Source organism: Mugil cephalus, chromosome 5 (genome assembly GCF_022458985.1).
Source record: "Mugil cephalus isolate CIBA_MC_2020 chromosome 5, CIBA_Mcephalus_1.1, whole genome shotgun sequence".
Classification (NCBI taxonomy): domain Eukaryota; kingdom Metazoa; phylum Chordata; class Actinopteri; order Mugiliformes; family Mugilidae; genus Mugil; species Mugil cephalus.
The window spans coordinates 10,201,572-10,489,929 of NC_061774.1; the positions used below are offsets into that span (position 1 = coordinate 10,201,572).

The window sequence follows — 288,358 nt, forward strand, 5'->3', positions numbered from 1 at the left end:
CCGCAGCCTGCGAAGAATTTGTCCTCCACGTCTCCATATGTTGTGGTTTAATTGCCTAATAAAGATAAAGATTTCTCGGGTCACAGTGGTTTCAAAAATGTAGAGCTCCGAGTGCCAAGTGGTGCCAAGCTAAACTGAATGCACTGAGGCCATGTCTGTCTCAGCCAGTCTTCAGAGATGAATTATTTCTCTGTAAAAACATTGGGAGACTAACTATCTTTGTGCACAGTCGCAATCACGGACATCAGTAAAAGTTAAGGGTTCTATCTATCAAATCGAGCAGTTCAAGAAAGGTTTCTGTGTAACAATTCAAAGCACAATGAGAATCCTTCAGCTTTAATTAACCTGGTGACAAAACATCCGTCACACAGACCATTATTCAAATAAGCATTGTGCGCTCACTCTTTATTTTATTTTTTTAAATATTTTATCCGTACCAAGAAATAAATGATATCACTTTCCAGTCATTTAAAAGTGGTATATATATTTTTCTGTCTTCTATTTCAGGTCCTGGGATATTATAGAGCCGGACATCTTTATATAGCGTGTTTAGGCGGCTCCCTATAGTTCCCTTTAGTAGTGATATTTCACCCAGGTGTTATCGAGTCCTTGTCTGTAAATGTTTTACATTTATACTATGATTCCCCTACTTGGCTTTGCCACTTTGACCTAGCTATACAGAGTTTTTTTTCATCCTCGGTTGGTTCTCCAGGACCGTACCTTGACCTGGTGAATTTGGCTCTGCACCTCATTACATCATTATTGTATTGGAGTCAAGTTTTTTGGAGAATGATCCAAACGTGTGTAAAAAGGTCTGTTTCCAGGCAAAGTTTAGTATGGACAAAATAAATTTAGAGCACATATAGTAGAGGAAGTGACAGCTGAGCTGACATTTGCATGATTGAGTTCATACTTTATTCTGCTGGCTTGAGGGACTGTTATATGTCATAAAGTAGTAATATGCCAACAAATTTTAGAAAGATGTGAATATCAGTAAAATACACCAAGTGTCTGATTTGATAAAAGCACAAATACATTGATATTTTCAGACAATGTTATTACTTCTGTTTCTGTACGTGTATTACATCATTTCTCTACGGTGCAAACTTGTTACCACAAATATAAATGCACTTTGGACCTGAAGCAGTAGGCTGCAATTCTATGTTGTCATTTTGTGCAAAATTGCGTATGTGAATGTGTGATTTATTGTTTGACCTTTCACACAGTTCCAACGTAACCACATCCAAAGTTCACTGTGACTGCGACTGAATTGAACGAGGTCAGTGGGAGGCTGTTACAAGACTCTTAAAACATCCTGAGAAAAGCCTCAAAAATGAATTCTACGTATGACAAATTAATTTTGAATTATGTGATGAGTTAAGACACAGTAGCAAATGTGATTATATAAAAATAAATAAATTAATAAATTGGAAACAAAACATTCGGTAGCCATTCTGGAGGGTTTACTCCACCTCGGAGATAAATCATTATATGGTCATGACAACAATTCACAGCGTGACCGTTAGGTCCAGAAACACATGGAGTATTGCTGTGTGTGTATGTGTGTAACCTGCTTCCAGTTATCTGACCTATACTTCCAGATTAGGACTGGATTTCAACTTCCTGGTTCCTCACCTGATCCAACGTTATCTCCATCCATTCATCAGGTGTTAAAGTTCCACCAATTGGATCGCTGTGTTAAAGCCTCGCAATTAAACTTTCCAGCTATTTATGCTTCCTCTTCTAATTTCAGTGTTGAGTGTGTTTTTATTTTTTATTTTTTATTTATGTATTTTTTTGCCTTCTGCTGCTCACTGTGGTATTGCTTGCCTGGACATTTGTGCTCTGAGTCTCCCGATAAAACTCTGTTTGGTTTTTGCTGTTTGTGTTTGTTCTTCTAATCTGACTCTCGTGTCCTACATGTGAGTCCTGTTTCTTGGGACTGTCACGAGACAAAACGTGGCCCAAAGAGCTTCATGATTCACTGTGTAACTACGGGAAGCGAAATCATTATTAGAGCAGATGGTGATGCTGATTTTACTTTTCACTTTAGGAAATAAATTTTCAAACTGGAAGTAAATGGAAGGTTGCAGGATGAAAACTACGCTTGAATGCACAACCTTATGACGCTAGAGAGAATAAAACCAAATAAACAAATGATTACATTAACACTAAGAGGAGGATAGAGCTTCATCATATTCTGTTTCTGTTATATTCCATATTATATTCTGCTCATGAAAACCTGAAGTTGGAGGACGAACAAATAATTTTGCAAGTTCCGTCCAGAGAGTCCCTCTGTCCTGCAGTGAAGAGCCTGTAAATGATTACTCACAGTCAAAATATTGACAAGGCTGTTGTGAAAGATTCTTAGATTTTTTTTTTTTTTTTTTTTTTTAGTGATCGTTTTCTGTCAAATTTTCACTGGTTTGTCCAGTTGTATCCTGATATGACACTGAAGGTTAATAAGTGGCTTGAGAAAGCTTCTGCAGAGCTTCCAGTGAACTCAATCGACCCCTCACTTTGGATGGATGGATAGACAAGGACATGACTGACTCCCAGTGATCTTTAGGAATTAGAATTAGAAAACCTTTATTTGTCCCGCAGTGGGGAAATCGCAGTTTGCAGCAGCATACATAGGGGCAGAAAATAACAAGAGTAAATAGTGGACTGTATAAAAAATAAATAATAAGATCAAATAAAATAGAATAAAAAAAATATAACTACTGGCGTATATACAGAAAGTATTGAATTGCATGGATAATGACTGTTGGATACTGCACCGAGTTATACATAGTACATATTGAATGGTAAAAGTATTGAAACCTTGAGGTGTAATAGTATAGCACATATTGCAAATGTTCGTTGTGGAGTCAAACTGCAGCGGGTATGGAAAGACCTTCTGTATCTTCACACAGCGAGGAATGAGAATAAAGAAAAAGCCTGAAGTGTGCAGTTGTGGAGTGAATGAGTTGGTGTTCATGTTTCTTGCCTTTCCCAAAGAAATGTAGGTTTGATATATGGGTTCATTCTTGAAATATTTGAAAATACTTTTGTATAAATGAAAAGATAACTGTGGACCATACCATTTAAAAACGTCTGGATCCTATTCCAGCTGTGGGTGAGTATGTCCTTTTGAAAAAATAATATGATAAAAAATATAATAACACATATGCTCTAACGTGTGAGTCTGTTATACCCAAAATGAGGATTATATTTATACTTTTGAGTTTGAGGTGAGTTTGCGTTGAAAGTCACCAGACTCAAGGACAGAGCACGTTCATTCTTGTCCGCTAGATGTCGCTAAAGGCCCGCAGCAATACCCGTGGCGGCTACACACAGGCAGTGGATGTGTTGGGAGATTTATACACTGTATAAGCAAAGTGAATAAATGACCGAATCCAGATGTTGCTATTCTTTTCTTCTGCTGTCTTTCAGAGAATATCGTCGTCCGTATAACAGAAGAGACTGGCAGCTCTGACAGATTTTGATCATTTGAAGTTTGACAAGCAGCAAATCAGGACACTCATTAAATCATAATCATTTTTGTTTTTTACTCTGACATGGAGGAAAGTTACATAACATTTATTTTCCCATCATTCCGCAAGATGTTGTGCAAAAATTAATCTTTATTTTTTAATTTTAATTTTTTATTTTTTTTTTTGTCATGTGGATAATATAGTGTAAAATTAAAACGAGAGGGACCGGCACATATTTCTTTGGCAGAATTTGAAATGTTTTAAGGTTATCGTCTCTATTTATGAAAAATTCTCAGTCAAAAATAACAAAAGTGAAGCATGTTCCAGTTTAACAACTGTTTGTGAAGTGAGAAAAGAACAATGTCTGTGCATACTGGCCTGAAAAGCAGAAACGGCACATCAAGGATGAGGCTCAAGTCATCTTTTATTTGAGCCGCGCACATGTGCAGCTTTTGCATTTAATGCATGAATAGGGGTGTGACAACAGTGCACAGTGATCAGCGCTCATAAATATTCATGAGGCCTTTCATGTGAAGACGGTTTGTTTTGTTCTGTGTACTGCTCTCCAAAATTAACCAGCACTTCCCCTGGGACAGAAGAGTTTCTTTGTCCGTTTTGCAAACAGGTTCTCCTGACAGGGGAAGACGGGGGACAAGCTTTTAGTGCAGATGCTGCTGCAGTCATACAGTGGGTGGAGAGAAAAAAGAAAACATTTGTTGATTTCAGCATGATATGGGAGGTAAATAAAGATGTGCCCGGTCCCAGGGAGGAAATAACGTGCTTCACTTGAACGTGAGTGCAGATGAGTTGACACTGTAGGCGGAAAAACCTCTTTTCACATAAAAGATTTATTTGCAGTCTTGCAAACCACATCTCAGTTGTTAAGTATTCTCGTGAGGTATGGTGGAATAAAGCACCAGATTTGTATTCATTTTACCCCTGGATGGTACATTTTGAATGGTGTACTGCGTCATCCACTCACCCTTCAACCCATCCTCTCTGTTTCTGTTTAAATCCCAGTCAGGCGTGTGTTGACATCGATCGATCTCTGGGTGAACCCTCTGTGCCGTGCACCGTCTTTAAACCCCTTTCTTTCCTCTCGTCAATCAAGGGCAAAACAGAGATTCAAAGAAGATGTCAATATCCACAAATGCTCCCGGGAGACTGTCCTCTCAGTAAAAAACCAAAGACGAATCATGACAGCACATGCGGCTCACATCAGGGCATCGTTTTCTGGAAAGGGAAACTGAATTTTTAGGTTGTTTTCAGAATGGCTGTAAGTGTTTCATGTCGATCAAGGACAACAATGAGGTGTAACAAAGGAGGAGGGCAGCTCTGACTTCATGCTTCCGTGCGCATGGGGGTTGATTTCGTATTGAAATGGACACTCAGAAATAACAGACAACATGGCAAAGAGCCCTGGCTCCGGGCAAACATGTTGGAAGTGGAAGATTACTGGATTTTTGACCATGTGTTTCATGTTAGGATGAATGAGTTTCCATGTTACATCTGTTGCTGTTGGCCACGGGGTCTGCAGCTGGATCACAAAATGAGTTGATAGCCAGTATGCAGGACACTCAGACTTCGTAGATTTACAGAACAGTTTCAAAATTAATAAGGGCAATACTTATTCAAACGATTGACATCTTTCATATTAGAGATTCCGACTTTACAGGTGTGTTAAATAAAATTACCCAATAAGATATTGTATATGTGCACTCAAAATAGAATTGTGAGACATTTTTCTTCACATTTGGTAATTGTTCTGATCATTAGCAGGATAGTAGCATCCATCTAAACAAAGCTAACGATCATTTCTTACAGAGTCTTAAAGCCTCTGATCAGCTTGTGATGGTGACCTAAATGTCACTTTATTGACGGTCCGTCAGATGCGTAGGTAAACAGTTTCGCCTCTGTAAAGACAGTAGGAGAAAATGGAAACAGCGAACGGAGAGGCCGGCAGCATCCCAGCATTCACACGAATGTAGGTCAGTCAGCTCTTCGTATTTTCAACATAATCATACTGACCTCTTGCATTGTGGGACGTTTTGGTTCGTTCAAAAACAGCCATCATTCAATTTTTTTGGACCTTATTGTGTCTGCTGCTCAGATAGGAAAATCCTATCTGCTGCAACACAAAGAGTGGATAGAGAAGATTACTTTGTAAGACTCATACTGACTGCTGACACCTTTACTATCTCCAGCTGAACGTAATAATTCACTTTTGCACAGATAAAAAGACTGCAGAGTTTGATTGTGTTCTCTGTACACTGGAGTCACATTAAGAGTGATCAGTTACTCTTTCAAAGTCCGTATGGGTATTGTAGTAAAATGAAGATGGGCTCCTTCTGCGTGGGGACTCGTCAGAGTGTGATGTCTGGAAGGAATTGCAGTGGCAGCAGGCGTTGGTTTCCCATCTGAATCAACTGGCAGGACTGTGGAAGATCCCTCAGGATGCTGACGTGCTTTATGAGCATGAGCTGATGCATGGAATAGGCCGACCTGTTGAGGCAAATCCTCACCTGATTAATGCTTGGCTGAGGGACTCAAATTATAGACGGCTTGAGGCCATGTCTTGGAATAGGTAATGCAAATTCATAATTTAACAACAGGAACTGTTAAGGCCCCAGAAATGTTCTTAAATCTCCGAATATGCAATATGTATATTCAAAACCTCAGCTGTTGGATACCATATACAGCGCCGCCTCAAAGCATTTGCACCCCTCAGAAGTTATGTTATTACACCATTTGAAGGCCAAATCAGAGTCCATCTGCCCAGGACTTAGGTGTTGTTTCGTTTAAGAGAAATTTGATACATTTCTGATCTCAACTCGTGCTTGTGGAAGTCTACAAAGGCGAGGCCAAGGAAGCTTTCAGCAGAGCTCAGGAAAAGAGTTGTTGCTGATCATCAGGCTGGAAAATGTTACAAAAACATCTCTAAATAGCTTGGAATCCACAAATCCCCCGGTCAGACAGACTGTGAACAAACAGAAGCGATGATTGTTACCGCTCAGCAGGGTGACGGGCGCATAATAGCCCGAGAGGTCCTCACCTTTAATCTCATAGAAATGTTGTGGAAGGACTTGAAGTAAGCAGTTCATTCAAGGAGACGAGCACAGTTTGGACAGAGGAAGGGGCTAAAATACCTCCCAGCCACTGTACACGACTTATCAGAGTTAATCAGAGATGTTTAGCTGCTGTTGTTGCTGCGCGAGGGGATCACATCAGATACTCATATACTGAAGGTTCACTTATTTTTGCAACTTACAGATTTGCACACGTAATTACATAAAAGCACATAATATTCATGTTTTATGTGTTTGTTTGGGTTCTTCTTGCCTACTTTTTTTAGGGCTTATGTGAAAACACAATGATGTTTGAAATATTTTTATGCAGAAATGTAGAAAAAGGCCATAAATCCATTTTCAATGTATGTCAAGTATACTTGATGATACAGTTGTTTCGGAGCGGGGTTTGGTTGCACCTGTTTTTACTTTCTCCTACAAAGACCAAATGAAAAACAATGATACAATTTCAGTTGAGCTGAGAGATAATGTCCCTTATGTCTAAGTTTGTCCCCTACACACAGGCTGGGATAATCACCTTTTCAAAGCTTTGACAGTATAATACAGAAATCATACTTTTAATGTTTAATTCATTCAAGTAAATATTATATACAATGTGTAAATAGGGTGCGTATATAGAGATTAATTCGGACGTAAAGGGCAAAATTCATCACGGTAACAAGAGCTGGGAAATTAATATTCTGATGGTTAGGCTCCACTTGTCGAGGTGGCGTGACAGAGGTAGTAAAGAGGAGTGGGGTCAGGACCTAGAGTCTAGACGCTGATAGCGCTGGAGCTATAGGCTGACAGAGGCTTCAGGTGATGCACTAGACAACCGGGATGAGTTGGGGAGGGGGAGGGCCGCATGACAGACAGTCTGAAAGGCGCCGTGACAGATCTGCGATGAATCTAAAGAACTGGTGACACTGATATTGAGAATGAAGTCATTTTGACAGTGCGACTAAGGGACGAGGAGAGAATGGAGCATCAGAAATACTCAAAACTGAGCACGGAGGAGGAGGAGGAGGAGGAGGAAGAGAACGTGTGAACAGCTGTTCCTCATTACATTTTCTATGAAGCTTAATTTATTCATTTTTGAATACTATTTCTGCCCTCAAAGTTCAAGTTTGAAAACACACGTGCATTCGTAAAACACACAGGCATTCCAGTGCAGTAGGTGGCAGTATGCCCCTTGGTGCTGCAACGACCAGCAAACTGTGTGGAGAGAAATTCAGCTGCTGCTGTAACACGTCTGCTGACTAAATGCTGTGGTTATTTATCGCTTCAGTTCAACCAGTTTCCACTTGTGGTGGTGCGTTCTTGTTTGTGGTTGTTTCTAGTCTGTCTCTGCAGACGTGTTCTCACTGCTAATAGTACCTGGATTCTCAAAATAGACAACGGCGCCAATTTTATAATTACTCATCTTTATACAAGGTTCACATTTGCTTCTAGAGGGGAGTTACACGCTAACATGAAATTCCTGTCGTTGAAGGTTTTACTTCAACTCAGCTCCAGTGTAAAGATTAGTTTTCCTTCACTTTATGACTCATCTGCAAAGTTTCTGCTGTTTTCTTCACTTTGTCCGTCCTTGACTGCTTCCCCTTCTCTCTGCATACACTGAGCACAAAAAAAAAGACAGAAGAAAAAAAAAAAAGAAGTTATTTTTGTCCTAAAGCGCCTGAAGGCAAAACTCGCCTGGAGGCACAATAAATGAGCAAATTAGAAAAGAGTGTGTTATCTAACCACGTCGGGTCAGATTTAGACCACCACCTCGCACAGCGTCCAACGCCTCTTTATGACACATATGCTGAATTTATCACTTTGCCGAGTTCTCTGCAGCTTATTTTTTTCTCAGCGGGGCGTTTCGTTCACCATGAACTGAAAGCTTCAGGGAGGAAAAGTCCCAAGAGAAAACAAACGTGAACTTTCCAGCTTTCGGTAGAACAAATGAGATCCAGCGCGGAAAGGGTCACAGTGTGCATGTACGGACTGCACTCTGACAAGCCACATCCGCTCCCTCTCCAGAGTTACCTGCAACCCTTCGCTGTATCAGGCCCCTTTTCCTCTACACGGGACTGGGTTCACGCTGCACCTCAACTTCTGCTTTCATTGCACAAGATCATAAATGACAACTACGCCCAAGCACGCTCAAAACACTGCAATTCTGGACTGGCAATGACCAGCTTCACTACTTGGAAATCCTTGTTGCAGGCCAGGGCCACCGGGGCAAAAGTAATTACACAATCTGTTTAGGTGTCATCAGCACATAATTTCTGTGGTCGCTCAGACATGAAGGAGACCTTGGGGCGTGTGCGCCCGCGTGTTGGCGCTCCTCATCGGGCCCTGCGAGCTGCTGTCAGGTGTGGAAATGTCATAAGTAATAAGAGGGGCTGTTCTTACTGTCATCGATTTCAGATGCCCTTGCAAACAATCAGCGTCACCAGCAATCTGATATACTAGAGAGAAGGATGGCGGAGAGAATGCAGTGATGAGAATTTACTGAAGCTTTACGAGAGGATTAAGACTCTAAATAAAGTTAGAAAGTTAGCAAGTCAGAATAAAAGATGAAGCTCGCTGGAAGGCAGATGGACAGTGCTGAACTGGACTTGGAACAACAACGAATGACTAATGACTGAATGACTGGGTCCTCTGTGGATCATCCCACAGATACTTGATCAGTGTGGGATCTAGTGAATTTGGAGGCCAGGTCAACACCTTTTGATGTTTTGTGAGTTGTTTTATGAGTATTTTTATGTGTGTGTGTCAGTGTGCATCCTGCTGGGGATGACTGCTGCCATCAAGGAGTGTCATTGCTGTGAGGTGGGGGTGCCTGGTCTGGTGTAGGTAGGTGGTAGTAACATCCACATGAATGCAAGGTCCAAAGGTTTTCCAGCAGAGCATTGAATTGTCACAAGATGGTCAATGTTGTTTACTTTTGGTCATAATGTTGTGGCTGATCGGTGCCTCCGGTGCCTCCGGTGGAGACAAAGGTCAACGAGCATGAAGATTACAAGACGCAGTCATTGACTGTGTGTAAAGACATACAAGACCACGTGAGGCGTCAGCGACCGGCCTGCTGAAGCGTAGTATTGAACCACTTCAAGGCTTTTGGGGGATACACCTGTTATTACACGTGTTTAATTTGTCTTTTAATTAAAGATTATGAATTTCACACATATTTCAAACTTAGCTATACCCATTTAAAAGTATCGCACAAATTTTCAAAAGTGTAAAGCACAACTCAGAAAACTAATACTCGCAAGTGTAGTGGTGAAGGGTTTGATTGATTTGCCCACCTCTGGACCAGCCGCGGACCACAAGCAATCTCTTGTTTTATGTGAAAATCAATTTCCAGAGTGAGTGTATGAAATCGTGCAGGATTTATTAGACTGCATTTTTTAATCACATTTCCTCCCATCAGACTTATGAATTACTGAGTTTTATGACAATATATGGCTATTCGCAAACTTTTGTCCCAACAAGGAGTAGGTGGTGCAGACGAGCTCTGTGGCGTTGACTTCAGTGTTCCCGTTGATTCAGAGCTCTTTCTCTCACTCTCTGGCACATAGTCATACATTTTAAGTGCCATAATTTTAATGGAAACAGAGAGCGGTAGGTGTTTCTAAGTACCAGTGCAGGATTGGATTGCTGGAGCGAAATTTAATTTGGGGCCCGGCTCCCTCTTAATCTCAGCACAGTAAGCAGGATAGCATAAACCACAAACATCTTGGTATTCATGGCCCAGCCACTGTACTGCAATGCCTCATTTAGTTGGGTCTGAAGGGGTGCTTTCGGGTCAGAGTAGATTTACATGCTTGTGAGTATTTAATGAAAAAGGAATTAAATCCTTGATGTAGGAAAATAGGCTATAAAAATGTACATTGGTTCAGCAGTTCTGAACTCAGTGATATTTCTATGTAACCTTTTTATGATTCATTTTGGATTAAAAGGCAAAGCTAGGCCATGGAGGTCTGACATTTAAAAGCTTTGCAGGTTTCCAGGACCCGGAAAGAAGCTGCGTCTCCTGCATCTCCTCTCTGACAGCATGCGGCTGAGTTTTCCTCATGTTTAAAGTGACACCTGCAGACTTAGCCCGGGGGTTAACGGTGCAGTGAATCAGACTGTGAAGCAGCGTAAAGGCCCAGCTCCAACCCCGCATGAGAGCATAAATCAGAAAACCCAGGGTAATTATTTTTTCTGCCTCCATCAGCCCCCGGATCAGTGCCCTTGAGGCGGTCACCTGCCGCTGCCCCTTCACTTACGAAATCCCCAACATTTAGCATCCTTCTAGCCCTGACAATTCCAACATCTAATCCCTCTGAGGGCCTCCCCAAGGTTAGCGGAGACAACAGTTCTCTATAAATTACACTGTATGCGAATACATGGGGGGGAAATAAAATTGGAACTACACCTGAAAGAGACAGAAATAAAGAAGAAAAAAAATAAAATAAAAAAATGTAAATGAGGGCGAGAGGAAAGCTGGAAGGAAAATCATGTCAAAACAAATCAGAGAAAAGCCTCTACAAGGATCACACTCCTGTCTGCTCTCAGGTCAATAAGTAGGCTTAAGTAGGATTTGAGCTTGAGTGCTGGCTGATCTTAGAGCATCTTAGAAAGTTTGGGAGAACAGCTGCAACGCCGTGCTCTGTGTGTCTACGTGTTTGTGTATGTCCGTGTACCTTTGTGTGAATTTCTTAAAGCGTGTACAGTATGACACTTTTTCTCAGAAGGATACACAACTTACACATTCTTTCCAGGCCTTTGACAACACCCAAAGAAACAGGATGAATAGATAAGTCAAAAGGAAACTGTTTAGACTGTCAGGTTTGATCTCTTAGAATAGTGCAGCAGCTCTATAAGCAACAACACAGAAAAGCATACTGTCTATCTGAGGGGAGGTTGTTTCAGTAGCATTCACGCCTGCTGCCAAAGAGATAAACCTACTCTCTGGACCTTCCTCCATTCTATCTCTATATCAAACTTGAGGCACTTAAAATCATTTCTCCAAGGTCTGTGAGCCAGTTTGACCTCCTATAAGAACACGACCAGACAGCACCATAAAATCACTTCATCTAAAGACTTTAATGATAAAGACGCTTTCCTTTCAGCATCATGTTTTATAGTTCTATAAACCTGTGTTAAACCCTACCGTGGGTCTATGATTATACAGGAGAGTGATAATAATTTCGTTCAGACGTCCAAGGAAGTCTGCCATTAGATGTCAGTTTAAAAGAGCGGTACTTTATGGAAAGAAATGCTCATGCTAGTTGAAGGATGTGTAGCAGAGGTGACAGCAACTGGCAAAACAAGAAGGAAGTTTAGATTACCAGTTAGCCTTTTGATTGGCATTGTAACCGTACGGTTGTTCTTTCTTGTATTAGTAGTAGTAGACAATAAAATGCTTAATTTCTCATTTTGTACCTGTTTTGTAACCAGTGTTTGTCATTCAGTTTGTAAAATACACAAATTTGCCCATGTGTGAACACATTATATATACAGATATCTAAGCTGTAGCTTTTATACTTGAAAATATACATCATGCAGCTTGAGTATTTATATTGTATCAGTCTGTACAATTTTGTGAACATTTTAATAATGATATGTCAAAATACTCAGCTTACAGTGCACGCTATAATCGTATTTCTTAGTGTGGAAGACAAAGGGTTAAAGTGAAACATTAATTAATTAAGATGCAGTTGTGACCCAGCTCCAGTCTCCATGGATCTTGAAATGCTACAGCTCCACTGTGAATATTTTCTGCCAGTTAAATTAAGGTTTAAAGTTATCGCTAAGTTATGGCGTCTCTGTTTTGAGTGGCAGGTGGGTTGGGGTTACTCGTCCGCCTCAGCTCCACTCATGCTCCACCTCCCAATGTTCCCCGTTAACGATGTTCCTGGAAGTAGCTGTAGTAAGACACTGCCAGGATGGTAGGCGTTGCTAAAGGATGATGGTGGATGGCAACACATGGACTTATAGTAGAGTACTGTCAGTCCAACATCAACAGATTACAGCCCTTTCGGTCGCTGCTTGATTTTCAATGCAAAATTAGAAAACTGGGTTTTACGGGAGGCGTGACACAACACAATCACAGCCCAAGTTAGGTATACACTCCGTTGTAATGTATATATTTTGTAATAACTACATTGCGTGGAGTGTGTTTCTCAGTGACATTAATATGTATAGGCGAACTCCAGACAATTGCAACAGTAGTGGGTGATTTAGAACAAAATGTTGTTGTCCTCTTTATGCAAGACTATTAACGTTAATATAATATATAACGTAAAAAAAAAAAGCAATTCCGCTTTCTATGAAACACCACCTGTTTTAGGGCACAGGCCACTGCAGAGGAGACTAACAATCGCACCCATTGCTCTGCATGCCACTTTTCAACGTTGTATTTATTTCAGATTTGCCTGGTTTCCCAAGAGCTGCCTCTGACTCCCCCCCACTTCCCTCGTGCCACTTCATTTAAAAGGGCCGGTGATTGCCTCTGGCCTCCTGTGCCTCTTTTGCACAAAATTGTGAACGACCTCAGAAATCATTTGTAATGTGTAATTGTGTTTCTCAAGACCAGGTATCAAGTCGACTGAGTCCCTTGGGCCGTCATGTGAGCACATTTCCGCTCCGTGACACAGAGCAATGACAACTCACTTAGCTTGATATGAAAGTATGCGGCTAAAGTGAAAGAAAACAAATGTGGACGGTACCACCTTTTCAATTCAGCATGATGTCTTTTCGCTTTAGAAGCTGGCTGTGAGTCAGTGATTGTGAAAGAAACATGATTATTTTCATTCATCTCAGCGTTTCCTTACTCTTTACTTATATGTTGCAGACTGATGTTGACATTTCTAACTTATCATCTCTGTACCCACTTTTCGCGGCAGACTTTTTCGGTGTCCTGCCACAATACATCCCAAAATGCTTTAATCATCAGTGTTCGTGATGCCATGCGCGTCTTCAGATTCCACGGTCCAACAACAGCAGTTAAAAACAGGCTCTTCTCAGCTGATGCATGGATGCTCAATACGTCTATGCACGCACGCACGCACACAAACGAACACGTCCTAACACGTCGTAGCGATTAAATGGTTTGTGGAGGAAACACTTAAGAAATTAGCTCATAAATTACCAAAATAACGCTGGTAAATACTCAGAACAAACGTAAAGTATTTGCACTTGAAACTGCTTTACCGCATGACAAAGAATTCTTTTCAAATGACAGCAAATTATTCGTTATGAATTACACAAGAGGATCACTGATATTCCCAATCTTCAGTCATGCGCTCAGACGTCTACGCGGCGTTTCAATAAATCATTATTTGAGGCTTTTGGAGCAAAGTAAACAGTTATGCTCCAAGCTAATGTTGCGTGGTGTCTGTGTTTTCCAGACTCATTTATCAGTGGCATCATTTTTCATTTTGCCAACAGTTGGGTCAAAATTTGGGGCAACTTACAGTCAATAAAACACACACACACACACACACACACACACACACACACACACACACACACACACACACACACACAGTTGTTGTGCTTCCACTTCTGTAGCTGTGAGTCGGAAGGTCAAACTACAAGCTGGTTCAAACACTGGGTCCTTCTCATAATAGAAGTTGTGAACCATTAAGTTCTTGTAATTCATAAAACTGGACATTCAACCCTGGAATATAAAAACATAAATAGAGACCATAAAGATGTTTTCTGGACTAGGCCATCCAAATTGGTTGCCCACAGTGTAGGGAGTGTGAATAAATAAACATAAAATCACCAGGCAGGAAATTAGACTATAAATCGACATAAATCTAAAGGATAAAAGACACTTCACAGTAGTTGCTCAAAGTTTCCTATGTGTTCTCAGACAACAGGCTATAACTTGGCCCTTTAATTATTTTGTAAGCACCCAAATGTTTTTTTTTCTTCTACATTTTACTGCGGTTTTACAGGCACATCTTTTTGTTCCAAAAATCGTAATAGACTCACCTGGCTTCTACATTTTATTTAAACCAGATGATAAGTAGCTTTTATCCAGAAATAACAGCTTGGGGAGATATGAACGTTGCTGTATTTGAATAAAATGTAGTGTAAGGGTCTTTTCCTGACTTCCACCTTGGACTGAGGTGCCTCGGAGAACAAGGAGCTAGAAGTGGCCTCAGCTGAGTGCCTCGTACGAGCTAGACATACAAGACGGGACCAAGACCTTGAAGCCTCAAGGTAGTGAATCCTTTTACAATCTTAAATGTCTGCAGTTGCATTTTAAATGTGACACATGCAGGCCTTTGCACCCAGGAAGGACCAGGAGAGAGGAGCTGTGTGTGCCGCATCTAAATGAAGCGTTGGCTTAGCTCGTAACATCCAATCATATGCTGGGCGGATATTATAAACTGTCACTCACGAAAACTACGCACACGTCAAAGCCGTTTATCGCTGCTGCAGAGCTGACACAGCCTCTGCTTCTCAATTTGGACAACTTGATTAAAGGAGTAAATAATCAAGCTGTGTTGCACATCTCTGCTGCCTGCTTTCAGTGTCGGTTAATGTTAGATTCGGGCGCCAGGACAGGAACACAATTTTATGTGTTTCTTGTACAACCACAGCTGCTCTGCAGGGGACAATTAACTAGAGTTTGGCATGTCATTATGTCAGGGTCTACGTTTCTGCTGCTGTGCTGCTTGCACCTTCATTCTTTCCTGGTAGCTTTGCACGCTTTGCCTCAGTGTAGGATGCATTTGCTCTGCAATACCAGGGAGCTAACTATGGATGCGGGGGTGGCTGTGTCTTGGTGATCAGCATAATCTGTTGGCATTTATGGCTTTGGCAGGATTGTGATTTTGTTCCACCGTCTGTTCTCTCTTCAGTCAAACTTATGGTTGATCTTCAATCTAAATCCATACCTGAACTCCTGCCTATTGTTCATGTGTTTAGTTTATTGGTAATTAAAGATGGCAGACCGCCATGCATTGAAACCTGGATTCCCTGAGAGCTCCCTTAAACTGCACTGACCACCAAATCTTTGTTCCATTTTACTTTTGCTATTTTCTTGACACAAGTGTCTGTGATCTAGGATAATAAAGGCATAGACTAACACCTTGTTATGTTAGATGATTGGATTTGTTTTTAACTAGGTGCACACAAAATACACACAATAACAAACCTGACCTAAATTAGAAAGTGGCCCAGGGAGTAAGTGCGCCGACCTCATGCAAATTTCTCTGCACTGCTACAGCACATGGCATGATCATAAATGCAATGGGGCTATTTTCTGACACTGCCCAGAGATTACATTGCATTACATTAATGTGAATTACTGTCTTGCAAGAATAGCAACACTTCGAGTTACATTTTTGATATTATAACACTCCTCTGCGAAGCTCAAATGCTGTGCTGTTGGTGATGCGTCTTTTTTGATTGTCTGATGACTGTAATGTTTACTGTGGTGCTACAGGAAGAAAGGAAAATAAGTTAAAGGTCACACCTCCATTCAAAGACACTTTATGGGGAAAAATAAAAGATTTTAAACTAAACTGAAACGGATCAGTCAGCTGCGGCTCTGGTTGAGAGTGACACATCCACTTTTAAACTTTCAGTTTATGCGTCCACAAGTCTTAGTGTCCTTGAGCAAGAAGCTGAAGCCCTTTTTTCTTTTCTTTCTGATGGGCATCGCTGCCCTGCCACCATCTGCGTGTGAATAAGAGTTAAATTGCAAAAGCATTTTGTTGATGAATGCATGAAAAATTAACAGTGATTACAGTCTTCATCACCACATGTGTAATGGGAGGGTAATTTTAGTCCATAGTAGAAAAAAGTATCCTCCTTCCTTTTTTTTTTTTTATACATATCTCTGATATTCACATTTCCCTTCATAAAAGTTGCATCCTTTGGGACTCATCTTTAACCTGACCTCTCTGGAAATAGCGTTTGCATCCTGTGGGAACTGACTGATGTGCGTGCCATTCAGACAGCTGCATGGAAACTCTGTTTTGCTCAGCTGTGTGGAAAAATATACCATTTGCATTATGTATTGTGTAAATCAGGCTATTGAAGGCTGCTTTGCTGGGGCAATGGACCTTGTATTATATTACTGTCAATCTTCCTTAAGGAATGCGTATGAGAAAATGACACAAAAAATTGTACACATGAATAAAGGGAAGGCCATGAACATTAGCACAGATGGGCATACTGACAAGCTTACTCACTCACTCATCATCCACTGACTCACACACCAACCAAACCGCTACAATAAAATCACTAAAACTGGTGTTTGGATTTAAATTGCAGACCATATTCATCATAAATATAAACATATAGTAATCGTTTATAATAAATTAAGAATGTTAATGTTCTTGTCTTTGTACAGGTGATTTCCCAAAATTTCGCTGAGTCAATCAAATAAATAAATCTCATCCTGAAAGAGGCGGATCCTATCAAATATGCGCTGTGTTCAAAGTTCAAAATGAAGTGGCTCTTTTTCAGTGCTGCCTCCTGCATTTTCCTTTTAGTTTTTTTCTACAATTATTCTTTGCCTTACACCTCCTCTGCCAGCTGCTGTGGAAAATCAGGCAAAATTGTCTTCTGAATTCTCGATCAACCCTCTGCGGTATCAGCTGAAATGAAGGAGGATATGCTGCATATGTAGAGCAGAGGAAAGAGGGACAAGGTGTGACAAGACACGCAAACAGTGCAGCAAACTTTTAAGGTAACGGCCGAGAGTTGACCGAACAAAACCAAATGACCCGCTAAGCAAAGGAAACCACGTGGAGCGTTATCTCCACATGCAGGGACAGAATCAGAGGTCAAGTGACATTAGTACATTTGTGCCACCTGTAGCTTTACTGTTCAAAATGTAATCACTTGAAGACTATTACTAGCTAAGTCCACATGGCCACTAGTATTCCATATAGAAGTAAAGATGGCTGTGAACCCCAGTTGACGAGTATCTAAAGAAACATGGAAACATGGTGGTAGGAAAACAATGAGCTGTGTGTGGACAAGAAGTCGGAAGAGTTGAGGGAAAATGTTGTAAATGTGAATGTTTCCCATCATCCCCTTCTATTGCTGCTGTGTGTGCTCTTAAACAGGCAGATTTGACTTCTTGTTATTTAGCATCCATGTAGACAGCACAGTCGGAATCTCATCGAAGTTATTTCAGTTAGCTGTACTGTCTGTGCAAACATAGTCAAGATATGTCTCTACTTCAGAAGCAGAGAGAAACGCCTTCAACACCCATGGTGTCTGGTTGTGCATTTTCCTGTCTAACCACGGCTTACACCCTTGTGATCACTGTAAGTATGGATTTATCTCCTAACCTCTGTTCATTAAATAACAGAAGACCTTGGTTGATTCATTGTCAGTTCAAATATTTCCTCTTCTTTGCTTACAGAAAACATGTAGTGGGAAAGATTAATCTAACAGTTCTGCCAGTTTGTGAGCTACATTAAATACATAGTGGTACCCTCGCATGGCGACATTTAAATTTTGGCTCTTGCGAAATGTCAACATCCACGGGGCCAGCTCTCTGCACCGTGGATGTATCTGAGAAAGCAGACGATTTAGAACCGGTTCATGTGACCCGGTGAAGCTTGCTCCACACGTAGTCTGCGTTACACTATGATATCAGATCATCGTAATGTGATTTTGCGTGAATCTGGAGGGATGAGTGTACAAGAGTCCACAGCCTATTGTGCACTAATGAGAAACATCTGTTCAACTCCATCAGAAATGCAGCAGGCAGGAAACATCTCCAACGCCAGGTTCATTAAGATCTCAATGAGAGGTTTCACTATTTATAGAACATCAAAGATAGATGGGTGAAACTGATGTAAAGCTGTGTGAAGAGCCATAGCCTGAGGACACTAAAACTGTCTCCTCTCTCAGGGATGCTGCTGTTCACATCTTGAGATAGAGTGCATAAGAAAATAGAGAGTACATTATAGTATCCTAAAAAGGAAGATGGTTCATCAACGATAGGTGCACTAGAGGGACAGCAATGAGACGACTCCTAAAAGGGGAATGGTTTAACGGGTGGAGGCCACTGACATGTTTCCCTCCTCATCTTTTCTGACTGTTGTTCACTAGTTTTGCATTTGACTAGGGTCTGTGTCACTGCTGGTAGCATGAGGTGATACTTGGACCCTACAGAGGTTGCACAGGCAGTCCAACTCCTTCTGTTGCCAGAACTTTTGTTGTGTCTCCTAGCACAGTCTCAACAGCATGGAGTAGATTCCAGGAGACAGGTGGTTACTGCAGGAGAGCTGGACAAGGTTGTAGAAGGTTCTCAACTCATCAGCATGGCTGGAATCTGCCAGACTTCATAAGGATGACCTGAGAGCCCAACATCCCCTAGTGGGCCCTATGCTTGCTGCCCCGTACCATGGAGCTTGTTTGACACTTGCCTTAGAACACCAGGTTTGGCAGGTCCACCAGTGGCGCTTTGTGTTTTTTGCAATTGAAATTGTTATACTGCCTATAACATTGTTCAGCATGGTGATGGTTAGTGATGGTCTAGGGAGCCACATCCATGGAGGTACGCAGACAGGCCACACAACGGCATCCTGACTGTCATTAGTATTAGGGGTTGAACAACCTCAAATTTTTTGGTGAAAGTTGAGTCGACGTCGACTTGTTGATGACGTCACACATAAAAACACAGTAGAAAGTAGAAAGTGGACCGTTCCTCAGTAATGACTCATTAAGCTCCTCACCTGTCTTATCAGAGGCATCTGTATTGTTATTGTCACATCAACTCCTATCAGGTATAGGGATCCTTGCAACTATTGTCAGAACCTTCGCTAGTGCAGTGGATCCTGTGTTCCTCTTGTGGCATGACAATGTCCTGCCTGACAGTGTCCAAGCAGTTCCTGCAGGATGAAAGAATTCATACAATCAATGTGCCCTCAAACTCACCTGACCTAAATCCAATAAAACACCTTTGGAACATTATGGTCCAAATGCTGCATGGTTTCACATCAGACTGTTCAGGAGCTCACCATCGGTCGTCTCATTAGGAGCATGCCCCAACGTGACCCAAGCAAATAGGGGCAATGCAAACTAGCGAGTACCAGTGCTTTACTGGCAGTAGATGGTCAGCAGTACCAGAAGCACTCAGGAGTACCAGCATAGAAGCCATCAAAGCTGCTGTATTGATCGTTGTTCTCTTCAAGCTACCAGACTCCACTGACAAGAACAGTAACTTTACAACACCTCTTCAAAAAACACCCCAAAAAACAAAACGAACTTTGTCTTCAACTATGTATGCCCGGCATGTGGTGCTGGGACGGGGAGTCAGTGGTGTGTTTATCAGAGCTGGTAACAGCTGCATGCATCTGGAAACAATGATGATGAGAGTGAAAAACCAAAAGAGGAAAACTGTGGGCAACAAAGATCGCAAAGTTAGATCTCATCTGCCTGTTTATTAATATGAGTAATGACTGAAATTACACATCTCCATTGTTAAAGCACAAATATTGATCAGAGAAACTTTAAAATATCTCCTATTTTTTATCTCCCATATAAGTTGTCCAGTGGGAGGCCATAACATCATCCTGCTTTTGATTGTCTGCCTGCAGCTCAGATCAAATGCTAAATGTGAGTAAAAGACAAGCTTTTCATGAGGAAATATCATCTCTTGAAACCATGACAATCAATTGTTAGGAACAGCGTTACCATATGTCTGTGGAGTTTTATTATTCCTCTGCCCTTGCAGCACACCTCTGTTAGTGAACACATCTCACCTGGATGGACATGGCATTTGTTTATATTTGGAGCTGCACCCAATTAAGTCAACATGTCAGTTTGAAAGCATTTGCAGCTAATGGGCTTCCATCAGCAAAAAAGATGGTTCAATAAATATCAAAGATGGGGGAAGACATGAGAGGAGATGGCTTGTAGCACCCTATAATGTAATAATTTCCTGAAAATGTAATAACACCTGAAAATGTAATAAAATTTGCACTTAACTCGATTGAAAATGTAATAAAACCCAATAATGTACATTTTCGGGAATTTATTACATTTTCAGGAGGTTTTTTCCCCCAAGACTGGTAATGTAATTTTTGACAGATAATGTAATATATACATTCATCTCAGTCCAGAGTTTTACAGTTTGTGTTTTGAGAATCAAAGACTGTTATATACACTGGATTTGAAACAACAGAATGACTATTGGGTTAAATTGCAGGCCTTGCGTGCCGTACAGCCATATGCATATGTGAAAAATACTCAGGGACATGCACTACATCCTGGTCCTACTGAGTGGGTGATTAGACCAGAATTCCAGCTCAGATAAGCCTCTGGGCAGCACTGGAGACCCCAGGTAACTCTTTCCTAAACTAAACTCTTCACTCCATAGATTTCCAACAAACACTACCTCATGAAAACAACCACAAGCCAACAGAACAACTTTCCGTAACACCACATTTGAAGAGAGTATCCATAAGCATTCATAACACCTGCATACACATTATATGACACCTGACATAAACATAGGCCCACATATCCACTCATAAATGGTTATTATATCACTTTCGAGGTCAAACTGACATCTTACTCTATGTCAAGTGACATAGTGGCATCAAAATGACAATACTTCATGACAACTGACATGGTTATTTTTGGGGTTTATACAGGGTTTCTTGTTGTATGTTGTTTCTATAATAGTAAAAAAGTTTAGTGGTGAAAGTAACCACTAGGTCTTATGTCCATTTAAATCCTGTTTTATTGACGTGATGTCATTTCTACAATGCTGTCTGCTGGTAATGTCAATAACATGCTTATATCACATTTTCCATCATGCAGACACTAGTATCTTTAGAAAAATTATGCTTTTGATATGCTAATCAATCTTGGATGCCAGCATCCTGGCCACTAGAGGGCCTGCTAGGGAGAACATGACAGGTAGTGGTTTTACAGATGTATTTACACTAACATAAGCTAAGTGGCTCTTGTTTGTATCATTATATATGACAGATAGGGATCTTTGTCTCAGCAAGAACATGGAAATTTATCCTTTCAGTAAAGGACCAGCATTACTTTCTGTGACCACTCCCAAACTGCCAGTTTAGATCGATCAAATGTAATGACCAATGGAGGAATGAGCTCTAACAACATTACTTTTGTTGTCAGTGTGATCTATTTACAGCTTTCACACCTGCTGTATTTAGTGTTATAGTGCTACTGTAATGTAGCCATTTTTGACTACTACTATAATAACTATGAGTGGGATGTTAAGGTGATCGTTAACTGTTGGGAGCAAAGTTGAAATGGAAGTTCATATCCAGCTATTATTACCGGTAGAAGTAGTGGTCTTGTTGCCTTTTTTGTGAAGATTTTCACTGCTGTCTTTTTGTGTTAGCCCCATGACTGACTGGCGACCTGTCCATGGTGTACCCCTTTAGCCCAATGACGCTTGGACAGACTCCAGCCCTCCATGACCCTATGGAGCAGGGGTGCCCAATACATCATGTACACCGGGTTCGACTAGTAGATTGCAAAGGTAGTGCAGGTAGATTGTGTTAAATTTTTATTGCAACATGCCCACACTTCAGTGGCATACATCCACAGTCATGCACTACATAAGCAACTCAAGAGTATCACTGTCCTTAAAGGGACAGTGCTACTTTTCTAATGGTGCAGTGCACTTCTCTTCTTAGAATATTAAAAACAAAGATGGATAGAGCTTTAAACACTGTAGCAACAATTAATATGACTTAAGGTAGGGTATATATAGTAGAATTATCAGACAATGAAAAAACAATAGTTTCAAAGTAAGTAAGCTGATCCTAGGGCTGAAATGAAAGGACTGCCATATTTTATGTTTATGATGACTAGTATACAGTATTTTTAGTATTTTATAACATGTTTCTTATTCAAATTTTTGAAAATCAGCACTGTGGTGGGAGCTTCATGAAGATGGGAAGCTTGTCAGCAACAAACCCTATAAGAGTAAATTGCTTTATTTTACCCCTTTTTAAAAAATCTAATTGTATATTTTAAATTCATTTGCAGTATTTTGTGGAAATCTGCTCAGGACGTTTTATTTATTTAATTATTGATTTTGTAGACACTGTAGATGGGTAGATCCCAGGATAGAATAGAGTGAAGTCCTCCCAGCCCTCACTGATGATGTCACATTCTTTTGGCGACTCACTGATGATGTCACAGTCCTATGGTACCTCAGCATTCTGGAGGATAAACAAAAGCTCACAGGTTCATTACATTCAGTTAGTATTGATTACAATGAGAAGACAGTTGGTGATAACTAGAGCTTGTTCTGAAAAGATATTTTCAAAACGCAATCCTAGTTTGAGTGATATGGCAACGAAGGCAACCACCACCTTGGTCTGTCAGTATGACAGCTGACCACTTTGTCACTGGTCACAGAGTAAGATGTCAATTTGACCTTGAAAGTGATATAATAACCATTCATGACTGGATATGTAGGCCTATGTTTATGTCAGGTGTCATGTAATGTGTATGCAGGTGTTATGAATGCTAATGTATACTCTCTTCAAATAAAGTGTTAGGGAAGCGTTACCTGGGGTCTGCAGTGCTGCTCAGAAGCTTATCTGGGCTGGAATTCTGGTCTAGTCCATCACCCACTCGGTAGGACCAGGATGTACATCGAGTTAAGTGCAAATTTTATTACCTTTTCAGGAAATTATTTCATTAAAGTTAACACTAGCTTAATAATACAGAGCAGTGATGACTGCTTTTGTTGTCTGGATGAGATGGACAGCTCAGGGAGTCATCATGGTTCACTTCATAAAATGATCAAGCTACTCTACTTTACTACATTTGATTATGGTCTCTCTCCACTGAACCGGTTACACTGGATAGATAATCAGTTACAGACAGTCAGACAGTTTACATGCTTACAGGCTCAACAGGCCAGAGGAGTGGCCTTGTTTTACTGCATGTTTATGAAAGCTTAATTCTCAGAACTAAATCTCTGAGTTCCCATTCACCCTTCATGGTTCAAATGTATTTGTTCTGACAAGTTCTGACACATTCAATTAATCCTTTATTTGTGCTACTTAAACAAAGGTTATCACAGTTTCTCTCACCATCCATCTGCAATGATGTATACCTAGATACTGACTTCACCAATCCCAGCCATCAATTTTCAAATGCACTGTAAACGGCAGCTCCCAACTCAGTAAGAAAGTCCTAAGTGTATTTTCTTGATTCATTAACCTGTGAAAGACGCTGTGGGGGATGATGAAGAACTCCTCTGAGACACTCTCCCCTTCAGCTAAACCAAAACCTCTTCTGGAGTGTTTCAACCAAATAGAAACACTCAATCTTGAGGACAGCTCGGCCAAGCACTCTGACTGCAAGTGAGTCACCAATCAGTGTTTCAGATAAGCTCGAACGTAAGAGCTGTTGAAATTATGGGTAACTGTTACTTGAATCCTTTCCCCCTTCTCAGACGTATCATATAAATTAAATCTATATTTAGCAGGTCTCATGTTTTGATATTCAGATTAAAAACGCAGAAAATAGAGAGAAGCTGAGGAGAAAGTGAATATGTAGAATGTATGTGTGTTAGTTAGCTCTTGTGCTTTGCAGTCTTACAGAACACTGAGAGATTTATATCACAATTTTTAAACAATGGAGCCTTGATTACGGACTGCTTTAGAGCCATTCATTCAGCCAGCACCTGATTTGGCCACTTCTTATTCATGATTTTATTGTTGTTTATTGTAACGTTGTGAGTTCACTTTTACCTTCATGAGCTGTTTGAATACATTAAATATTTAGTCTTTCCTGGTGACACATTGAACCTTTGTGACCTGAACAGGTGCCAATTATTTTATTTAAGCACGTTCCTAATATTGTGCTCCCCGTTTGCTGCCGAAACAGCTGCAGCACGGGTTACGCCAGACCCCTGAAGGTGTGCTGCTGTGGTATCTGGCACCAAGATCCTTTAAGTCCAGTAAGTTGCAAAGTGACTTCAACAGATCCAGTACATCCCACAGATGCTGGTTTGGATTGAGATCTGGGGAGTTAAGAGGCCAAGTCGACACCTTAAACTCGTTGCTGTGCAGGGCAGAGCACGTTATCCTGAAAGAGGCCATGAAAGGGCGTACGTGGTCAACAACGCTTAGGTAGATGGTACGTGTCAAAGTAACACCCACAGATGTGTATGGCAGGAAACTAAGGTTTCCTAGCAGAACATTGCCCAAAGTATCACAATGCCTACACCGGCTTGCTCTCTTACCATACTGCAATGTCAGTGATGGACACCCTGACTGGTCTGTGCAGCCCCATACACAACAAAATACAATGCACTGTGTATTCTGGCACCATTCTATCAGAACCAGCATTAATTTGAGCAACAGAAGCTCATCTGTTGGATCAGACCACACAGACCAGCCTTTACCCACATGGATCAATGAGCAATATCCCTGTGGCCGGTCCCAGACTGCTCCTTTCTCTGACCCATGACCCCTGCAGACCAGTACCACCCCACAAGAGCTGCAGCTTTGGAGATGCTCTGAGCGAGTCATCTAACCATCACAATTTGGCCCTCGTCAAACTCAAATCCCTACACTTGACAATTTTTCCTGCATCTAACACACAAACTTCGAGGACAAAATCTTCACTTACTGGCTCTTCTATCCCGCCCACTACCAGGTGCAGTGATGAAAAGATAATCAGTGTTTTTCTCACCTGTCAGTGGTCAAAAAGACTGAAACATACTGATACTTTACAGTACAATAACACTGTTGTATAGAGAATCAGCTGAGGGGTCAAGAGGAGAGAGTGAGCTGCCATTGTGCCTATATTTTCCTTAGGTTTTCTAGCTAGAGTGTTGTGCAATATCTCAGTGATGGTGACAATGTGTCTATGAAACTAACACCTTGTCATCTTCATAGGGAAAGATGGAGAGGTAGAGATCCCTGCTGGGATTTCTCTGAAGCACCCGGGCATATCACTGTCTTTCAGCAGGACCATCAAACCTCCGGGGTCCCGTAAGACGCCCCTGGGTCTGCTGATTGATTCCACCCCCAGAGATTAATCCAGATATTGACTACGTGCAGTGTGAGTTCGAGAGTGTGTCTGTGTGTACGAGTCTGAAAGAGAGAGGCGCTGTGTCTGATAGAGACGGAATCAGCGGGCTCGGTGATCTACAGCCTGTTAAGATCCTCATTTCCCAGAGTTCATAGCTCTCTTCCATCACCCCGCAGGCAGGGAGCCAAGCTTTCTGTCTCCCCTCCACTGTGGTCTAATTCATCCTCACTTAGGAAAGCCTCAGCAGGTCAAAAGGCAGCACATTTTTATCATTTTCATTTGCATTGCTGCGTTTTTTTCCTTACCTTTAATTTATCGTGTGATGCTTCTGTGCTGTTGTCTCATGTAGAAAAAAAAAAGGACTCAGTCTCTGAGGAATTTCCTCTATGCAAAGGTTAAGTAGCTGCAAATGAAGCCAAGGGAAGAAAACAACCTTATTACAAGGCATGTGCAACCACCCACAAACAAGTAGGCACGAATACACGGGAAAAACACACACTCTGGATTGGACACACATTTGCCCTCCCACACAAACTGTCAAAGTCTCACATTTGAAAGCAGATCAGCCTCTAATTCAGCCAGATTAAAATGAAGTATCTCCCTTTCTCCAAAGCAGATGGTCATGAAATTCTATTTCTTCTGGATGTCACTGCACTCAGGGCAGGTAGTGTAGGTGCAGCTGGAACAGGTGTGTGATGGGGAAACAGTGCCAGGGGCTTGATCCAGATTTATAGTTAATTATATCCTGTACATTTGTAGTTCTGACACAGCTGAGCCTTAATGACACATAACTAACACGCAAAGATGACAGCTGATGAGCACACTGGATAGATTTGGTCAAGGGGAATTAAGTGAAAAGCATATTTAATTCATCAAAAAAGCAATGGAAATGAAAGAATATGCTAATAGGAACCCAACAAGTGTGATTTCACAATGGCCTGCTTATTATTGTTTGCATAATGTATTAGGTTACTTATCAGTTCAGAGGGAATGCAATGAAGCGCGTGCGCCTTTCCTGATTCATATACATCCATACTGTTTATGGAGCCGTCACGTTTACTGCCTTGACTGAGCAGGAAGTGCATAATTTTATGCCAACTGCACAAGAAGCTGCAGCTGAAACCAAAACAACAGCAGCAACATTCATTTCACTGTCATAGTCAAGTGAGAGGATTTGGTTAGTTCACATTTGTTTCCTCTGTGTCTTAAGTCGTGAATGTGGTATGTATGTGTGCGGCTGACTGTGGAGAACATACACATACCTTTTAGTAAACACATACATGCAGAAATATCACTAACTACTACATACATTCATAGCCACATACATAGTGAGACTTTGGCTCCAACAAGTCCCCACTATGTATTCAAAGGGTTAGAACTGACTGCAATCCACTCTGCACCTTTGGTGGATTACTGTGGGGGAGTTAATGTGGGCACAAAGTAAAACTGGATAGTGTGACAGCTCCTGCTGTAGAGCTCCAGCTAAACTACCGTCATTACTGGTAGAGCAGATTGGAGCATATTATTAATCGCTTTCCTAAAAACAAATCAGTATACATTATATATTCTCTAGAGAGAGAATTAACCTCACCTAGCCGTATTTCCAACACAAAAGTAAACAGTTAAGCGACAGTTTTAATGTGACAATGACAACAAAAACAACAGAAATAATAATAGTAATATTCTGACTTGATCTGAGCTAAAACTCAAACCACAAATAGTAAAAAGCTCCCCACCACATACACTTTTTAGTTTTTGTAATTAGAGAGTTGTTGTGCGCCACATTAGAGGCTTTGGTGACAAATGACTTAACAAGCTACACAGGGAGTCCTAATTATTCTGCAATTAGAAATGTAATTACGGTTTGCTCGAACGCTTCGCTTGCTAGCTGGCTAGCATTGTGAGGGAGCAGAGGCAGTTGAATATCACATTTTACTGCCAGCTTATCAGCCACGCGTAAGGATAGACAATGCTCAGATTATATTTCCACAACTTAAACTTGTGGACTGACACGGGGTGGAGTTAAGTCACTGAGGCTTGTAAACCATCATTTGGAAGCTAAACTGGAATTAGAAAAGCATGAAAACTAACATTAGATTAGGTCCATGTAAGGGTTTGTTAGATGCACCGCATATCTCCTGACCTGTTGAGTATGAGGTGGAAGGTTAGAATGTAGAGTGTTAATAGGTTCGAACTGGATTCCCCTCAGCATTTCTGCACTGAGCTGTAAATTATTCAACTTCTAACCAAACGTACTGAGAGCACAGTGCAATCAGCATAGCTCTTCTTAACGTTCCAGCTATCTTGCCACCCGGACTGGAGATTTCACTCTTTCAAAGGTTCACAGGGCCAAAACATATGCAATACAGTATTATTTATCTGTTTCTATACTCACAGTTCACCAGTTTGTACGGTGACCTGTACAAACTTTTGAGTGAATTACATTTCCATGGTTTTTCTCGTGAGATTGTGAGAACGATGCTGCGATACTGAATAAGTGAGCATATTGTTCATTTTCCCTTTTAAGGGTCTATGTGAGTGTTGCGCTTGCAGGCAGCATTGGGACCCATGCACTACAGCACATGAAGTAATGAGAAACTCGTGCCAAATATGACAGATGACGGCTAAGAGGGTATAGTCGTACTAACCCTGCCTGGAGCCCTGGATGACCTGCCAACCTGCCAACCTTGCTATGCCTTCAACTGGTGCAGGGCACAGTCCCTTTGAATGCCTTCGGTTACATTTTGGTTGGTATACAAAGTACACAGCAAAGTTTGGAAGCAATGTGAGTGGTGAAAAAGTGCTGTCTGTGTACGACAAGCCTCTTCACGCTTATATATATTTAGCAAATAGGTCAGCGTTTTGAGAAGTATACGTGTTGTCCTTGGTTGAGAATTTAATGAGGAGATCAATACCATGTGCATCCCTTCTTCAGAAATCAACACGTGGGCCAACATGTTAATTACCCAACTGAATTTTTCTGCAAGTGAATGTGACACAACAGAGGAAGAATCATGACTCGAACACGTTTGGGATCAGACTTTTAATTGGACTTAAAATCACATAAATAACGTCGGTTCATATATATTTTGTATATTATACAACTTTATATAATATATATTCCCCCTTATGTTTTACATTCCTCTCTGGCTAAAATGATCTCTGTTATATCTATGGAAACAGAAAGCACTGCATGAAGGCAACACTGCTCTTTTTGTGCTGTTTTTCAAGGTCCAAATGCCAAAAGGAGAGGAGCGCATTTCTCTTGAGTTGTAAAAAATATTTCCCAAGTTACACAACCAAAGAAAAAAAAAAAAGCAAAAAGGAGAATCTATTGCATTGTCTCTAGGGTATTACACTGCACTATAAGGAGTGGGAAGCTATTGAAAATCATTCACTGTATATATTTTTGTTGTACTGAATTGTGACACAAAAAAAAGAGCACTGCAAACTATTTGATATGCATGGCAAGGACATTTTGTGTGTCATTTTTGTTCAATGTAGAAACAAAAAAAAAAAAGGACGTTTGACTCCATATAAGAAATGTCACCATGAAGATATGGAAAGAGTTACGAACCTGTAGCAAGGTCACTTAGTCATGCAGTGACCCAGCCAAGCACACTGGCACAGATGAGTTGAGCCTGTCGGTCCAGATCACAAATCAACACATGGCCGTTCTGAGCCCGTGACCAACATTATTCAACAAGATGGGTGGATATCTGGAAGTCAGGTAAGATTCTCGCTGACATGGAAAAAAAAAAAAAAAAACTCACACTGGAGCTCTCACTGTACAGTATCCAATCCAAACTTAAAGGTGCGCGGATATTGTCAGCCACGGCATGTCAGATTTGCTTTGACTCATTTAAAAATAACTCTTAAGCTTTCCTTGCACATGATTTAAATCAGTGTGTATTTTCGGGCTGTCTGCTTTTTCAAGTCAAGGAAATAATGCGACCTGTCACAACAGAAATGTTCCATGACTGTCAACATTAACAACAGACCAGGTGATACGTCAAGGGAGTGAAAATGGCCATGAGGTTAAGTAAGACTTTCCATGACGAATGAATGTTAAAATCTTTTTTTTTTTTTTTTAAACACACAGCCTCCAGTGTCAGTTTGTCACAATCTTTCTCTACATCTCGTGCCACACAACCTCTTAAAACATCTGCATAAACTATAATACATATTTGATTGTCTGAAACAGCGCAGCTACCTGAATATCAAACCAGAGAGAAACTGTCACCCACACCAGGATCCTCCAATCTAAACAAAATGCAAAACAACGGCTCCAGCTGCAGCTCTGATTCCAACAGTGATGGAGGACAAAAAGCGTTCGGGGTCAAGTCTGCAGTAAGCGAGCGTTCGGCTGGGTCCACATCCGATGCAAAACTAGATTTGGTGAACTCGAAATGTAACATGAATCACCCAGCGAACCGCGGGATCCTACAATGTATCATGCATTTATCACGACAAGGTTCAACCTAAACGGAGCATGACGTGTGCTGGTGTGCAGGTGCGTGTGTGTTTTAACAAATCACAGAGGAAAAACACAATCATGCCATGACATTGCGACAGACGATCAATTTAAGTGTAAGTCAACGACGGGGTGAACTTTTTTTTTTTTTTTAAATAGCATCATATCATCGTGATAAAAATCCCATGAAGATCATCATAATCATATCCCTTTCTAAACAACTCTGTTCCAATGAAAATCATGAGGGAGTGGGAAAGTTGCTGGTTGTGTTCAAAGCACAAAAAAAAGAGCTTTTTAACTTTATATAGAGAGTTTTTGTAAAGTGCTTTGCGTGACCAAATAAACTGTTAAAAAAAACAGAAAAGAATATCAGTAAGGATTATTCATTACTGACCATAAAAGGTTTTGTAAATATGAGCAAATAAACACAACCAGCAGCCGCACTGACTGTCACTTTTCCTCCCCTTCACAACCGTGCCCCATTTCCTTATTTTTAAATACTCACAGAGGGGAAAGAGTGTTCATTTAAAAGTGCATCATGAACGTGTTGCGATTAATAATAAAAGTAAAGTATCTTTTCTTGTCATAAATAACACCTTCCTTTCCTCAAGTATTCAATAAACCTCTTATTATACAAGTTGAGTAGTCACGTGACGCAAATCTACCCCCTGTGATCTTGTCAATACAGTGTCTGGGAGCAAAGTTAGCACTTCCTCTATCTTGGAAGCGGTGACCCACTAACACAAACAGGGTGGATGGGTCAAATACAGGTGGAAGATCAAGGAAAAGGCCAAGTGCAGCTACTAAGGGTACAACACATGAACAGTGACAACGCAATATTTAGAACGGGACACAATAAAGTGGACTCAAAGAAGACGCAAATGCATTTTAAGAATTAAATCGATACCTTGCCTTCAAGGTATGTGAAAATATCAAAACCACTCTCATGTCTGTACTGGTACAAGGAGGTTTGAATGTTACTTTAGGTCAGTGTAGTCTCTGAATGAGTAATGTATGAATACTACCATGTTGAAGTAATGCAGTGCACATCATTATAATCCAAATATAAGAAGCTACTGGCTGCATAAAAGCATTACTTTCAGCTAACCTTGTCGCACAGTACCCACTTGAGGTTGCAAATGCTTCTATTTGAACAATGCAGTTGGCTGTGTGACATGAAAAACAAGAAGGTGAAAGCTTCTGCCATTAGACTGCATGTACATGACCGTTTCCCAGAGGCTTTATGTACTAGTTTAGTCATGGTACATAATCAAAAATGCAAATATATCAGTAGAAGGAGGCTAGAAAGCTGGAACGTCTGGTCTGTGTACTGCTAAGCTAACGTAGCTGCTGGTGCTGGCTTCACATAGAGCGCACAGACATGAGAGTAGGAGTTATTTTCTCATTTAATTCCTAACAGCAAAACCAATACATCAAGTCAGTCTTCTTTTTTTAATTAATAATTTTGAACGAATTAAAACCACAGATGTTTATCTCGTTAAAAACTCTGTAGTCCCTTGAGTCCAACTATGAAAATCAACCACAGGTGAAACTTTAATAATTCCACTGTTCATGTGTTGCAGTAGACAACTTTATGAATGGCTGACATGAAGATTCTCACTGTGGTCTTTTTCGTAGGGTCAAATCAAAGCGAGACAAATGAAAAAGGAAGACCGTAAATGGTCCTAAAAACCAGGAGTCCAGTCTTGCCCAATGACAGACTCAAGCTCTCTTTTTGTCACCGACTCCAGAGCATCAGATGGATTTATGTATATTGATGTTAGCAGTCGAGAGGCCTTGTTCCCATTCACTGATGGATTTGCAAAAACATTTGATGGCTACAAACTGACATTTTTTTTTTTCCAGACTGGTGTGCATATTTCCGACACTTTCTGAATCCATAAGAGAGTAACTAGCTTACTCTTCAGGATTAGAACAGGACTCTGTCACACAGAATTCATCATACTTCATCGCCCAGTCCATCCTTTAGTCGCTGGCCTAGTCAGTGGCAGGACTTCATCCCAGTCAAGTATGGCGATTCTTGTCGGCACAGGCCCATCTGCTGCTGCTGCTGCTCTTGGAGATCTGAGGCCACGCCATCAACAAAATCGGGAACGGGCAGCCCTGAGAGGATCATGACCGACTTGTTCCAGATCATGAAAGTGGGTACGACGGGCAGGAGGAAGGAGACTTCGAAGGTGTGAATGTGCTGGGAATTCATGGCGTCATAAAAGGACAGAGAGTTGTTGTCGTAGTCCAACAGGACACCCAGCCGCCTCAGCTGTAGGCTCGCCTCCACCAGCATCTCCTTCCCGTCGTGGCGCACCATGAAGTTGTTGTTGCAGCGTGAGAACACCCACGAGGATGAGTTCTTGCCGCTCCACTCGTTTTTCGGGGCTGATTTGTAAGCCACGCCGATGGCATACCTGCGGGGAAGGAATGATTTTGGAATCCATTAGCGATCTAACAGTACTGTCCCCCTTAACAATTTTACTTGCGCAGACAAGCTATCTCAAGCTGAGGACACGCGAGACAGGCACAGGCCCTTTGGGTCTTTCCCTCATGAAGAGGTCTACTTCACAGCCAATTAGTGAAAAGAATATAATTAGGAAAAGAGTATACACTGTGTGTGGTGAGTGTGTCTGTTGGATGTGTGGTTGTGGGGGGGTTTACATAACAGCCTAGATTTAAACTCCCTAAAGAACCATATTTCAGTTTACCAAGCCTCTGTGCAAGCCTCTGTGCATTATATAATGCACTTTTATGCAGTGTATGTGTTTCTTACCATGTGGATGCTCCGAGTAGCACCTCCCAGTAGTGGCACCCGCTGTCAATGAAGACGTTACCAGCAGCTCCATAGGAGCCTGTGCCGCTGAAACGCTCCGGGGTGTGGCTCTTCTTCAGCGAGCTCTCGTCCTTCTCCATGGTAAGACAGTCGTTGGACAGGCGCAGCTTTTTGTGGGCTGTCTTCGGGTCCAACTTGAAAGGTTGACCTGGAAACAGACACAATTATTTACCTTAGAGGGGAGTTATGTTTTGAATGATGATAACACTATTACCATCAACATACATAAATACATGGGCATACAAGGCATGATAGCATAATACAAGGCATAAATGCATATTTGAGATATTTGGTTTTTATGTAATTAATATCTTAACATTATGAGCAATTCAGTACAGAAAATAGCCATTTGTTGATTACAGTGAACCCTCGCTATAACGCGTTCACCTTTCACGGCTTTGCTGTTTCCTGGATGTTTTTAGTGCAGTTTTTTTATGCTTTTTTTTAACAGTGCATTTTACAGTGCATTGTGTTTAAATGAAGTCTCTAGGTGATAGTATGCTTGAGCAGTAGACCTTTAAAAAACTGTGTTTTTTGCATGTTTTTTTACGAAAAATTTGTATTTCGGAAAGAAAAGTAATAGAATACTGATCCCAATTGAACCGCACATTTTGATATATAACTCGTCACTTAAGGGACGAAAAAAGGGAGGAAGATGAAAAATAAAAATAATTACAAAATAGTAAGAAAAAACACGCGGGATAACAAAAGAAAAAAAATAAAGCTGACTACTTCACGGACCCCCGCGATAAACGAGGGTTCACTGTATTCTGTTTTTTTTCTAAACCTGGGCCTATATTTGCGGCCCTTTTAGCTAGGTTTTGGTCGCCACCATCTGCACAGAAAACAGCTGGCTCTTCTACTTGGTAGCTGCTAACTGCTTGGTAACCACTTGTCTTCACAGTCACTCACGAGTGTCAAATGGGAACAAGAAAGCCAGGAGATACCGCAAGATCAAAGAGCGAAAGGCCCGAGAACAAGAATAAAAATTAGAGTTAGATTTTAATTCAATGCAGCAGCAAAAGAGGAAAATAAATAGAAAGTAGGGTGAGAAGTGCTTGCAGAGGACTCACAGGGGGAGACAGAAGAGGAGAATGTTTGAAATACAAGGGTGAGAGTCTAAACTTCAAAGCCTCCCGCAGCCTTTGGTGAAAACATTTCATAACAGTGGAGGAAGCCACCCAGCATTTTCCTCTGTGCCTCCAATCACACAGACTTGGAAATTAGCTGCAGGAAATAGCCTTCACTTCCCCTGCAGTAGGTAGTGGTCGGGGCTATTCAGCGGAAACGCTACTATCCGGCTGCAACAATTCAGTTTGCAACGACACCAGTAATTTGGGTGTAATGGGTGGAAAATTGAGAGGGCAAAACCAGGAGAGTGGCAGGGAGAGAGGAGCTAAGGACTGGGGAGGAGAGGAGAAGTTGAGGGGATAATATGAGACTGAAGATTTGGTGGAGGATCCCCTCTCTACCTCTTAATGTCCGTGTGTGTGCGCAAAGGCCTCAGCCACATCCCTTCCAGACCTGACATTTAACTCTGACACCTCTCATCTCATCTCTCAGCCTCCCTGAGCCTCCCATGGCTTAATGAGCGACACAATGAGGACCCTGACTCCTCCTCCCCTCTTTCTACATGCCCTTCCCTTCATCTCTTCTCCCCAATTCTTTCATTCTCATCCCCTCTATCCTCTCTCCACTCTCGCACACTCCCGTCCAATAATCTGCGTGGTGAGTGTGCGTTACCGCGTGTGGATATGAGACGACGAGGCCAGTGTGCTGCTGGCAGCCAATTACATTAATGCGCTCTCTTCTTTGAACTGCTTATCGCTGCCAGCACAGCCATTTCCAAACACTGGGGCTCTGTCATGCCTTTCCAGGGGATGACTCCTGAGAGCCAGGGCTGGGCCCGAGGTTAGGGAAGGAGAGACGCACATGATGGTCGAGGACAAGCAGAAAAACACACAGAGCAACAACTACGCCCTACAGAAAAGCAGGCGCACTGCACACTAAATTGTCAAGTGGAAATGTTTTGAACCAGCACCAGCAGGATTGTTATATGGAGAAAGTCAAGCATAATAAGTTTAAACTGTGGCTGGATAAATATGTAAATACTGTACAAAAACCTGGCAGGAGAGTGCAAATAAAACTGGCACGAGAGAACTGTTGCATTTTTTACGCTGTTGCCAAAGTGTTTGTATTCTCTAGAAACAAAACCAAATTTTCACCCTCAATAAAACATCTTCTACAACTGGTCAACACTGTCCTAAGTTATACATCCACTCCCAGAACGAGTCACAAGCTGAGTAAACCAACACAAGTGCTGCTCTTAAACCTGAATAGTATTTTCATTCTATACCTTTACTTAAGGCTGAATGTGTGTCTTTACATTTATGTTTTACTTTTCTTAACTGAAGGAACTGAGCAGTCCCTCCACTGCTGAGGCGCCTTCATGCCGCAGAGTTGCCATGAAATGAACAGACCTAAAGTCGCAGTGAGTCTATTGGTTTATATTTGCTGGCAGCACTCGGAGAACATGGCGAATTTAATTTCTTCTGGAGCGCAACACCGACGGGCTAAAGCTGCAAAGAGGACATGTGTGGAGTTATACATCGTTATACAATTCAGAGTAAGAAAGTGGATGTTTACATCTATTAAAGTTCAGAAGCTTTTTTTTTTATGTGTTTTAACACAAATATTGCTGTCACATTTCTTAACACAATGAATAAAGACAAGATAATGGAACAGTATATGACACAGTGGAGTGGATTTCTAAGCAGTGACTGTGGCAAGTCCGTCTCCACAGCTACAGTAGTAATTAGAGATACTCTTTAACTGTCTGGAGAGATGATAACGGCTCTCTGTTAACTGCCTTCGAGCGGCGCATTGTTATGGACTGTCTTTAGTGGAAACTTGTAAAACTTGTAAAACACCACAAAAAAAAAAGACAGCATCAAGGAAAAAAGAGGAGAGAAATTAAAAGGAGCTACTGATCAGGGAACATTAATACAAAGGAATTTCATTCCAGCTTTATTCTGTTGGGTCCTTGTGAAAATGCTTGCAGTGGGAGAGCATCTGGGTAATTGACTTTATTTCAGTTCAGTCAATTTCCCTCACGCTTCTTATTTTTTCTGGCTCACATTTTTGCTGAGGGATACATTGAGCTGCCACCATAACGAGGGAGATGGGGGGAAAAAAAGATCCATTTTAATGCATAACTAAACAATTACCGAAGCAGAAGCAGCAGCATCAAGGACTCGGTGTGCTCTCCTGACACACCAGCAGTCGTAACGTAACCTTAAATCTTTTCACAGGTTTTGACATACCCGTTGAACTTGCAAATCATCACGGTATTAAAATGCATGGCAGTGGGCCACTTGGCTTTTAATTCCCTGATTCATATGTAATCCGACAGTGCTGACTACTTTCATCTGGCTGAAATACAGATGTATGCTGGTGAGATTAAAAATGCATCAAATGTGTTAACATGGCTGGGGACACCCAATAGCTGGCACAAGTTTGAAGGAGCTAGCATGAGATTTAAGAAGATTTCAGAACTTTAGTTGTCATTGCACACAAGTTTCAATGAAATATATATATATATATGTGGTGCAGACTGAAGATGCCCCTGAGACAGTCCAGCGCATAGAAGCAGGGTGTAAGATGCTAGCAGGGTCAGTGTACATGAAGAGGCACAACCAAGTGGCTGGAGTAGTGTACAGGAACATCTGTACCCAGTATGGAATAGAAGTACCCAATGGGCCACACCAAAGAAGGTGGTTGAGAACAACAGGACCAAGGCTCCGTGGGACTTTAGCTTCCAGACTGACAAACAAGTCCCGACTAACCAACCGGACATAGTGGTGGTGGACAAAGAGCAGAAGAGAGATACATCTGGCGATACCAGCTGACACCAACATCAGAAAGAAGGAACAAGAAAAGGTTAAGGCGAGTGTGGTCCCTGAGATGGTAGGAGCACTCGAGGCAGTGACCCCCCCAACAGTGGCTCCAACAGATCCTAGGAACAACACCTGAAGCCTCAGTCCAGAAAAGTGCCGTCCTAGGAATAGCTAAGATACTGTGCAGGACCCTCAAACTCCAAGGCCTCTGGTAGAGGGCCCGGGCTTGAAGATGACCCAGATGCCACCCCGTGAGGGTGAGAGGGACTTTTGTTTTCGATATTAAAAAAAGCTCTGTGTCATCCACAATATAAATATACTGCAGTAATTCAGATGGCATTTGATCTTGTCCAGATGTGGAAGTGGGGAGCCCACAATCCACTGGGCCGTCTTGATCACCCACTGCAGCTGTTTTTTTCTCTGCCATGATCATACATCAGTAGGTTAGCACGCGCTCTATGGTGCAGTGTTAAGTTAAGTTAAGTTTTTTAGGAGAGGTGGAGAGATTTAGTTCTTCCTGAGTGTTCTCAGAAAAAAGAGACAATTCTGGCCCTTTAATAATGTGGTCCAACCCAAGTCTTCTGAGATGTGCAGGCTGAGGAACTTGAAGTCTGTAGCCCACTCCACCACCTCTGCTGGTCTTAGACCAGTGTGCGGCATTCTCCACAACCTCTTAAGTAGCCATTTTTAGAGAGGAAGTTTCTGAGAGGCTTCATTGAAGTAAAGGCATGTGAAAGATTTTTTTTAAAAAAATTTTCCCAACAAGAGTCAGGGTTCTTGATGTGTAAAACGTAATCAGTCATTTAAACACAGTTACTGTCTCAGGGTTACAGTTCTTCTTTTCACTTGTATCAGTGCACATTTCAAATGTACTGCATTGCAGAGAAAGACAAACAGATATATTAAAAGGGACTTGAAGGCATTATTGATCTATATCAAGCTTTCCTTAGCGAGGTGCTGAGCTTTCTGGCCTTCAGCGCTCACATTCAGACTGACACAGTGAAAAAAAAAACTAATAATACACCTCTTCCACCTGCTGGCATTTTCACCAGCTGAGTGAGAGGATAGTGCTTTGAGCAAGCAAACATAAAACCAATGTATCAGCTGTCATGTCTGAAAAAGATAAATGAGAGTGCATGGCGGTATATTACCAAAAGTGTCTTTCAGTGTCAAATATCACCTCTTATTGGCTTGTTTAACTTTTCTTTATTGTGACTTTGTGCTTTGACCGCCATTTGATTTTAGACTGAAACTGTTTTCTTATACCCCCACATAGTATTTCATTGTACTTTGCAGGTATGTTGTACCAAACTTGCCAGTTCTTCTGTGGATTTAAGCTTTCCAAAAGGTTTCTGTCTCTTCGTGCAATCCCACACTGATGCTAGGATAATAACATGATGTCAACTTTTGTACCTTGTGTTGCTGAAATACTTTTATGCTAACGTGAAACGAGTTTCAGTCAGGTTTTAGAGTTCATCATAGTACAGAAACAGCTCTGGTTAAAGTTACCAATGATCATTGGCTTCAGACAATGGACTTGACTCTATACTTGTCCTCCTAGATCTTAGTGCTGCATTTGACACTATTGATCACAATATTTTACTACAGAGACTAGAAAGTGTGATCACGAAAAAAGGAACCGTATTAGACAGTTTTGAATCCTATCTCTCAAACAGATTGCAGTTTGTCCATGTAAACAATGATTCCTCTACTTATACAAAAAAAAAGTTATGGAGGTTCTCAGGGTTCTGTGTTAGGACCAATACTATTCACATTATACATGCTTCAGCAATATTATTAGGAAACATGGCATAAACTTCCATTGCTATGTATGTGACACCCAGTTATATTTATCCATGAAACCAGATGAAACTAATCAGCTGGTTAAACTCCTAGCATGCCTTAAAGACATAAAGGCTTGGATGACCTGTAATTTTCTACTTTTAAACTCAGACAAAACAGAAGTCATTTTATTTGGTCCTAACCATGGCAGAAATTCATTATCTAATCCCCTGGTTTCTTTGGATGGCATTACCTAGCCCTTCAGTACTACTGTGAAAACCATTGGTGATATGTCCTTTAATTCTCACATAAAGCAAGTGACCAGGACTGCTTTCTTTCACCTGTGTAATGTCAACATCCTTTCTCAGAGTGATGCTGAAAAACTAGTTCATGCATTTGTGTCTTCCAGGCTGGTTTATTGTAATTCATTACTGTGTGGTTGTCCAAATACCTTAAAGAGAGTCCAATTGATCAAAACACCGCAGCAAGAGCACTGACAACAATCAGCAGGAGAGACCGTATTAGTCCAGTTTTTAAGCTTCTCTTCACTGGCTCCCTTTAAAATCTAGAATTGAATTTAAAACCCTCCTCCTTACATACAAGGCCCTCAAAGGCCTAGCTTCATCATATCTGAAATAGCTCATTGTACCATATAATCCCAACAGATCGCTTCAATCTCAAAGTGCAGGACTACTTGTGGACCCTAGAATTTCTAAAAGTAGAATGGGAGGTAGAGCCTTCAGCTATCAGGCTCCTCTCCTGTGGAACCAGAGGGAAACTTTTAAGTTGAGGCTTAAGATTTTCTTTTTGACAAAGCTTATAGTTAGGGCTGGACTGAACTATCCCTTAATTATGCTGCTATAGGCCTAGGCTGCTGGGGGGCGATGCCCCGATGACGTGTCCTCTACTTTCTTCTCTCTGGCATCAAGCTCCTTTTTGGGTTCGGTCCTATAATCTCTTTTCCCCCATCTGATGTGCGGAGCTCCAAACTACATCTGTTGCCTTGGTCTCATCAACCTGCCCAGTCTTCATGGCCTGCAGTTATCCACTCCTACCTGAATGAACAATGCTCAAACCTGTCTATCTCTTATATTCCCAAACTGTCATGTAACATCATCAGCTATATCTTGTAACTGTATCTTTATCAGATTCTGCTGCTGGTCTCTTCTCTCTCTTTTCTGTCTCTACCCTTCTGGCCTTAGGCAGCTCCATATGAGCTGCTCAAGGTTTCTTCATGTTAAAAGGGAGTTTGTCCTTGCCACCGTTGCCTTCGGGTTTGCTCTGGAGGTTTTGTAAAGCTGCTTTGTAAATCTCAAGACAATTTGTATTGTTATTGACTCTATATAAATAAAACTGAATAGAATTAACTGCATGTTGCTGTTTGTTGCTTCATGGCAGAAAACAAACTGGAAATAATGTATAAGAATTCAGGACTCCTTAAAACATTTTATAACTTCTCTGCTTCTGCAGATTTCTTCCTTTCTAAAAAATCCTCTTTTGATTTACTTTGACAGATAGGGCATATTGACCTTGCAAGATGGATCATTGGTGGAATCAAACCCATGACACAGTGTAAACCATTTACCACTAGTTTACGTCAATGTCCCCTGCACCTTCCCCTCACCTATTCATCTTTTTCTGCTCCAATCTCTCCTCATCTCATCTCCACCTCCAACTGTTTACTTCAGGGGCAGCGTGGTAGCTTGAGGCCTGTCATCACGGATGCATGCTGGGTAAATATTATTGCAAGTCCTTTAACAGGAAGAGGGACGCGTACCCCTGGGGCACCTTGACATGTGATATTTTCAGCCCGGATTTCAGCTGCTTATCTAACACAGTGACTAGGATCTGAGGAATACACACAAACTGGACATGTGCACACGCACACAAACTCTCCGGGGTGTTTGTCGACTCCCTGCTTCGTACACACGATATGGATGCCCAGAATAGTTTACCAACAGAATGACAAAGACTGCAAAGTCAACAGTCCAGTGTTTGACTGTCAGCGAAGTGGTTGCCTAAAGGAAGGCAATTCAGATTAGTTTTTGTTTGGACACAAACAATATGCCTACTCAAAATAGAGCCTATATTTTACGGGACAACAAAAAAAGCTGCTGCATGAAGCGATATTTGAGCCTGGATTTATGATGATACTGGTACTCCTTGTTCACACTGCACAGCCACTTTGTATTACAAAAGGAGAAAAGTGGCTGTTGATGTTTGGCAACTTTACACCAGGTGACAGGTGCAAATGTCAATTCTGGTCAAACCTCAGTCAAACAGCTTATCACCTCTCAGGTTGTGAGGAACATATGAAAAACTGCAAAAATGTAATCAGAGTTGACTCCTTGCAAGCGTACTGTCATACGTCACTGTGTATGTGAACATGAAATGTTAAAAAATATCAACAGCCTGCACAGAAAAGGTTTGTTCTCTACCTGGGTATGAATTCTGAATTTGTAGATAAGCCAGTCACACCCTGTTACTGAGTAACCAGTAGCAGAGACAATCAAAATCAGACACATTAGTGTCTCTAGCCAAACCTAGAGTACAGAATAATACTAAACAAGAGACAACGCAGGTAGAGAAGACTCTGCAATTTACTGTAAGGTCAATCTACACCCCCTCATTCTAAATTTGATTCTGCTTCTCCGTCCTAAATTACCAAACGGCTCCCTCTTTGACTGCAACTTTGTTTCTTGTTGATATGAATTCATTACCGAGACAGACATCCAATTAGAAAGCATAAACAGGGCGCAGTCTAATTAAAGCTGTCTAGATTAATGTGGGTTCTTGTTGTGTCAGCCACCACTCTAATAAGCTGTGGACAAACTCAAGCTTTAATTTCTTTTCAGAGCCTGAAGTACTGTGCTTTAAATAAATGCAATGATTATTATCAGCAAAAGTTGCATGTTTTGGGGGTATGCTTTGATTTGAATAAAAAAATGTAAGCATTATTACTATTATTATAATTATTATTATAAATGTAGCTTTATTCTGTGTATTGAAAGTGAATACTAGAAAGGGATCAACATCTGAAGCTAGTGGGGAAAATCTGCAACAAAAATACTTTTATTCTGTATTTTAATCTCACCCATTGAAGAATTGGAAACTGTAGCTTGACTGGCACAGTGTAATATAACCCATCTTGGTGCAATGCTGAGATCTGGACCATACTAATGGGTAAAAAGCTTTGGACTGAGGGCGCTCATGTCTGCAGACACTCATCCCTGCAAAGAGCTATTTGGTGTCTTTTATTCGTTCAACACTCTCCCCTTCTCACTCTCAATCTGTCACTTTTCATCCACTTCCATACTCCCTCACTATATAGTAGGGTAGAAACCTGGTCACTGTGGTAAATGCGTAAGTGTGGTCATAGCAATAAAAGGTCACACACAAGCTCACATGCGTGTACACGCGCTCTCTTCATAGCTGCCTCCTTCCTCGTCATGCTTAATTCATGTTTTTTCGGGAAGCTGTGAGTTACTTCACATGCTGGTCGTGAGCATCTAATAGCGCAGGGATACTTCCATATGCCCCGGCATTATCGGGGCACTGTTCAGCCACTCAAGGTTCAATGAGTGGTTTCACTGGAGTGACCTAAAAAGCCTGTGAAAGCACTGAGACATGATTTTAAATGCTGTCTCAATCAGGCTGAGTGAATTGCACAAGAAGTGATGTGAAGCCATTTGGGGAGTGCTCCACCATTTTTGCATTGCACTTACGATGGGCTGCTTAAAACGAAAAGGATCAAAATCTCTGCAGAACCGGAGAAATTCCTTGTCAGAATCTGGAGCCCACTAGGCACAATAAGTGTTATTCTAGTAGCTGATGATGCCGCCTTGAGCCACTATAACCTGAAGCAGAGATTAAGCAAGCCTCCAGATTTGTGTTCACAACTTTTAGCTTTCACCTCCCGATGATGCCCACTCAAGTGACATTACTTGAGGCAAGCTTTCACAAGCTTAATATGGCCTTTTTCCTCGCATGCACCAGAGCTGGCCAGAACCTGCCAATAGACGTGTCTCATTTACAGGCACCAGCTAGATCTTCATTTTAACCTTCTGGAGACCAGATAATTTTTGACTACTTTTGGTTTTACCTTCATATTTCATCTTAAAAACTCTTCACCTTGTTCCCTTGTTTGGTTTCATTCTTTTCAGCACAAACTCACACACAAGTCATTTTACAACTATTTTTTCATTTTGACAAACTGCATTGACACATTGGACCTAAAACCACACTAAAACATTAAAACTAAAGTTCTGAACCATTAAATTTCAAAACTTTATGTACAAATTTTACAAATAGCAATGCTATCTTTAACTATTTCCATTAAAAAGAAGGAAATGACTGAATGTAGCGTCACTCCCACAACTTTTCCCTTTTCCTTAGCAACCCCTGACACATTTCCTGATTGGTTGATGCATGCAAGCTAGCAATCTCCGCTTACTAGCATTTTCTTTTCACAGATGTGCGCCTACATGTGTGGTTTAAATTAATTTTAAGTCTAGTTTTATTTGGTCTATTAACACAATTTGGCATATAGGCTAGAGTTAGCATTTTCTACAATAATTGAAACGGCGATTCAGTGACGCTATGTCTTGCTGCTGCATCATCTCAAACTGGTCATGTGATACGGCTGCACCGGCGGCGCGTCCGTTGACTCCAGAGGGTTAAAGTCTTTAGTATCAATATGTCTGTTTGTCTGAGATGAAGATGTTGCAAACCGTGTGAAGAATCGACAGATGGCACGAAGGCTGAAAAAAAGAGGCACCAGACGAAGAGATCATATGCCATAGCTAGGGGTAATGGAGGACAGCGAGCCAAGAGAGAGGGGCTAAAGAGGGACATGAAGGAGGAACAAGGAGAGTTTGAGGCCATGACAAGAAATTACATGAGGGAACAATGCCCTTTGAAGTCCAACATTTCATTTCAACTTCAGCAATTTACATGAACCCTTCAGTATTGATGGCAATAGTTAATGCAATAGAACACTCCAGGCTCTTGAATTAACTTGAATTAACCGTGACCTCTGAGGACAAACTAAAGCAGTTTAATCAGTTGCTATTCTAACATCTGTGATTACAGAGAAATGTGCTCAGATTTACTTAGTTAAGTGCAAAGGGCACTGGAAGTGTTCAGAGGTTGCTGTAAAGTAATTTTTTTGCACCCCTGTCCTGTCTTTTACGGTGCCATAGTAACACAGTTGGCTGCCTTCCCATTTATCTTCCACATATATAGCTCAGCATTTCGGGTGTACTTAGGAGCTACTCTTTTGAAAAGACGGGGTTGTGATGCGCGGCTTTCCAGTATCTTGCAGCGCTACATGTCACTATGTTCTTTGCTTTGCAACCATCTGCCTGAAATATAAAGAGCTTAGGCTAAAAGCTCAGAGAGCATCTCATTTAAAAAAAAAAAAAAAATGAGACAGCTAAACTTTCCGATCTCTCCTCAGACAGAGGAGGAGAGAGAGACTTCAAGCGCAACTTGGAGAACTTGTAGGTTTCAGCTCAAAATCTTGCTGCTGGAGCCCGAAACCGCTAGGCAGAGTCGAAGAAAATCCTAATAAGCCTGTCAAACTACGATATTTGTGATCAGTTTCATTGTAACCCACTTTAATCCCAAACCAGTGCGCGACTTCAGCAGAACAGATGAGCGAGGCACTTTAATCTGAATGCCACTTGCTCTGACAAAAAGAGGGCGGAGAGAGTGGGAGAGAAGTGATAAACGCGACGACCGAGGGACAAAGACGCGCGAAGGCACTGAAGCAAACGCACAGGGTGCAGGTGCCACAGCGAAAACAACAGAAACTGCAATCGTGGATAAAAATATTTAATGTGGTTTTGTTATTTTGATGGCTTGTCTAAACCAGTACACCACAGAGAAATGCCGGTTGCCAATCACAGGCTCAAAATCTCAACCAGTGTTGGCTGTGGGTGGACAAGCTTTCCCCCCGATAGCACAGGCTGCCAGAAAAGAGGAGGAATGACAGAGTGGCAGTGGAGGGGGAGAAAGAGTTGGAATTATTTTTCAGTACTGTATTGAACTAGTACTAGACACTATATTAATATACTTCACTAACATCCTACACTGAACATTGTTGTTTTGTGTGATCAAATACTATACTGTTTTGATCCTAATTTAATTTTCTGTTCCTCTTTTAATCTTTTTCTAACTCTTATAATTGGCTTCGACTCGTATGCGCACATTTATCATACACGCACTTGCCAGTTCATTGGGTACACCAGAGGACATAAATATAAGAGATAGATATAAGAGTTGTGGCATTCAGTATTTGTTTCAAAGCACTGAGAGAGCTGTTGGCTCGACTGTGCTTTCATTTTGGAGGCTGCGGTTTCTATTAGTTTGACAGCAACATTTCAGTCCGTGGGCAAAGCTACAGTAAATAATAAAAATGCTTCATAATAACAGTCATGAAAAGCATTAAGTGCAGGACTGCTCTGCAACCTTCGATTTATAAAGTGAGGGCACATGAAGCATTTAACATTCTTTTATTGGTATTATCAGATTAGATCTACAGGTACTGCATGAGGATGGAGTTCATGTGTTGTGTTGTGTTGTGTTGTGTTGTGTTGTGTTGTGTTATGTTATGTTATGGTTATACTTTGTTCCCACTAACTAATTGCATGATTTCATGTGTTTGTTTACCACTACTTTTTGCAGTGCAAATTAATAAAGAAAATACTGCAATAACAATATATTTTCCATTTTTTTTTATAAGTCATGAGCCAAAATGAGAAATATAAGAAGGTGAGAAATAATATGTCGATTATAGTAGATGAAGATCCCAGTGTGTCCAAAAACGAGTAGGTAGAAGCAAAACTTAAATATCCTGACTATACTTGTGTGCTTTGTTACAACCCATCACCTAACCCACAGATCCAACCCACAGACTGACATACACCTACTCTTTTTGGTTTGTTTTTTAAAATTAAGTTCTCCTCTTAAATTTCCCTGTCATCGAACATTACTGGAATATCACCAGGAAGTGGTTTGTTTATTGAATTAACTTAACACTTCTGAATTAAATTTGCTACTGACGGGTTGAGCCAACTCGACATGACTGAGTTGAATTTTTCTCAGCACAAACGAGCCATCCTGCTCTGAAATCTTCAATGACACTTAAGAATTATTCATAAGAGGAAGCAAAGTCATGACCCTTGGGTTTCAACATTTCTCATGACGACAGCGGCGTGAGACGATGCTGAACTATTACTGCAAACACGCGAGTACGGAAAACGTGCCGGATCTGTGCAAAGAAAGCCAGTTGTCTAAAATTAGAAGTGTTATGTAACAGTGAAATACCATGTTTCATTTCTTAAAATGTATTTACACGTCTCTCAGATACAGAGCACCATTACCATTTACATGGAGCTGTGTTTCTGAGCATCTCTACTAACCTCTCTGAGTGATATAAATCCTTCACAACGTCAACTAGCTCATCATTAATTTTAGAAAGTTAGATTTTTTTTTTTTTTTCTCCTATCTCCCACACAGTTATTGTAATCCATTTTGCAGTCATCTGGTACTGTATGTGTTCACACCAGGGCTGCCTCGTATCTTACATTACTAAGTTATTATTAACGTTTCGTTTTGTGCGCGCTTGATCTTTAGTCTTGAAGCCGGAGCCCATTTTTGCAGATGGTGCTACACTAAGACTTTTAAAAGAAAACTGAGGCTAATCAAGTAACATGTTTAGGCACAATTCTGGTCAAACACCTAATACATACTTTTAAGATACTTTCACGCTGGTTGGGAGAGACAGCGTATTTGTGAGTGTGTGAGAGAGAGAGAGAGAGAGGGATCATCCCTTGACTATGACAGTTTCCCACACACATATTTCACCCAGCTGAGTGTATCCAGATTACAGTTAATCCTAAATACCACAGCCAGACTCCTGACAGAAGCTAAGAGCAGCTGGCATATCAACTCAATTTTAGCTTCACTGCACTACGGCTGCAATTTAAGACCGACTTTAAAATTTTTATTGTGCACCCTTGGGGCACATCTTAAATTAGCTGAGGTTTTAACTCATAATTTGCCATAGCACAAAGCATACTGTGGGAGATGTTACTTATACACAAAAACACATATTATTGGTAAAAGCCCCATTACAATACTTGCTTTTTACTTGAAATGGGAGTTATTTGTTTTGCTGTGCATCATGTTTTCTTTGAGTTGCCTCCCACCTAACACAACGCAACCAGTATCAGCAGTTTTATGCAGTGTATTTGTTTTTTTGTGCTTATACTTCTTTTCACGTTTTTATTAGATATTTGTCGGAAGGGAAGCATATCAAAGGAAAAATTCAGGGCTACGACAAGATAGTACGACAGAAAATCTTGCTTCAGGGAGGAAACTGAAGAGAATAACAAAGAGAGACAACCGCAGGTAGAGAGGATGACAATTAAATAAAGTGGGGGAAAAAAACGCTTGTGCCGAGAAAACCTGCAACTGTGCATGTGTCAGAGGAAAAAAAAGAAAAGCGCGACCACGAAGAGAGGACGCCAAACATTCAGCGGTTTTCTAAAAGACATGCAACAGAGGTGTCGGCGTTTGGAGTGGTGCAGGTTTAATTCCTGCAACATCTACAGAAGCACAAGTGAGCCCAAAAGTGAGGCTGTTGCGTAACTTGGTGTAAGCTGGCAGGTGTGTAGGAGCGGAAGATAAATAAAGACAAGCTCTCGAATTCTGCTTGAAGTAACTGCGTGAGCTGAGATAACTTGCTCCGCCACCAAACAGGAAGGCATGGGACACTGAAAGAAGAACATAAACGCACAGAGGCACATATCTGTTAATAAAGAAATTAAGCTTGACGTGAGGCCTAATGTGTAGTCTGAAAGCAAGGGTTAGAACACAGATAATTTACTCTGGAGCGATGAGAAAAAGTCCAAAACTGTTGAGATGTATCTGATGAATACAGCTCAAAATGGACATCATGCTTCTATCTATAGTGTCCAAACCTGCAGTGCTTAGTGCACTCTAAGAGGTAACACTGATGCTCCCTTAAATTGTACAGTGTACATTACTCATATCCCAGCAGCATACTGATCTTATTATAGTGAGTCAGAGCAGAGGCACGCAGTAAATTTAAAGGACTGTTGTGGGAGTAAATATAAATAAGCAAGACAGTTTGAACATAAATGTAATTTTGTTTGTTTTGTTCTCATTCTAGAAGATGCAACAGTAGGAATTTTCCTGAGTGCAGACCATGTTGCAAGCACCTCACATATTTTAAAAAAAATCTAAACTGCTTCCAAGTCAGCTGCTAATTTATGAAATTTGAAGACAAACCTGTAGGAAAAAAAACTTTGTGCAGCGACAGCACGTGAAACAAACAGAGAAAACTGGTCGATTGCGTTAGACACCAAAAACAAAATTAACAAGGCTTGTAAATATCAAGAGAAAAATCAACCACGAGTGCCTCCACTTACTGTTGGTTTTGAGGCGGGCTGGCTCGCTGTTGCGGCTTCCCGCCTGGTTGATAGCCTTGACAAAGAAGATATAACGGGTGCCGCTCTGCAGGCCGTGCACGGTGTAGTGGTTCTGCTTGATGTTGGGTACGATCATCCAGCTGTCTGCCGAGTTGTACAAACCTAGCAGAGCCACACAAACACACACAAACACGCACATGGGCAGAATGAGTAACAAGGTCCTGCTGACGCTTTCAGGGGAAGCAGAGCTACAGTGCCGCCTGCTGAGAAGCTTTTTTTTTTTTTTTTTAGTGGCGTTCGTAAGATCAAAACCTCAGGGCAGCCATCGCGCTATGAGAAGCTCGGAGACCACACGGCTCTCTATGCCGTGCAACAGTTACGTGTTAGCAGAGACCCGTACCAATACCTTTCCGACAGGTTTATCATGATGCATTTCCCCCCGAGGCAAGTTTGTGTGTTCACTAAGCTGAAACTACAAGCCATTAAGAACAAGGTGCATGCAACACGGCAAGAGAATCTGGGAAGAAAGAGCCTCGGGGTAAAAGAGTGTGATAGCCTTTAATGTTCAAATGTATGGAAACGTAGCTAATACCAACATGACGCCGCCCGGTGGGCGCTTTGATTCAGAAGCTTGGAGTAGAGGGTTAGTAATGCCGGTTTAGCTCTGAAGTCACCTGCGTCTAAACACGGCCTGTTCAGTTTGAAGGAGAAAAAGGAGATGTCACTTTCGGGCTGAAGGTTGAAGACACTGGTGTGCTCCTTTGGCCTCTATTCTCGCGTGTAATAATGGAAATGAATTCACACGTTACCATTGCTGCTATTTTGACCTCACCATACCAAGTCCATACTACCGCACGTCTTCTGACTTTAGAGCTGAAACACGCAGTTTTCAGCACAAGGTGAGAGATTTGCAATAAAGATGACATAGTAGTAGTTGCAGGAGACTGTAGGGAGTTTATATTCGAAACAGATGTTTCAACACTGGCTACGGTGCTGGCTATGGTGCTCCTACACAACACGATTTATGTGTGAAAAAGCAAACACGGTTAGAAATTTTCCACCACGAGTGCTGTGAGGTCTTGGACATCACTGGCATCGTCATGCAAGTCAGGTGATGAAATATCAGCATTTCTTTTTGTCTGTGTTTTCATGGCTAGAGAATCTGTATTTAGGCGAAGGCTAATACTAACTAAATAACTCGGATGGATAGACCTTGAGCTTCACTCACGGCATTAGTGAAGACGTGCCAACTGGAGACCGGGTAGAAAGGACGCGGCTGTCACAAAGAGCCAGCCATGACGAAAACATTTTAAGCGCGCTGTAACAAACCCACGCCAACACAAACAATGCGTCTTGTTTAGTAGCACTACAGCCGAGTTTAACCTTTGCAGAGTTGAAAGTGGAAGAACAATCATTTCCATTGTCTCAGCTTTCCTCCCTGCAGAATTACAGGGAAATAAAAACCCTGAGAGGGAGAGCGCTCTCAGGGCCGTGCTTACCTTGTCCCTTCTGGTGAGGATGTGTTGTGAATTATTGAGCGAGATGGCAGCGGCATGCATAAGTAATAGCTGAGAGTCTGCTTGTAAATATAAATACCTCACGGGACGCAAATAAGGCCCTTAAAAGAGAGGCAGCTTTAAGAATGAATGAGGGGAGGGGGCTCTTAAAGTCAGAGCGAAAGGCTACATTTTTACACAAACTTCACTCAAAGAAAGCACATGCAGGACTTCGTTTATACGTCGCACACTGATCTCCTTTTTTATGCGCACATCGCCGTGTATTTTAGCCTGGCATTACAAAATATCCGTGCACTATCAACAGTGAAATCCCATTGCTCTTTCCCGTGTCATTTTAGCTGCACCCCGCGGAAATTAGGGAGGCTCCGCTTGCACTGTTATGCGGACTCTCAAAAAGAGATACAGAGCAAAGATGAAGGAGAAGGACTTCCTGCTGCTTTCCATTTTTGAACCTTTTGATCTCCGTAGCACCTCTCCTTTTTTGCTAAATCAAATTAGGTCAGTACACAGAAATGTGCTACTGCTACTTTCGCCACTGAAAAAGAGGCTTTCTGACACTGGCTGCGCTGCCTCGCAGAGCACCGCGACTTCAAAGTAAGTGAATGTGCCGAAAAAAAAAAGGAAAACTGATCGGCTTGTGTCTTGCCTACACGCAACGGGCGCGTGGATGTGTACAATATGTTTCTGCGTGCGATTTGCTCAGACTTAGGAGCGGCCAGATGAGAAGGGAACGTCAACACGAAGTGTCCTGGGAGTGTCTGAGGGTTTGTCTTTGATGATGAAATATAGAGTTAATGGTGTGTGTGTGTGTGTGTGTGTGTGTGTGTGCATGGGTACGCGCTGCACGCGAGCATACGTAGGTAGAGCGTGTTTGCAGCAGATGTGTGATTCATACGCACGCATTTCCCGGCGCCTGAATACTCCTCATCATTTCATCCGACATCACCGCAAACATTGATCTTGTTGATGCTGCCACAGATTCCATGCCACGACGCACACAGTGATATTTAACCACTCTGACGCCCACCGCGATTCCGCTTTTCTTCCACAATAATCACACTGATATTCCACCACATGTCTGTGTTTATACGCACGAAAGACAGGTGGCAGGCAGCGCGCAGATACTGTGAGCGTGGTTAACATGCAGGCCTAACAGACAAACAAGTCCACATGGGCAGAGGGAAAAAGAAGAGAGTTCCGAGAGTGAAGACAGGTCGAAATGATTTGAGCAACGCAGAAAAAAAACTACAAATATGGAAGCGGCACGGTTATTTTTCAAACTGAATGCAGCATTTCAAATAATACAATTAAAAATGGAGATGGGGCCAAGTTATGGTTAGCATGGTTTGGCCCAAACGAGAGGAAAAAGCCATCCCGGATGTGTCCAAGTATAACAAGTAGCACTTCTAAAAAAAAACAAGACACTGGGGGTAATTATCTAGACTATTTCCCGCCTGGGTGAACGCCTGGAGCCTTGTTATCTCTAACGTCATCACTAGCACCCAATGTGAATGTGCACGTGAATTTATAAGCATTCTGTTGAAAAGAACGTCTTCGATCAATATGAGTATGCGATATTTATATCATATCACGGGGGAGAAAAAAAGCGACAGATCATTTACGGCACATCATTACCCCTCAGTGTTTGTTACTGAGGAAACGATGCCGATGATGTAACATTTAATAAACAGTGGTATATAAAAAATAGCGTATCCATCAACTTTTACAACCCTAAAAGCGTGTGAATCAATACCGCAGACTGAAAGAGAAATCCCGCAGATATAACAAGCATCATAAAACGACAGTTACGGAGTAGAGCGCTGGGCGCACCATTCAAAGCACAAGATGTCTTTACTTGCAGTCATTCTTTGGCGTTTTTGACACTGCTTACATTTCACTGCGGTGCTCGGCCTCACTCGCCGATTCTATTTTCTGCTGCTTTGCTTGGATGATCCAGCAGAGGCAGGGTTCACGAGGCCTGCCCCCCCTCGCAACCCCACCTCTCCCCCTCACGGGAGGGCCGAGGCCGAGGAAGTGGCCAGGCGAGAAAAGAGGAGCGAGAGACAGGATGGAACTCAAGTGGGAGCGTTTAGCCACTTGGAAAGTTTGAGGAAAATACTATGGTGCAAACTCAAGTGGCATGGCGGGCTAAATGGGTTTCTCTCTTTCTCGGTTTCTCCTATGAATCTCTGAGGACTCTGTGGCAGCACACAGCTGAATATCTGAGTCACTCAGTCTATCATAGCTGTAATGTATCCTGATGTTTCAAATGGCCAGGGCACTTGAGTTGCATGGTTAGATGGAGAAATGTCAGGCTCCACGGAGGAGAGAAGAGGAGATGATGAAAGGCTCAACAGGGGATGAAAATGGCAGGGAGGCACAGGTGTGTGTGTTTGTGTGTGTGTTTGTGTGCGCGTGCATGCGTGGGAATGTGTGCGATTATGTACATTAATCTCATCCTACTCATATCAGCAAGAGGTAATTTTTGCCTCCCCTGTGTACCATTATCCACTTGATTTTCACCTTGTCTGACTCCTCCTCCACAGTGTTTTTTCTTTCCCTGCATTTGTAAAGCGATAGCCAATCCCCTCTATAGCTGATTAGTTAATGGAAGCCAGACTGGCGGCTGATATATGCACACAATCTTTTTCGTGGTGCATGCCTCGGAACAATTCAAAACATTTGGTTTGTTCATATTCATCAACGGGAAAACTATTTCCCCGTCCGATAACATTACATTTATCTTTACATTTATCATTAGATACGTTTCAAGACGGACAAAAGTCTACGTAGGTAGAGCTACTTTTTCTCATGGTGGTATGTTTGACTTTAAATGAGAGACTTAGGACGAGAAGACCAAATTGGTTGGACCCAGTAATAAAAATGAACCCCGTGAGTGATAGCGTGTGGGCTGCACATGGGTGAAATAATGCGCCATTAACAAGGAAAATATTAATTAACCTTCTGAAAATGCCGACATACAGTATTTTAAGAATCATTTTACATCAGGCCCAAATTAGCACGCGTTCATAATTTTAGTATGAAGGCATTACAGATGTCAGCGTGTATTTTGGATTAAAACAAAAGGGTGGTACATTTAGTAGCGTGTTGTTGCCGTATCATCGCTCTTCGACGGCGTATAGCCCACCGAGGACTAAATGGAAGCGTGTGATCGGGTACACTAATAATATATGTAGCAAGAAAAGCGCTGAATGAAACACTTTAGCGTTAAGCGCTAAGCCAGAATAAGCCCGACAGAATTTGACAGACTTTGATCTGCCAGCAAGAAAAAACGTGCCTCTAAAATATGCCGTATTTAAATCATTTTTACATACAAAAATGAAACAGGGGTATACGAGCATCAGGGACTTTACATAACCATTTTTCTTTGCGCTTTTTGTTTTTTGAGTTACACACCACGTTAAAAAAATATACATGTATATATATATATATTTAAATAATCTGTGGATCCATCTCAAGCCTCATCACATGTTATAGTATGCACTGCACTGCATGTTCTATTTTTATAATGAGCAGACTTGATAACTCAGCTCTTTCCTTTTAAAAATACGAGCACAGAGGACAACAAAGACCTAAAGCTGGATGGAAAATCTAGGTTATGCCGCACATAGAATATTAAAACATATTAAAATAAGACTGAGGAATACTGAAATCGTTCATAACTGCGGAGAGGTCTGAGCGTGGTACATTTCTGTCTGCTTTGTTCGAGCTTGTGCATCGGCGCGTAGGTGTGGGTGCAGATGAGGAATTCTTATTAAGGTGAGTCTTACTAAAAACTACTCTCACATGATTATGCACATTATTTACTACTACCAACCACAGAGATGCAACGTTTTTTTCATCTAATCATGGTTTAAACACAACTGAGTCACGTATTACTGGTATTACGCTGTTATTTTAACTTATTATTTCAACTAATTCCATAGTAAATCACATCAAATCCAAACAAATCCAGTTAAACCTTTAAGTATTCAATCCTGGTTGGCCATATCCTGAATTAAACATTGTAGAATCACTCCTAGCTATCGCTGAAATGCATTCCAAAATGTGTGAACATGAACTTCCCTCTAGCCTCTGATGACAACAGTAAGCCTACAGGACAGATGCTGTCTTCTCATTCATAATACACATGCACTATAAGTGTGCGCGCATACTCACTGATGAAATTTGTCTGGCCGGTGTATATGGTGTACTGCAGCTCGTAGGAGGTGACGCTGAACTCGTCCTCCGATGTCCAGTGAACGGTGATGGTGTCGTGGGAGGCCGTGCACAGCTCGTCTCGTATGGATGGCGGGTTGGGAGCTTCATTTGGAAGAAGCAACAAAATGTAGCCCATGAAATAAGATTACCCCCCAACATGGTAATATGTGAGAAATAATTCAATGTTATCTAATATATAGTGCCATGTTATGATGATTTAAACACTCTATTTTGCCCTGAAGAAAAACATGAAATAACAAAAAAAGATTATTTTTTTTTTTCCCATTACTGTAACTACTACTACGGCAGCGGCAGACAGGTTCAGTGTTTACCTGTGAGGTAATCCAGTCCCTCCAGAATCTTCTTCTCTCGGGAGAAGTCAAGAGCAAAGTTGTCAAACGCCTCGTTCAAGTTGACGTCAGGGATGAGTACCTGGGAGGAGGCCGTCGCCATGGCAACCCTTCAGAGCGGTCAGGGCGAAGGAAATGTCAGCGGAAGGGTAGAGATGTGAGGCAGAGGGAAGGAGGTGGGAAATAAGTCAGGCCAGGTGTCGAGTGGAAAAACCGCGGAGGAGCAGGGAAAGACAAAAGGAGACGGAGAGGCGGGAAAGTGTGAAGAGGGAGTGGAGGAAGCGAGGGATGAGAGGGGAGAGGTGGTAGATGTAATCAGTGACATGAGAAAAAAGGTCGGGGGGGGGGAATATAGATGGATAGATAGAATACGTCAGATGCAGTGTCTCTGCCTCGTTGCTGTCAAAACAGACACAAAGTCAACAGTCTGCGGGAGAGACGGTGAAAAAGCTGCCAGCCTGCGGCGGGAGGAAGGGATGATACGGAAGGTGGAAAGAAAAACTGCACTGCAGAGCTGGCCCTTAAATGATAGATGATTTTCAAAAGTGGCCTGACATTGATCGCAGGACGTGGAGACATTTGATTTTATGCTGATTTTAGCGGAATCCCTTTGACCAGATTTAAAAGAAAAAATATGCAAAAAAATTGAATAGGAGAGAAGTGAGTGTATGGCAGGGGTTTAGACACAAAAAGTGAAACAAGTATAAATGATGAATCTGTCTGAAGGCTATCCTTGTTTGCAATATTAATGGATAAAAAGAGGCAGAACCAGATTCATGTTCATGGGGCTGGTTCACACTGCTGTAAATCAAACAGCATCTGAGGAGATGAATTATGTCTCCTTTGCTTCAAAAATAGTGTCAAAGTGTGTTTTGTTTCAGAGAATTCTCATTCGAGGCGAAGGACTTTAAAAGCTAGACTACGTTCTCTACTTTGCGCTGCGTCACTCACCTTTCTGCTACATTTCTGGCGGTCTGGAGGAAGCGGGCGTGGTCGTTCTCCTTCAAGCTCTGCTCGGCCTGCGTGATGAGGGCACTGGATCGCTCCAGACACTGGCGACAGTTTGCAATCTGCTGGGCCAACTTACGCAGCTTCATCACCTGGAACGAACACAACACGCGTCGTCATTTTGCGACACACAAACGACAGGTATTCATTTTGCACAACCTGAGCCTTGAATTGAATTGAATTGATGCATCTCTCTTCTGATAAACAGACCGTTCTTCATTCAATGCCATCTTAAAAATTACCCGTGAAAAGGTTCCACAAAAACAGCTACAACATCCTACAACCATGGGAGAATTTCAAGTCTTTCATCCCCGCTTCCAAAACTCAGACAAAAGTTGTTCTCTCTGTGGTGTTATTGATCTTTTCTGTTCATCTTCTGTGACTGAAAATAGCTTTCTGTTTGCTCAGGGCCAACTCGTGTTCCTTCCACTGCACAAATGCACGAACAAAAGTGCCTCAAAACTCCTCCCAGCCCCTCTCAACTGCAATCCAGTGATTTTCAGATGAGATATTCATCATAGTGGCAGTCACTAATCCACATGCATGCCCACGTCTCAGGAAAATACAGCTATGCATTGCTGCCAGATTGTTTTCATAGCACCCTCCGAGAGGATTCCCGCTAGGTACACTTTTAGACTATCAGCGGCTGAGACTTTGTTACCGAGTGAGCAACAACACACACGCACGCACGCACGCACGCACGCACGCACGCACGCACGCACACACAGTCGCACATCTTGGATGGATGCAGAATATGCTGGGCCGCCATCAAATATTATTCCCAGCAAAAACAGAGACATTCCAGTTCATCCTCAGCCTCGCCAGAAACCTAACCCTCGCTGCCGTTAAATTTCCGATCCAAGTGACTATTTCATCAACCTTGTTGCCACTCAATAATAAATGCGTGGATGGCATACTGAGGCGCCTTCTCAGACACAGCGATCTCGAGAAATGCACGCAACAGGAAAGCGGAGAGAGACAGGAAGACACAAAGAATGCAGACCGAGTCCTGGTCACGGGGTCAGAGTTGAGATGAGCTCATCGCCTCATTATTCTCAAACGGACCTTACGGCCTGTTGCATAATGGAAGGGCAGGGGTGACGAGCCTGATGGATTGTTATCCAATATAACTGTCAGAGGATGGGTGGGTGAGGGGGTGTGGGGGGGCAGCGATTTACTTTTGTCATAAATATGTATGTGTCCATGTTTGTCTGTTAAAGAGCAAAAGGCAGAAATGGACGAGAAACAACCGCTTTCACTGTGGCCTCGCTAACCTTGTGAACAAAACAGCTGCGTTTACATGGACACTAGGTTCACTAATAATCTGAATTATATCCCAAACAGGGCACAGATGCCCCATGTCTGAGCAGAAAGGTCTTTAAGAATCTTAAATCGGATTGAGAGCGGAGGTTCACCCTGTAAACCCTGAGCATCTGCCTGCACATAGAAAAAAAGCCTGCAGTGTCTGAATTACCGTAATTCATTGATGGACCAAATTCAAAGTATGTCTTTCTGGAAAAAAAAAAGCTGCCATTACGATAATGATGACGCATGGCTGCTGTCGGCTGCAGGTCGGGGACATGTCATGAAGGTCTTCCAGACAAAAGCACAACTTCCCAGTGTTCAGCCACACTTTGAATATTGTCAATAGCGCAAACCATTGTGAGTTACAGTAATTCAAATGCTGCGTGCTTCAATGGATCGCTGGTGATCCATTCAGTCTTTAAAGGGCTTTAACAATCAGTTGAATAGAACAGAAATAGTGCCTAATAACCACGTATCTGAATGAATCCATTCCTGGGTCAAGAATGGGTAATGCTTGAAGTGACAATAAAAAAAACAACCAGGTTTCTGACAGAAGGATCGATGCTGGAATCGACATGAGGTCTGTCTTTTTATGTTAAACAAACTGCGTATTGTCAATAAAGTTGAGAAAACCTGACTGAAAACATTGTGATCGATGCAAATGTAGCCAGTGGAAGCTCATCTACTTGTTTTCCATGTTTCAGACATACGAGCATTGCCAAGCAGGAAATGCAATGGCTTCCAAATGATCACACAATCATTTGCTTAAATTTCATCATAAACAAGCACGATGTTCAAGAAGAAAGAGGCCAGTCAGTCAGTCAGTCAGTCACTCAGCCAGCGAGGTCAGGATTCAGACACAGTCTGTAATGTCTTCCCTTCTGACTGTAATTCATCACCAGGCGTGCTGTAATGCCGTTTCCGACTGAGCATGAGGAAGCCATTCTGCGGCAATTTGAAATTAAAGTAATCTATTTATCTTCATTGAGGTTCATATCCTGATTCGGGAAATTAACTTTAATAAAACTCTACACACAGTAAATAACGTCGTAATCCATGAGAGTGCCAGCAAAAGGTGAGCTGTAGAATAAAATACCACCTTTAGTCTGGAGTGCATTTATTGGCAATAATGATTAAATGATTCCTCAGTGAACTTTAAAGGGCAAACATTCAATTTATGTCGCTTCATTGTCTGAAAACGACATCCGTACCCGTTTATATTTTCTCGAATCATCAAATAAAATGGAGGAGGAACCACATTTAAAAGTGGATGTGCGTTTTAACGATCCCTCATTTATATTTTCAGCAACACGTTTCCGTCCGCTCCTTGAATTATTTAGAAAAATATAAAAAAAACACACACACACACACACACACTGGGTGGCTGTTGGATAAGAGCTCGCCCATGAAAAGCTCTCAAAGAATCAAAACAGTATCCGGTGTCCGCTTTCTTTCTACTGGCGGTAAAGCCGCTGCGCTTAGAAGCCTCACTAAGCTGGAGACTTAATGGAGTTTTTATTTGACGTCTCGGTCGCTCTTCCGCTAAGTCCACCGTAATCTGTTGTCGCTATAAATGACATTTGAGCAGGTTGTCGGCTGCACAGAGAGGAGAGGCGAGACGGGTTTAATGGATGGGCTATTATTTGGCGACATATGCCACAAACAACAATTTTAGAGATGATTACTCCTCTCGCACAGAATAATCGACAATGCGGCACATTGTGTGTGTGTGTGTGTGTGTGTGTGTGTGTGTTGAATATGTCACCTTGTGTGAAGACTGCCTCATCTAAAGGTGAAATGGAACAGTCTTTAATTATAGCTAAAATACTCTAGTAGCCAGCCTGTTAGCGTTTGATTTTGTCCCGCACCCCTCTGTGGGGTCATGAAATAAGGCTGAAACCTGTTCTCATCTGCAGCATTGCCTTAGTACACAGGTTTTCAACAGGGGGTCCACAACCCCTAGGGGGTCCGCAGAGGGATTGCAAGAGGGTCGCAAAATTATTGGTTGATTAGACATTTTCTATATTTTCTAAAATTTTACCCACTATTTGACCCCACAAATTTAAATTTCACATTAACATGAATTCAACATATATCAGTAAAGGGATAAATGGAGGCAGAACACATATGTTTAGGTTTATGACAGTTGTATGGCCACAACAGTTGTATGTTGCACATGTTTGAAATAAAAAAATAATAATATTTGAACCTGTGTAGTATTTGAATAGTTTAATATAGAATGCAAAATGATAATAATGTGTATTTATAACTAGCACTAGCTAGAGCAAGTTTAATATAGAACACATATGTATAGTAGGTAGGGGGTCCCTACTTAATCTCTCCATCAGTTTGGGATCTTTGACCTGAAAAACATTGAAGACCTCAGGGCCTTAGTGGATGATGCATTGTAGACCTTTGAAATCAATTAATTAATGTCCATGGACACAGACTTTCCTTTATGACACAGGGCATTATTTTAAAACTGACGGTGCAACGGAAACTGAACATGAACACCGGCCTTCCCTGTCTCAGCACGGAACTCAAATTGCCCAGCTGGTGCAATTTGTTTAGGCTGGTGGGAAACTTGCAGTCACACCCTGATACGGACCGAACTCCTGGAAGTGGACCAACACCTTATTTTTGGTCAAGTGCCAAATGGATCATGTTGCAGTTTGTTTGTTGTCCAAATGCAAATGGACACAGTAGGTAGTCTCTTGTGATCTGCGATGATATTAGGTTTTAGCGTAAAAAGTAAAAAAAAAAAAAAAAAAAAAAACTAATAATACCGGCTGCTTATGCATCAACTGATATCTGTGAATTATTTGGAAACCATGTCAGCATTCGAGTGCAGGGATTCTACCATGCAAAATCCATCAAAAGCTGTTTAAAATGCAATTGGTTGTATTGGTATCCTCTGTGTACAAAGGCAGAGAAATTCCACTGAAGTGGTCCCAGGTCATTTATATACACGACGCCAAAATTTGTCCTGTCTTTTCCGGTTTGTCATTATTCATGAAATATAATCATTTTGCAGTCTTTCTTTGTGAGGGCTGTGCCGCAAGAGAACATAAATACATACAGACTGACTTATCCCTGTCATGTGGGCGTCCAAAACTGTCCAATCAATGTATTTCCTCCTATCTGGATCAAATGAAGCAAACTAAACCAGCACGGATTTCACCGGATGTGTCTTTACCAGATATGATATGTGTGGTGGTATATCTGGCGCAGCCTCTGAGAAACAAAAGCTGCAAATTGCACGAGGTACATGCACAGACAAGCTGTTTTAGACATTCAGACTAATTCCTGACGTTGTTTAACGCGGTTTTCTGGTGAGTTTCCGCTGCCATAAGCTTTTAAAAACACATAATAGACTGTCAAAGACAAAGCTGTGTTTAGTATAAACAGTTTAAAACCCAAAAATGGACTCAAATTAATAATCCACCCGGCTCTAAATAAGATAATGAAAATGAAAGACAGGCAGAGAAGACACTTGGAAGACAGACAGTCAAAATACAAACGCATAGGCACACACAAACACACGTCAGGATGTGGGAATTTTGTTTGGGCAGGGGAAGATTAGGCATTAGTGCTGCGCCTCCTTTGCGAGACGCACAGCTCGTTAAGAGGAGGTAAGAGCGAGAGAATGGGAGCACCTTTCAAAGCTACGCTCGCCATGATCAAGCCTCTGTAATCCTGTTATTCTGCTGCAGAGTCACCTCGGAACATTTTCCGAGGCTGTGCTCAACAGGAAAGCACATCAGTGATTTGTTCAAATGCACGAAATGAGGTGCTTTTACCTGGAAGCACGGCTGTGTGAAATATCAATATTGTCTCCAACCCCTTTTCTCTTTCCTGCTACATCCATTTTAACACATCCATATTTATTTGAATAACTCAAGGTGCGCTTGATTCATCTTCATTCATCTATTTTATATGCGCTTCCTTTTTATGTGCTGCATTTCACTGCCCTATCTTCTGCTAGACAGCCTTTTACGGAGCCAGACTCTCTGGAGAACATGCCTTGCTCTTTGTCTGCAATCTCGGATCGCGGACACACTCTGACACACTCCGACACACTTACTCCGCTCTTTATCGACACACACACGCACCTGCTTCAGTGCTCAGCGCTAGGAAATCTTTCATCTCTCGGCAAAGCTCCTTTGATGCCTCACAGGGTTCAACACGGGAACTTAAAACTTTGCCACTGGCGGGGTCTTTGTCTCGAAGTCCGGCGGGTGCTCTCGGGGTCACAGCCGCCCTTGTACACAAAGACATGGCAGTCCGAACACTGTGTCCCGGACTCTTTTTGAAACCGTTTGGTTCCAAGCTTGTTTCCTGCCATCTTTGATTTTTTTCCACGCACCTTCAGAAACTTTGACACGTTGGCTGCCTGTATGCAGAAGAGGCCATTGCTGCTCCCTCTTCCCTCATTTATTATTAGTTCCACTTCTCCTAAAGCTTGAAAAACTACTGCATGTGTGAGTGAACTATCCAACAATGACATAAGTAGCCTCACTTATACCCCCATAGTCATTCTCCTCATCATTTCTCTGTTAAGCTGCAAAACTAGAGACCAGACGAAAAGAAGTATACTGACATGAAATGGTTTGCTCTACTGGAGCTTTTTAGCCACTTTAGCTTGTTGCTTTGGTTTTACGGTAACATACACATAAACACACCGCCTGGTCCAGCAAACAATTCCTGGTAAATCTCTGAAAATCTATCTGCACCATCAGATAGAGAAAGCTGCCAGCCACCTGGTAACAAGCTGATCATTTTTTCAGGACTTCATTTGACTAACAGGATGAAAAAGTTCATCTCAGCTGGAAGTGTAAGCAGGCAACCAGCTGCTTTGACATGTGAGCTGTATATTTTATGGTAATGAAATACAAAACCAATCAATGCAAATTTAAGACGCTGAAGCCAACCCTCTTTATGATTTCGGCCAAATTGAAATATTCCAGAGGGCACTTCAAGGAAAAAAGTTGAAAGGCACCCTGGGAATATTTTACCTTGGACTCTTTGATCTTCACAGCGATGACCTGTTTTCTCTGGCGGATGATCTCCACCAGCTCATCACACTCCTCCACCAGCTTAGCTTCATGCATGGCTGTGTTCACCTGCGAAGGGAGATAAATAGGAGAAAACAAATAAAAACCAGTGTGGATGCAGCAGGCTCAGGGGGGCAGATATTAGCGAGAACAAAAATAACTGTGTGACATTTAGTGCGGCCACTAAACAAAATGTCTTTCTCACTCTAGTAGTAGGGAGCATTAGACGGCTGTTGGACTTGGATGATTCATATAATCACATACAGAGCACATCATTTCTTCTTTTGTTTTTCTTTTTTTTCATTTCATTATGCAATCTGCACAGCAGGAAATGACGCCCCTAGCAAGATGTGCACCTGGATAAGAAGTAACTAATAATAAACTAAACAGAGATAAGTAATTTGTCACTTGTTAATTGAGTCACTGGAACACACTGATCTAGGAGGGAACACTTCCACATACTGTATATTGACTCATTATTATTTATTTTCTTTTATCAGAAATGTTGTGTTCTGTGCTGGAGGGAAAATCTTTTTTTTCTCAGCTCACAGAAAAAAAGAACAGTCCTGTTGGATTTGAACAGAGGCTTGTTCTGCTGTGCAACATTAGGGAAGACCATTATGTGCTGCATGACATTCATTGATTCAGACTTAGAGACAAAACTTGTTTATTCCATAGCAAGAAAGAGGCTGAGGATCATTTGAACACCAAGATCTCAGGCCCAAGTCGAAACCCATTCATTTGCTGTCAGAGCATGCGTGCACCAGTCCAACTTAATACAGTCTCTAATTATTTAAGGACCAAAGTTGCCAAGGCAACTCATCAGCGGCTCTAAATTTCAGCCAAAACACCAAATGAACAGTCAACTTCCAACCCGTGCGGGTGGGCGGGTGCTGCCGAGACACTGAGGGTGTCTGCCAACTGTGAAACACACCGATAATTACACTTCTGAAACACTTACGACCGGGGTACAAACACAAAAACAAAAACAAAACAAAAAAAAAAAATGAAAGAAAGAAAATAGAGTGCTGCTCCAACTTCACTGCCGAGGCAATGAAAAGAGCAAAATACATACACTGAAATACTGGCAGTTGTTAGCATTTTCCTCATGCAGGGACTTTGCATTGCAGTGATTGTAGTTTCGCATTTTATGCTGTACTTTAGTTTTTATTATAAAAACTTGTGGCTGTGCACTGATGTAAGGATGTAAACAGCTCCGATCTGATAATGGTTTCGACGTAGCTGTGCTCACAGCTCCGCTTCCTCACCGCGATGAGATGATTTTGTCTGCGGCTGCATATTCAGGCCATCAGAGAAATAACCGATTTACTTACTTAAAATAAAACAGCCCCACCAGCGCAGGAAGCCTTCACTCAGACAACCAACTGCAGAGTTACCCAGAAAAATAAATGCACACTACAGGCGGGAAATTCTTTACAAACACTTCAAACAGCAACCTACCATCAAGAATGTTCTTAGAGGCCACAAACACTCACAAACAACACTGCTGCTTTAGCTGCTTCACTGGGCGCTTATATTGTCGCAGAAAGGGACGGGCAAGGCCTTTCTGCAGTGCACTGACTGTGAAAGTACTTCAGAGGCTGCGACTCACTGGAAGGAGAGACCCCTCTGTGTTCAGCTTTAAAGTGATCCAAACATGGAATTTAAATCAAATATCACAGCAGATTTGATACAACAAAGTCAGCAACAGTCGGCCCTTTAAGTACAAGGTCTGTGTAAAGATTCAGCCCGACTCACTCGTGCTTATTTTGGAGTAGAAAGGCCTTCTTTAGCATTCACATCTGAAGCAGCGTGAAAGAGTTGACTATAAATAAACGTGAATCATCGGTTTAATGTGTATTTTCTTGACTGTCCACAGTGAGTTTTGTTTAAGCCATTGCAAACGTACAGTACAGCTTCTCTTCTCTAACCATTGTTTTATCATCAGTGGGATCTTAAAGGAATTCATTTAGAGTTTGTTTCTGTGTCTGCAGTAAAAATATCGCCCGTACAAATAAAAAAGATGAAGTGGATTTTCGTACGGGCTATATCTTGGCAACAGTTTTGTCAAATCAAGTGATGTTCCCCAACCACACACTTTACAGAGCTGCTCCTCTGTGTCGTGCTGCAGACTACGCGACCGCTTCCTCCAACCACCAAGTTCCACTCATCACTCCGCAAAGCTCATTACAACACAGCAATCCACTTAAGCCTAATTATTCGCACTCACTCACTCGATCACAAACACACACATTTGTACTACTGCCTTTGTGAGGACACTCGTTGACGTAATGCATTTTCTAACCCGGGCCTCTGCAGCTTAATGATTAAACCTACTCTTAATCTAATTCTATACCTACTCCAACCATTTGCAGGTGTGCCAGAAACTAACTCTCCACAAGTATCTCCACTCGGACTGTCTAAAACTCAAATTGGCCCTCGCGAAGACAGGCACTCGCACTCATGCACACACACACTCACACAAACACAACACACAATTACTAGTGCAGAGAGCCATCTTATGAGTGCAGCTTAGTAATTAAGCAGGATAAATGCAGCAGACCAGGTTCACCCTGAGCTACAGTCGAGCTACTTAGGAGCTCGGAGTTACGGAAACAGTTACGTCCCCTTCCTCTTTTATCTCAAAATATCAACCTACTCTTGACATTATTATCCACCCTCTGATAAAAAACAAACAAACCTACTGCACATCTCCCTGAAATTTCAGTGCCAACTTTTAAAGTGCAGGTCTGTTATTGGAAAATGTTAAGAATAACCACAAAAAAAATACATTAAAACACTTTCAGAGATGAAGGCTTTCAAGATGTTCCTGCCGTGAAAATGGTTGACAACAACACTGAAAACGTGGGATTCAAGACTCAAGATGCCCCAAATGTACAATAAAGGTGATAAATAAAATAGATTTTACAATTCACATTGATCCTGATTTGAAAGGTCCGATATCAGTTCATAAAATCCGTGGATCACTTTGTTCAATATATGCCACTTTCCCGCATGTACTTGTCAAAAATCCTGCTGCAACCTAGTCAGACTGGTCTCACGTGACGAATTATATTATTCCACATATGCGGGAGCTACAACTCCAAGAGGACCGTCAAGCCCTAGAGCAGATGTGTGATAGCATGTGGGATTTAAAAGCATGACGACAAAGACGAGCTGGACAAAAGCAAAGACATATGCGAGATAACCTAAAACTATTGTTGAAATACCACACCAGAGACAATTAGCTTTAAATTATGATAAAAATAATATCTTTAGCCTATTTCTCTCAATTAGCCAACAAGATCAATGTCTTCTTATTAAAGCACGTGTGTTTCTGTCTTGTATTATGCAGGTTACATTCAAGTGCACACTACTCCCTGATTTGCACTTATTAGAAATATATCACAAGCAGATCTTGGTATCAGCAGAGATAATTATATTCTATTATGAGAAGAAATGCAGACATAATCAGCAACCGAGCAGCACTACAGCATGTTAAAATGATTAGTAGAGATCCCTATAACGCGCACAAACTTTTAAAACAGAGCAGACAGTTCCATCAGCTTCGCATCTTATTTCCTCGACGCCAATAAACTCGCGTGAAAAATCTATTTGCAAGCCTGATCCATGATGTATCTTTTGCAGATACATCATGTCAGGACATCCAGAGATCACTGTGTCCGAGAGCTGCAGAATTATTCCATGGTAATGAGGGATGGGGAATAAGATGGAAGCAAAACTGAAACATGTAGTCGCACATAATCACCAAATTACCATAAATACGCCTATCTGGACCATCTTGCAATCTGACAGCAGAACATAGCTGTATTATTACAAACCTGCATCGACCATGTCCTCCATCGCTGCTGCTCTTACAGCAGGGTTAAACTGAGCACATACTGTGCGGTCCCCTACGTCGTTAGCTGTTCACCTAATGCATTATGTCAAGATTGGATTTATTCACCCACATTTTTATACCGGGGAAATGAACAGTGCATTACTTACAATGAAATAAAATGAACTGCCGTGGCAAGCGGATGCATTTTCTTCCAGCTTCAAATGACTGGCAGTCACCTCTAACCACCCACTCTTTGCTGATTCGGCAAATAATGATGTTACTTATCAGCGTGGCCAAGCAGCGCACCAATCATTCACCTCCTGTCAATCACGCAGTTGTGCTCTAAACTCGAAATAATCTGTAAATTGTGAAGTGAAACTGCATTGTCATTTCTCACGACAACGACTTTCAGAAAAATCTGTTCAACTCCAGAGAAATGAGCTTTGTTTAAGTTGTTTTTTTTTTTTTGCAACTTTTAATGATGTTGCGATGCTCATTCAGCCCTGAAAATGCTACGTGCATTTGTCACAAAAAACTCTCGCAGCTGCATCCCCATAATCACATCACAAACTTTGGCAATTTACCCGCCCACCCTGACATAACAAATCCCAACTTATTTTCTTGAACTGCAAATCTTAACAAACCCCTGCTGTGTTAATAAGCATTGTTCACACCCACGCGAAATTATTTTACATTCTTCATCGGAGCCGAGGTTTCGCCAACTGCAAATGAAAAAGACTTGTGTGTCTGACAGACCAAGAAAACGAGTCTCAGTTTGGAATGTTTGCTGAAAGATAAACGCATTGTACTGAAAGTGGCAAATGGCTCCATATAGCCTTACATTAGTCTAAGAATGAAACAATCATAAAGACTGGCAACGTTATTTTTAGAAATAATTAGGGCCAACTCTGGACCTGTCAGACATGACGACACCAGAAAAGACACTGTTTTAGCTGATTTTGCAAAATCAGGGTCTTTCTTGTCAGATGACAATATTGGATGGCATTTTGCTATTTAACATCTGTACAAATCAGAACTAATACCTTACAGAATTCAGTTCTAATGAATCATTTCAACAATACTAAAATTAGAAAGTAACAAAAGCGGCAGTAAAGCAGAACATACTAACTATGCTGGCTGAAATATAACAAAATTTTAAGTTCTAATTTAAAACATTTTGTGCTGTAGGTTATTCAGAGCCTGTAAAGTCACCACAGGAGACCAGTAGAACACCAGCCTATGCAGTAATAATTAGTGTTATGACTCATGAGGAATTACTGCTCTATTTCTTGGTTCACTTTAACAAGAGGGAGTCTTTCCAGTCTGACGAGTCTGTCAGTATCTCTGTGTACCTTTCCCCAACAGTCTGACGTGTGTTGAAGCTTCAAAGAGACTTTTTCTCAAAAAACAGGTGTCGGGGAAAGAAAGGGAGACTGTCACATATTGAGGTCACCCGTCTGAACATAAAATATATAAATCATTATGAATAAATGACATCTTTTATAAAACAAGGCTAAGACAATCACTCAGACGCTGTCTGATATAAAGGGATATACATTTATATTAGCTATTCCTGATTAATGGTTTAACACTGAACTCAACCCGGCTGCCTAGCTTTTAATCACACACATCAGTCTGAAAAATGCGGACATCTGAGGTAAGCACTGAAAACAAACACAGACAGAACAATGTGTGGCTCTGGTATTGAACTACTTCAGCAAAAATGGCTTTCAGATTGGACTGGTCCAGGCTCAGAACAGCTGTTAACCTCTTGCTAACACTGAAAACCTTACATCTTGAATCAATTCTGAGCTCATTTCGCTTCCTCTCACCGCCTACCTCGCTTTACTTCTCTCCTCTTTTTCCAACTCTGTCTCAGTCTGACTGGCCCCGATTCTGCCTCCCCTTTGCTTCTTTCCCTCGCACATGATGTCCTCAAAAAGATGCAAGGACTCCGCCTGACAGTCTTATCTTTGATCTGCAGATTCTGAGATATTTCCCAGAGATTTATGACACCCGAGTGGCACCTGGCTCTAAAACAAGGGCTTTATGTACTTAACAGAGTAAAAGAAAACACAACTTTGAGACATATATCACAGATGTTATTTCAAAGAGAGGTGATGATTGGAAATTCTTCGACGGCAGGAGACTATATTTATAAGATGATAAGAGCTATATACTAACCAGATTAGCATTCTTTATTTCAGGGTATTTCAGGCTTCTAACCTTTAATATAAGAGTTAAAGCTAACTTTTAATATAAGTGTTAAAAATAACCTTTCTGTACAGATAATCATGACAGCACCGTCATGTTTAATCTGTCCAATATTGCAGACAAGTATCTGAAAACCCAAAGACCCATATGTGAAAGTTCAAGACCTGTTCTCATCGCTGATCTATGGTCAATTTGGGCCATTTCTGCTCCTCCATTCTCTGAATCCCTTTTGCTTTCCCACGGTGTCAATATCTCATTATTCTCAATTCCAAACTCACCACTCTTGTCCAATAAGATGTTCGCTGGCGTTCTCTGATCCAATCAGTCCCTGTTCTTTGGATTCATTGCAATTCTGTCGCTGCCTCTCAGACTGCCTGTCGCTCAGCCCTCCTCCATCCCATCTCCTCCTCTTCCCAGTGGTCCGGGAAGGTCTCAGCTGACGTCTCCATCAGCCCCTCTGCTCAACCACCGCTAGCGTCTAGACTGCAGGCGTCCTGACCCTGCTGTATCTACAGTCTTCAAGTGGGACTGCGTCGTGCCTTGCCGGAGTCTAGCTGCCAAAATATTTCCCCTCATGAATCCTTATTACTTTCCTGAAATGCTAGACTAAGACGGAGAACATCATGCTCTTTGTCCGTTTCTCCATCACATAACATCCTGCCTATTGGATCAAATGTGTATGTAATGAATGGTAATATAATAAATGGACTGTAAAGAAGGATGGATGAACACCGACATCAACACAGCACAATTATAAAGCATGACGTGGGCAACTGTTAAAAGCGCAGACATACTATAGTGTCTAGATAGAAGCAAAAAAATAATTTAATCTAATTATGTGCCATTAGTGCACTTGTGCTGATGTCCTCATGTTCACCTGAAAGTGTGACCGCAAATGGCTTTAGAAATAAGACGAACAACAGCAGCAGACTGCTCGATCACGATGGAGAAAGATGTGATTCAAAGAGTTAGGCCGAATTACAGCCTTCTCCACACAGCTGATTCACATTCTGCGCACAGTATGATCAGCTTCGGCACACACACCTGGGCAGGTCTCGGCTAATGACCTACGGCTCATTGTTTAATCAGTAAATACAAATGTCTGACTATTTAAACCCACTCGGCTTGTGTCTGATGCGATTTCATCAGCCCTAATACAAACACGACTTTAACAGTGATCCTCGACATTGGAAACTCTGGATGCTTCTTTAACTGCTTCCTCAAACAACGCTTACTCTGCATTAGGCACGGTGTCTTCTCTACCATGAGTAACTAACGAGGGAGTTCTCTGTTTATGGAGATGTCAGTGAATGCACCTCGTAATAACACAATCTCTGTTACAAGAGGGATAGGTGAACCATAACCTGAGGGAGGAGAGCGAGATAAAGTGGGGCAGGGAAACATAAAAGCTGATCAACTGTCAAGACGTGAGAGGAATTCAGAAGAGGAGGATGTTAAATGCAAGAACTTTGCTACTCTGAAAAAGTTTCAGATATCAAAGGCAGAGAGGCCTTTAAGGAGATATTACGTAAGTATGAAAGAGTAGGCTCTTTGGGAATGAAATGCTCAAAACTGACAGTGGTAATAAAAGTACATCCCTGGAGATGTTCAGACAAGAAGACATTTCTGTAATTAAAATGGTGACTTTACAATACTAAGAAGGATATGGGGATTTTTAATATTTTATTAAACATATGAGCTACTACTCATATTCAAGCAACAAACACAACTGAACATGCCCAACAATCATATCATTTAAAAACTCAAGAAATTCAAGAATACTGAACTTCACTTCTGGATGTCATTAAGCGCAAAAATCCTACAACAAATATTGATAAGGACAGAGGCCTCCCAAGAAAGAAGCATCCTACACATCATCTAGTCAGTGTGTCTTTTCTGAGACTGAAGAAAAAGATAACTCCCCAAAGAGAGCCCTTGGAGAACGGGGATGCATCGCTGCTGACACATTGGCAACTGATTCACACGGTGTTTGATCATATCTTCGGCTCCAATACAGTATGATGCAAACAAGGCGGAGAAGAATCCAGGTCACGCTCAGAGCTCTTCAGAGACTTTTTATTTCGCACAAACTTCCCTCGCTTCACTAAAACATCTCTTTTTTCATTCCCTTTTTTGTGTTGTATTGCATTATTGCTGAGCGTTTTCTTCCGCACAGTGCCCGTATCTGTTTCAGTCGAAAAGATCACGAACAGTCACGCTAACACTTATGTTCTCTTCACCCCTTTTCTCTGGTTGCCCTCTAAACCCACCCCCGCTGTGTCTCTTTCCTTTATCCTTTCACTTTGCTGATCTTTCTCCTATCCTGTCGTAAGGTTTCGCTGTGCGTTAAGGGGAACTCACCAGAAAAGATTGCAGTCACTCATCCTTCCTGTAAATAATTAAACTAACCATTGGACACTGAGCTCGGAAAGGAAAATAACTCTGAAAAACATATAGTTTTTTAAAAAAATAATTTGCTTAAGACTCAGCAGACGATTTTATCCCCCTGCTATTGCCTCTCATTATTTTTTGATGAATAACTGATGAGGTTCTGCTGTTGTTGCTGTTGTTACTGTTGTTGGCAATGGAGGAACATTGGTATGCAGACCTTTTTCCCCCTCTCCACGCACTGGTGACGAACAGTTGGTCGGTACTCAATGAATCACGCACCGATCATTTAATTCTGATTGGGTGCGCGGCTGAACGAGCCGCTACTCATGGACCTCGGAGTGACTGTGAAAACGGAGTCATGCCCGGCTAATAAGAAATGAACTGCGCGCAGAGTGATGGCAGCACTAAAACGCATTTGTCCTCTGTAGCCATTAATGTCAAATCTCACGGAGAAATGATGGCATTTATTAAACGTGTGTGCCCTAAAACAGGAAGTACGCACTTTCGTGTGCCTGTGTTTGTGAATGCTTAACCATCAGGACAAACACTCGATGGCTGACTTCACACAGCACCTCCATTAAATCACAGTGTGAGCCCAAATGGAAGAGGTCAACAGTGACAAGACCGACTGAGGTATAATTTTCTCCAGACAAGTACAGGTTCACACTAGGACACTGGAGTGCAAACACTCCACTAAGGTTGTCGCTAAATCGAACCAGGCGAGCTGTGAAACATTACTAGCTTGTGACAGTTCAAATAAAGCTTCCACTTTGAAGATAAATGCTATTGGATGGACAATCTTACGTGATATAACTGGGGAGCATAAGTTTATTGTATGGGTGATGCCAGTGGGAATTAAACTGTTAAGTGGTGCAACTGTAATTCATCCTTAAAATCATATTCACTGGAATGACTTCAGTAGGAAAACCAAGTTTAAGGTAGAGCATCACTGTAGCAAAACCTATTTTAGACAACCTTGAAGAAGTCATTACTTCAAAAATAATGAATACTCCACAAGACCTCTTGGTTCAAGCTCTGTCCACAGTAAAGTGATTACTTTATCTTTGAGGTTGCCTAAGATCCACCTTGTTGTGTTAAAGTGGATGATCTCTGCGAGCCACCCATCGTGTGTTCTTGAATCATTACATTTCGCGTCAGATTGTTTTGAGTGCTGCCATCTACAAACAACAGGTGACAGGTCAAGGCCTTTGCTGATATTCTAGTGTTTCCATTTTCAAGACACTACTAGTCACTGGACAGATGACATCACAGAAAAATGATGACTCATTTAGCTCTTTTTTAATTTACTGATTCTGCTTCTATCATAGTTTCTTCACATCTTTGGCCTCAAAAGTTTTTTGAACCTTTTACGAACACACATTAAAAGAGTGAAATCCAGTTTCAACGTTGACACCAATCAATCAATATTTGATCACTAGCTGCTGAAGTATGGTCCTGCAGGAGGGAGCTAAATTATTTCAGCTAAAATCTAATGTAGCTTTAGTGACAATGGGCCTGACAAGAGAGATAAACTCTGACTGGGGTTTTAGTCTATCCCCACATTTATAACCCTAACCCTAAGTAAACCTTTGTAAATCAATTGAAAATATTAAATAACTTGATAATAATCCTCATAATTTATGGTGCAGGTGCAACCTTTATAGTACTGTAATATAAGAAAATGTATGAGGCTAACAGTCCAGAAAAATCTGTTGTGTCTTTCATTTAAAGTCAGCTGGGAAGTTACTGTTCTTGCTGTGTGATGATTTAGGCTAAATGAAGTCTAGATGAATTAAACAAAAAGACGTCAACATGCTGTAAATCACATACCTCAACCTGCTGACAGATCTGGATGAGCTTGGCCATTTGGTTCTCCAGTTCGCTGTTCCTCTTCACCAGGTTGGTCAGGTTGTTCTCCAGAGTTTGCTGTGTGGACGGATCAGGAAGAGGAGGAAGGGTAGAGAAGGAAGAGCAGGAACAAAGCGACAAAATTAGCATAAATAGCTGCTGGGAGCATAATTAACAGTATTGTATATTAAATCTTGAACACTGATCTTAAGACACTGATTATAATTTCTTATCACACAACTGAGTTTTACTATGATGAATTTAGCATAACATCTTCAACAATGTCTGTGACATAAGTGCCCTGTCCTCAACCTAACAGCTATTTAGTGCTGGTTGAAAAGTTTATGTATTTTAAATTTATAGTGAAATCTAGAGAGACTGCATGTGTTAAAGACCTGCACTGTCAGGTTATGCCCCAGCCTTGGGCTATTCTAGGACTGAATTAATAACCTAATTCTGTTAAGAGAAGATGACGCCAACAGTTTTAGTCATTACTTTATATCTTGTCTTAAGTGTGGTCAGCTATTATACAGGAACTGCATACAATATGTTCGATGCTATACTAATAAATGGTTACTATTATGATGTATGCCAGATCATTAGGTACACCAGTGAAAACAAAAGCATTATAATATAGTTACAAAAACTTGCAATATTTAGTTCAATATCATAATGAAGTAGAGGTGGAGGAAGATGTGATTCGACTGTATGACCAGTTTAGAGGATGTGGTGCTGTTCAGCTGTACTGAATTAAAGCCTTGCCGACATGAAAACACAGCAGAATCAGCAGCTCTCTTTGTTATTTCAAACCAGTCCTCAATACCATGTGTGTGAAGGAGCCTTACCGGAGGTCCTTCCTTCCTGCTGCTTTAAAGCCTGGTCACCACAAATGTTTAACTATTTTCCTATTTAAATTCTTATTTTTTGTATTTATTTTATATCCTTAACCACATGCTGTTGTAACAAGGCAAATTTCCCCACTGTGGGATAAATTAAAGGATTATCGTATTGTATCGTATCGTATATCATAGCGTATCGTATCGTACCAAATCATATCGTTTAACTGATGTTCTACATATAATCATGATATGAGGGTTGCTTTAGAACACGAAATTCAATCAAAATAAATAATAATCAGAATAGGTTGCAATAAAAAAATAATGCAGAATCCCTGCTGAAGGGAGAGCGTCTGATTTACCACAGCAGTGGTGACAGTTCACTAAAAACTGACCCATATCCTCCTCCTGAAGCAAAACCATCTTCAAAAATATTTCGTGCGGCAGAAGAATATTTGTTTAGTCCATCACAGAAATTTTTTCTGCAAATGTTTCTTTCTCCCATTCATCACAATTTAGAGATGGCAATCTTAAGCTAAATTAAAGCAAATATTATCTTGAATCAAGGTTCATTGTTTTACCTGTCAAGAACAACTCCCAACTATGCAAGTAGCAGGTCATTTAAAAGATACAGATAAAAAAAATGCGTCACTGTAAGGTGCAATATTATTTGCAGAAAATTTGGAGACGAATTTCCTTTTACAAGGTTAGAAAAGTTAAATAATATAAAAAGTATAAACAATGTACAAACAGTATCAATGGCTTGAAATCCTCGTTTAAAACAAAACATGGCTAGCGCTGTTAAGACAATACATTTTAAAATCTGTTCCCTTAATGTGATTCCCCGCTTTTTAACAACTACAAATGCTTACACAGCAGTTTTATTTGCTACAAAACTGCCCTTTGATATCACGGCTTAATTGCCTAGCCTTAGCATACTTTATAATCATGAAAGCAACCATACGATCAATGGGAAATTAAATCAATCAACCTCCACTTGCAAATTTAATGATCAAACGCTCAATTACAATCCCTTAACTTTGACTGCTTGTCAGATGCACAAACAAACACACACACAGACACATGAATAAACGCACTCAAACACACGTACAGTACAATGCGGGATATGAAAATGGAAAACAAGCAAATGAACAGGCCAGAAATAGATCTGCCATTCAACGGAAGCAAATCAATGACGGTGGCGACGGGCATCAAAACAACATTCGCAGCTGCAAAGAGAAGAGCAGAACAAAGCAGCAGACAAGCGGCGGGTGTTTGAAGCACTTCTACTCATGCAAGAGAAGGGGAGGTGGTCTTGACGGGCAGCTGGCTGCAAGTCTGACTGTACCTCTGTCTGTGCGTCCTGTCTATCGGGGCATCCTCTGTGATTTCCTGTATCTCCTTTATGTGCCGCTCAGCCTGATTTAGTTGGTCTACCTGCTGTCAGTTTGACTTTGCACCCACTTTGTTATTTATCTGCCTTCCTTATCTCCCTTCCTGCATCCCTTCCTAATTCAACCAAGTGTCAGCCTGTGTCCCTCTGTGTCTCAGCAGCGGGAGTAGGGGAGGACAGGGAGAGGAGGATTGGGTGGGGGTGGGGGAGGGTAAGGTGGGGGTGGGGTTGTTAAAAGGCAGCCAGGGAACTCACCGCAGCGCTTGTCTTTGAAGCCTCCATTACCGCATCTGACACTCTGCCCGGGCTCACCTGATAAGCCTACGAACACACACATACACCTACGTAAGTGCACACATAAACACACACGCGCAGACAAGCCTGATCACACAGCGTCTGCCACCGAGGCGCACAGCGAATCAAGAGGAGAACTCCGTCCTGATAAAGTCGCCACAAACACTCATCATATGGTTTAGACGTGGCCTCCAGTGCGGATGAGACGGCGTGGCTTGACAGTGGCTTTTGATATTTGCTACCCAGGAAGCAGAGCAGGAGTTGCATCACTGGAACAGGCGCTCAGTTGTTGTTTTGTTTGTGCGTATATGCGTGTGTGTACGATTTTGAAGTGGAACACCAGTGAGTGGGGACAGATGGGTCATTAATTAGCAAGCTGGAGACGAAGATGATTAATACATCACAACACAGCTGCCCCCCCTCTGAGATTGCAGTAAAACAACTCCTCTGTCCTCAACATGCATGTGTGTGTTTGATGACACATATGGATATAGTATGTGTCTGTTAGCAGATGATGCTAGTCAATACTACGTAATTCGAACACAGGCACTAAACCACTGTCTGTGTGCAAGTATATCAATGACCACACAGTGTCTGTTCAGCTTGACTTGTGTTGGCTCTCCTGTGGCCTCAGCCAAGTAGGAAGGACCGACGGCAAAGAGAGAGAGAGAGGCAGAATACCCCAAAAAAAAAACGAATTAAAACACACAACAGACATCAAAGATAGCTAGAACCACTCAAAGATGGCGAGCTGGAGCAGAGCAAAAATTAGGATGGGGAAGGAGAGGGGGCTGATTTACATTAATCTGGTACCTTCAGTCAAAATCAGAGGGATTTAATATCTTCCCTGTTTTTCATTAATCAATCTATAACTGGAGGTAAATACTTAATAGCTACAAGTCTCTATGGTTTAACCAGTTTAACGCCTCAGCAGGCTGTCAGCCCATCATAGCGATACACTGAATTTAAGCTGCACAAAGCGTGCGGCTGTGCACGCTGAAATAGGCAATGTTATTAGCATGACATAATATCATCGGGCTTTATGGTCGGGCTTTGAGCATGACACGTCATGAGAGGGCAGAGAGAGAGTGGAACAGAGATGGACGGGGTTAATGGGATGGAAATAGGCCTGAGTAAGGTGCTGAGAGGGGCCAGTCTGACCGGTCCTCTAATTCCGTCTTCATTCAATCTGCTTCTCTTTTTCCGCTTAATATCTGTCTCTGTCACTCCCAAGCATTCTCCCTTTTCTGTAGGACGTCTCATCTTCCTCTAACCTTACTTTCTGTCTCCTAACTCACTCGGTGTCTTGCTAGTTCTCGTTACAACTGCAGCTGCTGACAGCCTATCAACCCGGGTTAGATCAACACCCCCTCATATGACATCATCGAGTTGAGGGGCTCCTGGGTCCCATTCCTTTACTGACGATCCATTTCTCTTAGGACGGATTCCTATTTATATTACAGTAGCCAGACAGACTAGAGCGTGGAAGAAAAATATGACACCTTCTCTTTCTTAGATGGGACTTGCGTATGATGAAAGGTTTACCGAACACACATGTGACGCCGGTCGGAGACGGCTGTTGCTTTAATCTCAAGTTACCACTTTTCACAGTCTGTAAGTAACCGTAGTGATTTTCACATTAATGCTCGACAATGGAATTACACAGAATTACATCAGCAACAAATAAATAAACCACTTGTGTCTACAAGGTGAAAATCCTAACATTCTGCAAGCACGTCTTATGTTGTGCTTCAGTCATGAGTGCGGCAAAAACAATGACAAATTGTCAGTTTCTGAAATTGTGTTACGCTAATCCGGTTACATGGTAATGTTTTATGCCTCAGCAAGAAGCATGGGTTGAGCCACTTTGGTAAAGGAATCTCAAGTCAAGTTTAGGTTTAATCATATGAAAAAAAGAAAAGAAACAAGAGACAATAAGAAAAAAAAAAGGACAAATGTTGAAATGATATTTCAGACATCAGACAGGATTCGAAAGAAGTTTGCCTTTAGGGGAAGAATTTAAACAAGGTTTAATGCTGAACTGCATAAAACATTGTCTGATAACATGAAAATGTCCAGTAGCTAAATCTCTGGGTCAACAATGTAGCAACAAAAAATGCAACCGCTACCACAACAAAGATGTGGCAGAATGCCCAGAGGCCAAGTATCCGACTTCAAACTCTTTTCTTTTAATTAATTCCAGATAGTCCCTCATGTACACGAGAAACAACCGAGACGCAAAGAGAGACAGAAGAGAGAGAGATTAAACTTGAGAAAGAATTGAACAAGCTCACTTTACAGCTGTTGTTAACAAGAGGCTTTTCAGAGTTTGGACGTGTCAGTAATACAAGCCTTCTGGGAAACAAGATTTTTTTCTTCTAAGGATAATATTTCATGGGGCAAAACTCTAGAGACCAACGAATTGTACAGGGGTATAACAAACGGGCAGTCACGCTTGTCTCATAACCTGCTGGATGGGGCCCAATTAATGAGTCCAATAGGGATGCTTAAAAGTAGCTAAAATGGACCAAAAGCAGCAGTTTGGCTTGTCTTGTGGCAGACAGAGCTGTGCACAGATTTGCACGTTTCCCCACTAACAACTTCACGCAAACATATAGTGAAGATAAATATGAAGCATAACACCATGTTTTAAAGTGAATGTGTGGTATTGGCTTTCAAACTTTTGCTGCATAACTGGATAAGATGCCACAGATGTTTGAACTCTAAATGAACTCACGTGACCGTCAAGCTGCGAGAGGCTGCACAAGCATTTGAGGGATCTCAAAACAGCTGGGGGCGCAGCAATAAATGTGAGCAGATCGCTAGAAGACGTTTACATTCGTTCGCCAGACCTGTGCAGTAATTTAGAAAGGAAGAGAGGAGCAAGGAAAATAGGGAAGGGCATGACCAGTGGCACGCTCAACTTCTTTGCAAATCCCTAAAATCTTTTTCCCTTACGAATAATTATAAGAGAAAGCCATCCTAAGTGGACACAAATCCAGCAGTAATTAAAGTTTTTAGCCACATGCGGGGATGATCGTCAAGAATTTTCTCAGTAGGTTTGAAAGAGGATAATGAATCATCATGACTAGTGAGGAGCAGCGAGGAGGCTCGACTCAGGCTGGCATTTGGTTTTGTTTAGATCCTTTGATATCTCACTGGCCTTTACGCACTCCCTAATTATTACTTCGGGTCAGTCACAGAATGAGCACAGACAAGTAAAAACAAGCAGAGAGAGAATAACAATGACAGCAGAGAAGCAGATGCTACATGAAGCAAATGCACGTCCCTGACCATTTCTCAACCTCCCGTCCCTTCCTTGGACAGTTTCATATCAGATTACAGGCTGATTATACTGTGATATTAATGCTATGGATTAGGCGTGCCTAGACTGAGATGAAGTGGGGTTAGCAGAAAACAGTGATACCGCTGAATGGGCTTAAAGGATCTTTCTATTTCATTTCAATCAGCCTCCACTGGATTCTTGGTGGCAAAGGCAATTCTGTTTCATGGATTAATAGCGAGGAAGAGAAAATAACACATATATGAGTGGCTTGGCTCTTGTTCAATATGATCAATATCAGAGATAAATGAGAGCACGGAGAAGGAGCAGAGAAATAAATAACCAATAACAATGTCTGAAAAAAATGCACCACAACCTTTGGTACAATATTACATGAGCGTGTGGGACTCCGCAGCTAGAGGGCTGGCTTTATATTTTATTCATATTTTCTCACATATCTGCCCTTAAACCGCTTTTTCCAACAATACCACATAATTAGGTATCAATCAGTCGATAGCAGAAGATATGTACATTTGTGCAATACAAGGCACCATGACAGCTGGCAAACTTTAACAGCTTACAAAAGTACCACTCTTAAAGTTCCTCCACTTGCTGTTTTGATGTCACTGTAATTCCTGCGTGATACAGCCTAGCTTGGCAGCCACTGTGTATAAGGGACTTTCAAAAGGCTTCAAACTCATAGGAAAGCACATCTAGACGATGCCTTCTAGCCTGAATGCACAAGAGTAACTTCTTTTGAAATGCAGTTTAATGCCGCATTGACATGCTCTCGAGAGCACTGCGGTTTTTGTCGCTTTATGCAAAGTAAAATTACACTTTTTGTGAATGGAGTCTGGTGGCTTTGAAGAAAGAAATATACTGCAACATATGCAAAAGTGTTTTTAATTGTGGTGTCACTTCTGTTACTAATGTGCCACTGTATCCATGCAGTAGCGTTTATGTTTTTTCCGCACTAAAACGAAATAATGCATTGGATCTGTGTTATTGCCAAAAAAAAAAACAAAAAAACTGTAGATTGAATTTACAGAGAAGATGGCCAAGTAAAACTGAAATACGGCCGTAGCCGTTTCAACTCTCATTTGAGCTCAGTGTGTTTGTGTGCAGTCCTCGTCTGTACACCGTTTCCATTTATATGCGAACTACTTCCATTCTACAGACACCAGGCCCACAGCACACTATCAATCAGCCTGTATGAGTGGATCTCTAAAAATGTTTCATCAGCTGAGTGGCATGCCGTGCAGCTCATAGCAAATTCTTGTTATCCACATCCAGCCTTATCCACAACAGATGATATTATTAGGTCGGCGCTGCTAACTGTGCTAGATAAGGAATAACTGGAGCTGTAGCCAACCCCTCTGACTCCTGACTAAAGACCTTATCATCATCGGCTCTGCTGCTGTGTGCAGATAGAAAGAGTAGCAGGGTCTTGGTGGGATTTAAAATCTCCACAACAATACAACAATATTAAAGGATTTTTTTTAGTTTACATCTACTGAAAGAAAGAGTTACCATTAATGGTAACTATAAGCACAACAGCTAGGTGAAAGTCAAAGATTATTTCAGCTAATCTATGACAGACATCTGATGTCTGGTTCTGAATTAAATAAAGATATTTTGGGGACAACGATAGCTGGCTTTAGCTGAGAAGATAGCACTTCCATCTGTAGCCACATTCGAAAGACACTCCTGATAATATCTGAACTCATAATAAATCAGCTGTGGTCTCGCGGTGATAGATGTGAACGAAAACAAGAAGGAAAGAAATAATACTAACAGCAACAAAAAGAAACAGTAAACAGTAGCGCATCTGGTTCCATTCAGGTGCTGCCTTTCCATCAGTCAGCAGCAGGTGACTGAGTGAACACACTTCCACTTGGCTCATCAAGGGGAGACGGCACAAGGGCCGAGAAGGGAGAGACCGCCTGTCCCCAGTGGGTCATTCTGCACAACTGTCCCACTAAGAACCGTAGAAACAGCACAATTAGAACAAAAAGACCTCACCTCATACATGTGGATGTTTCTTAGACATGTGCTGCCCACCTAGACCAGACCAGACGTCCCCACCTCATAGCAATGGCACAGGTGCACACGGTACAAACCGGTTTAACTAAAAAACCTGAAACACATCACCTGGCCTCCAAATTCCCTCGATACCAAACTGATCAAGTATCTGTGGGATGATCCACAGAGGCCTCTCCCCTCAACACCCCCGCTAACAACATCCTGTTGCCACAGACCACAGGACACCCCCGAAGGCCAATGTCCATTCTCTGACGAGTTAGAAGCAGGTGGTCATAATGTTATGCCTGATCGGTGTAGTTTGTGCTCTAAATAAGGGGGATTTGTCTGAGCTACAATTTTCGTTGCCGTTTGGTTATTTTGTTGGAAACGAGGAAAATAAATGGCGCTATTGTTGTTCCTATTGTTACTCCTCTCATGCCCCACTAATACACACCTTAAATTGTAGGCGTTGACTGACAGCAGAATGACCCAGAGAACACAGGAGCTGCGTTTGGAAGAAATAATCCAGCCGCAATCTCTTGAGCCAGCGAGTGCGAGCTCCAATCAAGTGTCCTTCAGGAAAGCAGCGACAATACTTGCCGCCTCCAACGATAATGCCTGCAACCGACCTTCATCTCTGCTCTTTCTTTCTTGACGTACGAGAAAAGAGACACAGAAATAAAAGGAAGGGGTGTCTGAAAGCTACGTCGAGGCAAGCAGCATGGAGCCACATTTCATTGGCTGTAATACAATTATCCAGCTGCTGGCTCATTGGTATATTCATACGACACGGTTATTCATTTTGTCTTATTCTCTAAAATGTAATAACAGGGAGAGCAGTGTGTTGGGTCTGAGTCATCCTGACTGATGGAAACCCAGAGGCCGTTGCTTGGCTCCATGTTTTTAAAACTGTCTGACTCATTGCTGCAATGAAGAATAGTAGATTTCTTTCGGCGAAGAACAGCTGAGTTACCAACAATAGTCCCCCGAAGAGCTGTTGTGAACATTCATGGTTTCATTTAGTAGTTCTTAGTTAGGGTGTTATCTAAGCTTTTCCCTTTGTTAAGTCTTCTCAGACACACGTTATCTAAAACCACTAATTTACATTTTTCATGTAATCCCGGAAAAATGTGTTGAATTTGTGGAAAAGGAAAAAAAAGTTTGCGTCAACACAGATTGTTCTGATTTGTTCAAAGGCTGAGAAGTGTTCTGACAAAATCACAACTGCTTAGCCAGGTACGCAAAGCACTGACGGGGGGGGGGGGTCACAGGGACACGCTGCGTACTCGCAAATCAACAGCATAATGAGAACCACAGCTGGCACGCGGAACCAAGCGGCTGCTGCGGAAAATGTTTGCTCGGAAAAACAGAGGCAGCCTGGTTGGCCGGGCCGCGTGAGGTGCGACGCTTTTGTATATCTTGCATTTGTAAATAATGTGGACGCGTGCACAAGCATAAAACCTCCCGATGTTGTTTTTTCCCCCCTCGCAGGTGTCACTGATTTCAGAGGCAATTTCCTCATCGGCTTTGCAATTCTAGCTTGGCTGCACCACGAAACTCATACCAACATAATTTTCGCTTTAATAAATGCAACCCAACCCCGATTCTCATTAGGTATTGTAATCCCGTTTGATCTCGGGCACTGTGTGAAACGTTACCACAGAAGTGAAGTATAACCACAGTACGCTGATCCAAATGAATCAACATGCTGTTGTCATTAAATCTCCCCTTAAGCCTGAAAGGATCCACCAGAAGTGAGGAAAAGAGAGTTACATTTACACAGAGTCGACAAAGGTCAGCTGGGGATTTATTTTCTTTTAGAGCCAGTGGGGACTTTTTTTTAGCCGATACGAGCATATTGTTCATTTTTTCACAGTTAACAGGCAGTACCTGCTAGCCTGGAATTTGCTCTATTGGAAGGTTGGTCTGGAACCACGAGTAAAGTAACAGCTAACAGCAGTATGGTCATCTGATTGGTTGTAAAACTATCCAACCGGATACAGAGCATTTTATTTTTCTCTGCGTCAAGTGAAAAAAAAAACACAAAACATACTGCTAAACGGGCTGTGTTGACAGCTGAAACCTGGCTTACGGGGTTTGCTGGAGGCTTGTTGGGTAGAAGCGAGAGCTTGCCATTTAAATCTTGCGCAGCGATGAGTGAATCAGCCCCGAACGTCGACGCCGCAGATTCCCCATAGCTTCTCATTCTATTTCCTGGCCTCTGTATTAGATTCTTCTCCTCTGCCACTTCTCATCTCTCCTTCCTGCTCTCCTACAATGTCAGCTGTCGCCCTCTCCCCATCTCTCCGCTCAACCCGACCTTCATCTCCTTTTCCTCCGCTTCTTTTTTCTGCCTTGTGCGAGTGCAAAAAACTAAACAATGGTGACGATAAAAGTTGTGTCTTTGAGACTTAGTGCTATCTCTACTTCTCAGATTAAATTTACCATTTTTTTTTTTTTTTATTTCGTGACAGCTGCCTAAGATGCAGAGCAGACATGACAGAACGGTTTCGTCTACCGCTGCAAATAGCACCTCGATTTGAAATGACATACGTTATCTGATCTTTAACAAATGAAAATCTACAAATTAATCTGGGACCTCTGTGTTATCTCCGAGCTTCATGCAGCGGCACACGTCATCTTTTTAAACCTCCAGCTGCACAACAGGAGCAACAATCTGGTGTGACTGTCACGTTGAGAGCTAAAAGGTTTATATTTGTCAGCTTCTAGTAAACCACCAGAGAGGTTCATCTGAGCTCACGGACTGCAGACTGGGTCGGTTCTGCGAGAGTGTGATAAGGTTATGAGCAACCCAGTTAGCTGATTTCGTTCTGGGCGAGAGGGTTTGGAGGCAGTGAACGGCTAAATGTGTGCAAACATACAACAGAGACGCCACAAGCAAAGCGTGCGCGGGGAAGCACGGGTCAAGGTGTGTGCCGAAATTTAACTTGCCCTTCTCGCCCCGCTGTAGGGCGTCTTAGTGTGAAATGATGTGAATTTGATTTGATTCGTGATTCGAGGGGAAACGGAGGCAGAGGCGGCTCAGACTGTGATTGAAACCAAATTTACTGCAGCGGTCTGAAACTTTGCTTCTAAAAATGAAAAACTAATTCCTAATACTTCTGCTTATCTTGACAGATCTCGGCGCGGCTTCAACTTAATCTGCCACAAATACACTTCTCTATTTTATCTCCTCTCAGATTACAAATGTTGCTTTTGCCCAAATCTTATTTCTTCAGTAGTTAGCGGCGTAAATTGATATCCATGTAACTTATTGATTGGTTTTCCCGAGCCTTGAACTTCAGGGATTAAATATTTGAAATTCGGCCGTGGAACATAACGAGCAAGTGGAGAGAAAAAAAAAAAAACACAGTACAGTAGCTCCACGTCTGCGGCTGTTTCAGCAGTATTGAATGTGATGGTGTATAATGCCAACCAGGGACCCGTTTGATACGAACACTGAGATTTCCACCTCGGGTGTTTTATCTCGGCCGCTGCAGTGTGGCCTCCTACGGGGCCCTGCAGGTATTCAGATGCGGAACAGAAAAAGGCCCCACTCCCGTCTAAACGGTTTTCAGTTGGCGACATGAACACAACGAATCAAATAAAATGAACACACTGGCACACAAGATGCACATAAACAAGAAACCTCCCCCTCCCCCCCCTCGCTGTTCTTTCACACACAGCGTTGCGGCAACCACTGACAAGACAGAGTGTCTCTATTAGTATCAAAGCACCTCTGTCCACGCTGACAGATGAGTTGGCTTCCTTCAAGGTGGCCGAAGTGATTTACTGTAGGTCTACTATACTTTGCCATATCTAATTGGACCGGCCATGTCCTGGAAGCGGGCCAGTAAATCATGTCACTATCATGTATTTATAGATGAGGTCATGTAACTCCAGTGCTGATGGCAGCTACACAACACCTATATATGACACTTGTTACCATGCCGGCTGTTGGCAGGACGCCAAAGAAATAGACACTGCAGCAAGAGGAGCATGAAGAGGACAATGGGAGATGGAGTGAGAGACAATAGCAGGGAGACAGAATCAGATTATAACATACAGATTTTGACATCTTTAAACATATTGCTTCGACTCAAACATGTTGCAGCAGGACTCAGAAGTGGGGATTCCAAGCTCCAACAGACTACAGGAAATAAAAAATCTTAAGGGATGACAGCCCAAGTGCAAAAACACATAACCCTAGCTGTGGTTCAGCTCCACTGCTATGCATTCCTGATTTGGCCAGACACCAGAGTATTAGAGCGGGGAAGCACTCTGGACAGCTTCTTGCCGCAAATAGGAGAGACACATTCCCCGCGTTCCTGCAATTCTGCATGGTTGGCTTTCTGCCGCTGATATCTGGAACAGACATTCCTCTCTGTATGACTCCCTGGGAAGCTGAACTTCCTGTGTGTAACCTTAGCTAAACAGAAACTTTCAGGAATGGTCTCGCGGATCAGTGACGCCAAGGCTGCGCGGGCGAAGCTCAGTGTGTGTGCGGCGAATTGGGATTCGACGGTCCCACGGTGTAGATTTTGAACCTTTACATGCAAACTGAATTCTGATGGAAATCTGAATTTGATCATGATTACAAAACCAGTGAAATGGAGCAGTTAGCAGCGGAATGAAAGACACGTTATTCCTTGTACCTTCTCACTGACTTCGCGCCAAAGGGCTTTGAAGGTCTCAGCTCTGAAAAACTGCACTGGCCTAATAGCTTTCATGAGCACTGACAACTGTAGTATTCCAAAGGGAAATCCCTAAATAAGGTGTCAAAAGTTTGTCTGGAAAGCACTTCATCAAACACAGAGAGGGCTTCTGTTTCTGTGTGTGCATACGCAGTCTATGTGAATGACATTTCTTCATATGGGCAGGTGAATCAGTTAAAGAAGTATGAGCTATTTACACTGAATGGTTATGAGCAATGGTCTGTGTGAGCAATTTCATGCATGCATGCCCAATAATATAAGAACGTCACTTTTACGTCATAGAATCCATGTGAATCTATGGATGCAGTCACTGTGAGTGCACTGTATGCACGACCTCAGACACAGAGAGTGTGCTGCTCTCTGAGGAGCTCCACTGGACAGGGTGCTAGCTGCTGCTGTCACCACCATAGTAGCAAGAGAGGATAGGTGATGTGTCCCTTTTTTTAGAAGCCATAAAAGAAGCCCTGCACACTATTAAGCATGCATCAGCGCCCTCCTTTCTCATGGGCTCTAAGAGCGGGACACCGGAACAAAAAAGACGTTTACCCGCGTCCTCAATCTCTCGGCCACGTGAAACGAATGAGCCCAGAGACAACTTAGATGTAATAAGTTTGCGAAGTCAGTTCTGTTGGTCTCTCCTCGGCTGCTTCCAGCTCCTGTTCATCCTCAAAATCTCATTAAAAGCCTCCGCAGCCTATGTTGTGACTGCTAAACGCCCCCTCATGGAAGACGATGCTTCACCTGGCGTCTCCAGTTAACGCTGTGGGGAAATACACCCCTGAGTTGTTGAATACTGGGCAGTAAAACCTCGTATTTTGTGGTAGAATATTTATAGACACACTGACTTTTATTTTCTGTTTGGCCTGCTTGAAAATCCAACTCGGACTCTGGCTGTAGGGTGTCCATTAAATCCAAACATAATGTATTAGAAAACTACTTATAAGTTCCAGTGAAACACTCACTGAATGAATAAGCAGGCACGTGTGTTTCCATAGCAACATGGACGCAGGCAAAGCTTACATTTACAATTTATTGCAGCATGTTAACGAGCAAACATCCGTCATGTATCTTGTCCAACCTATGAACCTACAATGGTATCGGCATCAGCTGCCTGCAGACACTATAAACAGATTAAATGAATTAAAAATTTTAAATATAAATATCTCATTTCCAACGCTTAACCTGGTCTCAGTTTATCATCCTCTGAATACCACTGGATGAAAAACGTAGCACGCAAGCTGCAACAAGTCGACTACACTACCCTTCTGGCCTTATTGACAGTTTAATCACATAAGCCATTATCTCATATCCCATTCGCTATTCAAGTCACTACTCCTGTCTCAGCCAATATTACACATGGCTTATCGTTTGCTGGTGAAAATGCTGATATTGATTCGGGGACTGTGACAAGGCTTAATATCTTGCTGCGTCGTTGTTTAACACATTGTTAAATTATATTTAGCTTGTCACCTGTGTGCCCCGTCGCTGGCTCGGAAGAAGTTGCGGCTCACGGCCGACGCCCTCAGAGGTGAACTAATGGAGTCTGAATTGATCAGAAATTTGGAAAGTAAAGCATCCACATTTTCTTATAATAACACATAATGAAAAAATGACCCTTGTTTCCAAATGAACTAGGAAATCTTCATCAATGTTTCAGTGTGGCTGGATTTATCGACTTGTTTGAGGGATGCAGGATTATTTTAAATACTGTAACGGTGCATCTGTTAATGTACTAATCCATTGCTATGTGCGGGACTTTCCTCTTAAGATGAGCAAAGCAGCTGGATTCTCTTAACTCACAGAGCTCATCGCCTGCAGGAGTACCAAGGATGGGAATCAGCAGGAGCTGGTGATATATTTTTATTCATTATTCTTCACTTGAAGGAAAAACGCATGCCAATCATCTTAACAGTTTAATCCAAATGAACACACAAAAAGACACAAAACTCTGATTGGACTGGATAGGTAACTCCTTTGAGGCTACCATTCAGCTAAATTTAAAGAAGTAAGACCTCAAAGTCCCTCTGATAGTAAGAGCAGGGGTGATTTAACAGACTTCTAACCACTTCAGTCGCTCTCTTCTCTGATGAAAAGCTACAGTAATAAAGTACGAAAACGGCTAAATGAGTCTCCATTAGGGCTGCGACATCACTGATGACGAAGCGCTGACCGATTTCACACACATTCCTCAGGCTGGCTGCTGCTGATGTCGGAGATGAGTTCAGAAACATGCGCCCAATGTGTCATTCATTTGAAGCACACTTAAAACTAACTTGCACCCCGTTCAGTTAACAGTTAATCAATACTCTTCGTGTTTTCGTCATGTTTTCACTTTTCGGCCCGTCTATAAATCAAATCTTGAACTAATGGGAGACTTCAGTAGAATAAGTTGGTGCGGTTTCAAAGGAATTCAACAAAAAACACGCCATTTTTTTTTCCCAGCACTTCGACACGTTATTTCACTCTCTCCTGGGTTTCGTGATTTTGTTCTCAGCCAATTGATTCCTGACGGACTGGCCTTCACAGAGCAGTCATTTTTCTTTGCCAGTGTCATGGGATTGCTTGCTTCTTCTGCCAAGTGTAGCCTTGTGGTGGGAGGACAGAAATGCTGCTTCGGTTATTCAGAGAAAAACGATAACAATATGAAACACTTAAAGAGATGATGCTGAACCAAGAGGCGCTGTGAAGACGATACAAGGAAATACTGGTCGTATTGTGGCCTACACCCCATCTGAGTCATTCGCTGCTCTGAACACGCGCTGTCATTGAAGTACTCGGCTCTCTGATGAAAGAGAAATGATATGTTTTACATTTCAAGCGGTTGCAACACTGAAGTCAGCTGTCTCGGAGCCGACCCTGAAGTGGACATAACCAAGACGTTGTATTAGTCAAAAAGATTTAAAAGATCAGAGGGACTGATGAGACTTATTACCTGTAGTCTAATTTATTAAGTTAAACTGCCAGTGTCTAACCTAACATAACGTGACATAAGAAATATAGGGCTATAATTTGGTTTGCATCAATAAATGAATGCAGCAAAGGAGCAAATTTGGGTATTTTGGGGTCATTTAAGCTCAGAAAAACTCCCATTTAATTTCCATTGATCGGTTTAACAACTTCAAAAAAGAACAGAAAAAAAATAACTTGCTGATTCGTTGTTATTGGAAAAAGAGCCCACTACAACTGGGTGAAATTTCCTCTTCTACACAGATAATTGAGATGATTCATTGTACTTTTCCTATACGCCGATGACTGCTCCTTGGGTGCACCTCACGAAAACTAACCAGTGGGCTATTTTCAGTCTGGGAATGATTTAGAGGTCCCTCTTGTCCCAAGGCGAGTGGAGACGTGCTGTTTATCTCACACTAGTGTCATTAGTTCAAGCTAAGCATCTTCCCAGCGGCGACACACTGTTCCTGCCAGGCAGCCTCACAACAGCACACAGGAACCATCACACACGCAGCGCTCACTGGAAGAACGCACGTGCGCCGGCACCAAAACAAAAAAGAAAACAGATGGCATGTCAGTGCACCTTTGCGTGCGCACTTGCGTATACACAAACGCCACACTCTGGCGTGAGAGTGCGCGGGGTGAAGGAATTCCAGAGTTTAACGATGACATTCCAGATTCTGTATAAATATTCCTGTTATGCTTTGTTCTCTGGTCTTTTGTCCCTGGGACACAAGCCAAAAAAGCTTCTGGAAGATTCAGGCACCTGCGATGCAACCATTTGAATTGCAAAAAAGTTTTTGAGTGATTAAAATCAGTCAGAAGCCTTCGCAGCTTTAAGAGTGGCGCAGAGACACTGAACTGTAATTTCTAAATCAAGCCTCACAATAATGTTCATGGTCTGCATGTGTCATCAGTTTCCTCTCACATAAATGTGAAATCTGTGCGATGGATTGTTGCAGATTAATACCAGGAGGGGCTCACTCATCAGATACTGCAGGCGAAGCATGTGGCACTGTGCGAAAGCCAGGGAAAAATAACATCAGCATCAGATGACTATCCACCGCTGATTAAAGTGCAAATCCTCTTATGTTGAGGTGTGCTGCTGCCAGCCATCCGACTAAAGTACATAAATACTAATGTGTTTAGGAGCTGACATGCATCACAACCAACAATGTTAAAGGCACATACGGCTGCCGTAACAAAATAAAGAGGAGACATAGCACCCGTACAGATGAACGCATATACTTTTTCATGTTTATACGTCAGAAGTGACTCCGATCCAGACGTCCTATTTATCAGCTGCTTAGTTAAAATGATTTTCCTTGAGTGTCATAAGTGTCAGAGGCTCAACTGAGCCTCGCCATGTTGTCAGCGTCTTACAGCTTTACCCCAAAATACGAGCAGGCCCTCAAGTGCTTGGATTCTGGTTTTAAGCTTTATAAATAAAATGAGGTGGCAAAAACGAAGGAGCAGCAGTGTACGGCTATAAATACACGCTGTATTTGGGGCTTGAAATGGCCTTTTTCCGTATTTAACGAGATTAAAGAAGTCAGGAATTTTATCCATGGTGGGCGTGAGAAACAAAAACACTATTTTCATCATGAAAATGCCGAGATAAGAACATTCTGAAGACCAAGCAGGCATATTTCTCTTTAAAGAGTGTGGGATAAACAGAAAAAAAAATAAAGTTAGTGAACAAAACGGTCAAGTTTGCACAGATAAACTGCACCGAACCATGTACCTTAATTTTACCTAAACTGCACGTAGCACCTAGAGCGTACTACACTACGGTAACTCAAATGTACCATTCACTTGAATGTCTGTATCACGCTACAGCTGTGACTAATGCTCCTTTTCATAGAAGAAAGGTGAGCAGAGGAATGCATTTGTATTGACTGCATTGAACAGATGAATTTGCCTTCAGACGTAAACATAAATCTAAGAGATGAGCCACGTCTGTTACGCGCCTCTCAAAAGCATCGCATGCTCTCCGTCCATAAGTTGTGCATATGCATGATGCAGTGGCTGCAAGCGATTAGATAAGCTTTTTTTTTTTTTTAACCCACTAAATCTCATGATGGGCTGGCGTGACACACTTTCACAACATGTGCATGATGCATTGTGCAGTATAGGCGCCTGCTCACACACACACAGAAAGACACACACTGATGAATACTTCCCGATACGCGTGTAGGCAGAGAAGTGGCGCATCGAGGGACTGAAAGCTTTCTGCTACACGCGTGGCCATTCTGTCATGTTCCGTCAACATGGCTAAGTGTGCTCCTACTCACAGCAGTGACTTTTCAGGCCGAGCCACGACTTCTGATGGCATCCTATACTCCAATAACTCCTCACTTCTCCAGCCTTATAGCATCTGACCTGGCACACACCTCTATGCGCTTGCAGGCACACACACACCCAGAAATACGGCACGGGAGGAAAAATATTTGCAGGCAATCATATAGCCCAGAATACACAAACACACTGGAGGGCTCGGAGTCTCCCTCTTACCGGCTGCATGCAGCTGCAATGTGTGCAGATGTGTGGGCGAATGAGGGCGGACAGGAGTGGTGTTACCTAAAACAACACAGACTGGCCAGGGGCCAAATGAGGGAGAGAGGGAGGAAAGAGAAAAACACAAGTGACGGAAAGCAGGTGGGATGGATGATGTCGTCTGCCTGTATGCAAAACAGGAATACAGTGACACTGTGCGGGGACAGTGATGGAGACAGTGGGAGTGAGTGTGTGGGGGAATAAACTGTATGAGAGCGCATACATTTAAGTCGAGCACTTGGCATTGACGGCTTTTAATTTCCTTTTTGGCAATCAGATTAGCCCGGCTGTATTTTATTTTCCCGTGTCTGTCTCCGTGATAAGACAGTCATATTGTGGTTGCAAGTGTGGATGTGATTAAATGCATGTGAATCTGTACCGCAAGCATCTCCCCATGCACACACGCATAAGCTCGCCTCTGGATTTAGCAAAGATAAATGTCATCAGCGGGAGAAGACATGATGCATCCATTTGACAGGGAAAAAAACTGAAGACATAATACATAGACACAGAAGTTAGAATTAAGGAGCTTAGATGGAGGGAGGGCAGGAAAATATGAAGGGTGAGGAGGGTGAATGAAGAAAACAGTGGGGATAAAGGAACAGAAGCACGGCCAGGGGGACAGAAGGAAATGAAGAGAGCAATGAAGGGTTGGTGTTAATATGCTATGACTTGCCTCTTCCTAAACAGGAATTAATCCAATAATCGCTTGGAAATGCTCTGCATATTTCTTCATTCTTCTCATGTACATAACAGCCTATCATCTGGCACAAGGGTGCATGAGACCTGGAGACTTATGAAGACCCCGGAGACACGCACTAGTGACAACTACTAATTCTCCCTGCCGTAGGGTTAATACACGTGCAGTTTAAGATCCATCCTTTACGTGTATCTGCCGCTTATTGCGTGCGCCACTCAGACTGTCACCAACGTCAGCTCTGCTATAGGCCTTGTCATCACGTCCGCTCATTTGCACTTGATGCTAAAGCGCACACACTTCAGACCCTCGCGGGGCTAATTTGAACAGCCCAGACCAGGAGGAAGTCTTATCCTCGTTATGTGATCCGTTTGTCGGCCTTTCTCCGCTTCCTTCCGTCTTTTTCCCGTTCATTATTTATCTGTCATTTTCTGTCTCTTCTTCTTCCTGCCTCTCTCTTACGTACATTGGGGTCATGCCCAGCAATATATATGGAAATTTTAAACAGCCACATCACTGGGCCACATGTTAACTACTGCAGAATATCTGGTGGAAGGACTGACTGGATGTCACAGGCTGGCCATGTGTTTCACTTGGCTTTTTGAAAAGTGGCGCTGCATGTAGTTGATTCATGACATAAACGTGCCGAGAAACCAGACTGTTGTTATGTATTTTTTGTCAGAATGCACATACACACACAGGTGGCACAGGAAGAGGTTGCTGTGCACAGTCTATAAACCAATAAGACATAACACTGTCCTAATATTGTATAGGTCTCCCTTGTGCCTCCCATATAGACTCATCAGAGAATGGACATGGGTCTTCTGAGGGTGTCCTGTGGTGTCTGGTAACACAGTGTTGTTAGTGGGGGCCTTTGGGTCCTATGGGTTGGGGGGAGGGGTCATTGCTATGGAGTGGGGGTGCCTGGTCTGGTCTAGGTTGGTAGTACATGTGGATATCCACAATGCCAGGTCCAAATGGTCTCCAGCAGAACAGTGAATTGTCACAAGATGGTCAATGTTATTTACTTCTCCTGTCTATGGTTTTAATGTTGTGGCTGATCGCAGTATGTCTTGTATGTGTTATACTGAACATCCAATGTGTAGTTAAACAGTTAATACTGTACTAAGTTAATAAATCAGTTGACACCCTGAATCAAGTGCTATTTTAACGTACTTAGCGATGTTCATGAGTGCTTGGTTTGCTTAACTTAGTAAAAAAAACATAAAAATAAAATCTGCCTCCAAGAACCCATAAAAAATCCAAATTTAAAAACACCTTTACATGTTGGGTCATGTGCTGAACTATTCATTAGTAGGAAGAAGTAGCTGGTGGTTGCCTAGCAATGCAGCCAACGACAAGTCTTAATGCTAAGCTAATTTGCTGATGCCTCCAGCTACATATTTTCTACATATCTCCTTATCTAACTCAGTAAGAATAAACGTATTTGCTTGGAGCTTTGGCTTGGGTTATCCACTAATTGCCTCTGCATGCTGACATGCCCTTGGCCAAGACACCGCACCCAAAGTTGCTCTGCCGCCATCGATGTGCAAGTGAACAAGAAACACTGTAAAGCATACTGGGTATCGCTAAGTGATAAAATCGTTGAATAAGTGCAGATGATAAACATGAATGGGAAAGACATTCTCCCATCTCAGAGGGTTATAAGAAGCTGAGAGTACAACTCTTACCCTGTGATCAATCGTGACCTTGCTCTTAAATCGCAGATGCAAGATTAAAATCCTGTGCACATTTCAGCTGCTTGATTTTGTGTAAACAACCTTCATAGAGGATGTTAGACTTCTACAAAATGTGCCTAAATTACATTATAATCAGCCTCCAATAGCAGCTTCCACGGCAGCAGGTGATGAGATATTCACCACTTCAGCAGACTGTATCTTAGCTGGAGTTGTTTCAATGAATCTGATTGTGTGGAAACAAAAATTGAAAGAGTCGTACCTTTAGGCCGCAAAAGAAAAAGTAAAACACTATCACCATTATGGGACACCAATTTCTGTGCTTCTGAGCAGAGAGATCTCCTTTACAGCTGTCTGGGGAATTAACTCACTTCCCTGCAGTTTCAGCCGTGCCACATTCTGGCTTTAACAGTGCTAGCACTTCTTGGCATTTTTGCTATTGAATCATCTGCCCCTCTTGCCTGAGGGGAACTTACCTTTCTATTTAATGTGAGCGGAATCATTTAGTGACAGTGTAGCTCCCGGGGTACACAGCAGACAGGGCGAATAATGTGAAGGGTAATCCAGAAGTCAAAAATCAAACAGAGTGAGGCGGGGGTCAAACACGCAACTGAGTGCAATTAGTCACTGGTCTTGTGCCTCTAAAATAGTTCTGACTCATCAGTGAATGGACATGGGCCTTCTGAGGGTGTCCTGTGGTGTCTGACAACGGGATGTTATTAGTGGGGGTTTTTGGGTGATGGGTCTCTGTGGATCAGGCTTGTTCCAGTGCATCCTGGTGTCATCTATGTGGGTGCTACATGTCTAAGTAACATCCACATGAACGTCAGGTCTAAAAGTTTCCCAGCATAACACTGTATTGTCACTAGATGATAAATGTCATTGGTTTTAAAGTTGTGGCTGATCCGTGTATATTAGTTTTTGAATATAAAAAAAGAAGCAGCATGTGTTGACCCACTTCCCATGATTAGCTGTGCCCCAAAAAGCAAAGAGGGGGAAGGACTTCCCCCTCTTTGCTTGTTATGAGTGAGAAGGAGATTTTAGGTTAGCTGCTATTACTACTGAGGAGATAAGCGGGAGCTCGGAACGGGGTCGGTCTCCTCCTAGATCTGGGGTTGATTGGGGATTTCAAAGTCATGAAAGTTCAAAGCCTGGGCTGCTGGGGAACGTGCAAACGAACCACACGGACCCATGACGCGGAGGTGAGAGGAAGGGAGGGCGGCAAAGTACTTACAGTAAACTCTCCCACCGCCTGAAGAGCACGAGGTGGCTAACACTACCGAAAATAAACCCTACGCTCGTGTGGGTTGAGTCGGTGAGAGGTGCCGAGCAGGAATTTTGCTGACGAGCTGGTGGAAAGCTGAACGTGACAGCCAAAGTTTTAGTAGCAGAAATCATTAATAATACAGAAAGTCGGATTGCGTTTGAGCTTTTGAGAACATCAGTGGTGTTGTTGTGTTCACCTCCTGAGACGCAATGAGATGGATTTTTGTTGCGCGCGGAACGCTAACGATGTCTCTTGAAACGTTGTTAACATATTCTTACACCCACACTTCTGTGCTGTACAGTAACGCAGAGACCACAAGTGAGACCATTAAACTACAACCCTGTTTTGCTTCTTGAAACAGAACATCCACCTACAAAACAACGCGCAGGGTTTAACTTTCAATATTGTCGAGAGTTTTCTTTCTTTTAGTAACGTCCATGGACACGTCTTCTATAGCTTTCAGAGCGAGAGACGAAGTAAGAGACCACAAAGTAAACTGCAGCACCTGAAACTGCGTGTCAAGAGCATTAAAGTTCCACTTCATTACCCACATCATCTTCTCTCCCCCTCTCTTTTTTTAAGACTGATATCTCTAGAGGTGTAGACATGCAAAAGGCAGACCCACATATGTGTACATCTGCTTAACACACACTCACGATAAAAAGTTTTTAGGCCAGCTAATGCCGGCTGACTGCTTCAGGCCTTCAGTGGTGGAATTAGCTCTAGCTAGTGCCTTCCTCTGTTGTTTTTCACCCTGATTCAGCAGTCCTGGTCTTTACGCAGAGCCTCTGAAAGCTCAGTGGCCACAGGGAATGCCAGCTCATCGACTATTATAATGACGCCCCTCCCCATTGGCCTCCATCGCTCTCTCTCTTCACACCATGCCAATTGTCTCTCTTTCTCTCTCTCTCTCTTCTGTCTTTCTGTCCTTCTTGCCGAACAAAAGCTGGCGTCTATGATGCAATTTTGACGGTACTGAAAGTTCACAGTCGACACAAATGTGCGCTCCCAAGGCTTCGCAATGGATGGATTAAAGATTTCAGAGTTTAGCAAACTGCAGACAAATAAATCATGATGGATGTAGCAGGCTGTGTATGACAAATGTCTTTGATAAGATGGGAAAAACTTGAAAAAAGTTTCAGCAGTGAGTTAATCATCGAATTTTTCAAATTGGTTGAAAGTTGTGACTTACCGTCACTTGGTCCACTCAAACAAAACCAAAATAGGGGGGGGACAGAAATATTGTCGACCTTATCACAAGCTGTGTAAACGTAAAGGACATGAAGACTAACCTTGAGCTTGTCGAAGCGCTCCGTGAGTGAGGACACCTGGTGCTCTCTGTGACGCCCCACTAGTTTGCAGAGGGCACAAATGAGCTGGTCATCCACCAAGCAGTACATGTTGACCTTCTCGTTCTCGTGCTCCAGACAGGTCAGGCCCCGGATGTGGGTGTCTGGCACTGGCTCCACCAGTCGGTGGCTGGTGAAGGGCTTCTTGTTGGGGTGCGTTGCACGCAGGCACCGGTCACAGTACGATACCTCACACGTGACACATGTCTTTACAGCCTCTCGCGGAGGATCCTGCTCACAGAACTGGCAACTGATGCGTGGATCCATTTTTGCGACAACAGCTGGGCTGTGGTTGGCGTTGGTGTGGTTGACGTGATTGGTGTGGTTGGCGTGCGGGTGGGAGTGGCTGGAAGTGGCCGGGCTGCCACGAGCACTTCCTCCACTGGTGCCACCGCCGCCACCAATCGTTCCAGCTATTGTGCCGCTAATGGTTGCGGTGTAGGGCCGTTGCGGCTGCAGGCGCCGGCTCTCGGTGGGGGAATTGGGGCCGCTAAGGGAGGCCTTTTGAAAGCGGTCAATGATGTTCTGCAGCGTCACATTGCGCTTAAGGCCCTCCAGGCCGCGGTGATTCAGCGTGATGACGTAACGGCACGTGGGACACTGAAACGCCGAGATTGATTCGAGGGGTTTGCTGGTGGAGCAGTGAGACACCAGGATACGGTGAGCACAGTTAAAGCACAGGCTGTGGGCGCAGGGCAAGAGCAGGGGATCTTCAAACAACTCCAGGCAGATCGGGCAAGTCAGCTCAGACTCCAGTGTTTCCATCTTCAAATGAACCAATCTAGAGGTGACATCAAATCCCACAGAAGCTGGCCAATTACCTGCGTGAAGAAAGAAAAGCATTAACGATTAAATACACTGGCCTGCAATTAGGAGGTAGGCAGCTTCTGTTCTACTTGTGCAGCGTTGTTGTATTGAAGAGATCAGCAAGAAAGGTACACAACTCATCAGTTTGCTTCTGATTTTAACTGAATCAGCGGTGAGATCTTGGCTTCAGGTAAAACGGACTGGCCCGTGCAGATTTCGCTGAAACATCACTAAAGCACACACATTTTCTTGTGCTATTATAGAAGAGGGTCTCAGCTTGCACAACGGTGGTCTCACGCCCTTCATTAGAGTCTTTAACACATGATTGTTCTGCATAAAATGTCAGAAGTGAAAACAAGGCATGAACCAGACAAGAAAACTTCAGATCCTACCCTTTGTTAACAAAGTCCTCCTCATCTCTGCACCTGTACGCATATCAAGCTGTCTCCTCTGGTTGGCTTTAAAATCACTGACATGAGAAATCACTAATAACCCCCTGCACCCTCCGCTCTGCTGATTCAGTGGCATAGATGCACAGTCTGGAGTGTCTCTCTCCTCTCTCCTTTAAAAGAAACAAAGCAGGAGCCGTGAAAGTGCACTATTAAACCAGACGACCTGACAGTGACAATTTCATTAAGCAAGGTTGTTGCTGAAAGACTGCCCTTGTCTCTCTCTGTGCCGGTCAGGCAAGATTTACTGATGACTGGTTAAAACCAATTAACACAAAAAGTTATGATGAAAGGCAATTAGGTATCAACCAAACTAACTTTAGAAAGAATTAAGGCTTCTCACTTAGCCAATGAAGTGTGTGTCCAAAGTTGGTGCTTGTCAGTAAGTGTCAAGTAATACAATGCGCAGGATCTTGTTTTTCCATTTGGATTCCAGCCTTAACGCCGATCCGACCACCTGACAAGAAACTAATTTACAGGAAAATATTCAGGTTCAGGGCAAAAAAAAAAAAAAAAAAAAAAATCCTCAAGAGATTCAAAGCAATTTAATCTAACAACTAATTTCTCAGTTAACAGTTTAGTTAATGAAATGCAATGAACAATTTCTTCAATTTGTTCATGTTTCCTGACCAGCGGCCCCAAAAATGTGGTTGCACATGAGGTGTTAAAACAATTAGCCGATTTTCAAAATTGTTGCCAATTCATTTTCTATTAGTCAACTTGTTTGTTTTGCTGACTTGATGGTGGCTCTAATGTGGCCCTACTAAAAGCATGCATTGTGCATTGTACGACTAAAATGGGTGTTACGACCCTAATCGGCTGAGCCTGACTCCAGATGGATAATAAAATTCACAGCTTATCGCCAAAACATCATGCTGACAGGCGGCATTGTCCTTCTTATCAGTTATGGAGTTTAGGAGTGACCTGAATACCTGTGGCCTTCACAACCCGAATCCAATAACTTTACTGTGCTGTGACACTTTCTGAACTTTGAGAATTACAAATCACCCATATTCTGCTGAAGACAGGCACATACAAAGACACAAACAGAGCTCAACGCCTTAAACTTGCTTGCACTTACAAAAATCCCCTCCCCTCATCTCCCCGAGAAACAATACACCGAGCTGTGTTCAAAGCAAATGTGATCTATAGGAGTTACAGGCCTTGTGAAAGGCCCTGAGCTGAAGAAACTGGTTATATGAATGAAGCATCTGTCTAACAAAAGCTGAAAAACAAATAGATGCCTGTAGCCAATTATGCGCATGTTACGCTGATAAAAAACAAAGAACGCTGCACCAAATGGAGTGTTTCAGGTAGTAGTCAGAGGGAGCTGTCCATACACGTGCTTGTGTATATATTATTCACCTCTAATATTCACCTTGGCTGCTATTTATCCGATGCTTTACGTGCATGTTATCGCACCGTCTGGCTGTGTTTGCAATAGAGAGAGTTCAGCAGCGAGCCACCACTGAGAGTCAGCATAAGGTTCTGCTTCATAACGCCAACAATGGGTCTGATTTATCTTCTCCACTCTGTAAGACAGCTGATCACCAGCGGCAGACAACATGGATATACAAAAAAAAAAAGAGAAAAGGGAAACGGGGGTAAGGCCATGAAGGGAGGCAAGGACAACTTTCAGCACCTGTTGATGACAGGCAAGGTCGCTGGTGTCTCAGTTTTCAGATAAGTAAGAGACGTAATTACTTTGCAGTTTTTCTTGAATATCAAAACCACACATAGCTTGCTGCCTGCTTTCAACTAATGCAACGTCCTAAAAAAAAGACAGTAAGAATGTGGTATCCACAGGGATCGAGATCATTTTCACACGGGATGAAGTTCACTGTGGTTGACTATCGCTGTAGGGCGAGCAGCAGTTCAGCTGCATGACTTCTGTTCCATAACAACAACAGGAAACAAGGGACACATTCATTATCCAAGTTCATTCAGGTCGTCTTTAAACAATGTTAGTGAGGTAAAACTGATATACCAACAAACAGTATCACCAATAACGAAAATTCAAGTAAATCAATGATTTCATTGAAAACAAATAATTTTTCTCTGTTTATCAGCGTTCGATAAATGAAAATAAGTGTGAGTCGCAGAAATCTCACAAGTCTGTCAGTCTTGACCAGTGTCCGCAAGCGTCTTTGCCCCGAGTATCATTCAGCTGATTCAAAATAGTGAAATGGTGGCAGAGAGCGACTTTGGAAGCTATGATTAGCTGTTGAGGTTGATGTGATGGAAGGTTCTTCTGGAGGGTTCTTCTGCTTCCGCATCTTTTTCTGAACATTCAAATGCAACAAGTTTTGAAAATGACATGATCAGGAACTGAGCTGAGGAGAGGACAGGTTAGTACCTGTCATCATACTAGCTTCTCAGCCTCTCACTTTACAACAGTTCTTTACAGTTCCCCCCATTTGTAATGACAAATATATAGTGAACTAAAATTAAACGTCTCTGAAAATTTGACATTTTCATTATATTAACTACCTAAAAAGACAGAATCTATCTTTGGAAAAAAATAAATAAATTGTATTTTAGTTTAGTTATTTTCGTTTTTTAGTTTGGACCAAGTTCCATAACATGAAGGGGGTGGAGCAGTCTATGACTGGTATGAAAAGTTATTTCCTGTCACGCAGACACAGGACGTATGTGCAAGCGAACCATCGGTGTTTGCAGACTATTTAAGTGAAACTTTCATTGTCAAGAGTCGATGTTGTTTTGGTGTGTCCCGGCCATTATATTTCATATTCTTTTACAGTCCATTTCTTAAGAACTATGCAGTGGAACTGTAAAACTGTCAAGAGGCATGCATCATGACGAGGAAACGGAACTCGATTATTAGGCCCATCAGACTGAAATATATAAACTACATAATTGTCCAATTCAAGTTCGGAGTGAACCAGCAGTCTCGCTTTATTTCCTACGACATAGCTCAAATGCGCTGCTTATGCTGATGTTACCGTGACTGTGCTTAACGGAGCATGGTGTTGTAATTAACACCAGGCTTTAGCACACCATCAACAGGCCCATTAAGCCTAAGCTATGTCACTCTGGGGAAAACAGCGGCAGCTACGATGGGAGCCGCGTGGGGACCAAATCTCTAGCTCCACGGCGACGGGATTCACTCTGGCACGGACGGAGACACATTCACAAAAAGCGTGCGCTCACGCAGCCGGGGCCTTCGCATTTATAAGCACAAACGCTTTCTTCCTCGCTGTGTCTCTTCCCTCGTCTGCCATCCTTGTTAAGGTGAAGAGTCCCATCTGGAGGGAGAACAGCTTGAGCTGGTGCTTGAAGAAAACCACACACATTGTTGGCACACACAGACACACACACACACACACCGAGTCCCGTACAAACCCAAACAGAGACGCACACAGACATCAACCTTTAAGGCACACGCTCTGGCGTATTGTTGTACTGATTGCCGTTGTACGATCTTTTGGTCTCACTCGGAGCATTTAGCGAAGCAGGAGACATACGTGATGATTTATACGTCTGTCTGAAGAGGATAAATAGATCATTTTCCTTACCACGCGTGTAGACTAAATTCTGTTTATCTTTATATCCTCACCCAGCTGTTGTGTTTTGCGTACATCCGCGTCGTTGCGTACAATGCAAATGTATGTTCATGCTTCGGTTAGATCCAATAAACGTGAGTCCCAACAACAGTTTGCGAGAAATGACCTTGGGGAATGCCCCCGAAGAGAAAACACTGATGTCACGCTTTCTGTCATTTCCCAATCTCGCAGAGACCAAAACAATAAAAAGAGGCTGTTTATTTAAAAGCACAGGCCCAGTCCCCCGGGTGCGTGAATTCGCTTTGTTGACGCACGCATCAGTCTGGAGACATTTGTGGAACAAAGATGATTATCCTTGTATAAACAATCTAGTGGTAAAAACTAAATTGCTCCCCTCTGAATTGGAGCTGCACAGCTGCAGAGCCTAAACAGGAGCTTAATGGACACTTGATGGGGCTGGGATGAAGCGGGAACAGTCGAAACAAATCACTACGCCCTCCTGCACCTCCAGGCCCAAGTGGGCTCCCAAGGTTATATTTATTTTTCTGTCTTTAATTCTTGTATAATGTTGGTGATCCTCATTAGCAATTAATTTGTTTTCAGGCATTTTTTTTTCTTTGATTTTTCATTTTGAACATTATCGTTTACTACCTCCAGGGCCATTTTTTGACATCTAATCTAATCTAATCTAATCTAATCTAATCTAATCTAATCTAATCCAATCCAATCTAATCTAATCTAATCTAATCTAATCACATCATTTAAGTCTTTGGTTGTCAAAAGGAATAAAGCCTTGAAATAAAACCTCGGGGAGTTGAAAATAGATATAATGTGCTCATACTTGCTGGACACAAACACAGAGTAGAATCATTTCACTCTCCCAGAGACAGATGTTAGATGTCTCCTGTCAGACGGGTTTGTCCCCTCCGAAAGGCAGAAGGAAAGATTACTTCCAGTGCTACTTCCAAATGCTCCGGTGTGAGGCAGACTGCACAGGTATTAAAAGGAGCTGCTGATGCATCCGCCTCCATATGTGCATCCCTTGCGCATCCCGAACACATGGTAATGATAGATGCACCCAAACACACATCCAGCCCACATACTGAGATGCGCTTTGATCCCTTGGTCACTACTCCAGCACCAGCTGCCTTCATTAGTGGCAGCTGGCTCACTCTCAACACTGTCACAATTTGAAGTGAATCTCCAATTTTTGTTGTGGGATTGACAGTGTACACCCTGCCATCCCTCAACCCGCAGACCCCCATAACACAGCCTCTCCATCTGCACTCCCACTTTATTCTCTTTCCTGCAAGTGTACCTCGAATCTATCCATCTCACTGGAAGCTGTCAGTCACAGGATTATCAAAGTAAAGGAAGAGGGGCAGGAATCCATATAGCCGAGATTTACAGGCTGCAGAAAACTGGGCGACGGCACACCGACAACACCAGGGGTTTGGTGGTCGGTTTGGCAGGGGCTTTGGAAAACACACCCTGAGATATTGCCATGTTTACCCCTTGAGATATTACCACTGGCAAGAAAACATCGCAGGGTATTTATATCCCTCGTCATAAGGGAAATTAATCTTTTGTAACAAAGTGAGTAGGTTAAAAACAATTCATGCACAGAAGATCAGTGTAGGCCTGTACAGACCAGCATATTCCCCCAATGCATGAAATGTGCTACACACGCTTTGAGCAGGCAATGTTTAAGAACAATGGTAAAGTTGGAAATACAGTTTATTCACAGATTAAATCTTCCCAAATACATAACTCAATAACTCGGCTGTTATTGGTGGGTCGAGCCCACCCAAGGATGCGGCGTGTTTGTTAACATTCTCTCTGTGATCAAAGCAACAATGTGGAAGACTTCACGGTCCCATATGGTCTAGCGGTAAGGATTCCGTGTTTTCACCCAGGTGGCCCGGGTTCAACTCCCGGTATGGGAACACTTGTTTGGTTGGTTGGAGCTTGAAGCTAATCATGTCTCTGTTTTAATCATGGAGCTGTATTGGGCAAACATTCATGATGCTCCCTGGGTGGCTTAAATATACACACCCCGCTATGCAAAATAATGGACAGGTTGAACAGATCAAGAAATGTAAAACTTATAACTAATGAAGTGCTCAAATTGCTGCTTTAATGTAAATATATACTCTACTATTCAGCCACAGCGGAGAGGTAAATAACGTTGATAATCTTGTGATAATTCAATGTTCTGGTGGGAAACGTTTGGACCTGCCATTCGTGTGGATGTTACTTGGACGTGTACCACCCACCTAGACCAGACCAGACCAGACACCCCCACCTCATAGCACTGGCACTCCTTGCCTGACACAGACACACACACAAAAACAGTTTACAACTCAAAAAACAGCACAATGTGTTGACCTGGCCTCCAGATTCACTTGATCCCAAACTGATCAACTATCTAGGGGATGATCCACAGAGGCCCCTCCGCTCAACTCATAGCATCCAAAGGCCCCAACTAACAACATCCTGTTACCAGACACCACAGGACACCCTCAGAAGACCCACGTCCATTGTCTGGTGAGTCACAGCTGTTTTCTAGGGGCGACCTGCAGATTATTAGGAGGGTGATCATCATGTTCTATTTATTTTCTTTCTTGCTGCAAGTTAGAGAAGATTCCATCCTCATGTCTGTGCACCAGACAGAAAGCAACAGAGATTTTGTACAAAACCAGTGAAAAAAAAATCTGCTTGCTTTAACATTCAGAGATTGAGAGGACAGAGACAGGCTTTTATACTAAGCTAATGAAGCTTTATAGTTACAATAGAGACGCTTGTGAGGATGTATTTCACAAAATTAACTACTGCATTTAAGAATCTGTTAGTACAGTCCATTTATTAATTAATGTGTCCGGGAGGAAGCTGAACATGAGCTTGTATTGCCATTTGTATTAAACAGTCACTTCAGTACTTTAACTGGAGTGGGCCTGGAAACAACGGTTTTCCACGGGCTTGATATTCCACGGGGGTCTAAGTGAAGGCACACGGCGCTCATCTGACAAGCTCAGCCTGTAGTAACTGAGACCTCAATTTGACCGGGACCTGCTGTTACGCGGTGTGAATTTCACAAATCTCTCCAACCATGCAAAAAGGTTAAAGATGCTAATAACAAATGAAAGGGTTTCTCCGCCTGCTTGTTCAACAGGAGTACATTACTAATTAAAAAACTGCCTGGAAGAAAACCGAAAAAAACGAGGCTTTAAATTTTCATGGCGCAGGGCGACTTTTGAAAACGTGGCATGACTAGATGGTGGTTCGAGCCTCTCTCTGGCACCGGCGGTGCATTTCTCCCTAAAACAGAGAGCTTCCATTCATTACTCAATGCGGTAACCGAATATCACACCTGGAGCCGGCGCGCGTCTCTCTGGAGAATGGCTGGCCTGTTTGCGCGATGTTAAGTCACAACCCCTCACACACTTCAGTGAGGTGCAGGTAATCAAGGGGCGCACGCATTAAAGTGACTAATAAAAACACCCTAACATGGCACGGCTGTATGAATGCTTTCATTAGTGGCAGTGTTAGCAAACATAGCTCTCAAGCCCTTCCCAGGGCGTTTAGCCTAATCGCCTCAGCAGAGCATTTAAACCAAAAAGAAACAGGACATTGTTTGAGTGGAATCGGTGGAATTCAGTTGCATGAGTGGACTGAAATGCCGTTGTCGTCGTTTGTTTTTTTGGAGGGGGCAATTAATTTCTGGTTTAAAAATACCCAGAAGCTTAACACACATGTGAGGACCAGGCACTGCTGAGTTTAGCCAGACACTTTAGGAGGCTAATCACAGCTACGGTTTTGAAAAAAAAAAAAAAAGGGGAAATTGGGCAGCTACAAATATAAGAGCCCTCCATTTGACCGGAACACACCAAAACTGTGCATATCATTATATAAGTGGGATCAAGCAGCACATTACGACTGCCCTCAATGCAGCTGCTTCATAAAAATGAATATTTAGCACACGAGAAACCTGCCAGGGTTCCTTTGGTCAGTGCCTTCATTCTTAATGTTTTCCTTCATATTTTCCCCTCTTCTTCCTCTACTCTCACTCCTTTTCCCAGCTCCACTTGCTCAGTCTTTCCTCTCCCTCTCTCCCTCTCTCTCCCTCTCTCTCTGCAGCAGACCTCAGAGCAGGCTGCTTTCATCAAACATGCGACTCCTATTCATAGAATGTAAACAGTAAAGCAGCCAAGCCGGTGTTTCCATTTCACATTCAGTGTAGTTGAGCAGACGGGCTTAACGTTAACCCCCTCACTGCTATACTGGAGATAGCTTCACTTCCAAAAACCTCTTTCTTATTTTGGAGCTTTTATTTCAAGTCAGCTTTGTCTCTTTTTTTTCTTTCCTTTTTTTTTAAAGAATGATGTTTTCATGAAAAGACAAGCAACAAAGGTCCCACATATAAAAACCGCGCTGCAAACTGATTGCACGATTAATTTATTTTCCGGTGTTGGTTTCGAATGATTTTGTCTCTGGCAGCAAACAATTTTTTCCCCCCCAATCGCCTGGCAAGCATCAGATAGGCTTCAAGGTCAGCGTGTAATCTTCCAGCATTTCAGGAGAACATCTAAAAAGGGAGCCGGGCAGAGCTGGGACGACTCACTGAACAAGACGCCATTCCCCGGTTACCAGCGCTAGCGCTCGATGGGGAAACATGGGCCAGGACTCAGGGGACAAGTTATATTGGTTCACCTCACTACGCCTCACTTAATTTCACGGAAGCTCACGTTATTGCATAACACACAGTGCAGGAGCTCTTGCATATTGTTACAGTAGGGACCTGTTGGTGTAGCTACTGTCGTACTGGACGGCGTCCAAAGTCGGCTGTGGCCACTGAGATCATTTATAACTGGTAAATGTAATTAGAGAGTGACTGATATCCTCTTCCAAAAACGCTTATCTATGACTTTTTATGCAATTAGGCTAACGATGTATTTTGTTTTGTCCTGTATAAAGCACTCATAATATGTGTAGAAAATGAAAATGCACAAATGGATCCAAAGCAAATTAAATATCTATTTATAAGGACAAAATGATCGATTTATCTGTCAAAACAATTTACATTTGATCTTGATTTGTGTTTGATTTGATGAAATGCACATTCCTAGTGAGTCTAATTTGTATGTATGTTTGTGTTCAACCAAAGTAATTGGACTGGTGTAACTGGGGCATTGTTTATATAATGGTGTATATGTCCCTGTTACCTGTGTAAATCAGTGTTTCCCCTACTGTTATATTAAGAGGACAACATCTATGACAGATCACAAAAGAAGTAATTTAAGATTACCTTTCCTATGTCAATCAATCAATCAATCAATCAATCAATCAATCAATCAATCAATCAATCAATCAACCAACCAATCAACCAATCAATCAATCAGTCAGTCAAATTTTATTTATATAGCACATTTCAGAACAAGTGAAGTGCTGTAAATTTTGACTGACAAAAATATATATATATATATAAAAAGAAAGGTCTATACCTTGTTCTTTTATTAAACAAACTGAATAGCCTTGTTATTTATCTTATTTTCACAGCAGCATGCTCTGTCTCTAAATGGCTCACAGTTGTCCTCTGCTCTCTGGATCACAGACACTGACACACACAGACACGTGCACGCACAAACACACAGGTACATTCGCATTCACACCAGCGGATGTTGCGTCAACCCTTGTAAAAAAAAAATAAAAAAATAGAAATGTTCAAGTAATTGTTCAGTTGTTATATTAAGTTTCCTCCTCCCAAACCCCGCCCCCTCAAAGCCGTAAACCTAGGGGGGAAACGTCGCATTTCTATTACAAACAAGATTCAAAGATCTGTATTTGGTGCTTCAGGACCTGTGTTGATGTTTTCTCCTCCACATGACAGGCCTTATGTATATATTCAACGCGGGCGTGACTCACGATAGTATTGACTGGCTTGTCACTAATGTTGCACGTGTATCTGTTTTATTCCCTACACTCTCTTTTTTCTTTTTTTTTTTCCTCCATGTCAGCAACGCTGATGGAGCCTTTGTGGCATGAAGGACATTTGCTGATGCAAGACGCTGAAAATGAAATAAACAATCAATTCTTGTCAGGCGCGGGGCCAAGCCCCGCTCGCTAATTGGTTTAATACATTTAAACATGAAAGCGGAGTAAAATGAGATTTCCACAGAGTTGTGACAGTGAATGGAACACACCTCCTCTCTCCTTTACCCTCTACCTAATGCCTCTGCCTGTTACAGCTCGGCACCCTGCGGGTAATAAAGTTAATACTGTCAGACGTCGTCTCATCAGCTCTTTGAGGCTCTATTTCTGTGGTGGAGAGCCTTATCAGGCCTCAACACAACGCTGGAGCAACTGTGCCCCTGCCTCACTTCACGCCGCTTCCATTATTCATGTGCATTTGCCCAGGTGAGAACAAACCCTGGATAAGAACAGCTTATTAGATATTTAGACGCAGCTGAGAATGCCTGAGGGAGCAAATGATGGAGGATGGAGGGGAGAGGGAGAACAGGGGCTCGGCTACCAGTTAACAAAAGCAAGAATATAATTAGTAAGCACGCTTCAAAGCCACTGGCAAGTGTTTGGGCTGCAAACTGCTGACTGTAGCCATCGCGGCCATCAGACAAACTGTGGTCAAGCACTCCTCTATTTGTATATAATCATATGTATTTACTTTTCTGTGGCATGCACGCAGAGCTTGGCTCAGCTACTACTTTCAAAGTGATTAGATCATGTAGGGATGGATCCAGAATAATGCCCTTCTTAGAACAAAACTACAAATTAAATTCTTTAGCTTCTTCCAGCTCTCTGACTCATTTAATCTAAAACGTTTAAATTATAAACTGTATTTTTCTTCTTAAGCCTCAGTTTTGCCGCTGAAGCTTATTAGACCTACTAAGTTTTCTCAAAGAGCAGTCTACCAATTTCAATTCGAGCTCACCTTAAGCGTCGCGCAACAGCTACCGCATTAATTCTGTTTTATTTTCTACGACTAGCCTGCAGAGAAGTCCTCAATAATTGATATAGTGGAGCAAAAATATTCCCCTAAAAGAAGACCACAGACTGAAAGAGCATGCTCTGCAGAACTTGAGAAATTCATTGTCTTGCCTTCAGAAAACAAGCCCGCTTATGGTGACACTTGACACCAATTCAGCTTCAATTTTTCTATATTTCCACCCGACTCTCTGTGTATTTATGTGCACGAGAGCATGGTGCCAAGTTAATGGCTTAGCTTTTGCTGGAATTTTCTATAAATATGCAAATTTACTCCACGTCGTGTGGAAAAAGCAATCTGCGCACCACATAAACAGCACCCTGAGCTTCCGAAAAGAGGATCTTTTCATCGGGAAATTGCATTCCCGCTCCCCGTACACCTATATGGGACTGGAAAGACTGTCAGAGAGAAAGCAGCGGCGGTTCACATGAAGATTGACGACATATTCTGTGAAAAGTTTTCCCATCGCCGAAAAGAGGCTGACAACTTTGAATGCATGTTCGTGCTTGAATGCATGTATGAGCAGCGTAACTGATCCATAAGGCGCCGGCCACTTTATCGGTACCTTGCCGAGTTGATTTAGTAAATGATGTTGCCTATGCTAGTGTTATTGATTCTGGAGGAGGCCCAGGTCAATACTGAGGTCTCAAAAGCATTTGAATCCTGGCTGCTCATGCTGTATGTCGCCTAGTGTCATTAAGAAAGGAAGTGGGGAAAACAATATCCAACTGTCATTTCATTGCAGTAATATTGCCAGATTTTTTTTTTTTCTCGGTAGGGGAAGGAGGAAACACCTTTACTCTTGCAGCGTACAGGTGCTGGCAGCGTCTAGTGATAAGATTCAGGAAACAAAAGACAAAGGGGATCCTACGTGATGAATGCATGTGTCTTTGTGGGTTCCTCGTGTGCAGGCTGCTTTTCCTGAACCTGCCTACACCTGCAGCTGGAGTTCAACTTTTGGAAATGTGCGCACGGCCTGCCAGCCGGGGGAGAATAAATTTACACACCTGATACAAAAGACAGTGCAGACGAAAGCCTCGCTGGAGCTGTCTCCACTGAGTAATCCATAACCTTGTTACATACAGATGGAGCGACTAACCTCCTTTTTGGGGGTGACTCTGTCTTCCTCGCTACTCTTTCCAGTAAAGGAAGTGAAACAGACTGAATGAAATAAGAAAATTAAATAGATGTTTGAATGCTTAAGTCATATGGGTGCGCAAGGTTTACCCGCCCATTAACGCTGCATGTTACAGAGCCATGTGACGATCACGGGCTGCATTTATCCGGACCCAGGGAGAAATATCTGATAACCCTCAAATCGAACCGAAACGCCTTGGCTTGTCAGAGGGGAGAACGGGCTGCTTGACAAAAAGCTTTTAAACAGCAGCTGTCCTGCTTTAAGTACAGCGTTCACCTTGGGTCAGCGTCTGTACACTTACACCAACGTAATACATCCAGCAGGGCCATTTGCCACTCCAACTGTAGGAGATGGCGCCATTAATAAAGCAGGAGGTGTTTGTGAACTGTTACTAGACCGCTCAGTTATTCATGGTGACCGGGTGTGAAGTAGAAAGAAAGAGACAAAAGAAGCCGAATAGAATGGGGGGGGGGTTTGGAGGAAAAAAAAAAGAGGCGGCGAGGTCAAAATAAAACAGAGCAGAAATAGATCGCGCACTCGAAGAGAAAAACAAAAAGAGCAATAAAGACGGAGAGCAGCGGAGAGGGGAGGAGAGGCGGGGGACCTTGCCATCGGTGTGACCCCAGGGAGGGGGTTCCTGTCCTCTATCTCGCGCTACAAAGTCACAGCCTTCTATTTATACAGCACTGTAATGTTTGGCATTTCCTTCAAGGGGGGAGAGTGTGAGCCATTGTTTTTCTTGGCCGCTGGTCGATTGGCTCCGCGGGCTCCCTGCGCTGAAATGTCAGCGGCTTATAGCTCTATTTGTTCGATTAGTGCTATTTGTCGCTGATAAACAATCACTGCTTCCTTCGCAAGACGGGGAAATCTTATTATTGTCAGCCAAGAGAAGACGGGTTGATTCCCAGCACAATGGATGAGCTCAGACAGCTTGATGGATCGAGTTCCCTTTCTGTCGTTTGTAAAATATTGATATGAGACACGCTGTAGGCCGTCTGTGTTTATATCACAACAGTCAAAAGGCAGATCTGAGCTTGACGACTGCAGCTGTGGCAACAACGATGTTGCAACGATATGCAACATGTAATCATTGCATTCGCAGCGCCAAACAGTCCCACCTCTACATCCAAGTAGCAGACAACTTCATTGACAAAGAACAAAACAGACAATGTCACGAAATGCTCTGATTGCGCTGAGAAGAGCACACGGCATAAGCCAAAAGGTCAATTTATTCCACCCCATTAACTCTTTCTTGACGTTCATGCACACAGTGCCGATAAAGCCACGTACTGTACACACACACACACACACACAAAACAACGACACATTTAATGAATGCACCACAGAAACGTCAAACGTACCCGAACCCACAACTTCTACTGCGGAAGTCTATAAATGACTGCATTCACCTGGGCTGGGAAGGAGTAATCTTTCACACGCTCGCTCAAATATCCTAAATGATGTGTTTGGGAAACAGGCAACACCCACCCCTCGCTGCAGACCCCCCCCCCCAATCCAAGGCAGACACAAATCAATAGGTTGTTAGTTAAACAATAGCTGCCCTGCATTGCCGGCATTTTAAAAATACCTAGTCCCCAGGGCACTGCAAAACCACAAGGAATAATTGTGAAGGTTAACAATACCTACTGCTATATCAATATCGAGCTGAACCAATGGCCTGGAGATTGAAAAAAAAAAAGAACTGAGTCAAAAGCCTTTTTTTTTTTGCTGGAGGCAGGTTCAGGAACTCCTACTCATATCTATTGAGGATCAAAATGGTCAAGTTCAGTGCAGCTGCTTTCTATTTTAAGTAACTAAAAGTGTTTAAGTGAACCTCTTGCAGGCCTTGGCAGGTGATCTATGTGTAGAGGAGACTTCAGAGAAGAAGGTTCCTAGAGATCATTGTAACTAACCTATGAAACAGCAAGAGGGGAAGACGCTGCTCTAAGAGGGAAATTACTCTTTAAAAATACCTGTTGGGTGGATGACGGTGGTGTAAGATGAAAAGTATGTATAAATATATATATATATATATACATATATATATATACACGCGAGTACATGAGTCAGCCGATGATTTGTTTTCACCTCCTCTTCCTGCCCAACTTTCTGTCGTTGCTCTCTGATCTGCACAGCCCTCAACCCTGCCCACAGTTCTCCGAAAATCCATGAAGCTCTGTGAACATCTTTCTTTCATGGCTCCTCCTGTTTACACCTACCTTCATGATCCGTCGCTTTATAGTTAATTCTCTCTCTGCCTGCGTTTCCCATGTCCAATCCCTCTATTTTTATAACCGCTGCATCCCGGCCTTGTGCTGCTGGGTGTTCATTATCGCAGGCAGTGCATCTCCGTGAAATGGCATCGAAATAAACAGAAAGATGCTGGAACCGTTCGCGCGCATGCAACGCAGCCCTGGACGTATTTAGACATGACGTGGAGCTTTATGCGAGAACGCAAATGTACAAATCCTTTGGACAGGTCATTAAACAGTCCATGCAACGTCCAGCTGACGTATGAATAGAGCAGGTAGCTGTCAGGAGAATTCTGAGTAAGTGAGTGGGAATGTTGATGACATTTCCATCATGCGACTGTCAAGAACCCAGAAGAATACAAACAATTTAGGGTGAAGAGGAAGGTTCAGTGACACGCACGCGCAAGTGTTTATCAGTAAGAACTGAAGAAATATCAAGGAACTTTTTTGTATATGACCAAATTATGAAGCTGCTACTCACTGAAACAAAACACTGTGATTTCCCCCTATCCTGCCTCCTGCTTGCTCCAGCCAGGGGCCACCCCTCACCTAAGCCAGGACTATTTGTATTAGATAAAAAGAGTCTGGACAGGACAATGTCCTGTTGTCTGCTACATGTGCAAAAAGGCCTGACTGTTGAGAATTCACCTTTAGGTTTTCATTACAGTTACACATGTGGATGAAAACAGTGCAGTAATGTGCGAAGGAAAAGTTGTGCAGGTAATCCATTAACGATCTCAAACGGCTGCAAACCTGAAACCTCCTTCACAGCGCTACACCCGTGTCCCGTGATCGAAAGTGCCCCCAGGTCACACCGCAGCCTGCACCACTCCCTGGGCAGAACTCCACACTTCCACAATCTCCACAGTTCCTGCTTCCTAGGGAGAAGAGGTGTGGTACACTACCCAGCAGAGAGGCTTCTGGGGTGGACAGAATGACGTCAGTGCCGGGCCTGATCCCCGGCTCCTGATGCCAGCAGGTGAGATCATGGGAAACGTGCATTTCTATAGAAGTGCACACAGACAGCTGGCTGTGAACTAGCATGGTTGAATATCAGCCACCTCCTTAGTACAGGTTCTGCAGATCACAGTATCCAAACTGAAGACTGGGGGTAGAGTTCCTAACTTCAGCACTAACAAACAAGCCTGACCGACCAGAAAGCATTTCAGCACTTTGCAAAACTACTCAAATCGGGCTTGACTTTTTTGTCTCATAAGCACCACACACTTATTAGTAAAGACGACTGCATCAAAGACACACTGTCATGTTAACAGCAACACAGTGAAGCACTCGTAAGTGCCACGGACTGCAATTTAACACAACCAGCGTAAGAAAGAAATCACATAAATAACGCTTTTGGCCAGAAGTAGGAAACTGAGCAACGTGTTTCCACGCATGAGCACTCCGTGCCGATCTACATGCACTGCGAACGCATCTGAGAGACAGGCCGTGACCGTCTTAGCAGAGACCTTCACTGCACTCAGCGCAATGAAGAGATCAAAAGGATGTGGAGACAAAAACAGGAGGCAGTCTGTCAAACCATACATGCACCCATGCTATGTCTGGATCAGCCTTCACACCCATTCCCTAGATCAGCGCTTCATCACATAAAATCCATTTCCTTTAATGGATTATCCTCCGTCAGATTTGCCAATCCTGGTTTCCTGTTTTGTTTTTTTTATGACTAACTGCAATTACCTCCACATAAACATGTTATGGGTATTTGTACTTCCTTGTACTGCACAAGCTGCTAAGTGCAAGCAGGTCTGTACAAGTGCGTATTTCTTTCAGAGGCTGATCTAACTTTTGCTTCACAAAGTGAATAATGTGAAGAAATGTACCTGCTATATATAATAATAGGTGTGTTGCAAGAATCAGTTCAGTTCTAAGTTCAGTTCTGGGAGAGAGGTGAAGAAATGTTTCATTCTTAACCCGCTGCCGGTCCGACAGCCTGTCTGTCACACTTCTGACACACCTGGTGCTATCGTTACAAAGAAACAGCGTAAAATACATCTTTTCTGTAGTATTATTGTCAAATTTGAATTGGGTCCAGGTAAGACTTCAACACCACCAAACGACAATCATTTTGTAGTTCTGTAGTTTGTAGTAGAAAAATTAAGGGGACATAAAATCCTTCTTTTTCAGTGTATTTCTGTGTTGAAACTCCTATTACTCTCTCCCAGTAGCACTTGGACTCCAGGGGAGTGTTATCTTTCAAAAAAGGCTAAAACCTTGCCTGTACTCTAAATGGTTCAAGAACAGCTTTAAATTTACTTTGGTTATGTTAAGGATTTAATATACATCTATGAACAGGATGCGTCTCCTCTGAAACAGGGGCTGGTTAGGGACCCTGCTGTTTTAACTATTTTGAGGTAAATGTTACAGATCTCTGTGGTTTTGTACCTTTTGCAGATTTGAAGAAGCTCAACTCAAGACGCTCTATTATTATGCTTACTTCTCCTCCTAACCCATTACTTAAACACCCATCTTAAAAGCATGTCTTGTTGGGTATTAGGCTAATATAATATACAGCAGGAAGAAATATGTAGCAGTTAAATCACAAACATTGAATTTGAACCAAAACCTACTACTATCGATTAAGGCCCCTCATTTGCCAATACAGAAGGCCTTTCTCATTTACTCCCTGAATGCGGTCAAACAATATGGCAGAGGGTGAAAAGTCAGGAGCACACAGTTTATCACAGGAGCCGCGTTAGCATGCTGTGACGGTTTATCTGAACTGCTGAGAGGAATTAGCGGAAATGCTGTGTTCTAGATTTGTTGCAGAAGGCTGGAGCACTGTGACAAATGGTGAGGCAGAGGGCAGGGACTTTAAAACATCAGGGGTTCAGAAGCATGGCTTCTCTCGGTATGTGCCTCTACCGCATGAGAGTGACCACTTCAGCACGTGCACAATTATCCATATATTACTGGAAGCAGTACCACGATTAAACTGACGTTTCAGTTTCAAAGTTTCACATATGAGAGCCTTTCCAAACATTTTAATCTCACTCAGAATTATATATATACATACATATATATATACATACATATATATAATTCCTGCTCTTCTGAAATTAGTATTTAAAAAAAGCCCTCTCAAAGTGCAGGTGGCCTATCTGGGCTTTAAGTTATTCAAGGGCATTTGAGGATATAAATGCGTGTGGGAAACACGGCGGTCTGATAAGGACTTGCAAACACATTAACTAATTCTCACAAATTACTTCACAAAAAAAAATAAATAAATAAATGCCCAGAGGGCAAAGCTGAGACGGACTACGGAAGTGCATTGCTGTACTGTGTTATTAACACCCTCTTATGGTCAGGCTGCTGCATTCACTGCAGAAAAAAAGTCAAAACGGAGAAAGTAACCGCGATGTTAAATGCATTTGCATTGATCTGTTTAATTCTCTTTCGGCTGCGTGCATCACCGAGTAACAGCGTTTGTCGAATACCACTGCTTTCTCTTAATCCCCTGGCTCCCTTCAGCGAACAGACAAGAGATGTGCGCACAACAGGTCAAACCAAATAGGCTAATGGCAGGTGAAGCAGATACTACAGACAGCTTTGTGGTGAGCCTAGAGGCGCTGACTTGCAAGCAGCGCCTACTCTCCTTCAGAGGTGGAGAAACAGTCGGGTTGAAGGAAAGGGGGGAGAGGGGAGGAAGGAAGGAGGACGGGAGAGTCCGCAGGAAAACAAGCCTAAAGATAGAGAGACAGTCATGAAAGAGAACGTATGGCATTTGAAGGAATAAGAGGCAGCCTGGAGCTTCATCCCTGTCTGTTTGAGATGGAGGCATACATGAGTGTGCTGATGTGTAATCAGCCTGATGAGCCATGTTGTGTAATCGTATGAGACAATCAGCTCGGAGGAAACCCAGACTGGGTACACTAGTACAGTCAGTGCACTTATAGGACATGTACAGGGCTGATTGGGTTTGTGCTTTTAGTCCACCTCATCATGGCTACTCAAACTGCTTGCCCGGGGACAGAGGGAGGAGGAGGAGAGGAGAGTATCAATCAGGAAACAGGATTTGGGGTTCAGCTAGAAAGGCACCGAAGCAGGAAAAACTGCTGCAGACACACTACACGGCAGACATTCATCTCCTAAGAACAGCGGGGACGTCCCCTTTCCGAGCCAACCCCACAGCAAAACGGAGGAAGAGTCAAAGCAGCCAACAACGAGCAGGTTTCTTCATGCTGTCAGCTGAGCTCAGCGGGATTATTATCAGAACTCTGTTGACTTCAGTGTTTGGCATTCAGCACCGGGGTGAATTATGTGCAGTGACACTCCAACACTGCTGATGACTTTGGGCATTTCATCACAGTTTGATGGGATATTAAGTCTAGGGAACCAGACGTTATCCCGCGGCAGATTCGTTTTTTTGTTGTTTTTTTTTGACTCAGGAGTCAGCGTTGATCGCTTTGGATCTGCTCAAATCAAAGAGGAAAGGCTTCATTCAGACAGAAATGACGCGTGCAGTCGTATTGAACAGCACTCAGAATGCAACCTCATCATAAGTGAACAACAAATTAACTTTTGATCGACATTTAAATGAGTCAAAACTACAAATAGAAATAGTGCACATACGGTTATAGTTCACAACTGATTATTAAAAGCTGCATCTCAAGTTTCTATCAGAGAACATTTCAGATTCCCTATTTGCTCTTGGAACAATGTCCACTGTGCTGCTGAACAGTATAAGGACCCCAGTGTATATATCATCCCAAACAAAAGAGAGATAAATGGTAAACAACCAAAGTGCCCCTGTTTTATGGGCAACCTTCTGCTCCTCAGTCGAGCCTATAAAGCCCCTTAAATAAGCAGTGCTCTTTTAAAACTGCTGTACTTTTGCTTTGCATGACAGCAACACATGAATCTCTGCTGAATCAGTCCAATATCCAGTATGGCTCCCCACAGGGGCTCCCAGACTGTTGCTGTCAGCCTCTTGCTGGAGTGACAGGGGACTTCAAAGAAAACTATAGAATGGGTTCAATTTCACTACGTTTCCCTTGAAATGATTTATGTTAGACGGTGTAGTTTTAATTAGATCTCAACACCAAAAAAATGAGTGAACTCACACGAGCTGTTGCCCAGTTCGCTAATCTGCTCCATCAGCGACACATATCTGTCCGTATATGGCATCATACCAGATCTGCCCGTCTTCGTTATCACAGACACATAAACGCAGCCCACGAGAGAGAATCTGTCCGAGCACCAAGTTTGAGCACTATACCAGCAGCCTACCTCAGACATGTTCGTGCGCGTTAGACTCGGATCCTCTAAAGAGAGAAAAAAAAATCCAAATGGATGGTGGAAAGAAAAAAATAAAAATACATAAAGATCTCTCCCGTTTCAACTCCCGGGCGCTTTTTTCACCCCCCGGTGTGTCACAGCGCAGCCACAAACCTGAACCCAGCACCTTCTAGACAGAGTCAGACACCTCTGCGCGCGGAGGGGAGGGGTTTCAGACACCTACCAGCTTTACATGCCCAACACTCTTTTCTTCTGTCATCTTGAAATCAGCCCGAAATGAATCGGGGGGTTAAAACACAGAAGAAAGGGTGGACACGGGGGTTGATCCGAGCCGGGTTACTGCTGAGGACTTCGCTTGGCTCCACGTCCGCTCCACGGGGCGCAGCGCCGCGCAACGCAAGACACCAGACTGGTGCGTACAGGCAGTGGGCTTCACCGCTCCGCTGGCGACAGCTCCCAGGCAAGCGGAATATTCAACTTTGGGAAAATGAGAGGGGGATAGAGCGAGGGAGAGAGAGAGAGGGAATGAGAGAGTGTGTGTGTGAGAGAGTGGGAGAGAGAGAGAGAAAGAGAGAGAGAGGCAGACAATCACAGGAAAGCGGCTCCTCCTACCCATACAATACAAAAAGCAAAAGCCAGCACATAGAAGCGTCAGTGCGTTGAAGTGAACAGCTCGGCACAAACTGTAACGCGCCGCGCCGTTCCTGTAGTCCCTTTCACCATCGCATGTGTCTGCAGCAGACTCCGAGTCACAGTGTTTTACATAGCAAATCGGATGAGGAGGCGAAGACGACTCCCAACTTTTTTGGGGGCAATGTTGAATCCCAATCGAGCGCCGCTGCCCCTAAGACAAAGAGGTCACACGCGGTTTAAATTAAGCTTTTCCACCGGCAGTTACTGATGACAGCAGTTTTCCAGCCCAGATGAGGAACGAATTAACGGGAACCATCACTCTTCGTTTTATTATTCTGGAAAATGATGCAACCCCACGTAATAAAGCCACGCTTCAGCTATTAAAATATCATCCATTGTTCATTATTATCAATAAGCTGGGTAAAACGGTGGTATAGTACCACTTTCATATCCAAAAAAGGCCCAAAGGCAGCAATTAGAATATTCACCGATTTAAATTTGTGGTTTATAACAAGGGAGATATCACACTTTAATTTCCTGGATCAATTACGTGTATGTGTGGTATATTGTGTGTGTGTGTGTGTAAATTTCCTATGACTCATTTTGTGTGTTATTTAATCACGATTTGCTTTGTCCCACATAGGATTGCTTCCTTCATACTTCATACACATACAAGAGATGTCACACATATCAGAGGCGTGTAAAACAAACCACAATCACTTTGTTCTGAAGAAGTGTGTGTGTGTGTGTGTGTGTGTGTGTGTGTGTGTGTGTGTGTGTGCGTGTGCGCGCCGTCTCCACAAGTGGGTGTGTGCTCCGCTGCTTTGGTGTGCGCCTGTGTGTGTGTGCCTGGAAACAATGCAGAGGTTAAGAGGTTTTGCAGAGCTTTCCAGCTGAGCGCTCTAGCATGTTGCTGCTGCTGCTTTCTGTCTGCCGTGCCCTGCACCTGTCTGACCTAGAACTGCTTGTAATACCCTCTCATCCCTTTGTAGGGGCATCTGACTTATGGCCACACGCACTGAGGCTGTGGCATAATTACAGACACATGCAAATAGTCAGAATAATGAAACAGGTCACGCTTTACTTCACAACAAAAAAAACTTTTTTAGATGAAGTGCTCAAAGGATGACTGAAATGCCCGTCTCATTACTGGTCACGTGTAAACCAGCCTTTACTTCAGTCACTTCTGAGGCCTCATTCACAGTTTTAAAAGATCAAAGGTAGGCAGGATTTCTGTCCGACTAGAGGAGAGGTCACGAAGTTTGATTTTGGAAATATGAAGACGTCAAACGCACGGGAGCTGTGCGTAACACAAGGAGGCTGATGCGGGCAAACATCGCCAGACAAGGTGTGGTCTGACAAGCAGGTGTGTTCTCCAATTGTCAACAAGAGGAACCACACTTCTTTAAACTTACACTTTAGTTTATTTACCCAGCTGTCTATAATGGATGCATCTGCAAACATAGATGTCTGGCCTTTTCCTGCATTGATAGGCACCTGCGGCCACCCTCTTTGCCCAATCTTGTCCCCTTGTGTGCAGCGGCGCTGGGCCCCCGGGGTGAAAAGCATTCTGCTGATCCGTACTGCACTGCATGGGAGAGTGTATCTGTCATCCGTCATCTTGTCTCTCTGCTCGGCTTGTTTTTTGCTAAGATACCGGGACGTCACTGCAGCATCACGGCGGCGTCACCAGACAAACAGGTCGATTGGTATTTGAGTTGGAATTTGAGTTGGTATTTGAGAGGAAAAACAGTAAATTAGAATCGTAGGTGGGGAAAAACCAGAGGCAGGTTAAAACCAACAGCCTAAAAACCCTAAAAATAGTATATATAATAAAAATCAAATGCTAACCATGAGACCTAAAATAAATAAAAAGAAGCAAACTTAAGGTCACAAAAAACATCATAAAACTACTACAGTAAAAGAGATTTAAAAAAGTAAATAATGAATAAATAAATAATTAAGATTTAATTAAAGGCCAATCTAAAAGTCTTGAGCTTGCCTTTTAAAATATCAACGCACTTTGCAGACGTCGGACCTGTTTTGACCAGTGTGATTTAGTTTATTACATAATCCATTTTCCTCTGTATATGTGAATTTATTAAAATAACACGGTTAGTGCAAGCTATGAGTGGGTATTACATTAATTCCCAGGGGAGTAATTTGGATTTTAATAGGCCTTTTACCCTTTGAGCCTGACAGAATGGCTGACTGATTGACTGCACAGACTAAGCCTGGATTCCGCCCGAAGCATCCATCAGCGCTGTCTTCGCTCAGTGACCACGTGGACATGCGAATGCTGCATGACTGGCAGTTGTCTCCTCTGAAGGCAGCTTCAGCAAATGAAATGAACTCAGCGATTTGTGGGCTGGACAGAGCTAATGCACGTTCACTCAGAGTGTATGCAAAGCAGCAGCTCTTTTCTTTTGTGCACTGATAGGTCAGGGGATTTCCATTTGCATTTTGTTAGAAGACAGTTTATTTTCTTTCTTTTTCTCTGATTCACTGAGACTCCCTTGCTAATATACCGTGCTACCATGTGATTACAGCAACTGTATCAGCAAATACACAGCTGATAAAAGGGGATTACAACGTCAGGAGTTCTCTTATGAAGCCTTTGAGTTACTATAGATAGTCAACTTGAGCCTGTCATTAAACTCAAATGACACACTTAGTGGGTAATGCTGCACCACTACAACTTCTAAGCCATCGGCGCCTTAGTAACACTAACACACTGACATGCCACAGTCACATGCTGTGCTGCTGCCAATAGTGCAGCTGAAGTTCATATAGCATCTTAATCCTCCACCTACCACCCACTACCCACCTATAAATTTGTTGGATAAAATTCCTGTTGAGCTCAATGTGGTGTTTCATTGCAGGGACAGCCATTAACACTAGAGTCTATAAACTATGTGGTTAGCATATTTCAGCGGACTGTTCTGGCAAGAATGGATGAGGAAAAGGCATATTTTTGTCTGGTCGAAGAGGGGTTGGTTGGACCCAAGTACAGGACCGATGAGGCAGGGAGGGAATCCGGGGAAAACAGTATTTAATAAACGAAAATCAATGGGAACGAAAAGTGCTGCGGACGGCAGGAAAATCCAAAACTCAAAATCGCACGAAACATGGCACCGAGAACATGGAACATGACAAGGAATTAACATCAGATAGGTGACATCAACGGCGAGACAAGGAACAAAGGGAAGACAGGGCTATAAATACACATGAGGGCTGAGGGATGACACAGGTGAGACCAGGGCAATGACACCAGGCGAAACCAATTAGTAATCAAGAGACAAGGAGGCACAAGACAGGAGGAAACCCAAAAACAAACAGAAAGCACAACATGACACAGACATGACAAAACCACAAGGAGGCATGACAGACAGGAAACTAAGAAACTTGACAAAATAAAACAGGAAACTCCAAAACATGATTCACAAAATAAAAGACAGATACAGACCATGACAATTTAAGAGAATATACTAATACGCTCACTCCCTGAGACCGTGAGTGTCGTTTTAAAATGTTGACTCTGACTCATTCATTCACCGACCCCTACACTCACACTCACTGGATGGACGATTTGACCAAAGGAGGACACAGAGGAGACGAAGTCTGGTCTGTCTTTATCAAGTGAAGCCTCTCCAACAAAGATATTACAAGAAGTAAGTGGAACCACTGTGGAGGGTAACGTAGTAAATGAAACTTCTACTTGGACACCCCTGAAAAACGCAACTGAAGTTCCATTAGGTTGCGATTAGCATTAGCACTGGAGCGTAACAAGAATCTTGCACTTAACGTAATTTCACTCACGAGTTAGTCTAACACATAACATTTTCTAGGCTGAAACTGATGATGCATTACACATGAAGTGTGCGCATTGTTGATATCTCATTCCAATTTTCATGGCTGAAAGTGACAGTGTTCGCCTCAAGCTTCCCTCTGTTTCGCCTCCAGCTAACATTGTGACGTCACAGTGATGTAGGCCATGAAGGAGTCTATTAGCACACAGAGATGTGATTATTTAAATGCGCCCATACTGTAGAACTTTACTTCATCAGCACTTAATTGACGGCATTTAAAGGACGAACGTGACAGAATGAGGACAGGATAGACGACCCCGGCTGCTGTGGACAGTAAACACACAGGCCTTTGAAGACTTGGCCTCAGCATTGTGCTGCACGGGACACATTACATTTCAAAATACCATCAGCAACGGTACTTAACAATGCCCGTGAGTGTGCACGCGCCTGTGCACGCCCGCGCGCTTCGAAGCATTCACTGGCAAGACAAATCACCAACACCACGGAGCAGTGCGTGTCCAGAGGAAATGCATCAGCTCCTGTCTTCCTCTTTCCTCTCCCAGCCCACAGATCATCAGGGACATGTTGCGCAGGAGCAGCCTGACTGTGTGCTGCCGAAACATGGAGCGATCACGAAAAACACTCGCTCGCACAGACATGAAAAAACCTTTTGTTTCCTTCAGAACATAGAAATCTTTGACTGAGTGCTGAAACCTCAGGAGACTGTTTGCGTTCGTGTGTCTGGCTATAGTGGTATCATAAATATATTTATATATATATATGTGTGTTTGTGTACTGCTCGTGGATGGGTCAGATATTTTATGACTCGAGTTGCAATCATTTCTTTGATTATCCCATTTCACTTTCATTTGCCCAAATACACAGGACTATAACAACAATAGCCTCAAGTGTTTTTCAGGTTGTCTCATTCCTAATCTAAAAATAATGTCCACATTCAGATCAATAAATGCACAGAAATAAACAAAATGCCTGATGTAGGTTGGCAACCTCAGCTTGTATCTGATCTTTCTCGCCAGTAAGGTCATGCCATAAATATTCTTTTTGCTGCTTCAATTCATCTGTGACTCAGCAACAAGAGCACTGTTTTGCTGTATGTACTTTATACAGTATATTAAGAGGAAGCTGAGAATCGTGCCCCCTGTTGGTCTTTAAATTTTGGCATTTGGAATAAAACTGAGCTGCTGTGCTTCACCCGCTGAAGTCCATGAAGTCACAGTTAAATGCCACGTACCCTTCTCCCAGTGAGTTAAATGGCCGTTTGGGTGCCGTTTTTTACAAAAGCCCCGAGAGACAATGTGAATATACGCCCGCTGTCGTGAGTACAAAGGCCTAATCTACATATTTCTGCTTCCTCCTGGACTTAATTAGGGACAGCAGGGATTTAGACACGAAACATGATTAGTGTCACATTTGTGATGGGGTCAGATCTGCACTTGGTAAGAGAAGACAACATGCGAGGTGGCAGTGCGAAGACAAAGAGATCCCTGTCTAGCAGCATAATGCTGTGTCCTTTTTATTCCTCGTACGTGTGCCTGGATGCTCAGTGGAGGGAATGCCAAGACTTTTCTTATCATAGTCACATTGCCTTCTTCACCCTCTGGCTCCACACCAAGACAGACTGTAGCCCAGTACAACACCAGGAACACAGGGAATTTCAATTATTATGACCAAAATACAAAATGACCATATTTAGTACAATTGGCCTTCGTAATATCACTATAACCTTGGAATTTATAATTCATTGGACATGTATAAACATAGTTTTTAATGGCTTTTTTAACCCCTTAACACTATTTGTCATAACTTCAGTGCTTATCTAGAGAGTATTGTGTTTGCACTATAATTTATATCAGAAAATATGCAACACTACCGAAGTCAGAGGGATTCACGAGGTTTGGGGGGGAGACACACAAATAGGATCACGTTACCAAAAAGAAAGTAATATCTGTTGAAAACAGACCGCAGCTTGAGTCAAAACACGCCTTTTATGGTGCACTATTGAAACATGTTCTAATTTGTCACTGATATAACAATGAAACTACACTAGACTCAGTGCACCACTTCATTTAAAAAAAAAAAAAAAGACAGCACTGATCATCTGATCTATAAATCACGAGTTAAAAAAAATCTGCATTACAGCAACACGACCCAACAACCATCCTCCGAAGCGATGCTTTGTGACAACCCCGTTAACTCTATCCGACAGGCTTTCATACAAACATGGCCTCTTAAACCTTTAAAAGGAATATGGAGTCAAATCCAGCTTCAAAATCGCGTTTCCTTAATGTCACGTCCGTGTTCTCTGCTTCGAGCAGCCGCCTGGCTCGGGAACGCGCGGCCCGTCAACTGTCACAATGTGTAGGATCTATGGAGCTCTGCTTTTTCATCTGATGACGTAATAAGTTTAGTTTTGGTTTGCAATATTACCATTGGCTCGGTCGCAGTTAGCAGACTGACGCCAGAGGGACGATATGTTTGTGTGCATTGCTGATAATTCTACCTAACTGGAACGAGAAGGCTTTAGTTCTTTAGTATTCGTGAGTCCCGTAGTGCTCTTATGATTGGTTGGGTATGGATGTCTGTCACAAAGACATTAATGTAGGTATTTTATTTTATAGTGGTCAGTTAGTGCATGTAAAGAGAGTATCTCATATATCCTGACCGGTATTGTCTAGAATTGCAGGCATTTGGATTTGCCTCACTCACCTTAGCTCTTTACAACGGATCAATGTGCCCCCTGCCAAGCACTTTGGTTTCCCTTACGACAAACACTGTCGTAACACATGTCGTTGCCTGTTAATAGTTGCCCCAATACCATTTCTGGCATTGCTCCTCTGTGAAAAAGCAGAGTTGGACTGGTTCTCAGACTGAGAATTGATATGAAGCGGCGAATGCACCAAGGACCCTTTCACTGACTGACATCGGGATCAGACGCTGCAGTGTGGTTATTAAAACCTCACCATTAGGGAGCGCGTAATAGTACCGATGATTATGGCTAACAACGTGTGTGTATCCACGCCACTACTGCAGCAAAAGATGGGCAGCCGATGTCTGAAGGATAGCGCGCCTGAGAGGAAGACCGGAGACATAAAAAGCGAGAAATGTGGGTCAGACGGAGAAAGACAGGGAAGGCTCAGTGTAAATCAGAATGTGTAAACATGTATGGGCCTAATCTCATTATCCCTCATCCTCCGGGGCCTGTGATCGGATGCTTGATTAAAGCAGGAGATGAAAGAAAATAGGTAGAAGACAGCGATGGAGCTACAGTGGGAGGGGAGGGAAGGAAATACAGGATGACCAGGAGAGATTAAGTATCCTGAAGAGAAATAAATAGCAATCAAGAGATGGTGTTGAGCAGACAGTGGATCCTGCAGTGTCTGTATATACAGTAGTATGCTATAGGAGCTGAATTCTTTACATAAGCAGAAGCCTGGCGGCATGGAGAAGCAGAAGTATATGAATACAAAGGCATATGAGGATAATGCATTCTGAACTACATGCTACAATACTGTGGCTGTAGACTAAATGGATGTGAGAAACACATGAAAAACATCACACTAACACTGTCAACTAAATTTCTGTAACACGGAAGCAAACCAGCAATGACCTGTGTTGTTGAGCGTCTCTCATTTCCCACATAATATGCCATGTATGATGTTATTTACTGCGTTCATCCTTTCCATACCCTGATACGTTCACTGAGCATTTAAAAGTTTATTATCCAAGTGATGCAAGTTAGTGTGGGACGTATCTGTTGTGAAATACAGTTGTTGCCATTGTAGCATATAAGTAAAAAGATAGTTTGTGCCTACTTTAGACAGCAGCAGTGAGTAACTGCAACCCCCCACAATCTTTCCCTCCATTTATTATTCATACTCTGCACTGATTACATGTCCTACTCACTTCGTTATACCGCATAACTCTTGGTTCAGCGGCAAATGACCTCATGAGTTTTTAAAGAGATGTCAGGCATGGCATCTTTAAGTTTGAGGCTTTTTTCCTCTAGATGTGCATCATGTGCATAACACCGTATGCATTATGGGCATGAGGTATGTAATCGGTGCACGATGTGCAGGCATTTAGCTTAAATAGCAGCACCGCTCGGGGGACTTCTTCTGGTTAACATTTGTTTCCTTGACAATAAATTTGACCTGTTCTGACACGGAATAAGCGCACATAAGGGAATGGAGGAGTGCCCTCTGACACAAACTCAGCCTTTCAACTCGATGCGGTGTTTCTTTTCAAAGTTGGCATTGTTTCAGTTTTGTTTAACTTGGAAGACTGAAAAACCAAATTAGAGGACTGCACACACACTGTATCAACAAGGGCATGGACACTAACTGTGTTCCACAATGGTGGAATACCTTGCATTCAGTATGTCTTGTTCCACTGGAAGATCAGATTCCGCAGCATAAGTTATGGTATAACTTATGGTTATGGCATAAGTGCTTTAAGAAGCTTTGAAGTGAGTGTACTGAAGAAACTATAGATAGTAGGACCCCGATAGTAAATTTTTGGACAGTTACACGTTGTAGCATTATAAAAAGAACTGTTGTGGACCATATTTCCCCTTTAATTCATAATAATTCATGATATACTGTATACACATGAATTCAAATGCAATCTTCATATGTAATATTTTGTAGAGCCATGACTGCCTGAACCCCCCCCCCCCCCCCCCCACAAAAAAAAATTAAACTTTGGATCAAAGATACTTCGTATCTATATGAACTACATTGCCAAAAGTATTAACTTACCTGCCTTTACACACATATGAACGTCCCATTCTTAATCCATAGGGTTTAATATGATGTTTGCAACCCTCTTCTGGGTTCCACAAGGTTTATGAGTGTGTTTATGCTACTTTTTAAATCTTCCAGAAACGCATTTGTGAGGTCTGATGATGATATTGGACGAGAAGGTCTGGTTACAGTCTTCATCTACAGTAATTCATCCCAAAGGTGTTCTATCAGGTTGAGGTCAGGTCACTCTGTTCAGGTGAAGGTATTCCACACAAAATTCACTCATCCATGTATTTATGAACCTTGCTTTGTGCACTGGCTCACATTCATGTTGGAACATCCCCAAACTGTTCCCACAAAACTGGGAGCATGGCATTGTCCAAAATGTCTTGGTATGCTGAAGCATTCAGAGTTCCATTCACTGGAACTAAGGGACCAAGCCCAGCTCCTGAAATACAACCCCACACCACAAACCCCCTTCAACCAAAATTTCACACTTGGCACAATGCAGTCAGACAAATACGTTCCCCCGGCAACCACCAAACCCAGATCGGTCCATCAGATTGCCAGCTGGAGGATTGTGAGTCGCCACTCCAGAGAACGTCTCCGCTGCTTTAGAGTCCAGTGGTGATGTGCTTCACACCACTGCAACTAACGCTTTGCATTGCACTTGGTGATGTTTGACTTGGATGCAGCTGCTCGACATGGAAAGCCATTCAATCAAGCTCTCTACGCACGGTTCTTGAGCTTATATTAAAGCCACATGAAGTTTGGAGGTGACTGACTCTGCAGAATGTTAGCGATCTCTGTGCTCTATGGACCTCAGCATCCACTGACCCCGCCACTATAATACCACTGACAGTTTACTTGGAATATTTTAGTAGTGAGGAAATTTCACGACTGAACTTGTTGCACAGGTTGCATCCTATCACAGTACCACTTTGGAATTGACTGAGCTCCTGAGACCCATTCTTTCACAAATGTTTGTAGAAGCAGTCTGTGTGACTAGGTGATTGGTTTTATACACCTGTGGCCATGGAAGTGAACACCTGAATTCAGTTATTTGGATTGGTGAGAGAATACTTTCGGCATTATAAAGTATCTTGAGACAAGGCCAATGTCAAGAGATAATTACAGAGTTTATGGCATTGGATGACAAGATCTGCAGCAGAGAACAAAAGTTGGAGTTTCAGGAGCCATAGTACCGCAGCTACTTTCTCCTGGATACATGAGCTTTGACAGCCTACTTTCTGGAACTTAATACAATTGCGCAGTCCACACGAGATCTAGGATAATAACATAAGAAAAACCTTTATGAATCTTGAGGTGAGGAAATTTATTCAGTATTAAAAATCGGATAAACCCGATCAGAACATCCCTTGTAAATCCCTTGTAAATACAGTGTTTTGCAAATAAAGGTGTACACTGTTGGGGACTGTTTACTCTACACACAGGCCTTAATGTAGTTTGATCTTGTGGTCCAATTTGTTTTCAGAAAATTCAGTAGCAATGTTTACTGCAGTAGAAATGGATTTCGTCAGACATTGGCAGACCTGTAAAACTTCATCCCAGACATTATCTAGGAGCAGACATTTTACACCGGTGCATACATTTTTAAAAGGAAATTGGCAGGAAAAATAAAGATTAAATTAAGTTCTCTGATTTTGTGTGTGCAGGCCAGTAAAGCAGTGGCATTTCACACTTGAAATACTTCCTCATACTGTTAGATCAGACACCATGAAATAGCCTATAAAGGTGTTGTCAAAACACACTCTGTCCTGCTCTGAAAACTGCATGCAGCAGCGTAAGTTGTTATGGTGACTGTAGCCATGTCAAATGACAGCGTGACTTGAGATGTCGACAAAAAAAGTTGCTTTTCTTTCCATTTGTGAGCCTATATCGTATCCTTTTGCTTATTTCCTGTTGATTCCCTGATCCATTATTGTCTTCACTTTAGCATCCAAAACGTCTCGGTTAGCCGATCACAGTAGGTCCTTTCCTCTAACCCCCCCCCCCTTCCCCTTGCTCAGAGGAACAGCAGAGCTCTTCATCAAGTAGATGTCAGGCATCTGTCACAGCCCAGACCAGTCTTGGCGTGATTGATTTTTAGCCCACCTGCGTCTTTCTTAATGACCAACTGTCAGTTGTTTTACCGCCTGCACTCCCTCCCTTAGTATCTCCTGTCACTGCAGCATCCAGAGGCTAAATCTTTCAGCTCAGACTTACAGTGCATTATCTAGTTTGTCTTCAGATAAGATTTATGTAAGTGCGCCACACAACCGACCTGAATTTCCAACAATCACAGAGGAGATTGCGTTCAGGGATGGTTATTTTTAGGAAACTAATAGTTGGCTTTATGACGGCAAACACAATATCTCTTTATTTCACTTAAACTTTTCTATTTTTTACAGACAGTGCCTTTTGTGTGTTTGAACTTGCAAACAAGCAGCTGTGTTTTGATTGGATTCAGTAATGACTTGTAATGACTTGTAATGACTTGTTTCGGAAGCTGTGGCCTCACACTATGGTGACACAGCCCACCGTGTGGATTACTTTGCTAAGATGCTATAACTCTGCAATAACAAAAGGCTAGAACTACCCATCCCATGGTTTTAGAGTTGAATGTAGGCTGAGGTAGCTCTAGCAATTGTCTAAAAATGTAGAAAATGGAATAAGAACACATGAAATATAGAGGTGATACAGCATTAATGGGATCTGTCAATTATTTTATATCAGGTTCCAATTTTCTGCCTTCAATTTTCCAATCTCGTGTTGGCTGGATTTAGTCTTCTTCTGCTCTTTTTTAAATTTTAAAATCTCAGCCGAGTCTGGGGTTGAAATTGTCTCTGTGATCTTATTCTTCAAGTCTTGAATCATTTGTGTCGTCTTCATGTCTTCCACTTTTCTATCTCGACTGCTGAATACTTCCCTGTTACATCTCATCCATTCATTCACTCTAATAACTTTAGAAAATCTCACACTGCATGCAGCAGGAGAACTCATATTGGCACTGTCTTGGCCTTACAGCGGCTGCACAACCACAGGCTGAAGCAATACGGGTCGTGACCCATGGAATAACTTTCAGACTAGCTTTAAATTTAAAGCTGGAACACTGTACTGTATGGTCCTTAAGAGTAAACAGTCTACCTGCTTTAGCATCAAGGGTGCGTTTGTTTCAGATCCAACACGGCTCAGCAGAGGACAGGGGAATGCAATGGAGTATCATGCCAAGAACGGGCTTATTTTTTCGTGCCTGAATATATGCATGCTCACAATATTTCGGAAGGTGTAAATTGTGTTTGTGTGTTCAGCCTCCATTGCAGTGGTTGATTCAATGCGAGAGATAGCAACTTAGCTTAGGCTGCAGCCAACTCGTAAAAGAAATAGTGACTACATACGAGCCCAGCGCTCATTTGATTGGGCCGTTGATGCCGGAGAAGAAATTTAAATTTCACCTGGAGGAATAAAGTTCAGTGGATTTGGCAGGGGGCACAAGATATTACTTCTTCAACTGAAATCAGACTTCAGCGTGACTCCAACACATCAGATGATGAAAATATGTCAAAAAGAACTCCAGACTGAGTAAAGAGCGAAAGAAGGGGCGCATCACTTCCCCTCGCTGCACACACCTAGACGTCAAACTTCTTTGATGACACACACACAGATGCAGTTTCCACACGTGGAGTAAGGGCAAGTCTGACGATCTGACTGTCTCCCTCTACTTTCTCTTGCTGTTTTTCTCTGGCAACATTGCGCCCACTCTTTTTCTCTTACTTACTTCCTGTCCTTTCCTTCCCTTGCCCTCTTTCTTCCCCTTCGCCTGGCAGGGACTACCCGAGTGCCCATGGAGCGCGGGGATGCAGCAGAAGGCATCTTTGAAAGGGAGAAATCTGGCTACAAACCTTTCATCTTGTGCTATACCTGGCCAAGGCAGGCTGCAGGGTACCTCGGCTGTCAGAAGGCATACACCAGAGGAGGGGGGAGGGATGAGGCAAGAGGGGAGGAAGGGAAATGCAATCCAATGAATGAGAGAGAGAAAAGGAGAAAAAAAATCTTTTCTCTCTTTAGTATTAATCTATTTATGCTTTTGCCTGACACACAGATGAAAAAATAGGGAGAGCAGAGAAGGGAGGAAGTGAAGGTGGAACAGAAGAGATAAAAGACTCTTATGGTTCATAGAAGAGGCGTTTTATGGCAGGGGTCTTCAACGTTTTTCAGGCCATGGACCCCAAACCATTAAGTAGGGATCCCCTTACCTATTATTATGTACCCATAATAATGTCATTATAAATGACATTATTATTATCATTTTGCATTCAATATTAAGCCATCCCTTACCTCTTTACTAAAATAAGGTAGAAAGTTTAACAAAAATATGTATAAAAAATGCCAAATCAACCAAAACATTTTGTGACTCCCCCTGCAATACCTCCGCGGATCCCCTAGGAGTCGCGGACGCCCTGTTGAAGATATGCTCTATGGCAGGCATGTCAAACATACGGCCCGCGGGCCGGACCCGGCCCGTTGGGTCATTTAATCCGGCCCGGCATAAATTTCTGAGTATGTCAAAAAAAGAAGCGAGTCTCTAGCTAATTTCTATTAAAAGTTGTGATTTTTTAAAATAAATACAAACCAAATGCTCCCTCCGGCCGCTAGAGGGCAGTAAATGTGTAAAAGCGCTCACGTCAAGCATGCGGCACTGACACGAGTTAGTCACAGGAAATAAACATTCGCAACGTGATGTGTTCAAGTAAAAATAAACCGGCAATCTTGCTTCACCATTCACCACTACTAAACAAGTTATCGGTTAACACACCCTTCCCAAAATGGCACTGTCAAAAAAAAGAAGAGTGGACACGGAGTGCAGAGTTTTCCAGGAGAAATGGACCGAGAAGTATTTATTCACAGAAGTGAATGCAAAACCAGTGTGCTTGGTATGTAATCAGCAAGTTGCAGTGTTCAAAGAGTTTAATACTCGGCGCCACTCATCATAAAGACAAGTATGTCATATTAAAGACAATTAATATTGTGCAGTATATTCTCAACTTCAGTAGGCCCAGCCTAGTAGTTTATTTTATTTTATTTTGTATTTCTTTTTTCATTTATTTCAAAGCAGTATGACAATTAAGGCGAAAATATTTTTTTTATAGCTCCCACTTGAGTTTGTTTAGTGTGGTGAGTTGGTTCAGGTGTAAAACTGCATTCACTCAACTGTTAAAATAAACCAGTTGTGAACACATTCACGGTCAAACAGGAAAAATATTTTTTTTCCCATTGTTTTTGAATAAATGTGTTGTGCTTAGAAAAGATCCCTTGTCATCCGTGATTATAATATGTAGGGTAGGCTACAAATGTAGGCTGAATGATAAAGCATAGTACTGAAAAACAAGCTAAATATTTGGAGTTGACATTCTTTTGCTGATCCGGCCCACCTAAGAACAGAAAGTCTGGATCTGGCCCCAGAGCCAAACTGAGTTTGACATGCCTGCTCTATGGAGATCATGTTAGTCATGCAGTTACTTGTGTGCTCCCTTTTCACCAAAATCAGCAACAAAATAAATCAAAATTACCACAAGTCAGCTTTTTCCCTGTTTAAAGGCAGAAAAACCACACGGGAAAGATAGGATGATGACATCCTACACATGTTCAACAATGAATTATTAATAATGACGAGTTCGGGGCGCCTCAGCTGTAAACATTATTCCAGACTACGCGCTGGAATGATCACTGTTCATTCATACCTTAGATAAAGTGCTGCAGAAAGCATCACACCTTTAGCAGCATTACTGTAGCACACAGTCTCGGCATGCCGCTTTTTGGCCTTTCGCATCATCTGCCGCCTTGACAGGTAAAGACTAACTACTCCGAGTTACCACGACAGGAGGCGAGCAGGGGGAAGGGGAAGTTGAAAAAGTAAGTTCTTGAGCACCCGTGTGTGTAAAATCCTTGTGAAGCCTCCTTAAAAAAAAGGCTCCATGTTTCTTTTGGTAAGGCACATAATAACTCAAAAGCCTCCCATCGACAGCGGCTGCCGTGAAGGACTGCGAGTTTGACAAATGGATTCTCTCACAGCTGTCTACCTGGTTCTGCATGGGGAAGTCAGGCAGGAATGCTGCAAGGCAGGTCTGTCCTTAGTCCTAAATGCCACTCCCGGGAACATAGACAAGGATCATTACTGAGTCAGACCATGTGGTTAAGGCTGACAAAACGTTTATTTGAGCCACCCCTCTCAATTGTTTGTATCACGCACGGTAAAAGGGAAATTTGTCTCATAAGTCAGCAAGTATTTAAAGCGTAATCTGCTCTTGAGAAGCCGTCGCCAAAAGCAAACAACGTTTGCCAACAGACAAAAGTCTGGCTTCAATGACTTTTAAATGAGCCTCAATCTTTTCACAGTCCCTCTGTTCCCCTTCCCTTTTTCTTCAAATCAAAGACAACCTTGACCAGACTCATACTGAATGCAAATGCTTCACATCAAAAGACGAGTGTAACCATCCGAACCCCTAAATCGTGAGGAAAAATGGCATATTTTCCATTTGTTGTCCTCCATTAAGCTGCAGAAGCCCAAGGGTGGCAAGAAATAAATACTGTCACAGAGAATCAATGTTGCAGTACTTAACCAACAATAAGTCTAACAAGATCTCAAGTGATGGGATGAGACAAAATCCAAGCAGCAGTGCCTCTTTGGAATGTATAAATTTGCATCTTTTAGCATAACCACAATAAGACATTTTGTGCGGAATGGCAACGCAGTAATATCGAACAACTAACCAATCTTTGCAAAAAAAAAAGTGTCGCCCTTTTCTGAACTGAATATGCACAAATGCTTAAAAAAAAGACTGAAAAAAGTAATCAAGAAAAAAATCTTGCAATCTTGCCTTTGCTCTCAGTTAACCGGCCTATGAATAAAAGCAAGAGTCTGAGGATGGAGCTGAAAAGGGCCCTGGACATCAGTTATCCAGTCCAACAAAGCATTATGTTTCCATTTGGTGGTGGTCACGGTGGTCATGGTGGTCACGGTGGTCATGGTGGTCGCTTGACAGGCTGTGGGGCAATACCATTTAAGACATGACAAATTGAAGACATTAACAAATCCTGGTTTAACCAGTAATTCAAGTCAACCTGGCTGTCTGAGGGTTTTGGTGCATTTTAGTTTGTGGTACTGTGGGTTTGATTTCTAATCACGTCCTTGTTCATGTCCTCTACCTCAACTCCTCCTCACTGATACACTCCATAAAGTGATAGGTATCAACAGTTGAAAAGAGCTTCTAATTGTTCTGTGCAAAAATAATGTCCGTAACAGCACTCACTTCCAGGTTAAAAAGAAGGGAAAAATATGTAGGGAGGCGAGCGACTGCATAAATTAATAAAGAGGTATTGGTCTCCCACCGCTTGGTTAAAATGGTACAGTGGAGAGGTACTGAAAGGGATGAGAGTCGGGGCTGGAGAGTGAGAATCACGGGGGAAAGATCTTGGAGAGGAGTTAAAAATAGAGCTTGAAGTGGAAGAGGGGGAGGGGCGTACCTGTGCGCTCGGAGGCAGCCTAGTTAGCGATGAACAGCACGACCGTGGACATGGACGGGCTTGAGGAGGAGACAGGGAGAGCGAGAGCGGGAGTCCAAGAGAGGTCGTGAGAGAAACAGAGGGATAGCGGCAGACGAGAGGAGGGAATGCGGATGAAGTGAGGTGAATATCAGAAGACAGACAATGAGCGCGGGGTGGAGGCAAGGAGGGGGAGGAAAAGATAATGAGAAAATAAGTCAGATTAGCATGAAACTCTGTGTTTGAGTCAAAAAACAGACAATGATTTCACAGTAGGCTGCAGATGGGAGCAACAGTCTGCGACAGATGAACAATCTGAATGAACACATATATATGTAGTCACATATAGGAGGTGTACAGTGGATTATTTTTTAGACACAATACAGCAATATGAGATTGCACCGTGCATACTAAAACATAGTCACTAATGAATAAAGCAGCTTATGGCTTTACTTTCATTTCATTTAAGACGCGCTCAGTGTTTTTTGTCCATACGCTATTTTCACTCATTGTCTTAAGATGTGTCTTAAGATGTGACCCAAAGACCCCCTACTAACAACATCCTGTTACCAGACACCACAGGACAACCTCAGAAGACCCATCTCCATTCTCTGATGAGTCACAACTGTTTTGGAGGCACAGGGTAGACCTGCACACCATTAGGAATAATGTTGTGGCTGATACCTATTGTGGGCAATCAGTGGTTGATTCAGGTTTGTGGAATAAACTGTACATCATTCCTGTCGAGTGACGGTGAGTTAGTGTTGTTACAGCAGGTTATGGCCAGAACAAGACAGGAACACACTATTTAGTAGGCTACAAAAAGTCTGCCAGATATTTTTTGTCCACAAATCTGATGTGAAACCAATAGCATGTGACGTCGGTACTATTTTCAAGGAAAATATCATAGTATGCAAGCACTGGACCGAGATGGGGTTAACGTGTTATCGTGGTTTCCACAAGGAGTCTGTCTGCAAGTACCATGACACTGTAGGTCCATGCTGACCAATATGTCAGAAGAGATACATATTATTATTAACTGTACACATACTGAGTATTGAACATAGCATTAAACACTCTGAATTGAGACACTCGAATAAAACAGTGGACTGTAAATGTACTGCACTATGTAGTAGGAGTGTTTGTGTTTTTACAGAAACACCATGTTGTACTAAAGATTGTGAACACACACAGTTGCCCGCTCCATCTGGCTCCGGCTACACTGACTCTGTGGCAAACCATGCATGTAATGGCGCGTACATCTTACCACATCTTAAACGCACGCTGGATTCAACATGAGTGTTGAATAAGAATGACTAGTTACAAAATTATCATCAACAAGTCTTTGAAAACACCTCACTTTTTCAAAAAGAAAAAAATAAATAGCAAATAAACAGAAATGTTCATAACTTGCAAAACCATAATTAACAAAACTTTTTCATCTTTGCTTCAGCCCTGAAATAATTAGTTTTTCTCGGATGCCACAGATCACAAAGAATACCTTCTGATGTAACATTAACAATAACAGCAATTCAAGTGATAATGTTTAATGCTGACACCAGAAGGCTGCCAAAAACAGGGGCGAGACGAGAGCGGGGAACAGCAGAAGGCCCACCGTGGACAATTGGTGCATTGTTTATTTCAAGGCCAGCCACATGCAGTTTTACATTTCTATCACTGGAAAATAATCTGAGAAAAACGGACACGTGGCCCAGTCATTTAGCTCCTGATAGGATATTGTTCCCAACTGGTTCAGGAGGGATTCTAGTCCAGTTCCAGGTCTTGGCAGGAGTAGACCTCCAGACCTCCAGATTCCAAAGCCCGATACCTGGATGCTTAGGATTTTGTCGGATCTTGTGGAATGTTTTTTCTACTACTCGGCATACTGAATATAATTAAACACATGCTGCAACTGTGATAAAAAATAAAAATGGTGTGTCAGGACCAATAAAATAAATCCCCTCTGATAAAACACATTACTTTAAATTAAACACGACTCCTTACGCCTGAACTTCTGCGCCGAGTTTTAAAATAATTCCACTGACATAACGAGGACCACTTACAAACAGTTCCGACTGGATACGTTTGTACCCACTGACTTGTCAATTAGGTTTATTTGCTGCAGAATGAATAATGCATAATTGTTATAAATCTCATTGAGCGCATTCGTTCATTTTCAATACAGCTCATTATTTAGCATAACAGCTTTAAACGAGGTGCGCTAACAAAACCGTGTTTAATTATGGATCAAGCGGCTGCCGGCTGCCAATCTCTCCTCCCTCTGATGTCCGTCATCGCTTGCTCTTGATGCGCATCAGGGTGCTGTGATTCACCTTAATGTTTGCCGAAAGACAGACAGTAGGAGCAGAACGGGCGCCACGAATATTAATCCATTCAATGCCAAGTAAGTGGCCACCTTATCAAACACAAATACTCATAAATATATCATTTATAAACATATATTTATGTACCAGATGAATATTAGGGATCAAAATGCTGAAAACGCTACGAAATGTAGGAATTGTGCCTTGAAACACGCCCTCGAGACTTTCATAGAAAGAGTTGAGGAAACGCAGACTGTCGGACGTCATGTCATCAGACAGCCTGGCTTAGAACCAATAAACAAGGGGTGGGTGTGGCTGTTTTCAAGTCGCCTTTGGTGTTTTAGTGCAACCCAGTCTCAGGTATGTCTTTATCAGGCTTTTACATCTGTGTGCATTTCAGTTGTGACTCATCAGAGAATGGATGTGGGCCTTCTCAGGGCGTCCTGTGGCGTCCGGTAATGGAATGTTGTTAGTTGGGTTCTTTGGTCCTATGGGTTGAGGCGAGGGGATCAGGTTTGTTCCAGTGCATCCCATGGATACTTGATCAGTTTGGGATCTAGTGAATTTGGAAGCCAGGTCAACACCTCGTGCTGTTTTTCATGTTTTTCTGAGTTGTTCTTAAACTGTTTTTGTGTCTGTGTCAGGCTGCATCCTGCTGGGGCAGGCTGCTGCCATCAAGGAGTGTCATTGGTCTAGGTGGATACATGTCTAAATAACATCCACATGAATGCCAGATCCATGAGTTTCCCAACAGAACATTGTATTGTCACAGGATGGTCAACGTTATTAACTTCTACTGTCAGTGGTTTTAATGTTGTGGCTGATTGGCGTGTACTAAAACTGATGCATTCTCAATAAAGCTGACCTAGTTTACATGTTAACCAGACGTCAGTCCAAAGACATTTTCAAGCTTCCACTCTGCCCTGCAATTTTACATCTTAGTGGTCACATCACAAAGAAAGCGTACGCATAAGTTAAAGTCAACGGCTGTGCTGCTATATCAGCTCTATTTCCATGTAAAAGGATCACTCACAGTAAATCAGAAGCTACAGAATGTATTTTATTTGTTCCCTCTTACACTCTTTCACAGCTATGCCAGCTGCCATGTGGCCAACTGTGGCTCTCCCCTCATTTTTACCATTCACACTTCTTCCAGACAGGCTTGTGGTCAGCCAACAGAGTGTCTGAAAGAGCCTGTTTGGAAGAGGGCTAAAACATGTGGTGTAAAGGCATGGTATAATGAAAGATATGCGTCTTGAGAGCTACACCCTCAAATGAACCTTCTGGGTATAAGGCTTAAATTAACCCAAGGAAGGGGTATTATATGGGATCTTTAATATGTGGGAATGAAGAACACTCAGATACAATCAAATATACAGTACAGAGCATTCTGAAAACAAATATTTCAATAGTCCAGAGCACCATGTTTCCATTGAACATTTTTCTGTTATAATATCTGTGATCATCAGCACAAATTTTCACTCGCTTTAAATGCGTCTCCGAGTGAGTTAACGGCCGACATCCAACTGTTAATGTGAGATCACACTAGTGTCTGAATGAGCACATATTAGCCATCTGCTACAGCTACAGCACGTAATGACAGCTGACAATGGTCTGCTTGAGCTACAAACTGAAAACATGATCACTCAGTAATGCACCACATAACGTAGAAGCAGAAGACAAGTACTGACAATATGCTGTTCAACAGTGTCAGTACACAGTAGTGGTACGTAAGGTAGTTTTGCCTTGATCAATGTACATTGTAACAACTGAATTACAAATTCATCATGATGTCTGTGTCTTTAATTAGAAAGTTAAAGTAAAAATCGAAACTGTGGACTTTCTCATGAACACATTTTAGAAAATGTCCAGTGATGTGTACTTCATGCCCCCCCGACAAATGCAGGCAGTGTGACGCTTTGCTAGATCTGATTTTGTTTGTGGGATTCCTAAAACTCAAGTGCCTATGCGGAACTGCTAATTTGCACCTTAGTTGATGTTAGAAAATCCTGTCAACACTTGGGTAAGAACCAATTGTAAGAAATGCGTGAGGGGGAATGCCTGTGTTGGTTGATAGGCCAGAAAGTTGTAAGTGGACAAGGAACTACATTTAGATCTATCAACACGGCCAAGCCCCCCACCAGTTCATGAAAGTAACAAGTTAGAAGCTGTGCAGATTCATTTAAGGTGATGTAGAAACTAAACGGAACGGATGAAAGTAGGTCGAGAAGAAGTGAGCTGGGAAAAAAAAAATAATTATAAGCAAGTTTACTCCGACAAGTATTAGTTTTAGTAAAGATGCCTCTCCACAGCAACCGAGGCAGAACTCATCCCAGGTTAAATGAAATGGTTATATTGCAGGATGAGAAATTATTTATGAAAACCCCTCTCCCCTGTACAATCTATATGGTAATTTACATCATCACAGAGCAACCCCCCAGAATGCATTACTGATTGATGACGTCCATTCCCAGAGTTCCTTTCTTTTGGAGCTGAGTGGCGATGGCAGCAGGCTAAGCAAGTCAGTCCAGCGGTTTCTTTTTCCTGCAATGTCTTCCATCATATCCCGAAGGGCAATCCCAAAGCATTCCTAAGCTGGATCACATGTATAATTCTCTAAGTATGGTACCCCATACCTCCACACAGCTTCTCCCTCAAATTACCCCAGAGGGTCACAGATGTAATAGCCTCGCACAGCTACCCTGCTCAACACTGGAGAATGGTCTGAATTGAATGGTCTTGAAATACTGTAAATGAATAGAACTGTATTGGCCCGCACCAAGGATACAGTAACCAGGCTTTTCCAACAAATTATTGAGGATGTTTGTTCATTTGTGGTACGTGTAGGCGAACGCTCATTAAATTTCTCTGCAAAAGAAGCGTACAGTATTCCAGTTGCGTGGTACAGCGTTGACCTAAAGACAAATTTGATTAGATCATCTGTGTCCTCGAGGTGAAGCTTGCCTATTCATTAGCTCTGAGGAGTTCACTAGCTGAGCAGTATGTGGCACTCATACATATTTATTAAACCTATATCACTGGGGCTTTCGTGAAGTGGCTCGTTACAAGAACGTCCAGGTTACAGCAAATGTAAACATTCTCCCTGTAGAGAGCATCTCTCTCTGATCAAAAAAAGTGGACCTGCCGCATTGCGTGGTCCAAATCTGTGACAACACATTTTGGAGCGTGTAGGTTGCCAACTAGGAGGTTGTTAATGTTGCTTCCGCAGCGGGATTTTGAAAACTGTAACCTTAGCTCAAAAGGGGAGGAAAACCCTACATCAAATAATGACTGACCTCAGAATCTGTATCAGTAAATCTGAGTCAAAACACATGACATCTAACTAGAAATGTAGAGGGTGCAGATACCCATTAGTCTTTAATGATTTTTTTCAAAAGCAAACTCTTGACTGCGAGTGGAACATTTGGCTCCTCTGAATAGAGACGGGTGTGGCAATGAAAACAACTGGTTAACACACACACACACGCTATCTATTAATAGGGCTGGTGAGGCCAAAGAGGTCCCACTCACTAAATGGGCAAACATGATGTGAAGACAGGTTTGTCATCAACATCTGAGCAGCATAACAACATGGCTTCCTTACCCCCTCAGTTGTACCGTTTCCCTCTTGCCTTTCTCTTCCTCTTTCACTTCAACACGTTACGGTATCAGCCCACCATTCTCTTCCTGTGGGAGTCAGAAAGGGAAGATAATCAGCAGGACACCCAGCGAACGAAAACCAACCAGTGAATAAAAATAACCCTCGCAGGTTCTAAATATGCTCATACAGTGATTTCGCTTTGATGAGAGAACCCTGTTAGATACGAGACATCGCAGCTCAGCTTGCTGAAGCTCTCACCGTTGCTGCTGAGGAAAACCTAACCAACAATACTAGATGATTGGGATAATTAGGAGCAAAGCATGAGAAACAAAGTGGGGGGACTCATGCAGTAAAGAATTCAGATGTAATATGAGAGGAACACAGTGTAATAATGGAGCCACTAAAACTAACTTGACTGTTTTATGCCTTTGCGCAGGTAACAGCAGACGCTGGAGGCATTATATTTTCAAGTTGTCAGTTCGTCTCTTTCTTGTGAATGTGATATCTCAGGGACGCCTTGGGGGAATTTCCTCAAATTTGGCACAGAAGCACACATACGGGGCGGCACAGTTATGTGCTGGTTAGCACTGATGCCTCACAGCAAGAAGGTTCTGGGTTGGAATCCACTGGCCGACTGGGGCATCTCTGTGTGGAGTTTGCGTTATTCTCCCTGTCTGTCCGGCTTCCTCCCGCCATCCAAAGACATGGTCACAGAAAATGAATGAATGATTTCACGAATGTTGTTCAAATCTGGCACAAAAGCACACAGCACTGCACATTATTAGTTCTGGTGAGGCCAAAGAGGTCTCTCTTTTAGGGTAACACCATGTGGAGACAAGTTGAATTACAATGTAGATTCATAGAACACAAAGCACAAAGCACATAGAACAAACTGTTTGTTGTAAGATATTAAGCTACATTGTGTGGGAAACGTGTTGAGCAATAAGAAACCTTTGACGTGAATGAACATCCTTTTTGACCACAAACAAGTTTGACGAGATTTGTTTAGTTGTTATGTTCTTTGTGAAAGCATTAACTGCCAAAGCACAGATAAGCCTGGCTTCTAATCACCATTTTAGTTGACTTATAGCCCTGAGATATGTGACTTTCCCGCTATTCAAGAGTGTTCTCTTGAATAGCAGGAGCGTCAAGGAGCCACCAATTATGAACACAGTCCTCTACTGCAGTAGCAAAAATTGCAGAAATGCACCTTGACATTAACTGTCCTTTACTTTCCCTGACATGTGGTTTTTGGCCGGTCTACAACTGGGAGCGGCCACGTTCTTGTTAAAAAAAATCCACTTAACACTTGCCATTAAACATTCCACTAGTAGCTTTTGGTTCTTGATCAAATTAAAATGGCTCTCCATTTCTAGGCCACCACAAATCAACTATTAATATGCCAAAAAGGGAGTATCACACACAGAGATAAATGCCAGTGGTGCAATATACACAAGCTAATGAGTTTTGAACACTGCTGACACAGTTCGGTTGAAATAAAACAGAGAGGACAAGAGCGACGACTGGTTCACGATATTCAATTATCCTGTCTGAGCAAAGGCTACCTCTGATGCTACGGTGGGGCATCTTGAGTTTCTCAAATAAAGCAAGTAAATTAACTGCCAAGGTTTTGATGGAACAAAATGGACCACAAGCTGGTGACATTATCAATGTCGCTGAAGATAAGCACTTGAGTTCTTGTAGACTTTAGTTTACAACCAATTTAAAACGCGGTTGACGTGAAACTTGAAAAACAACAATTTGCTGCCTCTGACTTTTAGGTGAAACAAGACATTGTTTGGGAAAAAAGTTTTATGGACAACTTTTCAAGCCTTGACGAGACTTTAAGTTCCTGACACGCCGATCAGATGGTCGGCCACAGTGATCCCTCGATTTTTTGCGGCGTGCCCTGCATTCTTAAGACTTATCTTTAGCTTTCCACTTGATGCAACATGTTGAGCTATCAGAACAGTGCGTCACTGAGAGAGATCACTGATTGGGTGTTTGGCCAAACAAACCAATCTACCAGGAGATAAATGAAAGTGCTACAAGTAAACGAAATGAAGAAGTTGAAAGGGCCCACAAATGTGGATCAGCTGATCAGCACGTTTCAGGAGACGGCTGCTCTATGTGGCGGCTTGTAGCTCACCTCCAAGCTGCTAGAATGAAGTTATTTCCTCTCATGCAGGCACAGAACATGTATGCCAGCTGGCCACTGGCTGTAGTCTTTGCGGTGTGTTCAAGTGCTACTTTTTTGTCCAGACATAAGCAACATGAGACGACATCACAGTAGACCTTTGTCGACGGTAGCTCTTTGATGTTGGTTTGGCGTGTCTGGGCCTTTGAGCTGCCTCTTCCAGAATTGGTTGCTTGGCATTGTCAGCTGTGCACACATTAGCCACTTTGTACTGACAGGGAAACTCCTATGCACCCTCGCCATGTTTCCTAGTCTGACCTCATTCACAACAGGATACAAACGTACGTCAGCCGTCACCATTTATCTCAGCATGAGGCAAGGGGGTAACAAGTCTTTTTTTAAACAGCACTGCGCTTGTGTGTCAGCGGTCCTGTAATGTGCTTTGTTTCCAGAAGAAAATAAAAGTACTTTGAGTGTGAACTGATTCTGAGAGTTCATTTCCTGCATTTTCTTCTGTTCCAACGCTGTTTTCAGCACCTTTTCTTGTTACTAGATTACAGACCATAACTGAATATTTAGACTACATTTATACCTCTGCAAATAATTCAGATGGTGAATTCTGGTGCGGATACTGATGGCAATGTAATGTTAACACTAGGTTGTGGTGGCGCAATGCTACTGGCACAGAAGCTAGCAATGAATAACTGGCCTTGTGGCTAGCACCATGAAATAAGTTGCGTTCTTAATATGCACCAAGAGCACCTGGGCGTAGCCGGGGCGTGCTCTGGTTTTTCGAAAAGTAATTTGCGCCTCTGAATTTCCACCCGTGTACGTGCTGACATTGTTTTTAATAAAAAAAAATTCACACAGTTTTTCAACATTTTTGGACTCAAACTCAAAATTACCTCAAACCTCAAAAATACCTTCAAATTTTAAGACCTCATAAAGTCGCGATAAGACTTTTTAATACTTTTTAAAGGTCTTAACTTCCCCAAAATTTAACTTTTAATACTTTTCAACACCCTGCGGATACCCTGATTAACTGTGTATTAGGTTGGTCTCAGTTTAATCTCAGAGAATGTTAACTGAGAAACAATGAAATCCAATATGAAGAGACCTATAGAGACCTAGACTATTTTGTCATGACACTAACTGTTTACTGACCGGATTTATCGGCCTATTTGCATGATGCAATGTTGCAGCATACTCATTCAGTGTCCTTCATGAACTAAGTTAATGGCGTTCACAAGAGTCCTGGGGGATAAAAAATAGTGTTGATGTTTTGATTGCACCGTTTTCTGTGTGTGCGCCTCCTTGCAGCGACAGTAACATCCATTGCTTGTGGTCAGCATCTCATCTCTGAAAATGTGGCACTGCACACGAGCAGTAATCACCCAGTTTGACATTTGTGCTAAATCACACAACAGACTTAGCATTGTGAAATAGGGACTCAGTGATTTAATGAACGTGGACTGTGGCGTGCACTTGTGGCTCATAACCAACCCTCCTCTGTAATGGGGTGTCGTCTAGGGCCCGGTCTCAGCGCCTCAGTGAAATGCTCAATAAGGCGGAACCTCTCACCTTAATGGCTGTCGACTTTCTTTCTCAGTAGGATGCGCTTTTAATTATCAGCTCCAAGGCTTTTCGTAGCATCGGTATTCAAAGGACGAACCTGGACTTTTAACTAACAACCTCCAACTTTACAACCTTGGCTCAAAGGCAAATCAGAGGGTCCAAACCTCTCACCATTGCAGAATTCACCTGCACAACAGCAGAGTCGTGTTAGCTCTTTCGTGGCAGTGTCATCTTTATCCTGTCTGCTACTCTGATGGCCTACGCCGCTTCAGAGCTCGTCTTAATTTCGTGAGCAGCAGAGTGTGCTGACAAGCCAACAACTAAGACATACGATCTATGACATCAAATGACATCCAGTTGATCTAAATTTGTGGAGACCTCTGCCCAGTTTAGCTTTTAACACAATTATAATACTAATGAGAAGATTCTCTGCTGTATTAGAGCAAGATGACCTTGAGGAGTCGGTAGGGAGAGCAGCTTTAATGCTAAATTGGCTCAAAGAGTCATGAATCATTCCTGTCTCTCAAACGCAGAGCGCATGGATCATAAGAAAAATTCAGCACATGAGCACGTGTAACAAGACATCCCAAAAGCATAAAGCTTCTCTGTCCGATTACACTTCTTTTTGTCATAGCAGATAATAAATGCACGCCACAGATCTGATCTGAATCTGTCAGCCACATGCACAGGACTCCCTTGGAACAAACAGAAGCACAGTGAGGCTTAACAAACAGCGTTGTGTTTACCTCAATGGCAGAATGTGCATGTTTTGCCATGTTTCTGTGGTTCACCCAAACAGACAGCTACGATGGCTGCTCCACTAGGCAGCTGCTTCCCTGCTTAAGCTCTCACTGGGGCATCGTTATTGCTGAGCACATTTTCATTCATCGGCTTCTGAATTGGGGGGGGGGTCGGTTTCTAGAAGTGCTCATCAAACGGATCTAATTTCAACTGTGAAGCAGCGCAATGCTCGAGAAATATCTTGCTTGATTACCATTGTACATAAGTATGAATTCATATTGTTCAAGAATGCCACATAAAAGATAGAAACTTAATACTTATTCTTCTAGTAAATCATGCTTAATGTGTTTTGTTTGCATCATCTTCCACCCTTCTTGGGAAACAATTCAAGAAGGGAATGAGAAAAGCACACAACTGTGTCCCCTCAAAGAAACTGCTCCACAGGTCATTTCCACAGCTGATTGTTCCAACATTAGCCATGCTTCATTGTGACAGTGTCCTCTGGTGGTGGAACAAGAAGTTAAGAGGCCACAAGATCCACACAGAAAGAGGAGATCTGGGTAGATGAACGGGTAGACAATCACAGACATAGGTTTCAGCATTAATCGTTTCTAACCAAAAGATCTTTCAATCATAAGTGTGCTCATTATTATAGCCATGACATCAATATGTAAAAACACAAAAGAAATGCAATTGGACTTGTAGAGTTTCTTGAAGACGTTTTGCCACTCATCCAATTAGCTTCCTCAGTTCTAAAGGATTGGTGGGTTTAATGAATGCTCATGACAACAATGGTTTTAAACTCAAATCCTGAACTTTCTTGACAACACAGAAAAGAGTAGCAGCACTGCTGCAATAAATGACCACATCATTTGAAACAATTGTTGCACTGACAGATGAAAACACCTCATTCGAACTCATTTGAACTTTGAGGAAACGTGACTGAGGCAATGATCAATGCGAGTGACTGACGACTCGACTGGAGGCAGGGCTGAAGACCCAAAAAACAGCTGTGAAAAACATCTGTGTACGATCACATTCAGAAAGTAACAATCTGTGATGTGCAGGTTACAGGTATATGATAAGATGCAATACTGACAAGATGATTCCTGTGCCAATAGCGAGCATACTGGGCTGCATCTGTCGTTGGAGGTTCATTATTTCTATGTAATTGTGCTGTAGGATAATGGCTACTGCCGCATTTGTTGATTTAGTGACTGTGTGTTAACCTCAGATGTCTCATTCTGTGGCGTGCGCTTTCCAGACCATAAAATGTAATTACGTTATTTTACATGGCACAATGCATGATGGTTACAACCTGGTACCTTCATTTTTTTTTTTTTATTGGCAGTGCAACAAGTTGTTTATCACATAATGTTACTGGGTCAGCTGATTTTACTTGGCTGAACAGGCATCTTCGAGCCACTGGCTGGTCTCCTACTACGTCCGTGCCAAATAACCATTAAGTTGGAGCTGAGCAGCAGCCTTGTTAGCCACTTTGTTAGAAGTGCTACTGGCTCGTCTTCAGCTACAGCGTATTAAGTGTACTTCAGTGTACTCTTACTCATGGTTAACTCATGTTACTTGTCGTGGCTATCCTATCGATGGTCTGAGAAGTGGAGGACTCTAATTAACACGCGTCATCCCAAACAGACCATATTTGACGTTTTTTTTTTTTTTTTTTACAATGCAGTATTAATTACATGTAAATTTAGTATACAAATGATTTATTGTTTATTTCCTAAGCACGGGAGCAAACAGCTCTGCTGAGCAGTATCTCATCACAGATGAAAGCATAGCCTGAATGCAACACACTAACACTGGCTCAGTTCTGCTACATTATTAATAGGCTTCTTATTTGTAAAGACCATCTCAAAGCCTTCCTTTTTTGATGTGCGAACCAGACTTTGTGCTGCAAAACAAATTACCAGTTTCTCATCTTCTGAAAATATCCAATGAGAGTGTGCTATTTAAAAAATATGAATTAAAAAACATGGGACGAGGCCTAAAAAAGGAAAAAACGTGGAATAAGGAGCCCTCTCAGCAAATATTGTGCGTGAGCAGAGTCATATTTAGGCCACGGAGAACAACAAGACGGACAGATATTTAAAATTATTGAGAGAGAAGAAGAGGAGTACTAGATGGCTGAAATGTTCTGAAAAGGATCAGGAGAGAAAGCAGACAGTAAAAGAGATCTGTTTAGGCAGCATTCACGGGCCCACATCAAACACATCACAAGGAGGAGGAGATTGCTGAGTGGGAGTCATTGTGTTCCTCTCGCTCCGTGCTCTTCCTGCAGAGCTTCCCCACAGCTCCGGTTTGTGCTCCGTTCTCCCTCTACTGTCTTCCTCTGCGCCATCTAAATATTTTATACCGCAGACTGTAGTTGTTTTAGGCACGTGCCCCACTCTTTGATCACGCTGACTGCTATTGATTTGTTGCTGGAGCAGCATAAGGCATTGACTGCTTCATCACAGAGGAAGAGGCGATAAGGACAAGCTCAGTGAAAGAAGACAAATCGGTAAATAATGCATCCTCAGCTTGTCTTCAGCCGTTCCATCAATCATTAAGTGTCCAATACAGTCAGGTCCAACTGTTACTGCGACCAGTCCAATGTATATGTGAATGTGTGTCTGCGTCTATCTAACTGATACATTGTTGCATTACTAAACCGAAATGTCTGTTACTGTGGCTTTGATGTTAAAAGTGCAGTACTTCACAACCAGGGAAAAAAAAAAAAAAGTTCTAAAAAGCGGGACCCAGAATGTGGGAGTGAGAGGAAATGTTGCCGCTGCCATAATCCTTTGGGTAATCGTTTACATTTGATCACCACGCATGAATATGAATGCTGCTCCGTGTGTCCTTGAAAATCCGCCCCCCCCCCTCGACCCAACTTACAGTCACTCTGTGGCAGAGGGGCCGACGGGAACGTATTCTGCACTTCTTCCGGAGCATGACAGCAATTCAAATGATTTATTTGAACCTCCAGTGAAGCGGCTTAGCGTGAGACAAGAGTCACGAGTGGCACGCACTTACATTTACCTGGTGCAAGAATCAACGTGAGCGAGGCAAAGGAAGACGAGCTGAAGAGCAGAGGGCGCCACAGTCCCAAACAATGCGAAGTAGAACGTTACAGATGGCTGGCTTCGTGGAGAGGAGCTTTTTTTGAGGCTCATTTCAGAGTAATTTTCTCCATTTATCCATGGGCACGCAGCCTGTGAAGGGTCAGAATGAGGCATGGAGCCTGGTGGGGGATGGAGACGGGGAGGCTAAGCAGCGCGAACGTGGAGGCAGAAAGGAGACGTGATGGGATTCTGGAAAGGATACAGCAACTCCCTGGCACCGTGAGAGAGAGAGAGACAGCATGTCTGCTGAAGCATGCATGCATGCACAATGATACATTTCACAATGCTTTGGTTTATTTGATCTAAATCGCGGATGCTTCCTAAACTTCTCCACAAAGTTTAGTAACTGGCATCAATGAGCCGCGTTTTAAAAATTCAGAAGGAAAAGCATGAATGTTAATCCCAACATGGCACAGATGGAGAGGCCTCCGGAGAGCCAAATACATGTACGGAAATTAAATTTAAAAAAGGGGAAAAAAAAGTGTGAGCATACATCGATGGGACAAATAATTCTTAACTCAATTTGTTTAATCACATTTCTTTAAACGCGCTCAGAACATTAGTTGGAAACGCCCCAAAAGACTCAACATCCCAGCACGGTATGATAAAAGTTAGGCTCTACAACAGACTACATATATTCACTGCAACATTTTCAGATTATAGAACATGAACAAATCTCCCAAGAGACCCAAAGAAGCATTTAAGCTCTAGCATGAGAGGCACTTGTTCTTATCTTATATTAGATGGAGCCCAAATTTGAGCATAATATGATAGGACTTAAAAGGATCTGTATAAAGATCTTGACTGCTGTAGCGTGTAAAGTAGTCACGTAAATGCAGATATTGTAGAAGGCTGTGTTACATATACAATATTATAGATAGGCATCAATAACCGGTTCTTTTAAAGAACCGATTCAAACTGGTTCAACCCATCAATATCATCAGCCTTCATGCTTACCGAATCCCCTTATCGACGCTTTTAGTGCCGAATCTTTACCCAGTCCAGATGGTGGAGGCAATGGCTTCACTTCACCAGAAGGGACTGCAACAGCGCAATGTGCAACTTGTGCAACTTGTGTAGAAGGGCTGAAGCATTTGTAGACGACCCACGCATTAAATACAAAGAGTCGGGTCAGTCAGGGCAGCTATCGCTCAGCTCAGTCTCAGCAGAGCAGTTCTAGTGAGGATCCAGTGACCAATTTCCTATTTGTTTTCTTACAAAAACTTGTTACTTGCTTAGAAACTCAATAAAATGTCTGTTGTTTACATGAAATCACGAATGCCTACTTTTTTCCAAACCAAAAAATTCACAGGAGGAATTAACAAGAGGATGGATAAAGAATCGGATCCATGAGCAGAATCGATAATGGTATCGGTATCAATAAAATCTTATCGATGCCCACCCCTATACAATACATTATTTTACTAAGTTTATGATGTATAAAAGTATATTAAAAGTTAACCCTCATGTAATCACAGACAGCTTAGGTAATAATAACTCCTTCACCCACTAGAAAAGCCATTCCTAGATGCCAAAGTATCACCGTGTCATTTAAAAATATTTCTGAGCCGTTCTTTACTTTGTGTTATGTTGTCAACAAGCTTGGGAGAACACATAAGCAGCTTAAAATAACCAATTAAGGTCCACGCTCTCCTAGACTTTTTCGGAGCTTACACAGCCCAAATTGTGAGAGGGTGCATGCCAGGGTAGCCTAGGATTGAGCTACAAAGCAGGAAGACAGTATATGAGTAATTTCCTACAATTTTATGTGAAGGATGAAAGCTTTTGCAGCAAGTTCAGTCAGTAATTTCAAAAAGCTATAAATCACGGAAGGAATACCCAAAAAAAATCCTCTTCGCATACCGCATTTAGTAAAATATACATTCCTTTTGCTCGTGTATTGAAAGTTAATGTTTGGGTCTGCGGTTAGAATGGCAGGAAAAAACCACAAAGTGGGCTTTGAGTTTCTACTGAGCAGGAAGACACGGACTACAGCTCCAGATGAAGTGTCAGGAATGAGACGCAAAAGAAATCCCTTTCGGACAATTTGGACAAACTGATCTGATAATTCCCTGCTATGACTTCACACATATGCTATCTGTTCATTATGTGGGAATTAACACTATGATATGACTGAAACTAGAAACATGAGACTCAGAAGTCACAACAGTACCTAGTTCCCATGAGTCAAACCAAGGACAAAAAGCCCCAAGCGTATCTGTCACAATGGAAACCACTACCCACCCCGTCGCATTTTTGATGTATAAGCTTCTAAAGAGCCAAGCATGAAACGGGCCCTTTGTGCTGAGCAAAGTTTTACTGAGAACAGTGTGGCATAATATCTGGTGGGTATTTCCCCCGGGTCAGGGGATGTCACATATGCTCACGACACACACACACAAAAACACACACACAGGGATCATTCAATTAGAATACGCGCACAAAGATTCTCTACACTTCAAGTTTAATGTAGCCTCACATACACACTTTTTGTCTCGCCCCCCCACTCCCTTGTGACAGAATATGCCCTTTGTTCTGTGTTCTTTGACGGAGTGTTGCGGAGCCGGGGCTGCTGGAGCTCTGGGAACGGACATGAATAAATGGACTGTCCTTCATAGCGGCATGCGCAGAGCAGTCAAACACTCCAAGCAGGAGATCTTACATCCATTATCAAAGGACCTTTTCAAAGAGGCTAAAGCTGCAGCATCTTTGAAGTGGTAGTCACACACGCTCATTTCCATGCCCAAATGTATTTGCCCAAGCATTTGTTGTGTGCATGCACAGACATGTAGACTCCATGATGATGCAGGGACATGAAAAACACTGATCAGTGAGTCCAACCCAACCATAACAACAAAGGGACCTTCCCATGCTTCCAAATCACAGACCAGCAAAGACCATGGAGACATAATAGGAAATTAATATTTGACTCAAACACTGTGTCCTCTTACATAGTGTTATGCTTATGCTCCTAGAAATGAACACACCACTAGAACCGCCTGCCCACTTTGAGTCGAATGCTTAAGATGAAAGGCTTGCATACAGGGTGAAAAATTGATGACAGCGTATACATGGGCATCAGATATTCCTCTAGAAGTCCTTTTTTTTTCTTCAAAACAGTGTTGAATTAATCTTAACATGTTTGCATGTTTGAGATGTTGAATCCATTAATACCAATGTTTTTCTGCTTCGCACTCCATGAGCATCACACAACGGGATGGGAGAGCCCTCGTTCAGATGGAGCAGCTTTGGCTGTCCTCAGCTCACAGCCTTCTCTGAAAAGATGTTCGTGGTGCCTGTAGGTGTGCATGAAACTGCTATCAAGTGCACACTTAACAAAGAAACTTCGCCCTAACAAAGAAACAAAGTGCAAATTGAACACTGACCTTTCAAACTTTAACAGAAATACAATGCTTTGGACCTCAGATCACTCTCAATTAAAATTTTCTCTGTCATGCTCCTGTCTGCAAGTAACTGAGGGTGTGCATAGACCACGATAATTAAGCAATTAATTATAATGAGAATCTGACATGTTATCTTTTGGAAATTCTTTGCTTGAAATTGTAAAACAATAGCCTCCATGACTGAATATAGAAAATAACACTAATTAAGTCTAAATGAGATTGATCAATTTTCCCGTCTTCCAGGATGTTCTGTGTAATAACGGGTATTTGTGAAGAGTCCAGTCCTGTCTGGCATCTGGATTCAAGAGGGATCTTTTCACGATTGCGACTATTGAACTGCCTGACGCCCCCAGAGAAAAGACGTGAATTCCAAAGGCGGACTCCGTTAACAGAGCACGTTCAGCACATCTGAATTGTTTGAAAGTTCGAAAATTAGTGATCGTGCTTTCTGGAGACCTAGGTGAGAATCATTCATCTAGCTGTTGCTGCTGAGCATTTGATGGTTCTTGAATTTCAGTTCCAATCCACATCTGATCTACACCTTTTTTTTTTTTTTTTTTTTTAATTTGGGAGACTGAATTCTGTATTGTCATTAAAATCTACCGCAGTCTTCCATTAGGTGCTATTTTTATCTCTAGTTAGAGGCGGAGAAATTGCCATGCCATACTTTTCCTCCAAGGCCTTTCCCAATTCTGTCATCTTTAAAATATCGCTGGCCTGGCAACTTAACTCCGAGGCACCTTGAAAAGTGTTGCTGCGTCAAGCAGTCTTCTAATAGGCTTTTTTTTTTATAAATATCTTAACCATCATGCCTTACTCTCTGTATAAAGGTTCTCGTCGTGAGTTATCATTGACTGAATGAATGAATCAATAGCTGATTTTCCTCTTTTTTTGCCGTGAGTGGATTCTCTGTCCTTGTGTTGTTAGTTTCTAGTGGCCTTGTTGTGGTTTAGCTGAGCATCATCAGTCTACGCACACATACAGACACAGACGTAAACACACTGCCAGATAACTCTCTTGACAATGAAGTGTTCTAATTAGTGTGGATAAACACTAGAGTTGGACAGTGTGCTTGTTTAAAGCTAATAGAGCTTCCGGTGTGATTGATCTGTTGGTTCTGTTTGAGTAAAAGGCCACCCAGAAGTCAATCCCAACATCTATGGCAAATGCATGATCGGTGACGGCAGAAAAATAGCTAAAAGTTATTCACATATTATGGACAAAAATACAGTATATGGCAGTCTTTGGTCGCCCCCGTTTTCGCTGGGGTCTGAGGAAAATGTTGCCGTTCCTTCCACTCAAATGTCACAGTAAAGCATTTTGATGATAAGCTATTCCTTTCACTAATCAGAGGCATCACCCAGGTCACAAAAAAACCTTCTGGCATTCACTACACAGACAGCTCCATACAGCTCCAACGCTAGCACGCATGTTAGCGAGCATTGTCAGTGTTAGTGGCATACAGCCCTGGTATATTGTGCTGCTGGAATAAAATACATACATGGCAGCCCATTCAATAGTTGTCAAGACTTCACTAAAAAGCAAAATGTCAACCTCGTGGTGGTGCTAGAGGAAAAGGTCAGGAGAATCACAATAGCCAGCAGGCCTTTCACAGTGATCCTTCCAGTGAATGTTGAGAAATTCGGACCAAATGTGCGCCAATGCCTGACCAGACAATCCAGGTGCTACATGTAATACCCGGGTATTGAGTATTTCTCAAACTCGGGTCCTTGGGAAGCTATAGGCAATACTCCTTCCTAGCACTTCACAGAAAAGTATAGTGAGTCAGCTAGGTTTGTCATTAAAAAGGTAAGAAGATGATACATATAAGTATCTTAACAAACTCTGAAACAGAACAAATGACTTTGCAGAACTGGCCGGTTTCAAACGATCCCAAACATCAGAGCGGCCTTTCGGCAGATTACATGACAGAGATTTGCGGCGTCCAAGGATTCTTCCTCGACTTTGAAAAGCAATGTTAGCAACATCATGGGAGAACATGTCTAACATCTGTCAGTTGTAAAAATTGTAAAATTCCTGTAGTTCTGAAAGGAATTCACAAAAATGGGTTTCTAGATACTGGACTAGTGGTATGCAGCCAAAGCTGTTGGCTGTGTGTAGAAAGGTTCTAAGTGTTCAATTATGAGTTAAAACACCACATCACACCATGCCGCAGAGAAGGGGCTGGTCATCCATAATAGATTTTGCAATTTTTCTACTATCAGTTCTCTTGAGGACAAAAAAAAAATCTCACACCATTTCAGTGGTTGCAGTGGCGTTTGTTGCTTTTGCACAAGCATGCAGTAACGCTTAAGAGATCTGTCAAATTCCACCGTATGGTGTTTTTGCAGGTGTTTTATTAAGTTTGCAGCGTTCCTACAATGCAAAAGACTTTCTGACAAGCTTCCATAGCACTTTTTTTTATTTAATACATAGTGTTATGTGTATGTAATGGCAGCTCACACACTGACAAAGTGTCAGTAGTTCATTCATAGAGAGTTTCAGACAGGAGCAACCTTAAAGCTTATTAGAAGCTTAATAATAATAAAAAAAAGTCTGTCAAAGTAAAACTAATGGGATTTAATGGGTAACAGACTATATTATATCATCCATACCTCATTGGCACCACTAACTGCTCTACCACAGTATAAAGAAGTTACATTATATGAGAATTGATTTGATTCACATTGACTAAAGATGACTGCATTAATTAATATCCTGCAAACTATCAAAGGGCTATTACCATGCTGACAGTTAACCACATGTCAGTGTTTAGTGCCAGCTCAAAGATTTTTTTCATCCTGTTGCAGCACAATTATTCAGCACACAGATTCTTTATTGCGTCTGGGCAGGCACTGTTTTATGACAATTGATTCTTAGGATACTTACAGCTGCATCTAACCAGGGCCCGCTAGATAGCACTGATCATCGCTGAGGGAAACCATATGGGAGAGAGAGGAGAAGAGAAAATAGAAGAAGAGATGAGGCAATGGTTGAGGGGGAGCACTGGGAATGAAAATGAGAATTTCGATGCAAAAGAAAAGCGTGAGCCAGGGAAAGGAAATGCATGGTGAGGAGAGGAGAGAGGAGAGAGGAGATAGTCTCTTTGGACAGAAAGCCTAATCCCAAACATGTAACAGATTAGGTGCAGGACACAGAATGCTCATTTAAAGGGAAGAGATATGTTTAAAGGGATTGCGAGCAAACACATGCACACGCACCGAATTTTGTCACCTCAAACACATAACACCCGCTGACAAAAACATCCATGTAGCCTCTCCTTTGGTAGGATCATGCACTAAGTATAAATAGGCCCAGCATTTTTCTGAAATTCTCTCCTTGACACAGTTGAAGTTGAACTCACAGTTTATGGGCTTCGCATTGCTGCAGTCGTAAAACAAGAAGCACCACACAGTGCATCTGAGATCAAACAAAAACAACAAAACCCCTAATAGTTAGAGACACACACAGTATCTAGTGCAGTATCCCATTTGGCAAAACATGTGAAAATGTTTTTTTATTCATTCGTTTTTGACACCACAAAGTCATGATCCTGTGCATTAGAACGGGGGAGCGGGTGAATGAGGAACTGAAATGACTCAGGGATTATATATCCATAGTGCCATCTAGTGTCTCCTGGAAAACGCACACAAATACACATGAGATTCCAGCTGTGATTATGCGCCGCACAGGACAGGACACGACTGCATCTTAATTGTAGTTCTTTCATAGGTCTTCACTGGTCCTTAAAATGACACTGAAATGTGTTCAGTGGGAGCTAGAGCCATCAACAGATTTATAATTAGTAACTAGACAACATATTACTAATATGATTAATTACATCATGCATTGATAAAGCCATAACATCTGTAGCTATGTATTTGATGTCTGTCTATTAATGAGATCATTTATTCTGTTATATGTTGCTACGGGAACTGTTCAAATATTTCAAAGCTGTAAAGATAATCCCACTACAAAAAGAATTAAACTGTTAAGATATCTTAACAGGAGCTGAAAATGTCAAAGATTTATTTGAACTACTGTAAGTCCCCTGATGGCTTTAAACTAAAAAAAAAAAGAGCAATAAGCACTTCCTATAGATGTTTTTGTTGTATATTTTCCTTTAAGCCACCATAAAGTTAATATTGGACTCATAGCAGCTACCATGGGTAAATTCATTTTCCTTGGAGAGACTGTGTAGTTATTGGAAAGGATTCGATTTTCAAGTGTAGCACGTACAGAAATAAATTTAGATTACTACAACATAAGTGCACATACGCGGGAATATGCCTGCGCCAGTTTAAAAAACTCAGACTGCAGCGTGCGCTGAACAGAAGTGCAACATAAACATGTCATCCATCCCTGTGAAAGGAAATCTGTATTCCTGATAGAGCAGGAAAACCCCATAAAGCAGGCCACGTTCGGCTGTATTCCACTGCAGTATTGAATTGCGGCGCTGCTGTTGAAATTTAATATCCTCCGGTTGGCAGGAGCCATGCGCTGCGAAATCTATTATGAAACAGGCCTGTTCTTTAGGGTGCAAAGGCCACCGCTTGGCATGTCTGTGTGCGAGTGTATCACTGCGGGAAGCATACTGGGATTACGAGGGCACCCAGTGAGGACCAGACTTTCCCTTACTCCCCAGACCCCCTCCCCCAACCCCCCGTCTGTCCCCCTATGGGTGTTGCTCCTGCTAGTTTGTTTCTTCCTCCATCTGTTTCATCTCTCCTCCGTCCTCCAGGATGTATCGCTCTCCAGCTCGTACTCCACTCAACTTCATCAAGCGCTCCGGGATCTAAATGACTTTAATGGCCGGATGATTTTCAGCTAAATTAAATGCTTGATGCTCAGACTATTTATGGCTTGCCTAGATTGTGAGTTATCTCTGACGTCTCTGGTCTAAAACTTGAGCTTGAATATGTCCATAAATACGCGGACGGCCTTCATCAAAAGGCAGCAATCTAAAAGGTATCAATCAACATAACTGTGGGGTGTAGTCGTCATTAGCCTCATATATTTTTATGGGTCAAGCAAGTGAATTTGTCTGTAGTTTGGTTCAAGTGGGACATTCAAATCCTTTTGATCACAGTGTCTGACAGCCTATTTACTGTTACATTCAGTTTTATTTTAGTGGTTTCTCTTCAGCTGGACCAGAAAAAATGGGGCAGAGAAATCTTCTTGGTGGGTCTCTACAAGGATGAGAGACGGCAAGACAGGGAGAAGAAAAATATAATATTCAATTTGATTCTCTAGTTTAAAAACTCCCATTTGATTCTACGGCAGATTCGGTTTTGTTTTTGCTGAGCGCTCAAAGCCATTTTATCTTCTCCCTTTCTCCCCTTGTGCAGTTTCCTTGAGCATCTTGAGAGAGATTTCAAAAATGTCATTAATTATTAGCGTCTCCCTTGTCAGCAGGGTTCAGCACGAGAGATGGAGAGAATAGGCCTGCATCTTGGTAAACACAAAGACGGCACCCTAATTCAAGGAGAAAAGTAACTCAGCACACTAGAGGATATTTCAAACTGTCACTGCTCAAAACTCAGGCAAAAATATGCTCCAAAAAGAGGCCAGCGGAGGAGACGTGTGAAAACGTTATCTGAATAGCACATCAAAATTGCATGTGCAGGGGGAGCCTGTAGACAACCTCAAGCTACTAGTGGGTAAGCACAAGCTGGGAGGGCAATCTCTTTCATGCTTTCACATTGATTCTCCTTGATAAGCATCAAAACTTCAAACTTTTTGTAATGAGAGTCACGTTTGAGCGTTTTGTTCCCAAGTAAAATAAAACCATGCGTGACTGTATAGACTCACGCAGCCAGGTTCCTACAGCTCAAGGCAAATTAAATTTAAGACTTTAATGCTACTTGAAATGAAACTTAAGACCAACAACATAATCAACACAAATGGAAAATTTTATTTGAACATAAAACGTGACTTTTTGGTCCAGTGAAAAAGACATCTATCTATCTATCTATCTATCTATCTATCTATCTATCTATCTATCTATCTATCTATCTATCTATCTATCTATCTTTTGTTTCCTTATTTTATTTCATTTTTTTAAGTACTTACCAACATCAGTTTTGTTCAGCCAGGAGGAATATTTCCTCTCTAACAGCTAAGTGAGGTCGAACCCTGTCACCTTATGGCACACATGTCAAACTCAAGACCAATAATGCATGTATGTGCATGTATTTTGGCTGAATGGTGTATATTAGGATGTAGTGAATAAAGCGACAGTCTTACTAGTATCTATTGTGTAGTTCGAATATATGATGTAAATGTAAGTTACAGCAATGAGGTGTCCCAGACTGCACTGTAACAGTAGCCTCAGCAACAGTGGTAGAGCAGATTCTGATGCTCCATCAGTCCATACAGTTAAACGGTAGATTTCACACTAATTAAAGTCATAACATCCTACTTACCAATGTGTTGGGATTTTTAAGACTTTTGAAAGACTGATTTAAGACATTTTAATGCCAATTAAGGCCTTATTTTTAGATTAATGAATTCAATGCCTTTTAAGACGTTTTAAGGACCCTGGCAGCACATGAAATGAAGCATAATTGATCACTCTAATTTGGGTTAAGTATTGATTTTAGAAAAGTGGTGGTCAGCATCTACCTCAAGAACAACTAAAGTCAGTCGCTTATTCTCTCTAGGTGTATGTGGCTGCCTCACAAAGGAAATTAACATTGTGTGTACCCATTAAGGATTTTCTAAATGAATGAATTTAACTGATTTCTAATGTCTGACTAATTTAAGAGCACGACAAAAGATTTGATATACAACAGTTTTTTCAGTTAGATATATTAGACCAGGGGTCTTCAACGTTTTTCAGGTTTTCAACGTTTCCAAAACTGATGGAGGGATTAAGTAGGGACCCCCTACTATATATGTGTATGTGTTCTATATTAAACTCTGCCTAGTGCTATTGGTAAATAGACATTATTATTATTATTATCATTTTGCATTTACTATTAAGCTATTTGAGTGATGCACAAGTTGAAATATTTTTTGATTGCAACAGTAGGGTGGCCGTGCAAATGCTATACATACCTACATGGGATTTCATCTGGGAACTGAATAGACTCTCTTTAAATTAAAAATTAAAATATAAATATATAAAAAATGTTCAATCAACCAACGATTTTGGGACCCCCCTACAGTACCTCTTGAAGACTTATCTGCAAGTCTCCAGTCACATTGGTGACATCCCTGGACAGTTATTTGATTTGATAAACTAGATACCTATGCACAATAAGTCATAACTGCAATCGCATAACAAGTCATACTTGCTTAAGTGAAATACCAATTTTATCAACACAGTATACCTATACTAGGAGTGTGCATGGTTTCACAACTCCAGCCTATGACGTGATCAGCATTTCTGGCTCTCACCACCAGAGTGCTGGTGACACATAGCATGCTGAATAACGTCATGGATACAGAAAGCCAAGAAGCATGTTAAGTAACCCTACACCAGGTATTGTTCCAAGACCGCCTGCACAGATGGGGACAACCTCAGCTGGCAATTAGACAGTAAAACTGGATGACTATTTGCCAGGTTGGGTATTGTAAAGAAAATGATTGACTTTTTAGGGGAATAGATGGCACAAGCATCTTCCACCTGTCATCTCTGACCTTTTTTCTCTGATTTCTATTTCAGTTTGTCTCTGATGCTGATAAACCTTTGACACATTAAATATTAGCACAGAGGTGGGAGATGCTTCGCTTGACCCAAATAACGAAAACAGACAGGCTTTTTTTTTGATAGATGCATTTTTAAAATTGTTAAATTGTGTAAACTTTAAGTGGTTGTCACTCTAGTCACTCTTCATAGGAAGGGATAGCTGCATCAGTGTAACAACCATTGGATGAGGTCTTTAATAACTCCCAGAGAGGAACTGTAAGCGAACTGCACACACCAGTACTGTATGGCCTGCGGGGGAAAGCCTGGGAACACGTCTTTGAAGACGCAGTCTCACAAGTGAAGCCTCACGATTCTGTGACGTATGTAGTAGCATCAGTCACTGAGGGGACAGAGAGATCACGCTGCCTTTACATACAAAGCAGAAAGGATCTAATTACGAGGCAGAGCGGGTCTAGATACTGTAGGCCAGGCTCCATTCGAAGGCAGAGACAAGATCCCCTGGGAAAAATCAGACAAACCCAGGCTCGACATACCGTCCGCTTCTCTTTCAAGTACTGTCATTCAGAAGAGACTCCCTGTCCAGAAGAACTAATGGCCTGAAACAAAGTTAGGATAACCACTTGGAGACATGCTGCTTGATCCGGCCATTAAAGTCACACTGCACAGAATTATGCTTGATCATGCTATATTTTCGTAGACACGATAGTTAAGTGTTGCCACTATATGTAGATCCTGGCTAATATGAACATCAGTCACAGTGGCTCCCACAAATTTTTTTATGATGCTACCCCACATATTATAAACAATACAATACAATACAATACAATATACGCGTTTTATATCAATTCGTCTTTAAATTACCGCAGTAATATAGCAACAAACAGCAGCAGTTTGTGTATTTTATCATTTCATACACAGGAATGTTTTTGAGATGTGATATTATATGGACAAATGTATGTAAAATTAAATAAAATATCAGTGAATAAATCCTATTGATAGTTAACAGTTGACTTTCAATCAAACTTTGCTAACTAGCGCTTGTAAAGCTAAGCTAGTTCACGTTACTTCTGAGGAGTCTTTTCCTCTGTGTCTGGTCTAAAAAAAATCACAAACATTGGGTTTGAAAAAGCAGCGATGACATAAATATTTATTAGTGAACAACATAAACAACTTCACATGCTACGTGAGCTGCCCAGCAGGTTTTTTCTGTCAAGTCAAATTCAGTAAAGAGGAGAAGGTCAGAGAGATGCTATCGGGAGCTATAGGAAAAACACGATACAAGCACCACGTTGTCTGCAATGTGCAAAAATATTTCCGATTCTTTATGAGACGATGCCGGAGCAAATTAGACCCTGGCGGGCTGCCGTAGTATTAAAGTTGTATGGGAAACCTTGCAGCCGTTATCAAATCACTAGGACATGGGGTGTTTTTGCTGTAAAGTTGGACATTTTGACATGCAGGCATGTGAGGATTGGCCAGCCCCAAGTCAGTCAAGCAACTGCAGTTTTTGGCACTTCCCACAAACATCCAGTATCAGAATAATGTATGGATAAATGAGGATAAATGTGTTTTTTGCTGGTGTATAAAACTGCTGGTATCTTTGGTTCCAGTGTGAAAAAAAAAACCTTCAGTTCAGACTACTTTGATGGGGAATGCGTAAAATGTATTTGGATATCAAAGAGTATCGTAAAGTAAATACCCTTTAACCAATCCACTTGGGGCGCTTAACTCAAAAGCGAATGTGTAAAGTGTGAGATTATGTAGCCACACAGGAAGCGGTGCTGTGATAAAAATTTCACAAAAAGGCTCCAGCTTCATTATCTGGACCCATTCAAACGCAATCATCATCGCCATAGTTCCATATCTCAGCACATATGAAGCAACACCCAGCCACATTATGTCATTTATCTCCCAACCAAACCCACAAACACACTAGTAGAATGAAAGTGTTTTTTTTTTCCTTAGATCACATCCAAAACACAGCTGCAGAATGCTGCGGGTGGTGATGATTTGTCGGGGGGAGTGGGCCGCCGGCCTTTTCCCAGAACGCTCAGGCTGCCACAGTTTACGCGAGTTCAAGTTTGTTGAGGTTTTCTAAGGATTCGTTTCCTCTCTCGTCCGTTGAGGAATTTAACCATGGGATCTGAAAATGCCATGATGCAACAGTAGGTCTTTATTTTCTGTGTGAAAAACCCAGCGGAAAAACCCAGAGGAGGAGGGCCAGAAGGCTGGAGCCAGTCCAGCCTTGGACAGGAGGAGGAGGAGGAGGGCTGATTCAAGACCACCGGCAATGCCTGCTTATGTGATCCCAACACATTTACCAATATTGGGAGATGGACCTTTCCTTACAAAGCACCTTCATCTTTCAATCAATTTACACCGATAAATCTTCTAATATTGTGTGGGTCTCCAAAACAGTCGTGACTCATCAGTGAATGGACATGGGCCTTCTGAGGGTGTCCTGTGGTGTTTGACACCAGGATGTTGTTAGTGGGGGGTCTTTGTGTCCGACAGGTTGAGGGGAGGGGCCTTTATGGATCATCCCACAGATACTTGATCAGCTCTTCCTGTTTTTTTCTAAACCCGTTTGTGTGTGTGTGTGTCTGTGTCAGGCTGCATCCTGCTGGGGGGTGGCTGCTGCCATCAAGGAGTGTCATTGGTATGGGGTGGGGGGTGTCTGGTCTGGTCTGGTCTAGGTGGGTGGCACATGCCACCCAAGTAACTGCAAGTAAACTCCACACTAAAGCCAGGTCCAAAAGTTTCCCGAAAGAACATTATATTGTCACAAGGTGGTCAGTGTTGTATACTCGTCCTGTCTGTGGTTTTAATGTTGTGGCTGATCGCTGTATAACATTTAGGGTTGGAAAGTTTTATTCCAACAACTGAGCAAGAAACACAACTTTTTCTTCCATCCACTCTTTTCACATGACTTAATCTAACTTATTTTTGATCACTGCTTTATTCCAGCATCAGAGCATTCTTAAAATAAAAGTGTTAAGCTCACTAGTACAGCCCTTGAGGACTACGGAGATTTACAGAGTTGCTGTTATATGATCCAGCAGCTCAGCATTTAAGCTTTCAGCACTCTCAGGTTTAGCCTGGCGATCACTGTGAAAAATGGCACATTGGTTTAGGGAGGAAGATTCTCCTGCCCTGTATTTTAAGGTAAAAATCTGTTTTTGTCGTGCCATGCCAAATAACTCCCTATACAATGTCTAAGTTGGGCAATATCCCATCAAAATCCGATAATTATGCACAAAATGACAGCCTGCTCTTGGTCGCTGCCTTGAGACTCAAGAATACAGTGGACTTGAAAATAAAATCCCTGATTTACGACGTTGATGACCTTAACTCCGCTAACCAAGAATCTTTATGGCTCAAAATGAGGAGGTGAAATTACAAAGTGGTGACCGTGGAATGTGAAATTAGAGTCCCTCCAAATTCACTCCTCCGAATGCGACTGTAATTATGCAAGCGTAATTATTTGATTACGTGCCGCGCAGGCTACACGGAGATAGCGGACTGTCACAATAATGCCGCATAATAGCCAAGTTCATCGCTGTTCTTATGACTCGATATTCCGCGAGACTGTACAAAACACAGGTCATTACTCATTAATGTAAATGTACAAGACGGGCTGATTGGAGCCCGCCCCTCTCTCGGGTCATTCGGTAGGAGAGTCAGTAGGATGAGGAAGAGAGGTCAGGTTGCTCCTCCGTCAGATGAATCGGCTGATGAGGTGAAGCAATTAGCGGGGGTCTCTGAAAAAAATCTACACGACCTCATGATTTAGCGCCATATGCTCGTGACAAATTGTTTCTTCTCTCTATAAACCTAATAATTAACATTCCCTTCAACGCAGCAGAGGACACGTAACACAGTAATCTGTCTGGAAACTGGCAGCACTGCGCCGAGAACAGATAGGGCCTGCAAGGGAGATGATTAAAAACTACAAAGGGAAGATTTAGATCATGTTTGTAGGCGGGGTGCGTGTGTGTGTGTCGAGCAAATCTGAATAAGGGAGGGAGACGCTCAGTGTGAGGAGGAAGGCAGAGCGGAGGATGAGGCAGAGCGGGGACAGAGGAGCAGGAAGGGGAAGCGAGTGTGTGTGTGTGCGTGGAAATCCTTGCATTGCAGTTTGGCAGCGGAGGTCAGCGAGACTGTGAGAGGTTAGAAGCAATTTATCACGGCGAATTAAGTAAAGGAGACGCAGAGTCCCCGCCACCCCTCGTCCCCCGCTGTGTGTCTTACTACAACAAGTGGTGACAGAGGACGACCAGAGGTTGCTGTCATCTTCAGTTCCCACTCAAACTGCTGCAACCTCTACAAGCTCGGCACAAAATCTGGTGCTAGGCATACCGAACAGCGGCGCTGAGCAGCACAGAGAGGACCAGGCTTCTGTGATCGAGGCCAGTTTTAAATAAACTGCCTTTCACCTGTCTCCACATATAGCGCACGGTGACACAAACAGATCCATCTTGCACTGGATACAGACGGGGTGTAAAAAATGCATTAAGCCCGGTTCTAAATCTGCGCGCTATCAGAGGAAAAAAACGTCTTGTTCAAAACAGCCCTCTATAAAGACTTTAAACCTAAAGCTATGGGAGGACATTTTCCCACAGAACCTTCAAACAGTCAAAACCAAAACCTTTTTCATTCCTCAGCACACAGCTACACGCCTCAGAGTATTTATGTTAAAAATGGCCGGCTGCCATTCATTCTCTGCCTGTGGCTAAACACACACTTGGAGATTTTTAGGATTATCTCAAGCACGTCCCAGAGGAGAATCAGTTGGAATCTCTGGCCCCGTGTTGGATCTCTCGGCTTCCCCGTTCTAAACGCAGGACACGTCACCTCGGTCGTGTAACCTTCCTCCAATTAGATATTAACATCAAGCAGCTTGAAGTTGCACACATGATCAAGGCCGTAAGAAATAATCCCTTTGTCGACAGTTCGCGTGTCACAAAAAACACATTTGTCCTATTTTTTTGTACTTGGGAAAAACCTGAAGATTGGAGGATTTAGAAGAATATTATATAACATAAGAACACAGAAGGTGCGGCACGTGGTGTAGAAGAATTATTTAAAACTCTGCACTATTTCCAGGTCAGCAATCAAACGTGATTAACACAGCGCTGGCCACGTTAAATCCTTCCTCCGACAGGTCAGAATTCCTTTCACTGAAGCTCAGGTGAATTTAAATGAACCATCAGACAGCATCGAAATTAAATGAAAGTATCGGAAGTGAAATTGTTATTCAGAGCAAAGCTTCCTCAGTCTCAGTCTGAGTGCCCACTCACAAACCCTCAGTCCACAGCACTCTAAAATGTCACACTTTGAGGAAAATGGATCAGTTGTGTCCAAAGCACGTACAAACAGATATATATATATAAAAAAAAAAACTCGAGGATCAATACGTCAGGCTTTGTACACTTCATCGCAGACTCAGAATTGGCTTTAAAAAAAAAAAAAAAAACAGGCACACAACAAGACAGTCGGGTGGAGCCTCAGAGGATGAATAGCACCTCTAAATAATTTCTAGAGTGGAACGTGGCCAAATTTTTGTGGCGGGCTAAGGCGTATCAGCACTTCACAATGGATGACTGGAACAAAGTCACACGTACTGATGCATTCAGGAGCGGAGGGCCCTATTTTGAGCTGACTTCCAGAGACGACAAACATGAAAAAAACATGTTTCTATTGCTTATGAAACGCAACAAAGAGGCAGAAAAAAAGAAAGGTGTAATTTAAAGGGCCTGATTTTCTAGACATGTTTATATCTTTAATATTCACAACGGTTGAATATCAAAACTAAATGTGTAGACATCTGCTTTAGTATTTTTATTCTATATTATTTATCAAAGTTACCAAGCTTCCATCCTAGTGTGAATCTGTGTCGTGGCATCATGGTAAACTGTGAAAAATATAGAAGAAATGAATCAGATCAGATCAAGTTTAAGCTCGAGTCCTGTCTGGATTCTGGTTGACAAAACTGACAAAACTAATTGAATAGCTTACACTTAATGTATTCTCCTTCTCCTGGCAATAACACAGTGTCCACTACAGTTAGAATCAGTGACCAGAAACACTTGACAGCCAACCATGTGTTTACATGTCTCTATTTGAGGTCAACAGCAGGATGTGTATGTGTGTGCGTGTGTGTGTGTGGGCGTGTTTGAGGCTAAATGCATGCACATGTGCATGAAGGGCACGGAGAGGACGCAGCAGTCTCCCAAAGGAGGAATTTATTTGAAAAGAGAGCCTCCCATGACCCGGCTTGATCTCGTCCCCCTCCATTCTTCGGTGGGGGCTTCGCATGCCTGTGTGCATGCTCAGTGTTGGGGATTTGCAAATCTTTTCCCAATCCCCCCACCCCCCACCCCCAGGACAGCACTGCACTCCCACCAGCCTCTCATAATTTGGCCAGCAGCTCGGTCCGGCTTTCCGCCAAGAAAACAGCCCACCAGCGAGGTCCAAATACCTGACTGCTGAAGGCTCTTATCTGCCACGAGATGATACAGGAGAAGCTGCTCTCCGCACACCGCGCCCGGGCAGACGCTGAACGGCCCGCCCCGCTCCCCGTCTCTTCATCTGTCTGCTTGTTGTTTGTCAGCACAACACTGTGAGACCTCCACTTCTTTGGACTCAGCTGGATGTGACGGTTTGACAGACCGTCACAGCTATAAGCTAAAAGGCACAGAGACGACACTGTCACAGAACTCTTTCACAAGCGCACCTCTGAGCGCTTCATTTTTGCACGTACGTTCAACTCCACGCGCTACTTCTATATCGCTGCATTTCTATTGGTTTAAATGTAACGTAAAACAAAACCTTGAAGCTTGATTGGATTGAGCACCGACTCGTTTGTCACCGACCCGATAATAAGAGGCAAAACTACAAGAGGCTCCTGCCACGTCCGTGAAAAAAACACCCTCACAGGCCATCTGCCTTGTTTCTTCCTCCTTCACGAGCAAACTGTGAGCTTATTTAGCTAATGCCCACTCATCAATCAACGGGGCTTTTCCACAACCATCCAACGCAGCTTGAACTAAAGGACCCTCATAATTGAATATTAAACTCCCGATGAGTGGTAAGACAAGCTACTGAGATGTCGACTGGAAGCTGTAATTTGTTCCTGCGGCTGTGCTGGCAGAGACGGTTGCGGTTGCAACCTGTCCACCCAAGGTTATTCAGTCACACTGTCTAATGTTGTTGTGCTTTTGCTTTGTTTTTTTGATAAAAAATCGCGTCCGCGCCCTGGGGTACCCAAGATGCAAGAGTGCATCAATGCACTGTACTCGGCACACAAATACGTAAACACAGCCGGGCTTTAAATCAATGGCAGCTCTGTTAAGAAATACATTTGGTCCATATTTATTGCAGCATCCTGAAGGAAAACAGAGAAAGAGGAGTCAGTACATGACGACAGATCAGGCAACTCATGACTCTGCCTCACAAAATACAAGACATAGAGAACTGTGTCTGGCCTGTGGAGTCTGATGTATGAAAATGATGATGAAGTGGGAACATTATGAGAGGAGGTACTCTTGCAAAGATCAAACGATGCTTTGTGTTTTGCTACAAATTTAGATTGTTCAAAAGCTAGTTACAGCAGCAGAAAGGCAAGAAGAAGAAAACTGGGGTTTCACATCTATGGATGTAGATATTGAAATACCTTGAAAATCAAGGTTTTGGAGAGATCAGTGACTTTTCTTCCGTTGCCTTAATGATTTGACAGTCTCATCATTTTGAGTTCTGATCTTTCTGTTCTGATCTTTTCTTTTTCTGCCTTTTTCTGGATTGAAACAGTACGTGGACGACCTGCAGCAAAAGCCTCAAGCCTAATCCATGTCTGCACATTAGTGAGAGCCTCAGACTCAGCGTATGGGGCACCCACTAAACTACTTACACAGGTTCCTGGAAAAGCATATATAAAGGCATGTATAACACATACATCAGGGGTCTTCAATATATTTCAGTCAAAGGACCCCAAACTAATGGAGGGATTAAGTAGGGACCCCCTACCTACTACAGTATATGTGTTCTATATTAAACTTGGCCTAGTGCTATTTATAAATATACATTATCATCATCATTTTGCATTCAATATTAAGCTATCCCTTATCCCTTTACTAAAATAATTTGGATTCATGTTAATATGTATAAGAAATTTAAATTTGTGGGGAGAAATTTAAAAAAAAAAAATATATATATAAAAATGTCTAATCAACCAAAGATTTTGCGACTCCCCTGCAGTACCTCTGTGCATCCCCTAGGGGTCGCAGACCCCCTGTTGAAGATCTATGACATACATGAAAGCATGCATAATTCATCAGCATTAAAACAGAGTACCATTTATGTTGTCCTAATTTCCCCTACACTATAAACACACAAGAATAATGCAAATCAGATGCAAACCAAATAAAAATAAAAAATTCACAGGAAACTGGGGGCACTTCTCAGAAAATGGAGGTATAGGTGAACGGACTCACTTTTCGAGTCAGGGCCTTCAATACACTGCTCCTTATTTGGCCCTTTCGCTTCATTTTTCAGCCTCGCAATTTGCAGCTTGGTTGGAGATTGTCCAATAAATAAACATAAAGTTCTCACTACTACACCACACACAACTTGCACTCAGAATCACACAGGCGTCGAAAAAAAACAAAAAAAAAACATTAACACAGTCACCACAACCAAGTCTCAAATTATTTCCCCACAGGAAGCTGGAGGAGTCGCGTCCTTCAACCAACTTCGACAAAAACAACATTGCAGCTCCCCTGCTGTTTTAAGGGACTCCCTGAGAAGACACAGCCAAGGACTGGACGCTACATTCAGACTCACGCCGGCATCAGCTGTTGACAGATGGTCGGTCCTGAATGAAAACATCTCCACGCCGGATGCCCGTCACGCCTAACTGATCTGTGAGGGTGAATCGACTGACGTGCACAGAGACACTCCCTAAGGAAACAAAGAGCGTGACCCATAACGTTCTTTAAAAGAGTCCAACACACAGGCACAAAAAAGAAATAAATAAATAGGATTCAAATATTTCCTGCGCTGTCCTGTTCGTCAGAGAGTTTGGAGTATCTGTGACCATCAGTGTTTCATGGAGCAAATCCAAAAGTGACATTGTGACATTATAACCAAGCACACTAGTTTTATCAAAGAGTGAAGTGAAGGGTGTTCAGTTACACCTGTAACATTTTAATATTGCATTTTTAATGTTGTTTTGCACGGCCTACTGCGAGGCATGCCAGTCAAGCTTAGAGGAATAACAGCATCGTGCGAGGATCTAAGCTGAGTTGATTTCATTTTGATCTTGGAAAAATTAAATGCCTTTAGACAAACTGTAAAAAAAAAAAAAAAAAAAGGCTGGGTTCGGTCTGCAGGGGGAGGGAGCTCCACAATCTGCTGGCAGAGACGTCCGATTGTCTTCAAGCTACAGGGTCAAACAGGTACTCTGCTGTACAGTTGGCGTTTACCTCTATTCTTGGAAGTCACTGCAGCCGCAGAATCAACACAGAGTGCCCACCCTCTGTCACAGCCAGAATCCTCTCACCACATCCAGCAGACGCTGGCATGCGCCTTTCCCTCAGATGAAAACCCGCGGCTCTTGTCATCCTTATAATGTCTTAATGATTATCATCTAAGGGAGAAACTGGAGAGCAAGCGTAATGGAGAGAGGGAGTATAGACTGAGAGAGCAGCCAGCACCCTGTAGATGCATGATGAATGAGGGTGTCAGCTGTATTCACCCAACTAGCGGCGCCATCTCCAAGAGTGTCGAGGCCCCATGCGCTGAGACCTGTCTCATTAACCACAGTGATCGCGCATTAACAAGGAAGCCAGCGGGAGAGCGGGAAAATAAATCACTCTTATAGGATGGGGCACCACTGGTTTTGGAAAAGTACAATATGGCTCTGAAAGTATCAGCTGATGGTGCTGCTGTATCCAGATCCAGGGTGGAACGTTTCAGTCAGTACCAAAAGTCAGCATTATCAAATAAGTTGCTATTAATAGCGTCAAACAGGGACAGGAGTTTGACGGGCCCTTTCTAATGCCGGACACCACTTAATTGCGCTCCGTTCTTTTGGCACGGTGCATTATTGATGAGGAGCTGACATTTTACACTCTGCTTTTCTTGAGCCAAAGCTACAGTGCCTCCATTGTCACCTGCAGCACTGACAATGGCCATACTGAGAGACTGTCAGAGTCAAAAATGATGTAATATCCCCACGGGGATTGTGTGGGATTGCTATTGTGTTGTTTGCTGAGTTTGTGGTGACTACACTGGACTGGATTTTAGACCATGCTATTATGGCATTCATCGCCTACGCTCTTTTATATAAATACAGTAAACAAACAAAAAAAATGCTTCCATAACTTTGACAGCATTGATGGTCTGCATTTCTACCCAAGGGTGTGGCTGGGTGGTGTCAGCTCAGGTCAGTCATAAAGGTGCTTACAGTCCTTCACAGCGACAGAAGTGATGAGCACAGGAAAGTAAAGCACTTTCAGCAAATGATCAAAGAGGTCATTCATCTAGATCAACGGCAACAGCTGCAGCAGCTGTAATATTCTTACTCTGAAACACTCATTTGCCTTTGTGATAGCAGAAATGACCACGAGCGCATTTAAATTAACTTCCTGTTGTAAAACTGAAGCAACACATCATGTATCTGTGGCTGCACACTTGCTCTCTCGCCGTGTTTCCCGAATAATGAGATCACACGCTCACTGGGCTTGTTTGCAGGTTTGATTGCACGGAGAAAAGCTTCCCACACACTAATCAGCTGATGGGGGTCATTATGCTGCTGCTGCTGCTGCCCACTACCCCGTGCACAGCCCTACGCACCGTGGTCCGCGTGCAAACTGTGGTTATTTAGCCAACGCGTGTCCTCGTGTGCACGTTACTCTCCCTGGTCCGTCAAAACCCCACAGGAAAGAAACACAGCCTACCTCGTTTCGCCGTGACAGCTCCGTACGTCGCCTTGTAGAAGCAGGGGTTGGCAACAACGTGCCGCTCGCAGTAAAGATCACAGCTCGTAAGCGCAGAAGTTTCTGACGACTCAGTGAGTCTGGGAGCGTACACACACGCACAGAGAGTGTCAGTCAGTGGCTGTCGGAGATGTGTGTCACACGCAGAGTGTGTTTGACAACGCCCCAAAACAAAACTGATCTGCTTGATCCGCCGCCGGATGGATCATTGACGCGCGTTGAGGATGTGGTTCTCCAAATCGGTTGTGCGCAACGGCGCGCTCGCTCTCTCCCTCCCGACGCGGTCGCCAAACCAAACGCTCCCCAAGGACACGTGACCAACCCACGGGGGACGGGAATAGCTCGCGTTCCCCCCACGGCAGCAGCTGGGATCGGTTACGCCGCTGCTCCAGTGCCCGCGCAACAAACCCGATCCATGCGCACTCATACTCCTCCTACACCCGCCCTCCCGTCTCCCGTGGCCTCACGGTGTCGCTGTCATTTGTCTTTGCTTTAAGAAAATTAATAGGAAATAAGCATAACTGTTGAGGATATTTATTTGTTGACTGTTATAAACTAAAAGAAAAAGGAACAGAAGCAATAGCCTATTGTACACAAGTACATTCTATCTTATAATATCGAATATTTATAAAAATTAAAAAGCGGGAAATTTAGATTCTCAACCCTCATCAATACAGAAATGGGTCAAAAGTGTGCAGCGATTAGTACTGTTGTTCAGGTTCTAGGTTTGACCCTGCCTGGGGCCTGTCTGTGCAGGGTTTGTTCTCCCTGTGCCTGCATGGGTTTTCTCTGCAAGTACAGCATTCCAGAGACAAGCTTGTTAGATTAACTGGTGATTCTTAGTTGGCTGTAGATGTGCATGTGAGTGCTCTCGGCTGTTTGCCCTGGATGGATGGACTGTATCTGGCACAATTAGCCAGAATGTCTTCCAGTTCATCCTATATTATCCCATGTTTGGCCACTTGATTATTATTCTGCTTCTCCTTAATTCCATAAATATAGAACAAGCATTCAGCATGCAAGCGTGCAGTTCTCTTTCCATTAAAAGCAAAGTGTGTGCTTTGCATATGCTTACCTTCATCAGTCTACAGAACATTAATCCCTGCCGAGTTCTCAGAAGTTGCGATATGATGCTGATTATCGACTTCTGTACAAATTAAAATTAATTCAGTTAATCACATCAAGTTAATCATTATACACATTGTATTAGAGGAATTTGTGCTTTATTTCTGATATAAAAAAGATATGTCAATCAAACCTAGTACTTACATATCTTTAAGAACTTATCGAGCAAACTAATCTTGATGCATTCCACATTCCTGAGAGGTTTAGTGTGTAAACATGCTTGAAGAAGGATAAAAGTCCAGATTTTTCAGAAAGCATTTTTCCAAGGTCTTTTCCTTTGTATAAAATAAATGAGAGCAAGAAAGAACCAACACAAAAGCATATGAAGCAATGCAAATATTTTAATATATATATATTTGCAATTGATGTGTGAATGTTGAAATGTTGAAGAATGTTTAAAGCTTCAGCCATGGCCCTTATATATAGTCAGCAGTGGAATGTCAGCAAGTGTATTTACTCACTGTACTCAGCACACTCAGTACAGTGTCGATGTGTAGAATTTCTAAGCACTTTTACTTTCTGCTTGTAATGTGCGACACTAGATTTTGGAAATAAATGATTTCTTTATTTCTTTAAAATTCTTAGTTACTACTTATTTTGCACATCCAAACTTTACTAAAATCAACTTAGATGACAAGCTCAATGGGTCGTTGCAGCGAACCAGCAGCAATTCACCAAGTGTGTGGAAATACTTCACTAATGATGTAGCTCATTCTACCTTGACATGCAAAACACGTAAGTCAGTCCTGGAATACAGCAAATGTACTACTGCAATGCACAGTCATTTTTAAAGGTACCCGCTAACGCTAGCAAAGGAATGGTCTAGATCCTTTTCACAGGAGTCAGTTTGCAAATAGCTTACAACTCGCTTTGAAATACTATAAATGTTGTTGATGGTGACAGGCTACACATATCTGAAGCGCACGCATGAGCTGTCTGTTCTCAGCATAACGCATTGGTTTGAAATTTATTTTCAGTTCTGTTATGTTCCACTAGTTGACGCGTTGTTGCTGTGGTTGCGGCATATTAGAAGTGTCAGACTGACTGCGTTTATGGTGTTGACATGGGTTATGGCCAACATTAGCCTGTGCTCAAGCTCCAGGAAACTTACAGAAAAGCCTCTGTGGCTTCCTTCGTGTGAGACACTACAATATATGTTTAATGCATTAAGTCAGTAATTAAATGTATCTCCAGTTATAACATTAAAGTAGTTAGAATCCAATAATATATGTTATAGGTGATTTTGAAATGGGTCATTCTGAACAACAAGTGCTCCAGGATTTATTTGTCTGCCTACTGCTGTTGGCTAGGCTAGTTAGCTGTAGTCTTCTTGTTGATTGCTAGTTGGTAGCTGACTGCTAGCCTATTGGTCAGCTTTGTTTTTTTTTTAGTTGGACTGGGCTCCTGAATGCATTTTGCCTCAGATCTTGGCAGAGGGGAGAAGTGTTGGTTGATGTGCAGTTGCATATCCCATCACTTCTTCCCTACTGCTGTTGGCTAGGCTAGTTAGCTGGTGTCTTCTTGTTGGTTGCTAGCTGCTAGCTGACTGCTAGCCTGCTGGTGGGTTTTCAGTTGGACTGGGCTTCTAAAAGTTTTTTGCTTTGGATCTTGGCTCAAGGAATTGTAACATCTTATCCTGTGTATTAATGAATGAAACGCCGTTTACACTATAGCATTTCTACTTTTATTTCTAAATATTACTTCTGCCAACATATGTAGTGCTAGACCTTGACAAACAATCCATAAATGTTATTCACAGTCCATAAATGTTATTCACATTAACATGTGAAATAGAAAATAAAGGCTAAAATAAAACACACAGCATACAAACTAAGAGCAGGTGGACATTTACAACTGAACTCCACTTCATATATCTGCATGTTGCGACTGACGTCGTACTATTTGTCTGGTAGGAATGTGGGATCCCTGTTTGTTTTTCCCTATCTCTGTATGCAGATATGCCATAGCTGATGTGGGATTGGCTGGCGTTTCCCAAATCCCCTGCCAATTGGATAATCATCAGAGAGGGAGCTATTTAAACATCCAAGATGGCGACCGTTGGCGATGTCCTCATCCTTCTCACCTCCCAACTGGTCACCACCTTGGTTAATTGTTACTTTTGGATTTGATTTATGTTTTAAGGTCAGTAGGAGTGAACTGCCATTTTAGTTAACCCTATTTTTTGATATGTTGAGGTAGGTAAGAGTTTGTCTTTTATTTTTTCCTCTATTTTTTCTCTGTTTTTTCCTCTATTTTTTCCACCTTTTGTCCTTGTGACTGCTTGGGACTTCGGGAAGATGGGGACTTTTTTTATGCTACCCCTAGACCGGGCAAAAAAGAAAAAGAGGAGTTGACGTGTTCATGGCTTCCAAAAAGCAAGAGCACTGATACAAGCCTTCTTCACCTCCATCTGCAAGAAAAACAGCCTTAAACACAAGACAGTCACTACTTCCTGGGTTGTCATGCGTACCATTGTCATCTCTCCATTCCATATGTATGTAGTTTCGACAGATATAAATGATATAAATGATGAAGAAAATGTAAATGCAGCACAGCAAATATCTTGAGACCCTTTCAGGCTGAACTCACCTCCTCAGCTCCACGTGGCTATATATAAAATGGAGCGGAAAACAACATTACAGCATGGAAACAACATTACGATTAATTAGCCCGCTGTGCACATGCAGGCGGCCGAATGTCGCATCGTTACTGCTCTGCATGCACAAAAAGAACAACGTGTTACTGCAATGGAAAATTTGGGTCTGTGGCGTAATACAATAATCACTGTCAGATCCACATGGTTGAAGAGATAGATGCTTAAACTTTTGAATGATTTACTTCCCGAGCAGCATGATCGATGTCTGTAAGGGCAGTTAGTGATTACTTTGTTAGGCTCATTGATCAGACATCAATTCTTTTATTGGCAAGTGAAGAAAAATAAGACATCTTAAAATTTTCTGTCACTTCAATCCATTTCCCGGGGAACAAATGGAAATTACATTACAGGCTTGAAAATGAAGATTAAAGGATCTCTAGGTGAGTTACCATGGGTATGCTGATGAGAAACAAGGATTCGCGATTTGTCGAATAACTGCCTTCAGACAGCCCTCAATTTGGGTGCAGACAAGACAGCCTAATGCCAAGGGGGAAATAAATAGGTAGTCTTTGTCTTACTCTCACATCCGCCAGCTGCCCTCCCACACACATTGCCACTCACCATCTCCCTAATGCAGATCATTATTGATTGGATTTGGTTATACAGTAAATGTGCCATGTTCATTCCACATCAGTGTTTCTAAACATGCATTTTCTTTGTAGCCCATTCAGAGATCAATCTCCATTTGGCTTGTAAATGCCCTCTCTATACGGGAATCCTCAGGGAGCAGATCCATGGTGGAAAATAGCATTAAAAAGTGGCTAAATGGAAACCCGCTGACTTTGCTCTCAGCTTGCTGGAGTACATGTGGTTTGGTTTGGCTACAGTAAGGCTAGTGATCAGGGCCCAGTGGTGCCTTGATTCCTTCACACCTTACATTAACGGTCATGCAGGAAGCTGATAAACCGCAGGCTTCAGTGTGTCCATGGAAGTGAATATCAAAAGTGGCAGGTGGAGATGTGAGCTGCCATGTGAAGACTGCCGAATTGGTCCTCTCCTCATGGACATGTCATTGCTAAGGCAGATTTCATCTCAAGGTGTGAGTCATTTCAGTACACACTGACAAATCCAGGAACCACCTGACCTGAGAATGACTTTTTTCCCCCCACACTACTTGCAAACGTGGGGACTTGTGACACAAAGAACATGTGGCTCAGAAGTGTGCATTCAAGAATAGATACTTCATATTTCTGTTGTCACACTGTCTTTCTGTGTCACCCAACCAATTAAGCCACACAGAAAGATCCAGTCATTCTCCAGTAACACATTTTCTACAGTTGAAAGACTGTCAAGTATATTCAACTATTCAAAGAACTCAAGATGAGATGTCCTTGTCCTTCTTTATACTGCCTGTATGAAGTGAAACATTTCATAAATCACTATTCATGGTGACCATCATGTGGCCCAATCTACAAAAAATAAATAAACAAATAAATAAAGTGAGAAAATGTCATGTTCCGTAGATAATAAAGAGTACATAGTGGGGATATTTATTGACCTCAAATTGCATTTGACACAATAGATCACAAGATCTTGATGGATAAGCTGTAAAAATATGGCATTTGGGGTATAGCATGATCTTGGATGGAAAGATATCTGGAAAAGCTGTATCACTGTGTGTATCTTAATAATGAAGATTCAGAACTTTGAAAGGTCATCTGTGGGATACCACAAGGTTCAGTGTTGGACCCAAATGTTTTATTCTTTATGTAAATGATATATGTAAGATATCAGAGCTGTTTGGAAATAGAAAAATTAATAATGAGATCAAACAAGGGAACCTTTAGACCAAAAGTCAATATTAGTATTGCATTCCTATTGTAACTGCATTACAAAAAGAGCTTTAGGACTGATTGTGCCCTCTCAAGCCCTGAAATTTATGGATTTGGTTAAGTTTAAAACATTATGAGAATTAGGGACTGTACATCATCCACACTGGCCCTGAACACGAGAATGCCGCAGGGCTGTGTGCTCAGCCCAGCTCTCTTCTCACTGTTGTGCTATCCATCCCACAAACACAACATGTGAAGTTTGCTAATGACACTGACACCACCGTGGTCTCAAGGTCTCATCTTGAACAACAACGAGACACCCATTACAGGCATGAGATCCAGCACTTAACAGGTGGGGAGGTGGTTGAGCACGTCAACAACATCAAATTCCTGGGCATCCACATCACATCTGACCTGACGTGGTCTGTGAACACTGCACATCTGGTGAATAAGGCCCAACTGAGGCTCTTCATCCTGTGGAAGCTTTGTATTTGCACGACTTTAGCCAGGAGCTACCATTCAAAATTTCGTATAACACTTCCAGACTGTGTCCGGGAGTTATTCACAGTGAGGACAAGCACATACCCACTGAGTGGCAATTTTATTTTTGAAACGAAATGAGCAAGAACCAAAGGTAGATGTGTGGCAATGTATGGAGTAAAGTTAAGGAATGAATTTGACTATGAATTGAAAGAAAGTACAACTATTGGTATATCTGTGAAATTATTTAAAATCAATACATTAGATCAGGTCTCTGGAGAACTTATGTTCCGTTTTGTTTTGTGAACCGATGGGGGTGAAACAAAGTCTTTGTTGTGTTTATTGTGTCTTTTTTTCCCTCTTCTTGAAAAAGGTAAAGAACAAAGCAACAAGTTTCAGGTAATTATATTTATTTTGAAAGGGTAGAAAGAATAATCGTTGGCTTCAGTCTTTTTGGTAAGATAGGAAAGAATGAATGAACGGTAAAATGAAAAGGTGGGGAATAAAGTGTGGTTAATGGACATTGTTTATGTTGAAGATATTACCTCTCTTTTTATTTTCTTAAAAAAGTTCTCGTGTTGATAATTTTTGTATAGACACAAATGGTGAGAACTGTACTGCAAATGATCAGAAAAATAAAACGTAACCTGACATACCCTAGCATAAAGTGTGATTATAACTGCAGTTAGGACACCTCTGCACTCATTTTGTGTCATCAAAAAAGACTCAAGCATTTTTATAATGGACATCTATCTATCACATGACTTGCTGCTCATTTCAACTGTTTTACCTGTGATTAACAACTGATGGTGCTCAGAGTGCTCTGGTTACGTCTCGGTGTTAACCAGCGTGCCAAGGTCAGAAAGTTGAAACCTGTTTACAGTCAAAAGAGGCTTTTAGGTTACTCCGTGGAGTTTTCTGGGCATTAGTTGCTCTAAGGAGTAATGGTTTCGAAAGCGCGTCTTGTGTTTTGTTTGCATCCGTCATGGGCAGATGGGCATAAACGAGCAGCGAGAAGTTGGGAACTTGAAACAGATGATTGATGGTGTGGTGCAAAAGAGAACAGCAGCAAGCCCGCAAACAGATAGCAGTGAGAAACACAAGCATGGCGTCAAGTCCACGGGGCTTCTTTAAGCAGGGAAGCCTTTGTAATCATGTTTTTCTTCATTTTTTTAATACATAAATAAATAGTAACACAAATGTTTTCCATCCAAAAGACCCACTCAGCACCAAGAAGTACTGGATGCCACCTTTCTACTTCTTAGGCTTTCTTTTGTTTCTGTCTCTCTATCTCTACTCTTCAGTTGCTATTTGTTGTAAATATAACACAAAATGACGACAAAAATAGGTGTACGTCTAACAATGAAAAGAAAAACAAGAGCCTATTCTTCATATGAAACATTAGCTCTTACCAGTCCAGAAGCCTTGAAGGTCAATGAAAAATATTTAGCATTTTGTGCAAATACATGGCTTACCACGTTATCTCTCGCTAAGCTTCCTTAATTCACACAGAGATTAGTCCAAAACATATTGTTAATCATTACGGGGCTCATGAATTGTTAATCGTGGAGGGATAACGGAGGCTGGGGAAAAGCAATAATTAATGAGCCTGGGTACAGAAGGGACGGTATGGGATACTTAATTAAATTTTGGCACTGGCAAATGACCCATTTTTTGGAGTTGTCTGGAGTACACATTAAAAATCAGCTTCGAGACATCAAACAAAAAATGTTTCATTACACTCACTCTGACATGACAAAACACTTTAAAACTAAATAAATGCACTTAATGGCATCTTATAACGTTAAAGTTTGGTGATGAAGTGATAATAGCTAAAGACCAAGCCAGTGGTCAGTGGTTGGCCAGTGTCGGGAATCGTGAGCGTGTCATGTGGTCCTGTTTTTGGCAGTGTGTCCCACGCCGTTGGAACATGCAGCAATTCAGCAGGTTGAATTGGCAGCAAGTGCATGAGAAGAGAGACGGAAATGACAGAAGGGCAGTTTAAAAGGCACACTCTGAAGGTTGCCTCTTTTGAATACAGACTACCTATGATTAGTGATTTTACTCAGGCATAGAATGTATATGGGCTGGCTGTTGCCTTCATTGCCACCTTTACAGTTTTAACCTCCTGAGACCCTGCATCCTCATATGGGGACATTAAGTTTTAAGTTTGTGGCAACTTATTCTGCTTCGTTTAACTAGATGCTAGTTGGTGTAAAAACAGGATAGCAGGCATTTTGTCGGATTCATTCTGCAGACGATCAAGTGACAAAAGAGCAAAAATGTACAAAACCTCATCAAATTTTACATTCGAAACTTGTTTATTTCTGTTTATTAACTTTTCTACTATTCTACTAATATGACATTCCAACATAACAAATTCTATCAATAGTAACGAGCTGTATCTTCACTAATGAGCAATTACTTGTTTGAGGACACTGGGAATTCATCATTTGCAATTCTGTCTTTGCTGTCATGGTTAGTTTTATATTTTGACACATATTGGTGACTCTATTATAATATACAGGGAAATACTCCCCATGTCGGCATATAAAGACATATTGTTTTCCAAAAACAACTTCCTGTTCAACGTTGATGCTTAGATTCTATAGTTCTTAGTTCTCCTACTCATCCCAGATACCTTGGAGAAATTAAAAATGCATACCAAACTAAAGCTCAGGTCTCAGGAGGTTCAAAAAGTAACAATAAAACAAACTAGTGGAACATGTAACTGTGGCTGTTTGCCTGAAGACTTCAGCAACAAAACCACGCACAGCGGCATCGTTCCGAGGACTGAATAACACACCACATTATACATTATGCAACTATCTCAGGGACTAAATCTTTGCCTTCCAACTGTGCATGTTTTAGCATTTGAAGTTTTAAAAACATTCCTTTGTTGGACAGCTCCGAGGATTTGGATGTTTGTTGTGTGCCCGTCTGTGCATCTGGGGTTTCTGAGGATCAGTGTTGATGTAAGTAGCTGCCAGCTGCCGTCTTTCAGCTCGCTGTCCGGTCGTTTCTCTCAGACTGTGAGCCAGACACGAATAAAACCCAACAATCGCACTGGCTCATAAACGCCGGAACAGGAACAGGAAGACGTTGGCGTGCAGTTGGTTGGAGGCTGAGCCGCTGCACCGCGGGGGACTGCTTTATCCGTTTTGATGCCCCAGCCGTGAAACTCTGCTGGTCAGCTGAAGCAGAAAGTTAAACACGTCCTTGGGTGATGAGGAGGCCTCTGGAACTTGCTGAAGAAATCTGTGTGTAATCAATACACTTGTTCACACCTTGACGACATCTGAGGGCCCCCTGCTTTGTCAAATGTTATAAAGTCACACATTTTTAGAATTGAGCCATCAGCTCACACCTTACGAGCTTAACCTCCATGACTTTTCACTCTTATTCCACATGATAAAATAAGAATCATAATAATTTTTTTTTAAAAAAAGCTCAGCATCCATGATAACTTTTCTGAGAAGTGCATCACAAAAGCTCAAGGCCATAGAGAAGAAAAGAATCATAAAGTGAGTGTATACAGCCAAATAGTAATAATAAAAAAAAACTACAGAGCCACAGCTTGTCTCAGTGCTCTGTATATTCAAATTTAATAATTAACTGGTAGATTGTATATTTCTGTATCATAAATAAATTATTAATTTTCAAAGGTTAATTTGAGAGTTAAAGTCCAGTCACATGGACTTTTTTTCTACTTTAAAGCTTGAAAATTAAAGTGAAAATGGAACCAAAGCCCTGAAACCATCTTTCTTGCAGGTGGGCACGTGTTATTTATAAAATCTCTCCTGTAAATTCTGCAGATCTGGGTCAGATCACCGTCTTCGCCTGCAGAGTTCTGGAGGCAATTCCAAAAAAAAAAAAAAAAAATCAACTGATGGTAACAGATTGCGGTTGTTCAACCTGAGGGTTTGTCCACTGGGAAGAGGTTATCCCGGCTCCTGTACATACCGCGTCTACTGCAAGCTGACACAACGTTGATATGGCGCAGGTAGGAATTTGGATGTGTCTGATAAAAAGGCAGGCAGATAAAGGCGCCACTCGGCATGTGGCCCTGAACACCATAGAACAGTGTGCGCGAAGAAGCGGAAGGAATGTGTTAATTAATCTTCTGTTTGAAGGTGAAAGTAAAAAAATGTGCGAGGTGAAGTTAGAATTCATGTGGTGGAGTGATAAACTGAACAGTTACAGGATGAAATAGCTGCCCTTGACTAACAAAACCGCAGTGTCTACCGAACTGCTGCGTCGCCAAATGAAACGAAACATAGAAATGTGCTGTATGGATTCAGCTTTACCTTTTACCACGGGGCCAAGGTGGAGCACAAGGTGCAGACAATTAATTCTCAAGTTGATGAAATATCACCCTAACAAGTCACCTGATTGCAGCCAGAATTCAGACATCTGCAGAGGCCTGAGGCGGTGGTCTCATGTCTCACCAGATTCCAAGATCCGAGCGTCTGCTCCTGTCAGCCCGGGAAGCATCGTTACATTAGAAAAGCTGGAAGAAAACCTGCAGGGGTCTCTGGTTATCTTGGGGCCTTGTCTACAATGGAGTCCCGGTTGCCCACAAGGCAGTGTCATCATCCTGAGATTGAATTGGGAGGGAATTTAATGGGTTTAAAGGCTTTGACTGACAGAGGGTCCGACAGTGGAGGCAGAGAGAGCCGGAGATGGTATGAGATAAGCCTATGGGAACTTCTCTTCATTAAGTAAAAGTAATTTTAGGTACATGTGTCTCTGTGGCTTCAGTTAAGATTTATCTGGCACCCCTCAAATACCCATATCATGCAGCAGGATCCTAATGAGAATAATGAAACGGAATGAAATCGTAAAACGATAATGATATATCTCCCTTACTGTCTATTATTTTTTAATGTGTGTGGAATTCAATCTTTAATTATTAATTTCAACAAATAATGGTGCTCAAGAGCACATGTGACAGAAGGATAGATAGACAGATTAGTTGGTCTGTGGGAATTTCGGTATCCAGGAGCATCATAACATTCCAACATTATCACCACCCTAAAGTGTTCATTTTCAGAGAAAGTATGTTTTTTTTTTTTTTGCATTTTTCTCATCTTTCAAAATCCTTTAGGACCACTCAGAGCCACCGCACAAGTAAGCATGGTCTCCCAAAGTGGCTTCTGATGAAGCGCGTGCTATCAGCTGTTGTTCAAGTGAATTGCAAAATTTGGTGGTTCCATTATTAGCAGGAGAAACTCTTCCTTGCTCTTAACGTCTTGTAATGATTGGGAGGACTTTTCTTTTTCTGCTTCCCTGGAGTGAGCATCTTAAAATTATTTGGATGATTATCTTTGGAGACTCCATTGTTTTGTGAATTTTTACATTCCGCTGCATCCAGCTGGTCTTTGGCCTCTGCACAGACTTCATTGTTTGGATAAAGGCTTGGTTGGAGAGGCCTGAAGGGAGGCACCACTCCTTTTTTATTTATTTATTTATTTATGCTTGTTTTTTACATTATACATTTATACATTTTGTAGTTCTCAAGCAATTTTTGCAACAAACTGAATCATCATCAATCATCATCAATAAATCGTGTTTGACGCGCCGTGCAAGGCTTCCGCGCTTAACAATTTTCATCAAGTAAAAAAAAAACAACACTATAGATGTGATGTGCAAATGACTTTAGCTAAGGCATCAGTTGTGATGGAGCACTGAGGCAGAAGCTGTGCACCGAGAATGGAAGTTGTGATTATTATTCCCGTCCTTTGCTTTTAAACATTAACTGGCCAAACATGAATTTCCACGTGACTCCGTGCGGTGCTGACTACAAATTGTGCCTGCTTGCCACAGCTTTCAAAGGCAAAGAAAAGTGTCTGTAGTGGTATTGTGCTGCTTGATTCTTCATCAACTTTGATGTCTGCATACTGCAGTGCGTCTTTGTGATGCTGTTCTCTGTTGTCAGACACATTCGGTGCTCCCTTCAATCTGTGTGTGGAAGAAAAGGGTGAAAATGCAAAGCTGCAGGCTTTTGCTTTTAGTCTAGAAATGTTATTTCATGCTCCGCGTCGGGTGTCTTAGTGCACGGCCACTCCACAGGCTCTGTACATTTCTGTGATCATCAGTGGAAACAGAACGTTGGCCGATATGTCATCTGTACTTTGGTGTTTCCTCTGTTGACTGAGTATGCTGAGTTATAGCGTGGGGGAAAGGAAAGTGTACACAGTTGTGCGGTACGCTTATTTATAGTGAAGCGTAGAACAACATAAAATTCCCATATCTCTTATATATGTTTACCGGTGTTAGCAGCAATAACTTAGTTGTGAAAGGCAGTGCAGTCTGTGTAGCTGAAAGAGTGAGATGTTTAGACCAGTGCATTACGCCTTCCATCTCTCCCTGCCACGACCCAAGAGTCGTGACCGATCGTTGTCATGGTTCCCAAACACTCTCAAAAACTGTCAGTCCTCAGGGAGGGACTGTCTGCCTTTAGCTGGCCACAGAATCGGCTGGCCTGGGGCATGACTGGAAGACATGACCCAGAGGGAGAGGCGGGAGGGAAAAAGGATGAAGGAAGGGTATCTTTATATGAGCAGCCTTTATAAATATAATTATAAATGAGCGGAGTGGGTGGGTGGGAAGAGGGAAAAGGAGATAGCTGCATGTTTGGATAGGTGTTCAGCACTTGAAGGTTAACGTCAAATGAAGGCTGACTTAAATGAGCATTATTCACGAGTGGCAGCAGGCTAACAAAAAATTTAAAAGAGCAGAAATTCATTGTGAGCTTCTGTTTGAATACGATTGGAAACGAGGGTGCTGGACGGAAATGTTGTTGGCCACTAAACCATCAGCTACCCGACAGCTCGCAGAAGATCACGCTGTGTTGTTGGAGAGACATCAAAGGCAGAGGCCTCAGATAGTTTCTCTGTCACACTGAGTGACCCAGCAGCACTCCGCTTCCTCCATATGTACACAGACAAGTTCATATCCATAAAAGCCACGCACACTGGCACACATTACTCTGATGTGCAGCGTGCAGTAAGGAGACACCCTCATTCTCCACCTAAACAACGCCTAGATGTCCTGCTTTCTACAGTGTGCCGTTCAGCCCCAGCACCCAGACACCGGGACTCTATCACAGTCGTCCTGACCTTTGATCTGTGAGTCTTTGAAACCCTGGCCACCCTTTCCCACCGACACCGACCACCCCAGTGTGGCATCTGTGGAACTGAGCACCAGTGTCTCGGTAGCTAAATTTAACACAACATAAAGTCGAGCCACACACAGAGAGAGGTGAGGATGTTGTCACAGTCTTGGAATTTTGTCCTCAGTCTTTCAAAGAGCTTTTGGTTGTTAACAATGTATAATATTTCAGTGGTGTTTAAATCACAGCATATGGATATCAGAAAAGAAAATACCACCAGAGGTGAAGTCCAACCCTCTCCAGCAGACAAGAATGTATTATGGAAAAGAAATATTTTACACATGGCAGTCGGGAGGCCAAAATATGTTTTTGATCCTATTTGGATTATTTGATGAAGTGCACTACTGCAAGCTGATTTGCAAAGAAGATTTAGAAGCTGCAGTTTGTCTTGGAGAGAGTTTTGTGATATTTAGTTTTCATCATGTCAATATGGGCCAAAATCTCTGAGGAATGTTTCCAACATCTTGTTGAAAGTATGCCACAAAGAATTAAGGCAGCTCTGAAGGAAAAAGGGGGTCCAAACCTTTTACTAGCAAGGTGTACCTAATAAAGTGGCTGGTGAATGTACACACACACACACACACACACACACACACACACACACACACACACACACATACACACATACATATATATGGTACAAGCACAACAAAAGCTTATTGGTGTTTCACCATTGGCTGGAGTACATATTGTTTTATTCAAAATCATTTCCAGCCATAGTAAAACTAAAGAGGGTGCCAGTCGTCCTCATGTCACCTCATCCTACATAATGCATCCACCCAGTGCATTTAAATTCTAACCTCGTGTCAGATTAGCGTGTAATTCTTCTACTTTTTTTTTCTGACACCTATCAGTATTCATATCATACGCTGACAGGATGCATGGCATAGCAAATAGCACTGAAGCGCTCAGACCTTTTTATTACCAGTTTGATTAATAAACCTTTATCACAAAAAATAAAAGGTAGATTAGACCTGGCAGCCCGTCTGGGAAGATCTTTCCTATTTTCTTCATATACATTTACTGTCTTTTTGAGGAGACAGCATACAGGAAAAAGTGTTCAATTTGCATTTCATTACAGGAGTATTTCCAGTAATTACTCGACATTTTAAAGTCTCGTGTTACCCAACACCAAAGCATTACAAAAGCACAGTGTGCCCAGTACAGTGCCCTAAAGAGGCTGGGTTATATTATTATATACTCCAGCTGAACTGCCTGAATTGACTCACACACACACACACACACACACACACACACACACACACACATGCAATACACACACAGAAAACAAAAACACAGAGGGATTAAGGTTGTTCTGTCCCGATGCTGTTCATTATGCAGAGGAATTATTCAAAGCATTGTTTTTATTAAAACTGGGACAGGCAGGTTCCTTCTCTTCTTCAATGACCTGAAAAAAATAAATAAATACAAAGACAGAAAGAAATAATTTCACCTTGAAGATTTCCTTTGAAAATGCGGTGGGACTGTGCAAGTGGACGGACCTCAGGCCACCTGCTGTTGCCTGTCGGCTTCGTCTACCGGGCGGTGTTTGTCCAAAAAAAGATAAGGACCTCTCCGTGGAGCAACCATTGGGATTTAATTAACACTGAGTGACAGGGCCCAGTAGCTGATGTTGCCGTCTCTGGCATTTCTTCTTAAAATCCTGTCACACAAGATACAACTCTGCTGCATAGCACAGACAGATTTTTTTTTTAGTGAGGGCTTGTGTGAATTACTCAAGGCAGTTCTTGGTAGGTATGGAAATCAAAAATACAGCCTATCAAGTATTATTATGTCAGGGAACGTAGCCAAGTAGACATAGCCGCTAACGTGGAGCTTCCACTATGGGGGCTTAGTCGGGACTTTATGCTTTAATTATCATCATATTAGTGATCCAAAAAGTGTTTTGACTTAGTTTCGACTTTAATGAGGACATGGTTGTGGGTTTATACAGCCTCAGTCTGCCACGTCCCCTCTGACTGTCCAAACAAATGAGCGCCACTGGCCTCAGGAACAAACAAACATGCATTCATCAGCCGTGACAATCAGTCAATTAACCGCCGCAACACGGCAGCGTTCAGACCGACACACGGCCTTCTCACCCAGCCCGTGTTGCTTTCAAATCAATTTCTACCTGCGTCTCCCTCATCACTCGTGTGGAAAGCAAATGATCCTGGAGAGCGGCGAATAAACACATCTGTTGTTTTAATGCTCTGGTGCAGTCTGCGCTGTAATTAAGCGACGGGAGGTGGACTTTAAAAGCCGGCCGAGGCCAATCAATGCTGATCCACAGGACACTGAGCGTCACGGGGCTCCACTTAAACACGAGCCACTGAGGATGGTCAATCAAGAAGAGTGCTCCTCCCTTTTTCAGCCTGGATGCAGTCCAACATGAAGAGTAGTAGCGAAGAGGGGCGCACATTAGCTAAATCATCATGTACATTTCCACTGTAACTGGGCGTTTTTGGGAACTTATTCACCAAAATGAATACATTTTCCAGTTTACGTGCAACCTAAAACTATTCCTATCTTTACACATACATAATGTCCACAACTATTTCAGAAGAATCTTTGAATTTGGATTTTTTCCACGTCCGTTTATTTGTGCGTCTTTTTTGTGCCTGGAACTGGCAGATAACGATGGAGATTATATGTCAGGTCAATAATACCGTACCCTTTGCGTGGAACTGGACTCACTAAACTGCAGGAGATTAAACAGCTGTAAAATGTGGCAGATATTTTACTGCGTGCTCTTATCCACCACCGTTTCATTCATTTCGCCTCTATTAAAGATAATCCATACCCTATTGATCGCTGCTACCCCTTTGCTCCATTTCGAGCGATGTTCCCGCACGCCATCACCCTGCCCGTACGCGGACACAGCTCTGCGGCCACGTGCTCAACCTGGTATGGACATGGTTAAACCGCTTTCACATTGGTTCACGTCTAAGATTTTATTTTCAGAAGGGCCTAGAGCTTCTCCATGTTGTCTGGCGCATTAATAAGTCTTCCATAATTGGAATTACATGCAGTTTTAAGCAACTGGGACGCCGTTAAGGTAAGAGGGATGCTTGTAGTGCGTTCGGCAAGGAGATTACTCCTCTGTGATTTCTTTCTTCCCACTCATGTTGCAATTTGTGGAATGAGTCTGAGCTCTTTGCCACTTTCGAAACAAACGTATCTCACCAGAGCTGAAAGTGTGAATGTTAGAGGAGCTAACATAAGCTTTTACGGTGTCAGGCACATTACTGGTTGCCATTACGTAGGCAGCAATCCAAATTCCTATTTAGCTGAAATGTTTCCCAGAAGACGATAAAACCATAATAGTAAAAATATAGTAATAATAATAAAAAAATGCTATCAGAGAGAGATTGGTAGAAGTGATATCTAAATGCTGCTGTTGAAAGTACAGCTCCTGCTAAGCACAAATCTGTTTGAACTTCAAGTAAGACAAACTTGACGGGGAGATCAAGCACATGAATCAAAGTAGCAGCACTTCAAACACTGACTGTGGTGAATCATGAATGGGATCACTTAGCACATTTGCTTTAGTGAGGTACACTAATATTTTTTTTTACATTGGATCCTTTATTCCCTTTTCCATATCACAATTTATGTAACTTTATCCACTGCAGAGTATGAACACAGCATTTGACATCTACATTATGGATTTATAGAGATCAGGGTTCACTCCAAGCAATCAGTCGCTTACATTAACAATTCCCCGCATGTCTCTTTCAATAACTCTCATCTAAGAGGTTTCTCCAGGCGTGTGTCAATGACAAGGAAGCATGAAAGATTCTTCCAGATGCGGAGCTTGTCAAAATGCATCATCAAAGGACGCAGTCCTATTTGTCCAACTTAAATCACTCCAGGTCTAATTAGTTTGAAGTTCTTCTCCAGCAACTGCTCTTAATCTTTCATAAAAAAAATAAATAAAAAAAAATGTTTTAAAAGTGTAACCACAGAGAGCAAGGCTGTGAGACAAGTGCTATATGGATCGTGAGACAAAGCCAGAGAAAACAAAGCTGAGGGCAAACATGCAGGTACTGACACTGAGTCAATAGATGTTTCCTTAGCTGGGAAAACAAACTGAGACAGAGCGGAAAATGTGCTGGGGAAAATATGAGAACACAGAATTAAAGTTGAACAGTAAGAGAGATGGGGAAAAAAGTGCCGTGGAGAGCATGAGGCCAGGCTTTGACAGTCGGAGGGAAGAGAGTTCAGACCTTAGTTTCCTGACAACGGTAATTACTTCCCTGGCTTAACTCATGGCCTAAATCTCCATCACAGGCAACTAATGCTCACCACTTGGGTTCAGTGCTATATGTTCCTGTGAGGAAAGATTGCCTGTAAAGGGTTTGTGCTTCGCTTCCTTACCATCTGAGCCTAACCAGTAGGGCACATATTTCCTAAAGATGACTGGACAGCAAATTTAATCCTGGGAGGGAGAGAAGATTAGGATTATGGGCTGTATCTCGACCAGCCAATGAGAGGATGTGAGCCCGTCTCGTCCTGATGTCTTGGCCAATCACAGCCTTAGGCAGAGGATCAAATGCGCTTTAGAAAAAGCAGCAGCGAAGAAATGATGCGGCATCATAGCCACTGTGTGGAGGAGTGGCTCTTAAATGATGTGCAGGACGCAAGGATTACATAATGTGTCTTAGGAAAGGAAAGAAAAAGATAATTTAGTCATTATTTATGTAACTTTTTTTCAGCACAAATGTTGGGGCTTTTGCCTTGGAAAGAATTAGCTGATTTGGTAAATGTATCACTTGTATTGGAGTTGAAATAAACCCTTTTATCATTAATAAATGAATATAGTTCGATATATATATTTAGTATATATATATATATATATATTTAATATTATCAAATATTTTAGTATTATCAAGTATTTTGCTTTTTACTTTCTCAAAGGTGAGAACGTGTGCATGATAGATTTTCTCAGTTTGGCTTGTTCTAACTTCAATTTTTCCAGTGCCTGCCCATAGCCAATGAATTTACACAGATCAGGCATAACATTTTGATCACCATCCTAATCTTGTGTAGGTCTCTGTTGTGACTCCAAAGCAATTGTGTCATCAGAGAATGGACATGAGCCTTCTGAGGGTGTCCTGTGGCGTCTGGCAACTTGATCAGTTTGGGATTTAGTGAATTTGGAGACCAGGTCAACACCTTGTGCTGTTTTGCATATTTTTTGAGTTGCTCTTAAACTGTTTTTGTGTCTGCGTCAGGCTGAATCCTGCTGGGGATGGCTGCTGCCATCAAGGAGTGTCATTGCTATGGGGTGGGCACCCTCGTCTAGGTTGGTGGTACATGTCTAAGTAACATCCACATGAATTAACATTTCCCAGCAGAACTTTGTAACCAATGTTATTTACTTTTAATGTCAGTGGTTTTAATGTTGTGGCTGATTGGTGTACCTTGTGGGGCAAAATTATGAACACAAATGATATCCGGCATCTACAATGCACTTTTAAATGTATAAAAATAAATAAATATTGCTACAATCCACACAAAGGATATGGCCACTCTAATTTTGAGAGAAATTGAGGTGTCTTCTGTTTGCTTTCACTGCCCTCTAGTGTCAGTCAACTAGTAGCATTTGTTGTGTTGCTGTATGTTCCTACTGGATTCATTATCAAGGATCATTAACAAAAATGTACTGATAGTGTGCACGGATGAACAGGCAGCCATGTTTCCGTGTCTACTGTCTGATCTATCCATTCCTATTTAAAATGGTGCTTGTATTTCCCTGACCAATATCTCATGTGACAGAATCTAAATGCGCTGCCTGGCCAAAAAAGAAGAAGTTAACTAAATAGATACGAGCCTCCCATTGGATAATTACTGTATGGCCGATTATCTTTCAGCTGGCAACAAGTTATTTAACCCCAACTGATGCAATGAGTGCAAAGTGTCCAACACATAATTAAAATCGTTATCGACAATCAGAAACAACAGTAGAACTCAGGGCTACGTTTGGTGGTGAAATGGTGAAAGTAAAAGCATTTCCATATGTAGAGTGTGAAGGGAACTCAAGGGACTGTAGCCTTAAGAAAAACACTATCAGTGAGGCTAACCTGAAAAAAGGCTTCAATTAGCTAGGCAGCATAAAGATTTTCACACATGGATTGGCCACCACAGAGTCCAGAACTTAACCCCATTGAGGATGTGTGCCGGAGAAGGCTTTGCGGTGGTCAGGCCCCCACATCAACATCACAGCGGCCCAAACACATTTTAGAGTGTTCTCTTGTCTTTTGGAAAGAGAGTGTATACTGCAGCTATGTTTACATACATGAAAAGGCATCAGCAAATCTTAACACGTCTCTGTACTGCTTTTCCTAAAGGAGGAGTTTGTGACATGCCATAATTTCCCCCTACAACGATAATCAATGTTGTTTCACAGGCTTACTAAAGAGTGGCAGCACAGAAGAGACGTCTCACAACACGGTAGCAGGAGGATTGGTTTACAATCATAATTACCCTGGAGCTGAAATGATAAAGGAAATCAAATGGGTTTGTTTGCAATGCCTGCGATAAGATAACCAATGTAAACAAGACAAAGTTAATTTTATACATAGTTTGAAGATACTTTGTTCCGTACACCGGGACACACATGTACTTTGTCCTAACCTATTAACTGGGTCACCCCTCTGATTTCCAACAAAGCAAACTGTATTATATCACAGGTAGCAAAAGGACATGTTCGTGAACACAAATACTCTATCTACTCTGCACAGACAAGAAAAGCCCCTAGATTTTGGTTTAAAACCTGACATTTTTTTTAATACGTTGTGAAAAATATATCAGTTCTGCGCAGTGTTGCCGGAGGAAAGTGAATGACTCAGTCAGGGATACACCACTGGGTTTTAAGATGAACTCTGTGGCACCATTTAGGGCAGATGACCCAGTTAGCACTGGCCTCAGAACATTCCCACCTGTTATTACTCACACAACTTCTCCATCAAACTTTCCTTTGGTGACAGAGCATGTTGGGAATATACAACAACATCTGAACCCATGCTGCATATTGCTGTGAAAATTGGCTGCGGGATTTGATAAGTTCCCATTGATGCCATCTATGGGGGCTCGCATCACACCAAGGGGTTGCATCTATTGAAATCTGCACTTCTACACCAGAGCATTTGCTAATGGGTCTCCTGAACGTGGAACATTTGATTCAATTATATGTTGTCGTCGTATTTGCTAGTATTTGTACCAATTATGTTTTGTAAGCTCAAGACAACTCAACAAATCAAAGGGGTGGCAAAAAGGCAGACACAAGCTATTTGTTATCAACAGGAGACATTTTGAGCTGTTTAAGCTATTGTCAGCTGTTTGAAGGCAGTCTGAACATGCCATGTAGTCTGGCTGTGATATTGAGCAGGTTCAGTCTGGCTTTTGTGCTGCCTGAGCGACTTAGTGTCACCTATACTGGGACGCAACTCGTCCTCTATAGGAATATGAAAAGCAACAGTTCTAATGCCGGCAAAGTCTTCCATTAAATAAATGAACCCCCATATCAAATCATTTCTTCAGGACACTAGGGACGCAAGCAGAAAAAAAATACCTATTAAGGCAAAGTCCTCAGTGAAACCAAACGTATTACGGTCCAGTTGTAGGGATGGAAACAAATCAGAATTTCTTTGACTCACCCTGATGCTAAACTACGTAACTGGCGTCCTTTAAAAGCACACTCTAATAAACAAGTCATCAGTGATTCCATTTCTCATAACTTACTGTGCGCTGGGAAATGAACCAAATGCAACATTGGCCCAGTGCTGCAGAATGAGTGTGGGTTCTATTTGGATGGAAATACACACACTGGTAGTGGTACACTTTTCTAAGTAACCACGCTGACGAAGATCTGTGAGGTTCCTGTAACCACTTCAAACAGAGCAAGGAACACCTGTAAGTTTGACAGGGCTGTGTAAAAAGACTTCAAAATAGAGGCACAAATTGGTAAATGTCACCACAGTCGTTTGAAACCTTTTTATCTGTTTATGTGCTTGAAGGAGGTAACAATAGTAATGCCAAGAAAATCTCTTCATTTACTATTAACTATTTTTTAGGGTTGCAAACCTTACCTTAGAACAAAATGTGAGCATGTGCCACGAGACCTGGCTGAACTTATCAGTCATATTTGAAGAGACTTTAGGAACGTGCCACTGATACCGAGGCGCTTCTACTATCGTAGTTCCACTGACCCAGTTAAAACAGCTGTGGGAGTCAGTCTGCAAAAAGCAGTTTCCCCTCAAGTTAATATTTCATATGAACTGTCTGCATCGTTTAGCACGGCACTGTCTGTACGTCTAGTGACAAATGTTTCACCTTAAACAAGATCAAAGGGTACAATACATGTGCAGCCGGTAAAGCTGAATGTAAAATGTATTCATGAACTGGGCAGATTTTTAAAATATGGTTTAAAATACGTTGCTACATAATTCTCTAGTCTTGTGTCAGATCGGATAGGGCACAGCACAGGAGAGCTATGACTAGAAGTTTTGCAATCGCATTCACTTTCAGTACAATAGGTAATTGATGACTCTTCATGGGACTCTCCCTTGGCTTTCGCATTGATGTGATGGGTACAACGTGTGACTGGTCGACTCCACTGTTTTCAGTTTAATGTTTTGTTGCTAGTAGCAACCTAAACAGGCAAATTAGCTACAGGTTAACACCTGTTGCTTCATTTCTTTTATCAAGAAACTTGTCCAAGAGGCCCTCTTTGGCTTTGCTTTAATCCTCGCTGCAGAATATATATATATATTTTTTTTTCATATGCACATTTTGTACATTTTCGCTAATACTACTGCTTATACTTATACTTTCTTATAATTTTATTTTAACTACATTTTTACCTATTTTAGTTTTATTTTATCATTAGACTTTTATTTTATTTTATTTTATTGTGACTTTTTACTTGTGAGTTCTCAAGAGAGCTGAATGGGTGAATAAAGTCTCTCTAACTCTAAGTCATTCCACCAAATGTGTAGGTACTCAGTAATTTCTGAAGTAAGATTAGTTTTCCCACAAAGGCAACATTTTACTATTAATGCCCCTTGATTTGTTTTTCGTGGACTCTGAATGTTTCTACATTTGCTTTATTAATTACATCCTATGTCCTTTTTGGACTTGGGATATGCAATTATTTGTTTTCTTCGAAAGGGTCGGATCAGAGTGAGGGTCCAGGCTGTGTCCAGGTCATAAACTGGACACAGCTCTGGCACGTGCTTAAGTGAACTAGAGTAACATTAAACTTACATTGCCTTAACCCAAATCTGCACTGTTTACACAATTATAACTCAAGTCCTTGGTGTCAGGGGTCACCAACAACCAAGTATTTTAAAGCAGCACTCCGAAGGGTTTGCAAGTCACACCCACACACACCCAACAACAGCAGAACATAATTTGTTGAACCAAGACAAGATCAACATACCAAAGATGGAGGCAGGTGTTCTACCAACATACAGCATCTAGGTCTGACACACCTTAAAACTCCTCTTGCTCACATCTACCGTGTGAAAGAAATCTGACCTGAATACAGTATTTATGCATTTGAACTAAATTAGAGCAGCCAGTAACATACACTGATTAGGCATAATATTAAACTACTGACAGGAAAAGTGAACAACATTGATCACTTTTCACTTTTTGATCATATATATATATATATATATACACATATACATACATATATATATATGAAATATGAAATACAGCACACTGTGTTGACCTGGCCTTCAGATTCTAGAACAAGCCTGATCCATAGAGGCCCTTCCCCTCAACCCATAGGACCCAAAAACCCAAAGACCCCCATTAATAACAACAGGACACCCTCAGAAGGCTCATTACTATGGACACTCTCTGAACTATTTTGGAGGCACAAGGGAGACCTGATGGCCTCTAGCAATTCAATAACACCCCCACCTAAACAACACCAACCACATAAAATACTATTAAAATACATTTATGTAAAAACAAAGTGTATCTTTTCAACATCTAGTTCTGGTCTGTGCTGCCTCACAACATTGGGCATCAGTGTTAAATGCTATCATTATTATTAAAATTATTATTATTATTATCATTATTGTTATGATGATTATTAGTATCAGCAATAGTAGCCATTTTATATTGGTAATGAAATGCTAAGCCACAGCTTATTTGCTGTTTGCCAGCACTGTAAACTGAAGGGTACATAATCAGCTAGCTTCAGTGACCTAAACTGTAACTTCAGGCGAAAGTTAGAAACTACCACTGCTGATATTGGTGTGCATACACCGAGGCTTGACACAATTAAATTCAGAACCAGAAAGGCAAGGAGGTGTATTTAACCAACCAGGTGGTTTATCTACATACTGACTTTATTAGCGTTGGATGTAGCCAGGTTAGCTATTACCCTCGTCTCCAGCAATGCTAAACAAAGCTAAATGAATACTGGCTACTTGAAGCTTCGTAACCTATAACTCTGGTACCTCAGATTTCTCAGTACCAAACTAGTTAAATATTTTTAAAAAAACCCTTAGTTGTGTTCCAGATTCATATTTTCATTAGCGCTTTCAAGTTTTACATGAAGTATAATTAGCTTGCTTTGCACCTGCATGCACACTTAGGATGGACTCACTTTATGTGGGAAGACACATTAAACTGTATAAATGATGGATGGACTATAATTAAAATGATTATTTCAACACTCAGCTTCAGTGCATATGTTCCACTCAGATTAGTGTTGTTAGTAGGGGGATAACTGAAGACAGAAACCTCCACTATACCCATTGATGTCCGCTAGATGGCAGCCTCTACCCAAATGAGTCACACTCCTAGTACTCGTACTAAGCAATGTAGCAGCAGCACTGCTGCCGGAGGACATCATTACACACTCAATAAAGCAATAGTCAGTCATTTTCTCTCCTTAATTGATCCCTGTGCTACTCAGCAAAAAGGTGGTGTGACACTTTTACTGCAGCAGACATTGCAGCACGCCTCAGAAATTGCAGCACTCCTCGGAGTACGCCGTGTTATTTGTAATTATCTTGCTGTGTTCGCGTGCGACCGGCCATCTGTAGGCCGCATGCAGTACACTTGTTGGTCGGCGGCTGAGGTCAGGGCTTCGGCATTGCCATCCTGCTGCAGCGTCTACGCGGCTGCACTGACACTGTCCTGGTATTCATCAGCTCTTGTGAAACACTCGTCTGGAGGACAAGAACACAGAACACTCTTTCCCAATCCAAAACTATTTGGGAACAGATATGGAAACTGACAAAAACATAATCAGACGCACAGGAGGCCTGATAAGATAATGTTTATGTTTACTATGCAAGTTGAAAGAACACAGTCTCCCACTTTCACTGACACACAAATGTGCACTTGTGCGAACACTCTCATGTGCTCTGTATTTATCATAACCTGTTTTTTAGTAGAAAAAAAAAGTTGACATTGTTTTTCACATGCATTGCCTTTCATTAGTTACTTTCTTTTGTTGCATTAGGCTGAGGAGTATAACAGTTCACACAGGTCAGGAAGTTAGGTCCAACAAATAGCACTGAGGATTTGATAGTGCTTAATCAGCTTCAACTGTATGTGTTTGGACTTTGGGATTAAGCAAACACACCCCCAAGAAATTGACACAGACACAAAAACAGTCATAATGGGCAAAATTATGTGTGAATAACTGTATAATTGCTCTTCATGCCTATTCATTCAGTCCACACAGGAACTTCTCTAAATATGTTTCACTTTAATAATAATAATAAAAAAAAGCATATAAAAAGTTTTTTAACAGAGACGGGAATCTGTATAAATGTACACAAATGCAGCGCAGGCAGCTCAGATTGCCTGAATACACTTGTAGAGTTCTTTTCTCGAATTTCTCAAATTAGCAAGAGAGACATGTTATCATGGCTTTGTGTGTGCTCCTGCAGCCTCCCTCCCCTCAACCACTCCTTGTGCTGTCAGCATTGCAGGGTGGAGCTGGCACAAGTGCACATGTTTCAAGCATGCTCCGAGTGTTCGTTCGCTCTCGGTCTGTTTCCCTTTCCTACCCTTAATGCGCGCATGGCTGAGCCGAGAGAGAAAAGAGGAGGGCCCAGTGCGTGTAACCGGTGATGCCTTTTACCAATCACAGGGGTTTCCCCACCCTCTCTGCCTCCTTCCCTCCTCCCTCTGTCTCTAGACACGCCACCCAGAGAAAAAAAAAAAACTCCAGGGAAAAAAGTGATAAGCAGCAAGCAGCTTCTGGGTTTTGCTTTCAAGCGGACTCCTGCTGAATCGGTGTGAGCGAGTGTGTATATGTGCGTGCTTTGCGTCGTCCACTCTCTCTCCTGCCACAGTGGCAACACATAGCCGCGGCGTCGGCCCCCGAACAAAAGGCTAAACGCAGCAGAGCCGCGGGAGGGGAAACTCAGGGACAGAAGCTGACTGAGTGGCCCAGCGTGACTGCACTTCTCAGGGAGGAATTCAACCTGCCATTTAGTCGTCCCGGCCCCGGAGTGGAGACAGGACCGTGCATTAGACGGGTCCTCTCTGCCTGCCCTTCTCTCTGTGAGAGCTGAGAAGCACACCCTGTTCTGACAGTTGTCTCTCACACATTTGTCTACCATTTGCACACCTCAGACTCAGCCACCCTCTACTGAAATTCCTGCACCTGCCGGGCCGTCTCTCCTCTTCATCCACTTGCCGTCCAAGATGTCAGATGATGACTGCCGGTCGCCTATCGGCCTGGACTGCTGCAGCTGCTGCCTGGACCTGGCCAACGGCTCCGACGATTCCCTGTCCAGCAGTCCGGCTCAGGGCCTCGCTCCTCCGGGGGGCATGCCAGGAAGCCCCACCAGCCCGAGTGTAAATCACTTCCGACAGCTCCGCAACCAGCTGATGTACCAGAACCTGAACACGGACAAGCTGAACAACATCATGAGGCAGGACTCCCTGGAGTCGGTGGTGAGGGACCCCTGCTTCCTGCTCAATGAAGGCATCTGCAGCAACAACATTGACCAGACCATGCTGTCCATACTGCTCTTCTTTCACAGGTATGTCTGTCGTCCCTTATTCCTTACTATAAATTAAATCTAATCTTAGAATATGAAGTTTAAACTGAATGCTTGTCTCGCACATGACACACAGGCCCACCTTCGGACCCGTGTGTCTAATTGAATCAGAGTACGAGGACTTTAAATGTTTAAATGCACCAGATGGTACAGGGAGACTAATATTTTTTTTTTCACATCAGCGCTGACATAATTATTTACAGTCAGGGATTAAGTATAGGCTGGGATGGGCGTGTTTCATGCCTGAAATCACCTCACAAACAAAGTAGCTGTAGAGAAACGTTTCTCTATGACTGGGATTTGTTGGCAGACCGTCAGCTTTAATTTCATTTGAGTTTCTTCCCCATGCCTGATAAACGGAATGCTGCGTTACAGTGTCCAGATAATGCTGAAAAGAGTTTCGCTTCAAAACAGCAGACCAATAGGTGGAGAAAACAAAACCGAACCCATGAAAAGAATGCCCTACGAAAACACGCACTCATTCCAAAACATTCACAACATTTGTCATCATGCTGATACAATTAAAACGATCCTTTATTGCAAGAGGTCAATTAAAACCCCTTCTCTCTTTCTGCCAGAAAGTGTTTATAAAACAGCACTTGGCAGCTTACCTCACAGTGTTTGCGAGGTGGAGAATGTCCTGCTGCAGAGTTGCTGCCAATTAGATAGTTTTTTTGGCAGCTACTGTCAAATGACTTCAGCCTCAAATTAACAGTTACTGTCTCTCCGGGGCAGCTACAGCTTTGACAGCTTCTGAACCACTGAACCTAAACCAGACATATGTAACTCCATGCGGTCCGCCCAGTTACCGGAGAAAGTGAGCGCTGAAGTAACATTAACCTGTTATCACTGTAAAATCCGCCTTTGAGTGTAACAGCTGCCGTCGTTTGTGTCAGTGAAACAGAGATATGTGTTAAAAGATCATGACATATATGTCACGCTTACGTACAGCCCATGATAAAAGTCTGAAAAAGAGAGCTTTCTTTGGTGTTTATGGTCGTGTGCAGAGAGAATCTTGTATCAAATTGACCTTTGTCTTTACTTGTACTTGTTTGTTTATCTCCTTTATCACACATCGACTTTTCTTTTCTCCACCACTGACTGATTTTGAGGTTTACACATGTTATGTAAGGAGACCAAAAACATAACGACAGATGTAGCTGGTTGCCATTTTCCAATCATATGTTGGTGTAAAAAAAAAGCTTTAATAAACCTTTAATTCACTGCTTATACATTTAGAAATACATATTATTTTCCAACACAGGCAATCGTGTTGAGTGATATTAATGTAGATTATGCTTTTACCCTATGTAGTGATTAAGTTTATCATTGTCACCAGTGATAATCTATGGCCAACAGGCCTTATCGGGGTTTTATCAAACTTCTCCAGAAGTCAGCATGCCACAAAATATTAACGAGAGTTAAATGCTGACCTGTTTTTACTTTTCTGAACGCCATAACGCTGTTCTTATCTCGTGCTGCGATACTCCGTGTGCAGACAGTACAGTAGAGGGAAAATCATTTACTGGGCTCCGCCGGGGATGGGGTTAATAACAGCGATGCTTCGAAAACACGGCCTTTCCCAAACTGCACAGCAAGCCTTCTGTCTCAATAAGACATAAAATATAGCCTATCTTGAGAATTTCGACATTCGTGTTGCATAAGCGTTGCTTAAATGATCAATAATTTGACACTATTTCGAGGAGATATTGCTCCAGCTCCCTGTATTGTTCTCACAGAGGAGCAGGATTTAAGGGAACAGATGAACTGTGTGACCTGTCTGGTCTTGATTTATTTACGATAGTTAGGGTGTGAGCTCTTCCAAAAAACGTGTGCTTTAATTCTGTGCAATACTTTCAACATACCTCCAGACTACTTGGATACAACCACAGATGATTTATTATTCACTGCATTCACTGTTTACTCTGTCATACCTGGAATAATGCACACTTGCAGGGTTTTGTTTAAAGTGTTACACAAGTTTCTGCCTCCCCATTTAGACTATTGTGCTGCTTTGTGCAGTCCGTCACTAAGCAATGCATTATATTTACACTGTTATGCAGTTTATCAATATGCATGTTTTGTTATTCATCTAAAATATGGATGTGTTACGGCAAGGAAAACGGCATGGCATCTCCTGGGAACTGAGTAAAATCAGGATATAATGCCTACCCATTTAACTTTTCCAGCTTAGAGGCTGAAGTGTTCACCTCTGCTGTTGGCCAGTGCGACCATGCGTCAGTCTGTGCCAGCTCAACTGTTTGCCTGACAAACAGAGCCAGAACACTGTGTTCCTGAACCTTTCCTCCTCGAGAGGGAATCACAGACATGGATCATGTGGCTTTTCACGGTTAGCCCCCACCACCCTCGCCCAGATTAAAACACTGATTTCAAACATGCACCCGTGCGTTTTCTCATGCAGAAACACAAATGCACTCATTCACTCAAAAAATGTACTTAGACTCTAATCCTGTCAGATGAAACAAGAAAGCTGCCCTGTTGAGCTGAAGTTTGCACAAGTGCATGCATATTTCTTTTTTTTTTTTTTTTTTCATGCATTCCCTTTGAGAAGGCCTGGCTTCTGTTAAAAGCCTGCTTGCGCTTTAAACGGTGACCTCACACTGGGTGGTCAGTCTGACCAGCAGCTATCATTCTCATTTGCCACTTGTTAACAGAGTAAAATGCTCAGCAGAGCCCGAGGAAGCATGCCAGGACATCTTTTTGGACTTGTTGAATATCAGTATGAGGCAGTGGCAGCAGCACAAAAAAAAAAAGAAAGAAAGAAAAATTGGAAATGATTTAAGGGTCACAGAAATGTGCTGAGATAAGAATTTGAAGTCATAAGTCCAATTTAGTGTCTGAAACAAAGCCAGGTTCTGTGATTTCCACAGGATAAAACTGGAGGAAACGTGGTGATTTACTTTGAGCCTTGGGAGGCTACAGTTGGCTGGAATCGGAAAGGTATTTTATTGCACACCTTCACCACAGGCGGTCGGTCAGTGCTTAGCAGCCGCTAAACGCCGTCAAATGCCAGGGTGAAGAGGGGAGAAGGGCCCGCGGCGATGGCACAGCGTTTATCACAGGACGCCGGGTCTGTGACCAGACAGTCGGTCAGGCAGTAAGCAGTCAAAACACAAAGGGCCGAAAGAGCCTCCAAGTCGGCACCAGAACAAAAGATGTCAGCGTGTCAAAGACCCCATAAAAGAAGTTTTCTCTGCAAAAAAAAAAAAAGACTTATGCAACCCTAGGACAAGGATTTGAGAGAACAATCGTCTATTAAAGCGTATGTAGTGCGGAAGTATGCAGTCTTTCATGTGCCAAAGCATAGCTGTAAGGAATAAAAACTTCAAATACACCAGAAGGTTTTTGCTGAGTGAGTGTTTAAAATGGCAGTAAGCTCCTAGACCAGTGTAGTCAAGAACTTGCATCGCGTGTGTGCGGAGAATAACTCTCCTGGTTCCGGTCCGTTGGCTGAAAAAAGAGGAACAAATTCCAGCGTGGATGGGAAACACTGAGAGTTTTTGTCCAGCGAAAAGGAATGAATGTGACTCGGTAGGACAGGATTGTAGGTGAGGTTTACAGATGCTAACTTCATATAATTAACTGCACAAAAAGGCAGCTCTGACATAACTGGTAATCCTTCTGGCACACTGTTGCCCTGATAACCTAGATGTCATTAAAGTGGGTAAAGTTTCTCTGGCTTGGGTCCAGCTCACCGCTGAACAGAACCTATCCCTCCTATGGAGGAGGGAGTGGAGTGGAGACAGAATCCAGCTGCGTTAGACACTCTGACGGCCTTTAAAGCTTCACTCTCGGCTCCAAATATAAACCACAAAGTACCTTTGCAACAAGAAGTGAAAGCTTTTGCAGGAAAGGCCTATATTTAGTGACCCACCGTGGCGTTTGTGGAAAGTGTCGGGGCCACGTGTAATCCGTCCAGGAATCCATACAAATGTACATTTGTAAGCATTCCCTAAAGTGAGACATTACATGTCAGTCAACAAGTTGCTTCTTAAGCCTGGGTGTGACCTGTTTGGTTCATTTACATGGAGGCCGCACCTCAAACATGGCATCTTATCAGCAGCGTAGAAGGCTAATGATTTGCATGGAAGGTGATACTCGCTTTTGGAAAAGTCACACAGGGATCATAGTGCACCCGGTTCCAACCTTGACTCTGGATGTTTTTACTGTCTGTAATTGCTTTACAGCCTTGAGGCTTTGCTGCCAATAAATTCATTGATTTTAATATATGTGTGGGTTTAGATAGCAGAAGGAGAGAGTGGAGAAGCGAGCCACAGAATCACATTTGAGAAAGCAGTGCAGTCTGAAGTCGTGCAGAGAGACGGAGAGAGCACAGCACAATAACACACAGAAGCAACGCTAACTGCCCACATAAAAGACTTAGAAATGTCAAACACGTCGTCCCTGGTGACAGAATATGAATCCACGCTCTTGTGTAACAAAAGAAAACACAGAACAAGCTGGTGTCCTCCTTTTTAAGAGGAAAAAGAAGGGCAAGGAGGGTTAGAACTTCGCAAACCACAGCTAGCAAAATGAGTTGGACGCAAACAAATAACAGTGTTATTAGTTACTGGCACAAACGCAAAGGGAAGGATGTCGGGGTGGAAGAACAAATTCATGGCCAGGCAAGTCTCGGCAACCAATCGCGTGTAACAACGGCCTCAGACGCGAGGTCTGAGCCACGTCCATGTCACGGGAGGGGGGCAGAGAGACGGAGAGCGCGAGCGGAGAAGAGGTGGGGTGACAGACAGGAGGTCGGAGGGAAGACAAAACATAGTCTGGACATGTTAAAAATAGCATGCTGTTGACGTTTAGTGGAAGTAAGATATAGGCAGGCAGCGGCCGTCTGTGGTAGAAGTCACGACATTTTTCTCTAGCTGCAGGAAGTCGTTCCTCAGGGGCGAGAGGAAGTAAAAAGCCGTGAAAAACGTTTTGTTTTACAGCCATTTTTATGAGTTTCCTCAATAACACGGGCTACGGCCACTTCTCTGTTGAAAACAGACATTCTGGGAGCAAGGGATTATTTCACGAAATTATAAAGCGCCGGGCACTTTCAACACACGTCGGTATGCAGTATAGCTGGTGTGTTTACACCACAAATTAAACCCTGCGCTTGGTTTTGTTATTGAGGGACCAGGTTAAAGAAGGAAAAACAATAATGGCTTTTTAATGGACCCCTCGACTTACTGCCTTGTTGCGCTGGCACTGTGTAAATTGGCTGCCCTTGATGCAGTGCCAGAAAAAAAAGGAAAGAGAAAATGCCTTGAACCACCTCCAGATGGTTTGGTATGCAGGTTTGCGTCAGTGTTTTTGTTTGTTAAAAGTGTGTGAACACTTTTTTTAAGAGTTTTTATGGGACTAGACGCCGCTCTCTGCAAAGCGATAGACGCAGTCTAGCATGAATACGTTTACCTTCCAAAACGCCGCGCTGCCGTTCACACAGAGATCAGTGTGTGTCAATGCAGAACTCTTCAGACACGCCCTGTACCACGGGTTGATGCAACCTCTGCTGAAAAAGCCCTTTCTTCACCAACGCTGCAGTGGTTCCGTGTTCTGTTGCCCCTAGCAACATTACCAACATATCAGGGGTATCAGATTACCGTTACCATATCTCTACTCTGAACATTTTGTTTCAACTGCTGCAGACCTTCCCCTCTATTTCACCTCTTGTCCTGCTTCTAGCATGACAGTGCTTCTTTTTTTTTGTTTTTTTTTGTCATAGCATTTATCAGAGCCTACATGAACAGTGGTAAAAAATAAGAAAATGTTAAAGCAGTTCCTAGATATGTCCTCAATATGTAAAAACAATGAACCACACAAGCTGTGACCATATACAGTATGCGAGCACATACATTGCAAATTAGTCATTAAATAAACTACAAAGTTTAGTCTTAGGTGCATGCTCGTCAGTACTGATTCAAAACAGTTGTATTTGACGCAGTATAACTGCTGCATGACGGGCAACTAGCTGAAGTAAGCTCGACCTGACGCAGCTCTCTCTAAACAGTTGCTTCAGATTTTCCACTGATGCTACAGACTTAAGGCACCCCGGCAACACAAGCACACGCGAGCACGCGAGCGGAGTACGGCGCACAGAGGTGACCCATGGCATTATGCTGCTGTTGACACATCACCGCAGACGAATCTGGCTAAGCTCTTTTGTCCTGTCTGGCAGAGAGAGCGGCGACGGTATGTACTGCAGGTGGATTTGAAATCCATAAGCAACGCGGTCACCCGAGTCAAATCCCCCCCATATCAGACCGTGCTGGAAAACTCTTGGAGAATTATGGGAACGGAACTGGTGACACGCGTCTCACAAGAATTTGACTGATCGGCTTCCACAGGCCTGAGCAAACACTGCGTTCTGGATGTGTTAGGGAGAACCGAATACTGTAAAATTGTATGTTTCCACTGTGTCAAAATTGCTGCGCTGTTCCTGGAGGTTTGGGCTCTATATCCAATCTTTTTTTATTATTTTTATTGCACAATATTGTATTAAGAGCAGGATGTTATCAAGTCTAAAGTCTACGCCAACTTGTACCCACAGGTACTGTTAGTTTTAGGTCTGTCTGACATTGTGCATGCTGGTAACATGCTGTAGCTCTGGCACAGGGGTAAAATACTGTAAGAAGAACTTCAGTTTCACAAGCTGCAGCTGGCAATTCATATTTTCTCTTAGCTCCAGAACTGAAGCCAATTTCCTTCATTTTAATTCCAGTGACCTTCACATTTGTTTAGTGCATGGTTAGCAGGACCAGAGAGAGATGCCGTAGTTGTGATTGGACGCACTGTGCTCCCTGGAAACCACAAATCTGACATTTGCATTCGAGCTAGGTGGACCACTACATGAATGCACCACTTTGTCAACAAAAGCAGCAAAAGCGCTCGGCTGTGTTCTGTGTAGTTTGGCACGTGTTGCGTCGAAGCTGCCAACAGCTGTTTGTTCTGAAGTCCAGCGCTCCGGTTGATCTTCTTCCCCTTTCCCCGTGTCTCTGCTCACCTCAGCAACGGTTCTTTCTCAAACTCACTGACTGAGGAGCTGTCTTCAAAGCGCTTCCTCGTCACCCTCAGCTCCAATCCTTTTCTTTTGAAAGCACTGTTTTATTTATTTCCCGCATTATTTCTGCGCTAGGGGCTGTTTATTTAACTTTGCAATTTGTTTTAATCATCCCATGAGAGTGCGCTGTTGCAAAAAAATGACAACACCACTGTCATAAGTTATGAAATGGCTACATTAAGTTCTCATGATTCACTGGAGTGGTTGTGCAAAAACCCTAAAATAAAATGTAATAATGCTTACATAATGTTGACGTTATAAATTATAGATGCCCATCATCTGAGGCACGTTTGTAGGAAGAAATATATGGAGAATGCTGTGGTTTCCTTTGAAAACTCCTCTGAAGCCCATGAGGCTTAACTCTACCGCATAAACACATTTTAACAAATTGCAAATAGTTCCTTCAGGAAGGTCATAAACAGCAAACACAAAGCCAAAGCAATGACAGGTGCTCGCACTGCTACGTAGAAGCCGAGCGCAGACGCAGTCGCTCCGGATTAAGTGTACATGTTGAACTATTTCGACAAAAAGGAAGCGTTCACGGAAAAGAATGATTCCACAGATGCTTCAAAAGAGGGAAGGAGTACCACCCATCCATTAAAAGCCTTTCTTCTATCATCCCTCGTGTTTGCGCAACCGTCTTTGTTCTTCCCTCTTTTATTCGTCACATCTTTCCCCTCTGACTCCGTCTCTGTTTGTTCCTCCCTGCCTTTTCAGTCTCCGTACTCTTATTTTCCATCTTTCCTTAGCTGGCAGTCTTTGGAATTATGTAAGTGTGCAGGGAGGGAGCGAGGTGGAGTGACCGTGGAGTGACTCGCTCGCTGCTTTATCTGTTTGGACCATGACTGTGGCGCCTAATTAGATAATGAGGAAGCCTGTCAACACTTGTCATCACGTACACGCAGCCTTGCACTTGAGAGTGAATAACAGTATCACAAACAGTCAGTGTAATAATAATGAGGAGATTTAGATGGACATTAGACAGTAGCGCAGGCGGCACAATGCCCACAATTAGAGGTGGAGCGCCGTGGCTTGCTCTTTCCTTGGCTTGCTCAGATATGATAACGCGCTGTAGGACGTGTTAGTCAGACAGCGGCGTCGGAGGAGTTCATAATGTAGACCGAGGTGACCTGATACCACCCAGACTCAGAAGCACAAGCTGCAGGCAGGGAGGCAGTAAAACCTTCATTATGCACTTTTTTTTTCTTTTTTTTTTATTAGCATGGGAATCCCAGTCAGTTTTCTTACTCTGCATGAGGAGTGTAAATGTGGTAACCCACCTGGGGGCCAAGGGCTACCAAGGGCTGAGTAAAAAGTTTGGCTGAACTTAGGATCTGGAGTGGATTCAAGCGTATTGTGCCCGTCTCCAGATCTGTGAGGAACAAGTAATTATGCTGCATATAATGTGAGGATAAAAGCTTGAGAAAGTCCCTGATCTAAACCAATTTGTGTGAAAATTCTGGTACAGCTTCACTTTCTTGGCCCGGTTTCAAATGGACTGGAACTTCTGATGGTTGACTCTTTCATCATTTCAAGTGTTATCCAGCACTCATTCCGTTTATTTTTCATACACAATGCAGCCGGGTAGTGCTTTCAGGGAGTCATATTATTATTCTCCCCGGGCACTTATTCACACACAGGCTGGGTACATGATGTACCCTGAGGGCACGCTCAGGCACAAATTGTCAAGGAGGAGAAAAGGTGTAAAATTAGTACGAACATCTGAACGCGCCTTTCCCCAGCTCACATGAATATGCACGACCTTTTCAAAAATGAAAAAAAAAAAAAAAAAAACGTGCTTGCACAAACTCTTACAAGACATGAAGCTGGACATATTTAAGCAAGGGTGTTGCCACAATTCATTGCTGAGAAGTGCTCCCAGGCTCACTGGGAAACTCTCTGAACTTCAGCAGGTCATGGAGCCATTGCTTTCAGGACACAGGAAAGGTTGCAGCACCCGTACCAATCACATGTTCTATTTTTGAAGTTACTGGACATGTGCAGTTTGGCAACCTGTTCTGTTTTTTCCTTTTTCTGACTGAACCTCTGTGTTCTCCAGTAAACGATTTAGAGCACTTGGGGTGGAGGTGTAATTTAAGAGCTTCCCAAACATGCTCTTCTTTCATAGCAATGGGCGCAACTGCAATGGCGGTTGAGTAATAAGAAGCATTAAAAAAACATAATCACAGAGAATACGGCAAATTAAGTCAAGCACCACTTTGTTTAAACACGCATTATGACGCTGTGGTTTTTATTCAGCCAGTCAGAGAATATCAAGGAAACATTCTCAGGTCAAAACTGGGACACGTGTGTGCATAACAGCTTTATTTGGTACCATGAAGGAGTAGCCTAATGTTTAATTCCTAATTTGATAATGTTAACAAATGCCTGAATCATTACCAGTTCGTTTAGCACTTAAGGGCAAGGAACCATATATGGTAAATTAATTAATGTTGATTTTGTCCATGACGAATTTCAGTTTTCCGATGATTTATGATATCACTCTAGGGCATAGGTCTTCAACAGGGGACCCCTAGGGGGTCCACGGAGGTACTGCAAGGGGGGGGGTCGCAAAATCTTTGGTTGATTGATCATTTATCTTTTTTTTTTCATTTCCCCACAAATTTAAATTTCTTTCTATACACATTAACATTAAAGGGATAGCTTAATACTGAATGCAGGATGATAATAATAATATATATTTATAAATGGCACTAGACCGAGTTTAATATAGAACACATATAGCAGGTAGGGGGTCCCTACTTAATCTCTCCATCAGTTTGGGGACCTTTGAAGACCCCTGCTCTAGGGTTGAGATTTACAATTTATTGTGAATATTATGCAACAAGAGTTAAAGGTTTCTTCATTTTAGCAGTTGTGTCAACTCAACTGTACCCTCCGCATGTCTGGGAACTCCCGGCGTGTTTAATTGCATCGTAAAATTAAGGCTTAGCACAACATTGAGAGGATAAGAATCAAAAATAAACACTTCACACGGCTGTTGAGCTGGAAAAATGTAAGTGGAGAATAAGTTGGGCAACGTGCTCCCGCTTTGTTGTAATGTGTTGGTTTCATCAGTTGCACTCAAGTATGCAATAAACCTCTTTACTAAATCAAGAAAGCTTTGCTATTCCGGGCAAGGCAACAGCAGAGCTTGGCAGACTTAGGATAAAATATAACTGACACTCTGAATTAAGTTTACAAGCGCGCATGATCAAAAAGACGGGGCTAGCAAATCCCCGTGAACCATCAAGCTGCGACTATACTATAATGAATATGGTTTCCTGTTTGTTACTGGTGCTTCCAAATTTCCGAAAGCTCCCTGGCTTCAGGCGCTCCTGCGCAACCGAGAAGAGACGAAAAGAAAGAAGGTCAGAAAGAAAGAAATCAAACCCTAATGGAGAGGTTTCCCAAGATGAACTATCACTGCGAGGAGGACAAACCGAAAACAAAGAGCAAAAACAAAGAAAGAAATGTCATACAGCAGAAACCACACAGCGTACCTGTTGTTTTTGTTTCTGTGATGATAAAGCAGTTATTGCAGTGAGTCACAGAATCTACCAAAACAAAACTGATTATATGAGCCTTCTGCCTGGACACGTGTGTGTTGCTTGAAAAGTACATTTTTCTCACTGTGACTGTGGCCGAAGAAAGCAGAAGCACGCCAGACTCTAGACCAGTTTGTGCCCGCTGCCAGGCCCCGATACTGGAATGAAAAGGTCGACCTGCTCAGCCAAGATCTTTTTTTTTTCTTTTTTTCCCCTCTCTCTCTCTCCCTCTTTCTCTCTCTGGATGCCTTTCTTGGCAGACGGGAGACTATGACTGAGCAGGGAGAAAAATGGACATATGCGCCAAGTTTCAGTGAGTCTGAGATTGTTTCTGGCTGTTCCCCAGCGGAGAGAAAGAGCCTGAGCCACAAGCAAACTCAAGCGAGCGAAAATAACAAGATGCATCCTGTCCAAGACCTCACTTCTGCCTTTGTGCCGCTGCGTTTTAAAGAGGCCGCTGTAGCGTGTGGATACGGTTGCAGTCTGACGGAGCGCTGAGCCCCGTTCTCATGCTTTCTTACTGTGCCATCATGAGGGGCAATTAGCGGCAGACATTAAATGGCCTCCTTTTTGCATTCCTTCCAGTATGCTGTCATGGAGACGAGTGACTCACAGATTCATCATTGTGTTTGCATGCTGTGTTGTTTACACTGTCTGGGATTAGGCTAAACACCCGTCCTCTGAAAGCATGTACTGTAGGATTCTGCTGCTCTGATGCCACGGTTTAAAAACAGCAAGGGCAACGCCAAGGCAGCGCAGAGCTGGGAGGAACACCAGCTTCAGCATCCCCTTCCCTCCCTTTCTTCCCTTTCTTCGTCTGCTCTCGACAATTATCTCCCCCTCTCACGTACTAGTTCAGCGCCTCGTACACGCCGATTCCATCCACGCTGCCATCCGCTGCCCCTGACAAGTCTCTCGGGGACCTGCAATGCACACAAAGACCTATTTATTACCAGCCCGTATGCAAGGTGTCATATAACGGGAAGTGAAGGCAGCACTGCTCAGGCTGAAAAAGGCAGAACGGGGGAATTTATGTAACACTTGAGGTCACAACCTTTCGCTGCTTGTGAGCCGAAGTCGCGGCCTCGCGATTCACTGAGTGGATGGGCTCGCGGCAAACAGGAAGACTGACATTTGTCCTCCCCTTCAACTTTAAACTCGGCTCCGTGCTCAGGAAAGGTCGCCCTAAGAGAATTTAGCTCCTAGCAGCTATGATTTAATCGATTCCAAAGAGGGGCAGCAGACTTTTATGTTGTTGCCTTTTGTTGACACAGTGCTTTTAATTTCTGCTACCTGTCCAAAGCTGAATGTGACAGGAACTCACAGGAACCTGAGTGGTGCATGGCTCTCGGTTCCAGACACCTACTCTGCCCAACCTCAACATTTTTTTAGCATGATTCAAGGATTGCTTTGTTTTGCAGGCTGCTCTAATAAGGCAGGTCAGGGTGTGGTGGGGGAAACAGCACACATAGAAAAACACACAGATACCTGAGTTTGTTTTCGTGTTGAAGGCTGGCGAGATGGTGGAATTCTCGGGCCAGGATGTCAAGGAGGAAAAATAAATTCCGTAGGTTATTTAGCATACGTGAATATGAGAATGCTGTGGACATACTGAGGGTTAGGGTTAGGGTTAGGGTTAGGGTTAGACTGAGGAAAAGGAAAGCGCATTTGCCAGTCCTGTGTGTGTGCGCTATAGGTGAATGGTCTGTCACTCCACCCATGAATAATCTGTATAATGGCCAAGCGATCCTGTCCATTCCAAGACAGCGTCCTGTTCCCACCGGAGGTTACATAACAAACAGAAAACAGTCACAACAGTGTGAAAATGTTGGCAAAACACAGACAATCCTTCCAAGCTTTTTTTTTTCTCCGCCATTCTGTCCGGGGTGACTCGATGGTCTGAACGAGCACGTTCGAGCAGTTGACCCGGTGTGGGGTGGGGGGGTTCTCGTGCTCTTTTTTGTCCACTTCCTAGGCCTCTGGAGGGAAAGGATGCTATTGTAGCTCAAATCAGTGGGAAATTCAGAGAAACGCCCTGATAAAAAAGAAAAAAAGAAAAAGAAAACATGAAAAATGTTATTCTATGACAGCCAACAAGAGTGGGATATAAAAGAAAAAGCACAGGAGGCAAGATACTTCCTGCTATTCATATGCAAATAGGCTTTCTAGACGCAGATATCAGATTCAGACAAGGTAGCACTTGTCCCATGAGTGTTTTGTTTCTCTTGCAACATTAAGTGGCAATAATATCTAGGCCATAGCACAGAAAAGGCCCACTAAGCACCTCTCCTGGGGAATGTCTTCTTTTTATTATTTTCTTCTCAGAGTTCTCTAAACTGGCAAACAGATGGAAGCAAATTTTGGATGGGGGTGGGGTTTCAATATTTTTAAGTTTAATGAAATAAACATGTCACAGTGCTCCTGTAGATATCCAACACAGTGAACTGATGACGGGGTTCGACCCCCAACATGCGGACCACGTGCCGAAGTGTCACTGGTGTGTGGATGTGGACGAATGGGTAAACGTGACACTGTGACTGTAAAGCGCATTGGTAGAAAAGCGCTGTATGAATCCAGACTGGATTTTTATAACTTCAGGCTGCCATATTTTTACTTGAAAACTGCTAATTCCAACATGAAAGCAAAGTATTATTGCCAAGGCCTTTCCCGCATTACATAAGGCCGTAGCGGTATTAACAATAGAGTGTGGCAATTGTAAAAAAAAAAAAAAAAAAATTGTTGGCCTGCCGTGATAGTATAGTACGAGCAGGCACCTGTTTTCACAAACACAATGAGACGTGCACGGGGACAGATTAAAGACTTAGATTCTTCTTATCAAGCTGATCCCGGCATAAGAGGCTAACGCGTTCTGCAGATGTCTGCACTCTTGCTCCAGCACAACATCCTACCGAGAAAGCTCTCAGATGTGTCATCTCATAAACACGGATGAGGTCCTGATCTGATCATTCCTGCCCCTTATCTTTTATAGAAACATAAATGTCCTTGATGTTATCTGGGTAGTTTGGAATAAATACGAGCTTCAGATGTAGGATTTAAGTTTGACAGGAGCGCATCTATGGGGGCTTCTGTTGGATATTACTAGATCATGGATGGCTGCAGGTTCCCTAAACCACCAGAGACACATATCAGTCATTTGGCCTCTATGTTATTTCCATTTTAACACTCTGCTTTACTCTTTATTTTGCAAACACATTAGCATGCCCCCCCCCCCCCCCACACTCCTTTCTCAAGGTAACTATGTTGTTTTTTTTGACAGTTTACCTAAAGAACTGGGAGTACAGCCAAAGCCTCCTATCAGAGGAAACACTGCCTAACAGCAGCTGTGAAAGCCCTCTCCCTCCCTCTTTCTCCTCCTCCTCCTCTCTCCTTCTCTCTTCCTCATTTTTGCATTTTCCTGTTTTGGTGTTTGGTAGCTCCCCGCTTAGCCTTTGATACAAAGCAAGGGGCTGTCCTCCGGCGGTAGCAGCGCAGACAAATAGTATCTGGGGAACTGTGCTCTGATGAAAGGTGATACCATGGATTCTTGTTATTCCACCAATTTATGTGTCTGCCTCGCTCATTGTTATGGATTTTTCTCCTGAGGTGAGAGACAATAGAAATGGAAACAACAAGAAACATTATGGGTATTATTCTCTAGTGCCACGGTTACACAGTGTCCCAGGCGAATACAGGAAATATAGCTTCGAAATGTGGTTCAGTCTATCTCCACTTATTTCATAGGAAATATGCATATCTTGCAGCACTTCCTAAACGTCCTCTGACATGCCAATTTTTCTTTTTTCTTTTTTTTTGCAGAACGCATATTACTCACATTTATATGACTGTCCTCTGCAGTGTTTTCAATCCAGTCACTGAATGGGTGTTTTTTTTTTTTTGGTTGTTGTTGTTTTTTTTTTTGTTTTGTTTTTTTTGTTGTTTTTTTTAGAAATAACAGAAAAATTCTTGAACATTTCATTTACGTCTTGTTTTGCGTCAGAATGTAAGGGCGTGACTGGGCAGCATCCCGCTGTCCTCACCTTTATTCAGCCCAGACATGGTACACCTGCAGAGTAAACACAAATACCTAAGTTCATTGTGCACAAGGTCGACGCTGTTTCCTGGTTGCGTCCATACGCGGCGTTATGTGTACAAGGCAAAGCCTCGCACACCTCTGCCAAAAATAGGTGAGCATGTACCAGACAGCAACAAGTACAAATATGAAGAGACAGGTCAGAGACAGGATAATTATCCTGAGACGGTGTCAGGGTTAGGCTGTACTGAGACATGCCAGTCAGATAGGATTTACTGCTCAGAGACAGTGCGAAAAGATGACAATGGAGGAGGAGGTGTGCAGTTCAGACAGAGTGGAAGGAGAGAGGAGGAGTGAGACGAACCCAATACAGGAGTCACACACACACACGCACACGCACATAGTGAGCAGGGCAAACAACTGCGCACAAGGTGGCGGACAAGAGACAAAAGCTACACGGCTTGATCAGCCAGATTAAAGGAAGACGCACTCAGATATATGCCTCTATAATCAACCGTGTTTAAAAATGCAAAAAGTGCACACTATTATGACTTGTTGTGGGGTGTTGTCACATACCTCACCGGCACCACGCTGTGTTCACTCCTTTGCGGTCGGACTTTAATTACAGCCTTTGCCAAGAGGGAACACCGCAGTTGTTAAATCAGTGTGAAAACGACAATCAGCCACATAGGCTGGAAAAGCAAGACAATGGCATGTAGCTGTTGGCGCGTGCGTGCGCGAGCGCGTGCCCGTGTGCGGTTATGGGAACCTCTGAAATACACTGCCTACCTCGTTTCAGTTCTGCAAATCCTGACACAGTTCCTCAAAATCGCCCGTATAGCCCAACTGACATTTGTTATTCGCGATTCACGGGTTTATTTATTGGAATCGAAAAGAATTCCAGACGGTACTAAAATAAACAAGCACACACAGAGAAATCTGTCGAGACGACACGGAGTCTCCCATTAACCGAAAGTCGTCTAGATCGAGGCCATGCTCAGGGCGCATAAATCAGTGACGTTCACGGAATTGTGGCATTTTTAATTTAATCGGTTACAACCGACTTGGCAAGGTGACCTGATCAAAAGACAGTATGACTGATTGCAAGCAATAATGCTTTGTTGTCCCCTGCAAACATGCTGGCTCACATCAGCTTTAGTTAAACCTGGCATGTGTCTTGTGGGGTGTGCGTTTGTGTTGTTGCAGGGCAGGAGCCAAAATCAGCTTCTCCAGAGAACAGCTCTTCAGTGTTTGAACTCGGTGACCTTTCCCCGTCTCTTCCTCTCTCTCTACATTTTCTGGACGTCTCTGAATGCTGACTCCACATCTCAATAATCCATACCGCATACACGCATAGGCCTCAGTAATAACGAAATAAAACAAGCGTTGTATAGAACACCGTTCCCTCGCGCCGCTCCCCCAACTTGCCGCGTCTGCAAAAACAGCCGCCATGTTGGTGGGAAGCTCGAAACCATCAGCGCTTCAGCTCTGTGATTTGAGCACGGAGATAAGGTGACAGCTTATTGGCCCCAAAACGCTGCGTATGCGGGCAAATCTGTCCATCTCCAAAACAATAAAGGGCTCTTACGCATTTCTTCTTGTCTCTGGGCCAGATCAGATTAGAGACTCTACGTCAACATTCGCTGTCTTCACAGCAGCATCTCATGCAGCAGCCATCATTATCGTCGCCTTGTTCTTTTACAATGCACTTTTTAAATGTTTTGTTTTTTTGTTTGTTTAGTTTTTTTGCTTTGACCGATGCTACCGGTTGATATTTTCAGAACTGAGCGTGGCACTTTTGCACGATCTCCACTTCTTGCGTTCGTAATCCTTTTTGAGGTGTATTTAAACTGGTCTAGAAAGGGATCAGAAAGCTGCTGAGAAATGTGCCGTGTGGGTTAAGATCTCTCCATTTCGCCGTCGCATTTTCAGAGTTTGAGAGGTTGCCTTCCAAACATTCTGAGTTTGCACGTTCAGGCAGACACGGGGAGCTTGTTTACACGAGCTTTTCCTGCACAAATGAGTAAGCTAAAACATGTACACGTATGAAAGCTCATTACTGTGTACGCGCGTCTACGTGTCTTCGTGCGCCTTTGTCCTTTCTGCATGCATAGTTAGGTATCTCCCAGTGTTGCTGGCATCCACGCTCGAATGCACAGCTGTACTTGCACTGGAGTATGACCGCCGCCGAGTGTACCTGTGCGCCGTGTGCGTGCAAACCAGCTACAATAGTGTTATGTTGTTTCCCAAGTGAACTTTGGACGGGTCGGGTACACGCTGGAGTGTGGTCGATTCAGCCTGCGTTGTTTACCTGAGCCTTTATGCAATGACTGAGATGGCAAATGTTTACTCACTCTACGGTGCAGCCTCGAGACCAGGAAAATGACATCTCAGACAGGGCAATTTGTCTTGTGTACTCTCACCGACTCCGAGTTCAAGAGTGGATTCAAGTTCACGCATTTCCTGTTTGTTTCTGGGAAGAGAGCTGAGACATGTTAGGAAATCACCTGCGCCTTTAAGAGACATTATTGAAAATAAGGCTGAAGTTACAAACCCCGCTGAAATGAGACAAACACTGAAGTTAAACTGGGTGGATTAAGGCAAATGCCACAGTTTCATGCATCTGCACTTTAAAGCTGCAAATAACATAAGGCATGTCCCAACCTCACAGCCATTCTCTAATATATCAAAAACCATTGCGGTTTTGCACCTTACAAAAAAAAAGTAGTGACATTTTTACTGTTGTATTACTCTCTTCGGCTTTTCAAGTGAAAATGAAACTCGCACTGATTGTTGTGGCGTGTCAAGTTATCACCTCACAATACAGTCGTTTTGATTACACAATGGCACCAAATACCCTGAAGCCAATGCCTTATCTGGTTCTCCCAACCATGCTGCATATCTGCAAATGTACCGTGACCAAAAGAAGGAAAAAACTCTCATGACCCGTGAGTGAAGCTTACAAGACTTACGTCACTGTCTGAGGGGCCGGCCTTCGTTGTTGTTTTGTTTTTTTGAGAGCAGGATAGGCTGGGGTTCCTGTAAACTCACAAACAACCCCTCAGGCCGTCGCTGCACGGAGCTAGATGTCACCGCGTTCCCGGTATATTATGTTGCCGCAGAACACATCAGACGAAAGAAACGAGACGTGTGGTCGTTGGAGAATTTAAGAAGAATTTGAAATGCAACACGGTGACATGCAGCCTGGCTTGAGTTTTTCTCTCCAAAGACTGGTTGTGTTGTCAAGTGCGCAGGCAGAGTACAGTTTGGCTGCTTTTAAAATGACTTGCAGTTCAATAGCACAACAGAGGGGAGGAGGCAATGCACGGATTCTTAGTTAATCAATAGCCATGTAGGCATCGCCACAGTTGAGTCAACCTGAAATAAACTGCCTGCGCAGTGACATATACACATATATACAGTGTAGTAGTGTTACAAACTGCTTATAATCTGTTATACAGCAATCTTGGTTGATTCAGGCATGCAGCTTCAGAGATAAAGGGAAGAAGTAGAAATGAACCATGAAAGAAAAGTAGCAGCAGCAGGCAAGGACACATGATGGGTGAATACATTAGGGTTTTCAGCAATGAAACAAGACAATGACTATTTTGCTGATTGTTATAAAAGAAAACTTAGATTAGGATCACGTCTTCAAGCTACAGTTACTTTTTTTAAGGCGTGTCACACTAATTCATCCTCATTAACTTCCAATAATTTGTGTAAATGTCAGTGTGTGTGGTTGCCTTTATTTAACCATCTCTACAAACATTTCAGAGTGTCTCCTGTAGGAGATGCTGTTCAGCTTCCCTCTGCCTCCTCGCATCTCTGCTTTAGTGCGACGGGGGCCCGGACATCTGGCCCCGTCCTCGTCTGTCTTAGGCCGTCCTCTGCCAGTAGGGTTTCTCACCATGCAGACAGGCTGAGGAAATATTGTGTGCCCCATGTTCTCTCGGGCCTCGGCTCTCCCGTCTGTTCCCCTGTGATTCCGCGCTGCACCTCTGTGGGACCGCGCAGACCTATTGCCCCTGCGGCTTTTCAGTTGAACGGCTTTAATCCGCGGTGCTATTCAAAAGAAGGAGTTATATGAGGTGCTGGATATACATGAGACCCCCCCCACACACACACACACTCGCCCCACTCTGCACCACTTCACAGCTGCACTTTGAGTTATGTCAGGTTCCCCTTTGAGAGAATGTAAAAGTGGCTTTTCACAGTGAACGCCTTTAATACGACTGTAAAGCTTGGCTAAATTTATGGACATATTTACATATGAAAACGCTGTGGCTTGATGTCCTACTGCACAGATTCAGTGTCCGTACCAATCAATCAGAGTTTTCAGTCTCGTGTTAAAACACAAACAAAGAGGGGAAGAACGCTGCAGTGAATGTTAAGGATCTGCGGAGCACATTCAGTTCAAGTGAGGAGTGGTTCTCATCCAGAGCAGTCTGTATGTGTGCAAGTTCCACTGTCCCGAATACTGCACGTTTGGTTAAAATCCGAGTCTAATAAGATATCTTAATGGTATTCTTGAAAGCGTTTTGACTGGGTTTTATCGTCTCCTCTGAGGACTTAACATCTCACTCCGTTTTTTTTTCTTTTTTAGATGCAAATCATATGCTCACTGTACATTTTCTCAGTAGATCAACTGCATGTCCTTCCATCGTCTTATTTTCATTTGTGCCTCAGAGCGTTTAACGATCTGAGTCATTCCTGTGGTCTTGTCGAAGGAGAACGACGTACAACGTTTGGTTTGTAGAGATCAGAGGAAGGCAGGCAAAAGAGGATTCCTCAGGCTTTTCAGAGTAAATGAGTAGAACGTCGCCCTGTTCACTTGTATCAACTTGACACACTTAGGCTTGATGTCAAGGAATTGAGTGATGTGTCTGACACCTTTTACCTGAAACGCTGGCGAAGTCATAAAACCTGAATAGTATCATGAAGCGTGAAACACCTCAGAAAATAAAGGGATTCAGGTTCAGTTTTGAACAAGCATTTCTTGGGTGTTACCTGTGCACGAATCATTTAAAGTTCCGCTTGTCTTGTATAACAGTTTTTTTTTTATTATTATTATTATGTTACTGGAAGTAAGGGCGTCTGATGTTTAGTTGCATGGCCGCCGGAAAGCCGCTGAAGCTCCGTCCTTCACGGTGACCTGCAGTGACTCGTCACGATTCAGCCATGGGAACTTAGTCATTGCTCCATCGTCATCTCGCAGGTGACAGAAGATTTGCTTTAATTCTCAGCGGAGGAGCCTGCTGGAGTCTGTGGGAACGACCCAGTGTTTGGATGACACTGACAGTGAGAGTTAGCAGGGCATCTATCATCCAGTTAAAACCAGATCGCACCGACAAGGCCAGACGTGGATTAGTGCGCACGCATGCAAGCATTGGCTCACACGCTGGCGAACAAAAGTACAAGGAAGCACTCGCACACACACACACACACACGGTTCCCTCCAGTGTTGTCCCAGTTGCTGGTGACTTGGGTCACACAGCTGCAAGCTCAGCCCGATACATGGCTGAAAACAGATGAGGAAAGACGTGGAAAGACGGACGCATGACAAGGAAGCATGTATAACGTGCAAGAGGAAGATGACAAGAAAAAAGTTTTGCTTCGGACAAATCAGTAAAAGTACATGTAGGTATTTGTCGCAAAAAGATATTGAGTATGGACACGCTGTTGTTTCCTGCTAAATTATTTAAAGTCCCTTTTCACCCAAGCCAAAATCATTTTCATATTTACTTACTTTCAACAGGTTCAATAAAGACAAAATCCCAGCCAATTTAGAGCCGGTAGCGTTATGTCGCCCACTGGTTCTCCTCTGAATTATTCTGCTGCTCCCCACTGTGGGGTAAATTAAAGGATTATCTTATTGTATCTTATTGACCAACACTTTGGCCACTTACAAACCCTCTTCAGGCATTAAAATAAATTGCAGCCGGATTTACTAAAGGTGCACACTGAAAAATGGAACTGACATTATTTTGTGTGTATGCGTTTGGGTTTCCTTTTAGGACCCCACAGTTTGGATCGGGGGAGTTTTTAAGTGAATCCGGCCGTGGGATTTATTAAGGCGGCAAATTTACCGTTGCAGCATTGTTTTCTACGTTAATCAGATTAAAAGTAACATGCAGCACTTGTGTTGGACCACTCAGCGGGTCTGCTTGTTTACAGCCGAATGCTAATTTGCACTGCTCTTGGTAGATGGCACTGATGCAGTACCTTCGCTAGCCCAGCGTCAGCATTCCATGGTCAACTCAAATTAGACACAGATACTCCCAAACTCACATTAGCTCGGACAGCTGAGGTACACTGCACACTAAAGTAGCCATAGGCAGATGAATATGGACAGATGGCACTGAACTCTGTAACCTTTTGTTCTAGGACATGATCTGGACATGTGAAGTGTCAGCCGTTGTTGGATACTGTCGTTGTGAATCAACACACATGCTTTGGGTCGAGTAAACAAGAGACTAAAAAAGCTAAAATAAAGCTTTATTTTTCTGAAAATCTAAAATTTACACTGTTATTATTATTGCTGTGAGCACAGCAGAGCAGAAAAAAAACATGAGTAATCCGACAGGTCTCTTAAAACTCTGTTGTAATCGTAAACTACGCGACCCGGAACGAGTCAAAAGGCTTAGACATAGCTAATAACAAAGTTCGCCGCTATTTAACAGCGCGCGGCCAATTGAGTCCACAACCTTAGACCTTTTGTCGAGCATCCACGGAGCAATTAGCGAGGTCACCTAACTGCATCCCAACTGCTCTTAGTCTAATCTGTTGGCTTTACGAGAAACAAGACAGTAGACAGTGTTGGGTGTGTGTGTGTGTGTGTTCTCGCGTGTACACATGTTTGCACTTAAACACAGATGGGAATCCTATGGGCTATGGACTAGAACATACTGTTATTTCTTTTAGAGGGGTTGTGGGGTCAGGTTATGAAGGTTACTTATCCCTCACAGAGTTCCACTGGGCATTGGCTGTATTTCAACATTTTCACAGTGAATTTAACCAAGATATCCTGAGCATTAGAGGACGCAAGGTAAATCCTAGCATTATGGCCTGAAGCTGTCTGACTTCAGCTAGATTGCAGCCTGATGCCAGATGCTGTGAAGTCCCAAAGCTTGTTAACTGCAATATACTGCACACAGGCACCGCTTGCCACAGCGCTGCCTGTCCTGTTATTACTTCCAATGGAAGCTACTGTACATGAACTATGCATCATTTATATTAAATGCAATTAAATGCAGTCATTTCTGTTAAGCAGAGCATTAAGTGGGCCTGTTGTCTGGGGAAGGTGAATCAAGGTACGGGCAGCAGTCCTTGTATTCTAAGTGGTAATGAACAAAGGTTATACACATGTTCACACACACACACCAGGCAAATCATAAATAAAACCTTTCAGCAGCACCACAGTGGTAACACGCCACATTCAGAAATTGGCCATCTGGTGCCTGTGTACCTGCTCAACAGAGCAGCTCGGAATGAGGGTTCATATATCAGGCGTGAAATTAATTTTGCCGTAATTGGTGAAATCACGAAATAGCATGAGTCAAACACCGATCAGGCATAGCATTATGACCACCTGTAGGTCTCCCTTGTGCCTCCAAAACAGTTGCGACTCATTCAACTCAACAGTTGTGAGACGTCTGAGTAACATCCACACAAAACAGTCCAAAACGCTTTCCATTAAATGGTGACAAGACGATCAATGTTGTTTTCTTCTCTTTGCGGTTTTAATAGCTGATCGTTGTAGCTCAGGCGTAAAACTCATCCTACTGTCATCTGTGAAATTACATAACGGCTTGAGTCATACATGTATTTACCTGTGTAGGTAGCCAATATACTTCATGTGCAGACAGTATCGTTCGTGCGTAAGTTAATCCCCATCTTAAGGGATGTAATTACATGGGACCATTTGGTAGGAAAAACAACAGGCACACCATGATTTGCAGTCGGCTGCAAAGAAATACAGCCGCGCAGCGTCTGTGATGTCACGCGCTGGCTTCCTCAGAGGGAACGTTTCAGCAGAGTTGTCGTGTACCTCGCTGTAGGCGAAAAATAATGAAACTATGTACTGAACGCATCGTCAGGTGCAAAAAGTGAGTCTGAATGACTAAGACGAACTCAAAAATCATTAATTGTTGGTGAACCTTAAATGAATTTGTGCTGGCGTGATGGATTGAAACATGCCCAGTACCGTGTGCGTCATCTGTTTCTTCTGCTGATCCAGTGCAAGCTTAGTGAAAAGCATGCTGTCCCAGGAGAATGACCCTGAATGATGACTGTGAACAGTGTTTGTTAGACACTGAACCGAGTGAACCTGAAATTCCACGCTACAAGGATATATATATATACATATATAACTGACATTTTGTTGACACAGTGACTGTGTGATAGAACCTACCTGACCTACTTACCTTTGGTCAGATTAACTGTAATCATAGTCATGGCATACAGTGAAGTCATATCTCTGAATGGATCTCAGTCTGTATCAAGTGTCTTAACAGACTGGATGAAGTGGAGAAAGAGACGTGAGCCATTCATTCTCACCTGTCATGCTGGAAAGGAACGTTATCATAACCATGGCGTGAGTAGCTTACTTGTGCTGTTGCACCATAACAGGCAATTAAACCCCTGATGATAGGCTTACTGGGCTTCACAAACCCAGATTTTAATACAGTCTTTTCAACATAACAAGTGTAATTAAAAATGTTGCATAAGGTACACCTGCCTCAACTTGGTTTTATATGTAAATCATAAGCAGTTACATGACAGTGTCTCTGAAACCCTTCCACGTAAGTGACCTAATTATTTTCTTGTTTGGCTGCCTTTCGGAAAGTCATTAAATGCACCGTAGGTTTGCGCCACATCATGGTAAAAAGGCCCAACTATGAGTATTATTGCGCATATCATCCCTTCCTAAGTGAGGTACCAAGATAGGCATGATGATTGCTCCATTCAGGTACAAATATTTGGCTTTGTCTGCTTGAAACAAATACTCCAGCCGGGTAACAATGAAACAACTGGCTCCGTTTCAAGAAGCTGTCTGTTCCATTGTGACTCTCCAGCCATTGTACTCAAGCGGTTTGGAGACACAACATACAAGTGTCAGCCTGAGCGTGGCACTCGCAGTTATGGCCGCAAATCCAGAGGAACAGAGAAGTGCTCAATTGTCTCTTTGTGCAGTTGTGGGGAACAAACAACACTGAGCAAACAGCGAAAGGGCTCCTGCCCCTGTTGAGCTGCCCGTTCACTTGGAAGCTGAGATGGGTCAGCTGCAGATGTGCCGCGGTAAAGCTGCCCCTCTTGGGGCTAGGCCACCGTCTCCTAGGACGGTGTGCACCTTCCACTTGGCCGAACCACCTCCGAGGTTCTGCTACCACCACCAGCACTTCGGCTACCCTGAGAGAGCTATGAATTACTCGCCTCCTTACTCACCGAGTCTGTTCAAGAGGCCAGATCGGCGGTAAGTGGTGCAAACAGAGGCATGACAGGAGATTGCAATGGTAGAAGATGGAGAAGGTGCATGGGGAAGAGTTGCAGATGCGGTGTTCTTCATGAAATTGCATCGATTAAAATCCAGATCAGATAGGACAAAAAAAAAGGTACAGTTTTAATAATGTCCAGTGGAGCCAAAGGCAATGCGAAATGAGAGTCGCAATTCATTCTGTGTATCTGCCGTGCACACTGCTTGTCGTTGTGCTCGCAGCACTGAAAGCAGGCAGGGAGTGATGTCTCTAGCACTCCTTGGAAAACAATTTCACTCCTGTCCTCCATCAATCTCTGCATACACTGCAGGTTTGGCCCTTTGTATTGCAGAAATGAGTACAACATACATTCTGAGGAGAGAAATTGACAGCCCGTTAAATTTATTGAAACATCTCACGGGAAGGACCAAGGTCGTGTGCCTTGTTGCTATTCACGGCTCGGGAGACTGGAGGTGATGTGGTAATAATGGCTGGCTCTGGGTGTCCTAGCGGTGTATGCAGAGAGTTCAGTATTCATTGGCTGTAACCAGTCTTGTAGCTGACAGCTTCCTCGGAGATCGCCTCTGGCGGCAACCTATGGCAGGCCTGTGTGTTCTCTGGCCACACTCCGGTACAGGCCATGAATTCGTAATAGTGCAGATGGGGAATGTAGAGAAGAGGGGAAAAAAGGAAAAAGGAGGAGAAAGCCTAATTTCTACCAAGTTCATTTTTTCCCCCTCTGTGCTCTCTGTTGTGTGAACATCTTGAGTTTGAGGTGTCAGAACTACAAACACTGGAAGACTGGTGGAATATCTCAACGTCATTCTCCTCCAGCCGCCGGCGCAAATGAATCAGAGCGTTATATAATGCAGTTGGCTCTTGCGCAGGGGACATCTGATGGAAACAGTGGCTTATCGCCGAGCTCAAGAGTGACTCATTGGATTTGGCACATGCCAAATATGGCCAGGCTGAGAGAGTTCCTCAGAAATATTAGTGACCTAGGGACTGTTTTTTTTTTCCCCCAACACAGGATAACTGTTTAGAAACATGCCGATACAGTGTAAACTAGAGCTGCTCGCAAGGGAAGTAAACATCTTTCGCTTGAGATTTGTACTGGAGCAGTTCTAAAACTGTGAATAAAACAGGCAAAGCAGGAACGTAACACAGCCATCTTCTTACTGCAAGTGGCTCATTAGGTATATTTCGCTTGAGGAGTGCAGGAAGGCTCCCCGCCGTTTCTAGTTTCTGCCTGTGCATCTCGGCTGAGCCAAAGGCAATCGCCACGACTTCCGCATCCAAAATGGGACTATCACAGCAGGCCCAGGTAATTCACCTGCCTCTCAATGCTGGAGCCGAGCTTGATATTAAACCTGGCAGTTGTACTGTCACTGCAGGAAATCTGAGGCGACAGGCACTAGGGCCCTAATACCCAGTCAATGTGCTTTCTACTTAGCCACGTTAGGACCACTAAAAGTCAAACCTTCCACTCTGATTGTTTTGTTACATAACAGAACTCACTTTTTCTCGAAAAAATGTAGCCGGATCGAGATATTAGGTTGCAAAAATATGAACATTTTTTAAATGTAGATTAATTTTTCTGCCGCAGTCTGAGCTTATGCAGGGAATTTGTCCAGAAATGTGTCACTCTGGTGGAAACTATTTTGAGCACTCATTATTTTAGAGCTAACGACCTTTTGATATTGCATATGACTGGAAACTTGTACTTTATGGAAAGCAAAATAAAAAACAGTTTGAACAAACTGGAGTTCAAACTGTTGAACTCAGTCAAATCAGTGTTGTCAGTGTTGGTGTGGTGGAAGGAAAACTGTTACACAGAGGCTCTCCAATGAAAATGTAATTGGCTTATTATCAATATTGAATCAGAAAATTGCAACAACAAACTGGAGTCTAATGTGACAGCTGAGAGGTGCTGTGCAAATTGCATTAAAGCTAATGAAACATGCACGGACACTTCGGAGAAAACAAGGTCTATTGCTCAATAGCAGCCGCAGCGCTCACTCGAAGGAAAATGAATGGAAAAAAAAATAAGATGACAGCAGGTGTGCTTTCTCTGTATCTTCACCAGCTGGCTTCTACAACAAATTGTTTATTATACTTCGCAGGAGACTCAGCGTGTTGCGACACACGTGGTAACATGTAGGTTCAAAAGACCAAAGTGCAAGAGGTCGTGCAACAGAGAACAATGTCTGGAAACGAGACACTGGGGCCGAAGCAGTCCAGTGAGTGGATACTGATTCCTAGTGTTGCTGTGCGGGCCACAGGCTGCACAACAAATACAAATCTGTGTTAACCCAAAATACCACTGATAGTATTACACAAATAAGAACTAAAAATAGTGTCTCCGTTGAGAATACTCCATACGATTTAATTGCGGGAAAAACAACATCCTGGAATGACGGGAAAAAGGTGTATGGAAAATTCCACGGTAAACACAGTGTCCATAAACGGGGCCCCATTTATGAATATGGTCCCATATGTGTATTGTTCCACATTTTTACCACTAGAGACCAGTAGAGTTCATTCAAAGACTGAGAGGAAATTTACCGGGTAGCGGGTGGAAAAATACCTTTTTCAGTACACATGTGTACATATGTGCGGTGGGTACAGTTTCAGAACATTTTGTTACAGTATGGTTGACAAACAATCAGCAACTCACAGGAACACTGAATTGCCGACTATTAAGTTATTGTCATTACTCGTGTGCATGTTGATTTTGTGCTGGACGTGTTTGGGCTACACTTTGCAAGTCTAGAACTGAACGATGCAAAAACAAAAAAATCGCACTCTAGGAGAAACAATGGAATAATTCATGTGGTAATAAAATACAATATTTCGTCACAAACGAGTTTTTGTTTTGCACTACGACTTGTTTATGCACTGATGTGGTGAAACATGTTCAGTTGGTTTTGACGTGTGCAGTTTGTGCAGATTTCGGTCTGTGGGTTAACTAACTGCAGAGAAGTTCAGAAGCGGGGCAGACGCGATGGTGCATTTACGTGCTCACCTTAGACTCGTTATTTGGAGTAGCGCTGCTGTTTACCCATGCTGACACGTGAACTTCGTTGTTCCCCTTGTTGTGGTTCAGTTATTAACAGACGAGGACGGGTGCTGTGCAATTTTAGAGTGTAAATTTTTGATATCACGACACAAAACAATTTAAATGAACGTGGCATAAAATGCAGTGTATTAATTTACGGAACACATGCAGGTTTGCAGTGGAAACAATGCATTATCGTTAAATGTTTGGATTACGTAAGCGTTTCCGCTGTATTATATTTTGCAGCTTTGCGTAGACTATTTAGTTTTAATCTTTATTCCGCACAATTAATTAAAAGAAAATATTCCGAGCAACAACATAAGTAAGTAACCTCCCTGAATATTCCGTGAGCAACCTTCTTCTATCGGTTTACCGTCAAATAAACAAATAAGTAAATAAGTACATACATGCATACATAAGAGGTGTATCAGAATCACGGTTGTTGTTTTTCCTTGGGCTCGGGAAGGCACCGTGAAATCTGTCCGTTTCGTTTCCCCAACGCCCGCCCCACCATCTCATTTGACTAATTTATGCGCGCGTCAGCTGACGTCAGGGAGTCAGTCATTCAAATAGAGGCCGGTGGCAGAAATAGCATCAGACAGTCGCTAGTAAAAATCAGCGAAGCTCACGCTCACCGACACAGCACTGCACGCACACACGAGCGAGCCAGTGCATCGCTACTACCGTAAAGACTTAACTAACCCCGGATCTACACTTGGGTGACCCAACCAGCCGCAAACGTGGCGAGAAGTATTATCCAAACGAGTCTGGTACTCAACATGAGCACGGAGATGTTCGGCAAAACACCAATGGAAGTGGCCGTCTACCAGCTGCACAACTTCTCCATCTCCTTCTTCTCCTCGCTGCTCGGAGGAGACGTCGTATCGGTCAAACTTGACAACAGGTAAATTTTGCGAAGCCACCGTGCGTCCGGGGACTCTTCGAATAGCGAAGCGCGCTTGATTTTCATTCTGCCACGGGCCCTCTTTTTTGCGGATATTCTATCAAAAAAAAATTAACGGGACCGTAGAAAATGCCTCCAGATTCTGTTGTGTTTCTCCTTTGATAGCGCTTATTCGGACTTTGAGCTCGGCGTTGTCCCACTGCCTCGTACACTTTGTGCTGGTTACTGTGTAACCCAAATAAAACACTAGTGTATCTCTCAGCGCAATCAGCACTTACGTTATACTGTACACAAAGTACTACATAACAACAGTGAACAGTTTTCCTTTCTGTTCCGCAAGCTTTCTGTTTCACTGTCGCGCACCAGTGAATGCAGCAGGCGCCTAAATGTTTTAACAATGTGGAAGATGAGTCGGTAGCAGAAGTTGGACTGTTTATTCATGGCTTGTTTTTCTTCTCTTCTGCAGTGCCTCTGGTGCTAGCGTTGTGGCCATTGACAACAAGATCGAGCAGGCAATGGTAAGTTGAGATAACAGACTCAGACACTGGGGGGGGTGGGGGACTTTGCACCGCACAAGCACATATGCCCGTGTGGTGAAAATGTTCAAGTTCTAATCGGCATATTTCCACAATGCACAGTTACAATAGCAGCGGCAGTAGGTCACAGGGGGCGCATTGTCTGTCACGCACATGTGACCTTTCACTACGCTTTGCCTTGAAAGAGTAACTTGCATGTATGTCAGCAGTTATAGAAAAGTTATAATCAGTGACCGTGTGCAGTTTTCCTGTGCACACTATTCTGCACGGAACCCGCTCCCTATGACTGCACTGGGAAGCCCCCTTCTGTGTGAAAGCGGCAGTCTGCTTCATTCACGTGACAAAGTTAAAATCAAGCACAGGACATGATTGCAGCAAGGACAAAAAAAAAAAAATAGTGTGATAGCCCTGTCTGCTTATTACAGACAGCCTTGAGTCTAACTTGGAACGCTTCATGTGATCCATGAGAACAAATTGGAGCACCAGATATCATCTGATGGGAAACTCGATTGCTAATCTAGCGTGTGCGTCAGTGTTTAACATTGCTCGGCTTTGCGTACGCCTCAACTCATGCGTCTCCTCTTTTGTCACGCCAGGATCTCGTCAAGAACCACCTGATGTATGCGGTGCGCGAGGAGGTGGAGATCCTCAAGGAGCAGATCAAGGAGCTGGCGGAGAAGAACAACCAGCTGGAGAGAGAGAACTACCTGCTGAAGAACCTGGCCAGCCCGGAGCAGCTGGAGAAGTTCCAGTCCCGCATCCCGACGGATGTGCTTTTACCCCTGGACAATCAGAGCGCCCAGATGACGCAAGACCACCAGCAGCAGCAGCAGCAGAGCTGCAACCTCAACACAGGCTCTGCTGTATAAGTGGCTCTGCCTTGGGGCGGGCAGAGCCACTGTCTTCTTCCATTAATGGACCTCGATTTGAACGTCAGCGTTACTAAATCGCCGCCACCAAGGAACCTTCCGAACAGTGAAGGTGATGCTTCGGGGCTGTAAATGATCGATGGGACACAAATGAACTGTTGACTGTGATAAGCATGAAAACAGAACTTTTAGACGCTCTGACTGGTGCCATGTCAGGCCCGTCCTCTGATACCGTCCAACTCTTTGTTGTAGTCTCTCTTTGTAGACAGAAGTTTTAAGAATAGAGAGAGGGCTGACTAGGCACAGATGAGTGCTTGCTTTCAGACAGAGGGGGGCTTTCCCTGCCTAGCCGAAACCCTCCCGACAAAACACCCTTTGCTCTAGAGAGGAGGGGTGGGGAGGCGTTGATTGGGCTGGCCCCGCCGGTGCTAACTTGGGAAGTGAGGGGCGCTCGCTCCCTCACGAGCCAGAGGAGACCCATCTGAGACGATCCCCCGAGTCTCAACGAGAACAGCCCCATCATGTGGATTTGTCCCATCTCACGATACATGTTTCAAGGACTTCCAGCCACACATTTCAGCCTCCGTAACCAGGACTGTACCTGTACCTACAATGTATTGCTCATGTGTTCATGTACATTTAAGCATAACAAGAATAATCAAAAGGAGAAGCTAAGGCAAGAGAGGTGGAGGTTAACTCAGTATAGCCTTTTAGAGCTGGTGAACCGCTGCAGTAGACTGATCACTATGCCATGATGATTCGTAAATGTAATCTTGTCTGCAGTTGGGGCTTGCTGCTTGTGGGGGTAACTAATCCTGCTATATCATCCATTTTTGTTTGTGATTCTGAACAAAAATCAGCTGTTTGTAACATAGGAGCTTTGTACATAGATTTCTTTTTTTTTATACGCAGCAATCTAATGGGGCTTACGTACCCGCGTTGTTTGCCTAACTTTTCACAGGATAACTACATATGTACATAAATTTGCAATATCCTAAGGTAAACATAGTGGAGACGGTTAGCGAGCAGACACCTGCATTTCTCGCTGCAGATGCACTCCTGATTTTTTTTTTTTTTTTTTTTTAGCAGCAGCGCCGTCCAGTATCTGGTCTGTTTTCTTGCTCAGACGCCCCCTCCCCCCCACACTTGAAAACGACGGCACGACAACAGTGCCCGCAAGTTAGACAGGAACACGTCCAAGCTCAAATGTTGCTGTTGTTTTCTCTTCGCTACCAAAGACTTTCTACTGAGCAAACCAGGACCATGTGTAAGAAAAATGATAAAAAACAATTTCACAGGGAGAAATCGTGTTTGTAGCTATTGCTGAAGTTTCTATGTGTTTTGTAAAGATAACGGTGTTGTTGCTGTAAAGTATCCCTGAAACAGTTGTTTGGATACGACTGCACATTCGCAATAAACCTTATGTTTACACATTACGGCATGTCGGCAGATTGTCTTTTGTTCATTGACTGTGTCCACGTAGCTCAGCACCAGGCGCACACAAGAGCTACCATCTGGTCTGGAAGTTTGATCCATAGGCAAAACATTTAGGATTTAATTAGCGACACTATTGGAAACTCAACACATTCAAACTCTTAACTAAATGGTTTTTAAAGGAGGGGAATGGTCACATCACAAAAACAAAAAACTGCATGTGTTGCATAGAGTGGTTGCAGAACATTACTATGCACTGACGCACTGCACTGGTAGGTAAACACTAGAACATGTAATTTTCCTCATAGTGATATATCACAATCTGAAATTCAGTCAGGAGGGACAAACATCACGTTTGGAACCCGCTCACGTTCACAGCAAACAGCCCAATGTCCCTTCTCAAAACTCACGTTCTCGGAAGTCACGGCCGCTCCGCAACAGTATCTGTGAGCGCTTTTGGCCTGCTGTTGAGCTTTGTTGGTGTTTACAAGGTCAGACTGACAAGCAGCATGTGATTTGTAAAATTCAGCACGATGTCGCGGCGAGCCACGAGAATCTCACAAATACACTTAACTAATGTTGGCTCCTTGAGACTTTTAAGGAAAAAAAAAAAAAAAAGAAAAAAAACAGTATTGGAAAGTACACAATGTTTTTTCCCCTAAAACTCCAAAACAGCGCAACCACTAATGATAGTGAAGTAGTTATAGCGAGGTTGCCTATGCATTGGAATCTGCCAGGGCGAAGAAAATAGTTTGTCCTAGTAGCGTTTTCCTTCAGACGGACTGGCAGCCAGTCAGTGCAGCCTGTGTGTAACTAGATATGTTGTGGCTTCCCCTGGTGCGCCGACTGGGCTCGCGTCCATCTATCTAACTTTGAGAACAAGGAGCCTCGGCTGTGGCCCGTAACCGCCGTCAAAGATCAAATAGCACCGGAGAAAACACAATATTGTCCCCGTTGCTCCCTCGCACACACTTAACCGCGGTCTCTGCAGCGGTTTTGTGTCAAAACAACCGATCCCGCGTGGAGCTGAAGGGCCTGATCGATACACCTGCTCTGAAATGCATTCTGCGTTTAATTAGTGACAGGAAACGTGCAGTTTATTGAGCGAAGAGGACATTTATTTAATGGCGGATTGGGGCAGGTGTTTATTGGCTCTTTTGCACGAGATAACTGTTGTCAGTCATTCTATCCAGAGCACGTTGTGTATGTCAATAAAAGAGGCCGTAGGGTTACGCTACAGCATGGAGCGGTGCTGCAGTTTAATCACATTTGTGCTAATGGCTAATGCACAGAAGAGAAATAAATCAGGGAGACGAGCCACCTGGAAGATCGCTAAAGGCCGATTAGGACTTTGGCTTCATTTACTAGCTCTGACACTCGGTCTGTCGTTCTGTTTTCTTTAGCAACTGGAGAATTTGACCAAGCAATCACAATAGGAACGTCCTCGCTTCCATTAAAACAAAGTGATGTGATTTAGGAATAAGGTTACACTGAGCTCAAAGAAGAAGTTCACCCTGTGAGATATTTCACCGGGTGATGTGCAGTACATGTCCTCATTCATTCATTTGTTAATGAATGAAAACCTGCATCTGGGCCTCGGAGCGGGAATTTGTACAACGGTGCGAAAACAGACAGTTAAAAAAGTACAGTTACACATTAAACGGCTGGGAAGACGCGTACGAAAGCGGGCAACTAACAGAAAGGTTCGTGTTGGATTACTAGAGTTATGCAATTCAAAAAAAGAAAAAAAAAAGAGAGAGCGCGAGAGAACATCTGTTTCAGATGGAAATCCGGGGGTGGTGCCGGGATAAGATCTACTTTGCCTTAGTGTGGTTTGGTTTGCATGCAGGGGAATAATTTGGCCTGCTTGCTTTTCATACAGACATATACAACTTGTATTATGTCGGAATGTCATTAAAATTACAAGTTTAATCAATGCATGTGGCCCTGCGTCACACGGTTACACAACGCAGCGTCCTGCATTTTTCCTGTAATATGAACAAGAAGATGCTTTGATTTTCTCCATTAAAACGAAAACTCCCGGTGACAAAGGGTTGCAAACTTTCCGCATGTTATATAAAAAGATGTGCCTTTACTGGCCTCGACGGAAGAAAACTATTTCGAGGGAACCACACGTTACACAACCGGACTGATGTCTTTCTCCGCCATCTCCGCTGACCTCTGAGGAAGAGAGGGACAAGAGCAAAACACAACGCACGTGTTCACGCGTGTGCGGGGGGTTTGTTGCAGGCTCGGTGCCCCGTCACAAAACTGTGATTATTTTTTTAGCATTTTGTTGAGTGTGTGTCTCATACAAATATTCTTTCAGTGTGGGAAATTCATGTATGTGTGTCAGTAACTGCGTTGATCTGATCCACAATTTGTGCAAATGTACAAAGTCCAGCCACTCCGACAAAGAAGGCGTGACACACAGACACACAGACTGATTGGTTGGTTGGTTGCCTGCATAATCAAATTAAACGTTCACTAAGGCCGACATTGGGTTCTATACATGATGACGGAGCCCACAGAGCTTATGGGAGGTATGCAGTCAGATCACTGAGTGTGTTTTTGTGTCAAATACAGAAACTGATTGCTGTGTCTATTTTTGTCATCACGAAGAGTGTGCCTGGAGTATTTTTCTGATAGAATCTTTGAACTTGCATGCTTGCATGATAGGAACATTAGCATTAATGCAAATAAAATAATTAAATTCTTGGATTTGGAAGTTTTACGTGTGACACTGATTAGCCACAACATTATGACCACTGGCAGACAGGAGGAGCAAATAACATTGACCATCTTGTGATAATTCAATGTTTTTCTGGGAAACCTTTGGACCTGATATTCGTCTGGATTTTATTTACACATGTAGCACCCACGTAGACCGGACCTGGAACCTATACCCCGTAGTAATGACACTCCTTGATGTTAGCAGCAGGATGCAGCCTGACATGGACACACAGACAAAAACAGTTTAGGAACAAAAATGTTAAGAAGAGCACAAGGTGTTGGCCCTCCAGATTCACTAGATCCAAAACTGGTCGAGTATCTGTGGGAAGATCCATAGAGGAGAGGCCCCTGCCCTCAACCCATAGGACCCAAAGGCCCCCACTAACAACACTCTGTTGCCAGACACCACAGGACACCCTTAGAAGGCCCGTGTCCATTCTCTGATGAGTCACCAGCCTTTTCATAAGGAAGAGGTGGTCATAATGTTATGCCCGGTCGGTGTATTTTGGGATATCCTCCAGGCAAACTTTAATCACACTCAAGGGAGCGTGCGGGTACAGAAACAAGGTACGATTGTTGGGAAGCTGTAAGCTAATCCACGCTCTGGGTTTTGTAAATTGAATTTACTAACTCCACTCAGCCTGGCGGTAAGTGAATTGTCACGGTTTATCTGTGACAAAACGTCGTCATTTTTTAAAAAAATCTCGTGTTGTAATTTTTACCATTAATAATCGGGCAAAATCTGATTTGTTCTTAAGTTTTTAAGGTAAAACATCCGGTTAATACAAGACCATGCGCATTTCTTACATCGCAGCCATCACCAAGGGTTCTGGGACGTCCACAGTGCGGCGCGTCGGCTGTGCCTGCATCCCGACTGATCAAAGCCTCGGCAGGAATGTGGTCAGGTCAGGACATCTTATTCATAAAGAGTAAAGGTCAGGAGCCACTGGTTTCGGATTTACGGCGATACCCCGGCTCATGGCACCACCGCACAGCAAGAGCCTGCACATAATTTAAAGCCTCACTGCCCCCCCTGCCCCCTCCCTCATGTGACACATGCAGGGTAATAGAGGAGGTGGTTGCATAACCTGAACAATACAGGAAATGTATTGTCTTCCTCGTACCTTCATAACAGTGGTCACCAATCACAAGGCTGTCCTCTTGATTGCTCTGCTTCTTTATTTCAAGAGAAAGAAGTTATGTATAGCCTTTATATATATATATATATATATACATACATATATAACAAGCTTTACATAAGATGAAACAGACCGGGACATGCCCTAGGCTCTTATGGTGTACTGGGTGTGGCCCCCAGTGCGTGCAAAGGCTTCCCAAATACACATCAAGTTAACTGAAATGCACAGAAGAGCCGCCATGTTGTTCTAAACGCTACACTCTACTACGGTGGCATGCAGCGATAATTCTTAAAACACCCATCTTTGATCTATATTTAACATCTTGTTCAGTGTATGTGACACAAGCTAGAAGAATGCAACACAATAACACATGGTGGGAGGTTTCTAAGACATCAGTAATTGAATGCAAATGCATGAAGACAGTGGGGCCGCTTACAGTGTTGAGTTTATGGAACGGTTTACTTCAGCGGGTTTCGGGCTCGTATTGCTTTCTACCGCAAAGACGGGTTTTACAATTATTTGGTAAAACATTATGCAACTCTCCCTCCCCCTCTGTGTTTTCCTTTAGTGCGGTAAACATCCCTCATCCTCTGTTCTAGTTTTGGCCCATGTGAACAGAGCTGTCAGTGGGCTGCAGGAAGTTTAAGATGTATAAACAGAGCAGGAAATAAACTCCAGACAGCCTTGGAAACAGATTCGTGTTACAAAGAAATGGATGACAAATAGCGAAGGTTCGTGTCTGGATGTTACACACGAAGAGATGATTGTAGCTGTGAGACAGGGCATCAATTGAGAAATTTAATACGTTTTTATGCAGGTTTAAGGGGGTGATCCGTTACAGCACGTGGATATCAGCACAATGTTCCCAAATCCACGTTTAGTCTCTTCTTATTAATGTTCTGGGCTGGAGTTGGCTGGGCGGTCACTCACAACAGATGGTAACATCAGGAACAAACATACGAGAGTAGGCAAACAAATGATGAGAATAAGCAGTAGTATTTTATTTTTACGGCGGGATAAAATAAGATGATCGTATTTTGTCTTCCATTTGGAAATTCAGAAAGAAAGAAGGGACTTATGAAGGATGACTGCAAACATATACACTGCCAGTCAAAAGTTTGGACGCACTTTCTCGTTGAACTGAATGAGAAGGCGTCTAGACTGTAGTCACATTAATGCAAAAAACTTTTCGTACAGATGCATTGGGGGTTAATCTCTCTATAAAAAATACTTCAGCAATACATATCAAACCACAGTATGCCTTATGAATTAACATGTTCTTTAAAACAGATTCGCCTCCATTAGTTTGTGCTTTGTCCTGTAATTCTGGTCTGAAGTAACATGAAAGGACGAAAATATTTATTTTTCAGCAGACACTTGGCCCGTTCCATTCAAGGATCCCAGTGAGTGATAATGAGTGTGACAGTGAGCCAGTACGCTCAGTAGGCCTTTTTATCCCCCCCTACTGCCGACATCTTGGCTTTCCACAGTAGGGAGAGCACAGGTGTATCATCAATGATGGCTGCATTCCACTCAGGGGAGGGAGGCCCTGCTTTCTTGCATGCTGGTTCGCTGTCATGGCTTACTGGGACACTTAATGAAACTGACACATCATTAATTCCACCTGTGCCTTCCCTGCTGTGACAACTCAAAACATCTGCTGTGGAATAGATATATCCCAGGACAGCACAAAAACCAAAGCAATTCAATACAGGAGGTTTTGATATTGAAACGTATGCATTTCTAAGGCCTATTTCATTTTAAAACTATGAGCACAACACAAACAGTGGTGCAAAAAAGTTTTCAGACCCCCCATGTATTTGTGACATATTGTATTAGGCCTCCCAGTTCAGTCACAGACGAAATACTAAACAAATCCTAAAACAGACGTTATAAACTTAAAATTCATTGGTTCCATAAGAAATTTTGAGTATTGGGTCATTTTGGTACCAGTGATCCACTAAGGAAGGTCATGCTTTTTTATTAAAAGACACATTTTTCTGTTGCCGTGCTTCGTGTCTATATAAAGCCAGTACATTTGAAAGTTTTTCCAGAGACAACAATGGCTATAACAAGGAAGCTGATGCAGGAAACATTCCTGAAGGTACAGATCCTCAGCCAGGAAGGGGACAGCGGCTGCCAGATCACCAGGAAGTGCAGATGCAGTCCTTCAGCAGTTGGATTCACTCTGCAGAAATGCAGATGAATCAACAGCTTGGAAGACGAACCAAGATCTGGTCGTCCAAGGGTTTCTTCCGCAAGAAATGACCTCATCCTGATTTGGCTGTGCAGGATAAACTGCCAAATGACATCACAGGATCTCCAACAGCAGTGGTCAAATCAAACTGGGGTCCAGTGTTCCACCTGCTCTGTATGCAGTCAACTTTTAGATCATGGCTTTAAGATCCTACAAGGCTGTCAAGAAGTTCCTGATCTATGAGAGACAGAGGTTAGCCTGACGTTGTTGGGCTTAAGAATTGGACAGTCAGGAATTGGAAGAAGATTCTTTGGTCGGATGAGTGCAGTTTCCAGCTTTATCTTCCTCCTGCTAATATGAGGGTACAGAAGGCCAGGTGAAGCATTATCTCCAGCATGCACAGTACTTACTGTCAAAAATGCTGGAGGCACTATCATGGTTTGGGGATGCATGAGTGCTGTCTGTGATGGGACATTGAACTCTGCCAAATAAGGTGCAATTCTCCAAACCCACATGCTCCCTTATGCACGTGCACTGTTCCGTCGAAGTCGAAATTGGATTGTTCAACAAGATAATGCCCTTTGCCACACATCCAGGGTCAGTAGAACTTGGCTGCAGGAGCACAGGATCCAGGTCTTAGAGTGGCCAGCTCAATCCTCAGACAAGAGCCCCACTGAAAACTTGTGGTCCATTTCAAAGCACAAACCAAAGGATTTAGAAGAATTAAAAGTAGTAATTCAAGAAGAATGGGGCAGGATTACCCCTCAACAGTGTGAAAGGCTCGTGGGGAACATGCCAGCCAGGATTAGAGCTCCACTGCGTGCCAGTGGCAGGAGTACTAAATATCAACTTGATGATGTGATGGTTTGTGTAAACTGTTAAGGGTGTCCGAAAACTTTTTTCAACCACTGTAGAAGTATTTAGGCAGTGACTGTCACTTGGTTTGTATCTCCCCAACCTGTTCCTTTTTCCTATATGTCTGACTGCCTGAGTGGAAGCAGCTGTGTAGGACTCAGAGCACAGCCACCTGCACCAGCTGGACCTCATCATGGCGATCAAGCCCCGTACAAATGTCGAGCTCAAGCGCTACCACACCGTCACATGATAGTCTCTGCTTCTGTCCCTCAGTGTCCTTGGGTTACCTTGTCTGTGTTTGCGCTTGGCTTCACTATTTAAGAGTCTCACATAAGCTGGTGTGCAAAGGTTGCTTAAATAAAGAGTCGCTCTGGCATGTTTTATTAGTTCTACTAAGGTCACCAGATCCCTATTTTTCACCGGCTACATTTACACGGACGACGTCTCTTCAACATGACATAAATAATTCTGATCTTGGAGTCCAACTTTAAATAACATAATCAGAGTTTTCCATCCAGCACTGAATTCAGATAAAGGTCACAGAGAGAGATTCGCGTTTCCAGGGTCTTTTCAAACATTTATTTGAAAAGCTGGTTGTTTATATATGCTTCTGTCTCTCCACAAATCTCATCACTTCTTTGTTTAATACCCCTACAAGAGAGCAAGAAAGATTTCTGTATCTATTCCAACCAGGGACAAAGGCTGGGATCAGGCCTTTACATGACACTAATGTTCTTCTATTCTTCAATATTCTTCTATTAATTCCAAAATTGCAGGATTGTGTCTTTTTATTCCAACTGTGGGTTTTACATGAGTCAGTTTTATTCTGACTGGGCTGTTATTGTGATTATTACCAGAACACAGGTGTCCATAGATGTAGCCATTATCCTAAATATATGAAGAACGAATACATTAGGAACCTCTAGGGCAGGTGTTTTTCCTGACATGTCAGTGATATAGACAACTTCACAGTTTGTAAACCTTTTGTGAGGGGCGGTGCTTAACTGGATGCAACACATCTCAAACACCGTAGTCTGTAAATGCCCAATGGACTGTTTTGGCAAGAATGGACGAGGAAAACGCATATTTTAAAGAATACATTAATATACTCACTCCCCAAGACCGTGAGTGTTATTTTAAAAAGTTGACTTTGATTGATGGGGCTATATTCATTGACCACTACATTCTCACGTACTGGATGGACGATTTGACCAAAGAGGACACAGTGTTTATCAAGTGAAGCCTCTCCTACAAAGATATTAGGAGAAGTAAGTGGAACCACTGTGGAGGGCAACATAGTAAGTGCAATGGTAGTGCTGCGTTCCCTGGTGGTTGGCATTACCTTTAACAAAAATCCCCTAAATAATGATTAACTTAGCTTAGTCTAACCCATAACGTTTTCCAGGCTGAAACTGATGATGCATTACATATTAATCTGACCTGATATGAAGTGTGCATGTAGTTGAGTGTCTCACTCCAATACTTTCTGTTAAAAGCCAAACCAAAGGTGTCTACGACTGGCAGTGTCTGGTATGTGATAAAACTTCAAGTTAGTGGTTGGGTTTTTTCAGTTTTAGCACCAAAGTATACAGCAAGGCGACACTGTCATGGTTGAAAGGGACAATGTTCACCTCAAGCTTCCTTCTGCTTTGCCTCCAGCTAACATCGTGACGTCACAGTGACGTAGGCCATGAAGGGGTCTATAGAACCTTTTACCTTGTCATAGAACAGAACAACCACATGAATGACTCATACACCTAACTAACTTCATCCCATCATCTTGACCAGAGCCCTACCATGTTATTCGTCATAAGTGTTATTACTCTTTACAGTGTCTCTGGCATCTGTCATCTGGCCACAATTTACAGTTATCGATAACAGCTACATTCCATCTTGTGCATATTTACTCAATGTCTGGAAATAGCATTTGTGCTCAGGACTTACATATTCATAATTTTTCCTGGTTGTTTTTTAAAACATCTGCGGAATTTTCTTCAGAATATGTTTAAAATGCATTGTCACTGTATTCTCATAGTGTTACATAATGCTTCTGCATGCTTCTTTCTCATAACTCTGACAGGCCATTAGTTTACAGTCTTGTGAACACTTAACAGTTTCCACACTGATTTCATGGGGAATCTCAAGGGAAGCCATGCAGAACGAAGAACAGACTGATGCACGTCAACTCATCCTGCTGCCAAGACGCGTTTTGAAACCGTCGCTCGCTATGAAAATCTGTGACCTGTCATTTGTTGTCATGAGGACAGTTGTGGGAGACAGGTGGAAAGTTGCCCAACAGGCTGTGGATTGACAGTGTTGAATAAAACATTTCGCGTTCCAGCCTTTTCTCAGGCATGTCTGACAAGTTTAATGTCCCTGAACTGCTCTAGAGGCAACTTGCATGGCGATGTCAGGACCTTACGCAACACCAAAGCAGACGCTCCTTCACAAACAACACTGGAATGTAAAAACAATCCATATCAATCCAAATAGAAGAGTGCACCAGTTCATGATGTTCTCAGCTCACATCGTTAAAACCCATTTTAGCCTGATTATTGTTCTTCTTCTTCTTCTTTGTGTTATTATTATACACCACAGAAAGCTGAACCTTTGAGCTGTAATGCACATCAGAAGAGTTGTTCCATTCATTCTTCCACCAGACTGTGAGCCATTAAAACAGGGAGTTGACTCTGTGCTGCACGGCCAGATTCGTGCAAGAAAAAAACAAAAAACAACTACACGGCGTGGCATCCTCAATGATCACACCTGTCCCGAACTGCCTCCATGTTAGGAAACCACCTCCTTTGAGTGCCTTTTGGATGGCAGAACAGCGTGTTCTCTGATGGTTTATTGCCTTCCTGTGGTTTTCCGGGGTTGTGAACTTTATGAGGATTGCTTTACAGCCGTTTAACCTGCTGTGAGGAGCTATTGTGGATCAGAAAAAATGGTCCGAGGGCCAGATCTTTATGTTCCTATATTGGCTACTACAGTACACGATTATGTTTCTCTTAAATCACGTCGGGCCACCTTTTAGCTAGCCTCGTACCGCCGTTGCATTCCTTCCAGAGGCTATTCCTCACAGATGCTGTTTCTTCGTGGGCCAACGACTAACAAGCATTCAGCATTCAGGCTCAACCGTTAATGTTACAAACAAGGATTCTGAATACAAAAAGGCCTAAACCAGTTCTCTTCATTTTGCATTTGTGGAAAAGACATTACAATAACCATATGGACTAATCGCATCCACATAAAATCCAAAATCAATGAATGTAAGCAAATGGCAGCCATGAAATGGGGACTTGATCGGTTATGTTTTAACATAAAGTAGCTTGAAAGTTAACTGAGATAACTGAGATATTTAGTTTGATTTAGTAAATCGAAACCTAAAGCAATGTTTCTTTCTCAAATTAAATGTATTATAATGCCCCAGAGTGAGGCTTTCATGAGAGGTTTCGTGAAAGGTTTAAATAAATAAGGTTTCGCTTTAAAATATATATATACCAGCATGTAACCGCCATGCAAACAGAAATTATGCTTCATAGCCAGTCACAGTAGCAGAACATTGTGACAGGCGCCTCTATCCTCCCTGAGGTTGACTGACAAGCAATAACTGCATCGTTGTGCCTCTGAGCTACTTTTGTCATTCAGGACTTTTTCATGGATGGGTGTCCTCTTTAATATTACAGTCAGTTATATGCAGTTCCCTTCAATAGGGGCTGAAATGAATGCGTTCTTATATAGTGTGATCCATCATAGAGTCTGTCGGTGCTTGTGTTATTTACCACCTTAGAAATAAGGGACGCCCGACTCATTCATTACGCTTCGCTTAACAATAGCGAATACCCACCTAATTTCTCATATTATTTCACTTTTTTTTAGTATGATAATCCACATTTGATTTATGGAAAGACACATGAACTTGTTATGACCAGAGGCGAACCAGCACAGTAGTTCACACCGTGCATTTACCACATAACACGTTTTATAGTCACATAAATAAACGCTCTCACACACATTCTGAACCTCAGTCCCTCAGTAGAAGAGCATGTAAACACTTATAACAGTCTTCGACTCCTTGTCCACGTGATACTGCAGAGCAGAGACGCTGATGTTTTATTGCATTACACAATACCTGCGGTTTGATTGCCAGCAAAGGAGAAGTATCAATTCATCAGGGGAGGAGCCTGCGCTGCAGCAAACATAGACTGTAAACAAAACCTGTCTCCATATTAAAACCACACATACTACACACGGATTTGGTAGGTTCAGTCTGCCCTATGCAGGGCAAAAATGTGTTTAGACCTTGTGCTGAAAAATCAATTTGAAAATACTGTCAGAGGAATCACTGCCCTAATGACACAGAACTAATTTGTCATTTAGAATGTACATGTCCACAGCCTCTTTGATCTGTAAATCATTTGCGGTGTTGTTGAGACACATCGGCACAAAGCATTCCCAGCTGCTCTCGTTCCAGTGACTGACAGCCTCAGAGAAAGAAATGAAGACGGATGACTGAAGCCTGTTAAAGGAGCCCAGAGTGTAACATGAGTTTGAAGACTTTTTCTCGGAGCAGGCATTCATTCTCATGCCAGAAGTACATATTGTACATACTGCAAATACAAAGCCCTGCACTGCAAAAAAATGAAAACCTGCCCCGTGGTCAGGGAAGTCTGGGTCGAACTCGAAGACGCCAAGAGGGGAAAAGAAAAACTATAAGCTGAACTAAAAGATAGGGCGCAATGTCATATTTGAAGGACTAAATGTTCTTTCCAGACAGAAAAAAAAAGAAAAACGTATGTTGGTTTAAGCAACAATGAAGAGGATTTTCATCCGTTGACTGCTTACTTGACCTCATAGCATACTCAGGCCGCGTTATGGGCATCCCATCTTCTCCAGGACTGCATTTGAAGAGGTGCGGAACATTGTGATCTAATTCTTAGCATAGGTTGCGAGACAGTGAGGTTAAAGAGTATAAACATAACCCGGCCTGGATTCCAGGACGCAGCATTCGGCCCCGCTGCCCCGCTGCCCTGCACACGGCGAGGGAAACAAAGCGGCATCGAAGGTGGCAGGGAAACGTTGGGACGCTCGCGCACGCTGACATGAAAAATAAACTGCGAGTGCATATCTGCACACGCTCGAACATGCGACCGGGCAAACACAAACAAGCACGGCCCTGCGTGTACACATTAACACATGGCGCTTTATGCAATGCTTATTTAAACTGAAAGGTCGCGCTCCTTGGCTGCTTTATCTCCAAATGACCTTCTCCTCTGCATATTGAGCTGTTGTGATCACACTTTTTTTTAAAGGAATTAGATGGTCTTTTTTCAAACACACATGGCCTGTGCACACACACACACACACACACACACACACACACACACACACACACACAGTGCAAGTGTTACATAAATGTGTAAGATTACCCTTCACAGAACATTCTTCACAGCATTAGCCTACATGAAGACCACTACCGTGACAAGGTGCATGACTCCGGCAATGCATGCGGCTTCTGTCTCTCTTCCCGTTTCAAGCCCTTTTGAATGGCATCTCATGTTTCTGTGACGCACACGCAACTCAAGCTGATAGTCACGCAAAACCTTTGTGTTGACAAGCTGTTAAAATAAAAAAATAGCTGCCCGTTGGCATTGTCCTCTTAAGTGGTGGCATGAGATTTAATTTGAAAAGATTGGTTTGGGTTTCTATTAATCTCTGTTTACCAGCTATTGCATTTGAGAACGATTTCTGCGTGACTGGCGTGTTTACTCCTTCCAGGAATCTTATCGCACGAAATAGGTCTCCCATTCTTTTGAGCCTGTCGTGAGATTTATGGCTATTTAGCCGTCTTTCTCTGGATGAAGTGCCATTATATCCTTTCTGAAAGCATGTTAATTTATTTGTAGATGTATTGTCTATTATCGGTCATTTTTTATCATGAAAATGATGGAAAATGATTCCTTTGTGATAATGGTAATCATTCATAATTGACTTCATACATAGCAATAATAACAATAACCGATGGATAAATAAATAAATGGGACAAATTCATTAAACTTGTGCATTTATTTATCCAAGATATTTTATCAGTAAATAGTTTAAAAGTATGAGAATAACAGCAACTAAACGTTTCTGGGAACTGCTCATCAGTCTTCTACAGCAGCTGGGAGGAATGTAAGTCCATTCCCTAGTACAGAAGTGCTCCAGTTCTGAGATGTTGGTGGGTTTCCTCACATGAGCTGCTCGCTTTAATGTTCCATTTCTACTGGTTTAGCGTCAGGACTTTCACCATTCAGAGACATTCATTTTGTTCTCCTTTAACCTGTAGAACGACTTGTCATGGGGTTGCTGTCTTGCTGCCTGACGCGGTTTCTCTTGAGATTCAGCTCGTGGACAGTGTAAGTAGGTATAATTGGGTGCTCTTAGTCCACTCTGAAGACAGGTTATTTTTCTGCAAAAATGTAGGCAATCCTGAGTGGTTTAAATACCTTTAAGAGGCCCAGCACATGCGAAACAAGCTTTTTACTTTGTAATCTTTTATTTTGGAACGCATCTAGGCAGGGTTATCTGAACACTTTCTGAATATTTAAAAAGAATACAAAACCCGAATACAAAAAAAAACTTCTTTTACTTACTCAAAATAATTGTATTCTCATAACTCTTTGCATAAAGGAGCAAAGCTTGGGATCAAGTATGATTTGTGATACAGTCAAACCTGCTTTCTAACCTAACCTCGCTTTCTGTATTTACACTGTATGTTCCCAAGTAAAATGACAAATGTAGTCCAGAGCAAACAATAGTGACAATGTACACATGCACAGACAGTCTGTCATGCGCACAGAAAGAGACTTTGAGCCAACATATTTCCCCCACCCTTAACTGAACACATAGTCCTGACTTTCAGACCAATAACTCACTTCGCCTTCTCCGGTACAAACGTGCGATGTACAAGACTTTCCTGTCACCTCATGAATAAATCTTCCGGGATAACCCCGGGCTCCACTAAAGACTTATGGTTTCAAATGTGAAATATAGTGCCTGAGAGTGTGCGTGCATCAGACACTCCCTGTTTGTACGGAACAAGGTGGATATAGTCGCCTCTTTGTGCGGGCGCAGGAGTCAGTCCGCATGTTAACGTTTCTGTATAGTCGCTCGGCCTTGCGCCTCAGAACTCTTTATTTACTTCTCGGGAACAGTGTTTCGCCAAAGTGCAACCTCAGCATTATCAGCAAAATGTGATGCGAGTAAAATACCCGTGAAAATGAAACAATCGCATGACTCATGGCACATGTGATGTCGGGACAGGACACGCTTGTTGAACAGAGATCCAATCTGTTACTCAGGCGGAGTGAATCCACTGTGTGGCCACATCACATCAGTCTTAAGCACTGAAAATCAATATGCCACGCTATTTCTAAGAACGCAGACAGCCAGTACAAAAAGTGAGATGGCAGGCAGGTCGCTGTCCTTGGAGTTTGTCACGTACAGCAGCAGTGTTTGTATTTATTTTAGATGGTGATCAACCTCTGGACCTGAGAGCCAGGGAAAGCGACCGAGATTCTGATTGATTCTTTGCCTCTCTGTCTTGGATTAATCCCGACATGTTGACTGCTAAAAGGACAGAAGGTCAGAGAGGTTGAAAAAAACCTGTCTCTTTCTGCTCCACCGGTGCGTCACCAGGACCGGTACGCTGTGATGAAACATACCCCGAAGTGATTGCTGCCTGCAAATGAAAAACACTTTCAGTTTTGGATAAAAGCAATAATGTGATTCAGCGAGGCTGGTTAGGTGTAAGTCCAGGCGCAAATGCACAAGCTAACAAAAGATTATATACAAATATATAAAGTGCTGCACTTTATATAGGGCTATATATAGGGCTGCATGCTGAACTGAATCCACAGTATATTCTTTGCCAAGAAAACTGAACAGTTCCTTATCCTGCATAACTGGAACAAGAGCAGATGAAATGATATTTAATGGAAAATTGCAGGACTTTTTCAAAGGCTTCCCAGGATCCATTCCATGAAACATCATGTCCGCATCACAGAATAATATTTTCCACAGGTGTTAGTCTCGCCTGTTGCCTTGACAAAGGACATTCAGCTAGAAATAGCCAGTCTATTCTTCTTCGGCGGGGCTGCGTTGTTTATAAGCCACAACCAGAAGGAGATTATGCGTTTTCATGGTTACACAGCGGAGGCCTTTGCCGAGGCTCCGGCCTTTGAAACTGGTCACTCTATATTTGGTCTTGGTTGAAGGGGTTGAACTGGAAGCATCTCTTCGCAGGCAAATGGAATTCTGACTCTTATGTAAGACATATTTTTAATTTCTCGGTTGTCACGCTTTTGGAAGGGCATTGCCCTCCCGTATTTGTCTACATCGCTTAAACCAGAGCCCAGCGACGGTCTTATTTGTTGATTTAACTTCAAGTTCTTTTTTGTTTCCTTTTTTAGTTTACCCACTTTTCCCTTTCAGAAAAGTCAATTTCCTCCTCCTTGCCTTGAGCCGAGGCATAAGAAAAAAAAAAGTATGAATTTATGAAACTTTTAACACCATGGATGATCCAAAAAAAAGAGCACATTCATTCATTCAAAGCAGCCCTGCTTCTGAGCCAGTTGAAGCCCAGACTGAGATGGGGGGAAGGGTATTCAAATGAGTTCCATGAAACCAATCACAAGTTCCCATTTGAGGAAGGCACGCCCATGTTGCATAACTCCGAGACAGACAGAGCCGAGAGCAGAGGCAGTCTAGCTTTGCAGACTCAACAGTCTTCACACGCAACACTCCCCAACCACAGTTTGAGAGCACATATGTGTGGGCTTAAGTGTGTTTGCCTGAGCTCTGCTCCGCTTTGTTTGCTTTGATTTGCTGACGTGACTTCACCTCATCATGAAAATATAATTCCTCTAATAAGGTCACCATCCCCTGAATATACCTGCGCCCGGCTCAATGCCGTTGTCCCCATTGTGTTCTGATGGAAACTATTTTAAGAGGTAGTGATAATGTGGGCACACAATAACACCGCATAGTCAAGAATCTTAAGAAACCACTTTCTTTTTCTTTTTCTTGTCCTCATAGTCAAACACCGCAGGGTGTCAACATTGTGTGAGGCTGATGCTGTTAAGCCTTGCAGCTAAATATTTTATTATTTCAGTGCATGTGGGCGTGTGACCATCCCCAGCCCTTCCTGGAAGCTTCGTTGTTGAGCTTTGTTGAATGGAATGACCTTGTGTGGCAGGGTGGACAGGGCCACATCCTGCGCTTTTACTCGTCACCTCGCTCAGGATGAAGAGTGCAGAGGGTTTCTGTGTAGATCTCTGGCGGGACCGGAGTCCAGGTGGGTGAAGCTGTCCCAGCAGAGGAGCCGAGTCAAAGATAGGTCACACGGGGAAGGAACGAAAGAACAGCTCAGCCCGTTTTAGAAGAAGAAGAATTTATCAGTTCTTCATGATCTGACCCAACACAAGCTGGCAAGTGACACCACACATGCATGCGGGCGCTCCCTAAATATGAGTGAGAACATCACCGGGGGCCCCGGCTCCCCACACCTGCCTGCCACCACGTACTTTTTTTTTTATAAAGTTTTTATGCTGCTGTAAAATGGCGCTGCATAAAATTAAACTGTACCACGTACAAGGATGAGGTTCCAGGAATCGAATCCCAGGAACAGTTTTGAATGGATTCTTTAAGCAAATGGCATGAAATCCCAGTGATCGCCGTGGCAGCGGATTCAGCTGAGCTAATCAGCGCAGCGAACCCATGGTGTGCTCCACATTTCCTCTTGTATGATGGAGCCGTTCAATTATATCCGTCTGTAATATTTATACTAAAGCCCCGAGGCCGACACAGGCCAGGACAGCGTACAGCTTCCTCTCACGCCAATGAATGAACAGATAGAGACAGAGAATGTCTCACTACGTGGGACATAAGGTCTCATATTTTAGTATTGTGACACTGAAACATAGCTAATAGCTTCAGGAAACTGATGAATATTATAATATAAACATATTTCATTACCTTGCCTAAGCCTAATTCCAAGAAGGAGGCGAATACAGGCGCACTGACATTTTTAAATGTGTCATCGTGTGGAATTTTTTCCTTACAGTTTACTGAAAGTGAACGTGAAATTCCAATCACAATCTAAACTGCAGTTGGAATTTGACCATGCTCCACTTTTTTTTTCTTGTCACTGAGTGTCTGAGCTGATTGCGTCGCTCAAAAGATAAAACCAGAACCGTTAGCCTCACGGCGTTTGTTATGCATTAACAACAAAAGGAAGAGGTTAGATGTGCAGCACAAACAGCTTATGGAAAAACACAGTGCTCGGTCCCCAAGGGACTCCGTTTATAGAGCAGAGTCAGCCAAGGTCAAGGAAATGTTAAGGGCCCCGCTTCTTTGTCTTGAGGCCTGCAGTGTTTGTGTGTTTTTTGCATGGATTGTTCATGCAGTGAAAAGGTGGAATAAACAGGAGCAACCTTCTGTTAAAGTAGTTAATTTGACTTCGCAGAAATCAAGTGGATGACATTAGGTCTCTGCTACAGCGTGAGGAAACTGTAGGTGTTGTGGTGGGCTATAAATAAAAGATCAGCTTCGTGGCATATGTCAAACCCACGGCCGAGTTCTCAGACGCAAACAACTTTCAGCTGCTTAATATCAGTTAACAATAGTGTCACAGAGATTAGAATAAACTAAGGGAGAGTTCTGAAGATCCTCTGGCTTTTTCCTGCTGCTGCTGCTGCCTCAGCTGCAGTGAGCGACTCACAAAGCACTATTCAGGTCTGACTTAGCGTTTTCAAGGAGTTTCCTGAGGGAAGCTGTTCTGGCTCACCGACAAGACAAACACGCTCTCCCTGTCTCTCTCCCTCTCTCCTCTGCGGCCACAGGGACTTGCAGGGCTGTAACTGGGATAGGAGGAATCACCAGCCTACTTGAGAGTCATTTCCTCTCAGCTGTCAAAGCACCGGTTGGCCACTGAAGAGTGGGTTAACTCCCTTATACTGTGGAGATAGAGCAGCGCAGGCTTAGGGCCCAGCTGTTTCCTGTATTTGGTCAAGGTGCCTCTGTTCGTCACTCCTCAAAAGATAATAGAAACCCAAAGGAACAAGAAAAAGTTTACACGTACTTTCATGGCCTGTTTTAATGTCTGGATTTAAGTCCTACCAGAGAACTGAATAAAAATGAGAATGAAACATTATACAGTTGTGTAGCGTTATTTCATCAGATGTTTCTGTTATGTTCACTGATTTTCCCGTTGCTTCTCCATCTCTGCAATTTTGAAATTGCTGGTTTTGGATCGATAAAGGTAGAACACATCGAGGAGAGGTTAACTGAGGGGGTTTGGAGATACAGACATTTGTATGACTCGTCTTTACAGCCAGACTAATGAGCACTGGTGCAGGCTAACTCTGTAAGTTACAGTGTTTATGTCCCACAGTACTCTAAAGGAGCCTTACAGTTAGACTTAGACAGACCACAATGGTCCACGAGCGAAATTACTTGGTCAAAGTAGCTTAGCTGCACATAAAAGTAACACACTCTTAAAACCCACAAGTAAAAATAAAGATAAAATTAAGTAAGATTATACTAGATAAGTATTACAGAAAACAGTGTGATCAAAATATGTACAGAATTAGCATTTTGAACAATGCTAAGTATAGCATCGGAGTCAGAATCAGCTTTACTGGCCAGGTATGTGTGCACATACAAGGAATTTGACACTGGTCATTTTGTTCAATGGTACAAGAAAATAAAAACAACACTTGAACAAGCATGAAATAAAAATGTACGAAAAAATAGAAAAAACTGTACAACATAAATAAGATATACATCTATACATCTGTATTTAGTATATACAGTGAATTAACTTGAGTTATTTGGGAATGGTCACGTGCTCTGTGACCGCTTAGATGTCATCAGAGCGACAGCCCCAGGGAAGAAACTGGCTTTGTGCCCATTTGGCGTACAGTAACTCCGCCTTGAGGGGAGTAATGTGAACAGATAGTGTCCGGGGTGTGAAGGGTCAGTGGAGATTTTAGCGGCCCGCTTCCTGACCCAGGACCGGGTACAGGTTCTGGATGGAGGGAAGGTCAGTGCCAATAATCCTCTGTGCAGACCTGGCTGTGCTGTGCAGTCTGTCCCTGTCCTGTCTGGTGGCTGATCCAAACCAGACCGTGACGGGCGCGGTCAGGACATACCGAATTATTGCTGTGTAGTGCATCTGTACCCTGCAGATGGGAAAACTGGGCAGGTAACACCATTTATGACTCCCCCCAACAAGCTCACCGAGCTAGAGGACACAGACTCACCTGTGCATATGCAACACTCCCCAACCGGAGTCGTGTACCTTGTTTTCCTCAAGCCACAGGGAGGTCCCAGGTTCTGTCATTGTGAACCAGATACATGCATATGCAGCGCTGAATGAGTTAAAGCATGAATCCAAACAGAAACGCGGGATAAATTCTTGCCGCTCAACTTATGGTATGTGACACTGTAGCGCTGGATCAACTGACCTACATTCATTCACACGGCGCACGCTGACCTCACTTCTAATCTCCTTCTAAGCTCAGTCGGTTTGTTTTTTAGGTCATGCGGACCACAGGTGACAGAACATTCCTGCTGACCATCTTTAACTTAAATGTGTTTGAAGGGCGTCAGTGTTGTGTTAACACAGGGGTCCGAGGAATTCTTCTCCAACGCACAAATACAACAGACAGATTTAGGTCACGATTTCATAACCTGCTCTCTAATGTCTTTATCTGGTCATTTTTCACCCTGCCGCTGAGTCAGGCTTTGATTGATTTAAGGTCGGTGCACGCTGAAACCAGGCCCCGGGCTGTCGTAACCTGTTCAGGTCAGAGGTCGGCCTTTTATTTGGAAAAAAGAGTCACAGGCCTGGACTTTCTTTTCCATTCTTAAATTGTAACAGGGATAGAAAGCGAACTAAATGTGTCATCATACCTTCTTTATATTCCAAGGTAAAGCACATTCATTGGTTATTGTTGAACTATGGTGCCAGTTTAGTTTTTATTTCCCCAGTCTGTGCAGCAATAAACCCTTCATTGTTCATCATGCGTAATGGCTCCGCAGATAATCTCCAGTGTGTAATTTTATTTTAGTATTTAGTGGAAACAATTACCATTAACCTTATATGCATTCCACAGCTATCTAATGAAATCGCACACACTGATCCGTCAAATCACTAGGAGTTACACACCAAATGTACAACTGTCATCCGAAATCTGAAATGCAAAATGTTATTTGTATTTGAATAAATTCAGCATTGTGAAAATGGCATACACGTGTTGTGGTGAAAATAGCAGTTTAAAGCAAGAATCACCAGCTTAAGTGCTACAAATTATAGTGCGTGTTGTTTTTTGGTGATCCAGATCTGGCTTATTTCATAAGTAAAGAAAACATTCTAATAATATCTCTGGATATTAAAAAGCTTATATGATTTAAGCTTTTGGGACATGCTGGCATATGAGAGTCCAGTTTCTGTGCTTCTGTGCATAATCTGATCCAAAACTTAAAGCGGATCAGAGCAAAGTTTACTTCTTTTTAAGCCCCTGTGTAAGATGCTCAAATGTGCTTATCACTGCAAATAAGTTCATTTGTGGATATCTGTGACACTTTCCCATGGCACTGAAACACCAGTCCTGTGTGGGAACCCCACCCAGCGCACATTCATGTCGAATTTAAAAGGTTTTTTTTACATGTAAGGAACCTACAGAAGATGAAGAGCCACTTTTATTTTAATCGCATGTTACGAAGCAGTTAATTGACTCTGGATACATGCACCACAAATGTCACCGTGAAAAGGTGAAGCGCAGTGGTTTAATTTGGCCTAAAATGCATGGGAACTTTTACAACTGCATTAAAGCTGTTTTACTGGCCGCGAAGAGTCAAACAGCTCGAAGATGTCACCGTGCCTTTCCAATTTTACTTGAACAACCTCAAAGTTTCAAAGTCCCACAGACGCTTAACATGCACCCCATTTATACAGCTTATAAAGCGAGTCAATGAAAACCGCTGCTGAACTGGCAGAAAGCAGTTTTAATGAGCCTCCGATCCAACGTGTGCACAGAGAAGGATGCGTGTTCAAAATTCGGAGGAGCGCCGAATGTGTAGTTTCTCACTTTACGGCCTTTTTACTGTCCGCCATATAACTAATTGTCAAATCTTAATTGAGAAGCAGAAAGCGCACTCGGAAAGCCGTGTGGGGGGGAGGAAAAAAATCCCCATGAAAACTGTTGGTCCCTGTGTCCTACAGCTCGTCGCGGTTGATGAGATTTGACGAAGCGTTGCCACGTTACTGAACAAACGTGTTCACAGTGAGCGTCCGCGGACGCTGAATGTCACCCTTGTTGCAGACGACGCTGCGTGTTACTCGACCCAGCCTGTGGAAGAACGCTTTCATATCACCACAGAGGAGGCTCTTGTTCACGCAGGCCGGCGCTGCATCATCGGGAGGCGCTGATAATGTCAAATGCTGGCTAAATAGCTCCACTGCGTAAGCCACAATGACTCATCGGCACGCTATGCTTGAAATGTAGCTTTGTTTCAATGAACAAACAAACAAAAGGCAACAAATTGGACAAGTAAAAGCGTATGCTTTGGGCACAATGTCAACAAATACTAATTTGCTGGAGGAATGCCGTGGTCGGGGAAAGCCAGAGATAAACAAATTGTACTCAGCTGCATGCACGGCCTGTTTGTGAAACAGCTGATGCTTGAACATCGTTGTCATTGTCATTGTCATTGGTAGCACCACATCAGCATTGCTTCACACTGGTGTTTAGTGGCAATACCTGGGAGGTGAAGTCCCACCCTCTTGGAGGACACTGTGGGACACTTTTTGTGGAATATTATTACGAGGTTTTATTGTCATTTTCCAGAGAAAAACAATGAAATACAGTTTAGCAGGTCTTTGGTCCAGAAGCAATAAAAGCAGAAACTACGGCAGCATAAAGATAAGAAAGTATAGCAGTTATACACAATAAACTACAATGTCTGGGGAAGGAGTGGCTGAAGGTGTGAGGGATTTGACAGCTTCAGGGTAGAAGCCCTCTTTTAGACTAACAGATCTGGATTTGATGACTCACTGGCTCTTCCCAGAAGGCCGTCTGGTGCACAGTCTTCAACCAGCGTGGGTGTAATCCTGGCTTTCTTCTAGAGCCGGCCAGTGTAGATGTGTCAGTGTTGATGACAAGAGACAAATAATTATTTGATCAGTTGCAAATGGGCTACCAAGACTTTTCAAGCCATGAAAGCGCTGAAGCCTCAGAGCGTGAATGCGTTCAATTAGAAAGGCAATCCGTCCATCCGTCAACAACAAGTCCCTCACCCCATCAGCCTGGGAGATTCCCGTCGACTAGAACACACACACATACGGTGGTGATCGCTTCATCGCTACAGCGTGTCTTTCGAGCTGAAACTCGAAACACATCCATTACAAACAGTAGTTTACGAAATAATGCGGAGCAGAGCCCTGCTCAATTACATAATGGTTTCTATTTGCACAGCCCAAGCTGGAGGGCTTAATCAGATGAACAAGTCTGTTGGACTGGTTCCTGCAGTCATGGCGTGCTTGTCACTGGCTGGCCGTGTTGGGGCTTTAGCGTTTGCCCTTTGGTCCGCAGCCACCGAACGCCAGGCGTGAATATTAAACCGCTATTTTAAATACACATATTTAGATTCGCTGTATTTATCCCAAAAATGGCACCGAAAAAAAAGGTTGCACAATGTCAGAGTGAGTGCTGCCTCTCCGGACTATACCCTCTGCACCTGGAGAGGCTGAAATGACCTCAGGTAATGCACCAGCTTGAGGTTCACATTGTGTGTGGGTTTCGTGCTTCAGAGATACTCTTAAACTTAATATGACTGAAATCCAAACAAACACAACATAAAATCCAGAGCTCTCGCTGTGCTCTGTGTTATTTCTCTACGCGGGGTTACTGGGGTCATAGTGGGAAGAGAAAATCAGCAACGATTAAGAGAGAAAGAAAGACGGAAAGAAGATACTGCTGATCTTTCCCCGGACAGCACATCATGTTTGGTTCATATTTTCCAAAACACTTGTTTTCCTATGCTGGGTGTACATAAGGTCGCCAAGCGTTGAGGGGAAACCCAGTAATTCAGTGCATAGAGAGCGCACAACGCTTCTCCCAGCCCTTTAGCGCGTTGAGCTAGCGGGGATTAAAGTTTTCTTAAGGAAGGCGGGGGTCTGTAATTATGTAAACTACAAGTTAATTTTAAACCTCCACTAGGGTTCTGCACACTGGTGGCCCAAAGCATGAGTGACAGTTTGATTGTTTCAAATTTACAGCCTCAGACAGCACAGTGAATTACACGGCCGTGTTCGCCACCACGCCAGCCTTTCACTATTGCACCGAACCACAGCTGCTCCCCTTCGCAGGTGTCTCAGGCCCCACACAGCTGCATGTTTACCAACCTGTTCGGGATTTCTTTTCTTTTCTTTTCTTTTCTTTTCTTTTCTTTTCTTTTCTTTTCTTTTCTCATTGCTCATCTTTTCTCTGCATCTTTTCTCTCCGCAACCAGTCGAGGCAGACGCACGCCCACCCTTAGGCGCGGTCCAGTTTCTCCGTTTTGTTGCACGTGCACACTGTCAATAAATGCAGGTGAAGTGTCAATTTCGGGATCTTTCACTTTCATACGGCACGTTTTGATGGGGCACCCTGCGCAGTGACGTCACTGTATGTCTGGACATGTAATCATGTTTTTGAATCAGCTGTTTGTCCAAACATAACAAAGCTACAAAGCTTATATAACCTACAGTTATTTCTGCCATTTCAGTTAAATGACAAATGTGGGCTTAAAATGCAGAGCCTCAGCTTTATTTATTTATTTTTTTAGTTCATTGCACAAATGAATGGAATGAAATGATGCTTGGTCAATTATCCTTCTGTGAGGCTTTGCCAGGCTTTGTTTTTTTTTGTTATGTTATGTCTTATCTATCTATCTATCTATCTATCTATCTATCTATCTATCTATCTATCTATCTATCTATCTATCTATCTATCTATCTATCTATCTATCTATCTATCTATCTATCTATCTAAATTTGTTATCATTATGCCTATTGTGACTTTTATATTATTATTATTATTGTCCCTCGGGCTATTTAGACTACCTGGACTTAACTATACACTAGTTATATCAGACGAGTTAATTCACTGTTTTCGCGGGGCTCATTGCATAAGAGATACATAAACTTGAATACACTTCGAACCAGGTTTTATTCATCACAGGCCCATGGGACTAAAGGAGATAATCCGTCTGATTGTTTCAAAGAGCCTAAGTAGAATTAGTGTTTTTGGCTGCCGCCGCAGGCCTTACCGACACAAGTTGGACAGTAGCCACCAGACACTGAGTGTATCAACTCTGCCCAGCTTTTCCAGTGAAAGAAGCCGTGCCAGGACTCCTGGTGACACACATCTTCGCTGAGCTGGATTTCCACAGCTGACCATGGCGTGACCCATTTTCCTCCCCCTTTTTTTTTTTTTTTTTTTGTTATTTCTCTCTCTGGTGAAGGCACATACACTCACTCGATTTCCACTTCAGTACATGAGAGAACAAACCGAGCCCTGAAGCTTCTATTCTGGGATACTCTTGGTTTGCTGTCATGAGCACCGGAGGAATTTCTTAGTCAGACTTGGTCTGTTGATTACGGGTTTCCCTCCGCCGCCGTTACCACGGAGATAGAAGTAACCTCAGACACAAACACACTTGGCGACAGTGAGAAGAGAGAAATGAATGGAAATGGGGGAAGCTGAGACATCTGTCTTAAAATAGCCCACCCCGAATAAGAGCTATGTATTGATGTCACACTCTGAAACTAGGTGTGGATAAATGAAAGAAACACTGGGATACGCGTTGGAGTGAGTGTTTCTCCCTGGGCGTGTTTCAGTGGCAACTGCCCTCTATTTCGGTTCTTCTCTTTTTCTTGTAGACACACGCTCAGAGAGCGGAGTAACAACAGATCCACTTCATGTGCTCTCCTGGGATGATCTACAGAGAGGAGTATGTCTGCCAATTACCAAAACAGAAAACAAGAGAAAAGAACTCATTTGTAAACCAAAAACTGGAGTAATTTCTAGTCTTAGGTTAGAGGATGACTGTAATTCAGTGGCTGTGCGCACACACGCACACACACACACACACACAAACACACAAACACACACACCAAATGTGTCAACTTAAGATACCACAGATATCCTTATGATTTACATTCTAACATACATGCTGCATCCTTTTTCATAAGTAAACAACAGACATCAGAGTGGAACCTGACTGAGCATTATGTATATACCGATCAGGCATAACATTATGACCACCAGAATGTTGTTAAGGTGGCTTTTGGGTCCTAGTTGGGTTGAGGGGAGGGGCCTCAGCTGATCAGTTTGGGATCTAGTGAATTTGGAGGCCAGGTCAACACCTTGTGCATGGTGCCTGGTCTGGTCTAGGTGGGTGCTACATGTCTAGGTAACATCCACATCAACGCCAGGTCCAAAAGATGGTCAGTGTTATTCATTTCTCCTGTCAGTAGTTTTAATGTTGTGGCTGATTGGTGTACAGACAGGTGCAGTTGCACGTCATTTTTGATCCAGGTCACACAGGATGATTTTCAGATCTGTAAGAGAACACTCATCTAGCCCAGGTCTGAGTAGTATTTGATATAACTCACAAGTGTACAATGACTCCTAATGCAAACAGTCACATGGGTTTAAGGAGATGTTATCTAAATCTCTCTCTGCCAGGCACCTCTCCCTCACTCTTTATCTCTCTGCAGTTACTTCCGGCAAAATGCTGCTGGCCTTCAAACCAGGAAACACTCGATTATTAAAGCTTTATAGCATAATCTACATGCCAGAGGTGTTTGTAAGCATTTTATATTAGTCAGGTTAGGTGACTAAAGCATTCACCATGAACACTGTCTGATCTGATTCTCGGAGTCGAATGACAAGGGACAGACATTTGTATTCGCCCAAAATAAAGTGTGTTCAAAGCAGAAATCGTGGGCCATTATTGTGAATGTTTAGCTGTCTGCAAATTCACCTGCAGCCGTATGAAAAGGTGACGTGCTCTAGGAGTGACGGTTAATAATAAGGAATAATGCAGTATGTACCTCTCTCTCTATGAGCCGCCCTTCGTTTTGGTCAGTCAAAGGAATGGGACAATGATTGCAGACAACTATGGACAGTTTTATATGATCTTACATAAGTTTTAACGTCGCCGCATTAAATCAATGAACAGACGACCTGCATTTAATGAGCCAGAGAGGCATTTTCTTAAACAAACACAATGCACCTGAGCCGGTAAAATGAGCATGAATTTGGGTGACGGCTGCTTGGAATACCATTTAGTTACGCAACAGACTCACTTGTCAAAGGCCATGGCCTTGAGCAGGTATTTGTCTGTGAGTGCGGTGTGTCTGAGTGCAAACCGATGGGAATGTCAGCACACAAGGATAACGTCTGGCACTAGACACGCACACACACAGGAAAACTTAAGCTTCACTTGAAGAAAAAAAATACAGGGTTTGGAAGGGAGGTTGTCACTTCTGTCCTCTTAGTTTTTGATGGATGGGTAATTAAGAGATGACAACCACACAAGCAGAGGAGCAGTTAAACGCCATTACCTACAGTCACAGAGGCAGATCATTTTGCAGGTCTGCTTGCAAGGTTAACCTTATTTTTTTTTGCAGTTCTTGATCATTTACCCTCCCGAAGACAAGCTTTGTTCCTTACTTTATTTACGTTCAGCTCGTGCTAGGTCCCAAACCTCCAGTTTACCTTTGATGCTGACAGCATTTGTAATGAGGCTGCGAGCCAGTGTGAGGGTTTACATGCTTACGTGTAGCGCGGCTTATGACAAAAAAAGAAAAACACGCCACAACGTAATCAGGCACAAAGACAGTTCCAGGGCTTAAATGGAACATGATGTGCAAATGTAAACATTACACGCAGCACATGCAGCTGTCCCGTCAAACGACACACTGGATCGCGTCGAGGTTCGTTTTTTTTTTTTTTGTTGTTGTTGTTTTTTTCACTACGCGCCAACTTATGTAAGCTAGAACGGTGCTCTACATTGTGGTCGACCACAGCCTAGAAACGCTCCAATGAGCTTCTTTGCAGTAGAGCAGTGTCTATAGCAGATAACATGGACACAACTGCAGCAAGGCCACAGGGCCTCTCTGAGCCAGGCTCGGTCTGTATGCGGGAGACCGTATGGCCTGCGCCTCAACATGATGCACGGTGACACTCCAGCAAGTCCTTAGTAAACACTGTCAGAACAGAGAAATAGTGGCCACTTCCTCGCAGAGCGAAAGCAGCATGTGTTAAAAGTGTTGTGGAAGTAGCTCCGCACGGCAGTAACACGGCGCGACAAGCTGACCTACGCGTTTAAGAGGTTGTCCGCCGGTCACGTCTCATTTTCTTTTGAGTGTTCTCAGTGCTTGTTGGTGCCTGCGCTGGTAGTTTGTTGTCAGTGCCATCTGGTTCTGACGTTTAGTGTGTTACATGGTCTTTCATAAGTGTCTATTCCTGTGTACTTGTTTAAGGTTACTTAACCCAATTGCTTTGAATTACTGAGAAAATAATTCCGTGTACGATTGAGCCTGCCGACCTTGGTGTGGATTGTTTGGCATGCGTGTGTAACTTGGTGACTTGAACTTTGGCGCCATTGCATAACGAAATACTACAAGGAATGAGGCCGTGAGCGTCATCCTTCTAAGAAGCTGCAAAATTTACAACCACAAGTCATCGCAATGGTTGCTCAGAAACATTAGCTTGGTGTCAAGGGGTAAACTGTGATGTGAGCGGCAGCGCAAGGAAGGATGCAACGTTTCATCATCTGTAGCGGCTGTCGACAGAATGTGGGCAGGGAAGACGTAAACCCTCTCTGTATGAGTCACGTATCGTACGTTGGACTCTCCCGCCATGCCTCGTTACTAACGCCAACAACAACACCACTATGCTGCACCATGGCAACGGTGTGTGTGCCCAGGGTGGCGTCAGTTTACAATGCAAATGCGAGGCATTTCTTCTTTTTCTTTTTTTCTATTACGGTTGTTTACCAAAAAAAACAAACATAGCCACCAAGAGGAGCGCTTATCTTTCTGTGAGGCAGGACTCGAGCATCGTGCTATCACATCTCTTGTGCATCCTGAGACTAGATTCTCTGGGCTCTCTTTCAACCGCTTATCTCACTCCCACAACTCCACCCTCTGTAACTCGCCCGCCCTTAGATTTTCCCCCACTTGTCCTGTTTGTTTGGTTTTCTAGTGCATTCTCGAGTGCCTTGCTCCACTTTTGCTCTTTTCCAGTAGTTTCTAAGCCTCTTTATAACAGTCCCCTCTAGTTAAATTTCACCTAAGTTTCCTGCGTCGCTGTCGCCTGTGTGCTTTTATTACAAAGCAGTTTTGCAGGCTTCCTTCAGGAGGCTCCTTTAAAATGAAAGTTACCTTCATCGCTTCTTTGAGATCACCACAACTAGGTCATCCTCATCCACGCGAGAAGGTCAAGGCTTCTCTGTGCCGCTTCCATTTATTACAGTAGATTAGAACGTCCTTTCATCCTATCGACTTAAAACTTAGCTCACCCTATCACCTGGAGGGAACAGATGAAAGATAATTAAGGGGAATCAAGGGATTTCCCGGGGGCTTCTGTAGGCTTGGATGTCAGTGATGCCTTGCGATATTCATTACACGGCAGACAGGCTTGTCCACAAGAACTAATAGAGCTTATTATGCCTTTGTTATTTGATAGTGTTTTGTCATTTCTGTGTTTTTAGCTCTGTGGTGATGTTATTTTCTTTGCAAATACCTGTCAATCCACCGAAAAGTAAAAGCCCGCATCAGTGAAACGCGCCACAAAAGATTTGCCGAGGTCATGTGATAAAATATTCCTTCACGCAATCAGTATCTGTTTCATTTTCGAAGGAGAAGGACCGGAACTAAGAAGGCGCTTAACGGAAAGAGGGAATGACGAGCGCCTTTCACGTGTCTACCTTCGAGTTCTAGAAAAAGCATGCAGCTAGGGAAAGGGCCGAAAATTATGCACCGTCAGAGAAGTGCCGGTGCCAACCTCGCGGGCTAGACAGAGAAATGAAAAGGGAGCAGAGGGAGAGAAAGAAAAGCAAGGATATGATCAGAGGCCCGTCCTGCTGAGTGAGGCAACTTTTTGTTTAACAAGCGTCTTCCTGCAGACTGCTGGAACAGACCAAACATCGGCAAACCATTTAACCTCAGAAAAGGAGCCGGGAAAACAGATGATGATGTCAGCCCTGGGAGCTCAGCAGGTTTTTTATCTGCTTCCTGTTTACCTTCTGCTGTGTCTGTCAGTGGGAGCGTCGGGAAACACCTACCGCTCGGCTCCCTGGGAGAGCCGGGGCACGGTGGCGAATGTCAACAGCAGACCTATTGTCACCGGGAGCCTTGCAAGGCCTTATAAGGACAGAACGCTGGCTTGAGAAAGCAGAGGTGGTGGTGGCGGTGGTAGTGGGGGGTGGGGGTGGGGTTGGGGCAATGGGAACTGGATGAGAAGATAGGGACAGAAAGCGCTATGATGAAATGGTTAAAGAATAACGGGAGTACATTAGCATAAAGAGCAGAGGTAAACTGAGGAAACCCCCCCACTTAGTCTGAGTCACCATCAGGAAGAGAGCCAGACCCAGACAGCCATTCCACCTAAAATCCCTCCACTGCCCCCCACCCCCTACCCCCCAACTCTTAAAACTGTGAGCACTGTCTGGCCCGTAAAAAGTCAAGTGCAAACTGCTCTTTGTTCCTCATAGAGACGCAAACAACTGAGTAAGAGGTCACTTCAAGCGTCACATGTACAGTGTTTTGTTTCGTTCTCTGTGTGAACGGGACGGTTTAGACATACTGTAGTTTTCTCTGTTATAACACCTTTTTTTTTACTTCACTTTGTTGTTGTTTGTTGTCCTAAGCATCACTGTGACACGGTTGCCGTGGCGACAGCTGTTGAAAACAATGACATGAAAAGAGGAAGTGAAATGAAAAAGCGCTTTAGGAACAAAATGTACCTTCCTGGACCAAGTGATCATTTTGTTCTGCATAACAACCTCAACTTTCTTTCTGTTCTTTTTTTTTCTCCTTATGTAACAGGAAATAATTTATTCATAAACAACAATACACAGGCTAATTTGATCTTTTAACCTCCGTCAGTGGACACTTGTAAGCCCCACCCTCCCACCCATCTGGTGAGAAAGGAAGAAAAAAAGAGAAGAAGAAGTAGCAATCTGCCTAAACTGATTCGCTGCTGAAGATGTCATACCACCCTGTCGTCACTGTGGAAAGCTCACACAGCAGTTTCTAAACCGGGCGCATTACGTCTTGCAGCGCTTCTATATTTGGTGGTAAAACCAACACTACTGGTTGTCAATGGCGGTGTTGATGCAGAGGCGGTGGTACAACACTTTCATTCATCTACTCGACTTCGTACCCCACCCTTCGCCGCCAAAATGACCCGTTTCATCGTCACCGGAGGTGAAGGGGTTCAGCCCAATCGCGCTGAATGGACGTGAACTGATAAACCGCTTGTTTCGGTTTTGCTGCACTGCCCCTGAGAGGAATTCACCTCCGTGTTTGTTTGTTTTTTTAGCTGAACACCAAATCCGCAAATTTCACCTCGGGATATTACAATATAATATAGCATAAATTGTTGACGTCAGGTTATTTTTTAGTCATGTCACAAGGCATGTGTACTTCTCCATTCTCATCGTGATTCTCATCTCTGCCACGGTTAATGTTTATTTTCCTTCAGGGAGGGGAAGAAGCACCCATTATTAGTGTACCAAGGGAGTTGGGGGCCCCGTAATTTCTTTTTCCAGTTATGACTTCACCTCAACACTATGGCCCTTTCTTGGCCTCAGCCTCAACTTTTCCCCCATTATCTGAATCAGCCTCTTCCCAGATCGCAGCGCTTCTATTTTGAGCCTCTGTGTTTTCCATCGTTTCACCGGCGGGCAGACATACATAATTGTGCTCTTTTAATATGGAAAAGGAAAACGACTGGCTCATAGTCGCGATGGTGCCGGCAGCTCTTTTTTCGGCGGTCGGGCCTAAAGGGCTCCGATGCTGTGGTACCGGGATTAACCGCGCGGAGAGGTCTGAAGCCACACCGAGGTCAGCAGCTTGGACTCAGGTTGCCTACTGTAGCTGCCAGGGTGTTTGAAGAGACAAGCCATGACTGGAAATGTGGGTCAAACCCAACACCCTGTAAATACACATGTCTGAAACTGGAATGAAAGGATTCATTAAGGCCACCTTGAGCTTCGTGCAGCGCAGGAGCACAGATTTAAATACAAATGCTAATATCTGTCAGTTCATTTTCACTTTTAAGAGACGCGTTTAAAACAAAAATAAAAAGAAAAATAGGAGGAGTGGTTGACCTATTGATTCCATGCACCGAATGCTTTATTTTCCGACCATTTCCCCCGTTTGGCATCACACCACGACGGCCAGTGTCTGTCTCAGTGAAGTGTGTTCAGGGTACCAGAGTTACTGCTTGACATGACAACCTGGCAGGTAAAATGCCCCGGCCCTTGACAGATGGTTGCTCGCAGCCAAAACAAGAGCTGGACTGGTCCCAATCTCATTAACAAAGTCATGAATGGATGCTTCGCTTTATAAATAGACCTGTTTTTCCATCACAGGTGGGAACGTTCCACATCAAGAGCAAACACAGTAATTCACATCCTTTGCCATGGGCGACTGACTCAGTGGAGGGTCGGGGACACACACGAACACACACACACTGATGATGGGACACACCCGCACACAACATTAACTACAGGTCTGAAAGGGTGTATTTTAACTCAACGCATGATCTTTTCCTACATCTAACCAAAGCAAGGGAAAATAACAACGCAAGGCACACGGACGGCGAGTGAAAATGAAACTAAAGGGTCCCTCGTAGGAAAGCCTGCGTGTGTGACCCAGGATCATTTTGTGAGGCACCGCCTCACTTGCGAACTTGCGGCCTCTCGTGTCCGTGAATATGGTTCAATTGAAGACATTTTGTAACCATTTAACAAAGAATCTCGACGCACGCACAGACAATTAAAGGCCAAATGAAATGCATATTTGTCAAAATTGCGCCCGGCTTCATGACGAAGACGGAACATTTGCGTCCATGGGCACACTCAGTTCATTCAATTTTGTGATTATTTCGGTAAATGTGATTAGACTGTTTGGATAGCAGACAGGAGACTGGGTCCTGAAACGCAAGCTTTTTATTTATTTCTACCCAGAAAACAGTACGATTGCAAACCAGATTTTGAAATGGCTTGTTCTTTTCCTCTACTGGGCTGCTATTACTAAATAGGCATATGGTGAAATATGAGGTGGCAGAGGCGAGTTCAGCGTGCCTGATAGCTAACTTAATGCATCTGAGTTTATGCTGCAGGCTTGGCTGCTCAGGTCCTCCCTGCCGGCACTTACAATCTGGTTTCATATTTCCAGTAGGCAGTCAGTTTTGCACTTGAGTAACAAGGTCAGTGATGGTTTGGGCTTCGGCCAGGAAGATGAATCCCTATAGAAATAATACGTCTCTGCCTTATTTTTTTTCATCAAAGTCTGAAATAACCTAATTCACCTTGAATAGTGTGGTCTAAAATGACTTTCATGTATTGTAAGGCAAAGCACTTGGGAATTGGTGTGAACTGGTCGCACAACAATGTACAATTGATATAATTTTTTTTTTAAAAAAAGTAGATTCATATCAAAGAATGAAAGGTTCGGGTTTGTAGTGGATGGGGAGTTATGCAAGACTTCACAAGGAGAGCTAACAATCGATGGGTTCCCTTAAAGTGAGCTTCAAAGATTCATAACAGAGCTGAGGAAGAACGGCCTGTGGATATGAAAGCAATCCACCACTTCCATCCCTTATCATGGGATCAAAGGGGCTTTGTTCCACTGGCGGGGGACCTCCGTTCTTTCTGCATCGCCCCTCCACACGCAGTCCAGCAGAATGCATGCGACGTCTCCGACTCACAATCACCAGTCAAGGACGTGCAAAGAACTGCTCTTTCAATAAACGGCAAAGGTGTCCGTTTACAGCTGCAAGCCCTCCCCTCCAGCTGACTCAGCGAGATTTTGAGAACAAAACAAGCAGTGAACATGATGTATGGGAGCAGGAAAAGAGGAAACCTGCACTCCATTACTGACCATTTTCATGGGGAGAAGAAGCAAACGCTATTATTAGAGCAAGACTACTGCGAGCTTTGCAAAACACAAACAGGTACACGGGTGACGTAGCGCTTTCTATAAATAAAGTTTGAATGCTCTGCTGTTAAAAAAATAAAAAATAAAAAAATTAAATTTGTGGGACAAAAAACACTTTCCAGACCACCATGACAAACCGTGGCAACGTGTCACACGAAAATAACATCTCCCTTGGAAAAGCTTCGAGAACCACCGAAAACGCAATGTGTTTATTTTAGAGACGAGTTCAAAGAAAATTTCCAAGGGTCTGTGTATGACTGACAAGTTCTGGTGTTTGGAAGTTATTAGAGTCTGGGACAGAACGCAAAAAAGAGAAAAAAGAAAAAAAAATAGGTCAAAAGAAAATGTGTTTTGTAGGGTGGCATTACAGGTCTGGGGTTGCGAGAGCCAGAAACCTGCTGGAAGTAGGAAGGCAATTCTTTTTTGGCAGAGTTTTGGCAGCGTTACTGAAGTGACGCAGGAAGCTGATGAAAGGAAGGCACTGAGGGTAGGGTGAGGGGTGAGAGACAGACAGAAACAAACAGAGAGAGAGAGAGAGAGAGAGAGAGGCTGGTCTTTGCTTCTCTGCTCCAGCTCCATCTATCTTTGGCTGTGCTCACGCCCCAGCTGCTGCTGGTTCAAAGTACGGTCATTGGCAGGGAACCAGCCGAGAGGCTGCGAAAAACACCCACACAGCCACTTCACATGCAGAGGGAAGCGAAAAGAAACGGAATGTCTTTGGAACAAATGAAAGTCTCAGACTGAAGCCCAGTGTCACATAACCTTTTCATCAAGGCAGCCATGTTGTTTCATTTACATTAGATCAGAAAAGGTCTTTAATGGATCCAGTGGAAGGGGTGCCAAAGCTAATGTTTAATCAGCTGGTTCAATTGCACACTGGAGAATGAATGAAAAGATTTAAACTAATTTTCCATTTCTCATGCTTAGGTGGCACTAACGCATTTTTCACATCATATGTATTTGCAGTGTATGCAATGAACCCTGTGCCACAAATCTGAGCTGCAAGGGTTTTAGCAGATTAGATTACAAACACAGACACGTGCCAACCAAGAATGGGAACCCTCTAAGTCAGTTATGAGTTATACAACCTTAAAGAGTCATGTTTAAGATATTGCACTTTAATTCAGTTCAGTGATTAAGTGCAACATGGTGTTTACCAAAGCCTAAAACTACTGCTTAAGATGTTGACTTTAAATTGGTTGTTACTGGAACATCTCCTTCACCTTTGGTCGTGCGCCAAACCCTCTGGGTCAAGCTCTGCGTGGAATTGTGTAACGAAAGCTGACAAGTGTAGGTGAGAGTGTAGATCACTGTTTGCATTTCTCTTAAACAGTGATTAGTGAGTGTTATTTTTTTTGTCGTCGTTTGCGTGCCCCGTGTTCCCCCCGTGCCGCACTTGTACCTACACACGCACGGCAAGTCAACGGAAAGTAATGTTCCTGAACCATGCAAAACCTTATTCTGATGCGTAAGAGTTCAACAACAACACTCACACACACACACACACAAGTCAGAAGATTTCCTTGTAAGGGCTGAGTTGTACTGTGTGTGAACGTCACCGTGCCAGTTTTGCTCCAGCTATTGTTTAAGCTTGTCTGGCGTGTCTAGGTCTTCACTGATACAGTGTTCTGTTTTGTTCCTCTTTGGCAACATCACCGGCAGAGGTGTGGAAAATGACACGCGAGGAGTGACTCGGTGTTAATTTAAGGGTGCGCCACTCATCAACGCTAGTGAGGGTGAATTCAGCCAAAAAGAGAGATGATATGCTAGCTCTGAAGGCGCCGTGATTAATAGCTCACTACCAAGGCTGTGAGTGTTAATTATATCCAAGTGACTGATCTGTTGCACCTCCTTGTTTTTGTAGACCTGTATTTTTCAGTTTTCAAATAAACATCAACCTAGGACATACAGTATGAACTTGTCCAAGACAAAAACAACACGCAGGCAACAATTATCGTGGAAAAAAAGAACATAAATAAAAGTCTGACGCATGATGATCGTGTAAATAGATGACTTCTTGTAAGGTCAAATAAGGATATAGTCAAAAAAAATAACAAGGAAGGGATAATGAAGGGCACTGGAAGGGCATGCTTTGATTGAAATTTACAAAAGAGGCTCCAAGCTATAGTGAAATTCCCGTGATTTTGATCCATTCTGTGTCTAAATGTCTCCAAAAGTAGCAAGAAAAGTATTTCCTTCACCCATTGTAAAAAAAAAAAAAAAAAAAGATGGATAACCAGGGTTAGTATAGTAGTGCAAAGTTTTCACTTTTGTGAACTTTTTGTACCTTGAATAATGAAGGCCAACATTGTTCAGGACATTCAAAGACCCCAAACTGACGGAGAGATTAAATATATATTAAGTATATATATGTGTGTTCTATATTAAACTCTGCCTAATATTATTTATAGATATACATTATTATTATCATTTTGCATTCAGTGTTGAGCCCTTCACACGGATAAGCGGCAGACGACAATTAAGCTATTCAAATAATACACAGGTTCAAATATTAATTTATTTTTATTTCAAACATGCAACAGTAAAGTGGCCATGGAACTGCCATAAACATATACTGTGTGTGTGCATATATATTTGAAATTGAAATATAAAGACAATAAAATAAAGTGATCTATTTTGGCCTCAGCGGGCTGCACTGTTAGCTTCTCTGCTGCTAATATGGCTAACATGGATTTCAATTGAGGGCCCAATTGGGGGGAACCTGACAGAGTCAGAGTGTAATATGTGGCCTCGTGATTGACTCAGCAGCGACAGGGACGGGACTCACCGTGTACAGGAGGCTTAGATTGACGGGTCTATGGTGGCGCTCTGTGTGAAACGGTGCGCTGCTGAGACAGTTCCTGTATCGCTGAATGAGTGAAGTGCTGACTGAAAGATAACGTCTTCTGCCTCCATTTATCCCTTTACTAAAATATGGAATACGCCTTTGTTTGTATGTTTGTTTGTATGTTTGTTTGTATATGTATTTAAAGAAATTTCAATTTGTGGAGGAAAATTTAAAAAATACATATATATAAAAAATGTCTAATCAACCAAACATTTTGTGACCCCCCTACAGCGCATCCATGGACCACGTAGGGGTTGCGGACCTCCTATTGAAGACCTACGATGTAGGCGATGGTGCACCTGAATCAAACTGTGTCGCAAACACAGTGAAGAGGTGTGAATGCGAGTTCTCTCCCCATGCCTCCTCCTCAAAAGAAGAAAGCGTGTCTGTGTATAGACTGCTGAGAAACACCAGACCATTTCTCTGAAGGTGTCTAAAAGAGTTCTGTTGCACCTTCTTACTTACCCCTTCTCCATGTGGAGGGGAAAACTGATAAATAAAAAAAAAAAAAAAAATATCCCAAAATCTTTTTAATTTGGATTTATTGAGCAAACTCAAAACATCACTTGCTTACACATTTTTACAGTCTTCTGTATTTGTCTGTGTATCACGGTCATTCTGGTGGACAGTACCTTGCCACCAATCAAAGTCACACCATCTCTTAGTAATCCATCTCCTTCGATCCCTTTGCCGTTAGGCCCGATCATGTTGTTACATGAGCTCCATGAACCGATTGTGAAAAAGCAATTTACTGGAAAACACCTCCGCTTCCTGTCGACCTCAGGTGAATCTTTGACATGAAAAAAGGCGCAAACCGAAGAAGTTGGCAGTGTACAGTTACAGAAGAATAAATCAAATGCATTATGCAACATGTAACATGTGTAATTACCGTGAAAACTTCACTCATTGCTGTCAAGTGGGATTCATCCGCATGTGTAACTTTCCGAAAATTAACATCCCACGGGCAACGCCGCCCTCTGATAGAAATCCAAGACTTTAATTTCTTTAATTGGGTGTGACATCATCTCTCATCTGAATGTGATTTCAACCGTGCAGCCTGAGATTTATGATCGTAGCTTCTTAACCCATGCACAAAAAAAAAAAAAAAAAAAGTTAACCGTATCATCGATAGTGACCGTACCACAGGAAGCGCGGTAATTACTTTCCTCACACATAAAGTATAAAAGCATACATTATCAGTTCTAAATACACTAGGGCATGTTGATCTTACTGAAATGCCACAGAGCTCTGCACGAAAGTAACCAGTGTTGGAGCATAAAGGAAACGGGTTTGAGCCCTGCCCTCTCACTTCCTTTGAGCAGACCAGATTTATTGATAGCAAGTCTCCGGCGGTTGCTGCACACAACCGATGACAGAGGGACACAACAGGGGCAGTAGCTGAAACAGTTGCACCAGTTGCACGTTTGCGTGACTCGGCAGTCACTCTTATCGTGAGCTTGACTGACAGCAGCTATAGAATAGGCTGCAAATAGGGTAGTACTCACACCAAGTGATAAGGTGTTACGGGTGTTACCGAGCACGTATGCCACTTTCATCCCTTAATAACAACATAGCTCTGAAGACTGGTTTGTGGTCTTAAACCACAAATAATTTACTCAATTTATTTTATTTTTCAATTTGCATGGATCATTGCATAGGTAGCTCAAAATACATTCGGTTCTGTACGGTCAGCATTTAGAGCCACATGGGCTTCATGGTAGAAAAATGCAATCGCTTCTAATTGTGTGTGATGCAACGCATTTCCCAGCCGTGCCCTGGAGAGCTGAGCTGGTACCCATTTTTCCAGGTACAAACTACAGTGTTGTGTGCTTGCGTAGGCGCGCCGGGCGTAGGTGTGATTGTGTCAACGATTGCCGCCGCGCGCACGCTGTGCCTCAGGACTCCACGAGGTGTTGTTTCCCAGCAAAAGCCCTTTCCCGCTGATGCCGGCACATTGGCAGAGATGACGTCACACTTCCTGTCCTGTTCTCGGTGATGGGCGACGCTCTTCCCGGGGCGGAATCGCGGTCACACCTGCCAGAGATTTAGTGGCAGTTTCATGAGAATGGAAACACGGAAACATACACCCATCTCTTCCCGCCTCGCCGCGGGGAGCTCACTAAGAACGGAGGCATGATGGGCCGGGGCCGTGACATAACGTTAACTGGACGAAGCAAGATGAGGCATCCTAACGGGAAAACACAGTGGAAGGGCTATTTAAAGAAGCCTCACAAACTGTTGTGGCTGTTGTTGCTAAAGGCCGCGCGCGAGTTAATACACCTTAACGGAGGTCGAGGAGAGTTCGCCAGCAGATATGATTTTAATGGACACGGGTCATGCGTGTCCGCGGTGTCGCACATGTGCGTACCCGCACATGTTTGAACGGCGAGGAACATTCGGGCCTCACTGGAACATTCAGGCCCTGCCTAAATAGACGGTCCCCCGCCTCTAAACCCTTATTAACTCCTACCAGCTCACGGATTAAGTCCTCGGATCCAGACAGCTAACAGCCCTGTACGCGTCTGGTAAAAGCCGCTCACCCATTCACAATGCTTTATGACTGGCTGCAACTCGCAGCCTCCGTGCGCAACCTCCCGCGGGGGCACATTTGCAAAACAAGTGATTAGCTCGAGGGGACAGCAGTGGAGGGGGATGGAGAGAGTAGAGAGTCAGGGGTATGTTGCACAGATTACAGGAAGATGGTTAAAGGGGTGAGAATAGCATGAGAGTTCCGACCGAGCTCTTGAAATGCGCAGTCGTCCCGGTTAGACAACCTGCCTGGACGACGCCCCGACGCGAGACATAATTGAGGATCACTTCGGGAAACCGATACATCCAGCGCAACTGAGACAGCAGCAGCAGCTCGCGGACAGAGAGGCGCGTTGAGAATCTCTGCAGCCCTGCGCACCAGGCTTTTCACGTGGCCCGGAGGCACGAGCCCGTCCACATGGCGCCCTCCTGCTGCTGTCAGTAGTCTGGTGGAAGAACAGGACGTTTCACAAACGACTAAAACACTCCTGAGAAGCAGACACAGAGAGTGAGCGTGAGAGAGGCTGGGAATTCTTGAAACGCCTTGCTGTGGTGGAATAAAAAAATAAAAAAACTCATGCCACCAGTTTACAATTTTACCTGCACGGGTTGCTGTGCTCTGTGTCGATGTGAAACATAGGATGCGAGTTGCGTTGTCACTTTCATGCAACTATTTTGCAACATATTCCAGGGTGTGGGAAAATGCTCTAGATAATGCCTTACGCAAGTGTGTGCAGAGATTTCGGACAAGAATTGCAGAAAGATTCAATGTTGTAAGGTTTTTTTTCTCTCTCTCTCTCTTTGCCACAGAGGGTATGGATTTCTTCTTTAAACTAAGGGCACAGTGATACATTTTTCCAGCAAGTAGGCCAGCCGCTTTGCGCTCCAATTCAAAATCCGGCGCGACCTTTCGCAGAAATTGGGAACGCAGCACAGAGCACGAAATGTTTGACAGGATACCACTTTCCCTCTTGCTCGATGCCAACTGGATCACAAACACTGAATCACACCTACTATATAACTACCATAAAATAGTCTTGTGTCATCAGGGAAGTGGCTACAGACCAAGAGCAATTTGACCTTATTGACTGTATCAATGCAAACATCTTAGAACTGGTGTAATCTAATCAACTGTGGAAGTTACCGTTTAAAGGGGCCATGCTTTTGTTTGGAGGCTTGTGTGTAGTCTAGACTAGAGCAGATGACGGCCAGGCAGCGAGCTGTTGATAAAGCATCGGCATTTTTTTGCCTCCTACAATAATTCGAAGCCAGTTTTAGAAGGCTAACTGTAGCTAGCAGTCAGACGGCCTATTCCAGCAGAAGATTTGATCCCCCTTCCAAAGTAACCAGACTCCATTGACAAAAGTTTGTGTTTTTGCCACACAGAAGTTGCTCCTTTAAGAAGTGCATAGTTTTTGTTTTGTTGTACTGTACTTCCTAGAGTTAATCTTGCACGCACTCCGGTTTTACGATGCTTTAAATGTTATTGATGGCACTTAAACACGTATTTTTATTTTTTTTCCCCCCACAATAAATTACCTGCAAACAGCAAGAGAACTGTTTCGTAACTACATTAGCGGGCCTGTCTAGTTAGCGGTGGGTAGGTAGATTTGGGACTGATGCCTGCCCCCTCTCGTGAGATTTCCTGACCTCGCTGGTACTTTGTCGAAGTTACATAACATCCCCAGACAGGTGAAAAAACAAATGACCAATTACCAGTGTCTCCCTGGAGAGTGACAACACAGCCAGCCGCTTGCTACGGCGGTTCCAGCCAGTCAAGACCAGAGAGGGCGGCTGCAGGTGAGAACACGGTTTGTTTGTGTCTGAGGCGCGCGCGCATTGAAGCTGCAGATTCCAGCACGAGAGAAAGGGTTGGACGCTCCACGCGTGTGCGCGCACAATGCAGCTAACGCAGCGCGCTTGGCTTGCATGGGCTTGCAGGGCACTAATGATTAATATAAAGCAGATCCACTAGAGTCCACTTTAACTTTGACGCAATATAGAGTTCAGAAAAAATAATCACATTTTCACAGAGCGAATTAATGCAGCTCTATGGGGGAAAAACGTTTGAATCTTCCAAAGTGCGCATGTGTGCAACCGCGTTCGCGTCATGTGCCGCGTGTGGCCCAGTGTGTGCGTTTTCCACGCGGCGCGGCTCATCTGCCATCCCAGCTGAGATCACAGCAGGGCTGTGCCGAGTGGGCCGACGCCCAGCTCAGTCAGAGGCGATCCCGAGGTGATGACATTTCAGTCTAGTTTTGCAGGTATGGAAACAGAGAGCCGTTTCTGCGCAGGTATGGGCTGAGAGGAGATCATGTAAAATAACACTGTCACACGCTGTTTTGTTTGGATTTTTTTTTTAATGCACTTTGTGAAATGTAAATGAACCTGCCGACTCTGACCAAACATTTGAGAAAACAGTCCCTTTGTCCGTGTTGCTTGCTAAATTAATTTAAACAATTTGCATGTGCATGTAATGAAACAGGGACATAACAAGTTGTAATATTTGAAGCCTTGTCATGTCAGGTATGTGCTGTTTTATTATTAAGAAACAATACACCCTTCCACTTCTTCAGTGACTACTCTGTCACAAAGAAAGTATTTAAACAAAGGTGCACATCTGCAAACATGGACACTTCCTTGTGCAGAGGTCTAAACCTGGATCCTAGTGGTTAAGAAATCTGCAGATTCTCTGTAAAAGCGCATCTTTTCCAAGAGGTTACTGTCTGTTTTTCGTCCACGCCTTTCAAAGGCACAATGCGGTGTAGTTATCTCAAGTGGTTGTAAAAACACACACAGTGTGCGCATGAACACACACGCCATATAAAGTACACAAGGACAGAGAAACATATAAATACATGAATATGATCATAGGTGCAGATGTAAACATTTCCACCCACGCTGTTACACCCATGCAAACATGTACACTGTAATCTCGCGCAGCTGCTTCCTTTACAGAAAGTCCTTGACTCTTCTTTATTAACACGAAAACCAACGATAAACACCAGAAAACTGAAAAACTGTCAACATGCCAGAGCCTGCTGCACGTGTACTACTGGCACATTTTGACCTGAAAACGATTCACTTCAAACAGCAGTTTGAACAGAGTTCACACGTTTCTCTCTCTTTTAATTTTTTTGTTTTGCCATTTTGTTCACGAAGGTCAGCAAAAATAAAAACTAGCTCCCTGTGGCGCGTCTGAAACCCAGTAATCGCGTCTTTTGAGACAGCTCAAGCATCGCCTCACGACTGCGCACACGGCCGACGTGCTCCAACGCGGCAGCACTCGTGTGCTGTGAGCACAAGAATAACTCCTCCGGGTTTTATACCTCCGCGAAATGCAGAAGTGAACCACGTGACGATGAGGTGACATCTTGAGGCGCTTTCCCATCACGCCCTGCAGATGTGAAGTGCAGCGTTGTGCCACTGAGGTAACTTTTTTGTTTTTCAGTGACCACAAACTTCCCCTATCTGTGACAACAATCGTGAACAGTGACGAAATGACCCCGGCCTAAGGACCCAGCCTTAGGGTGGCTCCACTCTGCTTCCTGTGATGAAAATGCCTCGAGTGGCACCTTTCGAGCTGAGTGCCGAAACTCGCTGTGAGATGTCATATGAAAGCAGCCTAGAGACGCTGCTGTGTACGGTACAAAACAAATGTGGAAATGGATTGTGGGATTACGTGTTGTCTTTATGTTAAAAAAAAAAAGCGCGTCTTTAATTAAGTCACCAGTCGATCGTACGAGTGCACAGTGTACCCTTCCATAAATAACTTTCGCTGGGTTTTTTACTCTCTAACCGCTGAGGTAGAATTTAACATGAAGAAATGTTAAGACAAAGACTTGTTGAAACAAATCTTGCTTTCATTTGTTAAAGTGACATTTCGAAATGCTACTCAACTCTCATCCCTCCAAATAATAAAGGCAAGAACTATTACCACTTACAGTAAATGGAAGTGTGTGTGATCTTATCTCGTGCGCTATTAATCACATGACATCCCAAGAACACGGCTAAACTGAAAGTGAAGCCATGGGGTTTTCCAGCAGGAGGCCTCCACACAGACACGCACACACTATGGTCTTCCCTTATTTCAGGGAAAGGGATTGGCTTCATAGTACTGGGCAGCTTAAACAAAAATTGCAGTTTGGCAAAAAACCTGGGCAGGGGCTTATTTGTCTGCCAAGGAGAGGAGTCTCCTATGGGAACACTAAAATCCAAACAAATTAAACGAGATTGAGTGAGATTAACTTCCAAAAAAAGCAGCTTTATTTTTAAGGGAACTGTTAAAATTGTGGCCAGGCCAGTGTTTGTTTGTGTCCAAGTTAAAGAGCTTTCAGCAGCTGGCGATAAGTTGTTGGGAAGATAAGGGCCAAGTTGCTTTTGGAACACTAAAAAAAAAAAAAACAACAAAAAAAAAAACCCACACACATTTATTGACAATATAAACTCTCTCATCTTCGTGCACGCATATTAGCCGTCTGACCGGCACATCTGTGCGCGTCCTTTTCCCTAGAACCCCGCGCCGCTGTCTTGCCGAGAATGGGCAACAAATGTGTGGTCAGCTTGACCCCGACGGCTCTGTCAGAGACGCGGAGCAGATGCAGAAGCCTGGCCTCGCACTGTACTTGTCAGGATATGGCACGGAGGCTATGGTAACCGCGTGCTGGCACAAGTCGGCTTGGCCGCTCCGCTGAAGGTTTTAAAATGTCAAGCCTGTCCAACACCCTTGCACTTCATCAACAGCTGTTTTTCCAACCTTTGTGCCTCCTGCAAAACTTCATACAGGATGCATGTTTTTGCCAGGAACACCTTACTCCAGATTCATTAGTTTTCGCACATTCACACCTAGGCTATGACCAATCTTCTGTTGTTGCCTGCAGAAGTGAAACGTATTTGTCACCGGCAGAGGTGGAAGTGCTCAGACGGCACAGGAGAAAACCAGCCCTGCTACATCCAGGCAGGCATCGCGGATGAAAGGAAAGACTGTGGGATTCTGCTTTAATAATGTGTAAAAGCGCTGTAACTGCCATGAATTTAATGTAAATCTCCCACAGGGCAAGCAAGAAGCCGGTTTCCACGCCACTGATGTAACATCACTAAAAAGAAACAGGTAGTACAGGTAGTATTAGTGGGCCCTCTAGAGGCTTGATGTTCCAACAGTTCTCCCGGCAACTGAGAAATTCCAGTGGAGCTGCTATGAGTAGTAGTACTAGTATGATGTTTCTTCATCCCTCAATCCTGAGCCCAGGGTGCTGTTAGTCTCCTTCTTACAGCTAACTGACTGCATTTATCTTACACTCCCAGTGTAACTCAGTCCCCAAGTGGACAGGATGAGGCCCAACCGTGCATCGAGCGCTCGCAAGCTGCACTGAAATCCGCCGCTTTAAGTTTAAGAGCATTGTTTCGGATGGCGTGGACTTTGCCAAGTGCCGTCCCAAAGACTGTGTGACAATTTACCAGCCACAAATGTGAAATAACCCTTAAAGTCATCTCATGTATCCTCAGTTGTTTTTTTCACCTGCAGGGAACGAGGAAGTGTGTGCGAGGGAGCCCCCTACAGCTAGATATTTTAATAGCACTCTGGCTCATGCCAAGAGGTTGCATCAGTTGACATGTGTGAACTCTCTATTGTGATACGAAGAACAACAACAATCCAGACACATTAAATGCATTCCTCCGGGAGTGCACAACTGAGTGCACGAGTGTCATCGGGTACTCCATATTATTTTCCTAGTCTTGGGCAATTCAGGGTCTCTGCTTTTTTGTTTTCTTTTTTTCTTTTTTTTGGCTTTATATTTAAATGCATTTAACTGTTTGTTTAATTGTTACACATTCATAGATAATAAGTGCCGTTGTTAGTAGACTCGGTTAGACATTGCACAGTTCAGGCACCGCTTTCCAGCAAAGCAAGGTGCGCTGGAAGACTCACTTCTGGAGCACTTTCAGTTTTTTATGGTGCCACAGCTGCATCTGCATGGACTATATACCATGCTCATTATTTCCTCTTTTTTAACAGATCATGTGCACCTTTTTTTTAAATTTTTTTTTTATTTTACTCTCCAGCCTCTTAAACCTGCTGAGTAGGAAAATAGCCTGACCTCGTCTGTCCCCACCACAGTGTGTCTCCTTTCCACGGGCTGGCACGGAGCCCAGGCGGCTGCTGCTTGCGTGCCACCACTGTTTGGGTAGATTTGCATCTGGGCTCTAGAGACAACTGGATGATTCACCAGTCTTTGTGTGTGTGTGTGTGTGTGTGTGTGTGTGTGTGTGTGTGTGTGTGTGTGTGTGTGTGCGCTGCCTTGCTGCAGCGTCGCCGCCTCACTCTCACTTCTTGGTGAAACTATTTCTGTATCATCCACTCAGGAGCAATAAACATTAAAACGGGGGAGGGAAGGCTCGCGATTAACCGCTGATTACGGTAACTTAAACACGGATGTGTGGCGTCTGTGCCGTAAAGGCTCGGTAATGGAGGCACGGAGCAAGAAAAAGGGGAGTGCGTGTCGTCAATGGGGTGGCCATCTGGAATACAAGAGGAGAAAAATAAATGAAGACCTCAAAGCTTAAAACAAGTGTTAAAGGGGAGACAGACGAGACGAGCGTGAAGTCACGTATTTTGTAACGTAAAAGTCCACCAGCACATACAGTAACGCTCCTTATCCATCATGTCGGGGGCTTTTATGAACGTACAGCGCCTGCCGATGCATGAGGAAGCAGGAGGACATGTTATGGCTCTGAAAGGAGGTTTTTATCACCCCGTTTCAGAGAACACATAATTACATGTTTTTTTGAACCAATTGTAGCACAACCTAACAACAACTAAAAGCAACGAAATGTACAGCGTACCCAGTATGTACTTTCAGAGCCTTGCATTGTAATTAGTCCGCGGTAAAACAGCTTAAAACAGTCTGAGAGTTAGTCAGATAATAGTATTGGTTGCTGTTTTACATTATTATATAAATGAAGGAGCAGCCGGAGCAGTAGGGGATCTGCAACCTTGTGATTATTTGCAGACGAGCAGCGTTTGATTGCTTGACTGATATCCTCCCGAGGCCGCGCCGCCATTGCACCGTCTTTCCATTCAGAGGGCGCGAAAACATCACAGCGGAGCCGGACCACGTTGGGAAACTTTGTTGACTCTGAACCCTTTACTGCTGACTCGGTGAAAGCCGTGGGGTCCGTCTTTAGAGAGACCAAAGAAACCAAGTACGACGACGTGACGGCCTGTGCTGCTTCTATAGAGGCCGGGTTATTTCAGATCACGTTGGCTCACGGTGTGAGCTCGTTGAAAAAAGAAAAAGAAAAAAAAAAACATTCGACAACCTTGAGATTGTGCTCAAACACAACCAGGCAAACCAAACAAGCGGAGAGAACATTCGAATGCAAATACATGTAGGCTGCTGTCTTGACCTCTCGCAGGACGGCCTTTGCATTCCGTATGAAATTCACTCCTTCCCTAGACTAATATTTGTAGAAAGCATGTGATTAGTCAACAGTTCCCTTTAAAAAAAAAAAAAACTTAAAGAGCTTTGTCATTGACAGGAGGGCAAGAAGCGGGCACATCAGTTGTGGCTCAGTCGCGATAGTGAGGCAGATGTGCAATAGTAGGACATAAGTGAAGCCATCACTGATTCACCTGTGCTCGTGTACAGTGCACGAAATAGACCATTTTTCACCTTAAAGTACCTTCCTCTCCGGAGAGTCTATTCAAAGAAAGTTATACTTTGCCTCTTTTAAAAGAAAAGTTGTGAAATAAGCTACAGTAGAGGCTTTATGACTTATTAGAGGAAGTCTTTTTCATACAAGCCTCTAATGGCATGAACTAAAGTCTAGAAGATGTGAGACGTTCGCCATGAAAATCTTTTCAGATTCTTCTCGTTGTCAACAGACACACGACGCCCCATTATAAATGATGCCTCTCTCTCTGTATCTCTATCTGTCGGCTGGTGTGTATGTGCATGTGTAGGTGGTTTTTAGCCACTTCCTTTTGTGAAAACCAACCAAGGACAGCGTGTTCTGAATACGACTGCTTTCACTTTACAGAGCAGCCACAGAAAGGCTGATGACGAACGAGCGAGACAGACAGAGGCACGCACCTTTCGCTAGCGAGTCTGTGCGTGATCTGCACGGTGACCTCCATCTAGTGTAGGCATCTAGTGTGCGTCCGTGTGACTGCGTCGGTTTGTGGTACTCTGTAAAAGTGTGCAGAACAAAGAACGCTTGTATACAAAAAAACAAACAAAACACATTCCCGTCTAAATGTTGTTTGTCACTTGGCTTTGTTCGGCGAAGACGAGTTAATTTCACGACGCTTCATCCTGCAGCTCGTTTCTCCGCGTGGCTCTAATCTGCATCGCCACCGCAAGGGCGGCGAGCGCAGTGCGCTTCATCCTAACAGCTTGTAGAAGATTAGCGATAGCAGGAACAAAGGCTGCTGTTTTGGCTGACTGGCAAGGCCTTTCATGGGTTTTGTGGTGGCTGTTCTGTACATTTTGTTCAGCTATGGGATGTGTCTGTTGACAGGCGTGTCGGTAGGCGTCCTAGGAGCCCTGTTGGTGCTGCGGAGTCATACGGCAGGAGATTTGCTGAGCCCGAATAGCTTCCCTGGGGAGGGACTTTAGCCTCTGCTGAAAGCTTCGCCTCTGTGACCGTTTACAGCTTTGGGGGAGAAAAAGATGCACAATTGATTATGTATGAAACGGGCTCATGCATCGGTTCACTGCAAGGGAAATAAAGATTATAGGATGACTTAAAACTATGACATTATCATGCATTGTGGTGCCCTGCAAACAGACTTATAGGCCGTATAATGCTTTTTTCCCTGATATTGATATTTGTTCACCACATTTGCGCAGATAGCTATGTGCACAGACACAAAACACACAATCAGCAGTGAACATCTTGATACGAGATACATCGCCGCGCGTCACTTCTCGACCTGGGTTTTAGTGAGCCTTTGTGAGGACAAACCGGCCGGGCACAAGTGAACTTCACACCAAGTGAACTCACGTACGCGTCCCGCCGAGCCCCCGTTCACGTACAGACCCACATGACCCGCCTCCTGCACTATCGCAGTTCGATCAGCAGCGCCGATAGAGATACCAACGCGCACGCGCGGCGCAAGGCTTTAGCACAATGCGATCCTGTACGTGTTGAACTTTCGCAGAGTTTCACTTCGGTGTACCTTGAGTGCACCGAGGCGCGCTGCAGGAACACGGCAAATGTTTGCCTTCGTCAGATGTGCCCTCGCCAGCGCGCTCTGTGTGCACGGCAGTGTTTTATTCTTCTTCAAACTTTAGTCCAGCGGCATAGGGGAGCCTCTCCCCACCGTCTCCCACCCCTCTCTCCCATGCCACAGCACATCCGCGCCCGTATACAGTTACATATACAGTATATACAGTACACGGATAAAGACTAGTTTTGTGGAATTGGCAGCGGCTCCTGGAAAAATAAAGGAATCCAAATCCTTTCGGTGGACCGGAGTAAAATGCATTCCACTTTCAGTGCACTTAAAGTTCTGACACACACTAAAAAAACAACCACAACTTTTGATCTATATCACGCAAGACCTAAAGAACAAAACTCATGGCCGTGCTTCCTGGAGTTGCACCAGTCTTGTTTTGTTGTTCTCTCTCTCTCTCATTCTCGAGGTCACCCAATGTTCAGCCTCTTAATTTCTCACTAACCCACGCACACAGCTCTTCTGTTTACATGAAAGAGGACATTCCTTTCACAAGCTTTGCACATGAATGTGAATTATGTTCCCGTTCCTTGGCCGCGGTCCGTTCGCCTGAGCTGTTGGCCTTTAAGCTACTTGAAACGGTTGACCTCATGTGAGCAAATGGGGAACGATGGATGAGACTAGAACAAAATGTTCTAGACGCTCAGAGTTGAAACTAGGTCAGGAAGTTTGGAGGGAAAGCGCATGCCTCCTCCTACTGGCTGGTGGATGTAGTGTCAGTGGCCGTCGTGCACTCAGAGCGGTTCAGTGGATGCACTCAGTTGCGGTGCTGTTCCCACTGCCCAGCTGCCTGAAACGGATCCACTGTTTTGTGATGCAGTTTAATTCAACATCCCAAACTGTGGTTCTGCTCATGAAATTCTCACCAAAAACCGCTGCAATTCTGTTGCATAAACCTTGAAACTGTTTTTGTGTTACATATTGCTGAATTCATTCAGTGACATTCAGCGAGTAAGATGTTTCCGCGCTGCAAAAAGAAAGAAGTACACAACTAAACTATATTTGCAGGATGTTCAGTGCACAGTTGCTACTGTTAGTTCTGCAAAGCAGTGCAGAGTTCAAGTTGTGTTGACGACTACAAAGCGATTCTGAGAAAAGCCCCCCCCCACCCTCCCTCTCTGCCTTCAGCCTGTCTGTTCCAGTGATGCCTTCAAGGTGTGGGCGTCCTGACGATCGCACCATCAGATTTCAAGGTGTTTGGCGCGCCACTCAACCTTTAGTGGATCTGCTACTTTCCTCCCTTCACGTCTGCAGCGAGCCCTGCTTCCACAGTTGACCTGCGCCATCCATCAGCGCGGGCTCACTTGATTTCCTCGCGGTGCCGGCGCGCGCCCCGCTTTGAAACCGCGTCAAGGATCCCCTGCAAAGTGGCTCCGTGCGAGGCGCCGCTGACTGACACGACCGGTAACAACCGTCGTGCCGCATCTAAGATATTCCCTTAGATCACTGAGCTCGCCCCATCAGCCAGTATGGATTATGGAGCGGAGACTGCATGACATTTTTAGTGGGATCAAATCAAGACACCCGAACATGAAAGTGTGCAGACGCGCGCTGTGATGTGCAATACATAATGTTTGTTGTGGCTAGCAGTTGCGCCTCACAGTGAAATGGCCTGTCCAGGGTGCATCCTCCTCTCGCCCTGTTACAAACTAAGAAATGAAATTGCACCTTTTGACCTGGGTTTCATCCGTACAGCATTGTAAAAAAAAAAAAAGAAAGACAGAAAAAAAAGAACACTTGAGAACATGTTATCTCACTGCCACAAGATTTGTGCAGAATCCATATCAGTGAAAGTGGGGGAGTCCGGTGCGCATTTATGTATATTACTGATAACAACACCTTTGTTATCTCTCTGATCCATCGGAAAGAACCTGGGACGCGGTGTACTTTTGCTCCAGAAAAACATTCTCGGGAGAACTCTCCCACTTGATTTCAACATGAAGCCCTGACTGAATGCAACGCAATCTGTGTGCGCACGTGTGTGTGTGTGTATGTGTGTGTGTGTGTGAGGCAATCGCGGGCTGCGATTATCACAGTTACCGAGCAACACAGGTTTATTTTGACTCCGTTTGAGGTCAGCTGAAACGTAGACAACGCAGTGCGCGCTTAATAGCAGCAGCGAATGCAGCGTCTACAGATTTAACCCCAACAATTCACCGCCACGCCGCTGCTTAGGGCTACTCATCAGAGGGCGAGAATAATGGTCGGATTTGCAGCTCGACTGAGGCGAAAAACATGCGTGGTCCACTACCTGTGCAATGCTTGAAATCCCCTAATACATTAGCTGCACGCGTGAGAGGGTGACCTGTTGTCTTCCTCGCGTGATTGCCGTCCCCAGACGTGAGGCGCTGCGAGCGTGTTCTGCAGGAAAGTTTTCATCTGGGGAAAAGACGGCAAAGGGGGGGAAACTGACGGTGGAAAGACTCTATTGTGCAGGTGGCAATGTGCAGGGAAGCTGGATTAAACTCTCCCCGCTCCTCATCCGTTGTAATGCTGACCCGCACACAAACCAGACGCAGTTTTTCGTGGGAGGTTAACAAGGGGAGTAATTAAGGAATGAAACTATCTGCCAGCACTTTCCTTTCTCCCCGTCTCTCCCTGCGACTCTCCCCTCTCCGAGGCTGCAGCGCCGCTCCTCCATCAACTCCACTTCCCTTCTCCCGAAGCCCTTTGTCGGCTCCGCGCTCCAGTCTAATCTTGCGATGCATTCCCTCCTAATTTGGGGACTCATTACGGCGGCGATTATCTAACTATACGCTGTGAAAGTTTAGAGGGGAGACAATATATGTGTAGGCTGCAGCTATCTGGCTGTGCAGCTTAGTAGAGCTGGAAACATAAATGTTTCAGTGATTCCCTGCTGAGCAGAATACAGAATGTTTGCGTGGTAAGAGAAACACAAGTTTTTTTTCTTTTTTTTTTGTTTGACCTGCTCAGTGATCATCCTTCATGCTGGTTCGCTTTGAAAGGGACCTGCTGTATGAACTCTGCAGGGCCAGTGCATTACGCAACACGCGCTAAAAGCAGCAGGATTTATAGAACCTAATGATTCCATACGACTGTCTTAGTCCTGCATGAATAAGGATCAAAGGCCGCGGTGCAATTTTATTGTGTTACTTTTGGGCTGTGGCGGTCGGGAATTTATAGCAATTAACGGTGATGCATTCCCACGAATCTCATATGAGATGAGAATTGATTTGTGATTTGGCGAAATTAGTTTAAACGGTGGTAATTGAATGATTTTCTATGATTAAATAAAACACAACATGCCCTGATATCTGATTCGTTTCCACGCACACACACACAGACACACAAACCGCAGTGATGATGAGTCGCGCAGATAAACAAGCACAGGTGGCAAAATGTAATTTTAAAGATGGTAATGAAGAAGGAATCCCCGCGGCAATCAACGGGAGCAAACTTGCAGACTCCCAAGAGCGGCGGGCGAGTTCCTGTTCTGCATGTCTGCCCTGGCGTGAACCCATTTTTTTTTAAAGGCAAACACGAATATGAATGTGAGGTCATGTTATTGACTACAATTTCCCTCCGCCGGGCTTGGCTCCGGGGCCCGTCGCGGTCAAAGAGACTGAGGGGAGATTCAAAACAAATGACTCAGAGTTAAGGAGTGAGGGGAGAGGTTGTTCTCCTTACCGCCACATGGGGGTACTAGAGAGCAGCTCTCGCCCTCCTTGTGATTTCACTCCTCCACTCATCAGAGCCACCTCCAAGGAACCAAATGGCTTGTGGTTTTTGCCGATCTTTACAGCTGTACACTGTGAATGGGAACTAATTCATCCAGCAGTGTGAGAAACAAATCAGAGGAAAGGGACTCAGTGATTTTGCAATAACTGCTGCACTCGCAAGGAGCTGGGGGAATATCAATTTTCCATTCACAAAAGTGAGATTTTGGCCTCCTTTTCGAGGAAAAACACTAGAACCTGAGAACAAAATTCATCAGAGCAATATTTAACAATCCCATTTGTTAACCCAGACCTTGACCTGGATAGCGTTTCCATCCTCCTCTTTAGGCGTGAAGGCGAATGCTGTCAGCACGAGGTTAATCCTACATTTGACCACTGCGCTGTGTGGGGCCGCTTCAGCAGCGACAAGAACATAACGCGACTAAACGTTCAGCTCTATTGTTGGAGCAGTTCATAATCTCGCTCGCGACACCGAGCACAGAGATGAGCGTGGGAGGATATTGTGTCAGAGCCTTGGAACAGAAGGAAGAGTCCAAACGCTGGTGTGGACGCACTTTAACCAATTAATCAAACGTCCCATTTACAAGATGCTGCTGCTCTCGGTGTGACCTGAATTAAAATGTGCACCAAGGGAAACTTTTTTTTTTCCTAATAATCACTTATCTGATGGTGATAACGGACTTTTTCATTCGCGCACCCTCAGGAATTCCATCATTTGGCGCTCGCCGTCTGCAGGCTCAGCGCGGCAAGGCGGCAATCAATTCCTAATTCACACACAAGTGGACAGGAGTCTTCCTTCAGGCCGGCGACTCAAAGGCACTAATTCAACAACCGCTCGGCCTATTTGTATCCCGAGCGGCCGCTTGTAAAGATCCACGGTGACCACACAAATACTGGACAGCGTGATTAATGTCTCCCACACACAGGACCAGGAGTGCCGGATAAAAAGACGAGGATCAATAGCAACTTTATTGATAGGGCCCGGCAAATAAGGATGACATTTGCTCCCTTCGAGAGATCTTTTAATTTGTCATGGTAAGTGAAAAAAAAAGTGTTTCGCTCTCAGCAGTGGGCAGCCGTCAAAAGGTCGCGTAAGGGCCGCGCAAGATTGAAGGAGAGACAGTGATGCAGAAAAAAAAAAAAAAAATGTGATATAGCAAGAGCTGAGCGAGAGAAGGAGAGGAAATAGAAAGCGACATGGGGAGCAAATGTTACTTTAGCCATGTTGCTTTCAGTTCAGCAATTGTTTTACCCCTCTCTCTCTCTCTTTCTCTCTCTCTCTCGCTCTCCCACACACACACACACACACACACACACACACAAACAAACACACTCTTTATTCTGTGTTTGGAGGGAAAGCCGTGGTGTTTGCACAGCTTTGGTATCAAGTTTGAGCAGAATAAAAGCGCAGACCTCCCTTTGAGGCAGTACATGTCATAGAGGGAACATTGAGCCATCAAGCCAGGCGCCCAGAAGCATTGTTGAGAAATTACACACGGGGGCTTGTGATTTGGCCTTGGTTTAACAAGGGAGAAGAGGGGAGGGGAGGGGAGGATTGGGCATTCAGATTTTCAAAGCTAAAAAAAGATCCACACATCCGGGGGAGGCTTCTCTCCTTGCCGGCAAACAATTTGTAGTCCGTACAAAAGATAATGCCCAGTTCCACATTCCTTCCATCCATCCCATTTCATCCCGCTTTCTTTTTTGACATCCAGCCGCCCTGTCTCTGGGGAGTTTCGCCTTCCCTTCCGTTATCAAACGCTTTGTGATGCGGGCGCAGTGTGGGAGCCTCCCCACACCGGCATGCTGTGATTTGAGCAGCTTGCTGCCGAGGACGTGCTTGTCGGAGGCCGGATCAATAGGCAAGGATTCCATACACAAAGCTGAGGTGACAGGCGGAGGCTGTGAGAAAGGGGAGCCTGACCTTTGGAGAATACAATTTAAAACATCTCTCTGACTCTGGCTAAGTTAACTCTGGCACCATGCTGTGCCTGCACTTGCAGATCGTTTATTTTCCTGGACAGTACCAATTGAGGGAGAGGAAAGGGGGTGGGGGGGAGCTTGAGATTGGGATGGAGGTGAGAACAGCGCCGAGGTGGGGCGAAGGTGGGAGGGGATGTGGAGAAGAAAGAAGAACACCAATTTCAGCATGTTGTGCCAGCAAATTTACTTGTTTTTTCTTCCTTTTTACTCTCCGGCTGCGCCTCTCCGTCCGCTCCCACCTCGCCGCGTTTTTATCAGTTGTCCTGTAAAGGTTGTTTAAGGAGGCTGCCTGAATGCAGTCTATCGGGGGGCTCGAACGTTGCCTGAACACACATTTCGCCCACAGGGCTCCCTGAAGCTCATTTACATCCTACAGACGAAGAGACACGGTCCGGGGTCTGTACAATTACAATGAAGCGCTGACAGAAAATCTATATTTATCTGCCTTAATGATTTAGTTGCTTCTTTCTGTCTTTTTCTCCCTCACGTTTGTGCGCCGCTCCCCCGTCTCTTCCCCTTCCTCTATTCGCTGCACAGAAATAATCTAACCACCTCTTAACATATACTAAACACACACTGATGCTGAAGCAAATCCTGCAAAGCTAGTTGAGAGTATCCTCATGTATGTATATATTTTTCAACAATCAAGCTGCAAACCTCTCGTGATTTAACAACTTGACATGTATTCTTAGAAGGACTGTATTTTTCATGTGGTATGCGTGGCATTTTCAAAGCACGTAATGTATGTATTCATGAAGCATTTCATGAATAAGTTGGGGTCTGGGTGGATGGAGGGAGGTGTGCGGCCGCAATCCGTTTTCTTTTTTTCCCCCCTCTCTCTCTCTGGACTGAGCTGCCCTTCCTTTTTCCAATCAGCAGGGGGCAGTGTTAAATGAGCTATCTCATCCAGTGGTGACTTTTTGTCCTCACAGACTGATGGGGGCTGCTGCAGTCTTGTCTGGAGGAAGAAGGAGAGAGGGGGGCGAGAGAGAGAGACAGAGAGAGAGAGAGACAAGAAAAAGAAGAGGAAGATGGTGGTGGTGGTGGTGGAGGGGGGGCACTGCATTGCACAACGCAACAGTGTATTAAGAGGGGTGCTGAAAGGAAGCTGGCGGATTTACATTTGCAGCCTTCTCCCCTTGTTTTACATCTCAGTTGTGTTTGGACAAGCCCCACTCTACATGTGTAATTACCACTGACACTGTTACTTTTTCCAGACACAAGTTCAGGCCTCGCTCGGGTGATTAGTATGCTTCGTGTCTCCGGGGCACTTGTAAATACAAAAACAGAGGGCCCTTAGTGTGTAAGCTATATATTTGTTTTGTTTCACTTTTACTCTCTGTCCCCATTAATGCGAACTTACTCTTATTAATAGCTCTCAAGGACAAAAGGGGATTCATATGCGAGTCTTATTTTCTTCCTTGCGAAATTGCCAAGTGGCGAGCATATCATTAGATTTATGAATAATTCTGGGGGATTTGCCATCTACATTTCCTGGTTCCGGCATTTTGGACTGAAAATAACACCCTATCATTGTAATCACAAATCATTTGATCTCCCTTTCAGCTGGGACAAAAGGGAAATGATAACAGCCCATATTCCCTTCCAACAGAAGGGTTTACACTAATGTGTATAACAAACCATTCGTGGCAAAGATTACATCTTCTAGGAAAATTAACATTCATTGCCACGCGGGGGAAGATTAAATCAATTTCTCTGCTTCCGTCACATCACGTTATCAGCCTTGAGATGGTAAACAGACAGTAAGTGCCATCTTCCCTGTGGTCCAGAGGCATTCTAACACACACGGTAATGGGCACAGTCTGCGTGATAATGTTTACATCGGAGACGTGCCGTACATCAATATTCACATAGCCCGAATTTGTTGGGGAATCAGCATGGGCACACATTTAGCCAGCAGTTAGTAGCTTTCATGAGATTATCTGATGACAGCTAATTATGTTTTGCATTTTAATTTCTATATTACCACACATAGAGAGGAAAGAACACGTCTGTAAATCCAAGCTAATTAATTTGTGGTAAGCCACCTATTAATGGATGCAGTACAGACACACATATATATATATATATATATATAAATGTATATGTATAGTTTACTACCCACTGGCTTCATATTCACTCATTTTATTTCTTTTCCTTCATTAATGCTGAACACTTTTTATGAAGTGGTGGGGAGTTTGGCTTGTGAACACGTAGGGGGAGAAAAAAAAAGACCAAAAGACCGATCAAGAAAAAAAAAACAGAGAGGGCTTCTTCTAAACAACACATGTCCAACTGTAAAACTGAATATTCTTCCCTCCTCCTCTGGCCTTGAGACTAGCACAGCCCACAAAAACCCGGTGACACATACGGTGACAAAAACAGACTGATTCAACAGACCCCGGGGTGGTCTCCCATTTCCCTCCCTCCCGCGCGTCCTCCATTTGGCCCCCACCAACAAAAAGTCACCCTGCTATTTGATGTTCCACGAAAAGCAATTAGCCGCTCGCATTTCCGCATGTAAATGAAATGACTTGTTTCCATGGAACCTGCAGGACCTCAAAGACATATTCCCTCTGCTGGCGCATGTGACATGAGGTCTGCCAGCATTAACATTTGATAAGAAGGGTCGTTTACAACTCCCAGCTGCTTGCCAGCACCAGACAGTGACCTTTCAAACAACAGTAAATTTGACAGACCTTTAAAAAAAATGCACCCTGCCTTGCCCGTGCTCGGTCTCATCTTCTCTAATGATTTCCTTATTTTGACCGCGGCACGTAGGTGTTTCTTCTCCCTTTACACCGCCTAACCCACGCGGAGATATTCCTCCATTCCTTCTGCTTGATATTTCAATTCAAGCCCCCACTGTCTGGATTATTGCTCGTGAGGAGCTTATTTATTTAATCTTTTTTTTTTTTTTTTTTTTGCCCTTATTCAGTAGAGACACATTCTTCAACCGAGCTCTATTGGGTTACATGGTGAGGTGAGTTCCTCCTCTTGCTTCTTTTCTCGCAGATTGCCCGTCTGCCTCCGCGGCTGTCAAAACACAACCTCTGTACGTACCTCTGGCAAAGCGTAGAATTAGAAGGATTATGGCGGTGACTGATTTTCATCACTGGTCAGTAGTTTATCATTCTCCGGGTAAATCCCTCTTAACTCAATTTGGTCATGGGAATCGCAAAACATGGTGCCAACAATGCTCGATGGAGAACAAGTGCTGTATTAGCCTTGGAGGGCGAACGGCACATGGGCTCTTTCAAAGGACTGGGTGCATAATACATAAATACTGCACAGCTGCAGAGACTCTTGAAAAGGAATAGGATGGGCAGCGCGAGTCTGCAATGATACAACAACCTTGAGAGGCTGCAGACATCGATTGAATGAGGCAACAATGCTCATACACGCGGGTTAAAAAAGCAAACAGGCCATTGTGTGAGTGCGGCTCATTCCGTTACGCCTCCTGCTCGCCATGGCAACAGGACGTTCGGCGTTTTTTTTCGACTCCTCTGGCGCGTGGCCGCGTCTCAACCGATAATCAGTTGAAAGTTTTAAGAGGCTGCGTATCGGCGTCGTAAAAAGTGAACCACCGTAAATCCGCGTCCGCTGTCACATAATGATTGTGATGTAGTGTAAACCCCCCGGCGGCAGGAACATGACATAAACTGGGTTTCTGATCGCGGACACAACTTTATGTTCGCTGCAGTTGAATTTCACTGCGCTCTGCTATTGGCTACCTGGGACCTATCAATCTGCTGAGTATGATTTTATTGTTTGAGCTCTAAACCGTAAGCAGAGGGACCAAAGCAATAGCTCATTTATTTGACACCAAGGTAAAAAAACAAAAAGGTCCAAAATACTAAATTGGTTAATTTACAGTTGTATTAAAATGGAAATCAGTTCTAATATCTCATCCATGTGGACAGAAACAGGAAGTGCACAAAATGTTACAGCAAAGTAAATGAACGAACTAAAACGACTTACTCTGAGAGCATCCACAAATTCAATATGTAACAGATACATAACTGTAATGTCAAAAAAAAAGAGCACACAACAGGCATGAAGCCCAACAATGCCACACTTACTTTCACACCATTAGAGTCTCTTCATTCTGGTTTTACTACTTCGACAATATTCCAACACTGTCAATATCATGGCGCATCCATCCCGCTGAGGGCAGTTATTTCGGCTCCTCAGTTGGGAGATATTTGAGTTGCGCTGGATCTAATCTGCGGCTTTGCGCTTGCCAGAGAGTTCATTCAACCGAATATCAGCTGAGTTTTGTTTTATGCACTAAATGAAAGGCTTCCGCTGGTCTCAGAATGTGCAAATCCAGTGCAACCAGCTCCGTCTACTAATGCACCATAGTAAAGTCAGCCGGTTGCAACATTTACAACACGGATAATCCTTATACAGAGCATTTAAAATAATTAGACATAAACTTATTGACTTTATTGATCCACAAGGGAAATTGCTTGGTCACGGTAGCTCAGTTGCACACACACACACACACACACACACACACACAAAAACACTCCTGAGAACCATAATTAAAAATAAAAATGAGTGAAGATGAAAAATACAATTAAAATATAAGTAAAAATCTTGTGGAAAAAATAGAATGGTATAAGCAAAAGATTCTTATCTAATTCTGACTAGAGGATCAATCTTAACTGTTCATATGGACGCTAAATGAAAATAATTCAAGAATATAACGCTGTCGGCTTGGCATCTGCAAAATGGTTCTGTCTGCTGTCGCGAACAGAACCTGATGGTAATATGACAGCAGAAGAGTTTCTTTTTCTTCCCGCTTCATTAAAAAGACTGAATTCATCCAACAGAGGAAACTGGCAAAGATGGATGCAACGGCGCTATCAACAGCAATTCTGGATTTGCTTATCTTTTTGACCTCATGTAAACTTTTCTTTCTTTCTTTCTTTCTTTCTTTCTTTCTTTCTTTCTTTCCTGGTCATCATGTATCTAAAAGAAAACCTTTCAGTTGGATGAGTGGAGAAACTCAAACAAACCAATATAGATATCCGCTGACGTGATTTTCCATCCATCCATCGGGTAAAGTAATTACATGGTGGTCCGCAGCGGTACTTCATGGGTTTCGCAAAATCTTTGGTTGATTAGACATTTTTTATATATATATTTTTTCTTAATTTTCCTCCTCAGCATCCTATAGTTGCACATTTTTTTAAATATGTGTATGATCTGAATACCTTTATATTGAATGCAAAATGATGATAATAATAGTAATGTGAAATAAATATCACTTGGCTGAGTTAGAACACATATAATAGGTATGGGGTCCTGACTTAATCTCGCCATCAGTTTGGGCTTGTCCTGAAAAACGTTGAAGACTCCTGCTCCAAACGATTTAAAAACATCATTCATGTCTGTCTCGACATGAGGCATTTTGATTTCAGTTCAGCCCTTATTCTGATTACTACCAGATTGCCATTGTCCATGTAAGCGTAGCAAGTATTTTTTTGTTTTTTTTGTTCCCCACACATGATGACTTTTCTGCTAGATTTATCATATTTCCCCAATTAGAAAGTCCCCCCACTTTTAAATTGCCTCTCATTATATTTTTTCCTGGGCCAGATTATCAGGGTGTCATATGGAATAAATGGCATTAATGAGGCCAGTGAGTGCGGGTGATCAGATAAAAAGTGCTCGAAGCAAAAAAAAAAAGAATGTGTGAATTACAAAAAAAAAAAAAAAAAAACATTAAATGAAACACAAAGAGATATAGTGTAAGGGGAAAATCACACTAACTGAACTATGCGTACTCACAGGCACATTTTCAATATATATATATATTTATATATATATAGTTTCAAATAGTAAAATAGTGGCATGCATTGGTATGAGGCGCCTGTCTTGGGCACCGCTGGACCGACTGATGTTGCCTAAAGACAGAAAAGAACATGCTTAAGGCCGTGCCTAAGGGTTTTTCTGTGTCTACCGATGAGCGTGGAATTCATTGTCAAACAAATGTGCCCTGCAAACACTGTAAGAATTCATAACGGCATCCACCCCCACGGATACCGCTAGCTACTCAGACTTTTCAAGTCAAATAGAACTTTTAAAATTGCTTCGTTCTGTCATAATGAAGGACTAGAATGACCAGTCATCTTCAAATACCTCTGCGATTAAAGTTTGACATTTTACGGAAACGTGCTCACAGAGTGCCCGCATGAGCGCGAGTGTTACATGGAATAAGTCACACCTCCACTAGACAGCCATGATACATGGGAGCCTTGTGATAAGACTAAGGAGAGTTAGTGTACCACACTGCACATGGCTTGATAAGTGTGATGTAGAGGGATTTGGAAGGGATTTGGATAGATGTGAGCACTGTATGTAATCTTTCTCACCCTCCTTCAAATGAATCCTTTATTCCTTTTAAGCCACATCTGATGGGACCTCGGCGGGCACTCAATCAAAACCCCTCTCTTTCTCCTTCACTCTTACTGGATGCGGAAATTCGTCCGGAGCGCCCTCTCGACAACGCCATTAGTAAAGTAACCTGCACGGCGCGCGGGGAAACTGCACTCCTCGCATAAATATGCCTGTCACGGGCGCCACATCTGTGTCGCTGTAGCTCCCTCTCACGTAAGTAGCGAACAGCCACATGCTACAAGCAGCCAGGTCACTGCTTTGCTTCAGGTGTGGCGATGATAACAAATGCAGATGCCCCCGTAGTCCTTCTTCTCATAAGCTATAAGCTGAGGTAAAGAATGAAGGGGAATCCTGTTTTCTGTGTACGGTTGATGAAGTTAGTGCAAAAGTTTGTCACTGTTTATATGTATGTATTAATTTCACTGTGCATTCATTATTTACCTAATTACTGGCATCCATTCACATACATACAATACAGTTTTGTTTGTCTATGAGCTGCCATGTTTATGTATTGTTCCCCCCCACACCCCCTCCTCTGATAACAGCCACCTTTGTCCGCCTAAATAAAGTGCAGACATTAAGCCATGTGCCATTGTGCAGTATCATAACATTTAGACGCGGTGTACTTTTGCATTCAACAGGTTTCCTGCCCGTGTCCGTGTGTTGAATTATCAAACCTCATTGCCAAGTCAATACACTTAGAGAGACTTTTATTGAGAAAATGTGTTGGACAAAAGTCAAAGCAAACTCTAATAAAACAAATATTTCAATTCTCAGGTCTCAGTCAAGGCAGCCTCAGTGGAGTTTCTCTCTATGCTCCTGACAAGGTCTTTCTTATATTTTATACGCAGACAATGAAAGGCAATCATTATATGTAGAAATATTCAGTTTTAGAGAGCACCGTTACGGCCTCTGGAGTTTTAACGCGCTGCCTTGCGGCAGCTTTGTGCAGTCATTAGGGCTTCACAATGCGAAAGACACGTAACGATAAGTGGTTTAAAAACCCTTCAATCAGCCAATTCAGTCACAGGAAGGACACCAATGACAACATACAAGTATGACTAATCTGTGTTTTCCTTGAGAGGCCTGCACAGGATATATGTGCATAATAGAGTCACACTGAATTTGTAAAAACAACAAATGAACAGGTGGTTCAAATGGAGAATGGACAAAATAAGGAAAGGACAAGGAAGCACGGGAGCTCATTTGATTGCCTTAAAACACCTTGTTGAGATTCTCTGACTGATGAAAGAAGCTGTCTCAAAAGTAGTTCCGTGTTGGTGGGCTGCAATGACAACGGTTTCATCCGCAATGACATGCAGCAATGGCTTGAGCCGCCACTGATCCAGCTAAATCACTTGGTTTGCTGTTTACAATCAGGACACTGAAAAATGAAGCCAACACGGGAGAGGCTCCAAACATGAGTCAATCCCCCCAGACCCACAAAAAAAAAAAAAAAATGTTACTCCACAGCTAATTTCCCCAACTATGTGGGTGTGAATCTTTATATACAGTAACTCAGCCATTTGAATTGCATTAATGTCACGCATAATTAAGATGCGGCCACTTTAAGTGACAGTTGTGTGTCGTTTTAGGTTACTAGCTGTCCGCAAGTTTCCACTCACAATCCATCATCTTTTCCAGTTTTTTAATTAGTTGAGAATTAGCCGGAGTCTGGCACTGCCAAGATTGCGACAACTAGATCCACCATGCTGAGCTTCAAAACCACTCTTCAGGAAATCTGCGGATGACACCATGGACAATTAATTCATATAAATCTGGTTAAAGCCGCCATGTTTTAGATTTCAATCTATGAGATATCTTTGTAATTTAAGTCATATGTATCGACAAAGTATAGAAATGTGCCCAGTTTTAATTCAGCTTCCAACCTTTGTTGCAGTCATGGTCTCCTCTCATTTCCTGTCACCGCTCCACTGCCCATTTCTGGGACATCCCAGATGAGACTGGGTTATATTTAGAAATTAATTTAAGAAATCGAACAGGGAGACACCAAGTACGCCGGTAACTGCCAGACTTCATAAAAACTGTGCTGACATGAAAACTCTAATGAGGAGTCCAGAGCAGCAGATTAAATCCTAGTAGACCTTATATTGCAATTTGGGCCGAAAAACAGCCCATATCACATTGGAGATACACCCACTCAAAGACGTGTGCTTTGAAGTTAGCGATAGCTCAGATTTCCCTCTGAAGTCGCACAAAGACTTTGCCCACTGATGGCGGCTTTTGTTAAGTAAACCCAATGAAGGGGAAACAAAACAGGGATGTGTCACTCGCTGCGTTTCCGTTTTTATTGCGATTAGCTCTTGTTAAATCTCATAATTGAACAATTTACTGAAAATACAGCGATTGAGGGAATATATATTTTTTTAACAAGAAAGATTTATTAACTGACATTCAAGTAATTAACAAAGTCATTAAGCAGTGATTGTTATCTCCATCCTCATTTGTGCTACTGCATAGGTCTTCAACAGGTGGTCTGTGACCCGTAGGGGGAACCGTGGAGGCACTGCAGGGGGGGTCGTAAAATATTTGGTTGATTAGACATTTTTTTTTTTTTAATTCCCCCCCCCCAATTTAAATTTCTTTCAAAAGATGTCAACATTAATCCAACATATTTTAGTAAAGGGATAAGGGATAGTTTCATATTAAATGCAAAATGATACTGTGTATTTTTAAATAGCACTAGGCTGAGTTTAATATAGAGCACCTATAGGCCTAATAGGTAGGAGGTCTCTACTACCTAATCTCTCCATCCATTGAGGGGTCTTTGGCCTGAAAAACGCTGAAGAGCCCTGTGCTACCGGGTATAACAATTTTACAGTACTCGCCCTTTAAGTTTACCTAACCTCTCCTTAGGCCTGAAAACACAATGATGCACGACGCACAGTCTGTCTTATTCAATGATCATCTCTTTCCCTTTAAAAAAAAACAGGTTTTATTCTGTTTTTAGGAAGCTGAAGGCTTAGTGACTCACCACTCCAACAGCTAAAACTAGTCTGGAGAACTGGCCCAAAAAATTACTGCGCAATATGAACTCTGGCTGCTTATTCGAGTGTGAACATACTGTGGCAGGGGTGGGAAAAAAAACGAAAAAAAAAACGGAAAAAAAATCTTAATGTTTGTTATAAACTGCGAGCTCTGTCAAAAAATAGTAGCACTTCCAATCTGCTAGCCAGACCTGTTTGTCTGCCTCTTTGAGCACGTCCGTGGCTCGCTGTGTGTGTGTGTGTATGCCAGGGTGTGTGCGGTAGTGTCCGTGTGTGTGTGTGTGTGAAATATCTCCTGGTTGAAGAGCAGCTCCATGACTACTGCTCCCAGGGCAACAGAGGTGCGGGGAAGGTAGAGAAGACTCGACAACACCTACCTACCTACACCAACCCCCCCCCCGTGACACACATGCACACGCACGCCGACTTGTGAGCGGGAGACTTTTTTTCGCCCCTCTCTCCGTCTCCTCTTCTAACTCTTTCTCTTAGTCTTTCTCTCACTTGTCTCCCCTCCAAGTTCCCCTCAACAACAGCCAGGCCAATTAAGAAATGGCTCTTGAAAGGGTAGCAATTATTCTTTTGCAAGACATACACGGCTCCTCCTTGCCTCCACACATTATTATCTCTCTGGTATCCTACAGTGAGGTGCCCGGCCAACCATTCACCGCAACCAGTTACACTTCTGCCAGTCTCGCTGCTTCTTCTCTCTATCTTGCTGTCTGCGCTGA

General features: G+C 42.9%; 2 protein-coding genes across 6 annotated transcripts; one reads left to right on the forward strand and one right to left on the reverse strand.

Moving 5' to 3' along the window:
- Positions 1-28,577: 28,577 nt before the first annotated feature.
- mid2 (midline 2) lies at positions 28,578-167,958 on the reverse strand. 5 transcript variants are annotated; one of them, XM_047584755.1, is made up of 13 exons: positions 167,504-167,958; positions 137,913-137,995; positions 131,967-132,025; positions 94,755-95,632; positions 74,238-74,303; positions 71,736-71,831; positions 61,421-61,528; positions 55,044-55,192; positions 54,075-54,202; positions 53,701-53,844; positions 48,005-48,166; positions 32,809-33,016; positions 28,578-32,449 (listed from the first exon to the last, which is right to left on the reverse strand). In XM_047584755.1, exons 4-13 carry the CDS (start codon positions 95,574-95,576, stop codon positions 32,026-32,028), a joined length of 2,307 nt encoding a protein of 768 aa, XP_047440711.1. In that variant the 5' UTR covers positions 95,577-95,632; positions 131,967-132,025; positions 137,913-137,995; positions 167,504-167,958; the 3' UTR covers positions 28,578-32,025. The 5 variants fall into 5 exon arrangements, with proteins under 5 accessions (XP_047440711.1, XP_047440709.1, XP_047440713.1 ...); XM_047584753.1 differs by lacking the exon at positions 131,967-132,025; XM_047584757.1 differs by lacking the exons at positions 74,238-74,303; positions 131,967-132,025 and having other exon boundaries at positions 167,504-167,957.
- Positions 167,959-192,968: 25,010 nt separating this feature from the next.
- tsc22d3 (TSC22 domain family, member 3) lies at positions 192,969-224,730 on the forward strand. Its single transcript, XM_047585734.1, has 3 exons — positions 192,969-193,780; positions 222,356-222,407; positions 223,022-224,730. Exons 1-3 carry the CDS (start codon positions 193,440-193,442, stop codon positions 223,292-223,294), a joined length of 666 nt encoding a protein of 221 aa, XP_047441690.1. The 5' UTR covers positions 192,969-193,439; the 3' UTR covers positions 223,295-224,730.
- The last annotated feature ends 63,628 nt before the right edge of the window (positions 224,731-288,358 follow it).

What these genes read in the sequence shown, in the direction of transcription:
- tsc22d3 (XM_047585734.1), top strand. Translation starts at nt 193,440, where the DNA reads ATGTCAGATGATGACTGCCGGTCGCCTATCGGCCTGGACTGCTGCAGC. An exon ending in ATACTGCTCTTCTTTCACAG is followed by an intron (nt 193,781 to 222,355) that starts GTATGTCTGTCG and finishes TCTCTTCTGCAG; the next exon opens with TGCCTCTGGTGCTAGCGTTG. An exon ending in ACAAGATCGAGCAGGCAATG is followed by an intron (nt 222,408 to 223,021) that starts GTAAGTTGAGAT and finishes TTGTCACGCCAG; the next exon opens with GATCTCGTCAAGAACCACCT.
- mid2 (XM_047584753.1), bottom strand. Translation starts at nt 95,576, where the DNA reads ATGGAAACACTGGAGTCTGAGCTGACTTGCCCGATCTGCCTGGAGTTG. An exon ending in AGATCTGTCAGCAGGTTGAG is followed by an intron (nt 61,529 to 71,735) that starts GTATGTGATTTA and finishes CTCCCTTCGCAG; the next exon opens with GTGAACACAGCCATGCATGA. An exon ending in GCCAGAAATGTAGCAGAAAG is followed by an intron (nt 54,203 to 55,043) that starts GTGAGTGACGCA and finishes ACCGCTCTGAAG; the next exon opens with GGTTGCCATGGCGACGGCCT.